General features: G+C 48.8%; 16 protein-coding genes and 3 long non-coding RNA genes across 31 annotated transcripts in view; 12 read left to right on the top strand and 7 right to left on the bottom strand.

The window, feature by feature from the left end:
• The window catches only part of AADAC (arylacetamide deacetylase), a 7,504-nt gene extending 138 nt beyond the window's left edge, over positions 1-7,366 (bottom strand). The window contains 6 exon segments of the mRNA XM_032698273.1: positions 1-278; positions 280-582; positions 1,668-1,839; positions 2,174-2,243; positions 2,489-2,711; positions 7,017-7,366. The exon segment at positions 1-278 is cut by the window's left edge and continues 138 nt beyond it. Coding sequence (XP_032554164.1) covers positions 1-278; positions 280-582; positions 1,668-1,839; positions 2,174-2,243; positions 2,489-2,711; positions 7,017-7,154 — 1,184 coding nt within the window. The 5' untranslated portion in view covers positions 7,155-7,366.
• A 21,568-nt stretch (positions 7,367-28,934) lies between these two features.
• Positions 28,935-39,841, top strand: IGSF10 (immunoglobulin superfamily member 10). The gene is made up of 7 exons (XM_032697985.1): positions 28,935-29,128; positions 30,076-30,205; positions 30,484-30,874; positions 31,392-33,217; positions 33,263-35,378; positions 35,972-36,872; positions 37,537-39,841. Exons 1-7 carry the CDS (start codon positions 28,935-28,937, stop codon positions 39,443-39,445), a joined length of 7,467 nt encoding a protein of 2,488 aa, XP_032553876.1. The 3' UTR covers positions 39,446-39,841.
• Positions 39,842-41,830: 1,989 nt separating this feature from the next.
• MED12L (mediator complex subunit 12L) lies at positions 41,831-143,497 on the bottom strand. The gene is made up of 45 exons (XM_032697822.1): positions 143,397-143,497; positions 138,610-138,714; positions 136,606-136,797; positions 135,845-136,004; positions 133,531-133,700; positions 132,776-132,886; positions 132,093-132,362; positions 130,988-131,137; positions 130,368-130,467; positions 130,057-130,193; positions 122,755-122,886; positions 121,565-121,691; positions 119,690-119,904; positions 119,263-119,367; positions 118,095-118,271; positions 71,209-71,356; positions 70,584-70,702; positions 69,637-69,780; positions 68,942-69,105; positions 68,380-68,511; positions 65,396-65,623; positions 63,942-64,083; positions 63,012-63,132; positions 61,887-61,988; positions 60,356-60,469; positions 58,521-58,720; positions 57,785-57,973; positions 56,810-56,884; positions 56,497-56,687; positions 56,012-56,173; positions 54,972-55,083; positions 53,748-53,837; positions 53,421-53,530; positions 52,807-52,942; positions 52,148-52,309; positions 50,830-51,192; positions 49,789-49,939; positions 48,405-48,622; positions 48,116-48,208; positions 47,118-47,207; positions 46,227-46,432; positions 44,690-44,828; positions 44,127-44,180; positions 42,573-42,654; positions 41,831-42,205 (listed from the first exon to the last, which is right to left on the bottom strand). Exons 1-45 carry the CDS (start codon positions 143,493-143,495, stop codon positions 42,135-42,137), a joined length of 6,558 nt encoding a protein of 2,185 aa, XP_032553713.1. The 5' UTR covers positions 143,496-143,497; the 3' UTR covers positions 41,831-42,134.
• On the top strand, positions 60,377-74,569 carry P2RY12 (purinergic receptor P2Y12). 4 transcript variants are annotated; one of them, XM_032697832.1, is made up of 3 exons: positions 60,377-60,623; positions 72,164-72,441; positions 72,811-74,569. In XM_032697832.1, the coding sequence occupies exon 3, from the start codon at positions 72,838-72,840 to the stop codon at positions 73,855-73,857; it is 1,020 nt and encodes a 339-aa protein (XP_032553723.1). In that variant the 5' UTR covers positions 60,377-60,623; positions 72,164-72,441; positions 72,811-72,837; the 3' UTR covers positions 73,858-74,569. The 4 variants fall into 4 exon arrangements, with proteins under 4 accessions (XP_032553723.1, XP_032553722.1, XP_032553721.1 ...); XM_032697831.1 differs by lacking the exon at positions 60,377-60,623 and adding an exon at positions 66,945-67,075 and having other exon boundaries at positions 72,164-72,426; positions 72,815-74,569; XM_032697830.1 differs by lacking the exon at positions 60,377-60,623 and adding an exon at positions 66,945-67,075.
• P2RY13 (purinergic receptor P2Y13) lies at positions 76,376-78,321 on the top strand. Its single transcript, XM_032697823.1, has 2 exons — positions 76,376-76,626; positions 77,136-78,321. The coding sequence occupies exons 1-2, from the start codon at positions 76,457-76,459 to the stop codon at positions 78,178-78,180; spliced, it is 1,215 nt and encodes a 404-aa protein (XP_032553714.1). The 5' UTR covers positions 76,376-76,456; the 3' UTR covers positions 78,181-78,321.
• Positions 92,918-94,507, top strand: GPR87 (G protein-coupled receptor 87). The gene is made up of 2 exons (XM_032697829.1): positions 92,918-92,951; positions 93,477-94,507. Exons 1-2 carry the CDS (start codon positions 92,918-92,920, stop codon positions 94,505-94,507), a joined length of 1,065 nt encoding a protein of 354 aa, XP_032553720.1.
• Positions 103,377-110,409, top strand: P2RY14 (purinergic receptor P2Y14). The gene is made up of 3 exons (XM_032697834.1): positions 103,377-103,491; positions 107,372-107,460; positions 108,212-110,409. Exon 3 carries the CDS (start codon positions 108,230-108,232, stop codon positions 109,241-109,243), a length of 1,014 nt encoding a protein of 337 aa, XP_032553725.1. The 5' UTR covers positions 103,377-103,491; positions 107,372-107,460; positions 108,212-108,229; the 3' UTR covers positions 109,244-110,409.
• Positions 113,141-116,673, top strand: GPR171 (G protein-coupled receptor 171). 4 transcript variants are annotated; one of them, XM_032697828.1, is made up of 3 exons: positions 113,141-113,247; positions 114,621-115,631; positions 115,758-116,673. In XM_032697828.1, exons 2-3 carry the CDS (start codon positions 114,669-114,671, stop codon positions 115,878-115,880), a joined length of 1,086 nt encoding a protein of 361 aa, XP_032553719.1. In that variant the 5' UTR covers positions 113,141-113,247; positions 114,621-114,668; the 3' UTR covers positions 115,881-116,673. The 4 variants fall into 4 exon arrangements, with proteins under 4 accessions (XP_032553719.1, XP_032553716.1, XP_032553718.1 ...); XM_032697825.1 differs by having other exon boundaries at positions 115,695-116,673; XM_032697827.1 differs by having other exon boundaries at positions 114,621-115,694.
• A 1,639-nt stretch (positions 143,498-145,136) lies between the features above and the next one.
• CLRN1 (clarin 1) lies at positions 145,137-150,426 on the top strand. 2 transcript variants are annotated; one of them, XM_032697921.1, is made up of 3 exons: positions 145,137-145,389; positions 148,004-148,183; positions 149,286-150,426. In XM_032697921.1, the coding sequence occupies exons 1-3, from the start codon at positions 145,137-145,139 to the stop codon at positions 149,549-149,551; spliced, it is 699 nt and encodes a 232-aa protein (XP_032553812.1). In that variant the 3' UTR covers positions 149,552-150,426. The 2 variants fall into 2 exon arrangements, with proteins under 2 accessions (XP_032553812.1, XP_032553811.1); XM_032697920.1 differs by having other exon boundaries at positions 149,247-150,426.
• A 1,639-nt stretch (positions 150,427-152,065) lies between these two features.
• Positions 152,066-159,209, top strand: MINDY4B (MINDY family member 4B). The gene is made up of 12 exons (XM_032697984.1): positions 152,066-152,202; positions 152,455-152,482; positions 153,088-153,225; positions 153,907-154,026; positions 155,126-155,217; positions 155,587-155,752; positions 156,173-156,238; positions 156,751-156,821; positions 156,978-157,047; positions 157,354-157,479; positions 157,592-157,831; positions 158,898-159,209. Exons 1-12 carry the CDS (start codon positions 152,066-152,068, stop codon positions 159,207-159,209), a joined length of 1,566 nt encoding a protein of 521 aa, XP_032553875.1.
• A 3,432-nt stretch (positions 159,210-162,641) lies between these two features.
• SIAH2 (siah E3 ubiquitin protein ligase 2) lies at positions 162,642-165,994 on the top strand. Of its 2 annotated transcripts, XR_004358735.1 has the most exons (3): positions 162,642-163,127; positions 163,316-164,022; positions 165,859-165,994. XR_004358735.1 is itself a non-coding variant. In XM_032697320.1 (2 exons), the coding sequence occupies exons 1-2, from the start codon at positions 162,726-162,728 to the stop codon at positions 163,871-163,873; spliced, it is 960 nt and encodes a 319-aa protein (XP_032553211.1). In that variant the 5' UTR covers positions 162,642-162,725; the 3' UTR covers positions 163,874-164,348. The 2 variants fall into 2 exon arrangements, 1 of the variants encoding a protein (XP_032553211.1); XM_032697320.1 differs by lacking the exon at positions 165,859-165,994 and having other exon boundaries at positions 163,316-164,348.
• Positions 165,995-167,817: 1,823 nt separating this feature from the next.
• On the bottom strand, positions 167,818-173,153 carry LOC116791409. Its single transcript, XR_004358736.1, has 3 exons — positions 171,803-173,153; positions 168,499-169,681; positions 167,818-168,295 (listed from the first exon to the last, which is right to left on the bottom strand). It is a non-coding gene; the product is annotated as an uncharacterized LOC116791409 (long non-coding RNA).
• ERICH6 (glutamate rich 6) lies at positions 167,993-174,268 on the top strand. 2 transcript variants are annotated; one of them, XM_032697317.1, is made up of 10 exons: positions 167,993-168,178; positions 168,254-168,411; positions 168,510-168,581; positions 169,335-169,399; positions 170,225-170,351; positions 170,634-170,883; positions 171,019-171,104; positions 171,813-171,965; positions 172,228-172,453; positions 172,854-174,268. In XM_032697317.1, the coding sequence occupies exons 1-10, from the start codon at positions 168,032-168,034 to the stop codon at positions 173,115-173,117; spliced, it is 1,548 nt and encodes a 515-aa protein (XP_032553208.1). In that variant the 5' UTR covers positions 167,993-168,031; the 3' UTR covers positions 173,118-174,268. The 2 variants fall into 2 exon arrangements, with proteins under 2 accessions (XP_032553208.1, XP_032553207.1); XM_032697316.1 differs by having other exon boundaries at positions 170,225-170,883.
• Positions 173,847-180,135, bottom strand: SELENOT (selenoprotein T). The gene is made up of 6 exons (XM_032697322.1): positions 179,952-180,135; positions 178,661-178,771; positions 177,460-177,586; positions 176,080-176,167; positions 175,249-175,400; positions 173,847-174,568 (listed from the first exon to the last, which is right to left on the bottom strand). The coding sequence occupies exons 1-5, from the start codon at positions 180,104-180,106 to the stop codon at positions 175,276-175,278; spliced, it is 606 nt and encodes a 201-aa protein (XP_032553213.1). The 5' UTR covers positions 180,107-180,135; the 3' UTR covers positions 173,847-174,568; positions 175,249-175,275.
• A 134-nt stretch (positions 180,136-180,269) lies between these two features.
• On the bottom strand, positions 180,270-192,320 carry EIF2A (eukaryotic translation initiation factor 2A). 2 transcript variants are annotated; one of them, XM_032697318.1, is made up of 14 exons: positions 192,257-192,320; positions 191,331-191,400; positions 190,943-191,017; positions 190,165-190,283; positions 188,957-189,056; positions 188,502-188,584; positions 187,245-187,318; positions 186,967-187,111; positions 185,965-186,081; positions 184,100-184,671; positions 182,723-182,839; positions 181,747-181,875; positions 180,816-180,881; positions 180,270-180,729 (listed from the first exon to the last, which is right to left on the bottom strand). In XM_032697318.1, exons 1-14 carry the CDS (start codon positions 192,282-192,284, stop codon positions 180,664-180,666), a joined length of 1,761 nt encoding a protein of 586 aa, XP_032553209.1. In that variant the 5' UTR covers positions 192,285-192,320; the 3' UTR covers positions 180,270-180,663. The 2 variants fall into 2 exon arrangements, with proteins under 2 accessions (XP_032553209.1, XP_032553210.1); XM_032697319.1 differs by lacking the exon at positions 192,257-192,320 and adding an exon at positions 192,191-192,212.
• An 87-nt stretch (positions 192,321-192,407) lies between these two features.
• On the top strand, positions 192,408-194,415 carry SERP1 (stress associated endoplasmic reticulum protein 1). The gene is made up of 3 exons (XM_032698366.1): positions 192,408-192,811; positions 192,897-192,972; positions 193,066-194,415. The coding sequence occupies exons 1-3, from the start codon at positions 192,728-192,730 to the stop codon at positions 193,104-193,106; spliced, it is 201 nt and encodes a 66-aa protein (XP_032554257.1). The 5' UTR covers positions 192,408-192,727; the 3' UTR covers positions 193,107-194,415.
• Positions 194,416-197,374: 2,959 nt separating this feature from the next.
• On the bottom strand, positions 197,375-222,957 carry TSC22D2 (TSC22 domain family member 2). Of its 2 annotated transcripts, XM_032697783.1 has the most exons (4): positions 220,735-222,957; positions 207,378-207,449; positions 199,722-199,773; positions 197,375-198,953 (listed from the first exon to the last, which is right to left on the bottom strand). In XM_032697783.1, the coding sequence occupies exons 1-4, from the start codon at positions 222,708-222,710 to the stop codon at positions 198,711-198,713; spliced, it is 2,343 nt and encodes a 780-aa protein (XP_032553674.1). In that variant the 5' UTR covers positions 222,711-222,957; the 3' UTR covers positions 197,375-198,710. The 2 variants fall into 2 exon arrangements, with proteins under 2 accessions (XP_032553674.1, XP_032553675.1); XM_032697784.1 differs by lacking the exon at positions 207,378-207,449 and having other exon boundaries at positions 220,735-222,956.
• Positions 222,958-224,625: 1,668 nt separating this feature from the next.
• LOC116791494 lies at positions 224,626-242,518 on the top strand. Its single transcript, XR_004358763.1, has 3 exons — positions 224,626-225,019; positions 237,028-237,260; positions 238,810-242,518. It is a non-coding gene; the product is annotated as an uncharacterized LOC116791494 (long non-coding RNA).
• A 5,636-nt stretch (positions 242,519-248,154) lies between these two features.
• Positions 248,155-276,083, bottom strand: LOC116791493. 2 transcript variants are annotated; one of them, XR_004358761.1, is made up of 13 exons: positions 275,879-276,083; positions 270,850-271,084; positions 269,266-269,299; positions 268,024-268,123; positions 265,039-265,148; positions 262,987-263,162; positions 258,348-258,597; positions 257,456-257,511; positions 255,406-255,680; positions 254,517-254,637; positions 250,423-250,618; positions 248,614-250,173; positions 248,155-248,234 (listed from the first exon to the last, which is right to left on the bottom strand). It is a non-coding gene; the product is annotated as an uncharacterized LOC116791493 (long non-coding RNA). The 2 variants fall into 2 exon arrangements; XR_004358762.1 differs by lacking the exons at positions 255,406-255,680; positions 257,456-257,511; positions 258,348-258,597; ... (1 more) ...; positions 269,266-269,299; positions 270,850-271,084 and having other exon boundaries at positions 248,159-248,234.
• Between the last annotated feature and the right edge of the window lie 6,087 nt (positions 276,084-282,170).

Here is a 282,170-nt window from a genome sequence, read left to right as displayed (position 1 = left end):
TATCTGTTGAAGAGCCGGTGGCCCAGGGCCAGCTCGAAGGGCCACGAGGTGAACAGGAGGGCCCCGTGGAAGGCGTCCCGCACGTGGTCGTGGGTGACGCTGACGCCGGCGTCGCGCAGCCGCTGCGCGTACATGGCACCGTCGTCCCGCAGCACGTCGTGCTCGCAGGTCAGGATGTAGGTGGGGGGCAGCTGGCGCAGCCGGGCATCGCTGCCCAGCAGCGGGGCCGCCCGCGGGTCCAGGAACCCGGGGTACCGCCGTGCCAGCGCCGCGCTGCCCGGCGGGGGGGGCCGCGTACACGTGCCCCTGGCGCATCCCCGCGGGCAGCAGCCGGCTCCAGTTCACAAAGTGCAGCAGGTGCCCCGCCTCAGCGGGGACGTGCCTGTTGGAGGCCATCGCCTCCCTCAGAGAGGGGTCCGACGTGAAATACTCGCTCCAGAACCTGACCATGAGCGACCTGGACAGCAGGGGCTTGTTGGCGTTGTCTCGGTAGGACGGCAGGTCCAGGTCCAGGGCCTGCAGAGCAGGGTAGAGCAAAACTTGGGCTTTGAGCTTCGTTTTGACTTCAGGGTCCTCCAACAGCTGTAGAAGAAACCAGATAATTTCAAAGAGTCAGTGAGAGTGCTGGCTCTCTCACACTGACAAAAGATCCGAAGTAAGGAAATAAGACGCTCATTTCACAACACGAGCAAAATAAAATCAATAAAACCAGAACAGAGTAAAGAAATTCTGAATCCATAGACAGGTCACCTAAAACAATGTCCTGTGCTAAAAATTCACAAACATCAAATACAATTTCGTTTTATTTCTTATGTTGAAGGATAACAATATTTGGGAAATACTCTTTTGGAGGCCTTAATGCTTTCTGAAGTAGTAATCGATGTTTTTTCTATAACTGCAGAAATTTTCTGTTCTTATATCATGAAAATTTCACGTTTCTGAATCTCCTTTAATAATTTCCCACAATTTGGAGCTTATCCACCTGGTTGGTTTTTAGCCCTGAGGTGTTACAACTCAAGCAACTGCAATTCTGTGCATTTTAGAGATGTGACAAATAAAATGTGATGAATTGAACGCTAACATTTCTTACATGTCATTCTTTTCCCCTCTTCACTAATAAATCTTCCATTTTCTCCCTCAGCTTCTGCCTTCAGCATCCACAGCAAATTCACCAGTGTTCCCAGTGAGATCCATTACAATCCAAACAAGTTCTCAAGAGAGCAACAACACCATGTTGGCTTTTTTTAATAATCTTGAGTGAGAAGTGCAAAAGGCACTGAACTGTGTGATCAGACACTGGAACACTTAGTGAGGGTTTTTTGTTTGGTTGGTTTTTTTTACCCTGCTATTTACATCTTTATGAGCCAAATTGTTAAAATTCCCTTTTCAAACACCATACCTAGACCAGTCAATATGTGCTTAAGGTTAGCGTGATGTATGCCCCAATTAGAGGGAGAGAGCCTTATTTAGGGTATAAAGGTCTGGATGACACCAAAGCTCCTCTGCTGCCCTTGAGTGGCTCAGGCACATTGGCTCCCGTGGGCTGTGGGACGTCCCGTGTGCACAGACCACGAGAGCTGCACGTGCTTTGAGCTGAAATGTTTATTAGCAGCCGTGAAATGACAAAAATAACTATTCTGGGCTTGCAGCCCAGGCTTTAGTCGTACCTGTTGTGCCACAGCCGCAGCCAGGTTGCCCCCCGCGCTGTCCCCTGCGACACAGACCCGTGCAGGGTCCACCCCGTACCGGGCCAGGACACTGCTCTGCAGGAAGAACTTGGTCGCTGAGTACACGTCTTCAAACGGCACCGGGAAGCGGTGCTCAGGGGCCAGCCTGTAGCTGTGGAGGCAAGAGAGGTGTGTCAGTCCCTGCTATTAACAAAGAGAAGGGCTCGCTGATGTCTGCCTGAGCTGGGGCATGTTTGTTAGTTCTGCGCCCAGAGAAGTGGGAACAGTCTATTCAGGACAGTCCAGTATTCCAGTACCCCCCATCTTCATAAAGCCAAAGTAGCCACCAACCACAATTCACCACTGCCACCCTGATAGCCTCAGTTCACAAGTGCTTATAGCCAGCAGGAAGACACATGACCAAAGACAGAGGTATTGCAAAATTATATTAATAGAAACAATTTATTCCAAACCCTCATCCCATCTGGAAGGAGACTCTTTCTTACTTGACTGACACCACGACAGCATCCAGCTCGTTTGAAGTTCGCCGTGAGGTGTGATCATAGGATTTCATGCCTGAAATGAAACAAGTCACTGGAATACACCCCAGTACTTGTGAGAACGGACACACACACAGCCTGATGCTCCTCTTGGCAGAAGCTTTCAGGTGACTTTCCCAAACCTCCACCTGCTTTTAACTCTTGACACACCAGTTCCCTGACCCTCCCCTGTGTTAAGTCCCATAAAACAAAAGGCAGCGCTTGACACGGGCTGTTGAGATCTTCCACACAGACCCCTGGCACCAAGGGAAAAGCACTTACCTGCGTCTCCCAGGCACCACCCCCCACCGTGGAAGTAGACCATGGCCCTCCTCAGCCTGTCAGGTGCCCTCTTGGGCAGGTACAGGAGGACGGGGACGTTGTTGAACTCGGTGTCTGTCACAGTGACGTTTTCATCGGATGTGACCACGATGGTCTCGACAGCTGTGATCAGCCTCAGGCCCTCCATGTAGTGCATCAGCCCCAGCAGATCCAGCACCGCGGACTAAAGACAAGGGCAAACGGTGCTTTCAGTGCAGCCTCAGTTACTCTCAGATTAAATCTCCACAGAGCACTCGATGCTCTGTGCCAGCCCGTGAAGTTGCTGTGTAGGTCACGACAACAGGCTCGGGTGTGTCCATCTGATGGGAACTTGGCACTGAAAGGAGCACTCGGTGCCGGTCGCTCACTCTGTGGCATTGCTGCCCAGCTGGGGCAGAGCCCAGCGCTGGCACCGGGGCTGCTGCTTTGTACCTGCACTCAGACTTGTGCTCAGTGTTTATGTGGGTCACCTCCACAGCAGAGTGACCAGCTCAGTGACCCACCAGCACAGGGATCGTGCCACAGAGAGCCACCAACAGCCACCCACAGAGAGCCACCAACAGCCACCCACAGAGAGCCACCAACAGCCACCCACAACTCCTGTGCCCACCACAGGCACCATAATGATGTAGGGATGGCACAGGGATCACACTGCACAGAGCCACCAATGCCACCCACAGCTCCTGTGCCTGCCACAGGCACCAGCATGGCGTGGGAATGGCACCACTGGCACCAGCATGGCGTGGGGGTGTCACAGGGATCACACTGCACAGAGCCACCCACGGCCACTGTGCCACTGCCAGAACCAGTAGCCCGGCTCCTCCACCACTGCCCCAGGTGACATGACACAACCCACCTTCCACCCCAGCCTCCTCCCTGCCTCATCACATCACAACAGAAACAGTTAAGTAACAAAGCCAAGTTCTTACACATTATCTGAAGGTGCAAACAGATGAAACTCAGAGCAGGTTTGAGTTTAAAAAGAAATAAAACAGCTGAGCCTGGTGCAGACTCTGTTGGAATTTTGGCTTCCACGAGAAGGCTTTATGCTCCTCAGGAAGAATGTGAAGCCCCCCCACTGTACCGGATCACCTGCTGACAGGTGTAAGCTCTAGCATTCAGACTTTGATGGTGTAAGTCAGACAGTCTGCCCCTGCTTGGTTTGCTTGCTGTATTTTTTTTCCAAGAGCACAGAGCTCAGCCCTTACTTACAGTACCTGACAGCCAGTGTCACCACATTTCACCAGTCACCTCTCTCTGAAGGCTTGGAGCAGGTGGTGCCAGGAGGAGCCCTGCCAATCCCACTGAGTTGGAATTGGGATGGAGATGAGTGGGCAGTCCCTGGCACACCACAAAGGGAAACACAGGTCCTTGCCTTCAGCTCCACAAAAACAAACACGTGTGTGCCAGAACTGCAGTTTTAGCCACAACATTTACATAGTTTATGTAAATATTTCTCAACTGTTGCCTTTTCCCCCAGGATTAGTGTCTTGAAAAAACAAATATATCTGTCAAAGTGAGCCCTGCTGTGATTCCACTGAGCTTGTGAAACCCCCATGGTGAAAGGAATTCCCTGAGCCCCAGCACTGAGGATTTTCAGCACTTGCACAGTTGTGTTTTCCACAACTGGACAATTTGCATTGTGGAAAACCACTGAGCTGCTGCCTGCGGTTTCCAGGCCATTATCCTATGGAAATGAAAGGAAATCATGCTCTCATATGAAAATCCTCATTGTCCCAGTGTGAGATTACAGGGTGTCACAGGTTAACAGAAAAACCAACCACTTTGGGGTTTGGGATCCTCATGCATTTTCCACAGTCACTTCCTCCCTCTTCCATAAAGGAGCAGAGCAGAAAGAACAAAACTCCCAAATATATGGAGGAGGAGGAGGGGAGCCTGGCTGTGCCTGGGCAGGCAGAGCACCCTCATGACTTTCAGCAGCTGAGTTATCCCAAGGGGTGATGCTCTAGATGGGACACCATCCAGAGAAGCTCCCCATCAGCCAGTTTGTGAGTGGGGCTGGAAAAGACTTGAGTCTGGGTTTCAGTGCTTCTGAGGAGTGAGAGGGAGCTTTGGGAGGACATCACAGAACCACAGCAAAGACACTGACTTGCACTTTATACTTTCTTCACGTTTCAACCGAGGGCATGGAGCACTTCCCAAAATACCTGAAGCATCTTCTGCTCAAGCACCAAAGCAAGTGGTTGGTGCATTGTTGGAGGCTGTTCCCCAGCTCGGCAGCGCAGGGCCATGGGACATGGACAGGCAAAGGGAGACATTCCCAGGCAAAGGGAGACATTCCCAGGCTCCCTGCTGCAGTGGGACCGGCACAGAGGGGCGGGCTGGGCACACCCCGGCGGGGCTGCTGGGCTGGGGGCTCCCCAGAACCCACCACAGCACAGGGGAGGGAGATTTGCCACTTCATGGTGCTCCTGGCACATCCTTTTGTGAGCTCAGAGAGGACTCTGCTGCTCAGGAGTGCTCGAGGGCAGCAGTTTGCTCCCTGTGTTCAAACTCAAAGACTAAAGCAGGGTCCCCTCTGCAGACCTACCACGAGTGACCACGAGTCACTGCCCTGTAAGCAGTTGACCGCCCAGGATATATTTAGAATAATTTAGAGCTGCCCCAAATCTAATTTACAACAGTGCAGCTCCAGGGAGGCTGTGGCTGTCTCCATCCAAGCCCCTTGGGGTTAAGGTTCCACAGGAGATCAGAGCAGAGTTACAAAATGCCTGCCCACAGCAGCACTGTGGGGAACGGGCTCAGGCTTCCCAGGCAGCTGGGACAGCAGCTCCAGAGACGCCAGCTCCGTGTGCCAGTGACAACACATGATCCACCAGCACACAGACAGCACTCCTGCTCTGGCACTGCTGTGCCAAGGGCGACAGTCTGACCCAGCCAGCGGGCCTGGGGTGCCCAGGCAATGAGCTCCCCAGGCACGGACCCTCCTTGCAGGTCCCCTCCAGCAGGAGATTTGGGAGAGGAAGCAGCAACACAGCACATCAACAGTGCAGACTACAGATTCTTTCCCACCCCTTTACATCTCCACCATCTCACCCCCCCCCTCAAAAAAAAAAAAAAAAAAAAAGAGAGGGCAGCAAAGAGTCCATAATACACACCAAAAAAACCCTCATCCCTCACCCCTGCTGGCTGGACAACCCTAATAAAGTCTCCCCTGCTGACAAGGGCTGCCTCACAGAGATGGCTCTGGACATCAACAGTGGCTTTTAGATACACTCCAGAGTGATGTTTAGAAGACATCCCAAAAAGCTGTGTACCCTTGTCTCCACTAGAAAATCATAAATGCAGTGTCTCTCAAGGACTTCTGAGAATCACACCCACTACATTGCAACTGGAGTGACAGAAAAGGCAAAGCCAACCTAGTGCCCTTTGGAGCCAGCAGCCCGGGTGCTGGTGGCTGCAGCAGCCCAGCCTTCCAGCAGCATCCCCCCAGCAAACCCAGCAGCTTCTCTCCTGGCTCCTTAGACCCCTCTCTTAACAGATCTTATTGTGCAAAAAGAAAAGCAGCCTCACAACACTTGTAGCCACCCAGGAAGATGTTTGCAACATTCAGCCCTCTTCCTCCCCCCAAACCTTCATCTTTGACCTTGTTTTTAGGTTTCAGTCACACTGCTGCAGACACATTGTACAGCAAGGACAGCCTGGGTTCAAACCAGCTCCCAGTTACTGCACCTCAGAGGTGGGAGCTCCAGCACCATTATTTACACACGATGTGCAGCTTCACAGACCACTTCCACGTGCTGGAAGGGTCTGTAACGTGCCTGAAGTGAAGCAGAAACCAGGCATGTCGTACATGTTAAAATAGCCCAGAGGGACACACAGACCATGCTGGCAATAAATACTGGCCAGGGTGTAACACCAGCACCTGTCCAGGCTGTGACACACAGCTCTGCACTCAGGAGCTAGAGACCATTTTTACATAGGCAAGATCACAGTGGTATCAAAAGAAGTTTTATTTTTATGTACATATGGCTTAATCTCTACATGCTCTAGCACTATCACCCCTGTAATTACTTTGGTGTAGTTTTCAGGCTCATTCTGTCAGTAGATTTCCATGAAACCACAAAAATCAATAGTATTTAGGAGCAGCTCTAGTTTTCCCTCCCCTGACACCCAGCACTGCCGAGGGATCTCAGTACACAGGGGCTGAGAAGCAGAATGATTCGAGCAGTAGTGCTTCAGCTGCACAGGACTGTGAAGCAAAAGAAACTCATCTGTGCTCGTCAGGCTGTGGTCACACCCAACATCATATTCCAGTTACTCCAAATGGCCTTTTCTCAAGATTGCAAAATTAAATCTTTTCTATTCTTAGATCTATCATAGTTGCAGTAAGTTTAATGCTGAGTTTCATCTAATACAGTCCTTCCCTCAGTGTACTACCACAAACATATGCACCTATGTATTGCCGTGCCTCCACGAGAACCCCCCCTGCTCCCCAGCCCTCCCCAGGCAGCCCTGCACCACTCACCAGGTGCCCCACGGCCCTGAAGGGGGTACAGAGGACCATCACTCTCCAGGGCTGTGCCAGCTCCGCGGGCAGGGGGGTGTAGATGTAGTAGGCGAGCAGGGCTGGCAGGAGAAGGAGGCAGAGCAGCTTGGCCCCCATGGCTGCAGCTCTCACCGACTGCGAGCGGCCACAAGTCAGCACAGGGCAAAGTTAATCCCGTGTTTTGTTTGAGTCCCGGCCAGGGAGTGATTTCTCGTCGGATCACACGGGGCAGAGGTTACTCCCCTTTGTGGCTCCCAAGAAAACATGTTTCCCCAGCAAGGCGTGCAGCCGCTGGGAGTGACCGAGCTGGCGTGCCCAGCCCGAATTAAGCAGTGAGGCTGCACACCCAGCGCCCCGTCCCTGCCCGTGGCGGCAGCGGCCAGCCCCAGGACTCTGCAGGGCAGAGCTGTTGAGAAACGAGGAGCAGGATGTGGCTGTGAGCTGCACACGGTGACACCCAGATACATGGGTTGGACATTCAGGAGCCGCTCTGGAGGGCAGCAGCTCAACCAGAGCCCTGGGCACAGTTATGCCCCCTGGGGCAGTGGCTCGACAAGAGCCCAGCTCCCAGGGATGCCTGGTGGGATCAGCCCCTGGCAGCACCTGACCCACTGCCACTCCTCAGGCAGGAACCGGCACCTCCTGCCCTGGCAAAGGCACCTTTGGCTCACACAACACACCAGCCCCTTGTGCAATAGTAGGGTTGGCAGATAAAACAGTCTTTTACAGGGCAGGGCTTCTGGCTAATATTTGACAGATCAGATTTAATTGCCACTGTTCTCAGCATTAAGAGATTTCTGTGCATCCCCCAGAGGCCGCCACTTCTGCAGAGGGTGGACGGGGAGGAGTCAATTTAAACAGGTAATAATTTCACCAAGGAAACACCACAACTGCAGGCACACACACGGGGGGGGGGAAGGGGGAGGGGGTGTGAGGGTGAACAGAACAGCTGCAGCCCCAGGAACCCTGCTTTAGAGATAATTGAGGGGGTTTACCTTTTCAGTTTAAAATTTGAGTTATTTCTTCTGCTGAAGTTCTCCCAACAGCAAAGCACCACATCCCTGTGCCCTCACACTGAGCAGCCCGTGGGGCTGGAGCATCCACTGGGGGAGCAGAGCACAAAACATCACAGAAGGCTTCAAGATGAACCATCTGCCACCAGCCCAAACACAGAGGAGAAGCAGACCTTAGTCAAACTTTCAGACATTTGCTTTAAGTTCTGGGTACCTCCAAACTATTCAAGTGTTTTTAAACTCCATCTGTGCTCTCCTCCTCAGTCAGGACAAGACACCCTGTGCTCCCTCCTCAGTCCTTGTGCAGCACAGCAGCTGGTTAAACACAATATTCTTGACCCACTCCAGCGAAACCAAGAGAACACTGCTCTGTGGTCGCTTCACCTGCCCTGGAGGCCACACCAGTGCTGAGAAAAGGGACAGGTGAGCCCAGCCTGGCACAGTGCCTGGGTTCCAGCAGCAGACTCCTGTGTACACGCAGGGCTGGACACAGACCAGCAAACCCATCTCCTCTTTTGCACAGCTCAGACCTTTTCTCGAGGGCTCTGAGGTAAAACGCAGGTAAAGGAACCAGATTTCAGGTCACACAGGAAGAGAAGGCACAGCTTGGTGATGGGGAAAGGAGGACAAAGCCCTCTCCTGCCCTGCCCCTCACCAGCAGTGGCAGGAGCTCCCAGGACAGCTGCTCTGTGTGACCACTGCTCTGGCACGGGAAAACAGGACAGGGGAAGACATGGCCAGACCTGGAACCACCACAAAACCGGTGCTTTATTTTGTTGCACTTAAGGAAGGTTCCCCCTCTCCTTCCATGCTGGTCTCAAGCTAGAAGCACAGCTGTGCAATGGCAGCCTGGGCTCTGCTCTGTCCCTGCCCTGAGGTCACCTTCAGCTTAGGCAGGAGCTCACAGTGCTTAGCCTTCAGAGACCAGCATCTCATCTGCTGGCAGATCCAGCCCTCTGCCCTCCCGTGAACCACCCCAGCAGCCTTCCCTAACCCACAACACTCCCAGATAAAGGGAATCATAAACTAAACTCACCATTTACCCAAGGGAACCCTAAAGCATCACATGTAATATGGGAATGCCCTGATGCCAATTTTATTAGATCCCTTTCGGTCAAAGGGGCCAGCTGGGACAGCACAAGACCCCTCTTGGACAAGGGATGGGGTGTCAAATGAAACACGTGATCATTAAACTCCAGCTCAGTGCCATGCAGTGACCACCCTCAGTGCCACACCCAGCACCAGCCTCCACACTGCCAGCACTCTCCAGAGCCAGCACCAGCACCCACCACTGCTGGTTTGCTGCATATCATCTACTTTCCCACTGCTCAGAATGTTCTAAAGCAAACAAACACTTGGTTTAGTCTTTTCCCTCTTTATTTAATTTTGTTAGATAAGGTTGAACAGGGCTTGGAGCAACCTGGTCTAGCAGAAGTTTTCCCTGCCCATAGCAGGGGGTTGGAATGAAATAATCTTTACTATCCCCTCCAGCCCAAACCATTCTATGATTATATGATGATGAAACCCCATTTTTCTGCTCTTCCTCCTCACAGCATACCAAGAGCCATGCAGCATGCCCTCCTTGCCAACTTCTGCATTTCCATGGATTCCAAGCTACTGGCATTTCAGAAAAAACTTAATGCAAAGTTAAGCAGACTAAAGCCAAGGTTAAAACTGCAGTGGGAAGAAGAGCAGCCAGCACATCACCCTGCCCAGAGCCAGCACCCCCTGAGCCCTGTGCTCCATGTCAGGACAGTCAGGGCTGGGATTGCCTGTCACCACATAGTGCTCAGCCATGGAGACACTGGCAGGGACTTGCTCAGGTGCTGACCTGCCACCTGAATAAGTCATCTGGGCTAAAAATATCAGATTGAGTTTTCAAGGTGTGGTTTGGAAAGGAGAAATATGTGAGCTTATAACCTTACATCTTGGTTGTAACACTAATCGGGGTTTATAACTTACATCTGTTTGTAACAGCAATCCCTCTGCAGCTCTCTTACACCTCTATTGCAGTTCCACTTGCTGTAATATCACAGCATTCCCAGCCCTTGCCTTGTCTGTCACAGAATCATTCAGGTAGGAAAAGCCCCCAGACCATCGAGTCCAACCCTTCCCCAGCACTGCCAAGGCCACCACTGACCCACGTCCCCAAGTGCCACAGCTACACATCTGTTAAATCCCCCAGGGATGGGGGTTCCAGCACTGCTCTGGGCAGCTGTGCCAGGGCTGGGCAACCCTTCCAGGCAACAATTATTTCCCAATACCCAGCCTAAACCTGCCCTGAGTTTAGGTGTCCTGCATTGCCCTGTGAGCTGGGCACGTCCCTGGTGTGGCAGTCGCTGGACAGAGGAGTGCTCCTGGCAGTGACAGCACCCCCGGGGTGCCCCTGGCAGTGACAGTACCCCCGGGGTGCCAGGGTGGCCTCACTGTGCAACAGGCACAGTTTCATCCCAATACAGTATTTTGGGAATGAAGGGAGAAGCCACAGGGAGGCAGTGCAGCCCTGCAGACGGTTTCCATTCCACCAAACCAGGGTACCCGAGGGCCCTCGAAACCCGGTGAGGAACAGGAACACCAGTTCTGTCCATCCTTCCCTCCAGGGAGGACAGGGACAGGCTGTGACTGTCACCTCAAGAACAGAGGAAAGGCCACAGCACAGCACTGCTGCCACTGAATGTTGTCCACATTTGCCTTTGATCAATCAAGTTACAACCTTGTAGTAAAAAGCAAAAACTACTTATTCTGCCCTTTAAAGCCTCTGATGAACACCCACCAACTGGTCAGTACAGTCAGACCAGCTGAGAACACCCCTTGAACCCTGAAACAGCTTTTGGGTTGATATTCAGAAGCCAGTACTACATTTCATATCACTTCACTAAGTTTCAGGTATTTCTGTTGTCTTTCTTCATTATTGCTATGTGTACTTTTTAATGGCATTTGCAGGACTTGGAACTGGCCTGCTTTTACAAAACGAAATCCATAAGACATTTTAAACAAGAGAATTTGGATACTGCTTTTCCATCTGTTGCTTATTACCAAATTGCAAGTTGTATAAATGGAAACAAATGTCTTATTTGACAATACATTCATACCCTGAACTGAGAAAAGCAATTCTCTGAAGCTTAAATAAACTGAAGTTTAGCACATGCAGTATTTCTGAAGACGTGACAAAGCAGCAGCTCCAGAAACAAGATGGTTTCATGAAGACATTAAAGTAGCCAATAAAACATCTCCCAGCTCAGTCTGAATAGCACATTATCATCAGGATAAGAGGAGATTTGAAATAAGTCAGTGTTCTGCTTCGATGCTTTCAAAACGAAATCTTGTTCACAAACATACAACTTTCTACTGTTTGGCAGGAAGGCAGCAACAGTTTTGCTCTTTGCTGTTCCTCTCCCAAGTGAAGCAACAGGCTCAGAGGAGCAGAGCTGCTTGCTGGGTGCACAACTGCACCAGAGCCTCTCACTCTGAACCAACACAGCGACTGCTCTGGAGGCAGATCAGGACAGAAACCCCCTCACTGAGCACACAGAGAACCAGGATCTACCCACACTCCCAACCACCTCCACTGACTCCTGTCCTACCTTAAGTTTCAGAGGTCAAAATAATTTAAGAAACCCAGACTTATAGCGAGAATTCCATCCAGCTCACACCTCTCATTCCCAGCTTCTCAATGTTCACGCAGTTCTAGTCTCACACAGTTTCCCATTTTTACAACAATAAGCACAATTCCTGAATTCAGGATCCAGCAGCAGATTGCTGGAGTTAGATTTGCCGTCCCAGGGGAACAGAGACTGGCAGAGAAGGGACCTTGTAGACAATCAGCAGGAATCTTATACAAAATTGAAGCAATTCTGATAAAATGTAAGGCCAAGGCAGCCACCTGGGAAGGGGATTGACCACCTGAGAGACCGTGAAGAGGAAGAGACATTTGGGAAATGTTTGCAGCATGAGAGGGTTTGGATTTGTTTACTCAAACATGCCTCTGACTTTGTGAATGTACACATGTATGCAGCAGAAACACATGTTTAAAGCTTAATTCTGAAATCAGCAATGCTTTGGGATTGCAGAGTCACTGGGCTTGTAAAGGGTGAGGAACAGGAGAGATGTTATCCAAACCAGGGGCTCACAGCTTCTCCAGCTGAGCTGGAGTACTGCACATGGACCAAGAGAAAGCACATGGTCTGTTCTTCAAATTACAATTTGATTCATAAACAAAGACATTAAATAAAATGGAACATGAAACAACACACACTGAAAGCATCAGTCCTTGAGCCTTGGCTCTGGACATCCCTTTTCCCATATTACTGCCAATTTTTTATTTCCCATTTTACCCTCACAAGAATGTTTGTAGGCAGCACATTTTGCAATACCACAAATCTGACCCCAGTATTTGTCAGCTCTGTCACATGCTGCCTACCCTGATCACAGCTAACTGCACTTCAGATCAGGCTGAGAACTGTTAAATTGAAGAGAGCAGCAAAGAAAATGTTTTAAAAATATCTTTTGCAGATATTACCGTTTTAGATAGTATTTCTCAGCCTAAAATTCATTACATGACTTGTGCTGAACAAGTCCAGTGTCTTAGGTAAGGTGTGGATTTTTGGGAAACAATTTGCCTCTCATGAAGGTGTAATTCATGTTTCTCCCCCCCTATGTATTTTTAATTCTATTTCTCCCCAAAGCTGTTTCTCCCAGTGCTGCAGGAGGTGCCCTGTGCCCACCTCTCCACAGGGCCCTGCCAAAGGCTGTCCCTTGCATAAGCAAGTCCTGCTGCACAAAACAAAGCCCAAACTGCTGCCCAGACCTCATGTCTATAAAGTTGTTTCTTTCATTTTGTAAGCAGAAAATCTCGACTTTCTTAATTTGTTCCTTTTGTGAATAGGAGAGGGAAAGGAAAACAACCAGGGGTAAATTCTCACCAGCTGCTGGAGACACCGACACAAAAGACCCCGGAGACATTTCTTTATGCAAGAGAAGGTTTGGCCAAAGTGCCACAAATACTCGGCATTTGTATTTGTAATAGAAAGGTTAAAGCAAGCTAAAAACATTGTGCTACCAATTATCCATCCCCTGGAGCCATCCCTCCAGCAGTGCTGGATGGAGGGATTTAAACACTCTCTATTTCCACCAGAAAAGTGGGGACTCAGCCAGGGTAAGTTATGACACTCAGATGGGGGTAAAATCATCTTAATGATCTCTGGAAGATCTTCATATTCTGAAGAACCGTGGGTCACATCCCATTTGTGCCAACGGAAGGTCCATTCTGTGCTAGCACCCAGCACTACCATCACCATTATAGGATGGTGGAGCGGCCCCCTGGGATCCCGGGATGTTTCCCTGCCCGTGGGGGCTGGTGTAGCACAGCTCAGTGCCATGGAGCTGTCACTGCCGGCTGCTGCCAACCTCCAGTCACAATGACACTCAAAAGCACCAGAGTTTGAGCAGTAGTTGCATGTCCCACAGGTCTCACATGTGTGACATAGTCACAGAACTGGCAAACTTGAAGGTTTCATCTTGTTTCCAAAGATTGTCGTAGTGAAAGGTTATTTCCCAATAAAAGCGATTTTAAAGCAAACCTCACGTTAGTACATTCTTGTTATGACAAATAAAAACGGTCATTCAGCTAAAACGAAGCACAAAACTGAAAACTTGAACTCCCAGTGTCCTAATTTGGGGACATATTCTGCCCCCCTCCTTTTGTTTCTCACATCCATTCTCAGCCAGACCCAGACATCCTGAACCAGCATGTGCAGCCAGGCTGGAGCTGAGGAGCACTGGAAATCTCAGGGAAGTCCAGGCCACAGAGGTTTGAATAAGCTGCAATCACCACAGAATATTGGCTGCTCAAATCAACCATCTGATGTTCACTCATCACCCTGAGATGAGCAGGGAACGTTAACGTGTGAGGGGACACAGAATGGTTCTGAACAGCTCCTCAGCAGAGCTCAGTGTCCATGGTCATACCAGATACCACCCATGTGTTTTCTCAAAACACCCTGTGAGGCATTTGGGATTGTAGATCACTTCTGACTGCTCAGAGCTGAGCCAACAGAAACCCCTCCCAGAACGATCCCACCACATGAGGTCTAGGAGTGAGGATTCAAGGCAGGGCCATTTACAGTAGCTCCATCTATCAATCCACCAAAGCTGTATGAAAACTAGAAGAAAACATTGCAGAAAGTATTTAGTTGATGTTAAAATTCAAACCATTTAAAACCAAAGCAGAAAATGTGTGACCTCAGTAGACAGTACTGGGGGAAAACCCCTTGTGAAAGCAGAGTGATGTCAATACACACTCTGCCCACCAGAAACAGGTAATACACCTGTGTTCAGTGGGCAGTTTGTTTCTTGCTCTCAGTGAGTGCTTAGAATGGAGACATGGGGTTTGGCCTCACAATAATTCTGAGAGGTGTTGCATGTCAAATACTTTTAATAAGCATTAAGGACATGGATTTGCAGTAACTGATTGTTAGTGTTTATTAACTGAAGGTTCGTTACAGAGACTTTTATTAAGCTTTAAAGCACCTGCAGTGCCCAGCAGGTTGCAGTGCTGCTACAGGATCCTGCTCAGCCTCCAGCAAGACTCAATTTTTTCAAGTTGAAGCTGAAATTTCTACCTGACAGGAGGGTGTCACAAGGTGAGTGTGTCACAAGGTGAGGGTCATCCTCTTCTCCCAGGCTACCGGCAACAGGACCAGAGGAAACGGCCTCAAGCTGTGCCAGGGAGGCTCAGGTTGGACCTCAGGAAGAATTTCCTCACGGGATGGGTTGTTAGACACTGGAAGGGCTGCCCAGGGAGGTTTGGAGTCCCCACCCCTGGAGGTGTCCCAGGAAGGCCTGGCCGTGGCACTCAGTGCTCTGGGCTGGGGGACAAGGAGGGGATGGGGCACAGGGGGGACTTGATGGTCTGGGGAGGCTTTTCCAATCTCAGGGATTCTGTGATTCTGAAGCCACTGCAGGGGATTTGCAATTGCAAAGCACCCAAGTCCCCGAGGCTCCTCCCTGCTGTGGCTGAGGTTTCCCCATTGCACAGAGCCAGTCCCTGTGCCCCCCCAGGTGTTTAGAAGTGAAAACCATCTGTAATTATAACTCACTAAAACCTTTAAAAACCTCTGACTTTAATAACAGTAGTGCAAGCTAAGCAAATAACTCTCAAACTACTTCTCTAAATATTAAATCATTTCCAAGACTGTGTTTTGCCTGCGGGAAAGCGTTGGAAGGGCTGGGAACTGACTCATTGCTTTGCACAGACTGAGTGACAAAGGCAAACCTGAGTGTCAGTGCCTGCAGATTCCCTGGCAGGTCTCACCTTGTGGCCCTATCACTTATGAAAGTACTTTGGGAAGTGCATCCCACCGTTTTCTCATGTGTAAAAACATTAAAAAGCTGCAAGAGAATCCACAACATTTGCCAATAACCAACAGAGCTGAGGAGGACAATCGGAATATTAACAAGACAGATTTCTGCTGGGATTTCACCAAGGACTGGACAAAAGGGTTTACCAAAACCTTCATAGAAACAGTCTCAGAACACAAATGGTGTCAGGTTAAAAAACCACAGCCCTTACTTCTTAAGTAATGGCAGTGACCAACAACCAGGGTTTCTTGCCCCAGCCCATCACAGGCTGGTGGCCTCAGGAAGCTCCTTGGGACATGTAATGAAGCCACAACCACAACTGCACCCCTGTGCTCCCGGGATGCTGAGGGAGCAGGAGCTGTGTGACCACCCAGGCAGCAGGGCACAGGGAACACAGGCAGCTGCTAGATCCTGGGAAAAAAGGGATTCTGGGAGGCCTGCACTAAGTATGTTAGTTTGGGACCTCATCCAGCTTCCACAGCAGCCAGCAAACACGTCCCCAGGGTGAACCATGTACCTGTGCCACAGTTCATGGAGAGGAGGAGGTTCACCCCTTGGCAGTGACACACAGCTGCCAGGTTTGAATCAGAGTAATTCTGAGTGATACAGACAATACACCAAATTCTGAAGTAAAAATACCTTGGTCTGCTGTTCTGTGAGCTGTAATAAAATGCAATTTTACAAGGAAAAGTGTGTCTTTAAAATGATAAAAATATAAATTACGGAAGATTTAGCTTCTACAAAACAGAAAAATCAACTTCAGGAGGAGTCTGACTTCAAGCCACAAAGAGGCAAATATATAATTATCAGCGTGTATTTGAGTGGAAAATCTGAGTTCCTGAGAAACTTCATTTCTGCTGTAATCCTGCTCCAAACAGGAACTTTCACTGTCAGCCCTGCTGTAATCCTGCCACAACCAGAAACTTTTACGGTTTTTCCATGGACTGAATTCTTTCTGGCTAGAAACAAATTCCAGCTTTAGCTGTTGGAGCCAGTTTATCCCAGTGGTCCTCACAAACCAGCGCTGACGAGGAGCCCACGGAGCTCTGGCAGCACGTCCAGGAGCTGAGTGGCCCCTCAGCACAGCGGCCTCAGGCACAGCCTGGCCCCACTGCCCACCCACAGCAGCCTCCTGGTGTCCAGGAGGGGACCTGACCCAGGGCAGGGGGTTTTTCTGGGAGAGGAGCTTCACCTCCCCCCAGGCAGGGACCCGGCACGGTCTGGGCAGCCTGGGTCCCACAGGGAGAGGAAAATGGTCTCAGCTTCTTCCACAGACCAAGAGAGCCAGGTCCTGGGTGTCTGACCCTTTCCTTATCCCCTGCAGGACTGAACGCTTCTGCAAGGTCAGCACTGCCCTTTGCCAGATTTTCAGCAGAAATCAGAACTGAGAGTGAGCTCCCAGTCAGCCATCCAAGCCAGGGAAACTACATCTCTGGGAATGAGCCCATCAGTTGACCTGTCACTCAGGCTCCCTGGCTTGTCTTGGTCTTGCAGTAAGAGTTATTTCAAAAACCACAGCCAGAAATGTAACACGGCCTCCTAATGGCACCCACAATTTAAACACAACCTGTCTGTGCAGGTGGAAAAGGTTCCCTCCTTCTGTTCCTTTCCACCAGCTCAGGAGGGAAATCATCATGGGATGTTGGGGGCTGTCCTTCTCTGCAGTGCAAGGAGAGGGCAGTGGGACGTGGACAGACCCCTCAGAGATCCCCATGCAGAGGACACCTGATGCTCATCCCCACCATCCCCTCGCTCTGGTGCCAGCGCTGGGCCAGTAACACGCCCGTGGTCACAGGCAAGGGGCTTCCACCACATGCACATGGAATCCTTCAGGTTGGAAAAGACCCTGAGAAACAGGATAGCTTTAGATGTTTGGGAAAGCAGAGAGGAGGAAGCCTCATTGAGGCCACACTGTTCAGTGCAGTGGCTTGACAAGTGTGAGAGCACGTCACGTCCAGTGTTCCTGAACTCCCTGCTGGCTTCTGCTTCCATACAGTGTTTTGGTGTTAACACAACTACAGCTCATAATACTGGTGAACAGGAAAATAGCAAAGAACAGTCTGTCCATCCAGAACAACAGGAGAAACTTCCACATCCCCTTGTTGAGCCACGTCAGAAAGGAAATGCAGGTTAAACGTTCCCATAATGAAGGTAAAACTCCCTCTGCAGGGCACCAGCGTTGCTGACCACACATGATCTGCAGAAAGAGACTTGTGGAGCTTTCAATGCAAACCCCCTCGTATTCGTGTGTCCCATTTCAGAGGCTGTTCTGGCAGTCACACACAACACCAGACATTTGCACGTTCAGGCAGTTCCTTGAGCTCCCTGGTCTATGGAAGGTGTTTATGTTTGGTTTTGTGTTTTCCACCATGTGTCATTCCTATACTCCTGCTGCTGAAAGCACGTTTCCCTGAGGTGAGTGCTCCTCTCAGAGCTGTACAGAAATATTTTACTGGTTTTTTAGTACATGGAATAAAATTGTAAAAACTGTTGCACACACACTGCTGTGCTGGTTTTGGCTGGGGCTTAAACCACAACAGCTGCTTTTCTCAGTATAAGGATAAACAAATCACAGTCTCAGTACTGCACTGCAGGACCTTCAGGGGTGGTTCTGTCCCCAAATTTGGTTTGCACTGCTTATTACAGACATGTGCCACTAATATTTGTACTCCTCTTGCTTCAAAAAATCATTCATCCATATGACATGGGGGTTTAGTCTCAGAGCATTTCTGCCCACCATAAATTTAAGTGCCCTGAAAAAAACCCACTGCCATTTCAGGCTCACCTGGGATGTGAGGTCAGCAGGGTTAAGCCCTTGGGGGCTGTGAGGTGGCAGCTGTGGGAACTCATACAAGAAACCTGCATCCTCCCAGCCAGGGGAAACCAGAGGAGCAGGACTCTGAGACAAGGGTATAAGATCTTTGTAAGACTCCTCCAGCTGAGTAGAGCTGATGGTATTTTCTAGATATGTTTAATGTCATTTATACCCTCAAATATACCCAGACACATTCAGCCTCTCAAGCCAACAAGCACTTACATAAACATCTGAATTGGGGAAAAAAATAATGGAGTGCTGGCAGAATGTGAGCCAAATGTGTTTGTCAGAGGCACTTGGATTTGCAAGATTCCACCCTCTACAGCCAATTCAGTCCTTGGAAATCAGTGGGAGTTTACCCATGTCATCATTGGATCAAAATTTGGTCCCTCATCCCTGCTCACCATGACCTAGAAATTAAATCCAGCTCATACACAACCAACCAGGTATTTCCTACATGTAGTCACAAGGGAAAACTCTCCAGCAGGAGCAGAGAAAGCCCTGTGGCACTACTTTGGTTTAGAGCTGAACCACTATTAGAAGGGGGAAGGGAAAAGCCAACATGAGACCACCCATAGAAGAATGCCAGGTGGAGCAGAGGCTCAGCACAAGTGTCAGATGTTTCAACAAGAAAACTCCAGATCTCTGTTTGTACACCACTCGCTCCAAAGGACCTGCATTTAAAAGATTTGAGCTACATGGCCTCTCTGTCAGATGTTTCTTATTCTTTTAATATCAGAGAGGGATCAGAGAGAAGAGGGTGCCCCTCCTGGGCCAGAGCAGCCCCTGCAGAACCTGCCTGCCCTGGAGGCACCCGGGGCTCAGAGCCTGGCACAGGCACTGTCAGTCATGGGTTGCTGTGGGTCTCCACCAGAGTCAGTGCTTCATTCACTGCCCCAGGAGGTGTTTGCATTGCTTGGAAAGCAGCACCAGCAGCCCAGAGATGTTCCTGGTAAGACACTGGTGGGATGTTCAAACATGCAGCCACCACGAGCACACACAGACACGGGAAAGGGACCCACCATCCCCTCAGGGCTGGCACTCCATGGGCAAAGCTCAGCCGAGGCAGCAGCAGCTTTCTCAGGGCTGTTTGAGTCAGCAGGGTGAACCCTCCCAAGGGCTGGGGTCTGCCGGAGCTCCCCACCTTGTCCCTGATCCCTTGCTGCTCCGGGACCCACAGGGCAACCCCAGCTCTGCAACTCCCAGTGGGAACCTCACAGACACTTGCTACCTCTCCGGGACTGACACAGGACCCACGCTGGAATAAAATGTTATTTTCAGTTATGCATTGTGCCAGCACAGGGTCAGTGGTGCACAGAAGCTGCCAGTTTTGCCCAACACACATTTTAATCCCACGACTATAACATCCTTCTGGTGAAGTCATTTTGGACCTCACATTGTCAGCAAAACCAGAACAAAGCCAAAGGCTTTCTGTTACACACACAGGAGATAAAACAAACCAGGAGCCAAGAGCATGTGAATTTACAGCTAAGTACTCACAGACAGTGACTCTCTGATCTTGGCTAATCTCAGCATCAGAAAATGTTTTTCCAGGAAGGATTCAGAATAACTGAGTCTTTTAAAAAAGGAAGGAAGCCACGTTGTTCTTTTTCATTCTTTCCTTTCAGCGAAAAAGGAATTCTGAAGGTATTTTCAAGAAAAGGAAGGGCTACTTTAGTTCAAATGCTGGAAAACCAATCACTTTGCCTGGATACAGCTTTGGGTTATTCATCTATAAACACTGACTAGGAAAATTCCCTTCCTTGGCTGCTCTGAAGGACACAGCCTCCTCTCCTTGAAGGAGAAGAAAGGTCAGCACTGCTTTGAGGCTGCTACAAGGATGCACCACTGTGTACAACCTGCATGTAAGTGCAAGTTAGAGCACAGAGAAAAGAGGAGTGACATGGAGCTGCTTTAAAACCCCCCACTCATTCCTTCCAATGGGTAACCAGTGCCTGATTCTCTGCTATGAAACAAAGGAAAAAATGTGCAAAATGTTCACAAATTCAGATGAAAATCTTCTGTGATTAAGTACAACATTTACTGCAAATAAATCCAGTGTTTACAGAGTTATTTTTCCAAGTGCTTTGCACATAAACAAGGCTTTATTAATATGTTGGCAGAGCTTTAAAAGCTATTTAATTTCACAAGTCCCCTCTGGCTCAGGGTTGCAGGGACAGCTCGGCAGGACAAACCAGCAGCTGGACTTTGATCAAGACCAGCTTTTGGCCACAGGTTTCCAGCTCATAACTACAGCACAAGCCCAGGTTACGTCGTGTTACAGAGCTGAGCTTCCTCAGGAAATCGTTTGTGCACATATTTTAGACAAGTACCATCAGCCTGAGACAGCAATGAGAAAAGAGGCATTTTCTCTTTATCCCAAAAAATGCTGGAAAGCAGGAAAATAAGGCAAAGGTTGTTGCAGAAATAAGAACAACATCACTGGGGTTTGTGAACAGAGCTGCTGAGCATGGAGCTCAAGAACTGCTGAAAGAATTAAGGACACATTCCTTTCAGCTTGATTCAACAATTTTCTTCATATAAAAATTGCAGCATTAAGCTAACTTTTGTGGAAAGGGAAAAGAATTACCAGCTTTTAGCAGAGACTTACCAGGTTTAAGTAGAAAGCTCTCAGCCTGCATTTACAACTGACTATAGTTTTACCCAAGACCAGCATTAAAATCTTTATTGATCTGATTATTTGCAGGTACTTGTTTCAGCCATTCAAAACCAGAGCCATTGCCAATGTCCTAACCAAAGTAAAGGTTATTTGCACAGCAGTGATGTAGTTACCTACAGCCTCTCTAAAGTCAGTGGTTTTGCCCAATGCAACAACAAAAGTCAGTCATGGTTTTGGGTTTGACCTGTATTCAATTAAGGACTCGGTAAGACAGTCAAAGTTTGAGATTCCTAACGCAGCACATTTAATTTCCAGATGCAAGCCAAGGAATAAACAGAAAAGAACATTTATTTTAGTGGCTGTCGAGTTGCTTCCAAGTTCTCTCTCTATCCCACATCCCTCACAGAAAATGAATAAATAAAACCAGATTATGCTGGGCTGAATGCAAGGAATCCCAAATCCCAGTGTCTGACTGCAAGCAGAGGATCCCTGCTTGCCCAGGTGTCCCAGGGGACCCTGCAGCACCTCCTGCCCCTGGAAATGCCAGGCAGGGGCTGCAGGTGAGGAGCACGGGGCTCCCCCAGCGTGGCATCAGGGTCTGTCCCAGCACAGTGCCCTCCCCCGTGCTCCCAAAAGGATGGAATTTGCATTAAGGGTTCTGCCAATAGCAGCAGGGAAACAAGAAACTGGAGTAAGATGTGGAGAAAATAAAGGGAGGTTTATTGTATTTTGATCAGATTTCTTGCCTTTCAGCACAGCAGTTGGATATTGTATAGGAGGTTTTATGGATGAAAATGGTGTTTTGGAGTAGTTTGCAGCATTCATCCTTGGAGAGTCTGTTACATTCAGTAATGGAAAGGACATTCAAACCGACTGATGTCCCGACACAGACCAGCAGTGAGGTCTGAAACACACAGCACATTCCAAACCAAACAGAACACGAGAGCAGCCCCTTAGGGAACCAGAAAGGAAACACTCTGCTCTCCACCAGCCCCTTCTTGCCTTACATGTACCCCACACAGAAATCTTTTGTCCACCCAGCACTGCTGACGAGCTCCTGGCCTCATCCATCCAGCTCAGGAGCAGCAGGTTATGCCAGAATAGCTGGTGCAGTGATGGCATTTCCTTCCCCTCTCCCTCGTATCCCAGTAATCCCCCCAGCCATGGTGCCATCCCCCACAGCCACAGCAGGGGCAGAGCTGACAGACATCCCCCTGTGTCGGGGCCAGGCCCTGCTCCACCCCTGCCTTAGAGCAGAACCACCACCAAAGGGCTTCCCAGGTAAATAAATGCTACTACAAATATAAGTCTGTAAACTTGATTGGATGTGTCAGACTGGACTTTGGATTCACAGAATTGGAGGGGAATTCACCGGTAAAAACAAGTTTGTAGGAGCTTCTGGGCCAAGGGAGCTGGACCTGTGCTGTTGCCCATACATCCATAGCTCAGAGCCACCCCACCAAGGATAAAGCTCAAAGTGTTCTAGAAATACTTTTAGTCACATAATGAAATCAAAATTTCCACTTTCCTTGTAATCAGCAAGTCAATAGCATAGACCTTTACCCAACACCTTTGCTGGGTTTACTGGGAATTCCAGAGATGGTCATTCCAGTTCAGTAGCAGATGCTCCCCTTCATGTTACCCAGGTCACTGCTCCCCAAGACATGAGGTATTCAAATTGTGTCACAGTGTTACACTGAACTTCTTTATACACTTCATCAGACTTCAGACATTTTTACCATTACAGTTAAAAACAAAAACATCCTTTTTTTTTTTTTAATTGCAGAGCCACGTTGCTTTGTATAAGAGTTCAAATACTTTCCTGCACAAGTATGAGGTTAAACATAACCTGGACAACTAGTCTGTAGGACACAGAGAAAGAAACTGCACACTATTACTCAGTGCTGGAACATAATTAACCAACACAGACTTCAGAAACCTCATCTGGGGCTGTTTGGACGAGACCTTGATTTTCCCTGTGGTGATCCACTTTAAATCAGAACGCACAATAAACACGTTCAATCTAATAAATGATACCACAACGTGTTTTAAATGTCAAACCACACCACATCCACATCAGAGGTCAAAGCAGGGCAGTCAGTGAGCATTTAATTTTTTCAAAGCACATAGCCATGACCAGAGCTTCTGAAAGCCAACAGCCACACAGCAGTCCCTGTGAGCCATCAAAGAAGCCACAAGACAGTGTTATTAAGACAAAAGTAGCAGATCAGACACTGGGAGATCATTACCCAGCTATAACATAATGATCTCAAGTAGGAGAATTAGAACTTTTAAAAGTAGTTTTAATTAGGTATTCTACACTTGAAGGAGGTTGAGAATTACTCTGCTGAACATACAAATGGAGAAAAAGGAGAAAATGACAAGTTTAGGCTCTCCACTTTTCACTTTTTAATCCATACCACACTTTCACATGCCTTCTCCTCCCAAACAACTCTTCACATGCTATTTCAGAGGGAAATTATTCCATCATTTAGAGCCAAAGGTTTTAAAAGGTCCCAGCAAGTGACCACCCCCTCTGCCTTCATCACCTTACTGATGCCAGTTCTCCACAAACCCAACATCTTTTCATTTCACACACATAGCCCCAGAATCCACATTTTTACACGTTTTCTGGCACAGCTATAGCAGAAAAGCCTTCTAATGCAAGTTAAATTTACACAGGAAAACGAAGTTCTGATTTTATGTGACCCACCTAGCAAGGTCAGCAAGTAAAACAATGTGTAACAGCTAAAAAGGTTCTTACTCCCTCTGCTGTGAACAAGAACATCCCAGAGCAGCATTCAGGCTTCCTTACCTGCAGAACAGGCTCCTCCCAACATTTCAACCCAGAAAGCCTCTCATTTTTCAGTCTTGACCTTTGACTTATAGGAATTCCTATTCCTGAACTCATATAGGAATTCCTGCCTTCATGAGGCTTCTCACAGCCTGTAACTGCCAGTCTTCAGTCATGAGCCTCAAAACAGGGAGTGGGACAGAGCAGAGAACACCTGGCCTTGCCAAACAAGATCTGCCCCTCTCTCTGCCTTAAATAGTCCCTGGGGTTTGTGTCCTGGCATCAGCCTTGCCCTTCTCACACCTGACAACAGTGCAGGTCTGGCTGATCAGAGGAGCTGAAGAGCAGCACCAGTCAGGTGGGCAGGGGAAAGGCTGTAGCTGAGATCTGCAAAGCTAAACCACTCTGATTAAAAATGGTTTATTTAATTGCAATTAGGAAATAAAATGTAGTTCAGAAACACACTCTCACCTATAGCCTGGGAATAAACAGCCATGCCTTTTTTTCCTTACCCAGAGCTATCTGTTGGCTTCTTGGGGTGAGGGTAGGGGTTGGTTGTTTCGGTGGGGGGTTCTGTTTGTTTGTTTTTTGCAACTACTTAAAAGCTCAATTAAAGGCCAGCGTGCAGGGCCACCTTCAGGAAATGACAAATTCTTATTCCATCACAAACAAAAATTATCCACAGCAAGGATCAGGCTTTGGTTTGTTTTCAGCTGGCTGGGGGGTGTTCAGGTTCTTGTTAACGAACTGCAGAACATTTCCCTCTAACACTGCACCAAACCTGTAGGTTATGGGGACAATAGGTTTGTGAACTTGCTGCCTGTACCCCATGGATGTAAATCCATGATGTGTAGTGGCCATCAAGAAACACAGATGTGCCCGATTAAGCATCCTCACAAAACACCTACAGAGAGCGAGACAAAGACTTACAAAATCTGGTTCAGTGCTGCTTTTGCAATTCCAGTCATGAGAAAACACTCCAGCTGATGTTTAAGATGAAACCCCCCAGCCTGCACCTGCACAAGTGCTTTAGCAGCAGCGTCTGTGTTCCGGTTCAGCTGCTGCTGGAGTGGATTTGCAGGTGACTGTCTCTGCCTGGGAGGGGGTCTGACAGCAGAGCACAGGAACCACTGACGGTGCATGGCACTGCAGATCAAACACACAATTACTCTGGTTGAGGATCTGCTCCAGTAATGAGGAGAGCAGATCTTCCCCAGGCACACCGAGTGTTAAACTGGAGTGCCAGACAACCTCTCCCTTCACGTCCACCTCTAACAGCTGCCCAGGTGAAAGAAAAATCAGCAGCATCACAGCTTTCCAAGAAAGAAAATGCAGACCTTTCTCATGTAAACAGTCTGTGGTCTGCATGGCTGTGTGAAACGCACCAAGCAGGAGCTCTTGCTGTGGCTGCCCATGCTGTGGATGATTTACAGTGTCCCAGGTCATCTGGGCTGGATGGAGTTCAAAAGCAGCAGCCAGTGGGGGTCCCTGGCCCTCCCAACCCAGTGTGGATGTGAACAGCAGCCCATCCCACCCAGGAAAGGTGGATTGCCTCCAGCCCAGCTGAGGTTCCCATCAGTCAGTGGGAGTCCCGGGAGGACAGAAGGAATCCGAAGCACAGAGCTCTGTGGCCGCAGGCACTGCTGAGGACAGGAGGGCACAGGAGGGGACAGGAGGGGACAGGAGGGGCCAGGAGGCAGCCATGGCCCAGTCCTCTTCACATATATTCCTCTGAGGTACTGCTTGGTTTCCCAGAGTGTGGCATTCACTGCACTGTGCACACAGGCAGGGCTGACCGTCCCCAAATTAGTATTTGCCCAAATTCATTGGCAGCTCCAAATACTGACCATGATTCCAGAGTCGATCGCTGCTTTGCTGGGAGCTTGTCCAGCTCATTACAATGGAACTAAAGTGTCTGACTGTGACCTTGAGCCACAGGAGAGTTGTACCTAAGTGTGTTATTTTGAAAATTCCCAATAAGGCACTTGGAGGGTCATGTCATCCTTTTCAAGGCGTCCAGCAACCCATCGAGGCATTGAAAGAATTTGGCCAGCAAGAAGCTGTGAAGGAAAAGAAAAACATGAAAACGTTTTGCAAAGGGCCTTTAAGGAGAACTGGCACAACACAGAGAAGAGAGAGCATGAGGAGGGATAAACTGAGGCAGAGTGGGAATGCTGTGTGGCAGGAACAGAGGCACCTGAAGTGCTGGTCTGGGAAAGAGTTGGATCAGTCTGACAAGGGAACAGTGTGATTTGGGAGGGAAAAGGCAATGTCTGCAATGGAAGAACAAACTAAAAAGCAAAAGTCATCCAACAAAACCCAGGTACATTATTCAGGTACCTCATTCAGATTAGCATTGTGTAAAAAACCCTTTTGCTGACACTGATGCATGAAACACATCAGGGTGGTGTTCTCCAAAGCTGTGTTCTGGTCCATTAATGACATTTCTATTGACTACTCTAAATAAAGGAATCATCCTCTATTTCCTTCAAGATTCCAGCTCTGTGGATCAGCCCCACCACAATTTGCTTGAAGGAAACCGGTAACACGCCTGAAGATCCAGAGCCTCCCACAACAGCCCCTGATGGGCACAACCCACATCCAGATTCCCTGTACTGGGCTCTGCTGCTGCCCCAGGAGTACCAGCATCATTATTAATACCAGAATAATGAACAGGGCTGCCCATTAGAGATGCAGAATTCCTGCCTGAAAAGTGAGGCTACTCCTATTTTCCAAGAAAAAATAAGGAACCATTCCTCCCATACATCATTTGCTTTCTGTGACTTTATTCCCTGAAGTTCAAGTCATTTTCCACTGAGTTGTTCATGCTGAGGAAGGAGAAAAAGAAAACACTCATTAAAAGCAAATAAAGAAACTGCAAATTAAACCAAGAGCCCCAGTGAGGGCTCTGACAGGCGGGTTGGTGTGTGTGCTTGGGAAGTCTGGGGGACCTGAGCCGTGGTGTTCCTGAGGGAACAGCCCCAAGCTGTGGGGGATGTTGGAGGATGTGACACACGGACAGTGCTCAGTGCCGGGGCCTGGGGAGGTTTGCCTGGATAAAGGATCTGGATAATGGATCTCGGTACTGAATTTGGAACAAGTGTCACAGTGACACCCTGATCCGAGGCTGGGCAGAGCAGGGTTGTTCCCTGGTGCTGCCTCAGGTGTTGATGTTCTCCTGCACAGGCTCCTACTGACCTGCCCCCTGCAACCTGCACGTGCTTCCAGGAGCTCACAGACCACAGGGATGAGCTGTGGAGCACTGGCTGCCCTCCCTCCTGGCCCGGACAAAGCCAGGTTATACCACAGAGAGGTACGTTAGAAACTTGAAAAATGACCTGAACTTGTGTCCCAGTTTTGGTCTGTACACTTTGCTGTGCAGATCCACTTCACGAGCACTTCCTTCACTCAGCTTTCCTCTTCACAGCACTTCTGAGCTCACACTCAGTCACACTTTCTTGCCAAAGTATAGTTCTCCTTAACAAAAAGCTCCCTTCATTCTCTGTTCTTAAAACATTGGCAAGGTCCATTGTACATTTAAAATATTTTTTTAACTTTAATGCAGATTTTCAAATATGTGTTTTTGTAAAACATTCTCAGAAGAAACTTCAGTCTTGTCTCTACCACAAATTATTGAGGCTGGTACAAATCATTAAAAAATGTCTTTTACCTGATGTTCACATCCACGAAAGCACAGCATTAGAACCTGTCACTCCAGAAGCCTTTCCAGTAGAAAAAAAGTACAAAAGCACTTGATGCTTTGCCTTTCATTCTGTAATTAGGATGGAGAAAATGCACCTAAGGATTGACCTGCCCGCCCTTTCTATCACTCAGGGGAACAAAATTCAGAGTGAGCTCCCTGATCTCAGGGTAGCACTTAAAAATGCCACCTTAGGATTTAGTGCAGGACTCAGTTGAGGTGAGTCCTCTCACTGAGACCCAAAGTGCCAGTTGCACAAGCAGGTCAGTGTTTCTTGGCACAAGCTCCCATGCTGAATCAAAGTGAGATGATCCATGTTGCACAGAGACAACTCCTGAGATGATAACAAACATCAGCCAGCAAACACTACAAGTAAAGTTCTAGCTGGCTTACACAGAACATCCCATTCCTGCCAACTTTCTGAACTCCCACAGCTTGCCTTTGATTTTGGGTTTGTCTGAACAGTTTTAGAACTTTTAAAAGATATATTTGAGGCTTTATCTTATCTTCGAAGTTTTATCTTACCGTTACATCTCAAGTCGAACGGATTTGGTTTGCCTACAATGACACATTTCAGCAGAAACACGCCGTCAGTGGAGGCTGTTACAGACACCGTTCAGCCGAACAGGAGCTGAGGTACTGACGGACTCGGTCTGCAAGGGGAGAGAAATTGTCGCTCTAAAAGCGAACTGAGGGTGTCATCGGCCGCTTTTTGGAGGGGTCACGCACGAAGTTCCCCCGACGGCAAACGCTCGTTGTCTGGGAGGGCTGGCGGGGCCGCGGGTCGCTCTCGCCGAGGCAGCCGAGAGCCCCCGGCGGAGCGGCCGTACCGGTGCGGGGGGAGCGGGTCACGGCGGGCGGGGCGGGTTCCGCAGCATCCCCGCCAGAAGCGGCACCGGGCGCTCCTTCCCTCCCGGCCTCGGCCCGAGCGGTGCCGGGCGGGCTGCGGGGGGCCCGGACGGGCCGGCGGAGCCCCCGGGAGGAGGAGCGGGTGGCGGGGGTGTCCCCTGCCCGCAGGAGCCGCGGGCCGGGCGGGCGCTCCCGGGCGGGGGGCACGGCCGGTCCCGGTCCCGGGGAAGCGCCGCGGGTTGGGCGGGGGCTGCGAAGGGAGTTAATTTTGCTTGGAACGGTTCCTGGCAGGGAAGGAGCTGACGTGTGGAGACGCCTCCCGGGGATGAGCCGCCGGCGGAGCCGGGAACGCTCCGCACAGCCCGGACGGGGCGCGCAGCTGGGACGCACCGCGGGCACCGGCGGCAGCTCCTGCAAATCCCTGCGGAATTCCAGCTTTCCCCGCGGAATTCCAGCTTTCCCTGTGAGCGGCAACTACCGGCACATGGCGCCGGACGGGGGCACCGTGGGGCAGCTGTCAAATGAGAACGCTTTGGGTCCTGACATCGCTGAGGGGAAACCCGAGAGTCTGGGGGCTGCTTCGTGGGTCGTTTTTTCTTTCAAGTTAAAAATTCCTCTTGTGCTTATGGCGTAAACCCGAGCAGCTCCGCTCGGCTGTGGCTATAAATGCCTTTGTGTTCTGTTCCTCCTTCAGGAACCGCGCGCCCGCCGCTGCTGTTGGGGATGACAGCGTAGGATCCCCTCGGGATGGAGGCCCCGCGCAGGGAACGGGCCCGCTGGCTGGGGACCCTCCTGGCCGCCTGCCTGGCCACCCTGCCGGTCATCAGCGCCTGTCCCCGGCCCTGCGCCTGCCACGGCCCCGCCGAGCTCCACTGCACCTTCCGCTACTTCAGCGCCGTCCCCCCGCGCATCCCCGCGGACGTGCAGCGCATCAACCTGGGGTAAGTGGAACAGCGGGGCTTTTAACGTTCTGACCGGTTAGCTTTCAACACTCTGCGGAGCAATAATTAAGAGTTTCCAGATTTAGAGCTAAAAATTAACCAAAGCAATAAATAAGTCTGTAGAGCTTAATATTCTGTCTGCAGCGCTCAGCAGTGGCTGCAGTCACAGCCAGCAAAGCCTGAGACCACCCACACTAAGGGGAAATTCGGGGGATCTAGTACAGGGGAGGTGAGAACTTCAGAAAGTTTTCAACTTAAATGAATTCCTTTGTATTACCTGAAAAAATTGCATCTGTAAAGTGGAACCGAGGAGTCTGAAAGAGAGGGAATTCGGTGAAAAAGAGTACGTGTATTAAAATCTTCAGCAGAGACTTTGCTGTGAGTTGAGAATGTCCCACAACGTCAGTGTCTGTGCTTTCATCCCCTGGGCTCATGGGAAGTCGCACTTGTCTGGCCATGTCAGCCTCCACAGGGGTTCTGTTCCATGCAGCAGCAGGGGATGGAATTTGCCCAGGCTCATCCAGTCCCTTCCTGCAGTTTCCAGCAAGTGTCCTCTGTCATAAATCAAATGACAAGACCCATCAGCAATATTTGACTGGTCCGGGTATCCCTCTTAATACACATAACGTTTGAATCATCCAGATGTGTCTGCAGAAAATCTAAAAGGAATTTTTTCACGGAGGTGGTAGGGAAGTCAACAGTGTCAGACAAACAGATGTGTTTCGTGCTTGCTGTTACTCTCCCCGTCCATGGGAATTCAGGCATCAGAACACTGCCCTGGAAAAGTGACCATGTTTTGTGCTAACATGAAGACATGACTTAGAATTTCACCTCAGCAAGCAGAAGTGCTGCCTACCTTCAGCCATTCCCAAAGAGTGGTTCTTTTCTTTCGGGTTGGTTGCTTTTAAAAGGTGTGAAGTGTGGCTGACTAAAGCCATCTGTTACAGCTACAACAGCCTGAGAAAACTGAGCCCCACAGACTTCGCTGGCCTGGAGAAACTGGAGTTACTGATGCTGCATAGCAACGAGATCAGTGTGATCCCTGAGAGGGTGTTCAGTGATTTACGGTCACTACAGGTGAGAACTAAATGAACCAACGTTAAATTTTGTTACCACTTAAAACAACTTTCAGAGATAGAGGTAAACAGCCCCACAGTAACTGGCTGCAGCATTTCCTTTTCCTGTTTCTTATCCTGTCCATATGAAAGTTGAGGGCCTTCAAGATCCAGTAGCCTAATGGGAAAGGTCTTTCCTTCCCAGGTGGGCACTCAGGTACAGTGTAAAGATCAGCAGCATTTGTTAGAGTTCTTATAACATGGTTTAATATTATGCATTTTCTACTTTTGCATCAACAGGTCTTAAAAATGAGTTACAACAAGGTCAGGGTGCTTCAGCAGGGTGTGTTTTATGGCCTGAAGAGCTTGGCACGGCTGCATATGGACCACAACCAAATCGAATTTGTAAATCCCAATGTTTTCTATGGACTCACTTCCCTGAGGTTGGTCCACCTGGATGGAAATTTACTTCAGCAGTTGCATCCAGACACTTTTGTCACCTTCCACTATAGCCAAATATTCAAAATATCCTTCCTGAAGCACATCTCTTTGTCTGACAATATGCTGACTTCACTTCCACAAGAAATGTTTTCCTACATGTCCGAGCTCGAGAGCATTTACCTGCATGGAAACCCCTGGTCCTGTGATTGCAGCCTGCAGGGGTTCACAGAGTGGGCACAGGAGAGACCAGGTGAGCTCAAGGCCTTGTTTATGCTCCTTAATCCTGCTGCAGCCTCTTTTTCTTGCTGATACAAGTAATGGTCTTTTATTAATTTATTTATGCTACCAGAAAAGACTGGAAGACAGGATTTTTATAGGTGTGTGTGATCAGGATAAAGAGATAAATACCACTCAGCTTCCCAGATTAAATGTATCTAGTGGCCTTAACAAATTCCCAAGTGCAGCTTTCCTTAATGGAATGCTTTCCTTGGACAGTCCAAAGATTCTGTGCACCAGGAGAATCCACAGGGAATAATGAAGCTAACTTTTATGGGACTGGCAAGAGCAAGTGCCACTTTGCACTTAATTCTTCAAAAAGGAGATAAGGAATTCAAGGGACTCGAGGACTGTCTCTGCTGCTGCCATTCATATGTTACTTTAAGATTTGCTTTTATTTTATTCAAAAGAACCACTTGTTAGTACCTATATGTAATTTTTAATACTAAAACTTGTAGCACAGAAGCTGACTCCACTTTTCTTCTCTTCAGATGTTATAAAGTGTAGAAAAGACAGAAGTTCTGGTGCCCAGCAATGCCCAGTCTGTGCTAGTCCCAGAAATCATAATGGGAAGAGCTTAATGGATCTTCCTTCTGCATCTGTCACCTGCAATAAGCCAGTCATACACGACTCCCTGAAATCCAGAAACCTCACAGTGCCAGATGATGGGGACTTCGGTTCCGTGTCTCCCAAGGACTTCATAGCTCCGATAGGATCCGTGGTTTTGAACATGACTGACCAAGCAGGAAATCGAGGCAACGTGGTTTGCAATGTCCAAAAACCTAAAGAAATGTCTCCCATCTCATTTGACCAAGATGGCAGCAGCACAGTGCTCCGAACCTCCTTCTTGGCATTCCTGGTGTGTGGCATCGATCACGGACACATCCAGCAGCTGTGGAGCATCCTGGCACTGTACAGCAATTCTCCCTTGAAACTGGAGCGGACTGTCCGGGCAACTGATGTGCCTTTTGTTAGTTACAAATATAAACAGGTCTACACTGAAAAAGATGAACTTTTCACCAATATTGAGGCTGACCTGAGAGCTGAGCCAGCCTGGCTGATGCAGAGCGTGGTGGCACTGCAGCTGGACAGGACAGCGACCACGCTCAGCACGCTGCGCATCCACTACTCCACCCGTGCCCGGGTCAGTGTGCCCAGTGCTGACAGCAACCAGGGCAGCAATAACTGGGCCATCATCTACAGGGACAACAGCACCCAAAGAGAGCACACTGTGCTCGTCGGGGGGACCGTGGAACTGGGGTGCCAGGCAGCCGGGGAGCCAGCTCCTGCCGTGGAGTGGATATTGGCTGATGGGAGCAGAGTGCGAGCTCCTCACATCAGCGAGGACGGGAGAATCATCGTCCTCAGGGCTGGAACACTGACCTTGCGCACGGCTGATGTGTTTGACACGGGGCTCTACCACTGCATCGGCTCCAACGGCGACGATGCCGACGCTCTGACGTTCAGAATCACGGTGGTGGATCCTCACGTGGAACACGACAGCGTAAACGGAGCCCAGCTGTTGGCAGCTGTGGGCAGCACACTCCACCTGCCCTGCACAGCCACGGCTGCTCCGGACGCTGCCATTACCTGGGTGTTGCCTGAGCTCACAGTTCTTCGTCAGTCTGTAGGAAACAAACATATTTTTGGCAATGGCACCTTGAGGGTACAAGGGGTGACAGAGCGAGACGGAGGGTACTTCCGATGCATTGCAGCCAACCAGTACGGTGTCGACCTTCTGGTTTTCCAAGTGCTAGTGAAACAGGATGAAACCGCTCCAAAGAAAAGGCTTGGAGCTGTGGGAGAGTGGGAAGAGGGTGATGGCTCTGGCAATGCACTGCTGGGCTCTGCTGCAGCACAGACACATCCCTCAGGCACTCCAACCACCCTGACAGCTCATCCGAAATCAGCTGCATCACCATCCGGCAGCCGGGGCACACAGAGCACACGTCAAAGGAACAGCCACGGGAAAATGCCTCACAGGCCCTACAGGGACAGAACAGGCAGGCTCAGGCGGCTCAGGGGGCACAGGAGACAGTTTGTTTCCTCAGGCAGGAGAGTCCATCCACAGCGCTGGGCAGCCTTGTTGGAGAAAACGAAGAGAAACTCAACACTGACAGACAAACGAGGAGAAGTTGCAACAGAACCACCCATTCAAGTCCAAAAGTTCTCAGAGGTACCTGGGGATGAGGAGGAGACCTCTGGTGATCTCGGATCTCCAGAAGAAGAATTCATGATGCCAGTAACAGAGAGAGCCCCAGTACCTGCTCTGGGGAGACCAATGGAACGTGTGATCACTGCAGGACCCGGGGGCACTGTGAGTCACATTCCTGCCAGGAAAACCTCCCTCCTGGTCACAGAGGCAGTAACTCCTCTACCCTCTCCTCTTCCACAGTCTGTGTCACCTGGCAGCAGAAGGCCACAAACATATCCAAAACCTACAGAGTCATGGGAAAGATCTGATTTGAGTCAAATATCAGCAAATGGTGTGAAACAATCAACCGTATCAAGTGGAGCAAGTGGAACATCCACAGTCTTCCCTGCCGGGCAAAGGCTGGTGTATTCTGGGCAGGGTAATAACCAGCACCTAAAATCTGCATCCACGACACCCACGACAGAAGCTACAGACACCAGTAAGGCTGTAGCTCCCCCAAATACAATTGACAAGATACATGTTTTTACTGAGTCTATTGAACAGGCTTCCACCGAAACAGATCACCGGGTCCCTGTGGTGACAGTCAGTGCACCAAGCCCTGAGCTTGGTCCCATTAATTCTCATGCTGCTCAGAAAGGAGGAACCCCTAGGCCACCATTGGCCTCAACTATCACTACTCATCAGCCAGTTTGGGTTATCCAGGACGTTCCAACTCACACGCCCCAGCTCCAGCAGCAGTATGGAAGACGAAGGAAAATTTCTGGTCGGAGACGGATTGTGAGACCAGGACGTATCCCAAGTATGAAAGAGCACCGATACAATTTTGGGAGGGCAGGGTCTGCCAGAGGAAATACAGCTGTGGCTGCAGGTGTTCAACTGAATATGAAAAATGTATCAAATGTACCAACCTTAAATAATTTAAGCAGCTCCATCAATTCATTTAGCCCAGAAGCCCCCCTGTCCTCCCCTTCCACCATGAATTTGCCATTGGAACAAATGGGTACCCATCAAAACACATTGCTCCTCAAGGAAGAGGAAAACGAACTTAGTGCAAGGCAGAAAGCTGCTACCACAGTCATGTCTGTCACTATAAAGGGCACTGCTACTACTTACAACCCTACCAAACTGCTGGGTTTGAAGCCAACAGTCACATCTGTTATTACTCCTCGATCTGACACTAGAGTCACCAAAAGTAAAATATTCAGAGCGGGAAGAAGGAGAGATCAGAGGAGGAAGAAGCCTCCTAAAACATCTGCCCTGCAGCCTGTGGCTGTAGCCCACAGCACTGCAGCCACCCCCCCCATGAGCACAGCCACCCCCGTGGTGACAGCAGGTACATCACTAGCTGTGCCTCCAAGTCTTACACCTGCAAAACCTCTCCCTGGGAGCATCAGCGCAGTCGCTGTAACCAAAACACCACCACTGTGGGTCTCTGACACCCCAGAGCCACCTCAGCACGTGCCCACAGCAGCCACACAGACCCTGGTGACCCTGGTCACACAGAGGAACGCCCAGCTGGCCACGTCACTGCCCACCAGTCCGACTGCTCACAGCCCCACCATGGCACTCCAAACCACACCACTCACAACAAGGAGCACCCAGCTGGCCACAGCACCACCCGTCGGTCCTGCCCACACCTCCACCACAGCTCTCCAAACCCCACCATGGCTGGATGAGCCTCCTGGTGCTGCAAGTGCCCACCCTGCTGCAGTCAGTGCCACATCAGGGGCAGCACCTGCTCAGCACATCAGAGCCATTGCCATGGCAGGAGGAGAATTCCACCTGAAAGTGGGGGAGACGGTTAGCCAGGAAAACCAGGCAGCACAGCCCACATTCCCAGCAAGAACTGTGTCAAGTGCTCCTGCTGCACTCACAGACATCATCATTCCCAGCACTCAGCATCCCACCCCTCTGCCAGCCCCGATGGCAGCTGTGCCACTTGCACCTACTGCGAGAGCCCACCTGCCTCCATGGGAGCATGTCCAGTTCTGGCCCAAGCCACGTACCAAAGGCACAGAGAGGGGCAACACGCTGACTGCTGGGACACTGACCACACCAAAGTCATCACAGACAGCAGCTCCGTGGGGAAGGGACAAGGACAGCTCTGCCAGAGGCTGGTCTGAATGGAGACAAGATCAAGAAACCACCACCACCACCAGTCCCACCGTCTTGGGCTCTGCAAGCACAAACCATTTTGCAAAGCCCAGAATAGTTGGAGGGAAATTGGCTGCTTTCACTGTGCTGGCAAATTCTGACGCTTTTATTCCTTGTGAAGCTACTGGGAACCCCCGCCCAACAATACACTGGACCAAGATATCATCAGGTGAGCTTGATAAACCTCTATAGAATTTACATTCCACTAGAGTCCTAAAATTTGACAGCTGTTCTGTGTGCCAAACTCAAACACTGTTTTCTTTTAAAGCACTATAGAATACCAGTGAACAGTGAACTTGGAAACAGTGACAAAGACAGAGATCCAACACTTGCTGGAGTGTCTGAGTACTGATTCTGCAATAGCTCTCTAGGGGAAGGATAAAAAAATAATCTATATTTAACTAGAATTCTGTGCTTATTGTGGTAAGATTTCAATATTCATTGTGTGTTATCTGCTATTCCAGAACAGTGAGACAAGTGAAAAGAAAAATCTGTGGTAACAAACCCTCAAATCCAGTTACAGCTGCGCTGGGTTTGGATCACAAAGCCCCATCTCTTTTATCCAAACTTTGTCTCTGCTGGGGACTCAGCTTTGTCACTCCATATGCAAAATACTCTGATTTTCTGTGTCTTATCACTATTGTCTTGGTTATTGGGGCAATGCAGACCAGGGCAGGGAACAGGTATTAATGGACTGAATTAAACTAGAAGATTAAACTAGAGGAAGGTTCTGACATGTCACCGCTGTCCCCTTTTCTGCAGGGCCCGACGCTCTGGGGCGCGGTGGTGCCAGCAGGTGGGTGGTGTTTGCCAACGGGACACTGTCCATCCCCCAGGTGGGCCTGGGGGACCGCGGGCAGTACCTGTGCACCGCGGCCAACGCGCTGGGCGCGGCGCGGCTCCTGCTCACCCTGTCGGTGGTGGCCTACCCGCCCCGCATCGCCGGCACCCGCCACCGGCTCCTCACCGCGCACGCCGGCAACACCGTGACAGTGGCGTGCAAGGCCGAGGGCAGGCCCCCTCCCACCATCTCCTGGGTGCTGGCAAATAACACCCACCTGTCCAGCTCCTCCGCAGGACGTGACAGAGCTCACGTGGAAGCAGACGGCACTTTAGTCATCCGGGAAGTCACCGTGTACGACAGGGGCCTCTACACCTGCCTGGCCAAAAACCCTGCGGGCACCGACACGCTGGCTCTGAAGCTGCAGGTCGTTGTGGCCCCTCCCACCATTCTGGAGGAGAAGAGACAAAGCATGGAAGGAAAGGTGGGGGAAAGCCTGAAATTCCCTTGCACAGTGCAAGGGAACCCTCAGCCCACTGTCCACTGGGTCCTCCCTGATGGCACGGCGGTGAAGCCTCTGCAGTTGGTACACATGAGGCTGTTCCTGTTCTCCAATGGCACCCTCCACCTCGGCAGCATCGGCCCTTCCGACGGCGGGAACTACGAGTGCATAGCCACGAGCTCCAGTGGCTCGGACAGGAGGGTGGTCAGCCTCGTGGTGGAGCACAGGGACACGCTTCCAAAGATAGCCATCGCCTCTCAAGAACTGACTCACCTGAATTACGGAGATAAGTTGCTTCTGAACTGCGCAGCAACCGGGGAGCCCAAGCCCAGGATCATGTGGAGGTTGCCCTCCAAGGCTGTGGTGGACCAGTGGCACAGGTAAGAGTCTTTTTTTTTTCCACCTCTTTGGAACTTCAAATACTGTCTCCTCTGGTGGTCATGTAAGAGTGTGTTGCAGCACTAAAGCACTGTGAACTAAATTAATTTTTAAACATCCAGCAGCGGTGAAAATATCTGTGCTGATGGCTTGTTGTTATATGTCTAATAACAGATCACATCAATTGCCATGAGTGGGTGAGGTCTCCCCAAATCAAATATAAATCATATTTGAATTAAGGGAACTGCTGTTATCATGCCCTGGCTGACTGTTGCCAGTTTAGAGGAGAAGTTTTATGTACCAGATTTGCAAAGTAGGGCTCAGGAGGAAGAGGCTTCTGTAGCCTCTGATAAGTCTACCTTTGGGGGTCTCCCCCCACCCCCTCCCACAGTAACACTTCACCTTTGCTTTGGGAGACAGTCCCAGCTCAGGGTGTTCCCAGCAGAGTTAACATGCACAAATCCATGTAACACCAGAAGTGACAATGACATCACTTATTGATGTCATTAGGACCCAGTGGGCAGGCAGGTGGCGTGGGCACAGTGCCTTTGGAGAGAATCTCTGTGTCCCGTCGTGCTGTTGACACCTTCAGTCCCTTCCAGTTCTCAATATTCACCCTCAGCACTTGGTTCCATAATTCTTTTCCTCTCTATCCCCCCACAACAGAATGGGAAGTCGGATCCATGTCTACCCCAACGGATCCCTGGCTATTGAGGCAGTCACTGAAAAGGATGCAGGTGATTATCTGTGTGTTGCAAGAAACAGACTTGGGGATGATCTGATCCTGATGAAAGTCAGCATCACAATGAAACCTGCCAAGATTGACCACAAGCAGCACTTCAAGAAACTGGTGCCATATGGCAAGGATTTCAGAGTGGACTGTAAGGCCTCAGGGTCGCCCACACCAGAAATATCTTGGGGTCTGCCAGATGGAACGTTGGTCAACAACGCGATGCTGGCGGATGACAGCGGGCACAGGTCCCGCAGGTACGTCCTCTTTGACAATGGGACTCTGTACCTCAACAAAGCTGGGGTGACAGAAGGAGGAGATTACACCTGCTATGCCCAAAACACTCTGGGGAGGGATGAGATGAAGATCCGTGTCACAGTCATCGTGGCAGCCCCTCAGATAAAGCACAATTACAAGACATATGTTACAGTGTCAGCTGGACACACGGCACTGCTGGACTGTGAAGCTGCTGGAGATCCCAGGCCACAGATATTCTGGTTGCTGCCTTCCAGTGAGATGATCTCCTCGTCCACAAACAGACACTCCCTGCACACCAACGGCTCTCTCTCCATCAGCCACGTCAAACTGCTGGATGCTGGGGAGTACATGTGTGTGGCTCGGAACCCTGGTGGGGATGACACCAAACTGTATAAGCTGGATGTGGCTGGTAAACCCCCCATCATAAACGGCTTATACAAGAACAAAACAATCATGAAGGTAACGGCAGTGAGGCACTCAAAGAAACACATTGACTGCCGGGCAGAGGGGACACCTCCCCCTCAGATTATGTGGATCATGCCTGATAACATTTTCCTAACAGCCCCGTACTATGGGAGCAGGATTGTGGTGCACAAAAATGGGACACTTGAGATTCGGAATATCAGGCCTTCGGACACGGGGGATTTTATCTGTGTGGCACATAACGATGCCGGAGAGAGTGTGCTGGTGGTGCAGCTGGAGGTCACAGAAATGCTACGGCGACCAATGTTCAAAAACCCATTCAATGAAAAAATAATAGCAAAACCTGGGAAAACTATCACACTGAACTGTTCTGTGGATGGAAATCCTCCCCCAGACATAAGCTGGATGCTGCCCAATGGCACATGGTTTTCCAGCAGCATCAGCACGTCCCAGTTTCTCACAGGAAGCAACGGGACCCTGACCATCTACAGTCCCAGGAGAGACCAAGCCGGGCGGTACCGCTGTGCCGCCCGGAACCAGGTTGGCTATATTGAAAAGCTGATCGTCCTGGAGGTTGCCCAGAAGCCCAATATCCTCACCCACCCCGTGGGGCTGGTGAAGGGTGTCAGCGGGGAGCCGCTGTCCCTTCACTGCCTGGCCGAGGGGAGCCCCAAGCCCAGCACGGCGTGGACGCTGCCGGGGGGCCGCGTGCTGGACCGGCCGCAGGTCAGCGGGCGGTTCCTGCTGCTGGAGAACGGCACCCTGGTCATCCGGGCGGCCGCCGCCCACGACGGGGGCACCTACGTGTGCAGGGCCCGCAACGACGCCGGCGACTCCTCCGTGAGCGTGGCCGTGGCCGTGGCCGCCCACGCCCCGCGCATCACGGGCCGGCCCCCGCCCGCCCTGCACACCGTGCCGGGGGCGGCCCTGCAGCTCCACTGCACCGCCCTGGGGATACCCAAACCGGACATCACCTGGGAGTTACCTGACCGCTCCACGCTCTCCACAGCTCACCAGGGCCGAGGGTCTGGGGGTGAGCTGCTGCACCCCACGGGGACTTTGCTCCTCCAGAATCCCCGACCCTCCAATTCCGGCATGTACAAGTGCACGGCGAGGAACCCCCTTGGCAGTGACTTCGCAGTAACATATGTCCACGTCATCTGAAGTCAGACGTGCAGCAGGAATGATGGGGAACACGGGCTGCAGCTGGACTGAGGTCATCCTTGGAATGAGTTTAATCAAAGGCATCCAGAGGCACCGAGTGCCTGGAAAACATTTACAGTGTTCAGTCTGCAGTGACTGGGCAAAAGGAGAGAGGAAGCGGAAAATTAGCTCTAGCATTGTTAGCTAGCATTGCTTCTCTCCATCTTCAAGGGATTTAAATTAAAGCAAACTCTGCCAGCAAACACAGACTATCAAACACAATTTACTTTCTGGAAATGTACACAGAGAGCTCCTGTATGGACAGACTTTTTCAGTACTGCCCAACTGGTATGATTGTCATAAGCACAGATCATAGAGAGCAAGAACATCTGGGAACTAAAGAGCAGGTTTATTGGGATGCAGATCACCTTCTTAATGTGTTTTAATATTTAGTATATTTTTTAAATAAATATTTCATGGTGAAACAAGTAGTGAAGTATTTTTAATAGGATAGCTCTGTTTGCCACAGTCTTTTCTGCAGAGCCGTGGTATGACACAGGCCAGCTTTGGACTCAGCATGGAACAAGAGAGGGAGCTCTGCTCAGCACTGTTAAGCCAATGCACACAGACTGGGTGTAGAACCACTGCAGCTTGGCATCATTTTCTTATTGCCACAAAAGCATTTTCTTAAAGTTTCTCACTAGAAAACAATTGCTTGAATTTGCTACTCAGTTTAGAATTGTGATTCCTCAGTTCAGCAGCCACATAGGCCTAAAAAGGAACTTCTATACCTGATGGGAAAATCCCTTTGTGATGGTAGGAAATGGTTACCTGCCCATTTCACACTGACCAATCTCAGAGTGGACTGCTCAAATCAATTTTTAAAATATTTAAGCCTGTAACTAAGGTTCAGAGTTTCTTATTTTCTTCCTAAGAAATACATTAATGCAGGACAGAGGGCTCAAAATACACACACAGATTCCCCTCTTAAATTTGGGAACCTATGCGTGGTCAGGGCACAAAGGGTTCAGTGAATCCATCCCTGACATCAGCCACACACAGTCAGTATTCCCTTGTTCCCTCCTTCCACAGCACTGATGGATTGGTGGCCACAGAGGGGTTGGATGACGTGAATCTCAACAGTTAATCTCTGTAATAGCTTAAGCTACTAAAAAGAGCAGTAAAAATCCTTTAAAAAAATGAACAGAAGTAACTTTTACCTGAATGAGACTCGACTGTTGTAAAAGCCAACCAAAATCTACAGATTTCCATGTAGTGAGTTATTCTTATATTACATATATATGACGTATACAAGATATAGATATAGATATAACATGCATCATTAGCTGGCTGTGCTGCCCCAGGCCCTCTGAAGCGTGTGAGGTGCAGCCTTCCCCCTCCCCACACAACACCTGACTATGACACCATCCATAGCCTCCTTGTATGGTCAGTTAAGCAAACTGAGTTAGTGAAAAATAGGGAAAAAATATTCCCAGAGTATTTTAAATGCCCTTCAAGTTCCACTTTCAAAACGAACGCATTAAAAAACCCCAATCATATAGAATAGCTCCTAAATGACAAAGTAGTAATAAATTTATTCTGGTTTTTCACCTCCAGTATGGGCAAAATTATGATCTGTTTGCACAGGTTTGAATAACAATGATTTGTTTGTGGTGATTTTGGTTGATAATTTGCCTGTGGATTTGTACTCACTGATGATGCAATGCCTCGTGCCAGCCATCGATTCCCACCTGGGGTTGGGAATTCCTGCCATGCCCCGCTGGTACCAGACACAGGTGACAGAACAGTTCCTCCAGGGAAAGGAGGATCATCCAAAGGCTGTCAGCTCCAGGGCAGCTGAAACTGTGGGAAGGACTCGGGGGCTCTGCCACACTCACACTGGGAGGGCTGGGATGGGACCGGTCCCTGCTGGCACTGGGGAGACATGGGGGGTCACCTCCCACCAGGCCCCACCAGGACTCAGAGATTCCCTACAGGAATGGAGCAAAGCCCTCCTGGAGCACTCAGTCCCCGTCACCCCTGGAACCATCCCCTGAGAGCTTCGGATGACAGACCCCGGATGAGAACACTGCTACTTCCAGAAGGTTTATTAACGTGACATTGTGGCTTTTAATATAAACTTTAAGAAGTTCTAATACAAGCAATAAACCCACTTCAGCACCTTCTTACCACAATAAGAGCAAGAGGAATTGGTACTTTAAACAAAGAACTTTATAAAGTGCATGTGAAAATCACAGTCAAATAAACAGAATTTGAATTGATGCTTGTTCTACCAACAAAGAAAGAGGTGAACATTTTAATGAACAAATTAACTTCTATGCCAAAATCTGAAGTGCCTTTCAGTTTGGTAGTTTGGTCCAGTGCAGTTCTTTTTTTTTTTTCCCTAAAAAAAAAACCCAAATGGTTTCCCCCACAAATAAATAAATAAATCCAGCATTCTTTGTTCTCCTTAAAAGTAACAGGACCTAAAAAGCACCAAATTCATAAAATCCGTGATAACATTCTTCATATAGGCCCACAAGTCCATACATTGAATTCTAGTTAAATGCAAAAATAACCCCAAACCCAAACCCACCTTGATACATATTCACATCAACTGCAGCACAAAAAATAATGATGGAAGTAAGAAGAGATCTCAAGCCTGCTGTCTAATCATGAGCAGTACATTGAATTTCCAGAGTCCTGTTCCTCAGTGCAAAGGTCTCCTGGGCCCCCCCCAGCCACGGTCAGAAGTGGGGTAACCTTGCTGTGGCTGGTTACCTGGTGGAGGAAGCAAAGGGGGTGACTGTACCAAAACACGGAAAAACACCTGTATTTGCTGCAGCGGTGGCAAAAAACAGGCCGCACACCCCTCCTCCCCTGAGGCCAGAGGCACTCACTGCCCCGGGGACCTTTCGGGCAGAGGGTGAGGGGGCCCAGCCCCAGTCCTGTGCTGGGGGGACAGGACCACCCCATGGGCTGCCCCAAACCCAGGGCTTGGGTGTCACGTCAGGACGGGGACAGGTACCCACTGCCAGTAGGTGAACGACCTCCATGTACATCTGGCAGCAGGTAAATAGGCAGGAGATCTCCAGAAAGATACCTTCGTGTTCAAACACACATTTCCACAGTCTGTGCACACACTTACTGGAGAGCTGCTTCTGGAGCTGCCGGACCAGCGCCGCCGTCTGCTGCTGCTGCGGGGTCTGCTGCAGGCCTGGCCTCGGGAACTGCAATGGGAACAGCCAAGGTGAAGGGACCCACACGGTGCCCCTGCCACGGCAGGAACCACGGGGTGCTGGGCTGGTGCCACCCCGGCACAGGGGCCAGGGCGTGGGGAGGGCAGCGAGGGCAGGTGGGTGTCCTGGCTGGGGTTTAACAGCACAGCAAGGACATGGGGAGTGCCCTCAGAGCTCACAGAACGTTCTCTGCCTGCCCTGAAATCTCACACTGTTCAGCATGGAGAAGAGAAGGCTTTGGGGAGCCCTCACTGGCCATGGCATTAGGCACAATGTGACGAGCACCCCAAACCCAGCCTCTACCACCCATCTCCGACTCACCCTCAGGTCTCTGAGCTCAACAGGTCTGCCTCCTAAATCCCAATTTTTGTTTTTCTCATTAGGTCTAGTGCAAATGCACACACTTCGAATTTTAATTAAGTGATTCTTCTGCACAGGGATACATGATGCAGTTTGGAAACCTGAGGTGCTGAATAAAATTTGAGTAATCCCATACCTTAATAACTCTGTGGGCGCTGCAGAAACCGCCCAAGCTTTGCTCAGCAAAACCTTGTGCTTACTGAAGGCAGTTTCAGCATTTTACAAGACTTCAGCATTTTTTCCCTTTCTGAAACCAAATCCTTCACTTAAAATATGTTGTGTAATCTCCTGGCTACCAGGCCATAGTAAATGCTAGGTTAGTCAAAGGTATTAGCCACCACACCGGGGTTTTTGGGAACACAAACCCAACCCACAGCACCTTCTGCTGTGCAGGTGTTGGCAGAGGAGCCTGTGCTGGGCAGATGTCCATTGCTGTGACACTCTCCCGCAGTTTGTTCCAGATATAAAACCTATTAAGAAAAACTTAAAAATTGATGAAAATTATCTAAGATTAATGCTTTTAAACTTGGAGGCTGCAATTTCAGCATTACTGTATTTTTTCTACTTTTCTAGTTATCCTCACCTACCTTAAATATGGTTGGAAAAACTGTGGAAATAAAGGGAACAAGCATAATGAGATTGTAAATTCAGTGGATGTGTCCAGAAAAATTACTTGGTAGCGATGGCAATTGGGTCAAATCATTCCCTAAACTTGCAAGGGCTCCAATCAAGCAGAAAGTTGTGTCTCAAAAGTAATTCAGTTTGTTCAGCTGTCTTCATGCAGCTCTGGGTCATGACTAACAATGTAATTTAAAAGTATCTTCAAAAAATAAACCCCATTTTCCCCCTAGCCTGTTAGCAGTACATCCCGAAAATCCAAGGTGGGAACAGGCACCTGTGATGGGGCAGGGCAGGGGCCGGAGCTCAGCCGTGGTGGAGCTGCCAGGGCACGGGGGCGCTCCACAAACATGGCACAAGCACGAGGGGCAGTGCCAACCATCAGCACCTCACATGGCCAAGGGAAATATTCCTTGTGCACAGGTGACAGAGCCCACCCTGTCCCTCCCCACACACCCCCCAAACACCCCGAACACTCTGCTCACCAGCAGCTGCTGCGGCTGCAGGGGCTGGAGTCCAAGTGCTGGCTGCTGCTGCACCTGAGAGAAGGTGGGCACTGAACAACAGGGACATGGCCCACACTGCCTCGGGGACTCACCTCCAAATTAAAAAATATCACCAAACCAGAACAGAGGAGATGGGCCAGACAGGCGAGAGGCCCTTTGGTTTAACGCCAGTGACATTGTAAGGCCAGACAGGGAGCACACAACCACCACCTCTGCCCAGCACAGCCAGCCAGGCCGTTCTCAAAGCTACCTTCTCCAGAGGTATTCCCTAATCCAGAAAATCCAAGTACAGAGTTTTACACGTATGTCCAGAGCTCTCCTCTGGAAGTCCCCAAAGTAAACAAGGAATGACTGCACTCAGGGAAAGGCAGGTGGGGTTTGTAGCACCGGGCTCTGGAGTTTTAGACTCGAAGACTTGTGCGACTGAGTGTGTAACTCTCATTGACACAGCGATGCTCACTCCCCCTCCTCTGTCACAGCCCCTGCTCTGTCACAGCCCCTGCTCTGTCACAGCCCCAGCCTCAGCACGGTCCAGCCCTCACCTGGAATAGCCTCTGCTGCCTCTCCCTGCCCGGCTCCAGCGGCTGCCCCACGCCCAGCACAGGGTGTGGCCCCACGGCAGAGGCGCCGTCCAGTCCCCCTCCAACCAGGGAACCCGTTTGCAAAGGCTGATGGCTCAGTCTGGTGGGGAAAAAATGACAGATTAAACTTCATTTACAGACAGAGCACAATAGTCTGGGAGAACTTAACTATAGCTGCGACTTCAGACTTCCACAGATTTAAAAGCTGCTACATTATACATTGCACAATAAACTGTGCCATACTATTGCCCAGTAACTGACAGAGGCAATAACACCTTCCCCTGAACAGCATCAGACCCAAGCACCATAACTGAAAATGAGCTATCACAAGTGGACTTTTTACTTTCTAAAATACTGGAAAACCCTGAAATTAATAGTCCTTTTCTAGAATACTGAAAGATGTTAACTGTGTTATCAATTTAGCTTAGCTGGTTAGCTCAGCACAGACAAGGCAATCCAGGCCAGCAGCTTCATTCCCAACAAAAGGCACCCTGGAGGTTTGCACACAAGGCTGTCAATTGAGCCAAGGCCAAACTTTTTGAAGACGTGCAAGCATACTCAAAGCTGGGAATACCCTTAAAAATATCCAGGCTTGCAAGAATTTAAAAGAGGTTAAGGAATCAGTGATTATTGCAGAACATACAGAAAGGTTCACAGCTCCTGAAACACTGATTTCACTAAACTAAACCAGGGGTTGAGGGAGAATTGCACAGCTCCATACAGGACACATCCATATTCTGCTTATGACAACATAGCTGGACTGCTAGTTGGACTGCACCAGGCTGTTAGAAAAGAAATCTGAATCAAGGCTGTCATTGGAAACTCCAGTTCTCCACTCTGCCAGCTCCATGACACTCCCTTTGACAGATTTCTTTCCTGCTTCACTTGCCTTCTGTTTGGTCACATTTCTTTACCAATGAATTTTTCCTGTTTCTCACAGGCACTGCAACTCAGCTGTGCTTCTCAGCTGAAGGCAATCCCATCCACTCAGGCTTAGCAAAATTCATTTGCCTCTTTCTAGTTGAATTATCAGGTTGGTCTTGTGCTTTTTTGACTACAGATTCTTTGGCAAACCTGGAATATTGATTTTTTAATACCACACACGTGTTTGCATAATATGGATTCCAGATCTCTGTGTGTAGGGAAATAGGATCCATCTTTAAATGAATTTTTATATTCTGCAACCACAGAGGACAGCTGGACTAAAAGGTGTGCCAAGACCAACTTGAAATCAAAGTTAAATGAGGGAAAATCACAGGGAAATTGGAGAGAAAGGCATATTTATTGCTAATTAGATGTGGTGTTAACCTCATTTTGGTCAATGAGCAACCTGAGCAACCTGGTCTAGCAGAAGGCATCCCTACCACTGCAGGGATTGGAACTGGATGGTCTTCAAGGTCCCTTCCAACCCAAACCATTCTGATTCTATGACTCTATTATTAACAGGCTTTATTCTAACCCCGGCTCTCCCCACCCTGTTCCCGGGGTTCCCACTCACCGCGGGGTGCTGGCGGGGCCGTAGGTGTGGGGCTGCTGTGGGAGGTACGAGGGGTGCCGGTCCTGCCGCAGCTCCATCAGCGCGGGGCAGCCGGGGGACAGCCCCACAACGGGGGACAGCCCCACAACGGGGGACAGCCCCACAACGGGCTGGGGCTGCTGCTGCTGCACCGCGCTGCCAAACAGGGCGTATCCGTGGGGAAGGCTCTGCAGGGAACGACACGAGTGACTGCATCGGCCCGGGGGAACGGCCCAGCTGCAGGAGGGGCGGCCTCGCCAAGGAGCCGGAGATCCAGAGGCAACTCAGCGAGAGCTGCAGTGCTGTCCCCACACACCGACCCACCTGTCCCCCATGCTGGTGGGACCCCCTCTGTCTGCAGGTTCAGGCAGCTGACACGCGGCCACACGTGTCACACACGGCCACATGTGGTCACTCGCTGTCACACATGGTCACACGTGGTCACTCGCTGTCACACACGGCCATATGTGCAGGTTGGAACCCCCACTGTGCTGCCTTCCCAAGAGGTGCTGAGCAGGAACAGGGCTCTGCTCCAAAACTCCATCTCTATTTTCCTCATATCCCCCCAAAATCCCGAGCACCAGAATAACCATGACATAATAGAGTTACTGGCCAAAAACTGGCCAGATGTCCATCTTAACACTGAAATATGCTTATTATTCCCACCAACAACATCAGAAGAAACTGGGAAGTGGTCACACCAAAAACGTTCATCAGCTACCAGACATGGAGGCCATGAGCAATCCCAGGAGGAGGCCTGGCCGGCACCCCCAGCCACAGGCAGAGGCACACCCCTGGCACAGGGAGCAGGCTGGGGAAGGGTGCCCTGTTTATCAGCATTCCCATGCAGGGGCTCCCGGGATGAGGCATTACCTGTGTCTGCTGCAGCCCTGGGTACTGCGGGAGCTGGGACGGGGGTCGAGCCTGCGGAGCAAAAGCTGCAGCTTGGTCCATTGGCTGCCCCTGCAAGACACAGCCATCAGATACAACCCCTTGAACAGCTCTGGCTCCGGACACAAACCCCACCAAGTTGTGCCCTAAAGAATCATGGAGTGATGACCATTTCCTTCAGGACAGCACCGCTGCTCAGTGCAAGAACTCTAAATGTGGAGAGGACCCCTCACCCTGCACAGGAGACCACTCATTCTATACAGAATACTCAACGATTTCTAACAAGTCATATTGTCGAAGACCTTGCACCACAACTATTCATTTCCAAGAGTACAGATCTAAGGAGCAGAGTCCTTCTAGATGGATTCTACAGAACTGTCCCCACCACTGCCAGGGATTTCAAGCTGGCAATAATTTTTCCAATAAAACTATTGTCACTCAGCTGCAATTTAAGTACTTCAGAGGCCTTTGCACGGATCACAGCAGGAAATCAGAGAGAGATGAGAAGGATAATGAGCAGCTGTAACAAAATAGAGACAGCTGGCAAAATGACAAGGATATTGCTGAAATTATGAACTATTTTGAGCAAAGAGGGCACGGCACAGAGTTTGGAGGCAAGACAGCAAAAGGGTAAGGTACTATATACTGCAGTGGGGTAAGAAAGGATATAGAAAGGCTTGGGAGTAAAGACAAAGTTATTGGGTTTACCACCAGCTACTGCACACACAGTGCTGGTTCTTTGGGATCCAAACCCCAACTGCCTGGGCTTACACCATCAGTCTCAAAGCAGCCTGTCTGCAAGCACAGTCTGAGAACCAGCTCAGGCTCCCAGGGGCACTGCACAAGAGCTGTGTGTGGTCTGGCACCCAGCCCCTGTACCCTGCAGCAATACAGATATTCCTGGGCAACACAGGCACCTGTGTGCACAGAGGGATGGGCACAGCTCTGCTGGGCTCCCTGGGCACTCACTGTGCACTCACTGGCAGCTTGGTGGCACCTGGTGCCTGTGATCCTCTGAGAGCCTCAGTGACACAACAGGGAACAAGGGCGGCATCAAGGGGCAGGAGCAAACCCTGAGTTTATGGAACACAGGAAAAATAAAGGGACTAAGACATCAAATTATGTTTAAAGGCAGTTGGCCCTGCTAGAATAATACTGGGGGACCTGTTGTAACCATGAGCTGGCTCCCCCCTGTAAGCCAGGCAGGGCACACAGCCCAACAGGGGCAAACCCAGGGTGCTGCTCCTCAGACCGAGGGCCTGGACAAACCTGCTGGAGAGCCCGTGCCTGCACCTGCTGCCGCAGGAGCTGCTGCTGCTGCTGCTCTTGCTGCAGGAGCTTCCTCTGGAGCAGCTGCTGCTGGGGTGGGATCCCAGGGACCGCGGGCGGCTGCATCCCGGAGCCCGAGCGCCGCTGCAGCATGTTGGACAGAGCTTGCTTCGTGTTCACTGGCACAAAGGAGCCCGTTGAGTCCACCCTGGAACCACCTGAAAACCACCCAAAACACAAATGTATCCTCTGCCTTCCCTAAGAGCATCGCTGGTACAGAGCACTGCTAATCCAGCAGCTCTACACAACCATGATAAACACATCTCTGCAAAGGCAAAGTCTGGACTAAACCACATTTCTGGCCTGAAAATTTAATGGGAAAAGTAACTGAAGATTGCCACTTGCAAATGAGAATGAAAAGTACAAAGCCTGTGGGCTGCTGTATGTTCTATGCCACATAAAACATCTCACTATTACTGCTGAACAAAAGTTGCATGTCAGATCCAAAGCATGATATGAACAGCTAAAGACATCAAGCTAATTTTATAATGAGATGGTAGCAATTTATGCACTCTCTGCTATTTGATAAAAATCATGTATCTTTCCATCAGACTTACAAAGGTGATCTTACACATTTGTTCTCAAAAGCAGCATTTCCCTAAACTTTTTAGCCACTCTCTGGTATATTCTGAAGACTTTTACACAGTTTAAATACAGAGTAGTTGTATTTGGAGCTTCAGAAAAAAAATATTTAACATTTATAACTGGAAAACAAATTGTTAACTTCTCCTGCATAATTTTGGAGAAGCCTCGATAGTGTTTCTCAAATCATAACAAACTGCTGCCCTCTGGAGCCAGTAAATCCTTATAAAACTGTAACTCATTAACTGGAAGAAACAAGACAATCCTATGCAAAATTAAGCACATATCAGAAATGCTGAAAAAAATGTGAGCCCGTGTCCAGCAGATGGTAAATTAGCCACCACGGCTCTTGGTATTAATCAAAAAAGAAAATAACCCACAGGACTTTTGTTCTTTCAATCGTCCCTCTCTCATGTCACCCCACCAGCTCTCTTACATTGCCACCACAGGAACTCCTTGTGGCTCATGTGCCCAGAAAGTTCAACACCTTCACAGAGGCAGAGCTACAACTGAGGGCAGCAAAGCCCTTCGAGAGCCCTCGGCTGCTGAAGGAATCACCCAAAGGGCACCAGTGGCACAGCCTGTGCCAGACAGAGGGGGAACCAGAGAGAGGGAGAACCAGAGAGAGGGAGAACCAGAGAGAGGGAGAACCAGAGAGAGGGAGAACCAGAACGTGTCCCAAGCGGGGTTTGTCCCGGGCCACCCGGAGCGCACAGGGCTGTGCCCTCGGAGCTGCCCGTACCTGGAGGCAGGGGCTGGCCCTGCAGGAAGAAGCCGGGCTGCAGGGGGGGCCCCCCCAGGCTGTACCCCCACAGGGCCGGGGGGGCTGCGTGAGCCATCGGCGGCGGGGAGCAGGAGGGAGGCACTCTGTACAGGCTGGGCTGGGGATAGTCCTTAAAACACACACAAAAGGCAATGTTACTGACACTCACCCCTTACTAACTCATAAATAATGCTCATTTTCCTACTGAATTATTGAAGGACAGAGATAGTTCCTTTGTCATTGGCAGTGATGTAAAAACAAGATGAAGGCTGGTAATTCCCAGGGACAGCTCCAGGCACACCCCAGCCATGGGTGCGGATTAGCAGGTACCTTCTGCAGGCTATGGTCAGGTGGAGCACAAGGACAGCTCACTGCACCAGGATATAAGTAACAGCAAGAACTTCACTGAAACATCAAAAAGGCCAGAAAATTATCTTGAAATTACAGCTACTCAAACCACAACACTTGGACAAACCAGCTGGATGCTGAGGGAATACCAGCACATCCACGGACAAACCAGCTGGATGCTGAGGGAATACCAGCACATCCACACCAGGAATGGCCATGCTGGCAGCAGTGTGGAGAGGCTGCAACCACACAGAACTCTGCTGCTGGAAACATACATCATCATCATCATCATTATTATTATTATTATTACTATTAATTATTATCATTCAGGTGGTGCCAGACATGTTTTCAAACCCTTGCTCTAAGTGACTCTTCAGCTTAGGAACCTGTTACTCAAACCCCAATACAATAAAAAGGAAAGTATCTCAGAAACCAGACCAAACTGCACAGTAGAACAGTTTGTCTGTGTGAAAGAGCCTTTTCCAAATTGGTTTCCATTTGAACAGGACCTGGGTTTAAACCAACAAGTTTGATCTCCTCCTGGCCATCTCCATTCCCTCCCTTCACTGGGACTGACTCCTCCAGGTGCAGAACCATTTCCAAAGGCAGAACTACACCACACCAGGAGCTCTGGGGGGGTGTTTCAGGTTCTGTGTGGCACCAACCACTCACCTCAGCCCCGGAGCTCGACTTTGACTTCCGCTTCCTGCCCTTTGCCTTCTTCTCATCATCCGTGGCGTGTTTTCCCTGATCCAAGAGCTCTCCCAGCTTTCTTTCTGGTTCCTGAGACACAGGTGTGGTGGGCTCTTCCTCCTCCTCCTCTGGAGGAAGGGGCAAGGGCTCGAGGTAGTAGCTGCGTGGTTTGGGTTTGGGGTGTGTGTGGTACAGCAGCAGGTGCTGCTGCTCCTCGTATTTGATCACCTTCCTGTCCACATGAACGGTCCCAAACCATGCCCAGGAGAGAGGGGCAGGGTTTTTGTGACCTTCAAATAAATCCCAAGGGGACACCTTTTGTTTGGATGACACCTGAAGACCCTGTTTCAGAAGCAAAGGGAAATCAAGATTTGAGAAAATTGAACAATAGACTTGCTTTTGTACATGATTGATTGAGTCAGAAAAATCCAGTAAGGATGTTTTCCCTCCACAAAATGCACCAAATGCACACGAGTGGGATTTTAACCTCTGTCCAAGGCTGCCATTAGAGGAAAGCAATTATATTTTTATAGGAGCATTTGCTTATAGCCATGCTAAAAATCTCAAGTTCCACCTATGATATTTTGGAGGAAAAGTCAAATATCTATCAAAAATCTGCTGATTAGAGAATACTCTTGCTAAAAGTTTACATATTCAAATAAGGGGAGGAAGCCTAAGCACTATGTCACCAAAACCTGCCTGCCAAGTCTGTAGAATGAAGAGCTCTATCCTAAGCTCTATCCTTCTCTTTTACATAAATTCACTTTAAAAAAATTATCCATGGACATGTCACCCACAGCTTGTCTGGTCAACCTGTGCCGATACCTCATCACTCACACAGGGAAGAATTCCTTCCCAATATCCTATCTATTTCCCCGTCAGTGGGAAACCATTCCCCCTTGTCCTGGTAACTCCAGGCCCCTGTTCAAAGTTCCTCTCTGACCCTCTTGGAGCCCCTTTAGGTACTGGAAGGGGCTGTAAGGTCTTCCTGGAGCCTTCTCTTCTCCAGGCTGAAATATCTGGAACAGAATTGCATCTGATACTGAACACCCTGTCACCTGCAACTCTTTTTAAAGGTGTTATTTGACAAGCCCAGTGTTCCTCAGCGCTGGCAGCACTGCCCACAGAAAGCCCATCTGTGTAAGGGCCCACACTGCTGGGGGACTGGGAGGGTGTCTCACAGCCTTCACCACCCTGCCCAGGAACACCTGCACTGCTCAGGCTGTGCCTGCTCGCACGGAATTCCTGCGCTTCCGAACCCAGGGAAAGGGAGGCCGAGACGAACGTTTGCTCTTGCCTGTTTCTTGTCAATGGAGTCAAAGCCCGTGACCTTGTTGCCCTTGGTGTCGATGAGGGCCCCCGTGGGCTCACAGGCCACGATGTCACACGTCAGCCGGGGCAGCGGCAGCAGCTGCCGGACCCTGTCGATGCTCTCAGACCTCTTGTCCCCCAGCTCCTTCTGGGGAACAAACACACCCGTCAGCCAGACACAGGGGGCAGGAGAGAACATGGCACTGCTTTCACTATTAGAAATGTCCAGTTTCTGCATGAATCATTTCCTTGTACTTTTATTAAATTTAAGCAAGTGGCTTTGCAAGGGGGTTTTTTGGGGTTTTCTCTTTGTTTAAAGAATGTAAATTTTCTTTTCATCTCTTGTTTAAACACAGTGTAGAAAATACATAATACAAAATTAGTATCTCAAACATAAATAAAAGCAACTGAGTGTCTTGCAGAGTCCCCAATTTTAATTGAATATGAAGAAAATCCTAGAAGTATCTTCCCACCTCCACAGTCCTGTATTTGTATTTTCTTTTTTTTCTCCTTTTTATGACTAGGTATGTTTTAGTCTCTCCTGTATTTCCAAGAGGCCTTTCCAGACACTAGGAATGACATGATTAAAAGATGGGAGCAGAAAGCAATTCAAAGGAAATGTTGAAAATGAGACATGACCCTTACTTTTAATTTCTTCACTAAATTCATGTAAGCCCTTTTGTTCTCCTCAGGCCCTCCTTGGGAGGCACTGGACAGGTCCGAGGCGAGTGTCCCGTTGATGAGGACCCCCAGCATGTCCAGCACAGTCGTGAACAATTCCCTGGGAGCAAAAGCAAGTGTTACCCTGAGGAACCACAACTGCCAGGAGATCCAGGCACAGATATTCATGGCAGAGGCCCCAGAGGAAGCTCTTGGCCAGGGTTTCTCAGGGCTTTCTGTACACACACACACCTGAGCTCACATTCCTGAGCCCCACTGTACACTTGAGGTGGACTGTCAGGATGTGCACACAAATCTCATCCTAAACCCCAGCTCAGAGCCACAGACAGCACAGACTGCCAACAGAGGCATCAGGAATTACAGACTCAGGGGAGCACTCAGGCACGGGATAGGCAAGGAAGGGTGTGAAAGGCACCTCCAGGGCTTTCCCAAATGGAGGTACCCCTACCCCAGGCCAGCACAGAGCCCTAAATCCCACTCAAGCAGTAACAGGATAAAAAACTGTAACAATAACCCACATGCAACCTAAACTTAAAGCCTAAGGACACAAATTAGCTGTTTAAACAGTGCAGACATACTTGTTGGTCTGCAGATCCACAGTCCCTGAGGTGACAATCTGGAGGAGCAGAAGGGCCCAGTCTGTGGTCCACTGGGTGCTCCTCTGCACTGTGTCAAACATGCCACCCACCTGCAAAACAACAGAGCAGGCAGCAAGGCTCTGCATGGCTCAGAGCAGCTCCCCCTGGCTCCCTTGGCTTCCTCAGGTGCACGGATCCCTTAGGAATAAACAGCTGCCCTGTCCCCCTGGGAGCTGGATGCTCCGGAGCTCCTTGCTCCTTACCACCTCCTCCAGAGTACCTGCTGCATCTTTTCCTAACATCAGGATAACCACGAGTTTTCGTTACCAGGTTGAGGCGCAGCTGCAGGGCTTCGTGCATCATCTGCCTGGCTCTGACATCGTCCTGGTACCGCTCCTCCCTCCAGTTACTGAGGATCTAAGAAAAAGCATTGGATTAAGGTTGCTTTCCTCCTGTAATGTTCTCCCTTTAAGTATTTGTGACCATTATCTATCAGGAATCATAAAAGACCTTTTTATCCTCTTGCCTGCTTAAGGCTTTGAGCAGATTAAACAAAGTGGTGGGAAGAAAAAGTTAATTTGTAAGGAGCTGATGATCTGCTGTCAGTGGTGTGACTGCATCTTCCTGTTGCAGCAAAAAAAGAAAAATCAGCTTTGATACGCATTTCTTAACAATATTGTTTGAAACAGCCTATTTCACCACAGGTAAGTCAAGAGATCTCTTGCACTGGATGCAGTTTCTCAGTGGGATCTCTGGAGGAGAAACAACCAGAAGCTCAAGGAACCTGGACCAGCTGCATTTCAGAGGAGAACCCTCACAGTGAAAGGAAAGCCCAAACAGCAGAAACTGGGGGAAAAAACCATCAAAGGAATGAATTTCCCCGGAATGTGGACCTGTGTTGTAGCCTGACCTGAGCCAAGGGGCAATATGGGAAAAAAAGTCATACAGGTACCAATTCTCACTGTCACAGCAGGTCACAGAAACTGAAGTCAGAGACAGGAGACGTGACCCACTGCTCTGGGCACGGGACATGTTCAGTTCAAAGGCAGCCTGAGCTGGGTGGGAGCAGGAACTCTGGAGCAGGATGAGCAGAGGCTGTGAGCAAGCACAAGAAACCCAAAGGAGAGCTGCAGGCAGTGGCCAGGCGGGGACCAGGAACAGTGCTTTTTAAAATATGAAAGCTCAATCTGTGTCAGCTGAAGAAGGCGACGGGTTTTCCCAAGAAGGACACCTTCAAACTTATAAAAACTCTTTAGGATCAAGATAGGGACTGGGAAGATTGTTCCTCTCAGGACTAACTCCTTTATTGTTTTTCCAGGAAAGAACTGAAATCGGACTCCAGTTCATTGTATTTCTCTGTAATAAATTTAGAAAAAAAGATGTATTCACATTCAAAAAAGGAACAAACACCTCCCCACTCTCCCCTCCTTGGACTGCTTTTTGGCACACCACTGCACTGTAATTTTCTTAGTTTTACACCATCATATACACATAAAACTGCTGACACACACACCCCTAACAAAGGTGCTCGTGGTTCTGTGCTTGTTTTACCTGAGTAACTTGATTCTGCAGGGATGTGAGAAGCCCTTCCCGTTGCTCATCCTGTCCCTTAAGGCAAGTGAGTACCAGTGACAGGAAAGGCTGCTGGCTCAGCAGGGACATGCTTTAGGAGAAGCAAACACAGCACTCCATTAGTGAAGTTATTTTGATACTTCCCATCTCGCTCCCTTCCTGTTTTGTCTACGCTTTCTCCCCTGAAGTGGCACTGCTGCATCTATGTCTGCTTCTATTTTAGTCAATTAAAGTCTTGCCAGAGGAACTAAAGACCATGCCCCAGGAAGGCAGAGCCCCAGCCAGCCCAGATACACATGTTGTTACTGAGACCCCCCGGCTCAGGGGGCCCTGAGTGACCAAGAACTGCCCACACACCTGAAGGCCTGACTCAGGAACAGGGCAGGTTATTTAAGACTACTTTGATTAACCAGGGGCAACATTTTAACAGAGATAAGACAGCGAAAGTTTCTAATCCATGCTACTGGTCTGAAGTGAACCCCGAGGAAGTTTCCCCTAGGAGCTCTGATTAGAACAAGAGCTGCCTGAATTGGTCTAAAATTCCAACGTGGGATTAATTCAGTGGAACTTCTAGCATAACCCCAAGGAAGTGCAAAAACATTACAGGCACCATGGAAGAATGTTTTACTGAAGGAAAATCAATAACCATTTAGTCAAAATTCTCACATGTTTTGGCAAGTTAGAGATGAGCTTAAACTCAATTCCCAACAGGAAGCAAGTGAAGTGACAATGGTGTGATCTTAATGCAAGCAAAGGGGCCTAATGGCACATAAGGGAAGAGACAACAAGTGCTCTACTTGTTCCTTTACATCCCTAACATTTCCCATCACTGAGCTGCAGCACAGCCCCTGGCAGATGGGTTACAAAGCTTCTACATTTCCTCTTTTGGAACCAATGGTATTCCTTCAGCCCAACTCACACCTGAACCCTTGGAGTTGATAAAATTTTGAGTCCCCAGTAAACTCCTCCCTCACAAACACGGTTTAGCCCCTGTCTGCAGGGGTTCCCCAAGATCATACCTTTTTTGTTTCTGTCTATCTCTTTCCTTCTTAGAAGATGACCCCAAATGCTGCCCTTTCTCCAGCTCCTCTCCCGCAGCTTTCAAGACCCTGCCCTGAACCGAGGTGGGCAGTTTGGCAATCAGGGGGGCCACCAGCCACACTCCTCGCCACTCAGAGGAACTAGGAGTACAACAAACTTGTTTCAGTCAAAATATGCAGGCAGTTTTGCAGCCACTATTAACTGTTACAAGACTGAACTGTTCAATAAAGCGGTGGCACGGTACATCTGGGGTAACTAGTGAGGACTGAGCAGTCACAATTTCTGGTGTCCAGAAATTTCAAGAATAGCAACTACATTTATTGTCAAACAAAAGTAAATAGAAGGAACCTTCAGGTAACTGTTTCTACACATGCCTAGTTCAAGTACAACACAGTCTAGGCAATCCATACACAGTTAAGCATCATGTTGGCTAGAAGGATTAAAAAGGTGCTACAAAAAATACCTTAGGAATGTCTTTTTACCATTCTGTCTTGTATTACTCGTGTCAGCATTTCCAACAGAGTTTGGACTGAAGAGGCCTATACCAGAGTTAGAAGAGTTATTGTTTAGCTCAGCGGATTGCTGAAACACCTCTATTGTGGCCTTTGCGATATTATCCAACAAGCTGTTCATTTCAGCCACAGCCCCAGAACCCTACAGTGAAACACAAGTACACTAGCACATTCATGGCATGTTTGCTCATGGACTACCTTAAAATTTAACATACTTTTGTACATTAAATATTTAGATAAGGAAGTTTGAAAACTAATACTCACGGGCTCCTTCGTGCACTGTTTGATCATCAGCTGCAGCTCCAGCCACGACTGCCGCAGAGTCCACTGGTCTAAGTTCTAGGGGAGAATTAACATTACACATGTTAATTGTTAATAATATTAACATTAAAGTCAACATTTTACAGGTCTGAAGGAATGAATCTCATACTCGAACCCATCACGTGCAGAAGTCTCATCTATAAGCAGATCATCACAATCACTGATCTTTCTAACAGTCTAATGACATACCAAAACATCACAGCATTAAAGAACATGCACTTCCACACCTTGCAGCTAACACCATTCCTTGGTACTTTTAACCTCACAGCTTTTCTGAATAAGAATCTCATTCTCTGCAAAATCTGAATTTAGTTAAATGTAAATACAGAAAACGTAGTTCTCTCTCTCATTGGTAATTCCACCAATTCATGGCATTGCCATCCAAGTGGATAGGTCTGAATTTAGCATGAGGCCATCTAGACATGATTTTTTTTGGAGGACATTGACCCTTATTTGGCCTGGTCCAGATATTGCAGACTTGATTTTCCACAGGGCTATTCACAGAAAATCCATTTTGCAGTTTAGGAAATGAACTGTCCCTAATGCAGCTGAATGTGAAGACATGGTCAGCTTGGGACTGTCTGTGAAGGCGTTTGAGCCTTTCCAATGGAGCAGGAGTGACTGCCAGCCCAGTACTGTCCCAGAGCCACACAGGGACAGCAGGAACCTCCTCCTGAGCAGCCCTGAGAGCGGCTCCCAAGTCCTGGTGACGAGGAGTGGCAGTGATGGGTGTGCTGCTCCTCCCTGGCTCGGGATCACAGGAACGAGACACCCTGAGTCACACCACAAACCTTCCCTACAGAGACTGCAGGTCCTGAGCACCCAGAACCTTTAGAGAATAATCTAATCCTTGGCTGCACCAGCAGCTGCAAATGAGTGTCCCTGGATGGTGCTGCTGGCACTGCCCCAGCCCCTCACCTGAAGGATGCACTTGATGTGCTGCCGCTGAGGGTTGTCACCCTCGGGGCACTCCTTAATGCCATGAGGATAACAGATAAGCTGAAGGAGTTTCTGTGCTTGTTTGTTTGAGAGAACAGGATCCAAAATAAGATCTTTGTCAGTGCACAGCCTCTCAGGTTCTTTCAAACAGTGCTCTCCAACCCACTCCTGTAAGGAGTCAAAGGACAGATTCAGCAGAGAGTTTCAAGGCAATACCAACTTTTGGTAAGCTGAACAGAAAAGTGATGGTTTCATATGCAAAACTTGCACTGAACTATGGCTCATGCCACATGTGAGATTAGCAATGTCTTCTGTCACTCGGAACCACCCGTCTAAGACTGTTAACAGGTTTTCCAAAATCAATTTCTTCTGTACTTTGAGAGCAACTTTGCAATAACACAAATGCTACTGTAAAAGCCCTTTAAGCAGAAGGCTGATAGAGTGGTCCTTCTGTCTTCCCAAAGTACTTGAGATTCAGGTAGGAAAAACGTCTCAGTTCTGAGAGTGCAGGGGGATGTTAGCAACTAACTAAAGCATTTTTTAACCCAAATAACTCACTACTCCATGCATAAATTGTCCACATCAGGAAACTCAAACAGAACACAAATGCTGACACACTCCAACATTAATTTTGCACCAAAATAGATGTTACACTTTTCAAATAAACAAAGCTCTTTCCCCAAATGAGGATGGAGGAGCAGTTTTGGGGCTTTACCTGCTGGCAGATGGTTCTGAGCACGTATCTCGCGTACTCGCTCAGACTGGCGGTTTCCATGGAAACTGTTTTTCTGCAGGATTTCAAAGCATGAGAGGAACCCCAGATTTCCTCCCCATTGAGCTCATCTAAGAAGCCTCTCACGTGAAACTCTTCACTCTTCAAGGAGCTGACATTGTTGCTGCCAATTTCTGCATCACCTGTCCAGCAGAAGCACAGGGTGAACTCCCACCCCAGCCCCACACCCTCACCCCAGGGACAGAGGTCTTTGGGGCACCAGGAGCTGAGCAGCAGTGAGGCCATCACATCCAAAAGGGCAGCGCTGGCTGACTCTGAACATCACCAAAGTACTGTCCTCTGGCTTCATGTTGCAAAGCATCTTTTTAATGGGTATTTTGGAAGTAGGAAAGGATTTATACAAATCAAACACAACTGTAGCCACCATGTGCTCGAAAGGAAAAGGTGAGTGGAAGGAATTGCTTTGGCAGGTAAGGAAGAGTCGAGTTATTAGCTCTTCTCAGATGCCCCTTTTCCAAGTCCTATCTCTTATTTTGATTTATTAATATTCTGTAGATCAAGAGACAAGTCTGACCAAGGGCCCCTCAGCCACTGAGTGACCCCTCAACCTTTTTATGAGCCACATCTCTATTGAGGAAGGATGAGAGAGAAGAACCTGGCAGGCAAATAACACAGTGAAGAGAGTGGAACCAAGGTCACATGAAGCTAAAGCCATCCCAGAAAGCTCTGATAAAACTGGAACAGCTTCCTCAGCACAGAACTGCAACAGCTACCATTTATCTGATGTTTTTCCTCAACAAAGCAAGTACAATTTTTAAATTATTAATGCAGGGTGCCAACAAGAGACCTCTCCAAATAGAATAGTTTGGGTCTATAGGAGGAGAAGTGCTGCAGTAAAGGCACAAACAAACTATGTACCTAAACCTTCCCTTGTACTCCCTTGCACCAAACCAAACCATGTCTCTGCACAGACAAAACCACAGGTGTTCACACCACACACAGTTAATGAAGAAAAACCCTAAATCTCAGCACTCTGAATAAATAGCAAGAGTACATAGATAATGGCCATAAACATTTTTCAATCTCACTCTCCAATCCACCAGTCTATCCCAGCTAGCTCTGCCTGTAACATCCTTCCCCAGGACAGTCACATTATTAGGGGTCACAGGGGTTTTGAAGGTTCTGAGACACTGGCCAACAGCCTGTCACAGTGGCACTCTGGCTGGAGGGACACCCTGTGGGCATGGCCATGGCTGGAACATCTTGCTTGTTTAACCAGACATTTACTGAGCTCCAAAAATACACTTCCCCAGAGGTCACAGGAACTTCAGCAGAACTTGAGCCAAACCAAAGCTCTGAGGCAGATACTTGTCTGAAAAACAACACTCACCGTTCATGGAGAGCTGCTCAGGGTGATGCTTTTACAACTTCCACAGTGGCAGACACATGGGATTTGTGGTAAAACACAGAAAAAGGTGGGAAAACTTATCTGAGATCCTTTCTCCTCTCTATATGTGAGAGGGACTCGCCTGAGTTTGGATGTCCTGGGACTCAGTGGCAGAGGTCGGGGTCAACATCTGAAATAGTCACATCTGCTCAAAGCCTCTCTGCTGGGGCTGACTCACCAGGGAAAAATCTGTCTTTAACCTGGAGTCTGCACTCCCCACATGCTGCAGGAGCAGGGACAGCAGCCACATTCTTCCCTTGTCCTCAGGGTTTTCCCTCCCCAGGAGCATTCCCAGGGAAGTGAACTAGCACAAGCTGTTTTCCACCCAAACACTGGCACAAACACATCACACAGGACTGCACACTCTTACCAAGCATCAGAATTGCTTTCAAAACTGCAAACACAGCTCCCACTTCGATGTTATTGTGAGCAGCGGCCAAGAGGTGACGGTCACAGGAAGAACGAATTCCAGGAAATAATTTCCCTACAGAGAGAAGAGCAGATTTTGTAGAAAATGGGTGTTATTTACCAACTAACATTTCCTTTGTGTGAAATCCTCCTCAGCTAGAACAGCTACAGAAGTACAAGAATTGAATGAAGAACTGAAATCTTCTGAAATTGAAAGTGCAGCCCAACAGGTAAGTCATTAATTCAGCTGGGATATGTGGTTATGATGGATTAATATCAAAATAAGCTATGGGCATTGAAATAGAAAAAGAAGCCTGTTGGTTCACTGTGTCCATGGGAACAGTGAATTTAACCACAATGAGACACTGAAGCCTATTTTGGTTTTGACTTCACAGATTTAGGAAATTACTTCCCTCACCTCATCTGTGTGACAAATGAGGCAGAATTCAGTGCTGTCCATGCCTGTTGCAGAGTTACACTTAATTCTGCAGCTCTGCAGCCTGAAGAAGTCAGTGAGTGCTTTGTGCAACCTGAAGGAGGAGAGGCACAGACTGCAAGGCAGGGAGGGATGAGGGGAAGGATGAATCCATCACCCCTCTGAGGCAGTTAACTGAGCCAGATGTAAGGACAGTCTGTAACGTGGTCTCATTGTGTTTGATGTGTATTACTTCCTATGGTTCAGTCATGATTTTTCCTATCCATTCAAATCGACTTGTATTTCTAGGGAAGCCACATCTGTCTGTTCTCAGTCAGTATTCCTCACAGCTCTTGCCCGTTTTTCTCAAATATGCAAAAAAGCTCATTAATTTATGTCAGAAAAGAAATTACTATTACTTTTAGATGGAAGAATTTGACACCACTTAAGAGCTGATTTTTCTTTCAATTTCGTTTTCCCATGGATAGAATTGTTATCAAATCTTGTTATCAAATTTGCCCAAATATTAGAAGTCATGCATATATAACACATGTATATATATCACCAGGCTCATATGCATTTAATTGTTAGGTGCTTTTTCCTTGCCTTTTTCCTTCCTCTTTTGCTCTGTGGCAAACACACACATATCAGACCTGAAAATAGTCACATTTAAAAGAAAAGAGAACCACCTTAACATATCCTGAGAACTAATTTTCTCGTGTACCTTCTGTTGGACAAGATGCTTTATTATACCCCATTTGAAATCACATTTACTCTCTGTTTCCACACTAAGCTCCCAAACAGCACAATGTGTATCCCTGTTAGTGCCTCTGTCACTGCCATTCTTCATCACTGCCACGTGATGATAATGAATAAGTTTCAGCAAAATCCTAAAGTTTTACCTGCATCCAAACCATTTCCCAAACCAGTAAGAACTGTTGGTATCGACTTCTCACCAGTGAAATGCGCAATTTTGAACTTGCACTATGGATATTTTCACCCATAAAATCTGCAGCCATCAAAAACCAATTCTGGGTTCACTCTCTGCAATGCAAGGACCAAGCAGCAGACAACTCACCTGTTTCCTGGGCAAAGAGGCACACCTGGGGTGTCCTGAAGAGGTGCAGGAGCAGCCGGCAGGTCATCCTGGCCCCAGGCTCAGCATCCTGATCCCCACAGGCTGCGGAAGGCGGGACAGGGACATGAGGATCTGCCCAGGACCTCACATGGACATGAGGATCTGCCCAGGACCTCACATGGACATGAGGATCTGCCCAGGACCTCACATGGACATGAGGATCTGCCCAGGACCTCACATGGACATGAGGATCTGCCCAGGACCTCACATGGACATGAGGATCTGCCCAGGACCTCACAAGTCCCAGCAGCAGGCCTCGGAATGTTCTTCCTCACAGCCCCATTTTAGATGGAAATACAATGATTTCATCAACAGGAATAAGCATTTATGGCCTTGAGTCATTAAAAATCAGGAAAGAATGGCAGGAACTTTTGTAAGCAAGAGACATAATTAATGGCAGAAAAGAATATATGGTTGTAATGGCTTTTGACAGTTAAAGCAGCAAGAAGAAACACAAATCCAAGGAGAAAGTGAAATGTCTGAAGTGGCCAACAAAGAAGAGCCCAGGTACAGCACAGGTGTGGCAGGACCTGCAGCACGGTGTGGAGCAGCAAGGAGGAGGTGAGGCTGCACACACTGGGGACAGGGGGGCAGTGCCCTGCCAGCAGCTCTGACCTCACCCTCCCAGCCTCTGCCCGACCCTGGCACCGCTCCCTGGGAGCCACAGGACACAGCACTGGCACTGCAGGACACAGCACTGGCACTGCAGGCACAGCACTGGCACTGCAGGACGCGGCACTGGCACTGCAGGACGTGGCACTGGCACTGCAGGACGTGGCACTGGCACTGCAGGCACAGCACTGGCACTGCAGGCACAGCACTGGCACTGCAGGACATGGCACTGGCACTGCAGGACATGGCACTGGCACTGCAGGCACAGCACTGGCACTGCAGGACGTGGCACTGGCACTGCAGGCACAGCACTGGCACTGCAGGACACGGCACTGGCACTGCAGGACGTGGCACTGGCACTGCAGGCACAACACGCTGCTCGTCTCACCCCTGCAGACTGCTTAGGAAGTCTCAAGGTTTTCACTTTAAATTCTTCTCTTGGTGTTCTCTTACCAGCTGCCAGGAGGGAAGGCAGTGCAACGTGCTGGACAACATCCTCCAGGGAAAGGCACTGCCGGGCGATCAGGATGGACACCAACGTGGCCAGGGAGCCGTGGAACGACAGGTCACTCACCTGCCAGGGAAACACTGCCAGGCCTCACACAGCAGGGCACACACCCCTGCCACGAGTGCTGAGGGATTCATTCACACAATAAACATAAAGTGGTTACACATGAGCATTTTTAATGCACTTCCCAATCATCTTAGGGCAAATATGGCTTTTAACTGAATTTTAACTAACACCAATTTCAAATACTAAAATATCAACATTCTGAAATAAAAAACACTAGTCTCATAAAAATTGGAGAAAATTTTAGCACTCAATAAAACTAGGTAACATCAAGACTCCTTCCTTGGCCTCAGGAAAAGAATGTCCCTATGGACACAGCTTTAACATGCTCCCAAAGGCAAATGCCCCCAAACTAAGGGTAAATATATGGAATCAAGTATTGGATCACATCAATCACTGTAATCCTGCTGACCATAGCAGTATCACCCATTCTACAATCAAGGAGCCAACACCAAAACAGGGTCCTTAAAACAGAGACAGTTATTTCCACATCCATGAGCATCTTAGGAAAAGCACATGGCCACACCTGCTCCTATTGAGGAGTCACTCTGGCACTCTGCATCATCCCCTCATAGAGAACAGAACACATTTACAAAGGCAAAACTCTAAGCACTGCTCAAATTTGCATTAACTCTGAAGATGTAGGAAGGAATAAAAATAAGTCAGAAACCTCATGAAAAGCCTTGAAAAGTCAAATGGATAGAAGACTGAATTTGTTCTCTGCATTTTGTGTAGAACTGAAGCCTCACCACCCCTCTAAGGAAACGGGAGGTAAATGGGTGTCACAGGCATTCAGAAGATACTGAACTTACATCCACGCTGCAGAGCACATCGTTGAAGCCCCAGACGTGGTTTGAGGAGCAGCACAGAGCCTTCAGCACCCCCAGCCACTCCGAGCTGAGCAGGGTGCAGCACGACGTCAGCTCTGCACACAGGTTCCCTATGTCATTGATCCTGGAAGGAGGGAAACACTCACACAGAGCCCACGGATTTTGTACACAACAAATACTTTGGTTAAAGCAGAGCAGCGCTTGGCAGAACTGCTGTTTCCTTACTTTAGGTGGGGATTTGTGTCCTGATGTGATTAGGCTACTGTACATACACCCCAGGGTTACCCTGTGCTGGACAGCCTGGCAGAAACCTGTCCTGCAGCAGTGTCAGGGACAGGGGTGTGTGGGGCACCTCTCCCCAGCCCCAGGTCACCGAGACAGGTCACTGCAGGAGCCCTCCCCCCTGCCAGGCAGCACCACCATCAGCAGGGAAACAGGTCACAGAATCAACTGGCACCAATGAATTTTACTTCACAGATCCCATACTGTGTAACATGGGATTTGGGGCATGATTCAGGGTTATGTAACAGCTTAAGAAACAGAGAAGAGTTGACTCATCCCAGTGCAAGTTATTTTCTCCCTGTTCCACAGTGAAACTTGTTTGGCCGCATTTAGATGTTCCCTTTCGTGTTCTTACAAAACTGCTTCCTCTCAGCTGCTCTGCCCTGCCAAGGATGGCCCACACTCCAGAGAATCACAGACTGCTTTGGGTTGGAAGGCACCTTAAAAATCACCGAGTTCCACTCCCCTGCCATGGGCAGGGACACCTTCCACTAGTCCAAGTTGCTCTAAGCCCCGTCCAACCTGCCCTTGGACACTTCCAGGGATGGGGCAGCCACAGCTTCCCTGGGCAACCTGTGCCAGGGCCTCCCCACCCTCACAGGGAACAATTCCTTCCTCACATCCAATATAAACCTACTCTCTGACAGTTTGAAGCCATTCTCCCGATAAAACTCTTAATACTTAAAAAACAGATCTTTCAAAAACCTATGTCTTGCCTATGAAGACAAAATCCATAATTTGTGAATTACACACTTAATAAATGAAAGACCAATTGTACCAGAAGGAGGCATTGACCAAATGCAGAACCTTCCCTCGTCTGCAGACTTCTAGTGAGCAGAGATTGTGCTGAGCTGTTCATTCTGCAACAGCTCAACTGCTGGTACAAAACCCTCCCTGACTGTCTGACAGTGAGTGCCTGCTGCTCCTTCCTCCCTTCTGCTAAACTATGCAGATTGATTGAACCAAGGAACTTGGAGGAAATTACACAACACATTTTCAACAACAGGAATGAAAATGAAAACAACTGGGGAAAAAAAACCAAAAAACCACCAAGCAAAAAGGTGAAAGGAAACCTCATCCCCACTCTGTGAGCTGGCTGTGTCCTGCCCCAGCACGGCCTCACCTGCCCGGGTCCTGGTGGCCCACAGCCTCACCTGCCCGGGTCCTGGTGGCCCATGCAGACGCTCAGCAGCGCGTTGCACACGAAGCTGTAGCGGTTCCCCGCGTTGTCGCTCAGGATCTTGCCCAGCATCGAGTAGTTAATGCTGTGAGCGGAGGGATTCTCAAGGAAATCCAGCATGAACTCTGGGTCCCACAGCAAGTTGGAGTTTGAGGGCTGGATGTTGCTGTAGATTGTCTGCTTCACCTTGGAACAGGCGCTACTGAGGACCAAAAACAGAGAGGTGCCAAAGGCACCTTGCAGGAGTGTGCTGGACACACCACGTGGGATGAGAAAGTCCTGGCTGGGTCACCACTCCAGGCACATTTGCAAACTCATTTTGGATAAGGAGCATCTACCAGATAACAAGGTTGATATATAAATTTCATTCAAGTTTTCCTACAAATAAAGTCTTGAGTTTCCAAATCGCTTCTTGGACATTGTGAGCAGCCGGGTAAGGCCCAGTGTCCTCCTCCCCAGCATCATCTTCCTGGGGCATCAGATGGCCCTACAGAGAGTATAACCACACTTCCCAACATCGCTCTCCCATTCCCATGGGAGGTGCAGTGGGGCAGGGGAAATTCATTAAGGCAGAATGAGAACATTTATCTCAGTTTAAAACTACATTTTAAAATATTGTGACATAACAGACAACATTTGGAAACCAGTAAATAGACAAAAGATACTTAGAGGTCATATTTTGACATTAACAATTAGACAAAAGGGCAAGAACTGTTCCAGGCCATGAACACCTCTATGTGAAGCAGTTTTCTTCAGGGGAAAAAAATGTGTCAGTGAGGAATGCAAATTTCACACCCAAAATGTTCTAAGGAGTGTTTGTCTCCAGGATGGGGTTTTATACCACATGGACAAACTTCACTAATTAGCCCAACTGGGAAGATTTCCCCATTACTGAAAAGAATCTCTTGATTTAAATTAACTTAAAATACATGAAAATTTTGGAGTTTTTTAGGACTCCACCAGCCCCAGGACAAAAAGAGAGAGGAAACACTGGGCGGCCTGGAAGGCAGCTGGGAGCTGAGGGAGCAGCACCAGCGTGTCTGGCCAGGTCTGGGAGGGCAGCACCCTGTGACTGTGCAGCCCCTGCAGCCCTGGGACCCCCTGTCACTGCCAACCCTGGGGACACCTTGCCCCTGCTGCCCTGTGACCTTGTCCCTGCTGCCCTGTGACCCCGTCACTGCCTGCCCGAGGCCATTAGTGGGGTAATTAATTAGAAGAAGGGCAGTGCCTGACATTAACCCTCTGCTCTGACAGCCAGCACAGCAGCAGAGACAGAAATCCAGTGTATGGAACACAAACAGCTGTCACCAAAACCAGCAGGCACTGATGGGCACAGGGCTGGCCCTGACACCCCAACACTGCCCTACAGCCACCCCATGGCCACAGAAAGGGAGGCCCAAACCCAACCAGCACCAAGCACCCGAGCAAAGCAGCCTCTGAGACAGCACTTGCACCACAGGCAGTGCTGGGGGAGTGGTCAGGAGATAAGATTTAAAAAAAAAAAAAAAAAAAGTGAAAAGAATGCTTTAAAAAAAGGAAGTTTAGGGAAGATTAGTAACTGTTCCAGGCACACAAAACCAAACACGCTGTGTCCTCACTGACACCCACTCAGGAGACACTGAAGAGGAGACCAGAGCACAGCAATGCACAGGGGGTGAGTCTCTAAATGTGAACATTTGTGAATTGCGATTTATCATTGCCTCAAATTGCCTGAGTCAGCTGGGCTTACAGCAGGCGAAAAAGGAGCTTGAAATGTTACTGTGAACATCCAGCTGAGTTGGGTTTTTCAACTGAAGCAAGGAAACCAATAATCAAATTAATGTAATGCTATTACCTTATACACAGCTGTTTAAAAATGTATACATAAATTCCATTAGCAGTTTTCAGGAATTTCTAAGTCCATTTGTCCAAAAAAGGTGCTTCAAAACAAGCGCTGTGTATCACATATTTAATATATGATTTAATACCTTGTATATCTATATATTGCTAGATGCTATTTTTATTTGCTGTTACAGGTTAGTATTAATAGAAATGCTAATTTTATTGTGTTACTAAAACTTCAGGTTTTAAGCGGGAAAATGAACATAGAGCTAAGATATTTCTGTAGTTCTTCTATATTTCTTATTTCTTTTTCGTTACGTTTCTCATATTAAATGCTACTGTTCCCATGTATCTGTAAACCTATGAAAATATTAAGATTATTACTGAGAACACCTTTCCTGCTCCCTATGAAATGAAACCACAAATCTGAACCATGCAAACCCAAACCAGGTACACAAACCAGGAGAGGAAACAGCAGCTGAGGTGGTTTGTGAGTCTCACAAGAAGTGGATTTACATCTGAAAGGTTTCCACTCCCCCTTTAAAAAGTAAAAGCCAAAAATACAGTTTATGGAAACCTAATGTTTTTTAAATTTAAAAATCAAGGAACTGAACATTCAAGCATGAAACTTCACAAACTCAAACACGTTTGTGCCTCTCCCCACGTCAAAGGAAGCGTTTACAGAACGTCACGGATGCGGCAGCTGAGATTTTGTGGGTTTTCCAAGCAGCACCCGAGGTGCTCCAGGAACCCCATAAGACCCCCCCAGCTCACAAGGGCAGTGGGGTGAGGGGGGGCCGATGCCGCGGGGTGAGGCTGCACTGAGGGGGTCCCGGGGCTCAACCCCTGCCCCCCGCAGCAGGGACCTGCACAGCCCCGGGAACACACTGCCCTGGGACCAAACATCCCCTGGGAACGGGACCAAACATCCCCCAGGAATGGGACCAAACATCCCCCGGTAACGGGACCGCACATCCCTGGTCCCACAGGCTGCGCCTGCACGGACACGGGACCTGCATCAGTGAAGCTAAAGCTGCAAAGGCAGCGGCGATTTCCAGGAGATGGAAAGCAGAGGGAAACCCCAGCAGCCCACATCAGTCTGTGGGCAGGGGTGAGAACAGTCCCATCACCACTCACCTGAACAGGTCTCCAAACTTGCTTCTCAGGTGGCTGCAGGACACGTACAGGTCATACAGGTAAGCTAAAATGCACCGCTCTGGGGAGGAACACTCAGAGGGGTTCACGACGTGCTTTACTACCCCACACAACCTGCAAACACAAAAGCAGCCCAAGTTTGTTCCAACACACCTGACAGCTGTGTCACATACTGTCACAGATCAAATAAACCCACCGTCAGCTGGGGACACAACAGACCTTCATCTACAGCCCGATGGGGCTCGTGTGACATTTGGTGTCACCTGTGGCAGAGGCACTTGTGGAGCCCAGGGCAGAGCGGGGCAAATGGGCAGGAGATCAGGAGGCACAACCCCCCTTGTCCAAGGCTACGAGGGCTGAGGATCCCACCAGCCCCTGGCAGTGGGTGCAGGCTGCAGAGCTGAGCCCTCCACCCCGCTCACCTGAGCTCACCCACGGCCCTTCAGCAGCACTGCAACGCCTGCTCCAACCACCCGAACCAAAACACTTTCCTTGCTTAAGAGAGAACAAAATCCCTCTTTGAAAAGGCACGTGTGCCACCGACCCTTCGAAGACCTGGGCGGTCTGCTCGCAGCTGAGGAGGAGGCAGGCGTGGTGCCGCCGCAGCACGGCCACGATGCACACACACAGCCCTGTCGTGTAGCTCCCGGCCAGGCTGGACGACTTCAGCAGCAGCTCGGCCTCCACCACGCTCAGCTCGTTCAGCAGCTGGGAACACACACAAGAGCAGCAAACTGAAAGTAATTTCCCAGTTAAACACGTAAAACAGGAGCAAAAAAAAAAAAATACATTAAGGAAAAACTGTGAGGTGAACAAAAATGCAGTTCTTTACTCACTACAGAACAAGGGGAAGAGGGAGCAAAATAAATGCTTGAAATATAAAAAACATCCCTCAGAAGAGCTCTTTGGAAATCCACGGCATTTCAGGCACCCTGATGTGTTACTGGGTAACATGATGGTTTAGTCCGAAACAGCAAAGCCCATCCTAAAATCCTTTGTTCTAAAACAATCCAGAATTTTGTTAATTTTGAAAGATTTAAAAATAAAATGCATCTATTGATTCTCCACAACCATCACAGCACGGCGGAAGGAGAAGCATCCGGCACTCTGAGAGGGCAGGAAACTGGAACAGCCACGAGCACACGGAGGGAATTTGCAGCCCAGCTCTTGGGGGTTTTCTGGCTTCCCAGAACATGGACCCCAGCTGTGTCCTCCCAGGACCTCACCAAATGAACTCACCTGCACTGCGAAGTCTATGAGTCCGTTGATGTTCAGCGCTGGCTCCATGAGGTCGAAGATGAGCTGGATGTGGTGAGCCAAGGGCAGGTGGTACGATGTTCCCGAGGCAAAGCTGGTGATCTGCTCGAGGACATTGCTGGAGATCTGGGAAAGGAAATTCTGGAAGTCAGATGTGACTGAGGGCTCCTCAGGTACACCAGCACTCTGAAAATCCCGCTGTGCAAGTGGCAGCAGTGAGTGCCAGCACCGTGCAGGCAAAAGCGCTCACACACCAGGCACAAGCACCCCTGTCACTCCCTGTCCCCGAGCCAGGCACAGTGCCCTTCCCTTCCAGACCTCACAGCACACAAAAGGTTGTTCTGCTGCTTCACAGCTGGGCCTCAAACTGTTCCCAACAGCTACAGCACTGATTTCTGTTCTGGAGGCAGTTTGCTTCAAAGAAGCATCTTATTGCACTGTGATTTATTTCAATTGATTGAAATATTCAATTGGTTTTCAGCTCATTAATAACACATAAACCAAACTTGTAATAAATTTATTCAAAAGACCAGACCAAAAGATATCTTATAAATTAAGTGCCAAACATTTACCTCTTTTATTTGTTTTGCATGTTAGCCTCTGGTATTAGAACATACTTAAAACCAGTAACACATACAAAATGATGAAACTCTGTGCTGACACACTTGCACACTTATGAGTCCTAACACAAAGCAGGAAAATCAGGGTTTTCCTTCAGAACAAATTATCATATCATCATAGAATGATTTGGGTTGAAAGGGACCACAAAGCTCAACTCATTCCACCTCTCTGCCACGGGCAGGGACACCTTCCACTAGACCAGGTTATTTTGTATACATACAAAATGCTCATAAAAAAGCAGGATTTCCTTCCTATTTGACATCCCTGCAGCAGAGCTAAAAGGCCACAATTTGACACAAGGGAAGTACCTGGGATGTCACCTGATGTTGATCGAAATAGGACAGCTGTTGCAGTTTTGTGAACACAGTCTCCAGGGTTGGAAATGCCTCTGGTTTGGTCTTCCGGGCCTTCTGCCCTTCGTCCCCCACTGAACAGACATAAAAGGTTATTTCAGTCATTTTATATTTAATGGAGCCCTAGCAGTTTTCCATTGCTACCGATTTAAAAGACAAAAAAAAACCTTAATAAGTTTTACTCATGACCATACGAACCCTATTAGCTGCAGTTTTCCATTATAATGATACACAACAGCACAAAACAGCGTCAGAGCTGCCACGGGGTTATCCCAGTGCACAGAGGTGACACCCCAGAGAAGCTGAAAACAGCCACACGCTGTTACCAGGAGGGTGAGCCCATGGAACACTCACATTCCAGGCTTTAGCCCAACACAAGTGTTTGCAGCCAATCGCTACAATGGAATTTCTAGGGGTGGCAGCCCCTGGTCATCCCAAAGCACTGTGGGGCCATGGGGCTCTGCTCAACACCTCCCCCAGGGACTGCCAAGGGGAGGAAAAAGCCAAATTACGGGATAACATGCATGTCTCCAGACAATGGTCACTACAGGCGACTGAACAGCAGCCTTAGAGCATTTACCACCCATTTCTGTAGTGCTCTTCTTGTTCAGGATTTTGAGGATGTCTTTGGTGATCTTCTTCAGCTGGTGCCTCGCTTCATCCCGCTCCTTACCCACACCATAGAGGAGAACCATGCGCTGGTTACACTCGTGGCTGGAGGATTCATCCTGAAAAGAGCAAGTGAAGTCTCTCTGCCTGTCCCTGCCATCACCTGCATCCCCGTCATCGGCCTGGGCAGCCCAGGCTGCAGGAAACAACAACTGACTCCAACACAAACACATCTCCTGTGGCTGCCAGTAGGGACAAACGGTGCCAAAAGGGATCACTGAAGAGTAGGGTAAAAACACAGAGGGGAAATTCAATCAGATATTATGAATTCTGTGTGTATCTACAAGGACAGAACTGGGGGATGACCCTCCACACTGTCCCCTGGATCAATATTCCACAGCAGATCAGTAAATGGAAGACAGATGTTTAGAAATTGTGTGACACTTACTATGTACAAATCCACTGAGAAAAAAAATGCAGTCCAAGTCCTAAAATTCTGTCTTGCGCATCCCAAAGAAATTGAAATATGTGTAGTTTATTTCGTTGTTAGTGGCCTTTCAACAAAATGTATATATCATATAATGTTGATGTTACTGTATGTAACTTGGAAACTTGAAGCACTGCTCTGCAAGTTACATAAGATATAAATATTTGCTTCAGTGATAACCTCCTCCAAAGAAATCAATCACTACTTCTTTCAAATACTTTAAAGGTTTTAAAAAACAAGGCTGTGTACAAAAGTAACACTAAAGAATCACAAGGCTGAAAGGGGCAGACAGGAGCGCAGCTCTATGCTCAGAAAAGTTGCACAATCTGACAAATACCCACTCTCTTTATAAATAGTGTCTCTGGAAGCCAGACAAAGGCAGGAAGTAAGCCACTAATTATTTTTTAAATTTCTATTTATTTCTCTTTCTCTTCTATAGAAAGCAGAAGCAGAAGCTCTGAGTGCATCTGTTGGAATCTGCTGTTGTCACTGGCTTAGAAACCAGTTCACAGCCAGAGGAAAGCCTAAGCCTGAGGACTGGGATGCTCAGCTGCTCCTCCTGCCTCTCCCAGCTCCGAGGGATCCCACAGGAACACTGCTGCCCCCTCCCACGGTGAAGAGCTGAAGGACTGCCAAGGACCCTCCCTCGCAGTTTCCACGGCAGGAACACCTGAATTCCACCACTTCTCTCGGTGCCCCAGGGTAACTTCCCTTGGCTCTGGGGGGAGAACGGATCCATGCTCAGGGAGTACTTGTTCTGTTGGGATTGCACTTGGCAGCTGAACCTGTTACATGATTCAGAGCAAAAGCCAATTTTTTCTATCTTAGAGGGAGAAATAAAACTTTGTGGCTCTGTAAGACAGATGTTAGGGATTTGAGCATGAGCTGACAGCACATCAACTCCTCCAGTGCCTGTTTTACACAGGCAGAGCTCAGACAACAATAATCATGTAAATAACTGCATCACTACACCTGAGAGTCACCCCAGCCCAGCTCGGGCCCCACCGGCTGCATGCACTTGTTCCCAACACAAAATTAGAAGCAGACTGACAAGGCTCACAATTTCACTCTTTTGTGTTTGTTTCTCCAGGGAGGGGGGACATCAGAGAGCAAATGAAAGCCACAACCCACTTCAGCTCCCCCAGGAACTACAGCAACTGTACCAGCGACAGCAGGATCAGCCAGGTCATCTTCCCTTTGCTGTACACATTTCTATTCCTGGTGGGCATCACCATGAACGGCCTGGCAATGTGGATCTTCTTCAAAATATCCAGTAAATCCAATTTCATCATCTTCCTCAAGAACACTGTCATTTCTGACTTTCTCATGATCTTGACTTTTCCATTCAAAATCCTCAGTGATGCAAAGCTGGTGTCGTGGGTCCTGCGAGGGTTCGTGTGCCAGGTCACCCAGGTTGTGTTTTACTTCACCATGTACATCAGCATTTTATTTCTTGGTCTGATAACCATTGATCGCTATCAGAAAGCCACTTCACCGTTCAGAACATCAACTCCACGGAGCCTTTTGGCTGCCAAGATCCTTTCCACAGCAATCTGGGTATCAATGTTTGCTCTTTCGTTACCCAACATGATTTTAACTAACAAGAAGAGAACACCCAAGAACGTGAGGAAGTGTGCTCTCCTCAAATCTGAGTTTGGCTTAATCTGGCACGAAAGTGTAAACTACATTTGCCAGTTTATCTTCTGGGTTAATTTAGCAGTCATAGTGGTCTGTTACATCCTCATCAGCAAGGAACTCTACAAATCCTATAAAAGGACAAGATGTACAGGGAAGGCATCCAAAAAGACTGTCAATCTGAAGGTTTTCATCATCATCGCTGTGTTCTTTATTTGTTTTGTGCCATTCCACTTCACCAGAATCCCCTACACCTTGAGCCAGACGAGAGACGTGTTTAACTGCTCTGCTCAGAACACCCTGTTCTACCTGAAGGAGACCACGCTGTGGCTGACATCCCTCAATGCCTGCCTGGACCCATTCATATACTTTTTCCTTTGCAAGTCCTTCAGGAAGTCCTTGGTGGGCACGCTGCGCAGGCACACGGCGCTGCCGGGGCTCGGGACACGGACCCAGGAGCAGAACGAAGGGGATGACACGGACGAGACGCCCGTCTAGAGCTCGGGGTCCCCACGCCCCTTCCTGGCCTTCCACCTTATCGTGGGGGGAAGGAGCACAAATCCTGTGGAGAGTATCCAGAGCTTCACTGACCTCTTTAGAAATTGTCCTGCAGATGAAGCATGAGCACGCTGGAACCACCACCACTGGCTGCAGAAACAGAAAGCTTGAATAACAGAGGAGTCTCCTCAACCTCCATCCTTGCCAAAAAGGACCTCCTCTGACCCCAGTCACCATGCCTGTCAGAACTGCAGGGAAGTAGCTTGAACTTAAAGGTAGAACTGTGAGGAAAACTTCACAGAGAATCATGAAATGCTACAGATGAGATCACAATCTGCCAAGATTTTGCAGAAATAGATAAATTTGGGTCAGAGCAAAGTCCATGACAACACAAGATCTGGGAAATGCAGCTAACATCCACACTAAATGTAATTTTTCAATACAGGGAGCTGTCACCTGGTACACAACTGGCAGATAAACAAACCTAGGCCAGATGTAGAGGAGCCATTTGTCTGTGTAGATTTTTGGTAACAGAATAACACTGTGCTTTTCTCATTCTGTGCTTGCAATTCCTAATCCACTGACCAATAATTAATAGTTGTAATAGTTGTATGTCAGAGGAAATTATTTCATAATCAGGCTTATCTCAATATGACTTATATCCTCAAATTCTTCCCCTTACTACATAAATAAACAAAACTGTACACTTTTACAGAGAACTATATATTATATTAGAAAATATACAAAGACTTTTTGCACTATACAAAATATTCAACCATTTCCCCTTTTGCAATTGGAAAACTTGGAAAAAAAAAAGGGAAGTATTTTCAGGTACATGACACCTGCAGGTATCCCAACAACCACACATGAAATAGCCCGTGGGCTATTGGAATAAATTGTGGTTCATTTATCAGCACTGCAAACAGCTGCAATTAATCAGTGTGTGTCACCAGCACACCAGAGCTCAGGCCTGCCCAAGCCATCGCCTGTCCACCCTTCCCAGGACGTGTCCCTGCCTGCCAGGGCACTTCTGCCACTGAACCCCAATTTCCAAAGCTAAAAGGCAGCTCACTCACTGCTCACTCACTGCCACACTGAGCTGTGGGGTCTGTGCATCTCTAATAACCTCAGGATGAGTTAAACCTTCCCCAAACCCTTTTGTGCCCTGCTGATGCTGGTCCCTGCCCCAGCTGACACAATATCAGTAACTGGGTTCCACGGCAGAGCACAGAGCACCAGGATTTCCCTGGAAACAGTGCTCAGTCACCCTGGAGTGTGCTCCCACACCAGCCCACAGGTCCCCAGGCCAACCAGTTCCCACTAGTGCCCAGGAGGGATGTGCCAGAAGCCCCACTCCCACCCAGCACTCATTGCACATATTTATTGCACCTACACCCAGGGGCAGAGTGGCAATTACCTGGCAGCTGCTTCCCCTGGTCTGATGAGCTGTTCAGATAGCAGACACCACAGACACTGTGACCCACACAGAGGTACCCGGTACCTGCTGCCTTTGACAGCTGGGAACAGCTTCAAGAGCTCAGTTTGGAAGAAAACACAGAAGGCACTGCACTGGACAACAATCCTGGAGCATTGCAATGGACTGTGTCACCTTCATAGTGTCACTGATGGACAAACAGGAGGCGGGCTGGGCAGCCAGGGACACATCAACACATCACACTGATGGCAGTGGCAAGGGTGAGCTTCATCCCAGCCATCCTCAAGGCTCTTCAACCTCCCCAGCCATTTAACACTGACACCAGTCCCCACATTAGCCAAAGTGTATCAGGTACTGATGCACAGACTCCCTGTCACAGCTGCAGCTCAAGCATCTGGTGAATCCATCCATGCCTGCCCCAAAGGGACAGCTTGACCATGAGGCACTTCCCACACTGCAGCGAGCACAGAGCCAGAGCTGTCACATCAGTGGGCAGGAACAGACTTGCACAAACAGCTCTGTTCACAGAGAAATGCACCAAATTCCAGCATTGCACCAAACTCCAGCATTACACCTAACAAACACATCATCAATCCACAGCCTTGCATGTAGCAGTACCTCCTGCCAGGACCAGAAAGTGGCTGTAACCAGCACAGTGCATCATCTGGCTACACAGACCAAAATAAACCAGTTCTTTGGATCTCCATTCTGGAGATCCAAAGTTTAGCTCAGGTTCATGTGTCAGCATTCCCAAGCCACAGGGAGAGGGGGGAGTCCCTGAGTACGTTGGTGCACATGGTTTTGGAGCCGAGTATCCACTATAAGGTGGCTCTGAGCAGACTCTGGTCACACATTAACAACAACCAGTGCCATCCAGAACAGCAAATTCACACACACAAACAGCCACTAGGAGCTACATTTGAGGATTGTCCTGGAAAACTGTCAGGACAGTTTTGTGTTTGTTCATCCCACATCTCTAAAGGAGCCAAATCATAATGCCCAGAGCAGGAGCAGCAGGTCTGTCCCACACACACACAAACCCAGAAATGTGTCTGACTTGAGGGACGGGGTCAGGCTTCCTTTACCAGTTTAGGAGAAGGCAGTGTGCTTTCTCATGCAGAGCAAAGGGAAGAGAGAAAGCATGATTAACTAACTTGGCGACACATGAAAATGAGGAAGGAAACCACACACCACACCACCAGAAAAAGATCTCTTCTTTCTACTCATTTCCCCTTTCTTAATACTTTGCTCAAGGCTTCTGTTGGCGGAGGAACAGTGGATGATCCGGGGACAGCCACGGAGGCCTCTGCAACAGCTGCTGCAGGTTTGCTCAGGTACTGGCACGGCCGGAGCATTTGGGGCGTGATGGGGTGCTCGGGGTTGGTAACCACCAGTGTGCATCTGACCTTGGAAATGCTATCTAAAGGTGTGCTGAGAAAGCAAAACAGTGTGTGCTCGGAAAAAAATACCAGAAGGCACCTCCCCAGGAGTGCTTGGCTTTTGGCCCCCAGCAGGGACATTTCTATTCAATCCTAAAATACATCTCCGAGGAAAGACAAACGGTGCTCCAGGAAATCTGCACTTATACCCTGCTACAACATTACCTTGGGCCTCCAGAATGAGTGTGCACCATTTTAACTTTTCAGTGGATGTTAGTTTGTAAACAACCTAAACTTGGGCAAATATTTAGATTTTCTATGAACCACAAGAGACATTGGCCAGTCTGTTTAACGCACGCTCAGGGTTTTTGTTTGTTCGTGCAAACCTGCCATCCCCGTAAGGAGCACGTAACGTTAAATGCAGAAAGTTATGTTCTGTGCTTTCTCTCTCCTTTTCATCCAAGTCTATTTCCAGTGATGGGAGACTCTGCCAACACGAGCACTGTGGGTTACACCGGCGGAGCTCCCTCCTCCCCCCCGTGCCAGCGCGACACCAGCGTCACCCGCCTGCTCTTCCCAGCGCTGTACACGCTCATCTTCCTCCTGGGACTCACACTGAACAGCCTGGCTTGCTGGGCTTTCTGCCACATTCCAAGCACATCAACTTTCATCGTCTACTTGAAAAATATCTTAGTTTCAGATCTTATAATGACCCTGATGCTTCCTCTGAAGATCCTGACAGACTCTGGCCTGGGACCGTGGCAGCTCAAAGCCTTTGTCTGTCGCTTCTCAGCAGTCGTGTTCTACGACACCATGTACATTAGCATAGTGCTACTTGGGCTCATTGCTTTTGACAGATTCCTCAAGATTGTGAGACCTTTTGGGAAGTTCTGGGTGCAAAACCCGACCTCAGCAAAGATCCTCACAGGTCTGGTCTGGCTCTTCTTCCTTGTTCTCTCTCTGCCCAACACAATCTTATCCAACAAGACAGCGACGCCCCAGTCCGTGAGGAAGTGCGCCTCCCTGAAGAGTTACCTCGGACTCAAGTGGCATGAAGCTGTCAGCTATATCTGTCAGTTCATCTTCTGGACTGTCCTCATCCTCATGTTGCTATTTTATATAATTATCACCAAAAAGGTATATGAGTCATACATAAAAACGCAGAAGAAAGACAACAAAAGGGAAAAACGGATCAAGGGGAAAGTATTCATCGTTTTTACCGTGTTCTTCTTATGCTTTGCCCCCTTCCACTTCAGCAGGGTCCCCTACACTCTGAGCCAAACGACTGCCCACGTGGACTGTGCCCTGCAGAAGCAGCTCTTCGTGGCCAAAGAGAGCACACTGTGGCTGGCAGCCACCAATGTCTGCATGGACCCCCTGATCTACATGGTCCTGTGCAAGCCCTTCGTGGAGAAGGTGTTATGCAGGAGAGTAAAGACCCGTCGGAGAGCATTTTATAGAAACCCAAAAACTGAACTGGACACAGGAGTGTCTCCTACCGAGTCTTGATTCTGAAGCTGCACACTCTACTCTGCGTGTTCATAGAGAACTTGGAAATTGTTTTGGTTTACCTCTGTTGGAGAAAACAAAAGGGTGGCTGCACTGTAATATTAATACTTAATAAAAACAGCAAAATGGGTTTTCTATGTAGACTCACTGGTCAGCGAGAGCAAAAAGCTCTCGCTCAAACTACCTAAGACAATCCACAGGTTAATTCTATATGCTTTAAACTAAAACAACTCACTAACACTTGAGCAGCTTACTGACTCCGGCTGCTTCTAAGGACAATTCAGCTTTATTTGGGATTAAACCCCAGAGAGTTGACTGGGATGTCAGTAGTTCCTACCCTGGGTGTCATCTTGGCTGCACGTCACAGGTCAGGGAAGAGGAGGAACAGAGGGAAGGACACGGTCCCTTCCTGTCCCTCTTTGCCTCTCTCACACACGTGAATACTTTCCTGCCACCCACACTGTTTCACCATCATTCCCCTCTGCTCCCAGCAGCACTTTGGTGGAGGACAGTGTTGGCAATACCCAGGTCCCCCCAGGCCACACTCCTCATCCAGGCCAGTAGAGCACCCAGGACTGCATCCCCCACAAAGGGCACCCCAGAGCTGCTGGTGCTCACCCCCACCCTACCACTCACCAGAGGGGAACACTCAGAGATGTCCCCCTTGGTGGCACATTTACCCTTCCCAGTCCCAACAACAGAGCAAGAGAAGGGAGCAAGGAACACTGCCTGACTCTCCCCACCCAGAGAACCCCTCCCCACCTGACTCCCTACACCACTCACAGAGCTCTTCCTTGGCTATCCCACACAGGCTGTGACTGGAGAGAAACTACTTTCTTATCCAAAATCCTGGAATTTATGTCACTATTTTAAGATATGAAATATATACCAGCCTTACTGGTTCCAACTGTCCAAAGCAGAGCAGCCATGTCACTTATCCCCAACCACCTCTTCTCCTCCAGCTCTCCTGACAGCTTTGTGCTCTCTCACACGTGCCAGACACTTTGATCACCACTTCACTGCTATTTTTAGAAATTCATTATTTACAGCAGCCTAATCCAATCCAGCAGGTTGCTCCATACAGCCTGTTTTTTTCAAAGCTGCTTTAGATTACTGTGCATTAATTACATCTGCCTTTGGGGTTCCCCAGCCTCTGCCACACAGGGAGATGTATGTCTCATTTAGCAACTTCTACTCACTACATCTTCTCTACCAGGCATGTTACATACCATCCACAGCTGTAACACTCTTTTATAGCTGGAAACTGAACTAATCCCCAGTCAGCTTCCAGTTGGTTATGAATTTCCCCATAAATCAGTGTTATCTCAGCCATTGTCTTGCTCTTGGGATTAAATGCTATTCAGGAATTAATTCCTCTCTTCCCACACACATACAGTGTTAATAGAATTAACTTTGCTCCTTTAGGAAAAGTAAATACATTGAATTCTTAGTTGCTGAAATAGTCATCACTTTAGCAACTGCTTAAAGGAATATACAGGAGGCTGGAGATGTTCCTCTCAGCCTACTGACACAGTGTGGAAATGAACAGAAGGGCCCGAGCTAAACACTGGGAGAAGGGGTCTGTAAAACAGCTGGGACCTTCCATCAGGCAGGTGCCCACTGAAATCTGTGCTCCTGAACCTTGGATGTGTGAGGGGAGAATCCAGGACAAACCTCTGCAGCTCAGTCCTCTTCTTCCCTCTGAATCCCAGCAGCACAGCCAACACACAGGTCCCCAGCACTCCCACTGACGACATCCAGCTCTGCATTGACAGCGGAAAACTGAGCAGTGTGGCAGGGAGAAAATAAGAAAATGGTGAAGTAAGAAAACTTATTCCAGTGTGGAAATTTCTTTTATTTTCTGATTTCTACTGCTTGTGATTGACGCCCATGTGATGCCATGCACACACACACCGGCAGCTCCCCCAGCTCTGTGCCGAGAGCCGGCGAGTGGGGTGGGTGTGACCTCAAAATGGGCTGAGTTGCTCCGTAAATAAGGGGTGTGCCAAAGGTTTCTGAGGAGTCTTAATCATCTGTTTTTCAGCTGCTGTTTCTTAGGTAGGTAAAAGGGAGCCAAAGTTACCAAACTGTAGCAGAGAACAGAAGGTGACTGCAAGGACAGGACACCTGTTGATCCACTTAGGGGAAAAAAAGGCCCTGAATTCTAAGACTTGGGATTTTGCATGTTTTTCTGCAAATTTTTAAATCTCTGCCTCCAGATGGAGTAAAAGTCATAACAGTTAAAATGCCTCATAGTTTAGGTCTCTGCTTTTTAAGGCTCAAAGAAATACTCAGTTTTATGTTTTTATGTTTTACACCTGACCAAAAGGGAAACACGTTTAGAGAACAGACCTCCCTCGGAACCAGAAGCCCCAGAGCACAGGGAGGGAGTACAGCAGCATGCCACAGAACTGCTTCATTGGGCTGCCCAGATTCCTTCAGTGCAGCCAAGAGATTTACAGAATTCAGCAAAGTTTACCAGTGTATTCAATACAACAGTCACCAATTTTCCAAATCTGATTTTCCTCCCAACCCAACTAGAAGAGGCTGGAGCTGACCCGAGAGAAACCCTTGTGATACAGTGAAAGCCTTGTGTTCAGTGATACAGCAGCTGTACCGGACAGCAAACACACCATTCCCACCGTACCTGTGCTCACTCCAGCCCATCGCACCAGGAGGCAGCAGCAGGGCTTGCCCTTCCCACAGCCAAATGTTCCCTTGCATGGCTTGCCCTCACTCCAGACAACCTGGAAACTGGAAACTGGCACCAGGCCTTCAACCTGTTTGGAGAGATGACCCTTGTCCCAGGCTCCTATGGGCCAGGATTCACACAGAAACTACTGGCACTTGTCCTTAACACCTCCACAGGTCATTCAGTTCCTGAAAGGATTGCTACAGGGCACTCAGAAGTCAAGTTTGGTAGGAAATCACTTATTTGGGTACAAAGGTTTACATAAATTTCTTTGTATTTTGCACTTTGTGTTTCAGATAAGGGAAGTATTTTATACCCTTGCCTAACACACACACACCATCGAGGCCTCAGACCACCTCTCCTCAATGGGACAGCACAGTAATTCCTGAGTGCCCAAAGACAAAATCAGTTCTTCATCCATGTCCTGACCCTCAGCACAGCAATACATATCCCCCCAGCCAGGCTCCTGAAACCTGAGTACTGAGAAAGCTCTCATAGCACACAGCAGTGCTTTAATTAGAAATGCAAACAAACAATTTGCATCCTGAATCAGAGCTGGGAAGCCAAGCCGAGCAGTCAAGGCATGACCCACGTGACAGCACATGCAGAGCCAGCACGGGAGAACTGAAGGCACCAGGACAGGCCTGAGTCTACAGCTGGAATCAGCCTGGAACTTCAGGCTGTGAGGAACTTGAGGATGGAGAGAAAAAGGACTGAGCTTTTAAAGTCAGTTCTTAATTAGCTCCTTTCCTCCTTCCTTCCCTGTTAGTGACAGTCATCACACAGTGACTGGAGTAATCCACCACAGGAAAGGAGAAGTATCAGCTCTTCCAGGACACTTCCCCTGACAAAAGCACCTTCACATCTGCACGTGTAATGCTGGAGAATCCTCCCCGTGACACAAGCTCTGGCCCTGTTGCCACTTTTCTGCTTAAAAACCAGAAACAGCCTGTCCTGTGCATTACCCAGGTGGTGAATCTGCTTTAACATAACCCTGCAGTTTGTATTGCTAAATATGGCAGTGAAGGAGTTTTAGAATGAAGCAACACAGTAATTGTTATAATAACGTTGTTCAGGTTCTTATGAAATCTGAGAGTTGCTCTCTAATCACCAGAACACAAAAAGGGACATCCAGCCTTTAAATAATGTGAACAATAGTGAAGTTACAGGTTACCTTCAGCTTTTCTTTACATCAGAGCTTCGCGTTTCTCCCGCGCCGTTTTTACGACAAACTGCCCACGTTTCGTGTGTCAGCTCGTCCCGACCTGCTCCAGCCTGGGAGCAGCCAACAACACGTCTGCACTGGAGCCTGCTGGGGGATGCCAGGGCACTGGGTTCTAACCCATCAAGTTTTGCTGAGGCACCAAAATACAGGGATTTTAAAGACAAATTAATGTGTCATTGCACCACATTCAAAAACCAAACAAGCCAAACCCCCAGTCTGGTGTAGATTTTATTTGTTATTTGACCACTACTCACACACCAGCTTTGGTGTGTGCACTTCATTCCCAGAGTGCTGGCTCATAAACGCTTGGTCTCTGTAAGAGATTAAGTTTTATTTTTTAAACCTTTCAGTTCTCACTTCCAACTTCTTCCCTCCTCCATAGCACATCCTGCTGTGCTGGTTCTTAGAGCCCAGCCTGAGGGACCACCAGCACCAGCAAGTGCCTGAAGAATGACAACATGACTGTAGCCATCATGTGCTGTTGTGCTGTGTCTAGATCACAGCCCACAAGCCTGAGGACACAGGAGCAGCCACACCACACCAAGGCCAAACTGTGCCCCCCACCAGGATGCAGGAATGGAGCCAGGATGCAGCCCAGCACCCAGCTCCAGAGCACACGGTCTCACGCACAGCACAGGGCAAGTGTGTAGCAGGTTGTTCCAGGAGGGTACAAACCCCCCACATACCCTCAGACTTTTGCTCTCCTATCTCCAACAAGCAGCTGGAAGGGGAACAAAACAGAAGCACCTGCCAAACCCTGAAGCACAAGGGACAGCCAAAAGGAGGTGAAATGGAAGCTGGTACACACGGTCCTACACAGTCACATGCAAGGTCTGAGAGAGGAAAAGTCTCCTCTTCCTGACCACAGAGGAAGCCTTCTCCATCCTCAGGGGATGCCTGCAACAGCGACCATCCCCTAATGTCAGAATATCCAGCTTCTGGGATGAGTTTGGCAGCTTGTGGTAATAAAGCTGAAAACATAACAGAGTGGACCCATGTTCCTATAATTTCATCTGCATGATCTGCTTTGCCTTGCAAAAGCCAGTCTGCAAAGGCAAGCTGTGCCAGAAGCCTCCTGTGATCAGTGACTGTGCCTGATTCAAGGGAGAGGTGCTGAGGCAAGAGGGAATGTTACAGTCTGCCCACTGTAGAAACCTGGGATTTAGCACAGGGTTCCCTGGACACAGGCCAGAGGAAGCTGCTCACCACTGCAGGGTAGGTCCTGCTCACTCGGCCCCTCGCAGGCTCTGTGCAGTGATGGGCACCGAGGGGTGTCCAGTGCCAGCAGAGAGGGGCTGGGGGCTCAGACCCTCAGATCTTTGGGGAGCAAATAAGAGAAATGTGTCTGGAGAAGTGCAGACAGGACACACAGAAGAGGGCCTCGGCAGCCACTGCTCTCAGAGTACTGATATTATTTTTTGTTTTCTCCTAATTTTTAACAAGGGAGATAGGTATTTGCTTTCTTTTAAAGAAGGTGACAGAAATAGAAAATTACCCACTTGATCCTCCACTGACACAAAGCAGAATTGTGTCCCAACAGAACCGCCCCAATTTTGTCCCATGATTGTTTCAATGCTCTTAAGGCACTAAATAGCCTGATTGTAAATGTGTGTAGAGCCAGGACCACTGAAGGCAGTGCTGTGAGAGGCAGTGGGCTCGGTCAGTCCCGAGGATCATCACAGCAGGAAACACACACTCCAGTCATTTCAGCTGCAATACTGAGTGACAGGCGTAGCATTCTGCTTTGATCCCACACGCTGTTTAGAAGAGAGGATCTGTTCAGAGCACAAAGATGTCTAAATATAGTCAAATTAATAACTGATATGATAATCGCGATTAGCAAACATTTGCATCTATCCAGTCCCAGATTTTTCAGGATCACGTTCAATCCACTTCCCCCCGCAGCCCCTGCCTGCCCCGGAGGGCAGAGGCAGGGCAGCCCGGGCAGCACAGAACACCACTGCAGGCTCCCTGCGCCTCCCGCGCCCAGGCTCTGCCTTCCCCAGCACGAACCCACCTCCAGGTGAATCACCGTCTGCGTCCCGGGCGCCCCAGCTGCTCTGGAGCCAGGAAGTGAGCGGGAGCGCGCTCTCCTACCCTGGCATGTGAGTCATTCCCGGGAATGAGAAAGCCAGTCGCTCCAGTTGCTCCTGGCCAGGGGAATTTTGACTCTCTGATCAGGTATCCATCGGAAGCCAAAAATCTTACTGCCAGACATGGTTTGTTCAGCTACCTTCTCCCAGGAAATACTCTCCTGCCTGCTGTAGTTTTGAGATGCATTTTGGAGGAATCTGAGGCGTTTTTGGGATGCAGCTCCCAGACAAGCCGAAGGCAACGATGGTGACAGGTAAGTGAGCTCTGGCCGTCGGAAAGCGTTCGATAAATTGTTCAGTGACTCTACTTGCTCTTAACCACCCTTGAGTGAAAAGACAACAGGAATTAAGATGCAGTTGCTGAAAACCAGACTTGGAACCATATACTGAATATTGGATCAATTAAAAGTATGAAAAGTTCTCAAAATAGCACGACTTTACCAACCTTTTATTCCTTCTGTACATGGTACTTGTTACCTTATTCCCAATGGCAAAAAAATAGGGTTCTACTAAATCTTTCCTTCTAAGATACGACTCAAAGTGAGGCGGGTCCATGGTTTCAGTAACTCGCTTCCTGGCAGAGCTTAACTCACATAAAGTAAGATTCAGTAACTACGAGATCTGAATTTGATATAAAAGGGTTTGTACCATATTCCTTTTCACCTCTTGCAGTACAGGAAAGCAGACTTGAGTTCTTTTCACTATATTAACAGAATAAGGGTTCTCTTCCTTCACAGTTTGCTCAGGTCATGTTAAAACTTGTCAGGTTCACTGGAAAAACCACATAGCTCCGAATGAGCAACTTACAGACTATAGATCTGGTGAGTCTCACAGCTTGGGAAATATCTAAGGTGCTTGCAAAAACCTTTGTCTTTTAAGGAGAGTTCAGATTGAAAAGGTTGTTCTTGGTTACAGAGCAGCACAACTTGAGGGTTTGCGTTAAAAAATGACTTGTGTGTGCACTACAGGGCCTGCAGCCACCTGCCCTCTCCTTACATGTGCTCCATCTGTAAACTGGGAGCATTTCACACTTTTTTCCATCTTTTTAAAGTAGATTCTGCAATCTTTAAAAAGGGAAACCAGGAAACTCAGGCAACCTCTGGCTAGTGTTACTAATTCACTCCCAGGCACCGGCCCCAGGCACATGGAAGCCGCCAGTGCTTCTCCAGTTATGAGAACCTTCTCCTCACCTCCCTCTGCGGGTGGGCCACAGCCCTGGGGCACCTCACAGACCCTCTCGTGCCTCCCCACTCCACGGGGAGGGGGCTGGAAGAACCTGGGACAACCCCCAGCTCTTGCAGGAGGGAGGAGAGGGGAGAGAGGCCAAAGGGTGTGCGGGGACCTCAGATACAGAAACCATCTGTTTGCATTAGGGAGGTGGGAGAAAAACGCAGCAAATTTTCAGCAGCATCAGCCATCAGTCCCTCCTCCCTCCCCACCGAGGGCTGCTCGTCCCAGCTCAGCCCAGTGTCTCACCCTCTGCTCCCTCCCAGGCTGCCGGGGCCCCTCCAGGGCAGGGAGGGAGCAGGGAGACCAGCTCGCCCAGCACCTGCACCCCACAGCCCATCATGCACCAGCACACACCCGTGCCAGCAGCTCCAGAGCTCCAGGGCATTGGGAGTCCCCTGGATCCATGGCTGAGCCAGGGAGACACACGGGCAGGGAGACCAGACAGGGAATGAGCACCAGGACAGGGGCGGCACCGTCCAGAGCACATCTGACACCAAACAGCCCTTCAGAGGCCTCCTGCTCCTTCCCCCTCAGCACAGAGCCTTGCATGGCACAGACCGGGAACCACTGATGGAGGATGCTCCTTCTCATTTCATGACAAGTCCCTTGCTCACCTTCAGACAGCAAAGTTCACAAAGAACCTCCTCTTTGACCCGGTGAGCACCAGGAGATGCCAGCTGAGGTCCCTGAGATACGACTGTAGCCTTAAACTTGAACTGTGCAGTATTTACTAACAGTTTGGAACTAAGTGAATGTGCACCTGACACACATCAAGAGCTGTCAGCTCTGCAGGAACCCAGGCTGCAGCAGACACCAAACCCAGGGCTGCCAGGAAAGCATTAGAGGAAAGAGGCAAGATTAATCCCTGCTTTTCATTGGTCTCAGACCTTTCCAAAATAAAAAAATACCATAACATTTTAAAAAAAAAGTAAAATTAAAACATCATGCTGTTGATTATCAGGAGTTGAGTTCCACACCTGACCAACAATGAATCTCTCACAAGGTTCTGCAGCAACCACTGCATCTGGATTTTCCTCAGAAAAATGTCAGTGACATACCAAAGGGACAACTGATGCTGAGCAATACAAATTGGACTTTTGTCACCTTCTATCACTTCAGTGCAGCAGCCAGTGCTGCTGTACAAGGAGCAAGAGCAGCCAAAGCTGGGTGGGAGGAGGAGCAGCAGCTCTCACAGCCAGGACCCGCCGCCCAGCCTGGGACTGGCAGCCTGTTCATTCCGAGAGCAGCAGAGTGGGGGAACTCTCCGGGCTATGCATGAAAAACCAGGGTTGCACCAGGCAGAACTTCTCCCAGATGTACCCCAAAATCCCCATGTCCTTTTCCTTCCTCTTTCAAGCAGTGGTGCTGCTGCAAGTAGCTCACACAGTTGATTGTGCCACAGCAGGATATACCAGAGCACAAGTAAAAGGCTGACAACAGCAGATCGGGATTTTTTGGTCCTTCTGTGATGTGAATTAGGATTGCATATAAAAAATAATTGCTTCACAGCCAAGTAAAATGCCTGAAAATGAGACTGAAATTACTGAAAGGTTTAAATGGCACTGGCTACATGCACATACCAACAGTTATTATGATTTCCCAAGATATTTTCTCACAGGGTTCCCGAGGGACCTGATCAATGCACAACAGCCAGAGCTCCAAAGGATGAAGGTGCAATGCTACCAATCACACACCTGAATTTCTGTCTTTGTGCCTCAGACAACATCTTGACTCTTTTAAAAGTGTCATTGTGAGATTTTTCACTTAATTTTTTTCATTGCATAATACCAATAATCAAACCTAAAAGCTGATATTTTCAGCAAAAAGCTCCAACAAATCGAGCCTGGCAACCCAGTGAGCCATGGCCCTGCTGGTGGGTTGCAGAGTGAAGCAGGAGTGGCACATGGCACTGGCAGTTGGCACCACCAAGGACCCACCTGCTCACCTGCACAGGAGCTTTGGGACCCCCACCTATACCTGACCCCACTGAGGGTGCACACAGGAACTGCATCTCATGTGGTACATTCTTGATGGGGGTTCAAGGAAAGCCTCCCTGCAGCACAGCTGTACAGGGCTACAGCACAGCTCCCACTGCCAGCAGGTTTTGTGCAACCAGAAAAAAATGGCAGCAGCATCTTCTAGAAAGAAGTAAAGGAAACATTCCAGAGATAATCTTTTCCTCCTAGCTAATTAGAGACTGCCTTACTGAGAAAACATTCATTATCCAAGCTCTGCCAACCACTGCTTTGTGTTCTCTTTTTTTTTTTTTTTCAAAGAAAAAGAGCAAAAAGAGCAGCCAGCAATTGCAACCCAGCTCCTCTTGCACTGAGAGCAGCCACTCACCTGCTGCCCCGGTGACACCACTTCTGTTGGCAGATCTCTCCTAACTCCTCATGCAAAAGCCACTGCAGCCCATGGGAGCCGTGGAGCTGTACTTTGGCACTACAGCACTCCTCCCACACCTCTTCAGCGGTGCCAGTGAGGGGCTGGGCCCCCTCAGAGCCCCTCCTGCCACAGGACCTTGGCCAGCAAAGGGCCAGCACAGCTGAGCGGACCCAGGGCACTGGTGACATCACCTGCTGCTTTGGGGCCATGAACAGTGCACGGGCTGGTCATTAATGCAGCAAGGGACTGGGGAGCATTCCTGCAGCATCATCTGGGAACCACGGTGCCTGTGCCAGAGGAAAGGGAATTCATGCATCTTTAGGGTCTGCAAGAAGCTTAAAGAACAGTCTTATGGTAACAATTAACAACAGTTACTAGATTTTGTAACCTCTGCATAGAAAATCTGATTCAATGTAATACAATCCTTGAACTTTTGATGCGTTCAAAAGACAGGAGAAAGTAAAAATTTGATAGTTCAGGCAGTATCCTCACCCAGGGGATAATATAGGCTGTAATGATGCACTTGAAATGAGAAAAAAATTGATGGTTACATTTGGATAAGGTATTCCAAAACTGGCTTTGAGAAAATTAGATTTGTCTAAATCATTTTTTTTGAAGTGAGGAAATCATGTTATCCTAAGGGCACATTCCCCCAAAATGAGAATTTTGCACATTAGATGGTATTATGGAGTGCAGCTCAAGTTGTGCTCCCCCAGTGCAGCCGCTCCTGCACCTGCACAACGAGTCACAGGCACAAACAGGCTGTGAGATTCCAGTACAGCACGGGAGGACACTGAGGCACAGCAGGAGTGAGCACAGTCAGCTCTTTGCTCTGACAGCAGGTACAGCCAGCCCAGGTACCGGAGCCTCCCGGGGCACTGCAGCTGTCACAGCCAGAGGAGCGAGGAACACCAACCCACCCTGTCAGTCAGAGCCCATATCTGGGGGTTCTGCAGGTTCCAGTGACCCTTCTCGTGGGCACAGTGAGCGTGGGGATGGTGTCCCATCAGCAGCACATCCCAGTGTGGGGGAGCAAGGAGACAGTGCTCCCACGTGCATTCCAACACGGATGTCAGCTCAGGGTTCAGGGAGCAGCCTGACCACCACCTGAAGCCTCACCTATCTTCTTCTGAAGACAAATGGATGGGACAGGGCAGGCACAGGATGGGATCCTGGAGACACAGGAAACTGCTCCAGCAGAGAGAAGTCAGTAGCACTGCAGCCAGGCCAGGGCAGGATGCTGTCCTGCTCTGAGACATGTGAGAGGAGGCTAGAAATTAGGGGAAGTTTAAGGAGGAACCTGAAAGCCCATAAGGGGGTTTTATGCCAGATGCTGGAGCAGATGGGCAGCTTTCTAAGCAGAGGCAGGTTCCTGTTTCTGGCTATGACTGAGCAGATGGGCACCGTAAGGCACAGCAGGAGACAGCTACACACCAGTCCTTTCCTCTCAGCCCCTCTGCAATGCAGCCATTGAGCACAGCAGCATTCCTGGCCCAGGGATCCAGCCCATGCCAGCTGCACACCCCCCTGCCTCACCCCAGGGACTGGGACAGGGGGACCGAGGGCACAAAGCCCCCAGGGCTGTGGCACCCTGTCCACAGCAGAAGGGAGCAGGGACAGGTGCCAGCCAGCTGGGTCTGGCACACAGGGTTGGGCACCCCAGGGCTCAGCCAGCAGCAGTGGGCATACAGCAGTGGGCACCCCAGGAGCTCCCACCCCAGGCAGGGCCAAGGACCGGGATGTGCTGCAAGAACGCCAAAACCAGTGAAGTGTGTAAAGCATGAGAGAGCAAGAGGTGTAACTCACTGATGTAAGTAGCAATTCCAACAGGAATTTCAGGTTATTCCACTGTGTATTACCAGCACATTAACATACACCTTTACCAAAAGGGAGATGGACCATTTTTGACAGAGGCCTCCAAGGAAGGGGAAGGTGGCAGTGCCCTAGTTACTGGGACTGGGCTTGCAGTGAACAAGGGAAAGCACTGAGGAGGGTGAACAGACACAGGCAAAGAAAAACACAGCATCAAGGCTTGATCAGGGGATGCAGGACAGGAGTGGGTTCAGGGGACTCGGGGCTTAGGGAATTTAGGACAGGAGCAGGCTGACCCAGAGAGCAGTGACACAGGCTCCATGTCTCTCCCTGCAGCAGCTGCATGCACACGGGCTCTTACCCTGCAGCCTGCACTGATGCTTTTTTCCCCTAAATCTTTACAAGCAACTCCATGATTTGTTTCTGACAGGCAACAGAAAAGAATGTGACTGCAGCCAGCCAACAGCAGATTTAATATCTGCCTCACATGTCTGTTGCTGCATTAACCCTGTCATTTACCCAACCTTATGGTGATGAATGCAGAGGGACTGGCAAGAAGCCACATATCAACAAGTTATGTGTTCAAATAAAAACCATCACTTAAGACTCTGCAGCTCCATGACCTAGAATAGCTGGTCTAGGTTGTAAAGAGAGTTTTCTCATTTTAAATAGTTGTAAATAAGATGAAGAACGAGCAATTAGATTTGAGGATATACAATTTCTTTAAACAGGGAGGCAACTTCAAGCCTTAGTCACTAGAAAAACTTTATAGTCATTCCCTGCCCACCTGACACTGAAGTCTGCTATGCAGCCTGTTATTTCATTTCTCCTGTGAGGTTACAGTCATGCACATAAACCAGTCTGTTCACATCAGCAGCAAGAGATTACCTCATCAACCACCAACCAAGCGCAGAAGCTACAAGAAGTAAAATATATGCTGGATTACAAAGCTACTTGAGAAAAGGAGCAGCTTCTAGTGCACCTTCAAAGCCATCCAAGCAGAATATATTTGTATAGCAGACTGAGACAGCTGCTTCAGGTGAAATTGGTGAGAAAAGTGTCCAGAGAACTGGACAAGGAGAGGAAAGCCAGCCCTGCCGAGCACGGAAATACCACATCCCAAAAAGTAAAAAAATCCACTATCAGAATACACAGTCAGTGAGCAATTACAAAATACCTACAATACTCTTTAAAGACAAGACAGTCTTCAACTCCTGTTGCAAGAGAATATATGAAAAGCAGGGAATTCTCTATATAGGATAACTTTGTTCCTCTCCTGGAGTCTGCAATGTAGTGGTATTTACCAGAAAGAACCAGAGCACAGGGATACACCAGCTCTGACTCAGACAAGCCTTGCTGACCTACCCCAGCACGTCTGTAACAAAGCCACACTGCTCCCAGTGCTCTGCCCACCACAGCAACCCCCAGCCTGACAGACTGAGGCAGGAAACTATGGAAACACCTTTGGACAGGTGAGTCTGAGCAGGATCATCACTGTGCATCCCACCCTCTGTCACACGACCAGTCTGTGCAGCAGGAGCACGGTGCCAGTGCTGCCCTGCAGCTCTGCACAGACCTGTTTGGGGAAGCCTCTAAAGCTCCAAACTGCAGCAGCATCATGGGGACCTTCAGTGTGCCACGAGGGCAGGGGGCTGCAGGTGCTGCCTCTCTGCAGAGATCTCTGCAGCAGGGAGCTTTCCACCAGCACCAGAAAACAGTCACCTGTTTTCTGATGTAAAACAAGAGACAGAACTTCTGGAGAGTGTCAGGGCTGCCTGTGCAGGAAGAGGCATCCACTGATACCACCTGATGTTGGATTTTTAGAGTCTCAGTGACAACATCCACCTACAAGAACAGGTGCAAAGGTGGGGAAAAAAAGGAGCCCTTTTAAATAGGATTTACAGCAAAACCCTTTGGGACCAGATAACACCAGAACATGAGCAGTCCATTCCACACAGAACCATACACAGCTCCATCGAATCCTGGAGCATTTCCCAGGGTTACAGAAGGGGGGAAACAGGAGCCACCACTTGCTCTCCCTCAATCCCAGGCAACACATCCAAGGCTTCACTGACCTCTCTGGACTGAGGATTTAGGATAGCACTTGCCTGAAGAGCCTGAGAACAAGGAGTTTTCCAGGGACCAGGAATTATGCAGACTTAAAAGGAACTCTGAAAAGCAGGGAAATAAGTACCTTATTTGCATAAGGAGTTAGATATGCATCTTCTCACAAAATCATGTATTCTTTTGATCTCGGTGCCTCCTGGGCAGAAAGGAGAGCTGCAAATCCTCAACAACAGCAAAACATGATGGCTAACTGCTGCTCAGACCCAGAGAAAACAAAATACCTACAACACCCCTGACAGTATCGTTACTGTCAGAGCCAACAGTGCCAGGCAAGAAGCCAGACTGATAAAAAGGTTAAAATATCGGAATTAAAGTTTTTACTGATGCTTTCATTCTCAGTGACTTGCTTTGGTGCCATCTAGTGCCACACAGTGAGGTTCTACGTGGGGATGGTACCCAAAAACAGGTTCAGATCTGCAAGAGGGCTGCAGGAATTCCATCATCTCCCCGTTCCCAAGGGAGCAGTCAGGTCTGGTGGAATTGCTGAGATCTGAACCGTTTTGCCAGTTTTCCTATCAAAACTTGTAAGCAGAAAGTGAAGCACAGAAAAATGACTGCATTTGCATACTGGTAAAAGAAAGCCCAGTCTGGAGCACAGCCTTACAAACAGGTATTGGCAAAATCCCTTTGAACAATGTCAAACACTGTGATGCCATCATGGCATAGGTGAGGTTCTGCAGGTTTGAGTGTCTCCCATGTGCTGGGTTCTGATGTGCTTTGTTCAAATCTTGAGAAAGGAACAGCAACTTGCCATTTCCACCCCAACCTGGGGGATACATTAGGCAGTTATACAGATTTATCTCATAATTATGAATGCAGCTTTTACCTTCAAGAATTGAGAGATGATAAATTTAAAAAAAATTCCACTCTTTGGCATTCATCACTGAAATGAGTGGGGATGGGGCAATCAAGACCCTGACAGCAGAATCACTGTGCAGTACCCAGAGGTCAGCCCTCAACATGCCTCAGCTCCTCACTGGGAATTCCAGAGGAAGCTCCTTTCACAAAGTTCCTCTCCCTGCCAGGGAGGGGAAGGTGGGCTCTTCTGTTTTAATTTGAATTTTTTTTCCCCAGAATATCATCCTGGCACAGGCCCTGCCGCATCCTGGATCCACAGCTGCCAGTGGGACTCCTGAAGAGCATTTCAGCTGAAAATCTACAGCAGCACAAAGGATGGGGTACAATTTGTCCTATGGAAAACTGCCAGGTAAAATAACAATGGAAATATAAGTGATTGAGAAGTGTTTACCCTGTTACTGTCAGTTCCTACCAACATTTGAAAGAAATAAGTCATTTCAGCATGGGCCAGCCTGGTTTGCCTCACCAGCCAAGGTCAGAGCATAAACAACATGAAACAAAATGTACTGTCATTTGGTGACAGAGTTTGTAAGTCTGAACTTTTTTCGCAAACATTTACACAAGAAATATTAGAATCCCCCAGAGACTGTGATTTTTAAATACATTTAAGTAAACTAAGTTTTAAATGAGCATTTTGATTTTGACCTGAGGAGTCTTTCCAGAGCCCTGTCTCCTGACAAACATCATCTCAGCTCACAGGTCGCATTCTGTCAGGAAAGCCCAGAGCTGACAACCTGCAGTTTTGATTCATGGTTCACCCGGGCAGCCTCCGGACTGCCCAGAGAGAGCCCGTTTTAAAGAGGACAGTTTGAAAACGGCCCCATTTGTAAAACACCAGAAAAAGCTTTAAACTTGTTTTCCCTCCTTCCCCCAGACGATCGCCTCAGCCCAGACAACAGCACCTCGCCCAACGCCAGCTCCCCCGGGAACTCCACGCACGACGAGTTCACCACCATCGTCCTGCCCGTGCTCTACCTTGTCATCTTCCTGGCCAGCCTCCTGCTGAACGGCCTAGCAGTGTGGATCTTCTTCCACATCAGGAATAAAACCAGTTTCATATTTTACCTCAAAAACATCGTGGTTGCAGACCTGCTCATGACACTGACATTCCCCTTCAAGATCATCCAGGACTCGCAGCTGGGTCCGTGGCACTTCAACTCCTTCCTGTGCCGCTACACCACGGTGCTGTTCTACGCCAACATGTACACCACCATCGTCTTCCTCGGCCTCATCAGCATCGACCGCTACCTGAAGGTGGTGAAGCCCTTTGGAGACTCCAGGATGTACAGCATCACCTTCACCAAGATCCTGTCGGCCTGCGTGTGGGTGGTGATGGCCTTCCTGGCGCTGCCCAACCTCATCCTCACCAACGGCTACCCCACCAGGAGGAACATCGACGACTGCCTGAAGCTGAAGTCTCCCCTGGGGGTCAAGTGGCACTCAGCTGTCATCTACATCAACACCTGCATGTTCGTGGTGGTGCTGATAGTGCTGATAGGGTGTTACATTGCCATATCCAGGTACATTTACAAATCCAGCAAGCAGTTCATCAGCTCGTCCAGCCGAAAGCGGAAGCACAACCAGAGCATAAGGGTTGTCGTGGCTGTGTTTTTTACCTGCTTTCTGCCCTATCATTTGTGTCGAATACCCTTTACTTTTAGTCACCTGGACAAAATTTTAGATGACTCTGCACATAAAATTTTGTATTATTGTAAGGAAATGACACTATTCCTGTCTGCATGCAATGTCTGTCTGGACCCAATCATTTACTTTTTCATGTGCCGATCGTTCTCACGAAGGCTGTTCAGGAAATCCAACATGAGAACCAGGAGCGAGAGCATCAGGTCCCTGCAGAGTGTCAGGAGATCAGAGGTGCGCATCTACCACGAATACACTGATGTCTGAGGGCACCCACAGAGACTCTGCTCACTTGTGAGATTGTTTGTATATCGTGTAAATAAAATGCCTCTTTGAGTATCTGACCATGGAAGCTCATTAAGGAATGTGCAGACATGTTCAGCTCTTCTGTGTCAGCTCACCAACATCCATCTCAAATCCCATCCCCACAGGGGTCAGGCTCACTCCAGGAAGGTCTGGGGCTGTTTTGGTAGGTTGGTTGGTTGGCTGGTTGGTTTAAAGGCCATCCTCAGGCTGCCTCAGCTCAGAAAATAACCCAGAGCTGCAGGAGGCTCCAGCCAGGATGGACACACTCTGGCCCCAGAGCAGGATCCAACAGGAGGGGTCAGCACCCCCAGGGTCTGGTGGATGGTGGCAGGTGAACGGGAGGGGAGGAGGTGGCACAGGCCCTGGGGGTCCCTCGCTGTGCCTGGCACAGGGTGAGGCTCAGGCTGCCCAAACAGCAGCGTGGCAGCCCCTCACCCAGGGTGTGAACCCTCTGAACCCACATGGATCGTTTTGTCCTGGACTCATCAAAAGCTGATCAGACAAAAAATAACCAACTTAAAAAAGGCAGGTTGGCAGGAACAGGCAGGTGCCCTGAGCAACCCCTGCTCACAGCCAGCCCTGGGGTGTAGTGCAGCTGCACAGGCAGGAGATGGCAACAGTCCATCAGCCAGTGCCTTACACAGATAAGGACTTTCCTTCAATACACAAAAAAAGTGTTTGACAAGAAAACCCTGAAAATGAAGCACTCAAATAATAGGATTAAATTCTGCACAAGAACATCTTTGATGAAGTTTTCTTTTTTTTTTTTTTTTTTTACAATGCTAGTTTAGGTTTAGATTTTGTTTTATGAATAATTAAGAAGCTGAAATGTAAGTATGATAATATTTGGATTGATGAAAGTATTATAAAACTACTTACATTTTCCAGGGGAGAACACTTCTGGAAAGGAAGACAGGATATTTTGGATATTTATCCTACTTTAAATAAAAATACTTCAAATGGCTAAAATACCACAGATAAACCCTGTTTCCTAATCAGTTCTGCAGAAAACTGTTCACACACACCCTCAAAGACTAGTTCTGGGACCAAATCTGCCATTTAGTACCCTAAGGGGTCCACGCACATACAAACCCATATTAAGAGAACCATTCTGGGGACTGGGTTTCATAGTTTAAATTCTCACAAGCACCAAATTGAATGGAATGATAATATTTAGTTCTGTACACAGACATTCCTAACCAAAGACTTTCCTCTTAGGTCTTATATGGTTAAAATAAATCAAGACCAAGTTCTTCTGGTCTCCCTTTTACAGCTGTAAAGCACCAAGGGTTTATGGTTTGTTAAATTGTGCCTGATAATTCCTGTCTTAAATTCACAGTGACCTTTTCCCAGGTCAGTGGTGGAATTCCCACACAATACCAGCAAAGCCCAAAGAGCCACTTCAGTGGAAGAATCCCTGTGTGTCCCCAGCCAGGGACACTAAGGGCAGGTGAGGAGGTGGAGAACAGGCATGCAGGGTCCAGGATCCACCCTGGCACAGCGTGGAGCTGATGGTGCAGCGCAGGGATGGCTGCAAAAACACCACCAGATGGGCACCCACATCCCTTCAGGGTCTGTGTACCCTCCTGACAGGATGCACACACACCACCTTTCCCACTACACACTTACTTTTTAGCTAAAGGATGGATTTACGCAGGATTTCCTCCTAGGAGAGACAGTACTGCTGATTCCTCATAAGAACTTTACACCAAAAAATCTATTACACAAAGCAACCACACTCGGGTGTTGGGGTCATGCCCTTCAAAGAACAGCCTGAAGAATGGTCCCCCCTTTCCAGGGGACTAAAGGGATAAAGCAATCAGTAGTTTCTGGGAAGTGTGGTCCCAGGAGGGGGGCATCCATATGAAATCTGGGAAGGGAAGACTCGGCCACACGCTCCCAGCACACAGGCCAGCCAGGACCAGCCTGGGCTCTGCAGCCTGACAACTTGTGTGCAGACAACCCTTCACTGTGAAATCACCCCAAAAGCAGTTTACTTTATCTGGACATGGTGTATCTGTGATAATCCCCCATCACTGGTTTGTGCACACACTCACACACACAACAGCTCTTTGAAGATGCAGTTTGGGAAATATTTTCCCAGGGCTAAAAATGAATTGTGCAACAACATCCCAATCCCCAAATACCAGATAACTATATTTAATTTGTCCAGATTTGACATGGAATTTTGGTCCTTAAAAGTCCATCTTGAAAGAAGGTGGTACAAGGAAGTTTGTAGGGAAAGTCTCAGGCCCCAGCCTACACTGTCATTTCAAAGCCACATCAGGGCAGACACAGATGTGAACTGTGGCTGTGCAGTCCCAGAGTACCATTTTTAACAGGAAACACAGTTTTCTGGCTGGAAGCACAACAGCAGATCTGACATAAGAATGTAAAGAGCAATTCTTGAACAACTAAACAATTCATGGACACTTGGGATTTTTTCATTCAGTAAACTTGGCATTACCGTGTTTGTAATTCAAATTTAATTATATTTCACATACACTGATGGAACAGCCCAGGCAGAACTCTCCATGTCAGGGGGTTATTGTGGTAGAAGTGTGAGGTTTCGCTAGCAATGACATTTCCTGTGGCTTTCCACCAGTGCAGCTTCACAGGAATCCTAAAAAAGGAAATTAAACCCACCCAAAGTTCTAGGAAAAAAAAAAAAAAAAAAAAAAATCTCTGTAGTGGCACTGACCAGGCTCTCCTGATGGATTAAGCAGAGGGAACCATAACCAGCATGGGCACAACAGGCTCACTCACTCAGCCAGGCATTGGTGTTGGAAGCACCAAACAGGGAAGCCAATGCAGAACTCAATATGTGACAGAGCCCATGGTGCAAACATGACAGCCGGATGGAGGTCTTGTGGCTTGTGTTACCCAGAAATGCTCCGTACAAACTAAGTCCCCCACTCACCTAAATATATTCTGTACAATGCACCCACAAGGAACAGAAGATTGGACCACAATCCCACCCACAGCACTTTGCACAGTAGTAGTTAATAAGGTACAAAAAGTACCCCAGTTTTGCACCTGACTGGGGGATGAGAACTGGACAGGAAATTGCTGGGACAGATCTCCAAGTTTGTCCTCCTCACCCTCCCCAAGAGACACTGCTTGGTAAGTGCTGCCAAATATTAAACCTGTGATATTAAATTTGTGATTGCAATTGTGTTGATAGTGTTCTATAGAGCTACTCTGCAGTTAATGTATTTATCACCAGCAATCTAAAAGAACTGTATATGTTGCACTCAATGACCTGTGCTGTTGGTGACTCCGAGTGGTTCTTTTGAATGTGACCAGACCTGCAGTTCACAGACCATTCGTCCACCTGGTGTCACACCTAGTTATGTTCTTGCAGCATTACACTGACAGTTGCAGGATTGCCATGGATAAATTATTGCAGAGATACAAGTGTGCACCGACCCAGGAAGGGATAGAACAGGCCCAGAAATGCTGGAAGGATGAGAACAAATACAGTAGAGCGAATAGAACAGTGTATAAATCAGCTGAAAACAGAAAGAAGAAAACATAAAGGAGTTATCTGTGCAGTTTTGGGAGCTTGTTTATCTTGTGAGCAAAAGGAAATCAGAAGTTCTCCATTTCCTGAAAAGGTTACAGATGTAGAATATCAGACTCTGAATTCGTAAATGAGGTAATTAAAACATCATTGCCTTCCAAGAAAGAGACACGGGAGAAATTGAGAAATTATATAGATATTCTTCTAAATCAAAATGAGCAACTAGAAATACTACTGTCTGTGGCTGAAAGACAAGAGGAACAGCTGCAGGAAAGGCTAGGTAAATTACTTGATCAAATCCCACATGAAGCACTCTCTAATCCAAACCAGCACAGCCTCATCCCTCAGCACCCTGCTGCCCCTCATGCCCCCCATAAAGCAGAATGTCTGTGCCAGGAGTGGCAGTGGTGCCATCTGAACACAGATACAGGCCTGGTGAGTGAGTTCCAGACAGATCCTTGTAAGGCACCAGAAGGCTGTTCCACAAGGATGCACAGACATCCACTCATCAGCCAAACAAAACTGAGCAGAAAAGCTTTGCTGGCAGGTTTGGCAGGGTAAAAACCCCAAACAGAAGTCCTGCAATACTTTTGTAATTAGCCAGCCTTCTAGGGGGATTAGCCTAGTAAAATATTTGTCTTGTTTATCCTGCTTTTCCCAAAGCTTGGCCACCAACCCAATAGGACCTGTGTGATTTTCCCGTTCAGCAGGGCTGGAAGCACTGCCAGCTCTGTTAGCAGGTCTAACATCCCAGGTAACACCCCCAGGCACAGGTATCACTCACACCTGGCTGTGTCAGAACCTGTCAGCCCCACTCCTGCCAGCAAAGGCTGCAGAGCTGCCACCCCACACGTGAAGAGCCAAATCACCCCCAACCCTTTTGTCACCAGACATGCTCTGACACACTGGCAGTGTTCTCCCTCTCAGGCTCTGGGACAGCAGTCCATCAGCAGGACCATACAAAAGGATTTGTTTCATAGGCCCTGAGCTCAGACAAAGCATTAAAAAGCTTCTCTTACTAAAATAACCAGCAGAAGGGAATTTTGGATTTTGGAGGAAGAAGCAGACTTGTATGACTGAAGGTAAAATGTGTTATCAGTTTGCTCTCAAGCCACCAAAAGTACATGGTACAGAGCAGGGTCTTCTGGCAACCCCCCTCATTGCTTGCTTTCTAAACCTTTGGAAACAGCAGCAGTATCTTTAGATCCTTAAACACTCAGTTTGCCTGGCATTTTGGAAAAAACCCATGTTTGTATAACAGAGTGAGCCCACGGTTTGCCCTGGTGGTCAGAGCCATTCCAGCAGGGTGAAGCTGTACACAGAGCTGAGGAGCCCCACCCGCCCCTTAAGCTCTTAATCCTCTGCCCTGGACAACTGCTTATTTCTCACTGCAAAAAATTATCTGTGCTGCAATGTTTAATCCATCACAGGATGGCAGCTTACACTGGCAAACACTGCACTGCCCCTTCCTCTGGGGCTCCCCACGCTGCTCAGAGTGCACACTTCCCTTCCTCACTGCAGGCAGCACTCTGACTGACACACTTGGGTTTAGTTCAACAATTCTAAAAAAGTTTCAATCAAGAATGCCATTTTAAAACAAAAAGCACAGCCATACCATAGGAAATCCTACAACAACAGAATTTCAAAATATAAAGGATGAACATCTAAAGTATAAACTACTCACATACACACACACAACTTTTGATCAACTCCACTGCCAACAGTCTGTCTGGACCATGCACTGTTGAAATCAGGTGTCCAACTTGAGAGTACACGAAGAGTTTTGTTTCATTTGTATTTGGGTTGTGTTTCAAGTAAAAGGATTGTCATCAGAAAAACCAAACTATAACAAAAATTGAAAAATAATATGTCAGATGAAAGCACAGTGTGAGGGAGACAGGCAACATCCCCATCAGGCCAGGTGAGAGATGGCTGTTTACAGCCCCGGACATTTAACATGGAAAGGTGCATTTCAAGCTTTTCCTCCTCTACCTCAATGCATTAACACACACAAAGTTGTGTTCTTCACACACCATTCAAAGCAAACACCATTATCTCTATTTCTTCCTGGGCAATGAAGTTGGTGAGTTACAGAGTTGCTGCAAGCCTGATCAGCAGGGTCCCACAGCCCATCCAGAGAACCCACTCCATTTATTTCAAAATAGTCTGGGTTCCTCACTCCAAAAATGTTTTGCAAAGCACAGAAAACAATGCTGGACTGTGCCAGAACTAAATACCAACTTCTGACTTTAACCTAAAGAAATTTCCCCTCTAGGAAGAAGGAACGTACCCTTCTGCTCAGTGGCAGGCTGTGCCCAGCAGCTGTCCCGACCCTTCATCCTGGGCAGGCAATACCATTACATAAGCAGAGCCAAACAAAAATTGTTCTAAAAACATCTCACAAAATGTCAGTGGGAATTGCTCTGGAAGTCACGGGACCAGGTACAGCAACCAGGACTGACAGGAAGGTGTGCGGAGAAGGAGCGCGCGATTCCCCTGGAGCGTCGGCTCCGGTGTTTGCTGTGCCCCTGGAAAGCCAGCCAGCCTTCCCAGCACAAACCTGAGCCCTTGGAAAGCCAGCCAGCCTTCCCAGCACAAACCTGAGCCCTTGGAAAGCCAGCCAGCCTTCCCAGCACAAACCTGAGCCCCCATAATGCAACTGCTGGAAATCCACTGCAGCACATGCTGACATCGATCCAAGTTACCCAGTGTAGATGAGTGACATCACATTCTAAAGAAGCCATAAATACGGCACTGGTGTTGTTTTCCTCAGAGGAACAAAGTCAGCACAATGCGACAGTTTGTTAAACATTCCCACACCCCCCAGCCCCAGCAGGGCTCGCATCCAGCAGCCCCAGGAGCGCTCACCCCCGGCAGTGCTCAGGGCCAGAGCTCCAGCACAAAGCCAAGCAGAGGCAGCAGGGATGTGCCCGAGCTGTCCCAGCACCTGCACGCTGGGCTCAGAGGAGCAGCCAGCCCAGTCACACAGGTTACCAGGGCCACACTTTCTCTGGTTTTTCCTGGGTGGAGAGTGCAGCAGGGGAGGCATAGAAAAGAATATCCAAACCGCTACGATCCAAACTGATTCATCTACTTTACAACTTCCCAGCCCCATTTCTACCTGGCACAAGAGCAACTCAGGATCTGATCTGAGACCCTGGGAAAGGAACTGGGTATCAGAGATCACTTTTAAGCCAGGTGGAAATTTCTGAGTCAGACTCCCCATTCAAAGCCAGTTTTTCAAACAGGGAATAATAAACAGGCAATCAAACCCCAAAGATGCACCACACATGGATGTCACCCCAGCAGAGGCCAGCCCTGCAGTGACACATTTACCATATTAGACCATAGCAAAGGCCACTTCCATCACACAGAGGTTGGCAGTCTGACCCAAAGTGTTGGCTGCAGGCTCAAGTCATGATTTTTCTGATGAATCAGCAAAAAAGCATATTCAGCTCTTTGCTAAATTCTCAAACACTTGAAATAATAGGAAGAACTCCTGAATGTTTTAGTTATTTTCTCCAAATTTCACTAAGTCTCTGAACAATGACCTCCTTCAACAGAAGTGCCCATGGGAGGGAGAGATTCCATCAAGGTTTGGGGACAATTCTGCTTTGCCAGAAGTTCCTCTTACTCTTTATTTTATATTCCTCTTTCAAACTCAGTTGTCCTGGCCAAACTGCACTTCTCTTCCTCTTCTGCAAGGATTCCATCTGGACACAAATGGAACATCGCTTATTTTAATTTTAGGCTTAGATGAGGAAGCTGTTGGAAAAAGTTTGTTGTAGGTCACACTCTGAAAGCTGACCCTGGTCCCAAAAGGGATATTGAGGCTTCTGCTGCTGCTTCTGGGGAGAGGAAGCATAGAAATGAAAAAAAAAAAAAAAAATTGAAGTTTGGGGGGTTTTTAGAATTAATTACAAACTCTGTCTCAGAGGGCCAAAGGTTTTTAAAGCCAAAGCCTTATCTGACCTATTCCTCTTGTCCTCACTTCAAGAAATGACCATAGGGTGGACAGAAAGATGGAAAATTTGGCTGATTGGTGCCTTCTGGGGAAGACCTGAGAAGCCTCGTGCACTGTCCTGCCTGATCCATAAACCAACAACCAAATCCATCACCCCAAAGCCATGAACTGACCACTACAGCTCGAGCTGGGAGTCTCAGAAATGAGAGAGGGGCAAGAGTGCTCACAAAAATGTACAGACAATTTTACCTCTCAAGATATCCCCATTGCACTGAGAGAGAGTCAATGAAACTGGGGGGGAAGGAAGGAACTGGAGGTTCAGGCTGACAGGCCCCGACCCCGAGGGAAGGACATTCACATGACATCAACACATCACAGAAGGTACAGTCATTTCTCTGTGCCTTTGAGCCCTCCTTGTATATGGATAAACCCTCACAAAAGGAATGCCCATGAGGAATTGTATATTTACTGGAGGGTTTGGGTAACACACTGTCAAGCAGAGCTCAAGCCATGCTCTAGATGTTTATCAGCTCTAAGATACACAACTTACATATTTCATTTATTTTAAAATAAACATTTAAATTTCAATTTCTCTCCCTCAACCTCAGCTCCCTCTCAGAACATACTCCTTTCCCACATTCACAAAGATATTAGCTTTTCTATTACCACACATTTTCACTAATTCTGTGCTTGATTTCAAAGCCTTCCAGTAAACCTATGGGAGGAATAGAAAAGGAGGAAGCCAGGCAGGTGAGTAGGATTAAAAGAAAAGAACAGGACAAAAAAAAAAAAAAAAGAGAGAGAAAAAAAAGCAGCCAAACACCAAAGACCCATCAGGTATCCCCCGAATCCATCTCCCAGTCTGAGCACGCCCTGGGCAGGCACGACGCAAGCCCGTGGCTCCAGTTCAGAGCCCTCCCATGCACGGAGCAGCAGTCCCGGGGCAGGATGCGTCACAGCAAAGGTCGCAGCCAGCCCTGGGAACAGTTTAGGAAAAGCAAACTCCAGCCGTGCAGTTGGGACGCTCACTGCTGTCTGTGCCAGCTGCACTTGTGTCCCTCCCGGCCGCTGCTCAGTGCCCCTGTCCCGGACCGGCCCCGGGCAGCGGCAGCTCCCGGAGCCCGGTACCAGCCGGGCAGGGCAGGGCAGGGCAGGGCAGGGCACGGCCCCCCAGCCCTTCCCCTTCCTGCTCTGAAATCCCCCGCCCGGGCGGGGAGCGCCGATCTGCCCCCAGTCCCCCCGGGGCGGGAGCGCAGATCCCCGGCACAGCCTCCGCCGGGAGCGCGCACGGGGCGCGGGGCCGGACCGGGACCAGGACCGGGACCACCTGACATTCCCAGGCTGCAGCTTCCCGGCCCTTTGCCGTGCCAGGGCAGCTGCGAAGGGCTCGTCCTGTCCGTCTGTCCGTGTGTCGCAGCTGAGGAGGAACCACAGGCGCCATCCCGCACTTCTGTCCAGGTGAGACGTTGCCTTCCATCACCTGCTCCTGCCCCCGCCAACGTTCTCGATTAACTGCCACCGCGACTTTATTTTTTAAACTGGCAAATAAGCTGAACATCCATACTTCCTGCAAACCACTAACAACTCAGAGCCCAAAGCAGCAGTTGTAACTAACTACAGAAACCTGTACAGAAACTGCTCCACACCTGTGAGGCTGAGCCAGCACAGATGGAGGACACACAGGCAAGGATTCCTCTTCTCTGTCTTAAGAAAAATATCTTTTCTTAGCAACTACTTTTGTTTTAATTTACGACTGAGGAAATGTAACTGTATAAAACTCATAGTTTAAAACATCAGAAATAGAATTTAAAGTAAAATACTTAAATGACAAATTTTACCATTAAAATAGAATATTAAAGGGAACAATTTCTTTATTTGAAACACATTTTACTACTTTTAAAAAATCTAGTTTTAGGACAACAAAATTACTGATTATTAATGTTTTATTGACCTAGTGCCCTGATTTTAGCTAGGGAAGAGTGAATTTTCTCCTGGTAGCTGGTACACAGCCGTGTTTGGGTTTGGGATGAGAACAATCCTGATGGTTTAGCTGTTGCTGAGCAGGGCTTGCACCAAGTCAAGGACCTTCCTGCTTCTCATGCCCTGCCACCACAGAGGGGCATAAGGAGCTGGGGTGGGCACTGCCAGGACAGCTGACCCACCACTTGTTTTTCCTGGGGTTTATTTATCTCTCTTGGTTATTATTCTTCTTTTCATTGCAATCTTTTTGTCATTATATTTCAGTTCTTAAACTGTTCTTATCTGATCCTAACATTTCCCCTCGTATCCACCACTCTGACACGGTAGTTTGGAGATAGGATGGATCTCCATGGGGAAATTCTGAGGCTTAATTAAAAAAAAAAATAATATTTAAGCTAGATCTGAAAATGATACTACCTGCAAAGAGCTCAAAGCATTGTCCGAGTTTCCATGTGAGTATCAGGGTTTGCACAGAGACTTCACAGTGTAACCTTTTAATGCTAAAAGCTTATGGGGTCAGAATAATGCAGACCCTCATCTAAAAATCAGAAACAAAAAGGGATTGAAAAATTTAGCTTATCAGAAAAATGAAGCTGTTGAATTTCAGATTTCAAGAGAGCACAGGGACTGCTAGAGAGTAAGGAGAAATGAAACAATTACTGGTGGGTTTTGCAAGACAGAAATACAATTCTGCCCTTGAGGTGTCCAGACGCTGTGGCCAAAGGAGCCCGTGCTGCCCTTGAGAGCTTTAACAGGAAATACACCCCCTTATCTGCACTGCTCCCTGTACCTGTACACACTGCTCTGTGCACTTATAGATCTGCACTGCTCCTTGCACCTGTACACACTGCTCCCTGTGCACCTATACACACTGCTCCCTGTGCACCTGTACACACTGCTCCCTGCACCTGTACACACTGCTCCCTGTGCACCTGTACACACTGCTCCCTGTGCACCTGTACACACTGCTCCCTGTGCACCTGTACACACAGCTCTGCTCTGTGCACCTGCTGGCTCTCCTGCCATGTCCTTCAGAGCATGTGCCAAGAGAACATCCCCTCTGATCCAGCCAATGCAATACCTGTGGTCACCGACTGCTGCCTCCTCACTACAGCATCCTGGATTTTGCCTTTTTGGATTCAAAGTGATCTGTTAATGTGTATAGAGTTGTTCACACTTCTGCTCTTCCCCTTACTAACCGCAGCTGCAGACAGGACACACCCACAGTGTCACCAGGCTCACAGGGCCACAGCCACAGTGCCATTCCCAGGACACACATCCATTCTCAGCTGCTGTCAGAGGGGACACGGTCCTCACCAGCACCCCAAGGAGCAGCTGAGGAGAGACACGGCTCGCTCGGCCCTCTGTCCTTACACACCAGCCCTGAGGGGTCTGGAAGGCACAGCAGTGAGGAACTGAGACACTGCAGAGGTTACACTGCACTGACTGACCCCCCTCCCCAGAGCCAGAAAGGGAGCACCAGCACCACGTCTGGCGCCAGTGCAGTTACTCCCTTACTGCTTCCTGCAGTGGGAACTCGACTTTATTTCTTCATCCTAATTCATCCTTCATCATCCTAATTCCACTCTTCATCTCATTTCTCTCCACTACATTCTGTGACAAACAAGAACAACTACCACCCAACACACCATTTTCAGGCACTAAAATAGCCAACAGTGTATTTTGCATACCTTTATTCTCTTAAATATTAAAACCCAGACATTGTCCCATGACAAATGACATAATAAGAGCAGTAAATAACAAAATGTTAGTCTCTTGGCAAACTTGCAACATGTTAAATCTACCAACATATCTCCACAGTCACCACAAGCACTGCCTTCCAGAGATGAGCAATTCCAGCCGGGGACCCTGAGCGGCTCCACCTGGCACCCACCCCACAGGCTGCCAGGCAGGGCTCCTCTGTGGGGATGCAGAGAAGGGTCAGAGCAGCCCTGAGTAAGCACAGACTGAGAAGTGTCCCAGTACCTGGGGGAGAGGGTTCCCCTCAGCCAGCCCCAGACACCCAGCCAGGCACGTGGGAGCAGGGACAGCGCCCACAGCTCAGCACAGCTCCCTGGCCCTGCCTGTGCTCCTGAGCCTTGCCCCTTCTGAGACCCCCAGGGAGACCCACAGCAGCCTTCTCACTGCATTGCACCAGCATGGCCAGCACTGCAAGTCTGCCCAGTACCGGCATTCCCACCACACTAGAGAGAAAATCTTAAACCAAGGTTCTTCTTTTAGCACACTCAGCACAATTTGCAATAGCTGCGGTGTGTGTTGTGCTTCCTCCATCTCTAGCTTCCTCCTAACATCAGAGGTACCATCAGGCACGATCATCTGCCCTGATTAACTCCATTTCGCAGTTCAAAAAAGATTTCTGGTGACATTCACCACTGTCACCAGTTCCTGACCCAGTAATCACATTGCTTATTTATTTATCAAGCAACTGCATTCATTTCCAAAAATAGCTCAGATGTGCACTTGGTACTACAGAATCTTTGGTAAATTCAGGGAAAATAAAAGAAACATGACTTGTAAAGATTATTCTTACATTCAGTAAATCAGCCATGAACTTTGAAAATTGACAGCCAAGTTCAAGAATTGCCTTAATGCTACTGGGGACAGTCAGGGGACAGCGCAAGAGTCTGACCTCAGAGGGGACCGAGCACTTCTAATGGTTTATGCAACTTCCCTTTTTGTGTGTTTTGCCAAGACATCACCATTTGCAAGCTGAGGAAGTTCAAAGCTTTTCTATATTTTACCAAATCAATCTTGTTCATCCAGTGAATCAAGTTTGCTGGTTCGCACAACGAGTTGACATCATTTACACAAATCAGTACACTTCATGCTGGCCCAGGCGTTCTGGGCCAAGAACTGCTGCTCGAGTACAGAAGGCTGTTTGTGACACCCATCCCAAAAGCTGGCACTAACGTGTGCCCTCTGCCTCACACCAGCAGCAGCCACAGGAGCCACCCTGTGGGCTAACAGGGACAGGCCAGTGATGGGAGAGTGCTCCCTGCCCCCCTGAACCACCCACAGCAACAGGACAAGGCCTTCCAGAAAGAGCCAAGTGCGTGACAAGAGGTGACAAAGAGAGCAGGTAACACTGATCATGAACGTAACTGTTGCAATGCACAGCAGGGGCCACAGGAGCCTCCAGCCTTGGGTATGACCTCAACCTCATGAGCTCCATGGCTCTGCCCTCAACAGCTCCCACGTCCTGACAGGTCTGAAGCCTTGGCTGAGTGCTGATTCTGAGGTGGTCTAGGCAAGTGTTGCACTGCAGGAGCCCCTCAGCACCGCGGGGTCACACTGTCCCGTGTCACAATAAAAGACTATCTTCCTATCTCTCCCACAGGACTCACAGCAAGAGCAGAGGCCTCATGCCCAAGAATGGACAGTGCTCTAGACCCTTAGCAAAGCTCCACAGCAGGCAAGGCAGAAAAGGTAAGGACTTGCAATGATACGGAAAGATGTGCAGAGTCTGGCTGGGACTGTGGCTCCCTCTCAACAACACAGTTGCTAAATGTGCTGGTATCAAATGTAAAATTTGCCTGGGGTGTCCTCCATGCTGCACAGACACAACACACTTTACAAAGACTTAATATCCACATCTCTAATGACACAGTTCTGAAATAATCTCAGCACAAAACATACTTAATGAACTTCCTAAGCCATTTAATATCTGCTTCCAAATCCAAGCACAGAAAGACCCACCTGCGGGTTCTTCACTTGAGAAAACCCTACAGAGCAGGAACAAGTTCTAAACACATCACATGCAGAGAGAGGATCCTGCTGAGACAGTCTGGCAAGAGGAAATGAACAGGGACACAGCAGAAAGAATAGTTTCTAAACACAGTGTATTACTATTTAAATAAAAAATGCCATTTGCTATTGGTGCCTTTTCAGGAGGTCCTTCTAATTTCAGCAGTATCACCCCAAATTGGACTCATGCCCAGAAGCAAATGGATTCTCTGTTCAAAGCAGCAGCATGCCCTTGAACATCACCAGACACTGAGTGAAATGGCACCACTTGGAAAAATACTCTGCCCCACTGCTGGGAGCCGTGGTGTGGGATCGTGGTCATTTCTGAGAGGCAGGCCACGTTTATTTGGAAGCAAGAGTAGAAAACTTACAGTAATTAACAGAAAGCTCAGCATCACTCTGTCCTACTGAGATACTGTTTCTCTGCTTCTAGGAACGAAGGCACTGTAGGATGTTCAACACCAGCACAAACTCCTCGGGACACAACTGCAGCCCCCGCACAGCAGTGACCACGACAGTCATTCCACTGCTCTACTCCTTCATCTTCCTCACGGGGCTCTCGCTGAACGCCCTGGCAGCCTGGCTCTTCCTGCACGTTTCCAGCACAAAGAGTTTTATTGTCTATCTCAAAAACATCGCCGTGGCCGATCTCCTCATGAGCCTGACGTTTCCTTTCAAAATCCTGGCTGATTCAGAGATTGCCCCCCCGGAGCTCAACCTGTTTGTGTGCAGATACTCTGCAGTCGTGTTCTACATGAACATGTACATCGGGATCACCTTTTTCGGCCTCATAGGGTTTGACAGATACTACAAAATTGTAAAACCTTTGTTCACCTCCTTTGTTCACACAGTGAACTACAGCAAGGTGGTCTCTATAATCATATGGCTGTTGTTAATGCTTATATCATTTCCAAATATGATTTTAACTAATGAAATCACTAAAGACAATTATTCCAGAAAATGTATAGGTCTTAAAAGTGAGCTTGGCAGACAGTGGCACACAGCAACAACTTATATTTGCACAGGGATTTTCTGGGTTGTTTTTATTCTGCTAATCATATTTTACACTGCTATATCCAAAAAAATATACAGCTCTTACAAAAAATTCCGAAGGAGCTCAGACACGGCCAAGAGAAAAACCAGCCGGAATATATTCAGCATCATGTTTGTGTTTGTCATTTGCTTTGTGCCCTACCACCTCTGCAGGACCCCATACACCCTGAGCCAGACCAGCTCCCAGTTCACCTGCCAGTCCCAAAAATCACTGTACTATGCCAAGGAGTTCACTCTGGTGCTGTCTGCTGCAAACATCTGCCTTGACCCCATTATTTATTTCTTCCTCTGCCTCCCCTTTAAAGAAAAGCTGTATCAAAAACTGCATCTCAAGCTGAAAGCTTCAAATGAGGTTGAAATTTCTAAATCCAGAAGATCAAATACACTTCGGGAAAGTATAAACATCTTGTAGTTTCAGGTCTGTACAATTGTGCACGTTTCAGGAAGTCATTCACAATGCAAATGTCCCAAAGAAACACAACAGATGAGAACCAACAACAAACAAAAGAGGTTTCAACACAAAACACCAAGTGCTCTTTCTCTGTATATAACCATTATTGCATGTGCCAACGTATTCACTATGTGCTGTTTCACTGACGCTGTGATTGCCTTAAGATGTGACACAACCCATCTGGATCTTCAAAACAGAGAGAGGAGTACCTGGAATGGCATGTTCTAGAGCTCCAGGCCATAGGTCTCTGAAAGGATCATCCAAAAGACCCAAAACCAAACCAATTTTCTGCTGTTTCTCACAAAGCCAGGCATGACACACGACAGCCACCAAAGCAGCCTGACAGCCCTGGGAACACCCAACAGCTCCCCCTCGAGCAGGCAGAGCCCCCAGAGGCAGCACGAGGATGGTCAGCACGAGTCTCTCAGACTTGGCCTCCACCAGCCCAACCAAGGGGACCCAGACTGTGCTGGGAATCTCACTCGTGTATCTCCTGGGTCACAGAGCAAAGGGTTGGTGGCAATGTACAGCTTAAGGAAGGATTCTGTGCCAACAACTGGGGGGAGGAGGGGAAAGAAAACAAATAAAAAAATAAATTTAAAAAGAAAATCAAAAAACCACACAGCAAATCCTCACAGATACATACAAAGCCTGAAATATCTTTGGTTATATATATATATATACATATAAACATACAGAAGTTTTCTTAAGGGACATATTCTATAAAATTAAGAACTAAACATAACTATTTGTCACCCTTGGGCAAAAAGGGTCAGAATATTTCTATAAGATGTGATGTTCAATCTAAGCAAGGGTTTCAAGAGGATCCTTCTATAAAGAGCACAGTTACACTGCACGGTCTTCCTCAGGACTTCTCTGAACTAACCTGAACACAAACACCTCCACACCAACCTGCAGAAACTCTGCTGGTGCAGGAAGAAGCAAGAACATCACAGAGCCATCTGTGAACACACAGGTACAGCTGTCTAGGAACTCCAGGTGCATTTAAATCCAGAAAGAATGGTTTGTTGGTTTTCCCATGCTTTTGACACAGTGATAAAGTATTTCTGTCTGTACCAAGGTAACAGCTGAAAGCCACCAATCTGCTCTGTACAAATATAATATCTTTTATAACTGTATTTTTCAGTGCAGCTTTTTTTTTTAATTGATTTTATCATTGTACAGGGAAAACCCACCAGGGCATAAAGTCTCTACTAAAGCTTTCGGGCAGCAGCTCTGGAGGCTGAATGCTTTCATTTTTCTTAACAAAGAAACTACAGGAAGAGAAATAACACATGCTTCACCCTTCTGTCACTGTGTTTCATTTTAGTCCCAACAGATAAGAGTGAAAAAATTTCAGACATCTGGTCCTTGCACCTTCTCCAAGACCGGGGGTAACTTCTCTTGGTCCGAGACCACTGGTCTGCAGCAGCAGAATTCCACCATCCCACAGGATTGTATTCCAGCTAAAGGTCTGGACACCTCTGCTGGATTCACACACACCTTTGTGAAGCACATCCACCTCCACGTGTTTCTCACTTGCCTGGAGAGCAGTCCCAGCTGGACCCCAGGGAGGACCAGCACCCAGGGATCCCTGGATCCCAGCACCCCAGCCTGGGTGTTCACTGGACTGCAGGGGCTGGGGGTCCCCAGCCCAAACCTGCCCACAGGGACTACAGGACAAGGCTGTGTTCTGGTTGTGTTTGTTAAGAAAATACATAAAAGATTATTTACATGGTTCTCTCACAGCTCCCCAACTCCATTAAACAGATTCTGGAGGCTCTGCCCTCTAAGCAAGGGTGCCAACCTGCTGGGGAAGGGAATCTGGTGCTTTGTGGAAGATCTTTCGTCATTTATGGCAAAAACATTCAGTTCCCTGCATGGCAGGGCTTGGTATTTGCCTACGTAAATCTACATAATTGTGGCTGTGAAAGATCACTGGCATAGGCAGATAAAAACTCTTCCCCAATATATATTTGAATGATTTTTTAATTGCTTTGCAAGCTTTGAAAACATTATTTATGTTGCTTCCTCACCCCAGCAGATCACTGATATTAGAACAACAAGAATCTACATGCAGGCACTGGGGAAAGGGTGGTGACCAACACCCTTGTTCAAAGGAATGCTACATGTAATTCACTTGGAAAAACTCCTCCTCCAAGAGCTTCACTAGTCAAGAAACGCTCCTGTGCCCCTGCTCCTGCTACAAACCCACCCTGTGAGTGACAAGTCCCAAATAACACCAGTGTCAAACCAAGCCCCTGCTCCATCTCCCCAACCTTGCTCCTCACTTTGCTGGATGAACTGAAGCCAATTTTTTTCAGCACTGGGTAAATTAATCCTTTCACATCTTTCCCAGCACATCATGCCTCAGACACCCCAAGCCAGCTCCTCACACACCCAAGTAACTCATATTCACATGCCTGTTCTCCTCCTAAAACACCTCTGCAGAAAGGGCAGACCGTTTCACACTAAAGGTTTACCCAACTATCACATACTTTGTCTGCTTCGACCTGGAAGTTTCCTGAGTTGTAAACTGACTACTGAAAAGGGCAGAACAACAAAGATACAGAGACAGAAACAACTGACAGTGCTGCAGTTTGGGTTTAAAAAAAACCCCTACAAGTATGGCAAGATCAGCTTTACATAAACAGAACACCATAAAATGAGCCCATGTTTGCTCACAACTGGACAGGGGATCATGCCGGATCACGACGTTTTGCAAACATTTTGACAAATATGGTCTGAACTTTCAGTTTATGACTAAACATAAAACCAGATTTTCTTCATCTGTTCCTTCCCAAAGCTCTGGTACAGGGGTTGTAAATTCCTGTGGATTCTCAACTACAACCCAGTGCCACCAGTTAGAGTTTCAGTATCGCAGTCAGTCCCTCACCCCCGGCATGGTGTCAGACCTTTTCCCATGGCATACCAAAAAAAATAAAAATATTTCCCCTACTTCCCTAATGTGTCATTTTTATTTTTAATGGTGCTTGGTAAATGTCCAAAGGTTTAGAATATTAATTGAGATCAGCAGAATCCCTACATGCCTTAAAATCCACAAATTAGAGTGGAACTCTAAAGCAAACACTCACAAGATTCCCAAAACCTGGAATTTCATGCAGGTATATCACAATGAGCAAGGACCAACTACATTGCAAAATCCTGACTCCAGACAGATTTTAAATGTAAAATATAGGGGGGGGAGGGCAGGGTGCAACAGGGTTTCAGATTTATAAAAACAAAAGCAAAGAAACAGCCACTGATGTCACACACTCACAGCCCCAGGTCAGGGATCTGGGACTGAGCTGATGAACTTTTGGGAACCACACAAGAAAGTCCACACACTGAGGTTGACCTAACCACACATCTCATGACCCTTACATATGTGAACACATGATAAACATTTAAACTTTCAGGCCTGAAAGCAGCAGGACACACTGCACAGGGCAATGCCAGGGGGTCAGCCAGGCCACAGCTCCGGCCTCCACCCCGGACAGCTCCTGTCCCTGGCACCGACAGGTCAAACACCTCTGACCATCTGCCCTCCACTAAAGCTTAATGGGAATCATACAAATCTGCGAGACTGGCCCGGCACCACGCCTGACCCGGCTGTTCCCCAGCCCATTCCCCACCCATCAGTCCCCGTGGGCAGCAGGGTGGGCATCGGGGCACAGCCCTCGCCTGCCCCTGCCCAGGAACAGGAAAGAGAGGGCCCTGGGCTGTTCCGTGAGCACTTACGTCTTTCTGTCCCACTCTTTCGGTAACTTCCACGTGATTGAGCCATCTGAACTCTGGGGTTAACTGCGTCAGTCGCCTCATTTAAAAACCACAGCCACGTTTTCCGATCCCCGCAGAGGCAGCCGGAGGAGAAGGTCACACACCATCGGGCTGGGGGAGCAGCCGCTGCGACACGTCAGACCTTTGCAGACCGATGCCCAGGAGAGCGCAGGCCACAGGGACAGGTACGTGGGTTCAGTCTCTGTTTCAGCCTGTTTCGATGCCCATGGATGTACAGTCAGAGACCCGGCTGTGCCAAACGCACGGGGGTCGGGTCGGGCTCAGCGAACCAGCCTGGCTGCCGGTGCCAGTGTCCCCCGGGCAGAGCCACGATGTGCCCGCAGGGGCTCCAGCACAGCAGCCCCTCCGGGCTCGGTTTGCCGGGGGCTCCTCGCCCCGCACAGGACGGGACGAGCCGGGCAGCACCGAGGGCAGGGCAGGAACTCCAGCGCCCGGGGAGCAGCGAGCCCAGCAGCGCCTGCCCTCACCTCACCACACACACCACGCTCCATTCCACCCAGAGACCCGTGCTCAGCACAGCAGAGCCCTGCAGAAAGCCAACTGCAAGGAGTGAACTGCTTCCTCCCCCTTTTAAACCACTGGAGTATCTGCAATCATTTTGCTTTACAAATTATGCACAGCTGGATACATATTTTACAGCAGAAATTATACGTGCAGTTGCAGTAGTTCTCTTATATCGTGTATTAAAATTAGAAACAATATAAAGAAATAGAAGTGTTGCATTCTGATGCTACTCAAGACATAAATGTATTGGTTTTCATTCTAAGAAATTCAAAGGAACAGTTTTTCCCACAGCCATTCTATGCAGCAGCCTGCAGTGTAGCAAACAAACAAGACCCTCAGTCATGGACTCATATATTTAGTTGAAATAGGACCAATATTTTTTACTTTTCTTCCCTTTAATTTCTAGTGAAGCCTACAAAGGTAGTGAGCAACATTACTTATTATCTGCTTATTTCAAAATGTGCTTTTCCTAAAAGTTTCATAAAAACATACGATTAATTTGTTCAAGTGGGAAGAGAGAGCAGTGTGCAAACCTCAGGACTGATCAGAACCATTTGCTCACCCATTAGACATATGCACATATTGGTCTGCCAGTGCATTCACTCAGAACTCCCAGCACATTTTTATAGAACAAGGCTGGTACAAAGATTACTTTTTTATAGGCATAGTTTCAATCCTTAAAAAAAAGAAAGTTATGAAGTTTTAGCATTATTAACTAGATGCTTAAATAGATTCAAACCTTTTTCCCTGGCACCTTGGCTGAGGGAGGGTGTCGAACCAAGCCCTCCCAGAAAGGCTGCTCTAGTGGAAAAGCTGCTCAGAAGGCTCAGGAACAAATCCTAATATATTCCTAAGTCTTCCAACATGAGAACAAAGCCCTCCTGAGTATCTGGGAAGCAGCACGAAGAGCGAGAAAAATATTTCTTCCTAATTGGATTTTTTCTTGAAATTAATCAAACAAAACTCTAAGAGAATAACTGCTGTCTCTTAGGAAAGGCAGATGTCACTGATGTCCTCTCGGTTCTTTTCGTAGGTCCTTGATACCTCAAGTCAGAAAAGCCAACTCACACAGGAGTTTACAATGTCAAGCAACATTTCAGAATGCCATATCTATGAAGAAATGGAACCTTTTACCTATTTTTACTACTTGATTTTTCTTACGGGAATTATTGGAAGCTTTTTCGCACTGTGGGCATTCACACAGAAGCATCAGAAACACAAGCCTATGAGCATCTACTTAATCAACCTCCTCACTGCAGATTTCTTGTTAACTTTGACTTTGCCAATGAAGATTATTGTTGACTTAGGAATTGCGTCCTGGAATCTGAGAATATTCCACTGCCAAGTTACAGCCTGTTTCATCTATCTGAACATGTATTTATCGATCATATTTTTGGGATTTGTGAGCATGGATCGCTGCCTGCAGTTGATGCACAGCTCTAAGATCTACCGCATCCAGGAGCCGGGGTTTGCCAGGACGCTGTCGGTGGTCGTGTGGCTCATGGTTCTCCTCATAACCGTGCCTAACATGGCTATTCCCATACAACACATCGAGGAAAGACCCGGCGCGGGATGCATCGACTTCAAAACCAAGTTTGGGAGAGACTGGCACGTGTTCACTAATTTCATATGCACAGCGATATTCCTGAATTTCTCAGCCGTGATCCTGATTTCCAATTTCCTCGTCGTCAGACAGCTCCACCGCCACAAGTACAGCGAGAGCTACGGCAGCGTGAGGAAGGCACTGACCCACATCCTGCTGGTGACGGCCGCGTACCTGCTCTGCTTCGTGCCCTACCACGCCGTGCGCATCCCCTACACGCTGAGCCAGAGGGACACCACGGCCAGCTGCCCCCTCAGACGGGCCCTCTTCAAAGCCAAGGAGTCCACCCTGCTGTTTGCAGTCTCAAACCTCTGCTTTGACCCCATTCTCTATTACCACCTTTCCAAATCCTTCCGGCTGAAGTTCACAGAGGCGTTTGCAGCCCCCAGGCAGACAAAGGCGCTCACAGACGTGGAGCTGCAGCACAGCAGTGAACAGCAGGTACATGGCCCTGACTCTCAAACACGAGGACAGAGTGAGCCCACCTGCAGCAGTGAACAGCAGGTACATGGCCCTGACTCTCAAACACGAGGACAGAGTGAGCCCACCTGCAGCAGTGAACAGCAGATACACAGCCCCAGCTCTCAAACATGGGGACAGAGTGAGCCTGAGCCTGCCAGCAGCAGTGACAGCTGTTGGGTGACTGTGTGTGCAGACACCACGGGTGACAACGCTCCTGACGATTCGTGAGCCCAAGCAGAAGGAAAATACTTGATCAATAAATGCCCATGGTTGTGTTCCACACTCACACAGGAGGTCTGAGCTCACAGAGCCTTCAGCAATGCCTTCCAAGAGCAGCTCAGTGAGCAGTGGTGACCCACCAGGGATCAGCAACGTGTAACAATACGTGTTCAGACTCAAACATACTTTAGAATTATTTATGGCAAACACCTGAACTCACCTTTTCTAAGTTAAATATTGTGTATTTACTATATTAAATGACTTGGTGCAATCAAGTGAAGAAATTAGTGAATGGAAGTTCTTCAGTTGCAAAGTTTTTTCACACACATGATTAACCCAAAAGCATCTCAGAGGGCATTATTTACTCCAGACAGGGATTTTAAACTGCACTGATTAAAAATTATTGTATCTGCCTATATCATACCTGCAGTTTTTATACATAAATTTCTTTTTCTTACCAAGTTCCATTGCCTCTCCTTGCTGCTGCTTCAATGAATATGAAAAAACCTAACATGTTATTGTAGAAAATCAAGCAACTTTTAAAACAAAGATAGAGTATAAGTATCCAGCTTGTTCTCTTTGCTTGTTTTCTGTTCATAAAAATTTATAAAACAGCAACTAAGTTTATTAATATTCTGATATACATTTACTTCCAAAACTTATGCATATGCACAATAATCAATAATGAAAATTTAAAAATCAATTTGCACTGGCAAAATCCAGCTACTTAGATTAGCTCCATCTGCAAATCAAAACTATTTCAGAAACAAAACCAAGTTATCTTTTTTCTAATCCTTGGGCAAAAAAAGCATGATTCATATTTTGCTCAAAGCAAGCATTCAAAATGGTTCACTCAGTATTTTCATAACAATTCTCCTGCAATAAGTCACAATCCAAACTTTGTGGGCTAAGAAATTTAAAGGAAAGAAAATTGGAATTATCACATGATACTCTCACATGACACTTCATGGACTGAAAGGATTTGATATTGTTAAAAAGTTGTCGTTGTTTAAATATAATAATAACTCTTAAGTACGTACAGTCCAGTTTGAGGCCTGTTCAGTGTCTGGGGCCTTTTTCCAGCACAGCAGAAAACATGAGAACCCATCTGCATGAGGGCTGGGATCTAGAGTGTTACTCATGGGGCTTCCTCCAGTTCTCATGAGCCTACAGACAAGCACAGCAGCCAAAAATCCACGCTGGAAGCAGCACCAAGTGGGCAGGAAGAAGAGATACCTCCTGTCACACAGTTCAGAGCTACTTCTTTCAGATATTTCAGTGTTCATTCATCTGCCCAACTCCAGCATAAAATGTTCTATTTAGCAAGCTTTTGTTAGAGCCTGGGTCATGGTGGGCTACTGTGGTGCCTGTCCCTGAACCCCAGTGACCACCACACTTCCCTCCCTGAAAATGCTCTGCTGTCCCATCAGGCAGCACCACGACACACGAGCACAGGTCACTCACCAGGGGCACGGGGAAGTGTGTGGCACTGGTCACTCACCAGGGGCACGGGGAAGTGTGTGGCACTGGTCACTCACCAGGGGCACGGGGAAGTGTGTGGCACTGGTCACTCACCAGGGGCACGGGGAAGTGTGTGGCACTGGTCACTCACCAGGGGCACGGGGAAGTGTGTGGCACTGGTCACTCACCAGGGGCACGGGGAAGTGTGTGGCACTGGTCACTCACCAGGGGCACGGGGAAGTGTGTGGCACTGGTCACTCACCAGGGGCACGGGGAAGTGTGTGGCACTGGTCACTCACCAGGGGCACGGGGAAGTGTGTGGCACTGGTCACTCACCAGGGGGATGGGGAAGTGTGTGGCACTGGTCACTCACCAGGGGCACGGGGAAGGTCACTGGTCACTCACCAGGGGGATGGGGAAGGTCACTGGTCACTCACCAGGGGGATGGGGAAGGTCACTGGTCACTCACCAGGGGGATGGGGAAGTGTGTGGCACTGGTCACTCACCAGGGGGATGGGGAAGGTCACTGGTCACTCACCAGGGGGATGGGGAAGGTCACTGGTCACTCACCAGGGGGATGGGGAAGGTCACTGGTCACTCACCAGGGGGATGGGGAAGGTCACTGGTCACTCACCAGGGGGATGGGGAAGGTCACTGGTCACTCACCAGGGGCACGGGGAAGGTCACTGGTCACTCACCAGGGGGACGGGGAAGGTCACTGGTCACTCACCAGGGGCACGGGGAAGGTCACTGGTCACTCACCAGGGGGATGGGGAAGTGTGTGGCATACTGCAGGTGCCGAAGGAGGTCATAGTTGGATGGCACAATCAGCTCTCTCAGCCTCTCCCTCTTGGCTGATTTCTCGCTCGGGACTGAGATCCTTCGCTCCAAGGAAGGGGTCACACTCTCACGAGACTCCCCAGGTATTGGAGAAGAGATCTGAGACATGTAAAGCAAAGGTGTAAGGTAAGTGTAACCTCCAGCTTCTGAAATCCAGCAGCTGCAGACAAAGATAGGATTTGCTCTTGCTTGCAGCTACTTGTCAAATATCTGAGGTTTTTCAAAGGCAGACAAAGCAAGGCAATTGCATTCAAGCCTGAGATTTAAGATAAACGTACATATTATATCCCTGTGCACATCTCCGTGGTTATTAGACAAGTTTTAACCTAGAGATATTCAGTCAGGGAAAAAGCATTCTGATCTGGAGCAATCTGCACACTCCTCTTGTTGCTGTGACACAGAAACCACAATGAGCTGTTCCAGCAACTGAGGGAAAATAATGGGACGGGGGAAGTGGGAGGTGACAAGAGACACTGTAGGAAGGCGTGGACGTGCTTGAAACCACCAACATGACAATTATCAGGCAGAAACAGGGTCCCAATATCCTGCAAGTGATAAGTCTAGGTAGTCCATGCAAAACAAGGGGAAATCCAAAGGAAGAAACAGGAGATTTGAGAGTCATGCAGAACAGAAAGGAAAATGAGGGGGAAACAGATTTGAAAACAGAGCCAAAACATAGAACCACCCCTTGAGAAGCAGATGGCATCAGTGAGGATCCTTGATGTCAAACAAGTGGGGAGCTCTGCACATTTCTTCATCCTCCCTGTAACACACAGTGCTCAGCACACTGGGGATGGGGTAGGGGGGAGAGCAGGGGTGTCTGTGCCTGCAGGAGGATGAGAGCAGGGCAGCACAGGGCAGCAGCAGCAGCAGCACAGGGCAGCAGCAGCAGCAGCACACTGTCACACAGCAGAATGCAGAGAACAGAGGCGAGGCACTGACAGACACAGAGATGATGCCAAAGGCCATCAGCTGCTGAGGGAAGGAGCAGGGTGGTGCTGGGGCAGGGAGGGATGTTCAGTGGCAACACAACAGCAGCCACAGGCAGCAAAGGCATGGCAGGCATGCAGAAAATCAAAGGCAAACCTACTGGAAATTCTGAACCAAAATCTGCCTTAAAGTCACTCTTTTCTACATCATCAAAAATACCAGTGTTTCCTGAGTCAATGTCCATATGTTCCACAATACCATGATCCTAATAATTGCCAGGGAGAAAAACAAGTATAAGTCACAGCAAACTGAAGCACTGTGCCTCTTTAAGAATTGTGTCTTTCAGTTTGTCCCAAGTTATTCAGATCACCAGACAGCTGCTAGTTTGATACATCTGCACCAAATCAGCAATATTTACAGTTACACACAGCAACAAAGTTAAGGGATCCTTTTCAGCTTTCTCAAAGAGGAAGAGACAAGGAGACACAAAGACCCCCAGTATCTCACACCTGAAATACTAATGCTTCGCTGAGAACTCACATTTAATGAAACAGAATAACAAACACGGGAACAGCACAAAGCATTACCTCCAGTTTCACATCATGATGCTTTGAATAATGTTCATCTACAGCTTCCCCATTAGGGGAGCGTGGTCTGGGAGCTGCAGTGATGGACAAATCCCCACGAGATATTAAAGTGCACATGTAGGCATCATGGGAGAAAACATCATGCCGAGTGAATTCCGAGAAAAGCAGCACCAAATTCACAAACTCTGTCTTCTCCTGGTCGCTGCTTGGGTCAGCTACACAAACAAGAAAAAAACCCAGAAGTTAAACTGTAGCTTCAGCTTATAAGTATTTGGGTTTGAACTGTTCAAACAGCTGGCCTTTCCTCCCAAGTGCTGTCTTACCTACAGCACTTTTGCATTTATAGCAGAAAATCCTATAAAATATTTGCAGAGAACTCGGGATCTGCATGCCAGGCCTCCAAGATAAAAAGGCAATATTTTCATTAAAGCTTGACAGTGTAGTGTAGTTTATCTATTAGAGATGCTCATGCACATCAGGAAAACAATAATTAAAATAAATGCATGTTATTTTGTCAGGGCCAAGCAAAGCCTAGAGAAGTACAACATATAAAATGTTGTTACTAAGTTTTCATTTGTCACAGCTCTATTTAATTTGACTTGTTCTTTATCACAGAAAGGTTTGCAACAGCGTGGTTAACAGAAAATAGCTTTATATCATGCCAAATCTATTGGGCAGCAAAAGAACTACCAAACCTGAATTATCACCATTTATTTAAAAGCAAATTATGCTCTAGAGTTCAAATTAGCCCAGCATGTAACACTGTGTTCAGCCATCCTCACTGGGCTGCAGCACAGCAGCCATCAGTCTGCCCAGGAGCAGTGGGGTCTGACCCACCCCTGCAGCCCCAGGTCCTGCTCCCCCCAACACCCCTCAGGAACGAGGTGTGGGGCTGGTGGAGCACCCCAAAACACACACCTGAGCCCAGGTGAGCTGCTCTCCTCAAAATATACCAGTACGTGCTTTTCATTGTTGGAGACTCAGGAGCTCAACCACTGCAGAACCGACACAACAACACAAAACTTGTCCAGTGCTCCAAAACACCAAAGGACATTTCAAACACAGGAAACATCCCCAGCTCCTTCCCCTGCCTTTCAGAGCTCCCTGGGCCAAGGAGAACAATACCACATCTGAAGGAAGCACAGCAGAAACACAAGGCTTAGTAACACAAATAGTTGGATGGTTTATTAAAACCAGGGTCATCACTGGCACGAAAGCAGAGCACTGCCAATATCTCTGAGTCTGAAACACATTTTAAGAAATTTCTCCTTTTTCGGACATTGAGAGTTTTCAGTACTGTGTTTCAAACCTCTTAAAATCTGTTTTACTTTAAGGGCAGCAGGAAAAAAAGATGCCCTAACCAGCAGTACTGGAGGTGCCAGAAACACAAGCTATGCTACCAGTTTTATCAGACCAAGACATGTCATAGAGCAGCCCTCAATGAAAAAAGATCCTTTTTTCAATCCACTATCTGTCAGCCAACAGCTTTCAGCTGTAACACTTAAGTGTCATTTCTAAGTCAGTCACCTATAGCATGGATGTGTCAGAAAGAGACAAGTGTTTGGTGTTAAATATGCACAGAGTGCAAGTAATTTCCCCAAATCTCAAACAGCTTAAACAGAAATAAACACAGTTTCTGTCAATTTTCCTTTGGGGGGGGGGGGGTTGGGGGGAAATCAACAATCAGAAGGATCCTATAACAAGGATCAAGGAGTTTTAAAAGAAACAAAATAGGAGATTTAGAAAGAAATGTGCACATGAGCTGATAATCACAGAAACTGAAACACCCCCTAGAGCAAACCAGTAACTTCAGCAGCCAGGCAGAAGACCAGTTGCTTCTGACCTACTTTGGAATATAAATTAGTTCGTACTCACATAACGAGGGAGCTTGTGTATCCAAAAACCTTAGCAGGACATTCTGGAAAACAGGAAGACTGGAACCCGTCAAGGAGGCTGAAGACAGAGATTCCTTTTCATCTAGGACTTCAGATTCACCACATCTCTGCACAGTTGAATAAATAGAAAAGCATGTCTCTACACCCAAATGCACACAATATTCCCACTATTTGCATCTGAGGCCACCACACGTGTGCCTGTTTCCTACCTCAGCACAAACTCCACACTCACTCTAGAATGACAGGCTTTTCTCATTACCTAGTTTGGTTATTTCTAAGGTGTTTTATTTAATCACTTTGTATTTACTGAGTGGAAAGAAACAGCTGAGACATATTCCATCAGCTGCAATGACACAGTTTCACAGAAAACCAAAAATTCAAGATACAGAACTTCCAGGACCACTGTGAACACAAAAGGAAAATTCTCCCCTGTGTAAATTCCAAATTGAACAATGAGCAGGGCAAACCTCTCTGCTTGAGGTGGATTTGGGTGCAGTGAGGCAGGAACAATGCAGGTCCCTTCCCCCAGTCTCTGGTTTGTGGTGAGAGCAGACAAAGCAAAGAGGTTCTGCAAAGCGAAAGTCTCTCTGCACATCCTGTCCGTGTGTCCTCAGCAGCTGCGAGTGCTCCCCACACCCGGCTGACAGTCACACACACCACAATCACACACCACTGCTGGGGACCCTTTTTGCCAGGAAAATCCCCCCCAGCAGAGCCCATGTGGCACAGACCCAGCTGGCCCTGCCCTGAGGCCAAGGCAGCAGCTCCCAGCAGTGCCAGGGATGCAGAGCTGTGTGACCCCCCCAGGGACACACTGCCCTGCTCCAGCTGATGGCCTTGTCCCACCTGCCAGACCCACAGCCCTCTAGAAGGGACTCCAGTTCCTGTGGCACCCCTTTAGTCAGACAAGTAGTTCACAGAAGTGAGAGACTTCAAAGAGACATAAGTCGGCTACCACAGACTGAATCAGGCTGAAATTACTTACTTTAAATAGAAGGCTTTTTCATTCTAAAGTTGTCTAGAATTTTAAAAATATTAATTGATGAAGAGATTGCCAGTGCTCCAAACCCACTCCTTTTGTAATGAGATGAGATTAAAGTGAGGCTTCCTTAGAAACACCTTACTCTTTAAGCAAACTGTCACACTATGCTACAAGTAGAAACAACTTACTTCTGCCTCAATCTCTGCTTGCCTCTTCTCCAGAAGCCTGGCCACAGCCATGGCCCTGTGCTTCCCGGACCTCTTACAGCTCACAGCCCACTCACAGAGCAGCATCACCACGGCCTCGTCGTTTGGGGCAACCTGTGCAGGGCAGAACAGACAGAGAGCAGCTCACCCACACAGCCCACGGGCTGAGCTCGGAGCAAACAGCCTGCACAGCCAGAGCTCTGCAGCAGGAAAACCCAAACGAGCTGCAGCTTGGTCTTCCCTACTGACAGAGGCACACACTTGCTGTCATTTGCACACATTTGCTTCATTCACAGTGTTTTCACATGACACATAAGGAAATCCCAGTTTTCACACTGCTGATACTCAAATCAAAATTTCACTTCATCATCAAGTTGCTTCACAAAACCAGAGAAGGGTGATGTGCTGTGTGAGCAAGAGGAACAGGAGCAGTGCACCCACAGAGCCTCCCAGCCCACTAACCACAAGGGATTTACGTGCTCCTTATTTTAATTCCTCCAGACCTCCTCCATCTGTTTCCAGACTGTGACTTGCATCCCACTGACACATTGCAACAAACAAAACAAAACATCTTCCCACGTCTAAAGGCATTATCTGTCAGATAACCAAGGTCAAAAAATTCCCAAAAAGCTCTGTTTCTTTCTGACATTTTTAAGAAACAGCATGTGTCTTTTGAATCCCATCTGTACAGGACAACGGGATGCAGTGTGAGCGCTCATCCCATCTCCGTTCTCACTAACCACCCACACTTTGGAAGTGTTTTTGCCTTGTGTGCTCCTGAGCTGGCTCTGCTGAACTTGCCCGTCCCTCCCAAGCTGGCCACCATCTCTGAACACTTCAACATACCAACCTGCAAATTAAAGAGTTGTGATTTTTCTTCTTCTCTCAAGGTCAGTGGAAGCTACACTGAGCAGTGACCATCACGAGGGCCAGAGCCAAGCATGGCACCCTCAGAAAATGAACACTTTTCTCAAAGTGATTGGGAATTACAGACCCACAAGTAAAGTTCCTTCTTCAAAGCTGTCCCAGCTGCCCTTCTCAGGAAACCAGAACACAAGGGTGTGTGGAACAAGGCTGCTCTGCTGCGTACACACGTCAGAGAGGTTTCCTGTAAATACGTTTCAATGGCGAGCAAGAAATTCTACCCGACTGGGGGGGGAAGCAGAGGGAGGAGGGAAAGGCTTTTCTCTCACCCAAATGAAGAAACACAGCGATGTCACCTCTGCTGTGGTGAGATGCACTCAGCTACCCACAGAAGTGGAGGTGCTACAGATTTCTGAAGGCAATGCAGAACACCCAAAAGAGTCTGATCTCCACCGATTCAGACTTTTGTTGGGCAAGGTGGCATCACCAGAGCCCTTCCCACACGCTGGGCTCTTGGAGTACAGGGTCCTGCAGCAGCTGAGACAGGTAAAGCTGAGGGGTCTGACCATCAAGTATGTTATCTTGCTTTTGAACTAACAAAATGTGGACCCACACAGCTTCCTGTGCCCCAACAGCTGCACCTCAGGGCCTCCTGCCTCCTGACACCGTGCTCAGTCACACACCCAGAGGGCATCGAGCAACCAGGCTCTGAGTCTGACACATATTAAGGTCATATTTCTACCCCAAAATTTTCAGGGGCAAGAAAACAAAGATCAGCTCACATGTTACTTAATGAGTACATTTTTAGGAAAGCCAGTACACAAGGTGCTGGAGCAGGTGTGGGCAGGCAGGAACTGCAGTTCCCTGGGATGGCAGGAAACTCTCCCACAGACAAGACAGTTCCTCAAGATTCTCAAACCTTCCACAAGTAGTAATGTGACAAAAACACTTAGAGGTGGCATCACATGGGAGAAATTATCTACAGCATGCAGCACACACACCTTTGAAGTAAGACTTCAAGTTTAGATAACGCACTCCCAACGTTTGTCATTTAGCCATGATCCAAAATAGCCATAAGCTTTTGAAAGCCCCAGTCAGACCCTTCCAGAGAAAACCAAAGGCCTCATTTCTACCAGCTTATAACTGGAGGAGAAGATGGGTGACGTAGAAAAGTCTTGGTTTGGATGTTTTTAAAAAAGCTACACAATAACAAAAGAAAGTATTAAAAGGATAGTATTAAACATGTCTGCTCCTGATGGGTTTGGAGATCAGCCAGCTCATTCCCTTTGGAAACACATCTGCATATCCCCACCACACCGGAGCTCTCAGTGTGTACTGCTCTATGGATAAACTGTTCTCAAGTGTTTGGGGGTTTAAAATCAACTAAATGCAGTGCCCCAGGCAGTGCAGAGTGAAAGAGGGGATAGGAACCACCCCTGGCTGCAGCCCAGGAGGGCCCAGGGCATCACAGGCAGGTGGGCAAGTGCTGCACATACAGAACAGCCCTGACACCAGCCCAAAGAGAAACCCTGGTACTGGAGCACAACTTCCACATTTCTTTAAAGGATGAGACCATGTTCAACAAAACATTAATCCCTGCTTTGAAATGGTCCCATATAAATAAAAAGGCAAGCCATGTTCCTCTTAAGGACCCCGTCAGTTATTTCAGTCATAGAATAAGTTTTTCCCTTCCAGAGAGATTTTGTACTTTAACTCCCTTAGACACTAAGATGAGCAAGAATCTGTTGTTGGCTCCACTGAAATAATAAAGGATGAAAATACCCACACAGGTAACTAAGCAATTTGAGCAACTGAACCAATGCTAATTTCGTTATTAAAACTATTACAAGACCACTCAGAGCATGCTCTATTTTCTCAGTGCTTGGGGAAACAAACTCTGATTCTGCAGATATTATTTTGCTCATCTTGTCTCTCTTTCCTGTCGTGCAGCTCAACACATTCAGATTTGGGTCCCTCACATAGTCACAAATGTTATATCCAAGCTCTGGGACTCCAGGGCCTGCCAGAGCTTCTTTCCCACAGCAGGGTGGGGGATTTTGTTTGTTTCATTTCCAGTAAAGTGATCTCAGAAAGACAAATATCAACTCTCTGCATTTGTCACAAGCTCCATTCGTGAGAACCGCGTTCAAAACGGGAGTTTTTCATTCTAAAATGAAAAGCATTCCTTGGCATCATAAGAATTCAGCTGAACTTCAAAGACAACATGAGAAGCAAGACCTAAATACAACTATAGAGCCCTAAACTTTAAAAGCAACCCAAGTGCAAAAATATCCATAGAGTTTCAGGATTGTACGTAGTGATTTCAAGAAATGCAACATTAGGTCTTAAAAATCAAGCACTCACTCCTTCCCTCCATTCACTACTGCACACTGGCTAGAAAATCCTGGTACCAAGTTGCATTTACCAAGTATGCCCCCAACTGCTGAGGTGTACTGCAAGTTATACTTAAACAAATTGTATTTTGCTACACAGGAGACTGACAAATTAAAAAGTCTCACCAACCATTCCAAACTAAAACAAATAAGGAGGTGAAAAAAACCAATCCTTTCTCAGTTCCCTTCCTTAGTGGTATCTGTGACAGACAGTGACAGATAATAAAATTCAGGTAGTTCAGGTAGGTGAAAGTTGAGTGGGTTTAAACCCCGGGAAGGTGAGTGACTCACAAATGAGTTGTCACAGACATCACAAGGTCACTATTGCATTCTCCAGCTCACCCTTCCAAAGACTTTGTTTCTGCCCAAATCAACTCCTGCCCTCAGGGGACTCATCCCTCAGAGGGGCTGCAGAGGAGTCCCAGGTGCTCCAAGTCTGGGTAAGTGTATTACAGTTTTACTCCAATTTAAAGCTGTATAGTAGCAATACAGACTGTTTACTGCATCTACACCTCCACAATAACCACTACAGTGATAATCATTCTGCAGCTGTGCACAAGAGATGATCTGAGTCAAGGAAATGTCAGATGGAAAATACCTGTGGTCAGAAAAAAGGTCAGTAGTTTTCTCTGCAATCTCATCTCAAATGAAAGTGAATTCACTGTTTTATGCCACGTCATAGATTCTAAACAAGTCAGCAAAGAGAAGCAGAGATGAGAGGTCCTTTCATTGCTCACTGCACATGGCCATACTCATCAGGCAGCACCACTCTTCCCATAATCATTGTGATGTGACATCTTTATGGGCCATCAGACTTTCCCACCAGAACAATACAAAAACTGCCATTATGATTTGGAACTTCATAGATAGAGAGCTGAGCATCTGTCAGCTGCATTAAGTGCTGGGTTTTGGGTTGCACACAATGTGATGGGAGCCCTGTGCCTGTACAGAAACCTGCCACACAAGAGCCAGGCTAGGAGAGAAACACAAAGTCATTCAGGTTGGGAAAGACCTTTAAGATCCTCAAGTTAAACCACTAACCCAGCACTGCCAGGTCCACCACTAAACCACATGTGATCCATGATTAGGGCTCAGATGAAGATATTCCTATGGGACTACACAGGAACCATCACTCCTGAGACACAGGGACAGTGAAAAACAGCAGCACAATTCCTATCTCCTGTTTACAGACTGCTGAGTAATGCAGCATTCAATAATGCAGTCAGTGCTCCTCCATGCTGAGTCCCTTCAAGTTACTGGAAAAGCATTGGATTCTCCTCCCACTTCCATGGTCTCTCTCTAAGTCAAGGATGGAGGGTTTGTTTCAGGTCTGCTCAAAGCGTGGGCTTAGCACCCCACTTTCTCACACAGCTTTCACTTTGTCACCTCTGTCACATGCCACATGACGCCCAAAACCTGAGCTCTGTTCCATGCCTGCCATCCACCTGCCCTACAGTCCTACCAAAACTCAACATACACCCACAGCTCAGCCCCGCACTCCACATTTTTTTCTGTCCTGCTCCCTCATGTTCTCTCACTAATGTTACCAGATTCCAGCCCTCAGCACCATTCCTCTGCATCTTGCCATGGGATGAAAAGCGGCTCCTGCCCCTGCAGGGCCCAGGACAACTGGCCTTGCAGCTACCCTGTCTACTCACTTACCCTCCCTCATTTCAGCCCCTTCCCCCAAGTCCTACTTTTGCTCTGCGGCTTGGAAGCCACAAGTTCTATATTAAAACAATTTCAAAGGAATCAGTACTGTGTATGCAAACAGCATCCAGAGAACACGTGTCTTTTTTCAGTCTCTGTCAGAACCCAAGTATTTTGTAGCAGAAGCCACCTTCTCTCCCTTCCAGCACGTGCCAGTGCCTTGGAGTGCCAGCCTCATACACTGATGCCAGTTGCCTCTGGCATCATTTGCAGCCTTCAGGACAAGGTTTTGCGATCCAACAGGAAAAATGGACAGGAAACAGGTTCCAAACAAGTTCCAGCTGGGTTCACAGCAAAACGAGCAGCAGACAGCTGTCCTTCAAAGAACATTGTGCTTTAAACAATTATGTCAGTAGGCAGACATCCTAGTGATGGACATGCTATTTACAAAATCAAAATTCTTCCAGGCTTACATGATGTGCCAGCTAAACACAGCGTACGCAGCCTTGTGACTTACGGCCTCTTCTGCCAAGGAAAAGCAGAAGTTTATTGACTGGGAAGGAAAAAGAGGCAAAAAAAGACAAACAGCGTTGGCACGTGGTGACATCCCCGCAGTGCCGAGGCCGGAGCGCGGCGGGTGCGGGCGGGCGTCGACATCCAGCGGCCACGGAGCGGCTCGGCAGCCTCGGCACGGCCCCGACCGGGACGGGCACGGGCCCCGAGCAGGGACGGGCACGGCTAATTTCTTATCAGCTCCAAACGCAGTAAGGTAAGGCTGAAACTTTCAAAGCTAAGTTTTCTCTCAGAAAGAAGTCAGCAGCTTCTTTGCTTCTGCTCTCCCTCGTATCTCTTGTGCCTGCTGTGCAAACACTGACCTCACCTCCGACACTGCTTTATCCCCACCCGGCATTCTTCCCTCAGGGTAAAGTGTGATAAAGATGCAGTCAGAGGGTGCCCTGCAAATGAACCAGACAGACCTTCACAAAAATGTCTGGTACTGGGGAGCACGGCTTGAAGAGCTCTCTAGCAACCAAAGCAGCATGTTTTCAAGGCAACCCAACTTCAAATCATAAAGTACCATAAAACAAAGGCAATAATGGCAGACAACCTGCAGTGAGAACAGAATAATAACTTTTAGAAGTCTCCCTATCAACACTGCCTTTTGAAACACAAAGAAAGAGTCTATTACTACAATTGTAGCTGGAAGTCAGGAAAACTTCTGGAATACAGACAGGAAGAATGAAAAAAAAGATACAAATACACCTGCAACAGCACAGAACCACATCATTCAACTCCAAAAGCAAACGAATGCAAAAAGCCAGCACCCAAAGGATAGAGAATATCACACCCTGCCTGTTCAAAAACAGCACACCTGTGTGCTGAACTCCTGATGGCACCTGGGCATTCAAGGGTTAAGAACTTTTAGGGGCTTGTCCTGCCTGCTGTTACAGTTCTCCTTCCTCCATTTCTCTCTCAATATCAGAAAAGTGTATTGGAAACACAAAGAAAACTGTTTTACTCCTTCCTACCTGCTCTGAGCTCCAGTTTGTTGCCAGGTCTGTCTCTCTGGAGATGCTTCCAGCGCTGTCATTCCCCCAACACTACATTCTGCTTGTTTAATGCAAAGCCATTAAAGTGCTGATTGGCAGTTATGATGCAGAATGTCTGTGCAAAGAGGGTCCTGAACCCTGACCATCAATGGCTGAGCTCACAGCCACCAACAAAACACAGCTGGAGCCACAAAACAAGCCACTCTGCACTCAAATTTTCAAGGTATTAACATAAGCAGCTTTGACAGATCCACTTGTATTTTCCACTTCCAAATTTTACTCCAACAGTGTATTATTGAAGTTGGATATTTCTTCTTTTTCCAAAACATTTCCCGAGGAAATTCAGGAGTTTGACATTATACACAGATCCAGTAATATTATCATCTGCACTGTGCACACACAAAAAGGATTTAAAAATGCTAAAGATTTCTGATTAAATGTCATGATCGCTGGAAATGGTTCTAGGAGCACAGGCAAAAATATCAAAAATCCCAAGAGTATGTAGTTTTAGAATATTTTTCTGTATTAATAACCTAGTAAATTAGCACTTGCTACAATATATGCAAAAGTTGTCATCCAACAATCTGGAATTTTACTTGGCATCACCCAAAAAAACAAACCTGTCTAGATCATTTCTCCTGAATAAGGTTTGCAGTACACTGAAGAATACAATTACAACAGCAAAGAGCCGTTGTCTCCTAATAAACCAACTGTCATCTGTAAAGAAAAAAATATACCAACAAAATATCTATCAAATACACACACACAATTCACATAAGTAAAAATGGTTTATACATTACAAATTGAGAGGAGATTGCAGCCATTACCTCTTGGTTGTCCTTACTCTGATTTGCCCAGAAGATCTTATGATAAAGTGTCTCCATGGAATTGCTGGAATCTGACCTGTCAAAACAATGCCGATCCAACACTTCCAAGGTGTGCAGGACCCGGCTGATGGTCACCCCTGGAGACAGGAGTCAGAGAGGAGGGGGAAACAAAAAGGTTCACATTAGAAGACACTGCATTACATTCACCTGCCAATCTATTGCTGGGATTAATCACAGTGCAACAGGATTAGACCCAAGGAAGAACATCTGTAAACCCCAAAGCTCCCAGAGTTTGTTTGGAGTTCTCTCACCTGCAGTTGACTCTTGGCACTTGTCAAACGACCACCTCACCTCCACAGCACGGCCTCTCTGCTTTATCTGCTGCTCCACTTCATAAACCTTTGCCCGAACCTGCAATGAGGAGAGCTGCTCATTAGCTGCTGGGGGAAGGGTCAATGTTCATGTCATGCCTGTGACAGCCTTCTCAGCAGGGGCAAGGGACCCTACGGTGTTCCACAACACCCCCTACATTTGGGAACAACAAACTGAAGAAGGTTCCGTTCAAATCGTCTTGTCTGCTAAGAATCATCTTGTACAATAAAACATCTCTTCCTTCCGTTCCACCCAGCAAAACTTAACTTTCAACATGTCTGAAAAGTCACATCTCCCAAAACATACATCAAGCTTCCTCTTATTTTTCATATTACATCTTAAAATAATTTCAGTTTAATAACAGAAAACATTGGAACATAAATAAAAGTCCTGATACTTTCCCAAAATCAGTCCCAGAATGAAGATCAAACAGCAGCACAGCACTAGCCTTGACAATAGGCCTATGGAAATATCCAAACTTGGCTGCAGTCCTAATGACTACAAATCATTACTGGGATATAAACCAATCCTTAATAATCTGGCAAGAAAAAGAGCTTACCTGCTGATTAAATGCCGAATTTCCACCTGGCATAGGTAAACTGGATGGAGCAACTTGAAGTAAATCCAGAGGTGAGCCTGGATTAACGTTCTTATTTTCATTTGTGGAATAATTCCACACCAAGGCACTTGGGCAACAAAGAGTTACAGTCTGCAAGCAATAGTACAAAACAGAAGTAATTCCTTTTTCTAAACACATGTAATAGACAAAAACAACAATAAGAGCCCAGAATCCTTTTTGGTCCAACTGCTACAGTGAAAAAAACAAGAAGACAGGCTTATGCACAACTACATTTGAGGAAATTCAACTACTGTTTTATTTTCCTCCTTTGTTATTAAAAAAATCACTTAATTATACACATGTTCAATTCCCATTTGTATTGCTTTCATAACACCATCAAAGAACATCACCAAAGGTTAGTTTCAGCCAGATCCTCTCTGTGGAATATGAAGGGACTTTACAAAAAAATAAGTCATTTGGTGTTCACCTTACAGAAAGAAGCTAGATGTGAAAAATTAAAATTTAAGAGATTAATTAAAATCAACTCTTAGTCAAGACTTTAAAGCTCGAAGGAGTCATTGACACGTCCGGATTCCAGTGCGTGGAAATGCTGACGCAGAAACCCTGGACCTACCAGACAGGCTGCTGTGGCACTGCAGCCACGGTGGGCTGCAGGGGCACCGAGGGACGGGCTGAAAGCAGCTCTGACCTCCTCGAAGGTCAGAGCTCACAGGAGTCAGTGCTGCCTCTGCCCAGCCACGCTCAGCAGGCACAGGGGGGTGGCAGGACCACGTGGGTTCACAGGTGACAAGAATAGGATGAGATGCACAGAGCAGGAACCCTCCATCCCAGAGGGAAGGTCTGGCCATCCCCGGCAGGGGAGCAGCTCCTTCCCTCAGCAGAGGTGCAGACACACATTTGGCTCCACGAGCTTCTCCAGGTGGTTCCTCCATCGCACCTCAGCTGGTGCAGAGACACCCCCCCCTCAGTGGGCACAGGCACATTTCAAACCATGGCAAGCACACCTTGTCCCACCCAAACCCCAGTGTTTTCCGACAAGTGGAATGGTCATACCCTGAAAGCAAAGAGCACAACGCTGTCCTACCTGCAGCACACAGCTGAGCCCGTACACCAGGGCACGGTGCTGGGGGCAGGCCAGGAGGTCGGAGCAGGGCAGCTGTGCCAGGCCCACCCCGGGGCCAGGGGCACTCGGGCTGGGCACGGCCAGGGCAGGGTTACTTGGTCCAAGGATCAGATGAGGGGAGTGGGCAGCTGCAAGGCTGGGCCCATCACTGAGCAACAAGGACAGGCGTCTGGCACAGAAATAAGCCAGGCGACGGGACAGGTAAGCTGACTGAACAAACTCTTCTGAATACTGAAATTTAAAAAAAATGCACCGTTTATTACACTCCATATACCCATTTTCCTTAACAATCTGACAGTGGACATGCACAAACTGGAAAGAAACACCTCCAATATTTAGGATGCCAAAAGTTATAAAAGAAAAGAGCAGCTCATATGCAAATTTGTACTTCTATCTCTTAAAAATTCTATCTGCCCTCCAGGACCAGTCACAGTAAGAGAATCCTTCTGCCAAATCGAGTCAAGGATTATAAAGCACAAACATCTTAAAGGTGTTTATAAACTCCAAACATGCACCATTCAATATATTTTGTCAAATGTCCTAAGTAAAAATGTTTAAGTAGATTTTCCCACCACAAATATTAAAACCATTTAACAGGTATGAATCATGCTGACATTGATTTTGGCTTTAAAACATGCATGTACCTGCAACATCAGCGGCAACAACAGCTTCAGAAGATCATCATCAGTGGGCCTGATTTTTTCTAAAACATCCAGTATCCACGTCAAATACTCGTGTCTCTCGAGCATTCCTTCCTTTAAGGATTTCCAATAACACATCACACGTTACCTGGGAGCACTCAACACGCAGGGGTGTAATCCCACAGTTTATTTCACTGTGGTTTAGCCCTTGTTACCCCTGTCAGCACAGAGATACCAATTCCTCAACCTGTTACAGCCCCAGAGCCAACCACCCCCACAGCAGTGCCACAGGCAGGGCAGCACCTGGGTACAGCCCCCTGCTCTGCACAGCTCCAGCTCAGCAGGCAGCTCACAGGTAACCCCAACAGGTAACCCCCTCCCAGCAACCCTCCTGCTACTTCTGTGCTGGGGCAGAAACAACCAGAGAGTTCTGCTGGGCTGGAACTGCGTGGAACCCACAGACAGACACTAACACCCGAGGCCTCGTGCCACAGCAGCCTCAGCCTGATCCACAGCCACTAAAAACACCCTTAAAAAGATGGGATAATACAGAAGAGAGAATAACTGAGTGCACTACTGCAATTGCAATCAGGCACACTGAGAAAATCAGAGCTTTTTCAGCCAGCAAATCTCTAAAAGGAATTAGCATTTACAATTTATGCAAGACTTATGACAAGAGCTACCACTGAGTCCTAAAATTGAACTTTCCAAGAATAGTAACCTTAAAAAAAAAATTCATGCACTCCTAAAAGTATTACCTGAAACATATAAAATGACAATTTTTCATTGTATTCCCAGTGCTTCAGGGCTTGTTCCATCTCTGGAGGCATCACAACAGAGCCGTTGCCTTGGCTCAAAGTCCCATGATAGAACTCAGCAACCTTTGCCAGCTGCTCTCGGAGGTATTTGGTTACAATTTGAGTCCATTCTACAAAATAAGTTTACAATTAGAACACTCCAAGTGATAAAAGGTTCCTTTCACAGTGAGACTCAAAGCAAAGTTGCACTGTCTTTGTCATCACAAATGTTCCCCCCGAGGTGCACAGTGCTGCACCTGTGGTGAATTCAAGGCTGTCTCCCTGTGCCCCTGCCCTCAGAGCACAGGTGCTCTCAGGTGTGCAAGCAGCCTGCATGACACAGGGGGGCCTTTGGGGAACCACCTGTCAGTCTCATCAGATTTCAGCATTCAGCCACAAAACAGCCTGGAAATAGATAAAACAAATATACTGCACTACTTCCTTCCACCTGGAGCTTTACTGCCCTCCCTCTTCCCCCTCCAAATAGAGCCAACATAAAACTCAATGGGATTTTGCACAAGCAGTGGAATGTAAAGCTATTCCTTCTATAACCACTCAAACTGCCAACTCTTCCAGGTTTTCACTCTGATGGGGCTGCAGCAACTCAGAAGCAGTTTCTGCAGCAGGACAGAGCAGGTCTGCACAGCACAGTGAGAAAGGAAAAGAGGACTCGTAACAAAGGAATTCTCTCAGCAGCAACTGGAACAACCCCAGGTATCTGTGAACATCTCAGAGACAAACCCCTGGCAGAGCTCTGTGTATCAGGAGCAGAACCTTACACAAGAGCAGCCTCTTTTATGCCTCCATAACACAGTTGCTTTGACAACTGGGGCTGGTGACTGTCAGTTACAGGAACCACCAGTCTCAAACACAACTGTTTTCACTGTTCACTGCTCACCTCAGACTCTGGCTAGTGCATTCCTTCTTTTTTCCTTTTACATTTGTAATTGGCAGCTCTGTCAACATACACAGACAATACATTGGAAGCTTTTCTACCCAAACCCACTGGAATTTCTGGATGAAGCTAGTGGGGTTCAGTGTTTTCACAAAGCAGTTTAATTACATTTCCATTAAACATTCACTTGCTTCTGGGAAAAAAATTTCAAATCCACTACTTCAAATGTATTTCATTTGAAATACAAAAAGCAATTACCAGTGTCTCTGTGCCACTGAGCTGGAAACAATGCAACCACCTTTCTGGTACCAGAGGTACAGATATAAAATACTCTGGGAACTGCCAAAGGCTGCTCAGTAACACACAGCAAACTACTTCCCACAAAGTTCTCAACAACCTTTGCAGAACAGGGAATTTGGACAGAGGACGGACACAGGCTGGGGAAGCCCCTGAGCCCACAGACACCTCCTGGCCTCCCTGGCTGTGAGGAGGTGCCAGGGCAGGAGCACCTGCCAGCCCCAGACACACACACACAGCCACCTGGAACCTTCCCGGGAAACAAATTCCCTTTAAAGAGCTGCTGTTCCCAGCCAGAGCTAAACAGGTGTAGATTAATTTATCACAGAGTGGACAGCCTTTGCTTTCCCCACCTGGTCCTTACCCCCCTCCCATCAGGAGTCAGCAGGAAGAAGCAGACATTCCTCCCAGCAGTACAGAGATGCAGCTAAACAGCACTGACAGGGTCAGTTCTGAACACAGTCATTTCAAGGACAAAGAAGGAAAATGTTCATTCGTGTCAGCAGAGGAGTTGTAGGTATTGTGTGCAAATTGTGAGAGTAAAACTCCAGCTCTGATAATACTTGAAGTACCTCTGAACACCTTAAAGGTGGTCACTGCCTGGCCCACTGGTTTGGTGCCAGACAGTGTCCCTTAAGGGTGGTACTTAAAATAAATACATTGCCAGCTGTGTTCTAATAAATAAGCTTTGAAATTCACATTTCATTACAGGCTTTCTAAATTAGCAGTTCTGTTCCTTCCCAGGCAACGTTTATCTTGCACAGCCTGTGCCACTCCTGCCAAGCCCCACAGTGACCACTGTGGGTGCTGAAATACAGCACAGCCAATGCTCCTCAGGTGCTGCACCTGCAGATTTTGGGAGCAAACAGCTGGAAGCAGAAGCAGCCAATGCAGCTGTAGTTATGCTCCATGGCTCTTTGTACTCTGACACACTCTAAGTGAAACTGATTTAAAAGCATTTTTATTCCAGTTCCCACCACAAAGATCCCTCTCTGGACACCCAGTAACACCAAAGCTACAAAAAAGAGGAGCAGGCCCCTTCAGCTGTCATCATGCATGGAGACATTAAAGAAGTTTATTTACCAATATTTGGGTCAGTGGCCTGGCGTTTCTTGATTTTAGCTTCAGAAATAGCAGCGTAGTAGGCACATGTCATTTTGATCAGCCATGCTGCTCGCAGCAGTGGCACAGAGTATTTTGCTAAGTAAGCAAAAACATCTTCTTTTTTACTGAGAATAGGAACCTGGAGGGAAAACAGGCAGCAAGTTACAGCACACGGTCCAACAGCAGCTGGCACTGGCAGATCAGCCCAGGCCTCCTCTGCTCAACCCTGCACAGCCAGAACAGCAAACCTGCTCAGCCCAGGAACCCACTGCACCACCAACACCCACTGTCCAGGCACATGGTAACTAAGGGATTCACAAAAAAGAGACACTGCCCCCAGTACCCCCCAGGCTTCATCAGAAGCATCCTCCCCCTGATCAGAGGTGCCTACAGGGCCACAAGAAACCTCGAGAGCCACTGACATCCAAAGTGCAGGAACCATCCTGCAAGCTGATCCTCAGAACCTCTGAGGAACAGAGCTATAGCAAGGCTTTGTGTAAGGGTTCAATAAGATAAACATGCCTGAGATGAAATACAGTTGCTCAAAGGAAGTTTATGTCAGCTAGATCAGAAGTTCCCCTTGCCCAGGTCCCCTCCCTGCAGAGAGGGAAAATGCTGCACAGCAGCAGCTCCTCCAGCACCACTCCTCATCCAGCACATTCCAAAATACTGCCCTGTTCTTACAGCCCAATTCAGCACAATCTAATATCCAAGAAACAGAGGAAGGAGTATTCTGATACCTTTTTTCCTAAGAGAGTCAGGGGCTTGCTTCCTGCCAAATCTGTGAACCAGCTGTGAATGGCACTCTGGGATCGAGCAGTCACCAGCCAGTAGTTGTCTTTGGCATTTACTTGGGGTTTCTTCTTCCCCGTGTCCTGCAAAGTGTTCAGCTTGAGCTTTTCTGCGAGGATGCTGCTGAAGTAAGCACCGATCTGGGGGTGTGGGAAAGCAAAACACGTGACAAGCCAGTAATTAACTATCTGCTGTACATTAATGCAGGAGGATTCCCAGCTGAAGGGATGCAGTGCTCACTCCAGGGCAGGCCAGCAGTCTAATGGGATCACGCTTTGCCTCCCTGCAGTGAGCAAAGGCGGGTTCAGGAGATCAAACCACACAACTGCATTGGTACTGGAGAGGCTGCAGGTCAGCAAACCAGCCAAGGGGACCAGGGCTCAGTGACACCAGGGCTGAGCTGCCCCTTGGGACAGTCCCTGCGTGCCCAGAGCCACGTGCCTCCAGCCAACACGTGCCTGGGATCCAGGCCCCGGGTCAGTGGGTTCTCAGAGCACGTTCTCCCCTCCTGCCCTTTACCACAGCACAGAGGGGGTAAATGCACACTTTTCACTTCTATTTAGATCAAACCACACTGTCACAGGAACCACATCCACCGTCTGTCCATCACCAGCTACAGCAGGCAAAGCTTCAAAGACTCAGGGAAGCTCAGAAGTGTCCAACTTTTATCCAAAGACCTCCACTGCCACTTGGCACCTCCACAAGGAAAAGCTTTGCAAGGTTTGCTTTCCCAGTACTCTCAGTCACAAAACAGCATGAAAAAAAACCCAGAGGTTTTACTCCCATTGTAAGCTTATTCACTTTCAGAATGACTACAATAGGAATGAATGTTTAGGCCTGTCAGTCAGAATAAAATGCTTGATTTTCTAATATATTCATAGCTGGGTAATTTTAAAATATACAGGAAGCTTTTGGGAGATACTGAACTTGTTTTGGTAATTGCACACTTAAATATCCAAGGACCTATAAGCACTTTCTTGTGAATTTCTGTTCTACTTTTCAAACAGTTCTGTTCGATAGAAAAAACAAAAATAATTAATATAGAAGATAGAAAATGCCAGCAGGTAAATATTTGAGGGGAAAAAAAAAAAAGGACTCTGAAGAATATAACAGGAAAACCTTAAAAATTTCAAAGCCAGCAACCTTGTCATTTACTTGCATCTCTTCTTCTACTAAAAGAGCATCACTGAATACACAATTTCATGTTTTCCAATAAGCTGTAAAAAGTTAGAGATTTTTCAGAATCAAATACCAGAAACTTGTTTTCAGACAAAGTACGTTTCTTGATTACATTCTCCCTGCAAACTCTTCCTGCTTTCCCAACGGGGGGGGGGAAGGAGGAAAAAAAAAGGAAACACGAATCTGGACAGATCTCTAGAGGAAATACGGGATGGTTTCTTTCTAAACAGCTATTATTTTCAGTTTGGAGTATAGTAACTAATATTTTAGTGATTTTTATTGCTCTTGTGTATCTCACACTTCTTTGACTCTCAAAAAGAACCATGGGAGAGCTAAGCTAAGTTTCACTAAACAACCCAAGTCTATATTGCCAAGAGACCTGGAACAGAGTGACCAGTTTCTCCTGGCAGAAAACAGTCTCATGAAACAGATACAAGACGGAGCTAAAGATGTGTAACTGTCAGAGACTTCCAGGGAAGGAGTCACTACTGTCTCTGTAAGCCAAGGAAATAAAGGAATAAGAGCAAAAATCAGTGTCTCTTGTGCACTGAAATGTGCTTATTACATTTTGTCCTTGGCATCCATGTTTTCCTGTGAAGATTGATGGCAGCAGGCAGCAGAAGCACAGCTCAGCATTCTGATATTCATTATGTAATTAACTTTCATATCAAGATTCCTGACTAGAAAGCCAAGCATTCAAGACCCAGGTACCACCACTGCCAGCTTGGTTCCAGTTTCAGCGAGTGCACCCAGACTGCAAAGCCCTGTCTTACCTTTGAGGCGTTGATGACAATATTCCTGGCAGATCCGTGCTCATCTCCAGGGAAGGTGGGCTGGTTGCTGAAGCCTTGCTTTACGTTCACTGCCGTGAGCTCATCCTGCAAAGGGTGTTGGAAGTGCAAAAGATGAAACGACAATTTAAGAAGTCTCATTATTCTGAAAAGCATGTTTTTATAAGGAAATGTTTTGCATTTGCTGGTACATCATGCTCTGCATTCACTGAACCCTCAGAGCCCTCTGCACACTCCCAGAATTTTGGTGAAGAGAACACGATGCCACTGCTGCCCCACAGTCCCCCTCGGCTGTTCTCCTCACTGCAGCAGGCTTGAGGCCGTCACTTCATGGGTGCTGCTGGTTTTGCTGACACATTTCTGCCCAGGAGAAGGGCCCAGGAAACAAGACCTTTGCAGCCTCTGTAAAACCTGGAGCAGTCCCCAGCACCCAGCCTGAAATCTTCCTCATGGAAGTGGTGCCAGTCCACAGCCCCCTGAGCAGCAGTGGGAGAGCAGCACACCTTTCTCTCCTGAGATACCCTGGGAAGCAGCTGTGTCACTCCACAGCACAACGCTGCTGTGTGCCCCTTCTTTCACCCAGAACCCCACAAGTCCATTCCCCAGCACAAAGTCAGGTTTGTATCATTGTTTTGTTGATATTTAAAACATTACTATTCTGGTTTGCAGACCCATAACCCCCATTTGAGAACATCTACTGAAATAGGAACGAGATCACCTCTAGCAAAAGCAATGTCAGCTGAACATCCATCCCTGCTGCAACTAAACCCTTTTCTTCTGGAGTTACTTCTGCAGTGGAAGCATTACTAGTCTCCTACCACACTATCAACTCCCCTTCGTTTTGCTGTTTATTGATGCTTCAGCAGGCTTGGCTGGGTCTGTTCACAGCAGGGACACAGAACAGGCAGGTGTAGGGTCAGCAGCATTAGGCAAAAACACACACCCAAGTCTTCACAAACTCCCTCAGGGAGCCCCATCCTTCCCTGTCTTCACTCTATACTTCCACCAAAGTTAATATTTTTCCAGGGAGGCTGTGCCATTTATTCAGTCATTCAGGATCACCTGCCTGTCAGACAGAGGTTTTCCTACACCAGATGAATGGGAACTTGTTGGATTTTCTTGATCTCCCCCTGAGGAGAAGGCACAGATCTCCCCAAAGAAGCAGTTACCTGCCACCACAAGCAGTAACCACAGGTACCCTACACAAGCTCAGGTGGTCCACCAATAGTGAGCTATTGGAACAACCCCTGAGATGGCTGTGAAATAACCTACAAAAGCTAAGAGTGACTGTGCTGAGACCAAGCAAAGAACAGAAAATAAAGTTAAGAATGTCACCATTTTACTAGAAGATTTTATTCCTAGTTTTGGGCAACATGTCTCCCCAAAAACAGTGACCCAGAACCTTCCATTTGGTTTCTTCTCTTACACTTTGCCATGCATTATGCTTTTCAGTATTTTTCCAAAGTTTGAGAGCAACACAGCAGATTGAAACATATTTAGAAGAACTCTAAGCTCTCCAGGATTTTTGAACTTAGCAAACCTCATCTTAATTTTAAATGAAATCAACCAGAATTGCTGGAACACTCCTCCACCCACACTATCCCCCAGCCAGCCCTGAAAACACAGACACAGGGAGAGCTGAAAGTGATCAAAGGGATTATGAGTAAATAAATAAAAGGTAAATGGCAAACAGATGGAGACATATGTTACTATTAGTGCCATTTCCAGGGCTGACCCTCGTTCTGTTATCTTTAAACTTCCTCTTTCAAACAAGCTGTCTAGATAGCATTATGCTGAAAATAACCAAGAACAGTCTGTTGTGCTGCTGCATCTACCACCACTGTGGGAACAAGTTGTGAGGGGCTGACAACACAAACACATCAGTGTTTGGTTTGTCTGGCTCAGTCACCAGCTCAGATTTCCCCTACTGCTTCAGCAGAACTTGGAGCATGGCACAGCTGCGTAACCGAGCATCACCTGAAAATGAAGACGAGTCCCCTTCGAACACAAGGCACAGAGACACCTTTACAAAGGAATTAATGATAAAATGGATGTTCACAGGAGCTCTCGTTACATCTCACTCGCACCAGCTCCAGTATCAGCTCAGGATCATTCTCCAGACCACGGCTGTTCCACGGCAGGGGGAAGCTCCTGGCACAGCAGCAGGAAGACTGGCACAGCTCAGCTGTACACGCTGATCCTACGAGGGTCAAGCCCACTTGACTTGGCCCTGTGCTAAGCAGAGGCACAGCAGCACCACACGCTGGTTCCTTGGGCTCCTGCAGGGACCAGGAGCTGCCTTTCCAGATGTCAAGCAGGGCCCCAGGTGCCCCCGGTCAAGGCTTAAAACCCTTCTGCAATTTTCAACAGCCAAGTGAACATTCAGGCCCAACTTGCATTAATTTTTTTCAGAAAGAATTTTACTTGTTTTGTGGGGGACATTCAAGCCCCACGCACAGCCTGGTGTGAACACAACATGTACAGAGGGGATCTGTAGAGAAGGGCAGCCCGACAAGCTCAGGACGAAGTTCGTTCCCAGGAGCTGAGCAGCAGACCCTGATGGCAGCCTGCTCGTGGTCCTTAGCTCTGAGCTGGACACCCGTGGCACTTACAAAGAGTTCACCCGTGGCACTTACAAGGAGTTCACCCGTGGCACTTACAAGGAGTTCACCCGTGGCACTTACAAGGAGTTCACCCGTGGCACTTACAAGGAGTTCACCCGTGGCACTTACAAGGAGTTCACCCGTGGCACTTACCCAGCCAGCTGCATCCCTGCACTCAGATCCACATGAGAAGAAATGGGCCCAGTGTTAGAACAGAGCACCATGGTGTTATTGTTGGGTGTTCTGGATTGTATAATTCCATATTCATTTGCTTTTAATTAATACAAACAAGCTCTTTCAACTGAAGCATTCCCCTGCTTCCCTGTGTCTGCAGTAACACTTACTGCAGCACCAGGCCACTGAGATAAAGGCAGGGAGCTGAGGATGTGTCAAGGTTCTGAAAAACTGGGAACTGGCCAGTTCATTCTGACACCTGAGCTGGGCAAACAGACAATGTGCAGAGTTATACCACCACCACCACCTGAATCTCTGACAGATGTGCCTTTTCTTCCCAACCTCAAAAATATTATTTCAGAATGGAACTGTAAAAGAAGTCCACATTAAACTCACCAACACAGGTGCAATGAAGACTTTTCCCCAAGCTACATCTCGATAAATCCCACCATGGCCAACAACAGTAAGCCTACTGCAGTTATTTTCTGCTTATTAATGCACCCATAAAACCTATTTTAAGTATTAACCATCTGGACACTTGCCACTTCCATTCTTATTGTAATGGGCTGCATATTTATAAATGTGTCTGCAAGAATCAATCCACCACCTGACTAAAAATATTCAACAGTTCAGAGCTAAAAATTCACCTCCAGACATTACCATAGCGGAGTCCAGATGCAGTTCTGCAAGCCTGGCCAGGATCATGCGTAGAAATTACACTTAGAGGAATATTTCCAGTTACTGTTACCATCAAGGTTGTAAGTATGATGCATGGTGGCACAAGAGTGATGAGACAGAAAGATGCCAGAGGTCACAAACACTGAGCAGGTTTGTCTCCAGGGCTTAGCAACAGACTTGAATCCACATCTTCTACTGACTGTTGTTCAAGCCCCTCTCTCAGCCAGCACTGACCAACAGTGTGGCTTTGATGAGCGCTCTCCAGCCAATGTAAACCAGATGATGATGCTCATAAACCACTAACAAATTACTCTAATTAGCCTCCATGCTGGAAGCTTCATCAACACGACAACAGACCAGGAGCAAAGCACAAAGAGGGCTGCATGGCTGCCCTGCTGTACTTGCTCCGTTTAACCAGAGCTCATCCTCACTGCCAGCCTGATGACTTCCACGAGTACCAAATTCACTGGGAGAGAAGGCAGCCAGGAACCAGCACAGGAGACTCCAGAGGTCAGGGGTACCTGCACACACAGCTTTGCGTACAAGCCACAACACAACATGCAAGGCTGATCTCAGAGAGACCCATTGACTTTACTGGGAGACATCCCACTCACAAAACCTTCCCAGAGGCTCCTTCCACTCCCCTATGGAGGGTTAGCGGCTGGGAAGCAAGGCTGGGAAGCCAAGCTGAGGAAAGCAGTGCCCTGTGGGGCTTTGCTGGATCAGCAAGCCACATCACAGCACCCACCTGAGCTACACAATTGCCCCAGCTCCAGTGGCAGCAGGTCTCTGTGGGTTTGGTTGTGGTACCCGTGAGCAGGAAAGCCACAGCCTCATGGAAGAGGACAACCTACAGCCCCACTCACCTCCACCCTGTTTTCAGATGCATTTCCCGACCTCCAACACCCTCCAGCCCTTTTATTCCTCTGACGGTGGGTCACTGCTGTTAGGTCAGACACATGGTGGGCAGCTCAGCAGGACCACGCTCGCTCTGGCCACCAGCACCCCTCTTCCTCCGGGCCAGGGATGCCCTTCACGGGCAGAGGGTGCCTCCCATGCAGATGCCTGTACCCCTCACGGGCCAGAGGTGCCCCTCACTGCCACGGCTCCTACACCCTCCCCACCGCCCCAGGGGCGAGCCCGGTGCCGCGGCAGCGATGCGGTGACCGCGGGCGGTGAGCGGGGTGACCGGGGGCCCCCGCCTCGCCGCAGAAAATGCAAGTCAGCGGCGGCTCGGCGGCCGCAGGCGCCGCTCAAAAGTTTGGGGGGAGGCGCCGGGCCGGGAGCCGCGGGCGGGGGTCCCGCCGGTCTCACCTCCTTCTGGTGCGGGTCCTGCGGGTAAACGTCGGGCGGCCCGAGGCGCGGGCGCTTGAGCGGGCGATGCTCATAGCTGAGGAGCCCGAAGGCGGCCATCATCGCTCATGTTCGCGGGCCCCAGCGCCGGGAGCAGCGTGGGCGGCCCCCCGGCTCACCCCGCGCCGGGGGCGGGCTGCGGGGCCGGGCGGGGGCGGCGCGGCTCGGCCCACCCGCTCCGCATCGCCCGCGCCAGGTGCCGGCCGGGCCGCCCCCGCACCGCGCCGGGCTGGGCTGGGCACGGCGGCTGCGGGGGGACCCCCGGCTGCCCCCGGGCCGGCGGGGCCGAGGCGCTGGGGCAGCGCCTGGGGAGCGGAGCGGGGCGGCCGAGCAGCCGCAGGGACGCGGCATCCGCACCCTGTCGCCTCCCCCATCTTTAGCATCTTCGTTGTAGCGGAGAAACCAATTCCTCGAGGCGGCGGCCGCCCGCCCGTCACACCGCCCCGCACAGTCCCCGCGCTCCGGGGGCACGTTCCGCCGCTGGGCTCCCGGCAGCAGCGCCCGGTCCCGGTCCCGGTCCGAGCCGCCCTCCGCAGCTCCCGGCTGGGGAGGGGGAGCAGCAGAGACCCCACTTCCCGCGTGAAGCCTCAGCGCCCTGAGGCCGAGCGGAGGAGCGAGGGCATTCTCCCTCTGTTCCCTGCTCGGGGGCCGAGGGATCCCGACCCGCTCCCGGAGCTACCGAAGGGCTGTGAGGGCGCACGATGCTGCTCCGGCAGCAGTGACCGCATCCCCGGGGGCTGCAGCCTCGGCTGGCCCTGGCTGAGTCCCTCCGGCCACGGCCTTCCAGCTGCCACTGGGCACGCTGCTCATCCCGAAGGATGCTCCCAGGGGCCCATCTGTACCACCCGAGTGGATCCACTGATCCCAGCGGATGGGGCAAGCAGGGCAGGATACGTGATGTCAACGAAAGTGCAGTTTCTGATTAATGAATCTTCAAAACACAAGCAATAAAACATGAAAGCGTCAGGGCGCCCTTTTCCAGCGTCAGTGGATGTCCCACACCTGCCCACCTTCCTGACGGGGCTGCAGCCGCGACTACAGTCTGCGACCGACCCGCGCCCTGCTCCACAGAACACCTTCCCGTCGCTCAGCAGAGCTGTCCTCTCCGCAGGTGCTGGAGCGGTGGGTGCATTCCTCTATCAGCTTTACAGTAAGAAAGCACGAGAACTTTTCCCCTTTCTGCCTAGTACTTGTGCCAGATCAGGAACAGCAAAAGAGAAATACACTCGGGGGGGGGGGGGGGGGAAGGAAGAACAGCACAGTTGGCTTTAGAAAAAAAACTGGAAAAATAAACCTTTTGAGAACTTCCATTATGGAGAGCAGATAATCAGATGCACCAGGGAAGCTGTCTCTGAACCCCCCACTCCCGCGGGGGCTGGGACAAGCAGAGCACTCATCAAATTACAGAGATCAGTCATCCTAAACCCGCGCTATCAAGTGACAGGAGATGCACTGAAACCCTCCGCAAAGCTGTACGGAGGGGGACGGGGAAGAAGAGTCTTTACAGCGTTCTCCAGGCAGTGCCTGCCTGTGGCTGGGCTCTGGGGCTCCGGAGAGGCTGCAGCTCTCCGGGCAGGGCTGGCCGGGCGCGGGGCTCTCTCGGGGCAGGGCTGGCCGGGTGCCCGGGGCTCTGCAGCACCGCTGCTGAGGAGCTCGGCAGCGCCTCGGCCACAGCGCGTCCCCGGCGGTGCGGGTGCCACCATGCCAGCCCCGCAGAAGAAGCTGATCTTCTGCACGGCCGGGGTGCTGAGCCTCGCCTGCGCGCTGGGCACGGCGGCGGCCGTGGGCACCCAGCTCTGGGTGAGGGGCACGACCCTCTGCACCACGGGAGCGCTGCTCGTCAACGCCACCGGCCCGGAGCTGCACAAGTTCATCGGCGAGATCCAGTACGGGCTCTTCTCCGGGCACCGTGTGCGGCAGTGCGGGCTCGGGGGGAGACCCTTTCAGTTCTCATGTGAGTAGCGATGGCGTTTGGGTTATTTACAGCGAGCTGCTGACAGCGGGGTGGCGGGACGGGGCTGCCCGCACGGGACGGGGCTGCCCGCACGGCCCCTCGCTCGGACACCGAGCCCAGCAACACGGGACGTGCCAGAGCAACGCTGCCCTTACAGTGCTCTGGTCCTCAGTCAAGTAACTTATTTTCTGATACTGGTAAAGCCTGGCTAATGTCTTCAAGAATCTACATTGCAGTTACACAGATATTCACATTTCAAAATATTTTGTACTGTTACTTTAGAAAAAAAGAATATTTTGGGGTTTTAATTAACCTCTGCCATCTTTTTCTGCATCAACATTACACCCTCTGTGCTGTCAAGAAGAATGAACTAAACCAGCAGGGATCTAATGAACGAGCTGGGGCACCGGCTGCTCTCGAGAAACAAAGCAGCCCGAAAGTTCTCAATCTGCAGCACTAATTGGAAGGGCTGGGGGAGGCTGGCTGACTGGGTACCTGACACACAGAATGTCAAAGAATTAGCAATGGCTTTGCTTTACATTCAAAATCTATTTGTCTTCAAGGATAAGATCAATAAAATGATCAAGTGAGACATTTGTATCCAGCAGCACGTGGAACAAGCGGTAAGGAACAGCCCATTGCTGTGTGCACAATGTGTCAGCCGAAGTTACTACAGCAGACAGCTTATGAGCTTCTGCCACAACAGCACTGGCAAATTGCTCTTCAGTGATTGAATGCAAGAGAAGGCTACCAGATTAGGTACCAGAAATTATTTACTACGTAACAGTTTCCCAAAGTAGTGACCAAGTTAATTTTATATTATATTAAGATTTGCTGTCTCTAAATTCCATCACTAGTCCGCTTGCACAGCTGAAGTCCCTCCTCAATCGCTTTGTGTGCCATCACCGTGTGCAGACATTTCACCCTGAGTGAATTTTCAGAGAGGTTTATCCAATCCCGAGGGATTGGGAGACTGTTGTGACCCAGGGCTGGCCCAGCCACCAGCAGCACAGGAGCTGACACTCATCAGGGCTCAGTCAGTGACAGCTGGAAGGGGAAACCTGCAGCCGAGGCAGGAGCCTTCACCTCAGAGAGCACTTAGTGCAACAGGCTGATCCCGCTCCCTGGGGCTGGAGCAGCCCCATCCCATCGCCCCAGGAGCTTGGCAGGAGCACTCCAGAAAGCAGGACAGACATATACAATACACAGCCATAGCTTAATGCACTCACTGCGCTTAAGCATGTCTGAGGAGATCAGAAAATAGGCTAAATGATTTAGTTCCATGCTTGTTCCCATTAAATGCTCCCCTCTGACCACTATATCTCTTTTAATTATAGCATGAATTTGCTCTGCCAGCAAACCCAGTTCAGCTGGGGAAAGCTTCTGCTCCATTTGTTCCTGCTCATTCCCATCAGTTTCTGGGTCAGCAGTTCATTTTCTAAAGGTTGCTGCCACACACAGGTTCATACAGTGTTTTCCTTTCAAGACTACATTGCTGCTAGAATTAATTTTTCCTGGTATGTCACATATACAGTTTCAATGGCAAACAGCTGTAGATGCAGGTGCCATGGGAAGGATTCCATACCATGCCATAAATTGTTTTCTTAAAATAAACAATACGAAATTGTATTATTAAATCCACAGTTCTGCGTGTTTTCCCCAAACATAAGTAGTATCACAGAACTAATGCTATTCCTTGTAGGAAACCTGCACAGGGAGGCCCTGGAAGGGGCTGTCAGGTCTCCCTGGAGCCTTCTTTCTCCAGGTGAACCCCCCCAACTCTCCCAGCCTGGCTCCAGAGCAGAAGGGCTCCAGCTGTGGAGCAGTTTGATGGTAAAGGCTTTACAAGGAGAAGTAATTGATGTGAGGCATTATTACCCCCATGGATCAGGAGCAGTAAAGTGTATTTCACTGTTCCTTCCACAATACTTGTTGTTGCCAAACAAACAGGAATGATTAAAAATCATTCTCTCATGTTCTCTGACTAACTATCCCCCATATCATGCTCTCTGACTAACTATCCCGCACCCTAGCCAAGCAGGATCACAGTTTGAAATAGTAGCTAAAAAGCTGCATAAAAATATTTAAAATAAATTATTCCTGAATTTGTGCATTCATAATCACAGTAAAAATTCATTTCCAATGTCACATCCTTCCGTGGGACATCGTAAGCACAAATGAAAACTGGAAGTTTGTTTCTGGATTTATTTTCCCCCATCCCCAAAGAGGAGGTGGTGGCCAACCCATAATACTGGGGGGGTGAGAGCCCTCCAGGCCACCTCACAAGGCAGACCTGCCTCCACAGATATGGATTCCCGCTCTTTTTCCCAAAAATACGCTGTTCATATTAAGGACAAAATACCACCTCCAGGAAGGGGAGGAGAGGCTTCCCCTGGAGCTTTCTTTCCTGACCAGTCTCTGCTTCTGAGTTTCACAGATTATTTCTGCCTCAACACATCCATGAAAACCCGTTTCTAGTTAATAACTTCTTTGGTTGCATTTAGAAGAGCAGGATTAAAACAACTACCACAAACCAGCAGAAACCCCCCCAGCCTGATTTGAGAGACAACTCTGCCTAATATACATAATAATATTGTGTTTGTTTTGTTTCCAGTTTTTCCAGATTTGCTCAAAATTATCCCTGCAAGTATCCATGTTAGTGTCATTCTCTTCTGTACAGTACTGATCATCTTTGCTCTGGTGGGAGCAGGGTTCTTCATGTTCAATGCTTTTGGCAGCCCCTACGAAACACTGCATGGTCCTGTTGGGCTGTACCTCTGGAGCTTCATTGCCTGTGAGTATCAGCAGCCCTGTCCTGCCAGGCTGACTCTGCTCTGAGTTTGCTACTCACAGTGACCCCTCTATTGACACAGGAGGGTGTGTTAAGGACTGGGGCTGCATTGACTCTAAGCCAGCAAAGTCGAGCCAGGCAGGAAGGCAAGGGACTCTGCTGTGTAAAATCACATGTTTTCTAAATTGGAGTTAAGAGATAGAATGGGAAATCCCCCCCAAGGGCAGGTGGCAGGATGGGGACAGTCAAGCTGCTGCAGAAAGGTGCACAAGCCCCAGGGACAGAGGTGGTGCTGCATCACTGACACTCAACACACAGTCATAACCAGGAACCAGGTGAAAAACAACCAAAAGATGTCAGTGGTGCAACTGCTCCCACAACAGGAGGGTTCCAGTGTAAGTGAGGTCACCCCTTAGAGCAGCACGGCCTTGCCAAGGACTGAAGGGCTGAGCAGCAGAGAGGGATGGGCTGGCAGCAGCTTGCTGTGAGGGTGGTCTCTGAGAGCCACTGCCACCAGGGAAAAGAGAGTACCCCTGTCCCTCTGCCACACAGGGATAACAGAGCATCCTTGTCCCTCTACCACCAGGGATAAGAGAGCATCCCTGTCCCTCTTCCATCAGGGATAACAGAGCATCCCTGTCCCTCTGCCACACAGGGAGGGTAACACCCACTCTCCAGGCTGCTGGCTTGGCTGACAAGTAGGTTTACCCTGACTTTACAAGGTATTATATGTTGCAATCATAACTTAATAAAGGACTTGAGTATGTCTTTATCTTCAGACACGCAGACAGCTCCGTTATGCTCAATGGGACAATGAGTGGCTTAAAGCTGAACACGAGCACAGATATTTTGCTGGCTCGGGGCACTAAAGCAGCCATGCTCAATATTGCTGGTCCTGAGCCAAATTCAATTAGAAAAGCTTACCAATTTCAGTAGCCATTGGTTTGGATTCCAAAAATAAACCCTGTTAAAGCTAAATTACAGTGGCCATAAGAACACTCTGCATGTGGTCTTTGGCTGTGGCACACACACATACACACACACACACACACAGGGCATGACTGAGGGGTTGCCAAGGTGACGAGCATCTCCCCCTCCCTTTCAGGTTCCTGCGGTTGCCTCATCATGATTCTCTTCTGCTCAGAGGTGAAGATCCATCACCTTTCAGAGAAGATCGCTAATTTCAAGGAGGGAACCTTTACATTCAAGACTCACAGTGAACAGTTTGCAAATTCCTTCTGGACCATCCTGGTTTGCTCCCTGGTGCACTTCCTCAATGCCCTGCTAATCCGATTTGCTGGGTTTGAATTTCCCTTTTCAAAATCAAAAGATTCAGGGAGGATCACAGGAGCAGTTGACCTGATGTATTAGAATTACAGGATTTAACAACATTTCAAGCAAAGAGATTTGTCACTACTACATCAACAATCACCAGATGTACTAACTTGCAAACAATTAGCTCTGAAGAAGGTAAAACAAAAGAGAAGATTTCAAATAAGCATCACTACGGTGCATGCAGTGAACAAAAGAAGAGATGCTGAATGGTAATGTCTGGATGGAAATGCCCTCTTTCATGGGGTAAGGCCTTATTAAGACATTTGCCTTTTTTCCAGTAAACTATTTGAAAAGTAGCTGGTATGAAGAAAACTAGAAATCTCAGTAGCGTTGCACGGGATCTGGAAAGTCCAGTTTGCAGTAGAGACCCACACTCACCAGCAGCAGCTTTGCCCTTCAGCCCTGGTGGAAGCAAGGACACAGCTGTGACCACGCCAGGGAATGAGGACACGCAGCAAACTCAGACACCCAGCGAGGGACAGGACAAGGACTGGGCTCTGCCCTGACACCCCTCGGGCTCCAGCTCACACACACAGTGCTCAGCAGGAACAGGAGCTACAGCGAGTGCTTGGGGGGTAAAACCCAAACACCTGCACCCACCACCAGCACTCTGACCTGGCACCAAATGCACGGCAACAACACTGTTTCTCTCCATAAAGCTCTCTCTTGGGGTTTTAGTTTTAACAAACCAAACTGTGCTCTGAGCCCCAAGTCCCAGGAGCTCCTGTTACCCCTGCAGTGGCTGCAGCTCGATGACAGAGCTGTCACAGCAGAGCAGCACTCGGGGAATGTGCTGCATGATCCTGCTTGCCTCAGGGAGGCAGCCGGGCTCGGCACTGCCAAACAACCCCTCTGCAGCTCATCAGGCAAAAGGCATTTAGGGAGTGAGCCCAGGGACCTTCATCTCCCATTGCCCCCTCCCAGAGCTCCCAAGAACCCTGCCTGGAGAGCAGCCCTGCAAACTCTTATCAAATAACAATAAACCAAGTCAGAACCTTTGGAAAGGGCAGCAACAACACAACAGACAGGCTCCCTGGCACACTGCAGCTCAGCAGGGACTAAGGAAGGAACACGGCAAGGTCTGGTGCAGGAAGCCAGAACAGACGGCCACAGCAGCCCTCACACCCTGAGACATCCTCAGGTCACTTAAAGCAACAGACCCTCCCGCAGGGGCAGCAGAGCCAGCCCAGCTACCGACAGGCTGAGACGGGAGCAAAGACTCCCCGCACGGGATCACCTGGGTGCCTTGGAGACGAGCTGCTCCTCACACGACACGGAAACGGCACTCAGAGCAAACACAAGGACACAGCCCCTGCCCCAGCCACCTATTTATCTGCGGGGGCTGTGCCCAGCTGTGGGTGAGGAGCAATCCCGCCTGGCTGCAGGTGAGGAGGGATCCCACCCCGAGTCCACTCCGTCCCCCGGGTGCAAAACGGGCCCAGTTACCAGATATCCGAGCCCTCTGCCCTTCGGGCACTACCAGACAACGAGGCCTCACTCACTTCGATGCCTTTTTTCGTACTTCTGCAGTGAATGGCAAAACACTGCTGGGTTCTTGTAGAGGTTTGTCAGCTGCATCCCCGTTACCCAAACACTTTCCCAAGGCAGCTCTGCCCCTGCTTCTCCACGGATTTTGGCAATGTGTAAGGGCTGCTGCAAGTCACCACGACACCAACATTTTTTCATAGTTTTCTTCTTAATCCATATGCATATTCTTCCTAATGGTATGTTCTTAATATATAATTTGTATTGCATCTCATGGTATTGTTTACTACACAGCAAACCCAAACCCCTCCCTTTGCTGTGCAGGCAAGAGCAGCCCCGACCCGGGGCCCTGGTGTCCTCACCGGGGTCACTCAGCCCGGCTCCACCGTCCCCGCCCCACTCCCGAGCATCAGCACGGCTGTTATTCGCCTTCATATCCAGTTCCTGAGGAAAACCACTTCTTACGAGCAAAATAAAATTGTGACAGCATTTGCGTGTTTGACCGGCAGAAGTGACAGAGGCACGGCCGCCCAGCGCGAACCCTGGGGGAACCCCAGCAGGGACCCCGGGCCCCCTGTCATCCATGAAAGTGCCCCTGCTCCCGCCCCACACTGGAAAATAGCCCCGCTCCCGCCCCGCTTTGGAAAACACCCCGTCTCCTGCTCCATGCTGGCAAATCCCCACCCTCCTGCCCCCCGCTCCTGCCGCCGCCCGCGGGCAGCCCCCCCGAGCAGCCCCGGCATCCCCCGGCTCTCCCGGCATCAAACACCGATGCTGCCGGCACAGCGCGGGGCGGCGCGGACCCCACGGGCTCTGCCCGCGCTTCAGTCACGGGGGGACGGGCGGGGGGGTCGGTGCCGCTCAGTGGGGGGGTCAGGGAGCCGCCCCCCAGCAGCCTCAGTGCTCCCATCCCACAGCATCGCCCGGAGCATCGACCGGAGCATCGCCCCGAGCGCGGCGGCTGCGATGGGTGACAGGGGGACTGAGCAGGAGGCTGCGATGGGTGACAGGGGGGCTGAGCAGGAGGCTGCGATGGGTGACAGGGGGACTGAGCAGGAGGCTGCGATGGGTGACAGGGGGACTGAGCAGGAGGCTGTGATGGGTGACAGGGGGGCTGAACACGCCACACGGACGGAGCTGGAGGAGATCGTCAGCAGAATCTCTGATCTGAACAAATGGAGAGAAATCTTTAGTTTCCGTGGGTAAGATTTTTATTCTACTTTTTTATCACGTTTTTAATTCCAGGTGGTTATTTAATGTAATTTTTAAAGTTATGTTTTATTACAAAACTTATGTGCCAATGACAAAAGGTCCTTGTGTACTCCGTAATACAAGTGCTACAGCTCTTACTCTTCCTTTGTTCTGGGGTTGTCTTCTGGCTGGACTCCCGTTTCTCCATATGCCAGCAATGCCTCTGCTGGGTTTTTTAAATTGTGCTTTATTTACCTTTTCAGCTTGGAAATCAACAACACAATTCATCAGGTAACTCTTTTCCAAAGGTAACATTTGGTGTTTTTCTGGTGGGTTTTGGGTTGTCCCACCGGGTTGGCACATTGAGGAGGTCACACATCCATACCTGCAGCCCAGGTCTCTAGGAAGATTCATTTCTCCTGCTGCTCCTTTGAGAAACAGGCGTATTCTTCAGGTATTCTGAAAGAAAGTCTCCCTGATCTAAATCAAAGGGGCAGAGCAGTCCAACACAAATCAACCTTTCTGTCTAAAATTGGTGGTTTCCACAGGCAGTTTTAGAACACAGGAAAAAGGATAACAAGCTAACATCTCCAAAATGCAAGTATTTGGAAAACTTGCTGCGCCCTTAGGTTGGGAGGCACTGAAGGGTATTCTCTGTAACTCAAACACAGTGTTACTCCCTGCTCCAGTCACTAGCTGGTAGGGATGTGTTGGGAATGCCCGAAAACAGCTGGAAGTCAAGGGCACCCATGTTCCAGGGCAGCATGTGTGTCTCCCCTCCCCGCCGCCAACCTACGGCCGGGCACTGCCCACCCCCTGGGAATATTAGGGGGGAACTTGGGGTGCATGAGAGCAGCAGCCCTGGAGTGATGCACCGTCTGCTCCTCTCCTTGCAGCGATGCCGGGGCAGAGCTGGAGATGGATCACCCGGAGCTGGGGAGCCCCCGGGGCCGCAGCCCCCCTTTACCGTCCCCCAGCCCCTCCCGCTCCCTCTGTGCACGGGCGGCCGCCCCCTCTCCCCGGACACGGCGATGGTGAGCTGCCTGTCTGCTGAATTAAGCATGAGCTGTAATTGAATCCCCTGAAGAGAAAGTCTCGGGAGCCTTTCCCGGCGTTCGGGTGGCTGCAGGCTTCAGCCTGCTGTCCCCTGAACAGGGCATGGGATGGGGATGCATTATTTATGAGAATCTTAACGAACATGGCTGCAACACAACCTTAAAGCTGATCCGCAATAATTCCCATGAGAGAACCAGTCAAATGACAAGGGAAAATGTTTACCTGCACTTTGGGGCCTCCCTGACAAACAGCCTCAGGTGAGAGTCAGGATCATGGAATCATAGAATCGTTTGGGTTGAAAAAGGCTTTTTACACCGTCAGTGAGCGATTCCAGCTCCTGTCGAGTGCCTGAGGGCGCTGCTGCCGGTGTCGCTGTCCAGCAGCTCAGAGGTTCTGTGGGTGATGGCAGGGCAGGCCTTCCCCAAAAAGTGCACTGTACCCAGACAGAGGTTATTACACACTGTGACCGAGCTTCACTGGAGTGGCTGAGTACTGAATGAAGTCCCTGACTGAGCCCAAACATCCCCTTTGCTCTGAAGTTGTGAGGTCTGACAGTGTGACAATGCTGTGAGCTCACCCCACCCGCACCCCGAGACCTCCTGACGTTACAGGTCATCCCCGTGCTGGGATCTGACCCCCCTCTGGCTCCTCCTCGGCAGGGGCTGCAGAAGCTGCTGTTTGGGAACACAACCCCCCTGTTCAGCTGTGAGTGGGCAGCAGCACACTTCAGGTTCCGCCAGCCACACTCTGACCTGGCCTACGCGCTGCAGGCAGGGAAGGTAAAGTGTCACACAGCAACTGGCACCAGCTCCAGGTAGGGAAGGTAAAGTGTCACACAGCAACTGGTACCAGCTCCTCCCTGTCTCAGACACGCACAGGAGACAGCAGGCAGTGCTGGGAGCCTCAGCAGCACACACCCCTGCCCCCACACCCCTGCCCCCCACACATCTCCACCCCAACATCCCTGCCTCGACACTCCTGTCCCGACACCCCTACCCCCACACCCCTACCCCCACACCCCTGTGCCCACGCCCTGCCCACCTGCCAGGCCCAGTGTTCCCCACCGGGCTGGGTGCAGGGGCTCCAGCCACAGCCCCCTCACAGCCACAGCTGCCCTCACAGGGGAGCCTTTGGCCCGAGGCTGGAGTGGGATGGATGGCCTGGAGCCAGCAGCTGGCTGCAGGACAGACTGTGATACCCTTCTGTGAGAGGTTCACACGGGAGGGCTCAGGAGAGGCAGCAGGATGCACAAAGCATCAGGACTTTCCTGTTTCTTTTCCAAGAATTAGACTTACCTAATTCTTCCTGCTCCACCTAGACATCCAACAGGTGAAGTCACCTATACTGTCATTTACCGAAGGACTGAGGTTTTTTTCTTCCTCCTTATTTGTCATCACAACACTGCACCCAAAAAAGCAAAAGCCCAAGATAAACACTCAAACTGTAAATCCCCTAAATCACCTGGAGGCTGAAACCCTGGGTACAACCACAGGCACCACTCCCTGCATTCCAAGGCTCTGTGCTCCCAGGAGGTACCACAGCCCTGACCCTGAGCATGGCAGGGAGCAGGCACAGGCACCCCCATGCACAGCCTCACACTTGACCCTTTGCTGTGAGACTAGAGGGGAGAAAAAACAAACTGTGGGGCTTCCAAGCACACATGGTGTCTGGAGCTGATTGACATTCCCTGGGGCCGAGCACTTTGAGGGAGGGACAGAAGGAGGGAGGGCACCCATGAGACCCTTGCTGTCCCCAGCACACAGCCAGGGCCACCCCACAGCTTCCTCTCCATGAGGGCTTCCTGTTTTCCTACTGGCCAGGGACTGCTGGGAATGGCATCTGCTCCTCACACAGGGGGATTTGTCTTTCTGTCCCTAGGGAGGAACAAGAGCTGTTCTGATGGCCATACAAGCACACATCATCACATACCTGCTCTTCACAAGAGACACAGAATATACTCACCTGGACAGGTAAGATGCTGAGCCTTCCCATGGGACACACAGGAATGATTTCCTTGCCTTCTTTGGATTCAGGCAGACCAGCTTCTGGGTTCAGCCAAACCAGACCCAGGTTCAGGTGTGCAGCTACAGGTGGGGATTTGTACCAGGGGAGAAGCCTTGGCTGACCCCTGGGCAAGGCTTCTTCCCACCAAATCCTGTGGTTTGGGATGGTGGCACATGCCCCCCCTGGTGTGTCACAGCCCCTAGTGTGTCACAGCCCCCAGTGTGTCACAGCCCCTAGTGTGTCACAGCCCCCAGTGTGTCACAGCCCCTGGTGTGTCACAGCCCCCGGTGTGCCACAGCCCCCAGTGTGTCACAGCCCCCGGTGTTCCTGCACAGGCTGTGCCGGATCGGGAGGCAGGAACAGGGGCAGGCTCTGGCCGTGGCCCTGGCAGAGACCCTGTGGGCAGCAGGAGGAGGTGGCAGAGCCGTCGTCTGCCTCACCAGCACAGCTGGCACCTCGATGCCACGCGCAGGCTGCAGAGCAGAAACCTTCACAGGCAGAGTGAGTACGGAAACGCCTGCTGCCAACGGAGCCTTCCTTAAAGACACCTTTGGCCTGGAATGTGGATCTCCTAAACCTGCTCCCTCACTTATGGGGCACCAAAGTGGCGAGCTCCCCAGACCCAAGTCCCACCACAGCCCAAGACACACCCACGTCACGCAGGAGCTGCTGCTCCCCTTCATCAAAGGCCGATCTTCCTCCCCCTGCAAAAACAAGAATCCAGTTAGTGTGAGACTGCTCCCAACTCCCTGACAGAGCCAGACCCCAGGGCTGGGCAAGGGGCAGAGCAGACCCCTGCACTGTTCTTTCACTTGGCTAAAGGAACCACAGGGTTAGGGTTAGGGTTAGGATTCAGAAGCTCGGCTGTTTTATATAATCCACATCTCCTTTACACCACCTTCCCCGTGCTTGTGCCCACAGATCCGGCTCTTTGAGTTCTCGGAGAAAGCTGCAGCTCAGGAGTTCATCTCCCACCACATAAACTGTGTAAGTGGGGATATTTGCTCTATCCAAGTTATTTTCTTGCTGAATTACATCTTATTTCCCATTCAAATCAGACCTTTTGAAGGCAAGTGCCACCATCGCAGGATGTGGTGTTAACATACAGTAAAGTTCATGGATCTTCCTTTGGGAAGAGATCCTACTCCCACTAAAATCCCTGGGACTTTAGCCACTATTCCAGCTCTCTCATCCCACAAACACTGGGTAAATGGGACAGCATTTTGTATTTCACTGAAATACAAGATGTGATTCCTTGCAGTCTCAGCAAAAATCTGGGGGAAAAAATGTACAAAACCCATTTGGCCAATAACTGGAAGTTTCTTTCTTTACCTGATCCTATTCAACAAAATTAGTTATAAAATCTTCCTGGAATAACACCTTACTCATCTGGCTCAACACACTCACCTAAGGCTGTATTGAAGCAGATTAATTGTTTTAATAAAATGTGATTTACTGGCCATAATTTCTTCCCTGTGATCCCTGATTTCTTTTTCCAGTTCAGGTGTGAAGGAAGCCACGGAGTGATCCTATTTTTATACAGTTTACTTTTCTCTAGGACACTTGAAAGGTATATTTCACTTTTTAAATATTTTCCTCTAGTTTGGTTACATCTCCTGAAATGGCTTTTCCTTTCCTCCCTTTCCCATCAGCCAGGCAGGGACACGCAGCATCACTTCCAGCACCAGCCTGGCACTGCCCTGATGTTCTGTGTTTGGCCATACAGGGTCCAAGAGGATTTGGGTGACACAGCTCCTCTGCTGAACGTCAGTTCTGGAAATGTCACCTGCACAGAGGTAGGATCAGCTACAATCCACAATCAAATGTTTCCCACATTTGATTTAGGAAAAAAATTCTTTTTAATCCAGAGAAAAAAAGCATAAGGTCATACAAAAATATTTTGCTAATTTTAATCATGACTGTGCATGCAAAAAACAGAGGATGATGGTGATGGTGATGATGACAATAAGAACAATAATAACAAAAAAGCCCCCTGCAGCCTGGCGTTCCCCTGCTCATGACAGGCACGACAGAGCTGGGAGTGGGACCCCACCTGCAAAGGGTGTTTGCCCCACGGTGTGACCACGGGCTCTGTCCCCCAGGCCGTGCTCAGCCTCCTCCTGACGGGACGGGCGAGCCCCCGGGAGCTCGACAGTGGGGCCGGGGAGGCCCGGGGGCAGCGGGGCCCGGTGGGCTTCCTGCGCTGGGAGCGGGTGGCGGAGCGGCAGGTGAGAGCGGCAGGTGAGAGCGGGGCCGGGCAGAGGGACCGCGGCTCCCCTCGGGCTCACAAGGCTGCCCTGCCCTGCCCTGCCCTGCCCTGCCCTGCCCTGCCCTGCCCAGGTGAGCCCCGCGCTGCGCACCCCCCTCCTGCCCGTGTGGCTGTGCGGTGTCCCCGGCAGGCACGGCGTCCTCTTCGGCACCGACCCCCGGCTGCTCTGCCACTGGAGAGCCGAGAGGCTCTTCCACCTCTACTTCTACAGCGGGCAGCAGGAGCAGACCCGGACGGCCCACCTGACCATAGGTACAGACCCGGGCTTGCCAGGGGGTGAGGGGTGGGCGTCACAGACCTCTGTCCCTCCTGTGCTTAGTACTCAGTAGAAAGTTTAAACACACCATGAAGCTGGATTGTTTCATGATTAATTCAAAATTTAAATAACCCTCTCTCCAGCTGTTGTGTTTTCTCCATGGCCAGTAACCAAGTCCCTCACAACCACTCCTCATTCCCTCACCAGTGGGACTGGGGAGAGAAGCAGGAGAGTAAAAGAGAGATAAAGACAGATGAATAGGGAGAGCAAAGGCCGTGCACACAAGCAAAGCAAAACAAGGAGCTCATTCACCCCTTCCCATGGGCAGGCAGGTGTTCAGCTCTAGGAGAGCAGGGCCCTATCCTGCAGAACAGTTACTTAGGAAGACCAACCCAAACATCCTCCCCTTCCACCTTCTTCCCCCACTTGTACTGAGCATGATGTCATATTCTCTGGAATATCCCTTTGGTCAGTTTGTGCCTCCTCCCAACCTCCCATGCACCCCCAGTCTCCTTGCCAACATGGCCTTGACACTGTGTAAGCTCTGCTCAGCAAAGCCAAAAACATCTCTACATTATCAATCCTGTGTTCAGCACAAATCCAAAACATAGTGCCATACCAGCCACTGGGCAGACAGTTGAATCTACCCCAGACAAAACCAGTATGCCAACACAGAGAGGCTGGCACATGAGGGTCACCTTCCTGCTTCCAGCAGCTGACTGAGGCTGAAGTCCCTGTTTTCCTGCACAGCACCAGGTGCCACCACAGCCCTTGTGTTTCCCCCCAAGTTCCACATCCCACCCAGAAAGGGTGAACTGCTCCTGTAACATCACTTGGATTGTGAACCAGGCTTTGTGCTTGGGGTGCAAAATTCTTGTTTCTCTGCCACCATGCACCACTCACCTTTGTCAATGAATGCCTCCCTCTTCCTCGCTCTCCTTTCACTGCAGCAGTTAAAGTGGCCAGAACCTTGGAACTAAGGGGTAAATCTGCAAGGAAAGGTGAATCGAGATCCACCATCATGAAACCCAGCATGGCCACAGATATTATCTGTGCATTTGCTCAGAAAACAAACATGCAAACTGCACCCTCAGAATTTCCGGGGGGGCCAACGGCTCCAGGGCAGCCCCAGCCTGGGAGGCCCTGCTGGGCTCCCCCAGCTCCCTGGGGCAGGGCAGCAGCACATCTGCACCCATGTGGCTGCAGAACCTTCTGCTTTTAACCTTCACCAAAACCTTTTTGAGAGGGGTTGGGTTTTTTTAGACTCTTTTAACAGCATTTCCTCCTCAGACACTCACTCGCGTCACTGGGAAGAGGCCCCAAGTGCAGACGCCTGCAGCCCAGGGAAGAGGTGCCCGGCCCTGGAGATGGCAATCAGGACCAAGTGGGCAGGTGCCACCGTCAGCTGGAATGGGACAGACCCCTTCTTCTGAGGAGTGAGCAGGATGGACCCCTGCTCCCGAAGAGTGCTGGCAACTGCACTGGTCACTGCAGCACGGAGGACAAAAACACCTCCCCAAATCAACCAGCCCCTGGTGCACTGAGGGGCCGCCCTGTTCACAAGGCATCACACCCACTGAGAGAGTGTGGGCAGGTGAGGAACAGTCACCAACAACGCTGCCCCACCACACATCTTTTCCAGGTGGTAGGATGCTGCTTCCCATGACAGCCAGCAGGAAAAGAAAAGAGTCAACCCCTGGCACAGCTGCCCAGGGCAGTGGTGGATCATTCTGGCATTTGTGATTCAGTGATTTTACTGTCATGCCAAATCCTGGCACCCTGCATCAGCCTGGCAAGCACGGGCAAGGCACATAACTTCTCACTCACAGTGACCACTGTCCACTTCCTTCTTCGTTGCCATCACTCAAAGAAGATCTATTAGTCATACCCTTAGTGCTAATGTACAGTTGCTAATGACAACTGCACTGAGAACAATAAACCTTCTGCAAGCAATCCAGAAGCTTGGTTCAGATTAATTCAATTTTCCAATTAAAAAAACCAAGTGGTGACATCGAGCCTGAGATTCTGCTGGGCCAGAATGAGGAGCTGCCAGTTACAGCTGATGTGGGATCTGCACCTGCTCTTGTCCCCTTCTTGAGTTTCTGCTCAGTTCAGGACACTCCTGAGCACGTGGCCTCCCCGCTGCAGAGCTGTGGCTCAGCCCCAGTGCTGTGGTCCCCTGGCACCTGCAGCCCCACTGACACCAGGAGAGGGGCCCCAGGGCTGCCAGGGCTGCACCAGCCCATCACCCTTCTGTGCCCACACCGGCAACTCCGGACACCGGCGCAGGCTGGGGAACAGGGAGTCAGGAGCAGGGTCCCCCACCCCTTCAGCCACATCACAGCCCCCAGACACCTGTCTCCCACCCCAGCCCTGCTCCCCATCCCCCTCACAGACCCAGTGTGATTGTGAAAGGCAGAAAAAGGAAGAGAAACCCAGCTAACCCCAGCTGCACCCGCTGTGGGAGTACACACCCTCGCCACCTCCCTTGGGCTCCCGTCCCACTGCCCCCACGTCTTCACATCCTTTTAGAACCTTCCTGCCATGCAGAGCTACATTTCAGCTGATCATTTCCCTCCATCAGAGCTGAGCCTTTGCTCATTCCAGCCAGGTCACATCACGCTTAGCAATGCTTTAGCAATAAGCAGCAATAAAGACAGTCTGGGTGTCAGTCACATTTCTCTGAAAACTCCTCCAGCCCCGGCACCTCAGGAAGTGCAGTACTTGTGACAACAGCTACAATCTTTCACTTCTATTCTGGAAATTCTCTGCAGAAGACAAATAAACCTTGCAAACCTTGACACATCCCACAGATGCTCAGGGGTGCTGTCATGCCCTGAAAGACCTGAGAGGATCAGAGGCTACACAGCCAGGAATGCAAGCGACAAATCCAGACACACACAAATGAAACTAAGCTGTGTTTTGGCACCTTGAATGAGTTAATTTCATGGAGGAAACAAGCACCAGAGGCCCTGGCAGCAAGGCCCCTCTCCTGCAGACCTGCTCACAGGTAATACCACTTTGGTTAGAAATGCTCTGTGTGGGTATCTCAGAACAAAGTGTTGCTTGTTGATGGACAAAACCCCTCAGAACCAAACTGCAGGAAGAACTCCGGAGAAAACAATATTGAAAGTGTTCAAGGCCAGGTTGGACAGGGCTTGGAGCAATGTGGTCTAGTGGAAGGAGTCTTCCTTCTGGATCCAGGGTAGAACTGGATGGGCTTTAAGGTCCCTCTCAACCCAAACCATTTTGTGACTCTCTGATTTCTGGAGGGATTTGACAGACACATAGATGTGATGCCAAGGGACACTAGTTAGTGGTGGCCTTGGTAGCTCTAAGTTAATGGTTTGACTCAATGATCTTAAAGGTTTTTCCAACCTAAGCAATTCTGTGTTTCTATTGTTCCGTGATTCACTTATCTGGTGTTACTGAAAGAGATGTTGTTTAAACTGCCGGGTTTTTCCCAAAAAACTTTTTCTTTTTTTTTTTTTTTTGTCTGGGGAATGAAACCAGCCCAACTTCTCCCCTTGTCTGGTCCCCCTATGTAAAACCAGAGCTAAGAAAACACCTCATTCTGCAGAACATTTTACATCAGCCCAAAAACATCTTTTATCATTTTTTTGACAGCCCCAGTGAGGGGGCATGGCCCCAGTGAGCACACAGGGAGCACACACGGAGCACACAGGGAGCACACAGGGAGCACACACACACACAGCACACATGGAGCACACAGGGAGCACGCACACAGAGCACATACGCAGCACACACAGAGCACATACACAGCACACACAGAGCACATACACAGCACACACAGCACACATGGAGCACACAGGGAGCACACACAGCACACACACACGGAACACACACAGACATCACACAGCACACACGGAGCACACACACAGTACACACATCACACACATCACACACACGGAGCACACACACATCACATACACAGCACACACGGAGCACAAATGGAGCACAGACAGCACACACATCACACACATCACATATATCATACACACACCTCACACACACACAGAGCACACACACACATCACACACATCACATATATCATACACACACCTCACACACACACACACACACACACCACACACACACACACACACAGAGCACACACACATCACACACACACACACACATCACACACACACACACACACACACACACACACCACACACACTCACACACACACACAGAGCACACACACACACACACACACACAGAGCACACACACACACACACACACACAGAGCACACACACACACACACACACACATCACACACACACACACACACACACACACACACACATCACACACACACACACACACACACACATCACACACACACACACACACACACACACACATCACACACACACACACACACACACACACACACACAGAGCACACACACAGAGCACACACACACACACACACACACACACACACACACACACACACACCACACACACACACACACACACAGAGCACACACACACACACACACACACACACATCACACACACACACACACACACACATCACACACACACACACACACACAGAGCACACACACATCACACACACACACACACACACACACACACACACACACACACACACACACACACATCACACACACACACACACACACACACACACACACACACACACACACACACACACACACACACACACACACACACACACACACACACACACACACGGATCACACTCCGTCCCCGCCGGTGCCGGTTCCGCCCGCGCGGGGCCCGCCGGGAGCGGGGCAGGGGCCGCGCAGCCGCCGCTCTCCCAGCGCCGCCCCGTCCGTCCTTCCCCCCGTCCTCCTCCTCCTCCTCCTCCTCTCCCTCCTTCCCCTCCCTCTCCCTCTCCCTCCCCAGCGCGGTCCGATGGTGCCGAGGCGCGATGAGCCGCCCGTCCTCCGCCGGCCCCGGCCCTAGCAAGCCCTGCGGGAAGCAGCAGCAGCAGCAGCAGCAGCAGCAGCATCACGCCCCGTCCCCCGCCGCCGTCCTGCCGGGGCCCGGCGGGGCTTCTCCGCCGCCTCCCCCTCCTCCTCCTCCTCCTCTTCCTCCCCCCCAGCAGCAGCAGCAGCAGCAGCAGCAGCAGGAGCTGACCTCGCTCTTCGAGTGCCCCATCTGCTTCGACTATGTCCTGCCGCCCATCCTGCAGTGCCAGGCCGGGCACCTCGTGTGCAAGCAATGCCGGCAGCAGCTGAGCCTCTGCCCCACCTGTCGGGGCTCCCTCACCCCCAACATCAGGAACCTGGCCATGGAGAAGGTGGCCTCGGCTGTCCTCTTCCCGTGCAAGGTAAGGATGAAGGGCTGGGCAGGGGGACGGGGATGGGGGGGGGGGTCCGGGCGGCCCGTTAGGGCCGCCCGGGCCTCCCCCCCATCCCCGTCCCCCTGCAGAAGACCCCCACCCATCACCCCCACATCCCCATCACCCAGCGCCGGTGCCTTTCCTGACGGCTCGTATTTGGCCTTTTTTTTCCCCAGTATGCCACGACAGGCTGCTCCCTGACGCTCCACCACACGGAAAAGCCAAAGCACGAAGCCGTCTGCGAGTACCGTCCCTACTCCTGCCCGTGCCCCGGTACCTCCTGCGACTGGGAGGGGTCGCTGGAAGCCGTGATGTCCCACCTCATGCACGCCCACAAAAGCATCACCACCCTTCAGGGAGAAGACATCATTTTCCTCGCCACAGACATTAACCTGCCGGGGGCAGTGGACTGGGTGATGATGCAGTCGTGCTTCAGCCACCACTTCATGCTGGTGCTGAAGAAGCAGGAGAAGTGCGAAGGCCACCAGCAGTTTTTCGCCACTGTGCTGCTCATCGGCACCCGAAAGCAGGCGGAGAACTTTCAGTACAGGCTGGAACTGCACGGCAACTGCCACCGGCTGACCTGGGAGGCCTCCCCCTGCTCCATCCACGACGGAGTGTCCGTGGCCATCCGCAACAGCAACTGCCTCGTTTTTGACACGGCCACCGCGCACCTCTTCGCTGACAACGGGAACCTCGGCATTAACGTGACCATTTCCATGTGCTGTCCGTGACCCGAAGCTGTCTGGACGTAGTTGCTTCACCGGGGGTTTGCTTTTGGTTCCCGTTTTTAATGCCGTTCAACTATGTCATCGTGTACGCTTAAGGTTCCTGACTAGCCAGCAAGTTGTGACTTTGGGGAGAAGAGGAACAAGAGTGTCCTGTAAGTAACATGAGTGGGACAAGGTCTTTTAAAATTCTTGGGTGCCTTAGGAAGATTACACACACACACACACAGTTACCTTTTATAATTTAATTGTATTTTATGTAAAGAGTGCTTCCGTTGGACATGTGGCTTAAGAAGCTCCTGTTTGGAGCGCACCTAAAAGCCCTTTAAGCAGCAGTACAGATTCGCTCTCTCACTGGTGAGCTCTAATAACAGGCTGCAGTATCACAGAAGGGTTTGGGTTGGAAGAGACTTAAAGATCATCTATTCCAATCCCCTTGCCATGAGCAGGGACACCTTCCACCAGCCCAGGTTGCTCCAAGCCCTGTCCAGCCTGGCCTTGGACACTTGCAGGGATGGGGCAGCCACAGCTTCTCTGGGCAACCTGTGTCAGGGCCTCCCCACCCTCACAGGGAAGAATTTCTTCCCAGTATCCCATATAACCCTTCCCTCTGGCAGTGGGAAGCCATTCTGCCTTGTCCTGTCATTCCAGGCCCTTGTCCAAAGTCCCTCTCCAGCTCTCTTGTAGCACCTATAGGCACTGGAAGGGGCTCCAGGTTCTCATGATTTGCCCTTAGTAAGGCCATGTTGGCTGTCACCAATCACCTCCTTATTTTCCATGTGCCTTAGCATAGTTACCAGGAGAATCTGCTCCATGCTCTTGCTGGGCACCGAGGTGAGACTTACCAGCCTGTAGTTCCCTGGGTCTTCCTTACTCCCCTTTTTAAAAAAGGGGAGTTATGTTTCCCTTTTTGCACTCCATGAGAACTTCACTGGACTGCCATGACTTCTCAAACATGATGGATAGTGGCTGAGCCACTTCCTCTGCCAGTTCCCTCTGGACCCATGGGTGCATCTCGTTAGGTCCCATGGACTTGTGCCCCTTCAGGTCCCTTAGACCTCGACCCTGATCCTCTCCCACGGTGGGCAGTTCTTCCTTCTCCCACTCCCTGCCTTTGCCTCCTGTGGCTCAGGTGCTGTGGCTGGAGCACTTGCCATGAAGGTTGAACAAACATCACTGAGTATCCCAGGCTTCTCCATGTCCTGGGGAACCAGGTCTCTCGTTTCCTTCTGGAGAGGGCCCACATTTTCTCTACTCTTCCTTTTATCACCGATGTACCTGTAGAGGCTTTGCTTGTTGCCCTTGACGTCCCTGGCCAGGTTTAATTCTGTCAGGCTTTAGCTTTCCTAACTTGATCCCTGGCTGCTCCAACAGTCTCTCCTCCAAGGCTGCCTGTCTTTTCCTAGTAGGTGGGAAGGGAAAGAAATCCAAGCAACCTCTCACAGAAGAATCTGTGACTCAAAGCAGGAGCAGTAGGTACTTCAGCAATGTCTCTCCATTCCCTGCTACCTTATGGAAGGGGATGGGCAGTGGGTCAGCTGCAGCGGCTTTAAAAGGAAAAAGAGGAGGAGGGGCTGGGGTACAGCCCAGCAGGTTTCAGGGAGCATGGAAGGTACTCCTGTGTGACTCCTGTCTGGTGTAGGGGGATCTGGCCAGGTACAGGTGCGAGCAGGAGGCACAATTCTCACAGATCCCAGACAGCTGGAGCCGGTGACACAGCGACAGACTCGGGCTGTCCCCCTGCAGCTGCCCTGGGAGACACACTTGACAATATTGATTATTGTAAAAGACTCATAATATAGCAAGAGCTTTATGGCCAGTGTCACGTCATTTGCTATTTAAGTTTTGTTGCCATATTTACTTTTATTTTGCAATAAATATTTTGCAAAACCAACGCTGTGGAGCTGTGCTAACACACATGTGCGTGGCAGCTTCTCCGCGGTGACTCTGTGTCCTCAGCCGTGCTGGACCAGCAGGGATTCCCCCAGGAGGGCTGGCTCACCCCGCCGGGGTCCTTGTCCCCACCACCTCCCGCTGCCAGACACGGCCACTCTGCGACAGGAGCAGAGCAACAGAGGGGAGACAGGAGTCCCAGAGACAGCGGTGACAGCCTGACCTCTGCAACTGAATCACAGGTTGTCACCACAGCTGACTCTGCCTGCAGCTCCCCCTCTGCCACCGGAATGTTCTGCCTGAATCACTGGCGACAAATCCCAGCTCCACGTGCGGCTGTGCCAAATCTCGGGCGTGTGCTGTTTGCAGGAGGCACAGTCCACTGAGGGACTGGCAGTGGGAGGCCTCATGATAGTGGAAAACTGCAGGTAAAGTGACAGGTGAGGTTTGGTGTGAATAAGCACAATCCAGAGGGGTAACAGCGTTCCCCCAGGGAAGGGCTCTCTGGAGTTAAGCCCGAGCTCTGCAGAGCCACCACCAGCACCCGGAAAGTGCAGGAGAACAAGTTCGGCCTCAACAAAGGGAAGCTCAAGTCTGGCCTTAAGAATTTAGGAGTGACCATGGGCAAAAAAAAAAACCCCGAGGAATTACTCTCTAGGCATTTGCATACCAATGATTAAAGATCCCACACCTGGTCTCACTTGCACACTGTGCTGGCAGAACTCCAGGCGAAACTAATTGCCTCCTGCTTAAGTGGGATCAGAGTAAAGCCGGGGCTCCAACAGGTGTGCGTTAACACCTGTGCTTTCAGCACAACCGAGGCAAGGTGGGGGTCTTCTGCAGGGGGATGGGGAGGTGATGGGTGGGGGTCTTCTGCAGGGGGATGGGGATGTGGGGGTGATGGGTGGGGGTCTTCTGCAGGGGGACGGGGATGGGAGGGGTGGTCCGGGCAGCCCTAACGGGCCGCCCGGACCCCCCCCCCATCCCCGTCCCCCTGCCCAGCCCTTCATCCTTACCTTGTGCGGGATGGGGATGGGGAGGTGATGGGTGATGGGTGGGGGTCTTCTTCAGGGGGACGGGGATGGGGGGGTGGCCCGGGCGGCCCTAACGGGCCGCCCGGACCCCCCCCCATCCCCGTCCCCCTGTCCAGACCCTCATTCTTACCTTGTGAGGGTGGAGCGGCCCGGACGGGGCCGGGCCGGGCCTGAGGCGGAGCCGCCGCCGCGCTCGGTCCCGGCGGCCCCCGCGCCCGACGCGTCACCCCGGAGACGGCAGCGGAGCGGGCGGGGATGGCCGGGCCGGGCGATGGGAAGGGCCGTGGGCCGGGGCAGCCCCCTCGGGAGGGTGCAGGTGGCCCGGCAGAGCCGCGCTGTGGGGCCCCCCCGGCCCTGCCCGCCCTCCTGGCCTACAGACGGGAGGCCTCGCGGGCACCCGCGCGCCTCGAGGTGGGTGCGGGCCGGGCGCTCCCCTTCTCTGCCTCACTCCCGCCGTCCCGCGGAGCGTGGAACCAAAGTCCTTTGCCGCAGCAGCCCCGTGGGGACGGGGTTTTTGTGGTGCGCGGCTGTTGGGAAGGGCTGGGTGTGCACACCTACCTGCGCGGCCTCTCCCCGCCGCTGAGAATTTCCCAGCGGGAGGTTTTGGCCTCTGGCTAAAGCAGGGACAAAATGCAGATAAATAGGTACAGTCACAGAATACGAGCAGGGTACACAGTTCTCCATAACCCTTAGCAGAGTGAAGTCACCAGAGAGTTGATCCGAGGCACGAGATTGGGAGCAAGGAAACTTTGTTTCAGGATATCCAGTACCCATCCTCAAAGTACACCCTGCAGCCACCCTGGGTTCAGTCTGGTCAGATGTGACCAGCCCTGTGTCACTGGTTCCTCAGAAACTCCCCATGACTGCAGCCATCAGCAGCTTTTTCTCTCCAAAGCCCACACAATGTGTTTGAATGGGTTAACACATCTGAATCCTCAGCTACAGCAATTCTGTGCTCTCAGCTTTCGCCGGAAGGAGTAAGGCTAATAAATACCACAGTCATTCCCTTTCTTTGGGGGCATTTATTTATTTATTTACCACAGATCTGCTTTTCTTTTTGGTCGTTTCCTGAACTCAATATTTTGAGTTAAATCATTCCAAGATATCCCAGACATAGATGAGTTGTAACCACCCTTGGGCGCTTTGTCATGTTGCATTTTGAGCAGAGCCCTCTTTCCTCACACTAACAGGGGGATCTGGGGGCTGGTCCCCCCTGTCCCTCCTCCCCACTCTCCCCATGTCACTGCAGGCAGAGGAGGACACTGAGCCGAGATGTGAGTACTGCGGCAGCCTGCTGAGGCCATTCCCTTTCCCCGAGGATGTCCCTTTCCTTGAGGATGTCCCTGTCCTTGAGGATGTCCCTTTCTCCAAGGACATGGAATACGTAAGCTGAGGGAAGGACGAGCAGGGATTTGCTGTGGAACAGCTGCACTCAAGGCTCCGCTCTTCCACCTTGCAGAGATTCTGCTGCAAGAGCCACCGAGACCTCTATGAGTTCATCCTGAAGGAGAGGAAGAGGCTCAAGGATGCCTGCAGCATTCCCAGAGCCGTCAGCACCCATGAATACCACGGCTCCGAAGCCCATCAGCTGCAGTCAAAGGAGCAAGAGAACCAGAGGTACTGGGAGAACTGGGAACAACAGGCAACTCCTAGGGAAAAGGAGCATTAAGAAACTGCAGGGAGAGGGAATGAAAGAAGAAAAACCTTTGTTTCAGGCACCACGAGTTCGGATTCTCTCCAGTCCCCCCTGACTCCTCTGTAACTGGACTGCACAAGGAGGAGACAAGGTACGTGCTGAGTGAAGTGCTAATTCCTGTGCTAACAGATGAAATATCTAGAGACAGACAGAGACAAGAGCACAGACACAGCTCTGGGAAGGGACAGTATTTGGGTGTAGCTTTTACCTCAGGCACTGAAACAAAGCTGGAGTTTTTATTTCTGTTTTGCTCCATAAACTCTGGCATATGTTTGGATTCCAATTTCCCGTCACAAGAACTCTTCAAGTTCTCGGCCCAAACCTTGTGCAAGAGTCTAAGCCTCCAGTACAGGCTCAAGGAAAAGTAAACCAGTACACCTGGAAGTAAACTTGGTTTCCCTGAAGATCCTTCTCAGCCTGAGAGTGCAAGTGCCTCCTACTACGTACAGAGCACGCACCAAACCACTGTCACAGTCAGATTTATAGGAAGCTACACAAGAATAGGGAAAATATTGCTGGAGATGAGCTGTTTTCTTGTGGGCAGCTCTCCTCTTTCACATAAAATCTTGATCCAAACCTGTTTACAATGTTCAGCTCTCCTGCCAGCAGAACTGATGCCACTGCAATGACAGAGTCTGTTCACTGGAATCTGTGTGGGAGCAATTCTTTTCTCCTGAGATATGAGTATTTTAGTGATACTCTGCTGCCTCTATTACTTGCAATTGTGTGAGTGGAGAGAAAAACAGGTTCAGAAAGTTGTGTTCCTAAGGCAGGGATATCCAGTACTTCCAGCCTTCCAAACAGGATACATGAAATGTCTATCAGGAACACTTCTGTTTTCCAGGCAGCAGGAGAGCCATCTGTCTAGAGGGTCACCCGTCCTGTCTTTGGAGCCGACTGCCACTGAAGGTGAGTTGGCATTTCTTATGGATTTATTTGTCCATTTATCACAACAATGTATTCAGTGGAATTGCTGGTGTCTAACTGAACAGGAGGATCTTATAGAGCAACGCGTTTGTTCATTGTCAGGTGTGCAATCCCATTAAATTAGATACAGATCCAGCTGTACTAAACCATCCCTCCCGGGAGAACACAAAAGCAGGCACATCCCCCTTGCACAGACAGGGCCTCCTTGCCATGACTTTCAGTATTTATATGTGAGGTTTCCAGCTGAGATGCACAGAACCTAACCTGAGAGAAGGACAAGTTGGCAAAGCCAAGCCCTTGGGAGGTAGGAACTGCCAGAATGAGGGTGATCCCCATTTTGCCTGATCAGGTGGATACTCCACCACTTCCTAGCCCAGGCTGTGGGTGACTGAGCAGCCTTTGGGTCTAGCTCTAAAACCAGAGTTTGACTAAGAACAGGTGAACCAGATTTACAAATGAGCACGTTTTCAGAGAGGATGGCAGGGCACTGAGACTTCTGCACTACCAGGGATCTCCGTTTGTCAGTTCCAGCGCATGGAACCAAATCCTATCCCAAAAAGTCGCTATTTACACAGATGTGTGTATACAAATAAGTGAAAAACTGACATCTTTTATCATAATCCTGTTCTCTCCTGTTCTGAAATAGCTGAGCACTTTGGGCTGCCCTTGTTAAAAAATACCTTGAGACAGACTCCCAGGATGAAGCATTTCAGCCAGGAATTCCCACACCAGCAGAGGTGTTGGGCAGCCCGTGGTGGGCACTGCCAGCCCTCCCTGCTACACACAAGCCCTCCCTGTGCTCTCCAGGTTCACACGAAGCTGGAACCACATCGCCCAAGGGCGAGATGCCGATGCCTGCTGGAAGTGTAGCCAAGACCGAGGAGGAGCCCGAGCCCAAGCCTAAGGCTGAGCCCGAGCTCGAGCCCAAGCCTGAGGAGGAGCTCCAGCCCGAGCACAAGGAGGAGACCGAGGCTGAGCACAAGCCCGAGGCTGAGCCCAAGCCCGAGGCTGAGCCCAAGCCCGAGGCTGAGCCCAAGCCCGAGCCCAAGTCCAAAGAGGAGTACGAGCCCAAGGAGGAGCCTGAGGAAGAGCCCAAGCCTGAACCCAAGGAGGAGCCTAGACCCAGGCCTGGGCCCAAGCTTGGGCCCGAGCCTGAGTCTGAGCCCAAGAAGGAGACCACACCCAAGCCCAAGGAGGAGCCTAGGCCCGAGCTTGGGCCCGAGCCTGAGAAGGAGCCCAAGCCTGAGCTTGAGGAACAGCCTAAACCTGACCTCGAGGAGCAGCCCAAGCTCGAGCTCATGGAGGAGCAGCCCAAGCTCGAGCTCATGGAGGAGCAGCCCAAGCTCGAGCTCATGGAGGAGCAGCCCAAGCTTGAGCTCATGGAGGAGCAGCCCAAGCTCGAGCTCATGGAGGAGCCCATGTCCTGCCGTGTCACCAGCTCTGGTTTCAGGCCCCTGGGGAGGAAGGCAGGTACCTGCGGCCGACGGCGACGGGTGCACCTTGAATGTGTCCATGCTCCGAGCAGCCAGAGCCTGGTACTGCCCATCTTCACAGGCAGCTGTGCCAGCCTGCTCTCATCCATTTTATCCTTCTAATCTTAGGTGAGGAAGAGTAAATTGGTGCAAAAGTACTATAAACATGGAAGGAAATTCCTTACCCTGCTCCCAGATGGAACCTCACAGTTATTGTATCCTTACAGGGTTCACTTGCCCACATTAGTCCAGGGGTATAACTAATTTTAAATGTTTGCCAGTTCACTTTATCATGAACAACCCAGCTCACCACTCCCACTTGCTCTGTCTGAGGAGCAGCAGCAGCAACACCTGACACAGCTCCTGGGCTGAGGTTTCCCAGAGCAGGCAGCAGCTCTGATGAGGGATGGGCACTTGCATCCAGCACCCAACCCAGCAGTCAGACCCACTCCCGAGTTCTGGCCACCCAGGAAGGGCCCTGCTGACCCTGGGGGCTCCCAAAGCGCTCAGTCCCATTCTGACCCCAGGGGACAAACCAGCAGAGTCCCACCAGCACACGGCAGATATGTCTGTGCTGCAGGCAGTGCCTCAGAGGAGCACAGACAGCCTGGGATTACCAGTGTGAGTCACTACTGTCTGATGCAAGAAAACAGGGCACTTTCACCCAGGGACCCCACTGTTAAAGCCACAACATTTTAAGTCACCCATGTTATTTTTCATTGCTGTGGCTGACTTCTTTCTGACCCGGGGAGGTATGGAAGTGTACCTGAGCTTTGCCACCAAAGCAAAACACTGGCAGTGTCCCAGGTGACACCTTTAACATATGAGATTTTATACTCCCAAGTAGTGCCCTGAAGTATTTAGTGTGTAATAACAGACCAACCAGCAAGGCAGGGGGTTACGAACACCTTACCTGGCAGAAGCTATCCATCTGGAAACCTGGCCATCATGGTTACACGAGAGGGAGACCAGATGATTTGCACAGTACAGGAAGACGAGCCGAGGACTGCCAAAATCCGCGCGCTGTTCCAGTCCGACGGCAGGAGCACGTGCTATTACCCCAACGGAGATGAGTGGTGCGTTCAGCAGCTGTGCTCTCCACTGGCTTTGCAAAGGCCACAAAGGGTATTTTTAATAGCATCCAAAAATTGACAAATCCAGCAGCTCATAGGCCCTGCTTCGGGTGCCCCCCAGAGCAGCAAGGCGACCCCAGCTATGCCTTGGGAGGCGGGGAACAGACCCTGACCCTGCTGTGCCTCTGTCCTGACCCTTGAGGGGAATGAGGGACATTCTGCCATGGGAGCTGCAGGGTTCAGTTTCCACTTCCCTCTCTTTTAGGATAAACATGAGTATCCAAGGAGGGCAGTATTTGGACCAAGCAGGCAGCAGGGTGAAAAGGTGGACGTGGCCAAACATGTCACCAGGACCCCATGTCCCACTGAGCCCCATCTTCATCTCCTTGAACCGGCACGTGGGGGTCAGGATTCTGGCCCAGGACAAGATCATCATCTCCTTCCTCGCCATGGGGCGACAGGCAAAGTTCAACATGGGGACCAAAGTGCAGGTATTTCTCCATGCAGAGCTGCTCCCCACATCGGGAGTGGGGCAGCCAGGGAATCTCCTCTCCATAGGGAAGCATGCTAATTCCCATGTTGCCCCATGCTCCTGCCCCTCAAAAAGCAAGCAGTGTTGTACCCCTGCCAGTCCCACGCAGACAGGGCACCTGCCAGCCACGGCTCTCTGCAAGGAGTCAGTGTGGGAAGCACTTCTGGGTCCTTGGTGTCCCTGGCTGTGTCCCCAGGTGTCACCCTGGCTCTGCCATGGAGAAGAGCTGTGGTCCATGTGGGCAGGGTCCATGGCAACTCTCTTCCTCCACAGGCTCCTGTCCCAGGGGCTGGGAGGGGAAGGAAGCCCCGTGTCCCAGGCTGCGGTGGCTCTACTGACACGTTCCCTCCTCTCCGCAGGTCGGTGCTGCCGGGGGGCCGCCTGCCCCAGCCCGGCTGGGCAGGGACGAGCTCCTGCTGCATGCCTTCCGGGTCAGGATCCTGCAGCTCTTCAACAGCATGCGGGGATGCATCAGCTTTCCTTCCAGTGAGCAGTGGAACAAAATGCAGCCTCCCGCGTACGTCCTGAGCCAGGCTGCGAAGATCATGGAGCTCTGCGCTGCCGCCGACATCAGCGAGGAGCTGCGCAGCTCCATCCGGGCCATAGTAAACGCACAGCTCTGAGCAGCAGCACGTGTGTGGTGTGAGCAGAGACACTCCCCAGCCACGGCACCTGCACACGCTCACGAGGGCTCCCCTCGGCCCTGCCCTGCTGTGAGCAAAGGGCAGCCCGGGGCTCATCCCCACGGCCCCTCGGGGGTCTCGCCCAGGGCAGGCAGCACCGGCCCACACTGAGCTCACCTTGGCAATGGAGGCACGAGGGGGCTTTGCTCAGATCACCACACAGGCACCACTTTGCTGCTCCTGATGAGGTGGCACCAGCAGGATGCCCAAGTGTCCCTGGCACCAGTGCTGCTGGCAGCTGAGCTGCCAGTACAAGACAAGGTGGTTCCCTGTGCAGAGAGAGACAAATGACCACGGAGTACCCAAGGCGATCACCTACAATCGGCCCCAGGGAGCACCAGCTGCAGCCCGGGACGAGCTCTGGTTAAAGCACTGCAAACACCAAGCCCTCAGCACGCATTTAGAGGCCCCTGGGCCACAGGGGCTGCAGCTGGCAGCCCCCCAGAGCTGCCTGGGGTTCACCTGGCCATCTTTCCCCAGGGTGGCCACACCTGAGCTGTGGAGCTGCCCAAAGAACAAGGCCAAGCCCCACGTGCCCCTCCCGGCACGCAGAGGTTCTCGGGGGGCTTACACACGACAGACACAAGCTCAGTGACCTTGGAAAGTTGGCATTTTATGTGGTTTTTCAATTGCAATTCCAAGAATGTCCATCAGTGACAAACAAGGTACTTCACACAGGAAATGGGAACTCTTTTATTTCAATTAATGTTTTTGGGTTCTATTCAGGACAGCAGGAAGGCCCAGCTCATCTTTCCAACTGCCAAGGAAGAACCGCTGGAGCTGGCCCACATGATTAAAGAGCAGCTGATCTTAATTTTCACTGAAGTCACCAAATGATGTAACTAATCCGCATGTAATTTTGCTTATATAATTCAATATATAACACACTGTTCTACTCTGTCATAGATTTTGAAAAATATACAAACCTGTTTTAACCACATTAGAGAGAATTTGTAGACAGCTGTCAATTACTCAACAGTTTAGGACAGTATCAGACACTCCTATAACTTCATTTTAAACTACAAAAAGAACATAAATTCATATAAAATACAACAGATTAAACAAACTTTTCTTTTTCCAAGGAAAAATTAGGTATCAACTCAATCTGCCATTGTGTGAAACATGAATATAAAATAAGTTACCATTAGTAATGCCTGCATTGCTGAGCTATGAACTGGTCGAATGAAGTCTTAAAAAAACTATACAGTATTATTGCACTCGTGGCTGTGCAGTGTGGGACCGGCCAGCACCGAAACGGGGCTCATTGAGTGTTTGTCCAGGAGGCTCAACGTGGCTGCGAGAGAGGCGTCCAGCCTGCACCAACAGCGTCTGTCTTCAGCACAGGCCTTCATGGGTCTGCGCCACGCGGCCCGGGAACCACCACCCAATGCCTGTGGGGAGACACCGCGTTACTGCCGGCAACGCCCCTGCGCCGGGACACCTGGGCACAGCTGGGGCACACCTTCACTGAGACAGCACACCTGGGCACAGCTGGGGCACACCTGCACTGAGACAGCACACCTGGGCACAGCTGGGGCACACCTGCACTGAGCCAGCAAACCTGGGGCACATGGGAATCATAAGCTACGTGTTTTGAAAGCCACACACGACGTGGGAACATGGAATTGTTTTTGTCATAAAATACCACTGCTGCCAAAAGCTGTGGAGCATTTGCAGAGGGACAGGGCAGGACAGTGTCCTGCTCTTCAAGGTTGTGCAATTCAACTGGGTTACAAGCCAAGGAAATGTAAATCCCCTGCACAAACGCTGTTCTAAGGCACATCATGCAGCGTGTTTCTGGTCTCTGCACCACACACCTCACTGTCATCAGGCCTCCTGCACACAGTAACACAGCTTCTCCTGCCTCATGAAACGCCAGCTTCCCGTTCTGAGACAGGCAGAACGAGCCTCAACCCAAAACCTCCCACCCAAACAGCCCCTGTGATACCACACCCAGAAATTGACTGTCACAGAGGCTGCTTCTCCAGGAAAACACTGAACTGAACAAACGCTCAGTCTCCAGCGTGCTGTCACACCCGGGCACACGCACTGGCGACAGGAAGAGACTTACGAGGAGTTTCAGTGCTGTTCCATGGGGCTATGATCGATGATGGGGCATTGACTCCATGTGCACATTGAGCTTCATCTCGTTATCAAGGATCTGTACAAGCTGCTGCATGGAAGGGAGGTGACCAGACTCCAGCTTAGACCACACCGGGACATCTAGTGCAGAACACACGAAGGGAGAAAAGCACTGTTAACACTGGGAGCATCAGGAAACAGGGCTGGTGTCCACATGGAACTGAGGAGCTCTAGGAAGCCCTGTGAGTTGGTACTGATCTATACTGAGGGAAGCATCCGGATCAACGATGCTTCCAACCTCTGGCTATGCTAAGCTCCAGCCCAACCAGGAGAGCAGTGTCTAATGCTTCTGTTTAGAAGTGTATCTTATGGGTGGAGAGGTGTAAAATATCCACTGACATTCCTTTCAACCAGTACTGCTGTCCACTGGTACTGAAAATCTGTGAATAGCAATGGATTCCTTAGGATTCCAAGGCTCTCCCGTTTGTGTCCCTTGGAGTAACTGTTTTGTTCATTCTTTGTGTGTGATGTGCATTAAGTCAGAAATGATCAGCTAGGGACACGAACTCTCCAATTATATGCTTTCCCTGTCCTCTAGTGTGCTTCACCAAGTGTCCCTTTAAGTTTTTACAGAGCTACTCTGACATCTGTATTAACTGCAATATAAGACTTCTACGATTTTCATCATTTACTGAGACAGATGATATCTGCAGATCCAAACGGCCAGCAATTTCCACACACCACATTTGCTCCTCGCTCCACAGCTTTCATGTGTGTACATGTGCAACACGAGATTCCGTGAAACAAAGTCTCAGCTCACCATTCAAAGTGATTTCAAAAGCCCCGGTGGACATGCACTGGTTCTCAATCATGTTGCTCAGGAAGAAGACCATCATGCAGGCGTACACCTGGAAGGGAACAGAGACCCACACACACCTCAGCCACAGCAGCCACACATGCTGCTGTTCATTCTCAGTGAGCACTGGACATTCACGGGTGTCTCTGAACTCCCTGTGTGGAGGAACTGCTCAAGGAATGTTCCCCTCCACAGACACCTCCCTTCCCTCCTTTTACACAGACCGTGCACCTTGCCTGCCCCAGACAAGCACCAAACCAGCTCTGAACCTCCCCAGCTCTAAGCCCTGGTTCAAACCAAGGTGAGGTACATGTTCCTGCTCCAGCTCTGCACACCTCCAGCCCCGTCACAGCTGGCTGCAGGGGAGCTGGCAGGGTGACACAGGAACACAGCTGTTCCCACACCCTGCCTGTCACTGTCACAGCAACACTGCAGATCACAGAGCATCAGGCACAGGCACAAACAGCACAGCGAGGCAAATCACAGAGTGCACAGGAACCACAGGCCCTTCAGCACATCTCTGAGCACTTCATCTGGAATTTTCTGTGTATGGGATGGCATCTCCAGCAGTGCAGCTCCTCCCTCATCACCAGCACCTTTTTAACTCCCTTTCCCTGCTCATGGGCACACTCTCACGGGTCACTGCAACACCACAGAACCTGGCACAGGGACAGGGGCAGTGCACAGCAGCCAGCCTGGCTGGGCACAGCATTGGATGGAACTATTACAGCTTCTGGGCATTCACACTGGCCAGTGAGAGACCCAGGGCACGGGGCAGCTCAGTCTGAGGGTCTGTAAATCGCTTTAGTTTAGTGGAGTAAATCTGGAATAAGGTTACTCTAAATCAGAGTACAACACCCCGAATCTCCTGGCATCATCAGTACTGACTCACAGGGATATTCTCCCACAATGTCATGCCAGAGTCTGCTCTGCAAAACACCCACATTTCAACTCCATTTTTCTAAACACCATTGAATTGCTGCCCAATCTATCAGAAGTCTGATGGAAACATCAACTGCAAAACAGTTATGAGACAGCAAAGAAGGGAAGCTGCAATTTTAACACCAACAGTACTGGCCTGAAATACTACTCTTGAGCCCTAAAAAATAATAAACTCTTCTATCATCTTTGTCAGCAATGCTAACCTCAGCTGTCCCTCTGCAGCAGTAGCAGCTTGGAAAGAGATGACAGAATCACACCTGGGTCTGTCAAAAGCCCAAAGCACTGCATAAGAATTATGCTACTGCAAGGCTGCTGCTTATGAAAGATAAATCAGTCAGAACTGTGAGGGACTCCCAGAGCACCCGTGAAGTCACTCTGAAGTAAAAGAATTATGTCCCTTACCTTGTTTTCTTGGCCCCACTGCCAGATGCTTGGAGCTTGCATGCCAAGGAAAGCAAATGGGTCCTTGCCAACGATGATTAAGCCAATTAATACTAGTTTGAAGACAGACAGGAAGGATGCTATGTGCCTGTTGGAGACAACACACCAGTGACTGAAAGGTTCAGCTTCTACTTCACCATATGCGCTGTAATTCATCACCTCACTACAAGAACCTTGACAGCATACAATCAAACGTTTCAGAGGAAGCATAAAACTTTCCAAGTAAGTTTATCTTGCTGTAAAAAAAAAAAACCAAAAACAAACCAACAAAACAAAAAAGCAACACACATTAACAATACCCCCAGCAAGGCACTGCTCTTGTACAGCACCCCAGAAAGACACCTCCTTGTACACCACACATGGATTCTCTTGTTCCTCAGCAGACCTTAATTGAGAATTTATTTTCAACTTAAACATGTCTGAACAGGGAAATAGATTCAGTTTCTGAAAATGTTCCATGTTACAGAGATACATTTAATTGATACATTTCCTACAGAACATTTCCCAGCGAGGCAGAACTGCGCACAGGCAGAGTCAGCTCACACAGGCACTGTGCCCTGCAGCCTCCATCACTGCAACCCCGACAGAAATTGGGCCAGAAAGCGCTCCAGGAGCCATCCCAGTAACTATGGCATCACTCTCCAGCGTGGGCACAGTGCTTTAAATAGCAAGAATAGCACTATTTTCCTTTTGTCTTTTTCCAAATTTCTTTGGGCTTCCCCCCAACTGCAACTAAGGACACCCTGGCAGCCTGTCCCCTGAGGTGAGCTCTCCATGACTCATATGTCAAAAATGAACTTTTCCCTCCTGTGCCCTTAACCCATTACAGGGATTTGTCACTGAGTAAGCCTGAGCAACAAATTGAATTTATGCTGCAATACAGCATGAAGAAAAGCTGGGAAAATTCACTGTGGAAAAAAAAAAAACAGTTACGTAATTTCAGATTGGATACCACAAGCTTCATCATACACATATCCAGATGGTGATATTTTTATGGAAGACTAAGGCAGCTACCTGAAAGGGAAAAAAGCACTGAGTGTGCATTCTGCATGCAATCGCGATGCAAAAACCCCTTCAGTTTCCATTTCCAGTATTATTTCAGTGTAAATGCACGTGTTCAACACTGGAAAGCAGACAGCCAGTACTGCTGGCCATTTCTTACCTATAGATAGGTTGAGGAAGGTAGTTCTCCCCTTCGATTCGGATGTCTGGGTACCGCTGGCTGATGACCCGCATGTACTCCTCAAACACCCGCCTGTAGCCTCAGGAGACACTGGACACAGACAGGATTGTCACCACAGCTCGAGGGCTGCACAGTCAGTCACTGCTGAGCAGCACTCACCCCAATCATAACCCCTTCAGGTTACAACCACAGTTCTTATGCCACAGAGAAAAACCGATCTGCAGTGAAAGTACACATCACAACCGCCAGCAGGAGAACCCTAATGTGACACGGGTTTGCTCCACATCCCAACACTGACTCTGCTAACACCCAACAGGCACCGAATCACTTGCTTTCCCTGGAAAAAACTGTTAATTAGGACTATGTTAGGAAGTCAACGTAAGCAGACCCTTGCTCTGTGCCAAAAAAACCTCTTCACAGAGAGCCTCCTGAATCTCTCGCTGTTACACCGCAGTCCCTCTGCGGGGTGGGACTGCCCAGACAGGCAACGTCGCTCCCAGCCACTCCTGTGTCAGCACGGCACGGGACCTGCAGGAGTTAAATATCCCCGAGCTGTGCTCCGCCTCGCCTTTCTGCAGCCGCCTCTGCAAAAACTGCGGTGACAATCGCCACCAAAGACCCCAAACCCAGCATTTTCCACCGAGCGCTCCCGCGGTGCCTCACAGACACGCACGGCCCGGCCCGGGCTCTGCTCCGCTCGCACCGGGCCCTGCCCGCCCCAGGCCCGGGGCCTGTTGGGTTTTTGTCCCCGCAAACAGACTCCGTGTGCGCCGGGGCCGCCTCAGCTCCGCTCGGAGCCGCTCACAGCACCGGCAACACCCCCGCAATGGTGCAGAAATGCCCGAGCGGCCCGACTGCAACCCAGGCACTGCACCAAAACACATACAGAACTGCAGCCTTTACTAAAACATCGATCCCTCCCAAGCGTAAGCCCGCGCCAGCAGAACGCCACACGTGCCGTCAAAGGGCCCGAAAAGCGCGTTTTTACGGTGGGCGGCCGCATTTTAAGGGGGTCCTACTGGCAGGGCCGCCGTCCGCCAGCCGCTGCCGCCTCCCACGCCCCAGCCGGGCCTGGCGCCCCGGCAGCTCGCCCGGCGCGGGGCGGCTCCCCCGCGGCCCCCGGCACCGCGGGCGGCCCCTCCAGGACGGTAAGAGCGAGCGAGCGAGGCCGCGGCAGCGCTGAGGGAGTGGAAGGAGGGAGGGAGGGGAAGGCGAAGGCCTGGCGGGCGCCGCCATCTTGGCCGCCGCCATCTTGGCGGGCGCCCCTCACCAGATCTGGAACTTGAGCAGCGGCCCGGTGGCGTAGGCCATGCGCAGCTTCTTCGCCGGCAGCCCGCCCTGCTCCGCCGCCGCGCCGCCGCCCGGTCCCGCCGCCAGCGCCGCCAGCAGCAGCAGCAGCAGCAGCCGCAGCCCCGCCGGTCGCATCTCGCCGCCGCAGCCGAGGCTCCGCGCGCCGCCTCGCCGAGGTCACGCGGGCGCGGGGGGCGGGCCCGGGGTGTCCGTGAGGGGAGGCCGGGAGGGCCCTGAGGGAGCGGCGGCCGCCCGAGCCCGCGGCGGTTAAAGGGGCCCTGCAACGGAACAAACACGCTTCTTTACTATTAAATGCTCTTTATTTTTATCTACATTCCGTTACTGCATAAAGATCCCATCTCTCTTTAAATATAATAAAGCTATCAAATGTTTTCATCGGCTTCCCTCCCCCCACCTGAACAAGGAAAACCAGACTATTTTAGGCAATATGCTCCAGAAAAGGAGCATGTTTCTGGTTGGAACAGCAGCAGAACTGGCTGATGGATATTCATTACTTTAGGGTTTCACAAGTGCACAAATCTTTAGGAAAACTTTTTTAAAGGCAAATGTGCATTGCTGTGGACTTTCGCACCCTTAGTCATTTGCTGAAACATTTTACTGTGTTCAAGTTAAAAATAAACTACATTTTGCATGAACTTCATGTTAGCGCCATACTGGAGCTCCAGCAAGTTTTAAACACCCAGTTCTAGATCTTCCAGTTCTTTAAGGAGAGCAGCTTCTTTCTGAATCTTCTCTACCTAGAACAAAAAAAAAGCATAAGACGTCACAGATGTAGCTTATTATAAAATTAACCTTGAATAAACTGCACAGATCTTAACCATACCTGATTCTTCTCAAGCTGTTTGCCGGCAGCTGCCTGTTCTTTCAGCTGCTCAATTGCCTTCAGCTTCTGTAAAAAAAAATACAAAAAGCCACTCTAACACAAAATATTGGTGAATCAAGAATAAAAAAAAAGTCTTAGAAGTTGTTCCACTTGCAATTGCCTGAGGCATCTGGAGGCAGGTCTCTGTGGAAGGCACATTCCCTTTAAGAATCTCCAGATACTCAATCCAGAATTTCCCACCTACAACAAACATTTCTTTCAAGAACAAAACCTAGAGAACAGCAGCACTTCCTCCTCTCTGAAACGAGCACCGTTCACTGTCTTGCTGAAGGGCTGGATCCAAACTCAAATTACTCCATCACTATCTCTCTTCTTCACACATTTTCCTCAGAAAGCCTGGAATGTTAATCCAGAGACAATAAAAAGCAGAAGGTCGCCAAGAGAAATGTGAGTTCTCTAGCCTGAGCTAAACAATTTCTGTTCTGAAATTATTTAATCCAAGAATTCTCAAGACTGGCAGTAAACTTCACACTTGCACCACAAGGCCAACCACAAAGGCATGGTTCCCTTGTTGGACCCAGGACCCAACAACCATGGAGCCCACACAGCTCCTGTCTGAGCACCAACACCTTTCAGTGCAACCTGCCCCTCAGCTGGGGACTGGCTGCATCTCCACAGCATTCCTAACTGGAGCCTGGAACACTCCTCCCTGCAGCTGGCAGTGGTTCCGCACTGCCACCTCTGATGGGCCCTTCAGGAGCTCTGCCATGCGATGGCCTCCACTGCTGCACACGCTGGGAAAGCAGAGGAAGTTGGCTACAAATTCAAGACATTACCATGGATGTAAATGCATCCTCCTGAGCCTAGCTCACCTCACCCTCACGCTGGTCTTGGAGACATTGTTGTCTGTTAGGAAAAAAAAAAGCCTCACCTTTTTCAAATTCTTTATCTTCTTGTCCACTTCAGGATCTCCCGTGGTGGTGGCAGGCACAGCGTTCCGTGGGGTGTTCTGTGGCGCTGGGGCCTGGGCAGGGCCCTGGTTTGCATCAGCTTTGGCCTCCTGTAGACAGAAATGCATGATCCAGAAAATACATTGGATTGCAAAGAGATTGAAAAATGTCTTTAATCACTTTAAGGCATCCATTTAGTATTTCTTCTTTCACTAGTTTGCTGGTGTATTCCAAAATGCGTGCACGACTTGCTCTGATATATTGCATTACCTCTGGATCTCTTTCCAGGGACAAAGGCTTATCTAGAACAACTCACATGCTGTTTCTTGTTGAATTTCTACTTCCTCAAGACACCAACCATATATACAGCACATGTCAGTAAGGGTGACATGATAGACACACACACAAATGTTTTATAAAGCAAACTGGGTCATTGTCTCTGAAGCAAAAGAAAGGGCTCAAAACCAGTGCAAGAAATCTAAAAAATCTTATTTAAAGAAATTATCGCTTCAGAGGTTTGTAGGAATTGGAAGGCTAATACCAAAAGCTGACGTTCTTCTACCTAGTCAAAGAATAGCAAGTCAAGGGGTGACAAACAGCCTGTCTCTGGTCTGCCTTGAAAACACACCTCAGCCCTGTCCTGCTGGGGACACATCCCAGTACCCGGCCCATTCTGACCTCCCACCCAACACCAAAACACGCTCTGCAGAAGGTGAAAGGCCAGAATTACTTCATCTCCACACATTCACAGCAACTCCCCAAAGCTGTTACTCTAAGTCATGCTTTTATGCCTGCTTTAGTCTGGCTGAACTCTGCTGCCCTCCCCACACCGCAGCACAGGCGAGATGTGTGGAGGGCTCTCCGTGCACAGGTCACTGCTCTGAGACTGACCGGTGTCCTTTGGGAAAACTAATTAACTAACTAACATTATCCTTGAAAGAACGACTTCCGCAGTACCTGTTTAGCAGCCTTCTTTGCTTCATGTTTCCTCTGATTTTTGAGAGCTGTTTTAGACAGTGGCTTATCACCACCTCCCAAAGGGGGTTTCATGTTCTGGGGTGGCTCGTCCTCGTGCTGCAGGATACACAAAATGAAGTTAAAAGCCTGTATTCCCAGTTGGCACAGAAAACCCAAAACCTACCTAAGACAACATCATATGCAAAGATGAACCAGAAAGGAAGAAGGAAAAACAAAGAAAGGAAGGGAGGAATAAAAGTATGCATTCCTTGGAGTAGCCAAAGACTGTGACAAGGGTTTCAAACTCATCCACTCAAGTTTAGATGGGACTACCCTGTGCATCCCAAAAATTTCATAGATTTCTGATAAAATAACAAAATCATGATGTTTTCTATTTTGAGGGGAAATAAAATCCAAGAGGAATAACCCAGCACAAAGTGAGCAGAGCTTGGCATTTTGCTGTTGTTGACGGCTGTTTGACTCAAAACTCCTGGTGACCAGAGAGGAAGGCTGGGTGCTGGGAAGGGAGATGGAGGGTTTTTGGGGGACCATGGGGGATGAGAAGGGAGGGTTGTTCAGTGTTTTTCAGATAACAGTTAACTGTGATGCTGTATTGTTTTAATGCATACAACAAGATTTTTTTGCCCATAAGTAAATAGAACTATTTTTTTAATGTGTCTTCTCCCTACTCCCTCTGCTCATGGATGGTTTGTGAGCACAGTTCACAGGCTGAGTCTCCTTCAAAAGCACCAGGCTCAGAATCAAAGCTCTCTGGGACTCAAACACCAAGGGTGCAGTTGTTAAATGGAACCAGCTGCTACGCAGCCTACTTTGAAAACCTGCAGAAAAGAAACTAATTAGACAAGTAGGTCACTGTACTGAAAGGTGTTTAAGCTGCAGCTGACTTTCTACTGATCCAATCTCTTTCTAGCAAATAAACTTACCTTAGGAAAAAAAACCAAAGAAGAGTGGCTTTTGGGAGGCCAGTCAACCCCCAGGCTGGCTGAGCTCAGACTGGTGAGTCAGGTCACCCAAATCAGAGGCTTCTGTCCTAACAAGAGCGCCCAGTTTCACTGCAAACCACATGTGCAGTTTAGTATTCTAGTGCACACTGCAGAGAGCATTATTAAAGTCTGCAAATGCTTTGTGACAGGACAGTATTTCGGCCAAAGAAACAGGAGTTTCCTAGCACACCTTGCAAAGCGTGAGGAAAGTGCCAAAGAGGGTTATCCAAATCCCTCCAAACCCCCTCAGTGCTGCTGTCAGCCCCGTTCCTCTCCTCATGTTCCTCCTCCAAAACACGCACATACATGAGGCCCAGCTCCAAACAAAGCCATGAGACACGACAATTCATTGCCCCAGGACACTGCTACTCACGAGCTTGGAGCTGGTCACGGGCTTGTTCCTCAGGGCAGGAGGTCTGTACGCCTGCGCAGGCTTCGGCTCCGCACCGGGCACCTCGCTGGGGACCGCCTGGTACCTCACCGCTCTCTCCGGGAACACCCCGTCCGGGAAGGGCTGCCAGGACACTTGCCACATCTCCTCGTTGGATGGCACCTCGTAGGTGTGCAGCACAGAGCCCGTGTAGTGCCAGACCTTGTACCCGTTGCCGACCCGGAGCCGGGGAGCGCAGGTAGCTGTCACAATGTGCTCCCCGTCGGGACACCACGCAAAGTACGTGGAATCCGAGGCCACGGGCTTGGAAATGAGTTTGTAGTTTTTAACATCCCACACTTCCATCTGCCCCCTGAGGTTCCCAAACCCTGCCAGCACCAGGATGTGTCCGTGGGGGCTGTAGTAGGCAGCGTTGCGAGGCCCAGTGCCAAAATCAAACACGGGGTCACATTTCAGGTTAAAAATTGTGGCTTTGGCAGGCATGAAACCATACACAGCACAGAACTCAAGAGAATTGGGGCTCCAGGCAACATCATAAATAGGGCCATTTTTTGCTAAAGGAAAAGGAAACACAGACAACTGTTGGGAGGTTGCATTTTTTCAGTGCGAGCCAAAATAAAATCCATAGCAATTCTTCATGCTTTGCAAAAACGGTGTGATGCAATTATTGACAGTGAAAATTAATTCTGCTAACAACAGAGGGAGAAACAGCCTTTTATGTTCTCATAACTTTAGTTACGGTTTGCAACAATAACTGCAGCCATTCCAAATTACCTCTGTAGAGTCAGCACCAGCACTTTTACAGTAAGCATAGCTTGTCATGTAAAAAAAATCCTTTATTTTTTTTCCTCGTTACTCAAGTATGACCTCAGGACCTTCTTAAACTGTCCCACTGGAAACCTGCGAAAACAGGAGTTTTATACCAGCTGGATAATAGTTCCTCTTTTTTTAATCTAAGAAATATTGTGTAGCTCAGCTTTGTAGTGGTAAGTAATAGTAACCTAAGTTACCTTTGGACAACGCCCATGCACAGTATTTTATAAACCCGATTTTAATGCGAGTGAGCACACAGAAATGGTTTTACACATCATGATCAAAACTTGGTACTGTTAGAAGATATTCTATGGGTTGGAACATTAGGAGATACTGAAGAATGATGAATTAGTGATGAAAATTTGCATAAAATATCCAGGCATAAATACAAACCACAGGCCATTATAACTTTTCATAATCTGGATATCTTTACCCATAGTTCAGGCAAATGCCAAGTACATTACTGAATCCTTAATCCAGAGCTGACCCAAAATCTGCAACTGAGTTAAATGGTTCATTCCTGTTGTCACTCTGAAGTCTCATTATCTTTGGAAAGGAGGGTGTATAATCACACTGTCTGTGTGTCCCCCTTCAAAACCTTTTCAGTGACATTAACCCAGTGCAGCTCAGAGACAGAAGTGTGACAGAAAATCACATCTGGTGACAGCAGCGGCTGTAGATGAGGGCAGCTCCATGCGGGCTCCACAGCTCAGGCAGAGCCTGCAGCAGCACCACATCTTAGTCAGGAACCAACTCCCTCTGCAAATGCCAGTGTGGAAAAAAGCTTCAAAATTGGACCTTCAAAAGCAACCAGAAGTCCAGCTCCACAGGGAATGAGGCACCACTCACTCCAAGTATATCAAAGGTAAGATAATATAGCAATTAAAAAAACCCCAAACCACAAACCCCAACATCTTACTCCAGAGGTAAAAAAAAAAAAGTGGTGAAGGATTTTTTGCTGAAAGCACTTGATTTTGTTTTGCAGCTCCCCGCAGTGCAGTAAGCAGCCCCGTCCCGCCCAGGCCGGCACTCACGCAGCTGCACGACGGCGCTCTCCCCGTTGGCCGCGATGTAGTGCAGGGTCTGCTCCCCGTAGTACGACGCCCCCGTTTTGTCCACCTCGGTGCTGGCCACCACCAGCACGGCCGTGGCTGGGAACACACACAGTCAGTGCAGCACAGCTGCTGCAAACCACCCCAGCCACTGCACAAACCACCCCTGCAAACACTGCACTGCACATAGGGGAATCGCTCTGCTAGGAGTTCTAGCTGGTTCCTTGTGTGACAGCGCTGGCATCATTCTCTTCTGCACTGAGTTTGTTCTAATGTTAACCCAAATGGACCAGATGGAAAGTGTAAGCTCGATCTGTTCATTCACTGCTGGATCACAAGCCAGTGAACGTACTTTGCAGCCATAAAAACAATATTTCTAAGACAGAAACCAAAGCTCCTGATCAGCCCTTGAGTAACACGTTGCACCAACAGCTGCTGTTTACACATCTGTTATCCAAAGCCATGTGCTCATGCATGGTTTCCACATGTGTGTAACACCTGCCCTGTATTACAAACTATGCGAGTTGAAGTAAAGTGGTTTTTACAAAATTACTCTGAAACAGCTTGTTGCTAACAAACAACAAAGCACAGAGCCCTGTCAGCTCATTCCAGTTGTGACACGTCTGCATATGTACAATTCTACAGATTAAGATTATACCAGAGCACAAACCGGTCTTATATTTACAATCTAAATACACTATCAACACAGAATGCAAACTTATATAGGAATTTGCTATTCAACTCCAAGATTTACCAGCACATATAGAACACTCTCAGTTACAACATACAAAATCGTGACAGTCACAGGAAAGTGCTGAGCACTCCAGGGTGGGCAGAACTGCATCTTAGCACTGTGTTGGCATTAATGGCTGTCCTCAGGGTTTATCTGCCTATGCAAATTAAATGCACCACCCCCCCCAGTAAACAAAGAAATACAATCCAAAATGGGCCGAATATAAAAGTTCCAATAGACAGCTGTTGTACCTTTCTTGTTCCACAGCATTGTCACCCTGTCAGCCTTGAAGAAGCTCTTGTTGGCGAGCGCCGACTGCGGGCCCGCGAAGTTGGGGTACTGGTAGAGCCGCACGAAGGACGGGGCCCCTTTGCTGCCCGGGACATACACAGCAACCTGCAACAGCCACCAGAGTCACTGCAGCTCAAAGCACAGGCCACAGGTACTACCACTGTGTTGTATTAACATCACAGTCTTTTTTTTTTTTTAAGAAAACTGAGAAAAAGATTGGAAATGGGATCAGAAGTACCTTGGTTGGCTGTGCTCCTGGGGACAACACAAAATCACTGACCTTCTGTAAATGCAGCTTATTTGCAATGGTGTCTGCCAAGAAAAAGGCCATAGATGTGTGATGTTAATGACAAACCACATTACCTGGATGACCTAACCACACCCTTCTATGGAGCTGTATCCTGCATAACACAGATCAGTAAGGGTAACCATAAAGGAGTTCTTTTACTAGGCAAACAGCCATTACTTTCCCATTTCATCACAGTTCTATTTACAAAACCAACTTGAACCAAGCCTAGGTCTGAAGCCCAGTATTTAGTATTTGGAAGTCCAAACAGCACAGGAAGCCTGCAAATCCCAAGTGAACACTTGTGCTTAAAGCAGGTGTTCTTCACCTTATCTGTGCTGGCTTCAGCCACATCCAGGGAACAGGTACCATTACAGAGACAGGGGCTCTCCCCTCACACCTTCCCCACAGGAAGCACTCAGAGGCCTGTTCTTGGCTGAATCCTTTCCACAAACAGCTGCTGGGAACAGCAGCACCCCAGAGCCTCACTGCAGCCAGGAATGTGCACTGCCAGCAGACCTCCTGCTGAGACTGACATTCTCTGCTTCCCACAGCTTCATTAACATCAGCAGGGCTAATTCTCAGGAAACCCTATCTCTTATAGCTGTAATTCTTGTACCAGCTTTACATTTAAAACAAAGAACACAAAACCACACACTGTTCTCCCCTCAGTTTTCTTTAATTCCTTTACGGCTTTGTTCTAATTAATTTTTAACCCCCTACTTTTTTCCTCCCTGTTCCCTTTCTGACTTCTATTGACTCCAAATATTCTACCACCAGTATTAAATCTCCTTGGTAAAAATTTTCAGGCTTTGCTACTTCATATTTGCCATTGATACAAATTTTTTAACAAGCTATTTTTTAACAGTTTATTGGCAGAACACACATAACCCAAAGAAGTAATCACAGATCACATTCTTACTGACAATTTCCTGGATCTCATTACATGAGAAAGAATATAGAATCAAGCCTCTTTAACTGAAAATCAGATGCATTTCATACCACATATGGCAGTGAAAAGATAAATAAGTGAAAACACAGCTCAGTAAAGCATAATGATTCTGAATTCCAAATTCAAATAGAATATAGGCAATATTTAAAATATAAAGCAAGCAAAGAAGAAACAAGGAAAAACTTGAAAAAGAAAACCACCCCCCAAAAGAAGCAGCATTTACAGAATGAATGAAATGTAGAGAAATACTTGCGTACTGAAGTTGTTGTTTTCAAAGAAATGCACTTCATTGTTCACATTCCTGGCACAAATGCTTTCATCATCTGCCCAGCAAGGACACCTGTAATTCAAAGCAAAAGTCAGAAACACTAAATCATGCTCATCTTTAGCACTCCAGGATTGTTTTCCCCTCCCTTTCTAAAGCTCAGCCAGGTCTAATATGATATGTTTCATATTATGGACAAATAACATCTACATAGCAAAAAATATGCAAGGGGACTCAGTTATTGCCTGCCCAGCTTCGTCTGTGGTGCAAAAGGAGGGTGAATTAACAATGAGCTGCACACCAGCACTCACGAGCCCAGACTGGCCTTTAGCCAGCAGCAGGCACTGGCTTGAAAGCCAACACCCCAAAAACAGCTCCATTTACCTGGATCAGACTTTGGAAACTGAATTTCTTTGCAAACAATTAGCATCTGGAAGGGTTATTTACCAGTTCTGCATCTTTTTCTGGATGAAGGACTTTAAGCATTTTCCGGTTCTCAGATCATGGAGCTGCAGGTTGGGCACCCCCGCTGTGCCATCCTTCCCAGCTGCAAGAAAACACGGTGGTCTCTGGGGATTAGACCTGCTTCACCAGGACACCCCACCTGGGGATTAGACCTGCTTCACCAGGACACCCCACCTCACAGCTCTGCAAACACCCACCCACACAGGAACTTCTAACAAGCAGCATCCTGCCCCTGAGGGGCCAAACCCATGGCTGCTGACTGCTGCACCTATTAACCTCAGTCTTTCCCTCTGCAGAAAGAACTCACATTTGAAGGTGTAGGGTTTCTACTCCCCACTGCAGGGCTGGGGCCAACACCACCTGCACAGCTCTTTAATGCTTGTTCTTAACCAAAATCAAAAACCATCCTTGTGGCAAACAATGGAGGCATGTTCTCCACTCTTACATTTTGCTCTCATGGGAGTGCCGTGATTTTGTCCATCCCATGGAAGTCACAGCTTTCTCTGCAAGACATGCAAAATAGTTCTGCTGCTTTTAAACTCTCTGTACCCTCCTCCTTACCCCAGATACCACAGCCTGCCTATGGCTGTCAGTGATTCAGGACAGACCCTGAACAGCTCACAGTTTCTGCTGCTTTCTCTCATCCTACAGCCTGTCCCAGGCCACTTCCCAAGGCCCAGCTCTTGCCCAGCTCTTCCTGAGGCAGCATTTGCGCTGTCTGCGTAAGACACACTGCTCTTAAAGGACTGGGGCTCTCCGAGTCAGGAAGAACCCCTGCAGAGGCAGGGAAGGGAATAAAGCCCTGGACAGGGACAACACTTCAGGCACTGCACCCAGGGGAGGACACAACTCCTGCAGGAAGGCGTCTGACGTGCCCTGTCTGCACAGGAACACAATCTGCCTGCACAGACATTGCCCACACACGGCACCACGACCAGCTCCCGCTGCGGGGAAACACGGGATTCGCTCACAGTAACTGCAGCACGTGCCCTCTGATCCAGTGTTTGTAGGATGGCATCCCTCACTCCACCACCGTGCCCCTGATCACCCACAGACCCTTCATGCACTTTCTGTACTGCTCATTGAGCCAATAAATGTCCTGCAGAGAGCAGTCAGGTCCTGGAGAGGCTGCCAGCCCACTTCAGACATGCACACACGCCGGGTGCCTGCCCAGCTGCCACAATACTCACTTGCATAGACCTGCCACGTGGCCAGAACATTATTCTTTGGCGAGAATTCAAGGCAAACTGCCTTTGGGAGATCAAAGGAACGCAGTAACTCAGCTCTGGTGACATTAACAACGTTTACTCTGGAACCAAAAGATGCTATTTCAACAAAACATGCTTACAATAGTTAATTAATTGCTAAGAGAACTGTTCATGTATTTGACTCTCCTAAGTCTGTCCCAAATTTAGCCAATGTAACACAGTTAGAAGAGCTTTCTTCCCTTCCTGCTTTTACTAAATTTTTGCAAGAGCACATTTTAAAACCAGATACCCAGGCATGACAGAAAAAGTGAGAGCACAGATCAAAACAGAACATGTATTTTTATCTGTAAGCCCTGAAGAAGAGAGTGAACTCTAAAATGCGCCTGGTCTACAAAAAAGGAATCTTGTGATGTTGGTACATAAGGTGCACAGAGTCTTTATTTCCTGCGGGCTTTACTAATTAATTCATCCCAGAAACCAGGTACTGGGAGCTGTGAACAAAAAAACAACCAAACAAATAAAGCACGTGCAGATTACACAGGAATGGGTGCATTATACACAGGAGAACAGCAAATATTTCATCTGAGAGTCAGGAAACAAAGCCACTACTGTGAAGAATGCAAAAATAAACTGCATTTAAAATGTGCAGGCAAATACTTGCACTAACAGCAACAGGCTTTACACAGAAAAGAGTCACAGGGCATAACTGATCCAATTTATTTCACACAAATTTAAGATTAAGAACATAAAATGCACCCACTTTTCTCCATTGCACCAGGCAAAGAGAGAGCCATCCTTGCTAAAAGCAACAGCTTTGCAATTTTTTCCAGAGTCCCTAAAGAAATAAGAAATGCGCATGAGTCGTCAATAGTGCCCAAGTGAAGATGTTTTAACAAAACCAAAAAGCAACACATTTCCTGCTGTGCCCTCAATGAGCCCTGCGGTCCCTGCTGCCCCTGTTCAGGGACTGTCACCTGGCAGTCACACCTCAGGCAACCACAAAGCCTCCCAAACCATCCATTTCCTGAACCAGTAACAGGAAGAAATAATTCACTTATATTTACACATTTTCCAATTCCAGAATCTACCTTTACTTTTTACAAAACCGGTTTTTTTGCACGAAAGATCAGAGCCAGTGACAGCAGTACCTCTGGAACGCCGAGCTCTCTGTGAAACTGGGGGGCCCGTTCACCATGTACAGCCCTTCGGACCCTCTCACTGAAATGGAAACAAGGAACTCATTTCAAATTGTCCAAAGCAGTTGTGCTAAGCTGTGAACCCTAAAACAGGCACAGACGTTCCCCTGCTTGCTGTAAGGGCATCCAGGACGTGAGGTGTGCCTGAGCCCCCAGCCCAGCTGCTGGGATGGGGACCCAGAGCCCTGGGCAGCTCATGCCCCCATCTGGCAGCAAAGCAGTTTTTCTCATGTCTGAATGCAATTTCCTGGGGTTCAGGCCCTGACAGACCCCAAAGGGACCTTTTAACACACCCTAAATACAAGCCACAAGCTGCATACCCCTCCCTGCCTGCAGCCTGTTCTCCAGCTCTGCCATCAGGGCACCCATTGAGATCCAGATTTACAACAGGTTACAGACAGCACCGAGCGGCCCAAAATCCACCCGCAGAAGCTGCAGCCCCCCGACCCACGCGAAGACAAATACGGTTTTTAAGGCTTAGAAACACAGAGAAGGAAAATACATCTCCCTGCTGTCAGGGACAGCTGAACAGGGAGATGCTCAGAAGAAAGAGCGCTCTTAAGAGCCCTCGCACCGACCGAGCCCCGCGAACGCCCCCCGGGAACCGCGCGAGAACCCCCCCGCGCCCGAAGGGTGAACCCCGGACACGCGGCCCCGGGAGCTCTCGCGGGGTGCCGGGCTGAGCGGTGGCACCCCCGGAGACGGCCCGGCGAGCCCTGCCCGGCCCCGGGAGCGGCACCGCCAAGGGCGCCAGGGCCGAGCTCGGCCACGCCGCGGCAGCGCTCCCTGCGGAGGGGACGGGTGGTGGGTACTGGCGGACCCGGACCGCCCCAGCCCGACGCCGCGCCCGCCTCCCGGCGCGGCCCGGCCCGACGCACCTGCGAGCAGCGGCGTGGGCGGCGCCATCTTGGCGCAAGGGGGGCAGCGGTTCCGGTTCCGGGTCAGTGGCGCGCGGCGGCCGCAGGGCGCGCCACGTTGCGCAGGCGGGGCGGGGCCGCGGCGCGTGCGCGGGTTGGCGCGCGCGGCCCCTCCCCCGGCGCGCTCCCGGCGTGCGGCGCGCGCGGTGCTGACGCGGCAGCGGTGGCCGGGCCGGACCGGGCCGGGCTGAGCCGAGCGGAGCGGAGCTGGACCGGACTGAGCTGAGCTGAGCTGAGCTGGGCCGGACCGGGCCGCACTGAGCTGAGCTGAGCTGGGCCGAACCGGGCCGGGCTGAGAGCAGCCGGGCCGGGCTGAGCTGAATTGGGCCGAACCGGGCCGGGCTGAGCCGAGCCGAGCTGAGCTGATCTGAGCTGGGCCGAACCGGGCCGGGTTGAGCCGAATCGAGCTGAGCCGAGCTGAGCGGGGCCGCCATGGTGGCCAAGCAGCGCATCCGCATGGCCAACGAGAAGCACAGCAAGAACATCACCCAGCGCGGCAACGTCGCCAAGACCTCGGTGCGCGGGGCCGGGCCGGGCCGGGCCGGGCGGGCGGGGGGCGGCGGGGCCGGGGGGGCCGCGCTGACCGATGCTGTGCCCGCAGAGAACGGCCCCGGAGGAGAAGGCGTCGGTCGGGCCCTGGCTGCTGGCGCTGTTCATCTTCGTGGTCTGCGGATCAGGTGAGCCGCCGCGGGCCCCGCTCACTGTTCGGGGCGCTCCTCGGGCCCGGCAGCGTTCGGGCCCCCCGAGCTCCCTTCTCCGCTCTCTTGCAGCCATCTTCCAGATCATCCAGAGCATCCGGATGGGCATGTGAGGGGCCAGGGCCGGGCCATGGCCCGCCGGCCCCGGCCGCCGCAGCACTGCCGAGGAGCGGCGCGCGGCACCGGCCGTGTCGCATTCCAGGTCCCTTCACGAGTCATTCCGAGTTTTCTAGCCCGTGCCACAGTGCCTTGAACAGCACCACATGTATAAAGCAATAAAAGTCTGTTGTTGATCTACAATCGTGGACCTACTTATTCGCTGAAGATCCAGCCTGGTCTCTCGTACACGGAGCTGTAACGCGACATAGGTCCATAGGAACTGGCATCTTGTAAACACCGGTCCCAGACCGGTGTCACCCTCTGTATAGCTGGAAATGGTTTCATTTGACGCTGGAAGCCGGGATTTTTGCAGTGGCTGGAGCCCGACTGTGCAGCATGTTCCCGAGGAGCCCCACCGTGCGTCACCCGTGTGCACAGGGAGGCCCCACTGCAGCATGTGGCAGTGCCGTCCTCGCAGCTGCACCTCCTGTAGCTTTGCCCTAACCCACGCCAAGCGCTTGTCTGTGTAGGGGCACCGGGGTTCCGAGGGACTGGCGAGGCCGGGCAGCACCTGCTCCCGACGGGACTCGGCGCCGGAGCGTCACGGACTGTGGAGCTCCCAGGGCCTCTCCCGGCTGTGCCTGTGCTGTAAATACTCCTTGGACAACTTTCAGCCAGTGGTGATAGTTTTAAATTTGACAATGTTGTGTGGGAATGTTTGGTGCAGGTGGGGGGACCCTGCCCCCTGCCCACAGTTCTGCTTCTATGTGCAGCCCCTGCGGAGTGTGGTGTGTCTTGCAATATATATTTAATCCTATTTAAGGTAAAACCTGCTTTCAACTCGATTTCTTCTAACAGTGGATCCAGTACTTAACTGCTTCCCTACGGATGATCACAGTTCCTTGAGGTCACATGGAAAATGCTGCTATTGATCATATTTCCCTGCTGATGGCCCCAACTCCTGCTGTCTCTGTGGTGACAAAGGGGGTGTGAATCGCTCTGCTGGTGCACGCAGTTGCTAAAGGAAGTTTCCTTTTTCCAGGTTTCTTAGCAGAAGACAAATTCAAAGTCTGATTATGCTAGAAGTAATAGAAAACAAATCTGTCAAGGTTAATGAAATGCCTGTTAGCTGTGAAGGGGCAGATCTTTTGTACTCGTGTATTCCCGTATGGAATCATGGGGACTGGTGTAAGCCAGCACGGCCATGGGTGTGCCCAGCCTGGCCCCCGGGGGACGGGGACCTTGGGCCGGGGCACTCGTGTGCTGTGAGCGGGGGAAGTCTGTATAATCGCTGATTTTAAATAAAGTTCTTTCCAAATGCAAGTTGTGTTCTCTTGAGGTTGGCAAAGTGGGGCTGTGCTGGGTGTTGAAATTCGGCTGCTTCACGCCAAGCACAGGTTAATTGGCTGTTCCCCGAGAGGAGCCCCCGTGCCGTGGGGCATTCCCTGCTCTGCTGTCCGGTCTGGGGCCGTGGGGGCTCTGGACTCACCCGGGTGCTGCTCCCCATCTCCCCACAGGGGTTCAGCAGGTGGCTGCTCCACACTCGTCTCTCTGGCCCCTGGGAATGCTGCAGAGGCCTCGGGTCTGACAGGTTCCTGCTGCCACTGCAGGAGCTGTTCGAGGGCCTTGGGGACTGGAATGTTTGGGGTGGCTTGTACGGATTCGTTCTTCAAGGCTCAGTAGAAGTCTTGCTTCGGTGCCAGCACCAGACGCAGGGGTGTGTGCGGTGCTGTGCCCTGCAGTGGCTCTTGGCCCTGGGCAGCCACAGGCTGGAGCAGGGGCTGCGCTGGGGATCTCCAGAGAGGCCTCCTGGCCCCAGCTGTGCTCTGGCTCCATGTGCCCAAGTACAAATGCTGCAAAGCACCACGCTTGTTTTTTCTCAGAAACGTGAGAGAGCAACACTCAGGTTTATTTGCCCTGGTGAGACCCCAGTTCTCGTTTGCAGGCGCTGGCAGCTGAGGTGTTGCCAGCGCTAGGGGACGTGTGACGCGGGGCTGCGTTTGCAGACACGGGCAGGTTCTTCGGCAGAGCTGAGCTGGCTGAGGTGATGTCATTAACCACCGCAACTCACTGTTACCTCGAATCTTGCCTTTTGTTTTCCTGTGAAGCCTTCTTGGGGCTGGCTGCACGGCTCCGCTCCAGTATCGCATCAGGGCTGGCACATGGTTTGCCTCCCCTGCGCCCCTGCCAGGCCCCGCGTCCGCTCTGTGCCCGGTGTCACGGCTGGGACAGGGCTCCTTCCCCGCTCCAAGGAAACACCGGGCCCCTTGGAACAATGTCCCCTGACAGATCCGCCCCTGTGAGCGACATCGGCCCCGACACCCGGCCGGCTGCGAACACGGGGCACGGGGGGACCCGCGGCCACAGGCGTTGTCCGAGCACAGCCCCGGGCGGGGGAGCGGCCCCTCAGCCCCCGGGCTGCGACACGGGACAGGGGGGACACGGGACAGGGGGGACACGGGACAGGGGGAACACGGGACAGGGGGAACACGGGACAGGGGGGACAGGGGGAACACGGGACAGGGGGGCCGCGGGCGGGGCGCGTAGCGACGGGGAACCGGCCCGGGGGGCGGCGGGACCGGCGGCTCGCACAGAGACCCCCGGGAACGAGCGCGACAGCGCGGCCTCACAGCCCCGGCCCCACAGCCCCGGCACACCATGGCCGCCCGGCCCCGCCCCACACTCCCACAGCACCGCCCCATACACAGCCCCGCCCCACACATGGCACCGCCCCACACACAGCCCCGCCCCACAGTCCCACAGTGCCGCCCCACACACAGCCCCGCCCCACAGCCCCACAGCCCCGCCCCACACACAGCCCCGCCCCACACACAGCTCCGCCCCACAGCACCGCCCCAGACACAGCACCGCCCCACAGTCCCACAGTGCCGCCCCACACACAGCTCCGCCCCACACACAGCTCCGCCCCACAGCACCGCCCCAGACACCGCCCCACAGTCCCACAGTGCCGCCCCACACACAGCTCCGCCCCACACACAGCTCCGCCCCACAGCACCGCCCCAGACACAGCTCCGCCCCACAGCCCCACAGCCCCGCCCCAGCCCCACAGTCCCAGCCCCACAGTCCCACAGCTCCACCCCAGTCCCACAGCCCCGCCCCAGCCCCACAGTCCCAGTCCCACAGTCCCAGCCCCACAGCGCCGTCCCGCGGCCCCGCGCGGGAGCTGCGGAAGGGCCGGTCTGTGCTCACCGAACCTACAGGAACGAAGCAAAGCAAACAAAGGTTTTCTAACAGCGTGAGTTCAACCTTTGCTTCAACTCTATTTCCTGCAGATTTACTAAAGGGTTTCTCCCTTTGGAGCAAGCGCCTCCGCAGCCCCTCTGAGGGGTGTGCGTGCCCCTCGCTCTCGGCACAGCCCCACACCCTCACCCGGGGGCAGAGCAGGGCCCTGCCCGGCTCCGGGAGGGTTGCGGTGCTGGGACCATCCTCACAGGCTCGGTGCCCCTCTGCTCCCGGCAGCGGATCTCTGACCACCTCAGTCACGGTTCGAACATCTCTGTTCTGTTTCACTCAGAAAATGGACAGGTACAGTGTTCCCTCCATGAAAGTTTTAATCAACTACTTACCTGTGGGACTCCTGTTCTGAGAAGTCCCCAACATTGTCCCTTTTTACTTACTTTAGCAGTATCCTCCTCAGTGCAGCTGGAGTGAGCCACTGATTGCAGTGGAGGGGGAACACACGGAGCTCCTGCAATACTTCGGTTTCTGCTCCGTGAGCGAGGCCCTCGTTGCACCAAGGACTCCCCGAGGTGCTCGCAGCAGGCAGAGAGCACCCACCCACACCTGCCGGGAAGATCATTTTGGAGTTACTTCAGCGAGAACGTTTCAATACACACACACTGAGCTGATCCTTACCGGGAAGGGCAGGCAGAGCTGTTTCCAGGACAAAGACGTTTCTCTAAGATCTGAAGGCACGAAAACTTGCAGTTTCCAGGGCTGCTCCTGTTTTACCTCAGACATGAACCTGAGCAGAGTTAGACACACACAAGGCTCAGGTACTGAAGCAGAGGTTCACAGCAGTGAACCAGCAGGTCCAGGTGTTAATTTACAGCTATCACTGCAAACCCAAACCCAAGAGGGCCACTGACAGCATCAGATGATGCTTCTCCTTGAAGAGAAGGCACCAGTCTGTTGCAAACGCAGCAGTGGTAACCCTGGCACTCGTCTGTTAGGCAACATCAGAGAGACAGTTTCTCCATTGTCTTCAGAAAAAAGTGCTACTGAATTTACTTACATTGCAACAACATCTACAGCCAAAAACTTCAACAAAACTGCAGTTTAATTTCAGAAAATGTGTTAAAATATATATATATTTGTACATCAATTTGACACACTGCGTTAGTTTACACAAATGATGGTCTTTCTTGAAATCGTATTTATGAAATGTACATTTTTAATTTAAATACTCAGTATACACTGCACTTAATCTGCATGTTGCATTTATTAAATACATTAAAATCTGCAATGTAACAAAACGTTTTCTGCATACGAAATTCAAAACACCATTTTAAATGAACAAAAGATGGCTCACTTCATTTATTTGTTTTAACAACTAGTGCCTAGCACACTAGCTCAGCTCCACCAACACCAGCTGTTCTTTCTCTTTATTGACATTGTTCACAGACTAGTACATATTACACTAAGAGTGCTGGATAAAAACATGAGGTACGAAAGTGGTTCAAAGATTACAGGTCATGCAGATCATGCGAGACAGCAAAGAAAGTCGTGAATGAGAAAACACTAAATAAAAATACATAGAGAATGTGCATTATAAAATAAAAATAAAAAAAAAAAAAACACCAAACCTCAATTACACAGCTTTGCTTCTTTGGTTACAAAGTAGGTTGAACAATTTCACAGCTTTTTATTCCCACCCAAAAAACAAACCAAAAACGAAATGTCAAAAAGCAGAGGAATCGTGGCCCTTTCTCTCTATTAGAAAGTAGAAACAGAAATGAGCAAAGTTTTCTTCATCAAAATAGCCCATCACTTATTTATTATATCACAAGGACTGGTGACTACCTGTACAGATGCACTATGGTCTTCATACTTACACTCTATACAAAATTTACATTCAAGCTGGATCTTTACTACCGTAAATAAATACCAAAGGTCAATTGCCATTAGTGTTAGAAATATGCCAGGGTTCTTTGTTCAATTATTGCCTAGACATTGTATCTATTAACGCAATCCCATCTACCATTTTACCCATACAGACATTTATTAAAAAAAAATTTAAAAAGTTCTGTGACATTGTTCATGTACATTATGAAAATAGCAGCCCTGTAATAAATAAAACAAATAAATGAAACTAACGTAGGCAAATGTTACTTATATGAAAAGAACAGTGGCTCTGAAGAGGAATTGTTGCTCCTTACCAGACAGCAAGGCTCAAAGCAACCCAGGGGCAACGGGGACCTGGGAGAGCCACCCAAGCTCTGACAGCCCTCCCTCCCTCCCTCCCGCAGCCCAGGGAGGAGCCGGGCTCAGGGGCTGCCCCTGCACCCTCTGCACAGGCAGGGCCTGGGGGCCAGCGCCGGGGGTGATTGTCTAATACTGCAAAGGCCAAACACAGACAGAAGCGGCTGCTCTCGGGCTCACGCCGAGGACACGTTGGGCTGCGGCGGCTGCGCGGGCGGCGGGGGCTGCGCCGAGGAGCTGCTGCTGGGGGGGCCCTGCTGGCTGGAGAGCTGGGACAGCTGATCGTTGTTGGACAGCGATTTCAACAGTGCGTTTTCCCGTTCAAGTAAAGAGTTTCTTTCGACTAATTCCTTTATTTGTTCCTTCAGGACTTCCACTTCTTCTCTCACTGCATACATCAAATGGCTTTTCACTAGATCCTGCAGAGAACAAGTGGACAGTTACACCAAGGGAAAGAACACTTTCCTTCACACCAGCCCCAGAATTTACTGTTACTGCTTTCACTGCAGTAAGCCTGGAAAACCAAAGCACTGTCACTAAAAAACATATGAATAAATCAGCCTTCAAGCACAAACCACCCAGCCCTTTTGTTCCCTTGAAGTGGCCCTGACATCAAAAGCTGCGTCTCCAGCACGCCAGGTCACCTCAGTTACATGGAACACAAGGACTAGAATTACATCCCAGCTCCTCAGAAGGAAAGCACCAGCTCTGAAGCTGTGACCTGGGGGTCGGGGTTTGCAGCATACAGGCCCTGCACTGAGGTGTGGGAGAACCAAGATATAAGAAAGCTTTTACATCAGCAGTAGCAAAAATCCAACAGCTGTAAGGGAAGCTGAGAAGTATGTTAAGGATGGCACACTTTACCCTTCTAGTAATGAACTGAAAACTAGTGATGAACTTGGCTAAAGCAACAGACTGAAATGCACTATTTATTTTCATTACCCCTTTAAGTTCAATCAGCTTGTTCACAGCAATTTGTAAGAAAACTCACTGACTAACATTTCTGGGCCAACAGTAAAGGCAATCATGGTTTGTGGTCATTCACAGATATACAGAAAATCCATTTTTCAAATGATGGTCTCAGTCTGACCCATGTGGAGGGTCACAGAAACACAACACAGCTGGAAACAGGCTCAGTGATGAACCACATTAATCCTATTAGAAACAACAACTTATATTTTACTTACCATTGCCTGTTCTATTTTGTTGTCAATGGCAACAACACTTGCACCAGATGCACTGTAAATACAAGGAGAAAACTGTGAGATTTACTGTATCACTCAGGTGAATCCACGCACCTGCAGGACTCCTGGAAGATGCTGTCACTGGAAGGCCGAAGCTCAGAGTCAAGAATTCAGTGCACATTCACAGGGGTGTCCCATGTCCCCCCCCAGCTGCCCAGTACAGCTGGAGCTCTTTAAGAGATGCTGCTCCTTCAGTTTATACCTCCTCAGACTGTGCTTATGACACCCATAACCACAAAAATGCATTAGAATAAACACTTTCTGGCCTCCTTCTCCAGCTTTCTTTACTGGGGATCCACAGATATTCCTGGGATACTTACCTCTATGTTATTCCTGACAAACTCTTTTTATAAAGCAATGAAGAAAAAACCCTGTTATAATGGTTGTTCTCTGGTTTCACTCAAAGTCCACCTACCAGGTAAGAAGTTCCTGGCTCAGCCCTGCCTGTGCAGCCCATGGCAGCGGGAAGGTGAGACATGACTGGAGCCCTGACCCCAGGAGCACTTCCTCACTCCCAGAAATTCCCCATGGATCTCATCTGACAGCTGACAAACACACGGGTCACAGTCAGGGCCAGGCCTGTTCCAGAGGCACACCAGTGCAGCACATCCAAGAGCACATCACACTGTGAGGATGTGCATTTACTGTCCTGACAGGATCCTGAAGTGCAGCTCTGAAGCCCGGGGGCAGCAATCCAGGCCCAAATGTCTGGGGTCTGTTTCCTGGTCACACCACAGGCACCCGAGCCAGGCCCTCACGTGCAGCTCTGGAGTCGGGGTTCTGGTGGCCAGGGGTGTCCCTGCTCTCCCACGGACTGGGATCCCTCTGTTTGGAGAGGAGCTGTAGATCTCCCAGGGTAGGCAGGGTACACCCCTCTCCATGTCCCAGGGGTCCCATTTCCTCACCAGCTCTGGTCTGACCCAGGACGGCGGTTCCTGTGACAGCCCCACCAGTGAGAGCTGCTGATAAGGGTCCCAGCCAGGGCCGTGGCTATCAGCAACACACAGCCACGTTTAAAAGAGTTAACATGGGGAAAATGCAAGGCTTGCAGTCCCGCTGGGAAACCTGCCTCTCTGGAATTACACAACACTCACCGAAACCCAGGGTTAAGAGAAAAATCACTCAAGGCTTTTTACAAGTATGGCCAATACTGCTGAGCACATTGTCACAGATGTGAAACAAGGCTCAGTTCTGAAGAACGACACTGGTCAGAAAAGCTCATTTTAACAGGTCCCACAGAACTGTCAGTACCAGCACTGAGCACACAGGAGCAGAGGGAATCAGCTTTGCAAACAGGGGGAGTAACAGCCTCTATTTCTACACTGAATCAAGCTTGTAACCCAAACCAAAAGTGCTGAACTCCCATTTCACAAGAAAATTTTTCCAGTCTCTTATTGTCTTCTAAGCCTCTTTCAAGTCCTATCTGTGGTAAACCTCCTCAGAATAAGAAATATTTATAACCTGTGCTGAGGGAAGTATCCCCTTCCATCTTAAATTAACATGCTTCAAACTCATCTGGCAGTATCAGAAGTGTCTGTGTTCAAGAACCATGAAATCCCAACAGCCTTTCATGGACACCACTCTATGGTCAGGTGAAGCAGCTCTGAAGAGGTGACAAGAGGAAAATTAAAGTAAACACCACACATGGCAGTGGGATCTGTTGCTCCATCTTTACAGCACCATCGCACACCTTCTGTCAATACCTGTCTAGTTAAACTTGAGACTGGGACTTTATTTTTTAAATAATTACACTGCAAAATAGTTGAAAGGGATGGAAGAACAAAGTCTATTGCACCGCTCCAAGTTAAGGCATTTGAGCAGCTCCATGAGAAAGACCGGCAGCCTTCCCTCAGTCTCCTGGAACACCCGTGGCACACTGCAGAGGCACCTCTCCTATGCTGTACCTCGTGCCCCAGCTCCCCTCTGCCTGTTAGATGGGTGCAGTGCTCACCATGTGGGTGTAAAAACTGTCCCTCCCCACACTGTGACTGGAATGAGCCTGAGAAACCATTGCTCTTCCACCCATATCCCACACTTAAGAGTGACACCAACAGTGCTGAAAGCCCTAAGCAGCTCATACACTACTGTTACCTGTGTCAGAGTTCTTGCTGCCCTTATCCCTGGAGAATCTGCACTAAGACTGAAGTGCTGAGTTCGGATTCCAGCCCTGCTCCCTGCACCCATCCCGACTCCAGCAGGCAGAGACCCCCACTCCCTCACCCAGGAGAAGCCCCATGCTGACGGAGCAGTGCCGAGTCCACCATCAGGATAAAACCACCTGACATGTTCCAGGTCACTTTCTACAAGCAAATGAGAATTAGAGTTTAGGGTAGCACATTTGCTACACGATTCTGTCCTTTATTCATTTTACAGTGCTCCCCACTCACTCAGCTCCTGTGAGATGTTGAGCAGCAGGGCCCTTCAGAGCCAGCTGCTCTCACAGGACACTCCAAATATAATGCTAAACCTTAAGATTTTGTACTTTTCACAAATCCTGAGCTCTTAATATTAAATCACTGTTTGCATAAAGTATTTTATCCCATAGCTTCAGAATGAAATTTATAGATAGTCTAGTCCTTATGAAAAGGCCAGGAAAAACCCAAAGTATCTGTTAAATAAGTCTTTCTGGATGAGTGACTGGAGTGACATGTTCTGTGAGTGCACCATCCACTGCAGAGCCAATGCTCTGACTTGCAAACCCTGGAGTTAGAAGTGGAAAGACCCCATTTAGCTGTTACAAAGAGACCAATTACTGATTGCTCCAGGAGCTACAGAAGTCTGACAATTATTGTCAAAGCTGAAAAAAATCCACATTAAGTAACACAGAACAGATTAAGTGGTGCATTAGGCATGTAATATTTTTTTTGTAACTGCAAACCCCCCACCCCACATTGAGCTTCTGAAGCCAACCAGGAACTGAACAGACACACTGTAATTCCAGGGAACAGTTCGGTTTGACTTGGACCTCTGAGTTAAGGACATGCCAATGAAGGCTCTGCCCAAAAAGACATTATATTGGTAAACCAAGTTCGTGCTGAAGCCCACTTAAGTGGCAAGATTTACAGTCAGCAAAACCATCCAAGACCCCCAAGTACAGTTTGTCATTAGTAGAGATGGATAGTAAACCCAACACTTTTCTACATTACACACCAGGTAGCCAAAAGCCTATTTAGTCTGAGAAAGTCTCATTTTGATGGTTTAAAAAAAAAAATATATGTGGTGCTTGCTTTACCTATTAAATTTTCTTTATCTCACCCCATGAGTTCTCTCACTTTTCCTGTTCTGGTGGAAGGCTGAGTGAGCAGCTTTGTGGGGCTCAGATGCCGGGGTTAAACCACAACAGCCCTTTTTGGCACCAAGTGTGGGGCTGGAAGGTTTCAAGATAAGGACAGATTTGCCTGGGATGTGCTAGATTGAATGCACAGCAGTTCCTGCCCTGCAGCAGCTGTTCCAGCCATGTTCTCCATGGGCTCTCTCCCCCGTGCAGAGGCCATTGCCCGTTAGTGGCCACGTTTTGCTCTGGCTGCTGCCACACTGCTCTTATCAGCTCCCTGCCGCGCTGGGAGCGCCCGATAACGGCCACGGCCACGTGCCTGTCCTGGCAGGAGCCCAGGGCAGCGCTGCCACGCTGGGCAGGCTGGAGCTGCAGTCCAAGGGACTGCGACCCGATGAGTGCACAGGGGAGCAGAGACCCACCTGCAGCCTGTGGAGGAGCCCACTGCCAGAGCAGGTGGGTGCCCAAAGGAGACCATGACCCCACGGCAAGTCCATGTTGGAACAGGCTCCTGACAGGACCTGTGGTCCCTGGAGAAAGGAGCTCAGGCTGGAGCAGGTTTGCTGGTAGGACCTGTGACCTCACAGAACCCACACTGGAGTTCCTGAAGGACTGACCCTGCAGAAGGGACCCACGCTGGAGCAGCTCATGAAGAACTGTAGCCCATGGGAAGGATCCCATGCTGGAGGCAGGGGAGAATGTGAGATTCCCCAGCAGTCTGTGGTGAAGACCACGATGAGGAAAGCTGCAGGACCCACCACACCACCTCTCCTGTCCTGAGTGACCACCATGGGAGCCCAAAGTCCCTAAATGATCACAACAGACATTTGTAGACAATTTATGGACATTTTGCAAGGGTGGTCAACAGACTAGGTCGACAGACTAGACTAGGTAACAGCATTTCACATTTCAATGAGATTGAAATCCTACAGTCTGGATGATGTAAACTAATTCTGAAGTTTTTCAGTCAATAACAAAAGCCATATTCCATATTCAGCTGTATTAATGATTATCTGCAGACTACTGTCCCAAGGAATTTCTTAGCACTAAGTCACTCCCCAAAAGACTCACAGAATACAGGAGTTTTCTTGCCTTCTAGATACATAAAACCTATTACATTTTCCAGCTGATCCTGCAGAGCAGAGCACAGAGGGACACTGATGCTCCATCCAACAGCCCCTGTAAGACAATTCCTCTAAAGCACCAGATGTGCTTTGGTTTAGGTTACAGTGAGAAAGGTGTTACACACCTTGGGGATGTCTGATGGATATCCCCAAGCCAAGGAACTGCTCCCAGCTCTTCTCATTCGCTGCTACTGCTTTCAATCAAATTATCAAACAACCTTTCCACAAGCAATGACAAGGTACCTCAAAAAGTTCCAACCCTTTTTGCTTGCAAGTGAGCTACAAACTAAAGCCGAGTGTTCATTTTTTCTTTCCCCTCATTGTTTACTCATTTATGAGCCACTGCAGCCACTGAACTAGCCACTCTTCACGTCTTACCACTGGGTTGGGTTCCTCAGTCCACCCAAAGAAATCTTTTCTGTTCTTGAAACAGTTAAGGCATGTTTAATTAGCCTCCATCCCATTAATAGACTCTACAATGCCAGCATCCCAATGCAATCACGTATCCAGCCTGGAAAGAATATCTGTGTGAGTATTGTAGATTTTCATTATTTTTCTTTGTCAAAGTCGTGTGAGAACGTGTGACAGTCTAAGGCAGTGAATTCACCACCTCAGGAGTTTCCACACACATTTTATGAGTTAATTTATATTGTGAAGGTTTAATGCTTCACACATAAATGCAACAGAAACATAAATCCTACTGCTTTAAATTCAAGTTTACTGATAAGGGCTGTATTTTAGGCAGACCCACTGAAGCTGCTATGGCACTGTTACTGTGCAAAGACAACCCAGGCCCAGAAGAGTGACCCAGACTCATGTGAAGATGTCAAGCAGCCACTATTCCCCCTCCCAAACCACATCAGTTGAGAAGACCAACCCATGAGACTTGAGCCCTTAGCAACACCTACGTGAGCACTGTGCAGGAAAACATTCCTGCCAATGTGTCAGTAAGAACCAGTATCTCCCTAACACTTACTGATTTCAGTGCCACCAGCACTCTTGTTGTGTGTTGGTGTGTTGGTGAAAAACAAACCCATCTCTATTCACTGCAGCAATTCAGCACTCTCTTGCTCTCTACTGCAGTAGCATGTAGTAGCTCTGCTGGCTTCAGCTGGTCCCGAGAGATGGCTGCTTATAGGAGAATAATCCATATTTGTTAGGAAAAAACCACTGGAATTACACAGGAAGATTTTCTGTTTACACCGAAGCCTCCTAACTCAAGCCCCTGAGGTTCACAAACTACTTCTGAAGGAGCTGCAAAGTGTAATGAGAGTCCAGTGCCAGCAGGCTCACGGTCCTGGTGCTCCACAGTGTGTCAACCTCCACATCTTGTGGTGGGTAAACAAAGGGATTACGAGGAAATCACACAAGCTTATTGTTTTCAGAGCAGAGATTTTTCCTTCTCAAACCAGAGATCCCAAAAAGAAAGCCCCACACCACGTTACTGTTACCCAGCTCCCAGAGTGAGCACAGGCTCCCCCGTGCCCGGGGCCCATCCCGAGCTCACCCACTCACCACCACCTGCACTGCTCCTCGATGCCCTCAGCACGCCCTCCACCAGCTTTTACCACGAGTTTATAGCTGAAAACTTCTCAGTTTCAGTCATCTGGCAGAGCAAAGCTGCCTAACATGACCTTAAAATCCATTAACTGGGGTATAAATGCAAAACCTGCTAAACCCTGTCAAAGACTTCGGAATTTGAACAGATTATAAGTTCAAAACTTGCATCGATCCTGATGAATTTGATTCTATGTTCTCACAAATACTTATTTTTACCGCAAAATGTTCACCAGCAAAGATGCAATACTATTTTAAAGGCAGCCATTTACATTCTTCTACCTGAATTTGATGTTTTTCTATATCCCACACTTCCAGCACTTGCTTCAGGCACCACACACAAACCTCAATTTGTGAAGCCTCAATCTTATTCACTATTTGATTTTAGGATTTTTTGAATCAGCTTCCTCATCCTAAGACTTATTTTGAGATATGAAAATAGAGAAACAGCTAAAAGCTAGACCACAAAGCAAGCTTTTGGTGTACAAACCAAACGTGTATTCTAAGCCCTGAAGTTTATTTCAGTGAAATAACAAAGTCCTTGAAACCTAAATACCAACTCTGTCCCATAAATACAGAAAAGTGGCATCATCCAGAGCTTATAGCAAAAACATAGATTTGTCCAAGTTTCTGCTGGAAAAGGAAGACATGCTTTGAAACTGAGCTTAATGCCAGCACCCCAGCACTATAAAATGATTTTAAAAACAGCAGGATACATCAGCATTACTTATAACCTTCAGCATTGTGCAGTATACAAACTGTTGCCAAGCAAACTATGAAAGGATTCAGTTAAGCTGTGCACGTTGAGAAGCCTCTCAAGTCAAATACAGCCAGTACAGTGATGAAATGGTTATCAATACTTCAACAGCCAAACAAAATTTTACATTCTACACAGCTTGTTAAGCAGAAGTTTGTGACAAGCCAGAGCATCACAAGGCATGAAGTCACTAGGACTTCAACTTAATGCTAACAAAAAAACTCCTTCAAAATCAATAAACCGCAGGAAAGAAACAGTTTGCAGCTACTGATAAATTAGTAATGCACCTCTGTAAGTCCCATCCACGCCAGATAAGACTCTGTTGCACTTCACTGCAGTTTCTCACCATCAGTTCAATGCTAACTTTGGAGATTTACTTCATCCTTGTCACAGTTCACCTGTGTTCCCCATCCAGCTTTACTTCAGCAAAATGAAAGTAAGCCAGAAAGCTTCCTTTCCTGGTTTTAAGACAGAAGTATCTTAGTTTTGACAAAATTGTGTTTAAACGTAATATTTTCACAACTTGATTTATGATACAGGACTTAATGCCAAAAAGTTTCCTTTTTTGGAAAAGGAAGCTGTAAACATTTTGGTGAAGGTCAGCTAGGAGCTGACTAGCATTAAACTCTGAGCTTACACATCACGCATGATACATGCATAATGGAAGGAGGAAGTCACGTCGTATTTTGGAGCTATTTAGCTGCGTGTTTCAGAACAAACACTCCACTTCCACGACTGCTTTCGCCTCTTCAAGCCGCAGAAGCCCAAGGTGAAGTTTTGAACACAAGCAGCAGTTCTGTGCAAACACAAACCACGAGGAACTTGCATAGAGCGAAGCAGTTCATGCATACTCAGCACGTATGCATTCCATACTCAAGCATCCATACCTATCCCAGGAGGCCTTTGGCTCGTGTAACTTGTTGAAATGGAACGCTTGGTAGAATGCAGTTGACGGATTCCTATGAGATCCAAGAATCAGACAGACATATTGAAAATGGGTACGTAATAAAAATACCAAGTCTCCTAATTCAACCTGCATTGCAAAGTGAATTACCTTGTTAGGTTAAACTAATGCCTGAAAGGCCCTACTGTTTCTATGGGTTTGCATTAAGGACATACAGATCCAAAACAAAATAGTAATTCTCTCAGGCTATTTCAAGCTGCTCCTGTACAAAGATGACTGTAAGGCCATTAATGAAATGTCTCCTGTCCTGCTGGCAATCCTGCATAGGTATAAGCTGTGTACCACCCTAATGCCAAACATATCTAAATCCAAAAGACACCCTTCACATTTTTGGTATGTCCCAAACTGTCTCTGCACACAGTACCCAGTGTTTCCATCCAGCTTAACCCCCTGCTTTATACTCAAAACAGATGAGTCCTGTAAGGGCACCTGGAAGTGGGAGCTCAATATGCAACATTCAAGCTATGACAGATCAAGTTACAACTGACAACCAGAGCGGTTAGAAATGAAAAGCAGAAGGTAAACTATCACTCACCCTGTACACAGCTGTCAGTCACCTTCCCACCTCCCCTCCCCGAGGTGCAGCAGGGCTGATGGAGGCCCTTGGCCAAGCACTCCCTCGGAGCTCTCCCCCAGCTCCATCACCCTGCTGAGCACCGCACACGAAGCCACCTCGGCCGCCAAGGCCCCGGGGCAGCCCGGCCCTCCAGGCAGCCACATCCACCCCACACGTGGCAACCACACCAGGAGTGTCACTGCAAGAGCTTAGTGCTCCAAAATCTCATCTGAACGCTTGCTGTAAACAAGACACTGGATGAAGCACAGTCAAAGCTCTGCTGCCAAGGGCTGCAGCAGAGCATTGTACTCAAGCTTAGAAACTCCTTCCCTCAAACAGCTCATCCTCGTGTGGGTACAGCCATGTCAGCCCTAGAGAAGAATGCAACAGCATTGCTGAAAAATCTCCGGAAAACTAAGTATGAGCTCAAATTCCTTTCAGAGCCAGTTTTTAAACCAAAAGTTTATATCAACATTAGAAGCACAGGTACCCATCTCTTCCCTAAGTTTATGGCAAGAATACTTAAAACTTGTCTTCAAGTTACTTAATTATTTCAATTTAATTACAATCACCGTATAGTTAAAATACCAGAACAAAAGAAATTTAGAAAAAAAAAAAAAATCACAGAAGCAGCACCATAACAAAACACTATCAGAAGTAATTGGATTCCCATGGCAGGTGTACACTAAAAACCTTGCAAGGATAATGGTATTTGTGCATCAATGGTCAGGAAGTGTCTGAGTTTTAAGTGTCTGTCACTCCTTTTCCTGCCTTCACCACTGTACCCTTCAAAAAAAAAAAATCCACGTGAGCCTGGAATTTAACTTAAAACCTGTTACAGAAGTTGCTTTATCCAAGCTGATAAATACCATGCTCTTATGTTGGTACTACTCACATTTTCCTAGGAAGCATTGCACACTTGAGTGACAACTAAATATAACTAATTATAGAAAGAGCAACACAATAGCTAAAGGACATTTGTGTGATAGAAGGACTTAACAGAGGGAAAGCAATTGCCATCTGTGGATCAAGAGAGCATTCCTTTGCTGAGGGGAAGGCCCAGGCCCAGGCTCTTCTCTCTAATGCAGCTGCCTGTCAGGAGTACGTAGAGTCTCTTCCTCAGAAAGTGACTGTAAATAGAAAGTCATTTAACTTCCAAGACAAATTTACTTGCAGCATATAAAGCCCTGTTGTTATTGTTAGGTATAAGAAGTGGTTTATAAAGACACGGCATGTATTCCATATGGCCTATTTGTATACTGATACCCTTCATGCTCTATATTTTTGTACTATTCTTAAGCAAGCATCTGAAAAGATACAGAAAAGTTTTTCTTGTTAGATTCTTATTTGTATCCCATGCTATTGAAATTGCTTTTGCATTACTTCAGACAATTAAGAGAATCTTTTCTACTCCACAGCTATATTTTAACAATATATTAATGGGAGTGAACAGGAAAAGCAAACCCACAGAGGCAGCATAAATGATACCTCATTTGCAGGTCTGAACTAATACAACTGAGTTTCAGATTGTTGAGGCATCTACTTTTAACACAACAAACAGTAAAAGGCTAGAGAATGCCTAAAAACACCTTTCAGTTTGCAGAAACAATTGAGGACATGGCTGAGAGGAGCAGCACAACCCAGCCTGCTGCTGCTGGGCCACAGCACTCAAGTCCTGCTGACACTGAATGCAGGACAGCCTGGAGCACAAGAGCAGATTGTCCAGGTCTCCTCCCTGGCAGATGGCCAGGCCTGAGGTCAAGGCTCAGCCTCAGTCCTTGGCAGACTGGCAGTGGAGCCAAGAGCCAGCCAGGAAAGGGATGTCCCTGATGCTGGTCCAGAGATGAGCACCCACCTCCCCTTCCACAGGAGGTACCCCAGCACTTCTCTGTCTCTGCTGAGACAGAACAAGGTGGAGGGGCTTGATTCCAGTCCCAAACTACAACAGACAACTAGCCTAGCACACCTGAACATTCAAACTGCATCTCCAGGGGCCAAAGAGGCCTCCAAGTCTCTATAAACAAATCCTACAACACATGCTGAATTTATTTTCTTTAAAAGCTCACGAACACCAATATTCACAACTTACTTCCATGTTATGGTTTCTAACAACAGTTTTCATGCAATAGATATTTGATCTAATTTTAAAGGATGAGAACTTATTCAATTCTCTGAATGCCTGAAACATAAGTTGTCCCTTTAAAAGGGAAGTCTAAACCACATCCCAAGTATCCCCTCATATTTGGAAGTGTATCCTCCCACTGCCATTCATCAGGATGACATGCCAAATACAAACGTTATCCTCAGGAGTTCTGTTTGCTAGAAACCATGCCCATCAGAGCTGGTAAATCGTCACATATACAGATAAATGCCTTTTAGTTTAAATAACGATACCGGCTTTGGAAGAGCGGGGTATCAGCCTGACACACAGAGGTTGCTGCACGGATGCCTTTTTCCCAGCTCCTGCCTCTAAAAGGAATAGTAACGTTGTTCACAAACAAGTTTCAATCTGCAGGCTGCTGACCAACCTCAGCAACTGAGTGCAAGAACAACACATGAAAAATATCACTTCTTTCCTCCAAGGCAGCGAAATAAAACAATCATACTGGACCACCTCAGATAGTTCTCTATCAATATCACTGACTTATTTTCATTAGGTTTGAGAACAGGAATGACCCAGATGATTCAAAAGGCTGTCTTTGAAGAAGACAAAAAACAACAGGTCAGACAATCTCTGCTCAATACCTCTGAGGAAAACCAAAGCAAAGCAGAAGCACCTATTTATTATTACCTAGACAGCAGCAAGCAGATGCAGATGGCCTTTCAAAAGCTCACATCAGCCAGAAATTCCTTCTGAGAACAATTAACGGGCCTCATATAGAAAAACACAGAGGATGTGATCATGTTATAAAGTGAGTAGAGCTTTTAATGCCATCTTGCATGACATTTTTGTAGGTAGAAGCGTGGCTCATGCAAAGAGGATCCACCATCAGTAACTACTCTGTGCATGTGGCTCACCAAATTCAAGACTAGAAAGTATCAGTAAGACATCCATTATTCTCATGTTCCTGCTCCTAGAAGTAAGGTCATTGATCATACAGTGATGCATCAATAGGACTGGGAAGTCAACAGCAAGCTCCAGCTCAGCCTCTGCACAGAGCTACAGGAGCCAGGCATCAGGCCTGAAAAAAACCTGTTCTTCAGCCACCTTAATCAAAGGAAACACGTTAATGTGTAACTCTGTGCACCTACCTTGCTGCTACAGAGCCAGAAGTGAACCAAACACTTGGAGAAAGAAGTGATTCAAAGATACCCTGAAGAGGAAGTCAGCAAACAGACACATTTAGCTTTTTTGTAATATGAGTATTACTGTTGAACAGTCAAGAGACCTGATGGTAAGATAAGCACACAGTCTGAGTTCAAGAGAACTGTCAGCATACATGGACGTGTCTGTGCACTAAAGGACAGCAAATGAATCCCTCCTTAATGTCTCAAATTTATAAAAGATTGGATGCACTTTTACCCAGAAGCACTTCAGACCCAAGGTAGTTTTCAGTTCTGTGTTTCAGTGCTCCCCAATAAAAGGCTATTTACTAGGATACTGGCTATGACCTACAGTTGGTCTCCAAATTACAAACCTTGACAGGGTTTATCTGGGATCTGGGCAAGGGATTTGATGATCACTTGATCACAGCTTATCAGGGAACACCCAGCACAGTTCATGGCATTTTGAGATGATGTTTACACTAGTAACAGAATTCCTTCTCCAGCCCTCTCCTTTTAAATGACTTTATTTTTATCACCTTCTATTTAAAGCAGCTGCAACTTTGAATCAGCTTTCTTTCATAAGACTCAATCTACAAAACAGTAACTGGAGCACAAAGCTTTGCAGGAGAAAACTGACAGGGACTAAATGTGAGGGAGTTGATGTGGAATTAAGGAAATAACATCTCAAGCTCTGAAGTTATATGTTTAACTGCATATTCTGTTCATACCATTCCTTAAAGCTGTTAAAATTGCAATACATATCCAGAAAAAACAGCAAGAATTCAAAGCTTTAACATTCAGTTTTAGGTACCTTCTAGCTACAGATGGCAGGAAAGGCTGACTCAATTAGCAGCCTGCATGACAGTTTTTGGGACAGCAGCTCTCAAACACCACAATGGACTTTAAAAGAGTTCACAGGTTACTACAAAATTAAAATATTGTAACAGTGCAGAGAGAGCACAGTGCATGGATCTGATCTTCACTGGAAAAATCAAGAGCAGCAGCCTATACTTTCTTCACCTTGCTCTCAAAAAGAGGATTTCAGCAAATAATCTCTTGCAGTGACTAGAAGGCTCTAAGGAGAAGGAAATGGAGCTGACTGTCTCAAATGCACAGGGTACAAAGTTTGGCAGAGGCATTTCACTGATCACTTGCCTGTTGAGATCCTGGCATCAGCCTTCCCCTGCTCTGGGGGCTTGGATCTTTAAAAATGACACCAGTAACGTTTTTCAACCCCTATGAATGCTATTACCTGATTTATATAACTATCTGTTTTTAATAAAAATAAATAATATAAAAATAATAAAAAATGCTTCATTATTACCTGTGTTAGGTAACAAATCACTATTTCTAAAGGAGCTTTGCTGAAGAGTTTAAATAGTGAATTCCAGTATGACTATTTGACACAAATCACAGAAGGAACAATACAAGTGCTTATCTTCTAAATCTCTTCATGCTTCTGATTTCAACAGCTGCAGCTCAAAACTCTGGGGTCCAGTTCTCTTGGGTCCCTGAGATTGGTCCCCAAGCCTCAGGAGTACTGCAGACAACCTTGTAATCACAAGGGCTCTAAGGTTTGTCAAGACTCACGGGTGACCCCTTCCATCCTCTACATGCTGTCTTCCCACCTTCCAAAGCCAGACAGTGCACTCCTGTCCCAGCCAGGTACCCATCACTCTCATGCTCCAGAGTGCTGATTAACACCCTCCTGCTAATGAAGCACAGCTGTTCAGGGAGGCCGAATGTCACCTTACAGACTGTGTGAGGACTAATCTGAGCGCTTCTGTTCTCAAATCAAAACACATAACAAGTGTAAAATTTCTCGTGCTAATGACTTGTCTTTGCACTGGGTGAAGTCAACCTTCAGTTCTTGGAGGGAGGATACAGGACAAAGTAGTTCACATGATGCACAGCCTGGCTTCAAGGCAAATAAGTACAGCAGATCATATTTTCAGAGAGCAACATCTATAGATTACAAGTTGATAACGGCAATGCAGAAAGTGTTTGCCTGACCCAGTAAGGGATTTTTGCCTCTATTCTGTGGCTTTTCTTGAAAGCTGCTTAAAGGCTCATCAATATTATACATGTTTGGACAAAGCAAAACAAGTCAAAAAAAACCCAAAACCAAAAGCAAACAGAAAGAGTTTTATTTTCAATAACTTCCACGTTCTCAACACTTTAAACTTCACCTCACATGGGATGGAGCCCTTCAGCATCTCCTGTGATTTGCCAGTGAACATCATTGTGCCACGTTACTCTCCTCAAAGTGATCCCATTCAAGAGAGCAAGCCCTCAGTGCTCTTACCCAGCAGATCCTGATACACTGGGTCAAAGGAGGGAACAAAACAGTAAACTCAGTATTTCTAAATTAAAAAGATCCACACTTGCTAGTACTGCATCATAGATCAAAAAATCTGTGAAAACTCTTAAAACTTTTACACAACTTGGCTGGTAAAGAAAAGGCATTTATTCGTATGTACGAACATATCATTGTAGAGAATCAGGTTCCTGCTGCCTGCACAGCCCACAAAGCCACATTTCCTCAAACCCAGTGATGAAGGAAAAGCTGCTTGTAATTACTGGTGAATGTGGCCCTGCATAGTGGAACAGCTGGCTTGAGTATTCATCCTCAAATAAAACAGCCCCAAAATGAGATTTCTTCCCCCCACTGCCCCAAATTGCAGGTACAGCACTTTCAGCTTCTAGGGTATCTATAAATACAAGTGGTTCCTGTTTTTTGACAACAAAACATTTCAGTATCTGTGGGGAAAAAGTGAGTGGATAAAATAGATTCAAGCAGACTCAAGACAAACCCCACCTGTCCTACTCCTGTGACAATGGTCAAGAATGCATCTATGAGCAAACATCTTAAATTACACACTTGGCTTTACAAAAAGACATCAGACCCTAGGCCATGTGTGGCATGGTTTATTACAGAGTATATTATAAATCTGTCTGCCTTCCCACACAATTTACAAGTTCTTTACCACTCAAGTTTCAGGCCAGCCTGCACTGTCAGCAAGCAGACTTACAGTAACAGTATTTTTAAAAAGACATTTGTAGGATTGGTCAAGGAATTTATGGGCTTTGCACCCACTGAAGTGTTCTACATAGGAGACACTCCCAGGAGTTCTCATCTACACCCCTACAGAAATAGCTGAAGTAACTCAACAGAGAAGCAAGCAGGGGTTTTTAACACTCATTTTTGACCACCACATCTTCCAATAAACCAGACAAGTTAAACTTGCTTGAGGTGGCTACAAAAGCTTCAGAAACTTCACTGAAACCAGTATCTCGTTTCTTATCCAACCTACACTTCTCCACTGCAACTTCACCCCCCCTCCCACACACACACTCATCCCCTCCCAGAGGAAGGGCTCAGGACTGGCTCAGGACTCTGCCCTCGCTCAGAGGGGCTGACTGGTGTCCTGGGCTGCACAAGGCAAAGTCCGGCAGGTCCAGGGAGGGGGTCCCTCCCTTCTGCTGAGGTCACACCTGCAGGGCTGTGCCCAGATCCCACTCCAGTTTGTAACCTTTAATGAGTACCAGGCAAACCCACCAGCTGTCAGTGTGACAGACAGCTGACACCTCTCCACAGCACTAATTAGTACTTCCACCTTCTCTCTGCACTGACAAAAACACTCCAGCAAGCTGTCACAACACAAATGCATCCCTCCCAGCTTCAAAAGGAGAACAGACATACAAAGAAAACCTCTTGGAAGAATTGTGTTTTGCACGACAAAAAAAACTGAGACAAGCATCCAGCTGTCCTTCATGTGGCCAAGTAACTCACCTGCCCTGCCTGAGTAAAAACACATTATCCCATAAGGCAAAGATTTACTGGTACTCACTACGCATTTGTATTTATGAAGTGTGAAGTTTAAAGGTGAAAGATTTTTCAAGATGGAGAATGAAGATACAACCTCACACTGCATTTCAAGTGACTTCTTATGTGTAGAGAACCTTCCCAGAAGACAGGGGCTTTAGCAGTTACTATAAATACTTCTATCTTTGCACTTTGTCAAATATAGGAATAAAAGCAGACACCTGTGCCTGACAATCTAGATTTATTGACTAGAACCAAACCAGCTGTACTTTGGCAGGAATCTCACAGAAGTTTCTTATGGAGTCTTTGCTGACACACAAAGCACAAGCAAGGTCTCGATTTTTCCTGAGCAACAGAAACTGCTAATCACCAGCTTTAAAACTGAAAAATTAATATATAGCCTCAACATGCAAGAGGCTGGAACTCAAATATCGAGCACAGCAACAGGGAAGAACTCCTCTTTACTATGTCACCTGAAGTCATAAAAGATTATCAGCACTTTACATAAAAACATAGCCTCAGAGAACTTTCAGCCCTTCCGAGTTCAAGAGCAGTTGAGTCCTGCCTGCTCAAAACACCCAAATACTTGAGAATTCAGCTTTTAAGAAGAAGTTTAAAATAGCTTCCATAAAACATATGCTGTTGTTTCTGCCATGCAACAAATATGTATTCAACATTCAGAAATCAGCTATGGAACATTTGCACTCTTCTATAGGGGAGCAGGAAAAAATTAACCCCCAGCAGCTGAGCAGAACACCTGGGAGTCCAAGGTCCAGGGAAATGCTTGTGTCAGGGCTGGCCACTACAGTCTTTGAAACAAACTGAACAGTGTCCCCATTTCCTCCTTTCAATAACTCTCTCATCTGAAACACTTTGTCTCATTAATTCTAAGATTGTACTGACTCCTCCTTAACAAAGGCATTTGAATGTTTAAGCTGGGAAACAGCACTGTCAAATGAGCAACAGCAGTTTTGTTTAGATATCTTGCACCACTCCAAAACTGACTGCACAGCAGGACAGGCTTTCCATTACCCAGAAACTGGTGTGGTGCTGCAGTTACCTTTGGTAATTTTTGTTAGAGAAAATACAGCAAGAACTGAACACAACTAACTGGAGTTTGTTTGCATTAACCATCGTTTGCTGCCATCAACTGCAGTCCCAGCTCAACTGGTTTTCAAACTGAGCTGTAGCTCTGGCTGTCAAACCGAAGGCACTCCTGGCTCTGGAGCGTCTGTCCCAGGTTCATTCTCATCTGCTCCCACACACACTCACAAACACAGGCCTCCAGGAGAGCTGGGAACAAGTCTGCAGATGCAGGAGAGCTCAAACCCCTACTAGGCTTATGAGCAAGGTGAAGAAAGGGACAATACCAATGCAATTCAAGGATCATGTACTGGTATGTATTTGCAGAATACTTGTTTTCCTTTAGGAGCACAACAGAACATGCATCTAGGGCAACACCTAAGTGATCCTGTGCCCGGTTTTGTCCTTATATGACAAAGATGGTCTTAAGACTGCAGTTCTACCAACAGTTAGTGCTCCATGCAAATATGTGATTTAGCTGAGCTGGGAGACAGCCCTGCACAATCAGGTTCTCAACAACTCAGTTGCTGTAGTTGACAGTTCACAATTGCAGCCATTCATTAGCGTTCCTGGAATACGGCCGGAACAGCTCAAGCCAGTCAGTTATCTCTGGAAAATGATCTATACTCTGCTCTTTTTCCAACAGCCCTAGTAATATTTTGCCCCAAAAGTCTGCCAAACATGTAGGAGGTTTGAACAAGGTTTTTCAGTAACATTCTTTTAACAGAGGCAACATATTTCTTTTCCCCCAAGAGCCAAAATAAAGTTATTAAGCCAGCTGAAATATTCTGCTTGTCAGCTACAAATCTGTGTATCCACGGGCAGAAAGGTGAGTAGAGAACCTGACACACACTGATCCCAAAATCCTCACAGGTGATCTAACTGCCCTCCCTCCAAAATAATTAGTCCAGCTGCTCAAGTCCAGCAAATGAAGAGTCGGGACAATTTTGAGATCCAGTTCTACTTGTGTTTTTTCAGTATTTGTCAGGCTCCCGTTCAAAGTGGACTGCAATACCCACATCTGCCTCAGTAACAGTACTACTTCACCCATCCTTGAATAGTGCTGCAGTTTATACCACTTGCATCCACATTTAGAGAGGAAAAGAAAACTATGTTACGCTGTAGATATTCCATAACGCCCCACACAACAAATTTCTCTTTTTAAGAGCTTAGCAATTTGGACACATCAACTGAAAAACCAGCTTTGCTTTTCAAGGAAGGTATGACATGCCAAAAGCTTTTTTCTCTTTTTTCTTTTTTTTTTTTTTCATTCTTTTGGATCACCTATCTACCTACCCCCTCTTCCCTTCCAGGTAAGATATCTTGATTAATTGATTCTTCATTATTCATCAGGTCAATGCAAAAAACCACAGTTTTGCCTAGACTGCTGTCAAAGCATACTGGACTATGGGAACAGGAAATTAAAAAGTCTTCAGGCAATGGCTTGGAAGAAAGTCACTCTACATCTATAAACACACAGTTCTATCTATCTATCTATCTGTCTGGCTACGTATCCTTACACCTCCACTCCTAACTACCCTAGGTGTAGTTTGATTTAAAACAGCAAACCATAAGACAGGAATAAAACAAAAGACCTTTTTCAGAAATATGTGAACTGACCAGCTTTTTACATCAGCCCTGTCTCACGCTCACTGTATTCCTGACATGCTGCTTTCAAAGAACTTCCATCTTAACTATGCTACCTTTAGAACAGTTCATATTCAGAATGGTGAAGGACTTTCTAGATAAATTCAGGATATTGAGAGCTATACACTATTCCTTGATGAGTCACTGTGTTAGAAGATCAATACAGGAGCATGAGCTATACAAGTTTGTCAAGCTTCAAGAACATGCAAATATTTAAATATAATTGAAGGTGTCAGAAGAAATGCAGATACCTGCCTACACACTGACCCCCCCTTCCTTGGGACACGGCACATTAATAGTAAGAGAAAAATGCTTTCTATGGATTTCTAGCTCCCATGACCACCAAGTAACCTCTCCAAACTAAGCTGAGCGTTAACTTCCCGGACCTGCCGGCACAAACCATGACTCATGATGTATCAGCTCCCTTTGCACCCTATTAGCCTTATCAGTGTCAACCCCCAGCCTATTAATGACATTTGAAGGTCTTCATTAACTATTTCACCACTGATTGCAGTAGAAAAAGTAGCTGGGCAAAGCCCATGGGAGCAGTGGTAAACCTTAAATAGCTGGAAAGAGGAAAAAAGCAGGAGCAAGAAGAGAACAGCAGACAAGCAGGAGACACTTTTACAGTAAAACCTTCTCACAGAGTAAAGCACACAAAAGCCAAGCGATAAAACAGCCTTAACAAGCTGCTAGGCTTTTATTCTTACCTTTCTTTGTCTGAAACTAGTGGAAGTCAGGCTACTGGTTGAGGGGAGCAAAGAATAAACTTGGATCTACTGGCTCTGCAGAGATCTCATATGAGGTCTAGGCCTATTTAAGGTGAGCCTTCACAGCTTACCGGGGTCACTACTGAAGAAAGCCATTCCCATCTGGGAGAGACTCTCACAGCACAGGTGTGCTCCTGGCTTCCTGAGCACCCAGCACGCTGCACAGTTTTATCACCCAGTGCAGAAGGTGACAAACGAGACGTGTGTGCTCCTCCTCTGATAACCACAAGCTCATTTCCCTACTGAACACCACGGCCTGTCAAAAAGAGCAAGCTGCCTTCAGAGCCCATTTCCATTTCTTACTCGTGGTTCTCACGGTAAAGTGTCTGCAAGAGTCTCTTTAGAAATGAACAGCAAGAGAAGCACTGCTGCAAGCTGGCAAGTTCAAAGACTAAACTAGGAAAACAGCTTTAAAAATCACTGTTCTGGACAAGAGCACCAAGAACTGCCTCACTAGAGTGCAACACAAAGTTAGCAGCCCCCAGTTTGAGTAAGTAGGGCAAGTTTTTCCTTACTGTTACATAAAAGCGATTCACTTGTCACAGATAATCATGTTCGTTACTACAATTTATATTAAGTGTTAGAAGCTATGCAAAACAAACGCAAAATGCATTTCTTTCTGTCTGACTCCTTAATCAACAGAATGATTAAGCACCAGACGAATCATCTTCTGATAAAACACTGAGCTATGAAAAGAACCCACCAGCTCGAAATCTAACCTTATTTGCACAAGGCAGTTTGTCATCCGGGTCAGCAATCCTCTTAAGGTAGGCAAACTGTGAGGAAATTTTAACTGTTTCACTTTTTCTTGTCAGTCCTTTACCGCTTTAATCAGAACCAGCACAGCTCTCCAAACCATGGTTTTTCCCTGCAGAAAGGCATCACCAGTTACTCTTAGACACAGTAGCAGCCAAAGCTCCAGTGAGCACAGGCCTGCACTAAATCTGCAGCCTGAACTCACTGAACGCTCACTTTGAGGTGCCCTCTCCATCCTCTGCACCCCAACCCCACAGACACAGCTGCTTTACTAAAACATGCTCCGAGCCACACTGACTGTGTTATCTGGAAAGTCTGGTGCTGTCCCCAGATGAGGAAAGGCTTACAGGGAAATTCACCACAAGACCTGCTCACAATGGCCTAACTCCCATCTTTAAAAATACAAACACAAACAACTCACATGTATTTCCTTCCTCCAAACTGCAGCAATCCCAACAGTAAATGTCAATGACATTCATTCAGTGCTCAAACACTGCTTTCCCTCAAAGTCTTCTCTCAAAGAAGTCAATTAAGCAACTTTGGCCATGACCCTTCAGAGCACTCTGACACATCTATGGGAATAGCAGCCACACACTGGATCCCTCTCTCAGGCCTTCTGATGAGTCTGCCCACACCACACACCTCCGTTACAACTCACAGTTCCAAATTACTTTCCAATAAAGAAAACTCACTGTAAGGTTGTACTTCCCACCATGTCCACATCTTCGCCCAAGTGGTGTCTGTTTTCTCAATACAAAGGACCATTCTCTGTAGAGCTTTCACTGTGTAAGGATCTCCACACAAATCCATACCCAGGAGCAAGTATTTTCCTTACTGATACTATAAAAAGCCAACTCCACAGGAGGATAAAAATAAAGGATGTGTGTTAAAAGCCCCAAGCTTCCCAAGATGCCTCCCCTGATGGCCCTTAGGCAGCACCACACAGATTTAACAGCACTGCAATACAGTGGTGTTGATAAACCCACTTTAACCCAGCTGTCATTGGAGTGTTTTATGATGTGTTCAGGGGAAAGGAGAGAACAGCCCTCCTCGCATCTCGAGTCACTGGCTGCAGAAAGACAGCTTTCAGTCTTTGATTCTGAACAGTTCATATTATTTGTGCATTAAGCAGCTTTCAGGCTACTTTCTGCCCCGTTTTGTGTAAAAAGTAATTGCGCTCACACCCTAAGAAGAATAAGTACAAGAATAAGTACACTACTTGCCTAAATACTTCACCGTGGTTTGTGCTCTTAAAACTTCAGTGTGACTTTCTGAAAATGTGAATTTACATAAAGCATTTGCTAATAACTCAAAAGTTGTTTCCTCCCCGCCAAAAGCACAGTTATTTTTTAAGGTATTATAAAATAATGCATACCTGTCTTCATCACCATCAACAGGAATGGATATGCCAAACACAGAGCTAGCAAGACTGTTGATAGGAGTACTTGCAGGTAACTGAAGAGGATTTGCTAGAGTGTCTGGAATGGGAGGCTTCACAAGAGGTTTATTTTCAGCTATAAGAGAAAGGGGTGGCTGAGGTAGGGGTTCTGATTTTCTTCTAGTATCATCAATCTGGCCTACTAAAGACTGGGCCTGGGTCTGAAACTGTCCAAGGTTTGCCTGAGGCAGACTGGCGGGTGCGCTGGGCGCGCCTTGCATCATCGAGTGTCCCACGTGCTGGGGCTGGACCGCGCCGGTGCTTCTGCTGGCAGAAGGGTGGCTCGTCAGCTGGGACTGCACCAGTGTAACAGGGACGTTTGGCATAGTGACAGAAGCAGTGGTGGACACACTAGGCACACTTGTACCGGGCACAACCGCAGGCACGCTCTGAACTCCAGGGACCACAGCATGGGGAGCACCAGGCATTCCTGACACTTGACTGCTTCCCCCCATTGGATGCTGAGTCACAGATTTCTGTTGCACAACCCCTGGTTGTCCAAGGCCCGGCTGTACCACACCTCCTGGCTGTGGGACGGCAGGTTGACTAGCCTGTGCCTGGCCACTCTGCAGCAACCCCGACCCCTGGCCGACTGCTTCACCGGGCTGTGCTGACACCCCCATCACTGGTGCTCCCACAGGTGAGGGGTTTTGGCCCATCACCTGCCCCACAGGCAGGCTGGAGGCCACAGTACTTGGAGCAGAACCTGTAGTAGCCTGCTGAACAGCTCCTTGAGACTGCATAATTGTCACATGCTGCATGTATTCGGCCTGCCCAGGAGGCTGTGTCGGCAGTAGGTGCACTGGTGGAATCTGAGACTGAGAATAAGCAAATTGTTGAGGCTGAGTCACTGGTATGCTTGCCTGCTGCACCTGCTGCTGGGCCACAGGAACGCTCGGCTGCCCTACTGTCACATTTGGAGGTGCCATGCCTTTCCCGTTGGGTCCAGCCTGTGCAACACCCTGTGGATTTACCTGTGGCTGCGGTTGCTGTGGCACCATCATTTGCTGACTTGCTCCCGAAGCCCCAGAAAACACAGGCTGAGCAGTACTCTGAGGCATGGCCCCACCTACGGGCTGTTGCGGCTGCTGTTGTTGCCCAATGACAAAACTAGGTTGCTGTAGAGAGGACTGGTTCATTTTCTCTGTCTGGAGCAGCTGTGACACAGCAGCCAGGGAACTGTCAGCTATAGAATCGGGGCCATGGGCTGATGCTGGCACAGCCGAGACCACAACAGAACCTCCTGTGGCACCGAGGCCACTGTCCCTCTCTTGAGCAGCCTGCTCAAAGGTGCTGCTGTGCCTAATGCAATCTCCAGTCCTGCCCAGAACACCACCATCCGAGTCCCGGTCATAGTACTCCATGCACGTCCATCGGCCTCGCCTGTAGGGCTCCCCAGTACCGTGGTCCAGCTTGATCACCCTGAAGCGGGAGCTGCACGCAGCAGCCGCCGTCTGAGACACGGTGCCAGGGGCGGCGGGCGCAGAGGGCCCCGTGGAGGGCAGGACGGCCTGAGCACTGCTGCCTCCCCCCACGGCAGTGCCAGAGGCAGCAGCTGGCAGGGGCACGGCAGAGCTCTTGGGCACAGCCCCCCCGTTGGGGGCTACAGCCAGCCCAGCAGCAGCCACAGCCAGCTGCCCGTCCAAAAGGAGGTTGGGAGAGACGCTGCTGGGAGTTTCGGCCTCACCCACGTTGTTGAGAGTCTCTTCGGAGGAGCTCCGCTCACAAACGTCCTCAGGGCCGTAGTCGGTGGCTCGGGAAACATCAAAGATTTCAGAGGACACGTCCTCGGTGCGGGACTCGTCCGGGTCGTCCAGGCTCTCGGTGTCCTCGGTGATGCTGCTGGCCACCTGCGCCGTGGTAACGCTGGTGATCTGGAAGCAGCTCTTCTTCTTGGCCGGCATCTTGGACATGTTTCCTCCGCGGGGAGGGGCTCGGCGGCCGCGGCGAAGCGAGCCCAGAGCCGGGCGGGCTGTCACGGCGTGCGGGCCGGGCCCCCAGCGCTACCGCACATCCTCCGGCGGCTTCCTGCGGCGGGCGGGGGGCGGCGGGGCTCCTCCTCTTCCTCCCCGTCCGCAGCCCTCTTCCCGCGGCCGGGCCTCCTCCTCCTCCTCCTCTTCGCCGCCGCTCCGAGCGCCCCGCGTCTTCCTGCGGGCCCGCGGCCCGCCCCGCGCCAGGGGCCCCGCGCCGGCCGGGCGCGGCCCAGGCGGCCCCGTCCCCCCCCCGCTGACTCCGCGCTCTACCTGGAGACCAGCGCCAGGCGCATCCTGCTCGCAACCGGCCCGCGGGCTCGCCCCACGGGCAAAGCCCCGCCGCCGGGCGGGGTGCCGGCGCCGCGGCGGCCCAGGCAGCGGCGCTGGGCGGGCGCGGGCGGCCCCGCTGCGCTGTGCCGGCCGCGGAGCTCCCGCAGCGCGCTCGGGCCGCGGCTCCGCTCGCCCAAGATGGGGCTCAACTTGTGCGCTGCACTCTGGGAGCGCCGCGGCCACGCCCCCGCCGCGCTGACGTCATGGCCCGGCGCAGCGCAGGGCAGCCCGGCGGGGGGGGGCGGGGCAGCGCGGCGTGCGGGGGGACGGTTGGGATGTGGCGCCCCGCGCCGAGCCCCCCCGCCTCGGGGGATGGTCGCGCCCGGCCGAGCGCGGGCCCGGCCGGAGGAGAGTGCGTGGCCCCGTCGGCGCGCGGGCGAGCGCCCCCTGGCGGCGGGGCCGCGCTGGGCCCGCGGCAGCCGCTGGAGCGGAGCTAAAGCCGGGAACGGCTCGGGAGCGCGGCAGCGCTGAGGGGCGCAGGACCTCCGCCACCATCCACTCCAGCCTCTCACCGATCGCCAGCTTCTCACTAGGCCGGAGCACTGAGTGCCACGTCCAGTCTTACCTTAAGTACCTCCAGGGATGGGCACTCCCCCACCACCCTGGGCAGCCCCTTCATGTCTAATCACCCTTTCTGTGAAGAAATTGTTCCTAATGTCCACCCTAAGCCTCCCCTGGTGCAGCGTAAGACTATGTCCTGTCCCTTGTTCCCTGGGAGCAGAGCCCGACCCCCCCCGGCTCCCCCCTCCTGTCAGGGGGTTGCAGAGCCAGAAGGTCCCCCCTGAGCCTCCTTTGCTCCGGGATGAGCCCCCCCAGCTCCCTCAGTTCTCCTGCTGCTCCAGCCCCTTCCCAGCTCCCTTCCCTTCCCTGGACACGCTCCAGCCGCTCAGTGTCCTTCCTGAATTGAGGGGCCCAGAACCCGGCACAGCGCTCGAGGAGGGCCCCGGCAGTGCCGGCGCAGGGGACAGTCCCTGCCCAGGGGACAGTCCCTGCCCCGGGCCTGCCCGACACGCTGCTCCTGCTACAGCCCGGGGGCCCTGGCCTTGGCCACCTGGGCACGCACTGGCTCACTGCAGTGAGGAATGGGCTATTCTGACATTCAGTGCGGTCTAGCAAAGGAAAAAGGGAAATTAATCAAAGGTAAAATAGGAAAAGGATGAGGAACAAGAATGAACAAGGTGAACTGATTCACCAGCAAGCCAGAAAGGTTTCCAAAAAGCCGAGTATAAAAATTGCTGCAGCCCGTGGCCAGGTTAGCCAAGAGCCACACACTAATCCACACAATAGCCTTGGCAGCATTACACTGATAATATTTTTGCAAGGTTAAATTAGTGCTGAACAATATTCCAGTACACTGGGCACAAACATACTGATATTTTTATTAAGTGTCAAGCATGTATATATTCCTTTTTTCCTTCAAGAAAAACATTTGCCACAGTTAGTTAAAAGAAATTTTCCACGCATCTCCTATTTGTGTGTGTGTGAGCGCCAGCAGTGTGGGACCCTCCCTAGTGTCTGTGTGCCTGTGCCTGCTTTGTGAGACCTGGCCAGGGCAGACGGAGCAGGTACTGGAATGGCTGTAGGCTCCTTTTCAGTGCTGCTGTGCTACCTGACAGAGCAGGCTGTGCTGCCCACTCTCTCCATCACCTTCACCACTGCACACTTCACTAGGAGGATCCCCATACATACTTCAGTGGCAGTGAGAACCCACACTTGTGGTTCTCCTGTCTGAGGACTGCAGGTGAATTTACATATTTTGGCATTTAAAGATCATGCACTAGTCATGTGACACACACACCTCTCACACACAATCCCTCAGCCTCAGCGACTGAGGGCAGAAATGCTCCCACAGATGATAGAAGACCAAAAATGAAGCTCCTCTGGAGTGTAAGCTACAAAGCTTCAAGCTCTGACCACATGTATGTATCCTGTGAAAATGGCTTTATAATGTTCTGTTTGTTTGTTTCTGTGTTTAAATGGTCCAAAGATGGTGCTTCCCACTGATGGTAGCTGAAATCTGTGTGTCATTTAGACAGGGGTAAAAGCTGTGCACTAAACCTCTAAACACTTATGGAGTGTACACAGCTGCACATGTGCTCACACCCAGCAGTGAATGCATGGGTGTATAGAGACATATATTAATAGGTGTATATGTACATTTAAATTTTGAAAATCCCTAATGTTAACATTAAAAATACAATATTTTTTTAAAGAAAGCTGTAGGAATATTAAAGGAAGTCATTTTATTGGCATCTAGCATGCATGGGTTCAGATATCTTGGCCTTTAGTAACATTAGGTGATTAGTGTTGAAGACTAAAGCTAGCCTGAGGACACCATGTGATCCAACAGGTAGGTATCTACCCAAGTGTCAGGAGTCCAGATTGAAACTGTTTGTGGGGAAGTCAGTAGGAAAAGTTCGGGGGACTTGTCTTCTAACTTCAGTCTTACCCCTCAGTTGGTATTTATCTGCATTGTGGCCTTCTACAAGTTGTTTTTCCTTCTTTTAATTTCATCTTGTTTTCCCTCCCATCTATCACCTGCCTTATCTGCAGATACAGAGAACTACTGAGGGCTCTGCCTGCCTTTCTTTGTGTGTTGAGTACTGAGACCTGAATTTTGATCAGGCCATGTGATACTGTCTTAGCAATAGTAGCATACTGGCACAGTAATGGACAAGTGATAAGCAGTTATCAGCAAGGTCTTTTCAAATTTGAACAGAAATTTAGAGGTTACTAAACACTGGGTATTTTAAGAGTGCATCCCCTTTCAGATGTCTCTTGTACAAAATCCTGCATTAACATCTTAAATTTTAAAATAAACAGTAATATCAGAAATTCCTTTCCTTCACTGTAAACTGTACATCTTCCATTTTGTGAAACTACTGGTGCTAGACAATAAGACATTTACCCAAATTCTTCTTGTTTTTAAAACTCCTCTAAATTACCCCAAATGGTCTCAAACTGCACTGAAATGCAATGCTAATTTGAATTTCAAGTCCTTTTGAATTTCAAGCTGTAAGACAGTGACTGCAAGACCTGGAAGACAAATTCGAGGTTACAGACTGCTGGAGAGAAGAAGGGCACAGGAAAGGGCAAATGAGTTATTTGAATGTCTAAGTAGGATTTTTGCATTTAGAAAGGTCACTAACGATCCAGAGAACCACAAATAGTAACTGCAGTATTTAGCTTCAGGCTCTTCTTAAAGTCTCATGTGACAAAGAGCACAGAAATTTCCTCTCTCCTGACCATAACAGAATTATTCTTTTTTGTCTTTGCCATGTTCATTGTCTTCTGTGTGGAAAATAATGGGCACTAAATCCAAAAACTAATGAAAAAAAATTATATGACCAAAAACTGAGAATGAATGGAAACTGTTACACACAGCAAAACACATTGAAAGTGCAAGTAGAAACGAACAAATGTTATGAAATCTCATCAGTTGTTGTCAGCCTGATCCTGCCCCTTTCAAGGCAATGGCAAAACCCATCAAGTGTCAGTGGGAGCTGTGTTTTATTTCACTGAGAGATATTAAAATTTGGGATGCACATTTGTACTATCTTTAGCATTTGTCCTCTTCTTCATGATGGGCGCCTGTCTTTACCCATAGATCTTGTGCTGCACCTGGCTGTGGTGTTTGAATGGGAGCAGTTCCTCTAGTTAGGATAACGGGTCGTGCACCCCTGAAGGGTTCTGTAAATAACTGAGGGCAATGACAGCATTCTGGAGAAATGGAAAGTACTGCTTCACCAGGGTGCTCTGAGATGGTCTGTTGAGAGCCAATCCCTTCTGGGCTCTGTAAGCCCCTGTGTAGTTTTCATCTATATGATTTTACTGTCCTTATTTACCCAGTTGTTCTCAGCTTTGCTCTCTGCTGTATTTTGAACCATTTGTGATTTAGAGGCAGATGTATGAGCAAGATCTGAGCAGCAAATCCAGTTTGGGATTGTAGTATGTTCTTGATGCTGAAGAAGTATGGATTTGAAAGTCATCATAAAGCAACTACCATGTTTTGGCAGTAGAGATGAATTACTGCTGCAGGAACAACACTTTTAGGGAAGGCACAAAGAAGACCTGGGTTTGGACCATAGTTTAAAAGCCAGGGATCAATCCTGGCTTTAGGATAAATAAGTCAGGTTGGTCTGTCTTTTCTTTCTCAGTTTGAACATGAAACAGTTTGTAAACTGTTGCTATTTAGCTAAGACACCGGAATGCAGTGAAATTTAAAGACATGCAACATTTCTTCAATTTGATGTATAAATAGATTACAGCATTTTCAGCATTCCAGTCTTATGATCAAGTGGAATCCAGATCAGGTTTCATTTAACCTAGCTAAGAGAGCAATGTGAATGATTTCAGATAGCTCATGTAGAGTTCAGAAGCATATTCTCTCATATATTTCAAACCCACATTGAGTAAATACTGATATCAATAGTGGAGAAAATCCACATCTCTCATGGACTTTGTGTGTCTGAAATATTTCTGTTTGGCATGGGTGTATTTTAATGGACATTTCAGTAGTTCATTGCTGGATTTTCTGGAACCTAAGTTGCTTGTTTACTTGAATAACTCTTCTTTGAACAGTAAGTAATCACTTTACTTCATATATAAACCATTATTCAGACTTTTTACTGGCTGTATCAATTGTCTCTCAGTGTTAAAAGAATGACTAATGGCAGGGCATTTGTTTTTAATATGTTGTCTAAGCAAAAAGGGAATGTACACAAATTTCAGAGGGCTTGTTAGATACTTTAAATAACCCATGGCACAACTTGATCTATAGTTATAGATTGGTTTGCAAGACTGAGTTCTAAAGTGTAGGGCCTTATGTAATACTTGTGGCATAAGAGTAAGAGGAAGCATGGAGTGGAAAGATGGTCTGTTTTTAAGATGAGAGAGCAGTTACAGAGCAGACATTAAAGCCATTGCAACTCCATAATAATAATATTTAGGTGTCTGTTTAAATAGACTTTCCAGGGAGTCCTGATTGTTTGGAATGGTGGTGTGTGTGCTCTCTAAGTAGCTGAGACAACATCCATTTGGTTCAAGTATGTGAGATCCTCAGGTTCAAAGGTGAACCTGTACCTGTGCCCCTCACGTTTCATTTTCCACAAGTGTAGTGCCCCTTCTTCCCCTTTTACTGGCAAAGCAGAGAGCAGGGCTGGGTAATTAAAGGTGTGGGGAACTGGTACATATCCAGGTTCTGAGTAATTTTTGACAGATCTATTGCTACCACATCATGTGGGATGTGGAACAGCAATCAGCCAAAACTGGTTCCCTGGCCTTTTTTGCATGAATGTGCTACATAAAACTTACAGTCTGCGATAGCTGCAACTTTTTTACAAAAGCACAAATACAGGGTTTTTAGTAGATAGTGGATTGATGGGTTCTCTGTCTCCACATGGAACCTGTATGCAAAATATATACAAAAAATTAATACTTCTGTGGTTAATTTCTGCTTTTCTCATCTGATTGTATAGCTGCTATCAAAGCCTGTGACTGCACCTACTGAAACACTCATGCTGTCAGACACTAAAATGATGTGGTGGATATAAACCTAAATTCATAAGTCTCAGGTTTTCTGCTGCTAATTTTGTCTTAAAACTTACATAGGCAATTCTGCTGGAATCCACTGAAATAGAATTGTCAGTGAAATGGAGAGATTGCTCAGCAAAACTGAAAGTGTTGGGGGTAGACAAGCAATAGTCTTGATGGCAATTATGATGATCTGCATTTTGCATTGTTATTATTTTCTAATGGAACACTTCCATTATTAACATGATTTAAAAACCAGGCACAATTTGTTGTCCTTCATTAATGCTGAAGAAGTGATCTCAGTGTATATCCAGGTGTGCAAATTCAAACCACTTTCAGAGGTCCGTTTTGGGATCCTGAGAAAAATAGGAAAACAGAACATTCGGGGAAAGTAATATTCTGGTGCTCATCAGAGTAAACTGATGGAAGTGATACAAACTTACTTCTGGGTTAAATGAAAAACACCACAATACTTAAAAAACACTGCTAGGATTCCCATTATAATTACCGGTTTCATAGCAAGCCCCAACAGATTCTGCATGAGGAGCTTGATCAGTAGAATTGTCCTGTGGGTGTTAAATAATGTGGGAACTCTCTAGTAATGCATTGCAAAGCAGTGATATACTCAGTATTGTCATTTGGAGGAGGATTTTTTTCCTAAGTTGCGCTAGAAATAAGTCACTCTGTATGGATAAAAATGAGCTTGTAAATTCTGCAAGTTAAGGTCATAGGGGTTTTCTCTTCAGGGTCTTGTATTCCATTAAGGATCTGAAAGTCATTAAAGGCTCTTGCCATGGAGTGGTCTCCAAGAAGTGGAGATGTGATCTGTGTGGGGATGTAATGGCTCCCTCTGAAAGGAGCAGAGGGGGCTATTGGGTGTTTTTCCAGCCACAGCCCCATTCTTGCTGGTGTTCGAATGAATCTGCCAGCGCCTAAAGGGAGCTCGTTGGTGGGCTGTGCAGTGTGGGCACTGCTCTGCAGCACACGTGGCACTGGCCCCAGCAGCACACATGGCATTGGCCCCAGCAGCACACGTGGCATTGGCCCCAGCAGCACACGTGGCACTGGCCCCAGCCAGCTCGGGGTGCGAAGGACGTGCCCGACACGCTGTGTGTACAAACCATACACAGCAACAGCGCAACTGGGCTTTGGCTTTATCCCAGGAGAAACCTGGTGGCAGTGTCACTGTTAGTGGCACTGGCCTGTGGAGTGCACACCTGGTCAGCTGTGCCCCGTGTCCCAGTGCTGCAGCCCAGCAGACATCCCTGTGCCATCAGCAGAGAGGCCTGGGAGGACAGCCGGGCAGTGTCAGAGGAGGGAGCTCGGTGTGACTGCGCTGTCTCAGCACGAGGCACTGCTCAGGCAACACCGGGGCTTCCTGAGCTCCCGGGGCCAGGTTGGACTTGGGGACAATGGGGAGTCGGCCCCTTCTTGACACACCTGCCCTGCTGTTACTGCCACTCCTGCTCTTCCTTTTGTCTGTGATGCAGAAAAACCCCAGCTTCTGTCAGGTATTACCATTCCTGCAGAAGTAGTAGTGGATCTCAGAAGCTCGGTTGGAAGGTACAGGGGAGAGCTCATAACAGGCTTTCATCAGGAGTTCGATCAAAGAGCAAGCACAAAAGCATTCTCTGGTGCAGTGTTGTTGAAAAGTATCCCATAAAACCCTAGGATTTCACCTTTACACTACCAGGACTGAACCCTAAATTAGTTCTCTCTGTTTCCCCACTCATTAGCATTTACAGTTGTTCTGAAACAGATTTATATTTAAAGTGCTGGTCAGAGAAGTGGTAACTGGCTTTCTTTTGTAGCTGGTGTCACAAGACAGGAGCATGTGAGTCCATTTGACACTGGCTTTCATGATCATCAGCAAGTACATTACACAAAAGAATGGAGAAAATATTTTGTCAGAAGGAACTATCTGTTCCTCGCTCATGAGAGTCACCCCAGCAAGAAAAGCACGGAGCTCGTTAGTGTCAGACCAAGATGTTGCAGTGCACAAAGGCAGACATCTTCTTTCACTTGATTCTAACAAGCAGCTCTTTTTTCCCCTTCTGCTTGGCAAGGTTTTATTTAATCATGCAGTGAGTCTCAGGTACAGCTGTTAATTCTATATCCTATTTATATCAACGGAATTTACCTTACATTAATGGTTGGAAAAAGTAAATAGCAATGTGCTGAGAACATGGAAAACAAACAGTCTTTCTGGCTTGCCAAACCTCCATCACTGAGCATATTTTTCCTTAGTGGTTGCCATGCTGTAGTAAACAAAGTTAAGGGCTAGGCCATTTTTATTAGTAACAATTCTATACTGATGCATAACACAATAAGTTGTTGTCCTTCCTTTTCCAGAGAGGAAGTTGCTGTTTTGCTGTAGTATGACATGTAAAGCCATAAAAAGGAAACAGATTTTGGTTAGGAAAAAAATGTATTGATGCTACAAAAATGCAGTTCTGCAACATCAAAAAGTGCAGTTCTTACGTGGTTGTTTAGTTAGTGATACAATTAGAAGCACACTGTGACTTCTTTATTTGTGGATAAATTTACTGAACAGTGCAAATATCATGTGGAATTAAGACATGATGCTGTATTGCTCTCTCCTAAAAACGTATAGAGTTCAGAAATTGAAATTGTACTGGAAGGCATACATGAGATGCAGGAATCAAGCTTGAAACCCTTGTTTAAGCAGAATTCCCATCAAAATCCAGTTTTGAAATAAGTGTCAGCAAACCCTTATCAAGTTTGAGCAATGTCTGTTGCCATGAAGAAGCTGTTTCCACTCTGGGATGCATAGGTTCGTGGGTTTTCTTTCACTAAAATGCCAGTCAAGTGCAGACATTGCCAATGGTTTAACTTAAACCTGAATTGGGAACAAAGCCTGTGGAATCCTCAAGCAGTTTCTATTTGGATCTGAAGTTAGGATGGACAAACAACCAGAGCATTCAAACATTACCTGTGCAGTAACCTGTTCCAGGTCAGCACAAATTTGACCTCTATTTTTCATTTGTTTTCTTTTTCAGTTTTTATATAATATTTGAAAATAGAAAAAAATTCATCTGCTCTACTAAAGTGTTAGTCAGACAAGGTCTGATTATCGAACATCACGAGCAGTGAGGACTTCCCTCCATGGACAATCGTGTTTGTCCTGGCAGATCCTCACACTGCAGATAACTCACTCCAGCAGCACGTAGCAATGGATATTATGACTAATTCAGTCAGAACTGTAAGCAGTTTTATTGTGGTCTCTCCAGTACAGGAGGTTTTGGCATTTATTCAGTATTAAGTCATACACAATTTTTAGATGGTGCAGTCATACAAAGAGAAGATCAGTTGAAGAAAAAAAGAAAAGGTTTTTTTTCTGGTTTTCCTGGTCTTTCAGCTTTAGCCCTGTTGGTTGCATTATGGTGCCTGTACAAAAACCACTTACTTTCTCACCTTTTCCCCTCAGCAAGGCACTCAGAAGATTACAGATCTTACTGTGAATCGAGCACTGTCTAGGTTGAAGATCCCACGGGTTTTTAAAGTTTCAGGACATTTCTCCACCTAATTATCTCAGAGTTGATTTTTTCCTTCCCGCATGGTGCCAGTAACAAAAGGCAGAGCTGATAGGTGAGATCAGGATTGTCCTGTTCCCAGCTGGCACAGTGTTGTACAGGGGATCCAACACAATTCTGGAAGGTCTGCAGAGGTCCCCCAGGTCTCAGACTCTGGGATGTTTGTCTGTCAGTTGTTAGCGATGCTGATTGAATGCTGGCATGTGTGAACCAGTGCAGAACCAGATGGGCACTAGATGTGAGCTGGGAGTGGACGTTTGCTGAAGGAAAGGATGCAGACTCTGAGAAAATGTCACTGTCCGAGGGGGTGGCCCTTGTGCTGTGCCAGCAGTGCCAGGGGATGGTGGCTCCTGCTCTCCTCTACCTGGCTGAGGGGGACTATGGCAACAGCTCCCTGCAAGGAGACACACAGGACCTAGTTCATGGTCTGATGGTGACACTGTGTCTGTGCTCTGATGGTGACACTGTGTCTGTGCTCTGATGGTGACACTGTGTCTCAGTGAGTTGGAGGTGGCACTTGTGGTGAGTCTGCCCAGTCACAGCCTGCTCCAGTTGGCAGGGGATCACATCAGTGAGGTCTTTGGGAGGACACTTAGGTCAGAACAAGCTGGAGGAGGAGAGATGATGTGGAGGTATGGTGCTGAAACACAGAACAATGCAGTGGAATTGTAGTTTTATTCTATGTAGACCAATATCATGGTTAACCCATGTAAATATATCCATGTTTACTCATGTGGTAGAAGACTTTTATAGTGGTAAGTAAATACTTAGTAGGAAATATTGATCAGAATCTCATTCATAGCAGTGTCACTGCAGGCCTTAACACTTGGGTGGACTCAGGGTTCTTCAGGAGGACAATGAGGGAATGGAGAGGTTGACCTGTGAGGGGAACTACATGGTGAAAGAGTGCACTGCGAGAGCTCTTTCCTGCAGCTGCTGAAGCCCTCTTTTCTCTCATAACAAAATTTCTTTAAAAAAAAGACCTGTGAAAGGTGAAGAAGATTTAATGCCTAGTCCTTCAGTGCCTGGGTCTGTTGAAGCATGGGGAATGGCCATAAGGAGTGGGTTTAGTGTTCTTGTGCAGTGGGTTACAAATGGCATCAGGAATGAGGAAATCTGTCTAATCCTTGTATGTACACTAATGAATTCAATGGCATCAAGCGAGTTTCTTCATCTCATTACATCACCATTACTCCATTTTTGAAATCAGGTTGATGACTGTCCAGCATTGTTCATTGTTTGAGATCTGCAGTTACAGAACAGCAGCAGCATAGGCAGGGTCAGGATGACAGACACAGTTTCGGGATCCTGGGCTATGGCAGGAGCTGTGTGCTGTGCAGGGGTTTCCAATACCCCACAGCAGGTGCCAAGTGAGCTCTGTAGATTATGAAATAACTAATACTCCAAATTAAAAACTGTGAAAAGATTTATCAAGTTCACCACAAAACCTCTCTCAAGACTTCCTTAATTTCTTGTTTGGGGAACATTTTAAAATCATCACCATCATCATTATTTATATGTTGTTAATTCCCAGAGCCCTATTCAAATTTTATGCATCGAAAAGAATAATTGTGTTATCCAAGTAGGCCTTCAGAAATGGACTTCTTTGTTACTCAATAGCTGAAATAATTTGTGGGTGTTTGGGTCGATACAAAAAACTGGTTATCATGTATTCAGCACTGTCTTGTCTAGGTACTGCGTAACAATGAGCAAAGATGTGCAAGATGGATATTGCCAAGTAAATAGCATTTAAAAGTATGCTTTACCTATACCAATTCTGAGCAATTCCATCCTTAACAGAAACCTCTGTATGATACACCATTTGTTTCCTTGACCTGGGACATGCCTTTATAACCATAACTGTGTTTTGCACACAAATGTATGCCTCTAAAATTGTCTGATTCTGTCTGACAAACATATGAAACCTTTCAGAATGATATATTATTTATTTATACCTTGGACCAGACTAAATTCATAAGCCTTAGGGGTATAAGCTGTAGCTTTCATCCAAAGCTTAGCTTTATTTTCAATTCTGTTGACGAATTTACTGTAGTGATTTCAAAGTCATAGGGCATATTAGCTGGGTGGCTAAAATTTCTACAGAAAGGAGATTGTGTATTTACAAGGATAACAGTAATATTCAGAATGACATCAGTAAGGGTTATAAGAATAATTAAAAGAGTTGAGTTTAAGGATTAATACATGACCACGTAGAATAACAAGTGAGGAGAGGGAAAATGCGTTTCCTCTGTTATGCTGTCCTCTCCCTCACTGACCGTCAGGGCTGGATGCCAGGTCAGATCCATCACTTTAAACCAAAAGACCTCTTCTGCTCCCCAGCTGGGCAGACACCAAGTGAGGCTGGGCACTAAGATCTTGCAGTCCCTCACAAGTATGCTCTGGTTTCACTAGGGAGCATTTACGTGTTTTTGGCGGTACATGCTGTGAGCTTGGCTGCTTCGTGCTGTGGGAAGAACAGTGTGCTTGTTCTCCTCTGCATTCTCACCTGGAGATTGCTCGCTGCTATTTGTTCCTTCCAGTTTGTTCTCCCAGGCAGTGCAGACAAGCCCTCAGCCCCATCCTCCCAGAGCAGGAACGACGTGTCGTCACACCTTGTGGTGACTTTGTAATGTGGAGAAACTGGCATGGGGATAAGATCACGCTTGTTCTGTTCTCTGACCTTAAGGAATGTAAACCCACTGACCTCATATATCTGCAGACGTTGCCAGATGCTCTTACTCACCCCACTGTGTAATTCAGCATTACACTTATCCCTCACACTGCATCATGCTGTACAGACACTAACAGCAAGTGCTCTTACGAGATGCCACCATTCCATGAAGAATAAAAGCAAACTCCTCAGGTAGGCTGACCCTGATATGAGAGAGTCCCTCATTCCCTGGGCAGGCCCATGAGAAGAGACCTGGCCACTGCATTAGTTTCTGCTCAGACAATAAAGTGTGATGGGCAACAGAGTCTCTAGAGCCCACCACCCGAATCCAGGTGAGCTGTGGGAAAAACCTCTTGACCGTCAGAGACACCAGTTACCTGCCTCCATAGCTGCCTCCCTGCAGGCCTGAGAGCCCACGTGGAAAGTGCCACATTATTTTCCTTTGGAATGTATTCATTACTGTTGTGACTTCCACATGGAAATCTGCAGTCAACAGCCTCACAAGTGTGCAAACTGCATGTGCTCTCACTTGAAACTGGCCTTCTCCATGCTCTGGTGCAGTTTAGGTTGGCCCCAGAAGCAAAACTGTGACAGCCCAGTCGAACAGGGACCTGAAGAAGGTGGCACAGCCCTCTATTCTGTTTGGGCAGGGAAGGGTTTTCTGAAGAGGATTCACCTCTGAGCAATGCATGGAAGGAACAGATTGTCCGTACAAAATAACTGCAGTTACCTCCTAGGACAGTGAAAAGTTGGCACTAAACTCTAATCATATATCTTCCTTATCTCCTATAAAAAGGGGCTGGGGCAGCACACCTCTGTGTCCTTAGGGGATATGTCTGTGCTGGGCTATACACTACCTGGCTTTACTTTGATTTCAGAAGCTGTAGCAATATGGCTCCTGATTCACATCTGTGTTAGGCTGTAGTAGTGAGAAGAAACAAACAACTGTTCTCGTGTTTGATATTTTAAGTGCTTTTTAGCAATGTTGGATATCCAGACAAACTAACATTACTTTGAAAGCTACTGTGGAAAATCACCAATGATAATATTGCCAGAGACAATTATAAACATGTAAAACAAACAAAACTGGTGCTTTCTAAATATGCCTGTAAGGGTTGATCACTGCCTCTGCATCACATACATTCCAAAGGGTTCGTGGATGTGCTACAAAGAGTGAATTTGTAAATACATCAAAACTAAGAAACAGATCATAGTTACATGCAAAACTAACAGTTCTCCTTTAAGAATGAGGGCTGTATGTCCCCAAGAGCAGTTACCAGCTTCAGTGAGGATACTTGTGAGAGCAGAGGGACATGAAGTCAAGTCCAATTTTTGTTTGCTTGTTCTAGCATAGAACCTGCTTATAAAAGTGAGAAAAAAGGCTCTTTATTCCTGCAAAACTTGTGGCATTATCCCCTGTCCTGAGGGTGGGGAGTCAATGCCAGAACCTGTGCACAGCTGCTGTCGAGGAGTCAGCATAAACCCTGGCACTGCTCATTGCAAAACCAAGTTACCCCCCCCAACACCCTTCCTCCAAAATGCAAAGGATTATTGCTGCAGGAATAAGTGCCCTTTCTTAGAAAGAAAGGAATAGAACTTAGGGGGGAAATTGGAAGCTTTGGTCATGTTCCTGCTGCAGCTGCTTGAAATGCATAAGACTGAATTATCTTGGGAGCATGACAAAGGTCTGACAAAACCTGGCAGTTTTAATTAATGGCCTCTATTCAGCTGTCAGAATCCAGTGGTTCTGCTGACAAGATAGAGCAATGACAGATCAGTCTCCATTGACATTCTGTGTAGATGCCTTTAAGGTAGTAAAATATACGTTTAAAAACATATACTTAGTCATGTGCATAAATTTTGAAGTCTTTCACAGGTGCCCAAATTTGTATCTCAATTACAGATTTCCTTGAGCTAGACATACAATTTAAATCCCTAAAACAAGTCAAACCTGACACACAAATGATTAATTATTGAACAAAAAGACATCATCATGACCATCTGTGGATAAAAAGAAGGGAGGAGTTTTACCATTGCAAATACAAAATTCACATTTGTAACATCTAATGCATGTTTCGGTTTTTTTTTTTAATTAGCCAGAAGAATAATGGATTTTGGAATCACTAAAATGGCTTAACATGGCTTTGTGTGCTGTTGTTCTGTTTTGCAGTGACAGAGACTTCCACAGGAGAAAAATGTGGAATCCCAGACTAAAATCTCCCACAATCTCCCATTGGAGAGGTAATGTCTTCAGCCTCACATGGAGCCAGGCCTGGCCTGGCTGGGAATGCCCCTGGAATGCAGCTGGCAGTGAGAGCCAGCTGGCCCCTTTCGTGCAGGTGCCAACAGGGATTGCTGACGGGGCTTTCTGGGAGGGAGCTCAGCTGCTCACAGCTCCCTTTGGTAAGAAACCACAGTGTTTCCTGTGAGCCACATGCCTGGTATGTACAGGGGAGTGATTGTGTCTGACCAGACTAAACCCCACAGTGTTATCATTGTCTCAGGGTTCGCAGGTGAGTTACCTTGGGCATGATCCTGTCTGTGGTGCACCTGAGAGCAGGAGTGACGAGCTCTCAGTGGCCCCACGGTGCCCTTAGTGCAGCTGCCTTCTTGCTTTGGAGGAGGTTCTTGTTCAGAGAAGGTCCCCTGAAAGATCTCTTCTTTATAGGAGAAAAGGAAAGGTCACCTCAGGCCACCCTGAGAATCCCTCATTTCAGGAGAGGCCTTAGAGCCTTTGGGAAACAGCCTTCACCTGTCTTCTGCAGGCTGCGGAGGAAAGTCCAGGAGTGTCCCTGAGGGTGTGTGCAGAGATGTGTACTAACCCTGCTTGTGGGTAAACACAGCAGAGAGCACTTCCAGCTTGCAGGAGGTCAGGGCAGCACGGCAGGCTGAGGGCACGGAGCTGCAGCAAGGTCTGGGCTCCATGGCTGGCACAGGGACCAGCACCACGCGTGACCTGCACCACAGCTGAGCGTGGAGCCAGTGGCAGGCACGCTCCTGGCAGCAAAGGGAAAGCAAAAAAGTGAACAGTGACAGAAAGAGGCCTTCAGGTTGGTGCTTCAGTCTCCATATCACCCTTGAGAGTGAATTCATAATTCATACGCCCTCAGCCGACCCATTTTTGAGATCCGCAGAGCAAATCAGGTTTCCCTGCACAGGCACCTGCCCTGTATGAACACCTCTGGTGCGGCTGTTGGAAGATTTGAGAGGCTCTGAGCCTGTGGCAAAAAATAGGTGGGTCTGGTTTCCATCGTCATCATGTTCAGTAGTACACATGCCATGATGATGAAGCATTGTAAATCATGAGTCTGCTCACATTCACTGATAAACCAGTCATGCAAAAGGCTCTTTGGAGTAGGAATTCAGCAAAAGGCATTTCACATCTGTCAGAAATAATTCAAGGGTGTGGAGTGACTCATTGGGAACTGCTTGAATAATCAAGACTTCATTTTCAGCAAGACAAAGCCATGAACTCGTCTGGCACATCAGTGGGAAACATGTTCCCTTTGTTAAAGCCTATGTTCCAGGGACAGATGCTAGCAAAAATACCAGAAGGAGGGATTTCTGTGATGGCTACAGAATGACCACTTTTAAAGTGCAGGTTTGTGTATGACAGGATACATGGGTGTAAGACTGCAGAGCTCAGAGTAGGAAATAAAACTGAGACGGTAGGAAAGCCTTGTGCTGGTGTGTGGTCAGAGTTTCTGCTGCTGTCAGGAGCAATATCTCAAGATGTGTCAGTCTCCTAAATCAAAGCAGTATTGCAGGGAGCCAGCAAAAAGAATCCACAGCCTCAAATCAGATGTGGGTTGGGATCAGTTCCAGGGAAAAGTCCTTTCCCACCACCAGGCCATCCTTCCCTTGGGAAGGCACATCTTCATTCTGACAACAGTGGGATCTCTGCCTAAACAGCCTCTGACTCCTGTGTGTTTCCATCTCTCTTCCTGGGCAGGTCTCCTAAATGAAGCTCTTTTGCACAGCACCTGAAGTGAAGCTCTTGGCAAAGGCTTATTTACCACAATCAAGTTCCCTATCTGTGCACCAACCTGCATGTGCAGAAAGGGGATTGGAGGAAACTGAAGGTAATTGTGAGACATTTTTCCACCCAGAGCCTGGGAAGACCTCCTCTACTATACAAATCCACAAACTCTTCTCAAGATATCACTTCCTAGATTTTTTTTCCAGGCCACAAAACCATTTGAATTATTATCAGGTAACATGTTAGGTAAACAGCTCGTAAGTTTAGTTAATGGACAGTGTTATTTGAGAAGCAGATGATGCCAGCTTCAGAGTCCAGGCACCCCCCAGGTTCAGATGCCGGGACCCTCAGCTTGTTCTGTCAGAGCTCCCAGGTACTGCAGCCCTGCAGACAGAGCTGTCTCTGTCCCAGCAGGTCTGACAGTCAGAAATACTAGCAGCACTCAGAGATTGGAGAGCTGGCAAATGTGAGACATGGCAGGAAAAGCTTTATATACTGAGCAGAGGCTGGGAAAAACCTTTTGAGCTCTGGTCACAGGTCAGAGAACAGATGAAAGTGCAACAAGTGATGGACACCACTGGAGTTCTGTGTGTACTGAGGTCCAGAGGTTGTCACTACAGATCTGGTATTTCCAGCAGTTTTTTTCTTTATGCAAGTTGTAAAATATTTCCCAAAAGTACTGGTTAGGTGACAGAATAATCTGCTCTGAATCTGTTCTTGCAAGGACAGGGCTAGATCCATCATGACCACAACTTGCCAGCACTTCATACAACAATTGTGATCCCGTGTGAATCAGACAGTGACCGTGAGCTCCAAGAGCAGAGTCCATGAAGAAGGCATGTCTTGGAGCAGGGTGAGGAATGCAGAGGCGTGTGCTGCAAGGTGTGGCAGGTATGTGTGAGCTGTTAATGACTGTGCTGAAGAAATCTTGGTGATGCAGAGGTGAAGGAGTCCAAGAGCTGGAGGAGTCCACAACCCATGCTGTGGGATCAGCTGAAGGACTGATCTGCAGCCACAGCAGCTGGTGCAGGTTCCTGGCATGAAAATGCTGCTCAGCAGCAGCAATTCTGAATCTAACATGCTAGCAGCAGATATGGGCCTCCTTCGGTATTATCTTAATTTTCAAATACCTTATAATGCTTTGCACAGCCATTTTGTCTTTCATTTGAGATGTCACTGGACAGGGCACTCACAGCTACTACCACCATTCTCTGAACCAGCCTCTCTGAAGGGGACCCCCTCAGCTTACAAGTGAGGAAAGGCAGCAAAATTAGGGCTTTAATGGATGAAACTCTGGATGGGATATGGATGAAACTGAGAAATTTAATAGATGAAAAGTAGCAAAACCACTGACTAGCATTTGTAAAACTGAAATACAAAAAGCGTAAGTTCTGCGACTTGAAAAGTACAGAGTCTGTCCAGTTGTAAGTCAAAGCTGTGGCAAGATCTGACCCTGCCTGCTCAGCCCTGAGACTGAGCTGCCAGGCTCTCTTTCCCTATGTTATGGGCTTCAGCTGTGGCACACCAAAAGGGACCTGCACCTTCCAGGCATGAACCCTGCTCTGCCCACCCACATGGCCTCACTGCAAAGAGTGGCTCTGAATTATGGGTGGGCAACACTGCACCAAAATTGCTCCCCCCCAGAAAGTTTGGTGCCATTCACCCTATTTATTCCATGGGCTTCTGCAGCCCCCTCGAGGTGCCAGGCACTGGGGAGGCCTGTACCATGCTCCTGAGAGCAGTCAGTGCTTCACCCCTGGAACAAGGCGCTCCTTGCCAGGGAAGTGACCTGTGGGCACAAGTGACCTTTCCTAACAGCTGGCTGTTGTCCCACCCAGGCTTCACCTACATGTCCAGCAGCCAAAGGAGGGACAGGGATCAGGCAGTTAGCAGGTGACAGTGTGATCCTGGCCCCGTGTCTGACCAGCACTATGTGACCAGGCATGCCACCAAGAAAGGAATTCCATCTCATCTAGATCTTTGAGATTTTTCCATCCTAAACACTTGGCTAGGTCATTGTGTGGATTTTTTTCTTTTTCTGTGTGATAACTGAAGATGTTTACTACCAGGCAGGAGTTTTGATTTCTTAGGAGTGGCAGCCAGCCTCAGCTCCTGGGAGCAGACAGCTTTAATGGCTGCCCTGGGCATCTGCTGACCCTGGATCTTATTCTTTCAGGTGTCCTGTTGCTAACTCACGTCTGCTGGTGCAGAGGGATTGAATATATGGTGCCAACAGCCTCTGGGGGGGGGGGTTATCTCCTCCCCACGTCCCCCCAGCAGTATCAAGGTTCACTGTAAGTGTCTGCCCTTCCCTGCCCAGAGTGGTGGGAAATGGACACATCAGGGAAGCCTGGGTTTCAGGCTGTGCTCTGTTCTGGGGCCATGCAACAAGGGGTCTTTACTGGAAATGGAAGGTATGTGCCCAATGTCATAATTGCCATTACAAAACAAAGAGCTGCTCTGGGACAGTCATTTGTGCTGATGAAAGCTAGGAAATGCCATCCTGTCCATCTCTGAATCACATCCTTCAGCAGATGTGCATGGGGCAATGCAAGGGAGGTTCTTAGTACTATGTATGTCAGTAATGACATTTCCTGGGAATAAGTGAGGGGTCTGGGAGCTCAAGGTATTTGTCTCCTAAGTTCTTTTGTTCGCATGGGTTGGTCCTTGGCAAGCTGCTGTACCACACCAGGAAGAGAGCACTCAGTCATTCCTGAGCAGGAGTTTTGCATATCCCGACCCACAGGGAGCAAGGATATCATCACAGCATTGTCTGCTGTGTCCCAGCTTTTCTGAGCTGAATGTGTGACACACAGATGTGTGTCAGCTGAGGAGAGGGATGCTGACCTTGCATTGGCCAGTGCTGTAACACCAGAATTGAACTCTAAATGTGTGCACTTGGTGGTATTCTTTTGGTGAGAGCTTGTACATCTTCTGCTACTTACTTCTTCAGGCTGGCTCACGTTTAAATCTGATTGTTGCAAAAGAACAAGTCTACTCAGCCAAAACAGTTATGGGAGGGAGAGAGGAATCAGTTTCAGAACTATGAATCGCTTGAACCTCAAAAATTCCTGAATGAGGAAGATGGGGCTCAAAGATAATATAAAAAATGTGTTCAGTACTGGAAACAACCCAAGTTCTGTGTCTCCTAAGTGGGTGTCTGACCACAAGACTTCCCATCTTCATCTAACTCAAGATGCTTGCTCATCATTCTTGTAAAATATGCTGCTCTCATCTCTTTTGTTCACACAACAGAGAAACTTAACTTTGTGATGTGGGAAGGAAGCAAAACAACAATTCCATATATTCCAGTGAAGTCCTAAGTGAACTTAGCGTTGCAGCTAATGTTCTAGAATAACAATTTCTTGGTGGAATCTAGCATAGACAGTGATTACAAAATCACCTGCTTTGGTGAAGAAAGGAATTATACTGCCTGGTTTAAAATTGGCTTCTTGGCCTGACTAAACAGCTTTATCCACCAAAGAGATCACAAAGATTTTTATCACAGGGGATTAAGGCATTGATTTACATCTGACAGCAAATTAAACTGAGATGAGTGATGCTGTAACCATTTTGTTTCCTGTCTTGGCTCTCTGGGACTTGGCTAACCCCGGAGGGGAAATGCTGAACTCAGCAGAGCTGCCAGCCCGGCGCAGTGACCATCACTGGCACTGCCCATCACTGGCACCGACCATCACTGGCACCGACCATCACTGGCACTGCCCATCACTGGCACCGACCATCACTGGCACTGCCCATCACTGGCACTGCCCATCACTGGCACTGCCCATCACTGGCACCGACCATCACTGGCACTGCCCATCACTGGCACTGCCCATCACTGGCACTGCCCATCACTGGCACCGACCATCACTGGCACTGCCCATCACTGGCACCGACCATCACTGGCACTGCCCATCACTGGCACTGCCCAGTGTGCTGCAGGAGTCAGAGCTGACTGTGAGGCAACGTGCCAGCCCCGAGCAAAGTAGAGGGCAGGGCAGTGCAACAGCAAATTGTCTTTAATGTCTGGAACTGAACAGCTATATATGATGCCGTGTGGGCTGTTACATCACATGCCCAGGGGCAGCTGTTCAGACATTGCTCTGTGTCCCACCCGTCTGCTCTTGCTTTGGGCCAGCAGCTGCAAGGCAGGGATATGGAAGGCAGGCTGTGGTCACCAGAGCTGTGGGCGTGCAGTTCAGTCCACCCCTGCACACAACTCATCACACAAGTGCACTGTGACAAATTTCTTGAGGCACTGAACACCATCCCTCATGAGTGGCTGGGAACAGCCCGGCCTCTGCCTGCACCTCTTCAGCACAGGGACTGCCAGCAGCAGTCCTGTATCCCAGTTACTGGCTGCACACTTCTTACAGAGAAGCCTAGGAAGAAAGAAAAGACTGATCTCCAGTAGGGACCCAGTGAAGATCAGACAGCAAAAAATGTCTCTGGGTTGGATTCAGACTGTGCACGAAGAGGGAAGAAGCATGCTAGAGAGATCCAGCTCTTTCCCACCTCTACAGTTGCTCCCCCAGGACCCACTCTGTAAGTACACAGCCATTGAAACATATCCAGTCTCCAGGCCTTCTGTCTGCAGGAATGTAGCTGGAACTGTATTGCTATTAAGAGCATGACAAATCTCTGACCCACAGCTGGAGATTCTGGGGCCCTTCCACCCTGGCTGTTTTTTTTTTAATTTCGCTTGCTGCACCTCTCTGATAATTGTTGCTCCTTTCTGAAAGTCTGGATGAGTGTTCCAAAACACGTCTGTGAGAGAGGGACGTGCTGTTTGTTGTGGATATTTAGAGCCACTGCTCTGAGGGATCCTGGATGCTCATGGTTTGATAGCCTGTGTAAATAGGCACGAGACAGATCCGTGCCATGTGCTACCTTTGACTAGCTCTGGTCTCGGGAACAGCATCAGGACAGTCCTGCTGATCAGTGTCCTTGTTTGGGCACTGACTGCCTGAGCACGAAGGGCTCCTGCCTGCACCTTCACAGGTGTCACTGTTCAGGTGTGCTGTGTCCCTCAGCTCTGTCCAACACATCGGTCTCAGCTGTGACAGTCCCCTGGGACTGTCCTCCCCGTACACAGGGCTCTGTCCAGTGCCTCTGGGGAGTGCAAGGGAAATAGCAGACATTTTGATTTATATTTGTTTACATATCGTACTGGAAATTTGCTGATTGGCATTCAGGCATGAAATGCAGTGATTGTTTGGAAAGTGTCAGGAGAACCCTCACATTTTGGAGCGAGTCATCTCTCTTGGGTTCGTCTAGCAAAGAGGAAATGTGGTTCAATGGAATTTTTCTCCCTATAGCCTGAGGTGATGCTGGTTTTCCTTCAATCTGTAAGCAGCAACTAAAAAGCCTCTGAAAGCCTCTGAGCCACGAGTGGCACCTGTGTGACACAGACCAGCACAGCTCCTCAAGCCCCTGGAACCAGCCTGGTCTGCTGCCATAGCCCATGGCAGGGGCTGCCACGACTGAACACTCCAACAAACCCTGACTGTCCAGAGGACTTGTGACAATTTCTCTGGTACATGTTACTCATCTCTCTAAAACTGGCCTCTATTCTCATTCCCACCTTATTATTATTTGAATGGATATAATGTTTTTCCCTTCCATCTGTATTTTTTTTTAAGTTATCCTAATTGTAATTCCATAATCCCCCTACAACAATTCTGTGAAATCTCCTTTAAAATCTCTCTAAAAATTTGCTACCAAAAGGTTTGCCTATGGTGCCTGGAGGTGTTGCTTATGGCAGTACAAGCATTGACAGCAATCCTCCTCCAGAGAGCCTTTTCCTTGGAAAATGCCCTTAACCTCACTGTGCTGTGACAGCTCCTAGAGTTGCCACCCAGATATGCTCCCCATCACTCTACTGCTCCCAGAGTGAGCCAAAATCCAGACACCACCACCATGATACTGAGGGAACAATGCAGTGAAACACTGAGGTGGGTTAGGAGGACCTTTGGCATGGAGACATCCTGCAGGAGCTGGCACCTACTGGGGCAGGGGGTTCTAGAGACCCGGGGTGATGGCAGCTGGTGCCACCCAGAACGGGTGGGAGCTGTGCACAGGTGAGCCTGTCCTGAACAGGGCAGTGCCAGGAGTCCCTCACCTGCCCAGAGGAGCTGCCGTGGAGGTGGCACCTCCCCGTCAGCATCTCCTTCACTACCAGCAGGACTAGGTGCCCTCAGTGCTCACCTCCTCCTGTGGCCAGGAACGAGGAGTGCTGAAAGCAATCAGTGATCAAAAGAGAACGAAGAGAAAGAAACATGACTGACCACCATGTATATTAAGGAATTTTTTTCTTGCTGTTCAGAGAACCACCAGGTTAATACAGAAAGGCACAGACATTATTTCTGACCCATTTCCATGTCATAAGATATAATAATTCTGTGCAGTTAAGTCCCGCTGAAGCCAGACTGGTCACTGAGGCAGCTGGGTGCTCGCTGCAGCAGGAGGAGGAGGCCAGTGGAGGAGGGAGGGCTTGGGGCCCATCACCAGGCCTGGCCTTATCTCAGCTGTCACTGTGAACTCTTCAACCCTCACGCTGAAGGGCTGAATATGTTCAACAGTTTCACGTTTGTCCTCTCTGTCATGGACTGTCTCCTTCAAAAACTGACTGCACAGGGCCACAGCCAAGCTGGAACCCCACTGTCCCCCAGGAGGGCAGCAGGTGCTCTTCATCCCTGGGGAGCTCTGGGTGGGCAGCGGGTGCCCTCCATCCCCTGGAGCTCTGGGCCAGCTGCAGGGCAGTGCTGACACAGGCTGGATTGGCCACAGGACTCAGCAGACACTGAGCATGTTTGCCAAAGGATTAAGCAAGGTAAGCCTCTGGGTTTCTCCAACCCCTGTTTAGGGGGCCCGGTCCCTTCACCCTTCTCTGTCCATGGGTTATTTAAAGGCTATATTTTTTAAGGCCCTGGTCCCCCAGGAGCACACCATGGGCTGGCTGACCATGCTGTGGTCACCACGGTGCCAGGGTGCCCGACCCACGCTCCCCCCAGAGCCCCCTGTGATGCTGCTTTGGGCAGCGTGCACGGGGCAGGCGAGGCCGTGCTGGCGTCTGGTGTCTGCTCAGCTTTACTGAGCTATTTAAACTTAGCAAAGTGGCTTTTTTTAGGTCCATATGCATAGATCAGGTGGTCACCTGTGGCAATATGTTCATTCACAGATCCTAGCTGCTTTCAGGGACTGGCCTGAAAGCCAGTCTCTAAACATAATTAGGGCTATTTAAATAGCTGCTCACAATTACCTCTCGGTAATGCCATGAACTCCCTCATTGAGCAATAACTCCAGGCAACACAAGGGTGAAAAGCCACAGGGACCTTGCAGCTGAATGCCTCAAAGATTTGTATGATCCTGCTGTAAATGGATGTTTACTTTCAAAGAGCTGCCACCACCTCTACTGTGCCATTATGTCAGTTTTCAGAGCAGCAGCTTTACCAGGCACTGTAAAGCTGCAACGGACAGTTGTTCCCACCCGTCAGCCTCCCTTGTCCTTGCCCACAGTAATTAGGCTGGAGGCAGATGTAGCAAAGCCTGACTCAGGGATGGATGTGAATAGAAGTTCTTCAGCTTTTGTCCTTCTGCCCACCCTAAATAATTTAATTTCTGGGATTCCATCACACTGAATGTGTCTGTGAGAGCGTCAGTGAGCAGAGCCCGGCCCCAGGCCCGGCCCCAGTGGGTGCTGAGCTATCGGGTCATCTGGAACACAGGTCTCATTTTCAGCACAGTGCAATTTTCTCCCCAGCAGTGATATTATCTTTGCCCTCGGCTCCTGGCACGCAGCGGCTCACACGCACCATTAGCAGGTGGCAGAAGACATACACAGAATTTGCTCTCAGAACATTTCTTCCATTCTTCCTCCCAGACTGATGAAGTGCAAGTTAAAGCTAAAGGCATGTACTGACTACAGCCCATTCCCAAACAGGGCCACGGAGAGTTAAACATGGGCTCTGGGAGAAAACTCTCAAATCTTCAGTCTCTCTGCCACAGTTTAGTTCCTCAGCACACGGCCCTGGAAGGTGGGGAGTGCAATTCTGCGCGGTCGCACTCCCGGTGCCTCGTGCCAGCTCCTCTGGGATCAGCTGGCAACAAGCAGCAGGGAGGCAGAGACGTCGGTGCAGCCTCTGCAGGGAGCTGAGGTGCCCATCCATGGCCCCAGCAAGCTGCTGGCAACTTGGCAGAGCTCTGGGTATTGGTGTAGACCAAGATGAACACAGGAATTTACTACTGAAGCCAGACAGCTGTGTGCACCTGGGCACACCTGCCACTGGAAAACTGCACAGTAGAGGCACTTTTGTGCCAACCATGGAATTAATTTCCTTAGAAAAATATTTTGCCTGAAGCCCACTAAAGAATGCAGCCCCAGATAACTCACTTGCTTTGGCCCAGGGTTGAGCTGAAGCTCCGCAGCAAGGGCACAGCCAGCCCCTGGCGTGAGCACTGCTGGCTGCACAGGCAAGGGATGTCCTGTGCCTGGCAACACAGGGCAGAGGGAAAGAAAAGGCACTGGGACAAATGGGGTTTGTTACAGTTTTGTTGTATGGGGGGAAAAAAGAATTTGTCATTTGTCTAAGAAAGCGAACTGTGTTGGATGCTACATTTCCTACCTAACTCCATGGAACAGCTTCTGTTGAGTGCTGTCAACCCCTCAGAGCTCTCCTATGTTTCTTTTGAAATTCAAAGTCAAAAGAAACTCAGCTACTTTGAGTTGGCTGTATCTGTTTGCCCTTTCCTTCCCTTGAAGCAAACACAATCAGTAAAATTCCCTGGCATAATTCTCTCCTTCCCGAAGTTCTTTCCTCCATTGCCCTCCTCCATATAATCAGACCCTTTTTCACACATGGGTGAACCTAGAAAACCATTTAGAGTGGGAACCATGTGAACCACTTCAGTGAACATCAGGTAATTGTGTCTTAGAGGCCTTTAGGAAGGTCAAATATTTCTGTGTAATTTTTCCAGCTACTTTCTCCATGAACTGAAGCCCACTGGCTCTGGGCAAAGAATAAGGTGGTTTTGTACAAGCCTCCAACTCCCTGGCCCCATGGATCACCCGCCCCAAATCTCTGCATGATTCCTTTGATGTTTTCTTTCCAAGACACCCATCTCCACGTCACCTGCTTGTGCAAGGTTTGTATTGCTCACCCTTGGCCTGGGAATGGCTGAGGTTTCCAAAATATGCACTTTTCCAAAAAAAACCCCTGACTTTTCACTTGCATCAGGATATGAAAAACAACTTGAAAATCATGAGACACACAGACAGACCACTGGAGTGCTGAACTTGCCTGTCTGTGGTTGCTCCCGCTGTGTTTCTCCAATGCCAAGTGTTCCAGATGAGCTGCAGCTTTCCCTTTCCAGCATCATAAACTTGGGTATTACTTCTAACAAACCAATAAACTTTGTGATAATAAACAAGAAACTAAAATATTAATTTAAATGAACTTGTGACAAGTGTTACAGCCACGAGATGGTCACATAATCCCAACTTTCATTCAAAACTAAACAAAGAACATCAAACAATATTAAATATACTTTATGTTCTTCTTTAATAATGCAATTTCAACTAGAGAAGTAAATAAATTTGGTTTATACTAGGAACAGAATCACAGAGGGACTTCACCAGATAAAATTTCTATTTAAGGAGATTTTTAAATTTCAGAAACTATTCTTGTTTTCTGAAAAACAACCCAGAATGGAGAACAGAACAATGCCACTTAGGCTGTCTGTTAATTAAAGCAAAGGCTTTTTTCAAATGCAAACCTGGCAAACAAGGTTTGTCCTCTTGGGAATGGAGACCAGTCAATAACAGTGTGGTGAGTTCCCAATCCCAGATTCCTTGCTGCTGCTCCAGACACTGCCCAGCTTCTTTCAAGTTTGCCTGTACAGGGCTCTGTTCTGAGGCTGCAGGAGCATCCCAGGGCTGCGACACAGCCACGGCACAGCCTCAAACTGACAGGGTTGTGGTCAGACACACGTGCGGAGAGGCGCGTAAGGAGACACGAGCAGCTGGAATTTTAATTAAGGAAAATATAAAAAGTGACAGATCTATTTGAGAAAGAGATTGTTGTGCAATGCTGCTGCACCTGTGCCAATCCCCAGAGCTGCACCCTCAGCAGAGCCCAGCGCTGTGCCTGGTGCCAGCACTGCCCACCAAGAGCTCAGCGGGGCGTCCCACGGAGCCCTGCCCTGATGGACACAAATCCCTGCGGGCTCCATCCCCGGGGGGGTCTGGGATGTGGCCCCCTCATCCTCCCACCACTCCTCCAGCACGGCAGCACAGGAGCCTCGCACCGACCCGCTGGGCTGCCTTGGAGCTCCCCAGCCCCACACAGCCCCACTCCCTGCTCCGGGCTCACTGTGCCCAGCAGCAACCACAGAGGAACAGAGATAATGACACTTTCTGATGTGCTGCTCCTCTCTGCACAGTTAAAGACCCACTGTCTGACATACTGTACTTGCTTCTCCTTGTGCCTGCTTTGATTCCTTGATGCAAGTCAAGATCCACTCGAACTGCAAGTATCTTGTGTTTGGAAGGAAACACTTCATAACCTGCACACGGAGATCTATTTTGAATAAATATGAAATTCTGTAATTAGAAAAAAAACACAGACCAAACCATTCCATTCACGCTACAAGCACACAGTTTGTCCCCATTTATTGCAGTCTAAAGCTATAAAATACAGGGTATAACAACATTTATAGAATACATACATAGCACTTGTTACAGACAGTGTCCTTTAAAGTCAGCTATGTGTCATAACCTCTGACTACTGTGTGTAGTTGCAAACTGTAGGAAATAACACAATTTGAAAAATGCTGGGAATAAGACAGTCTGGATCAGCACTGTCTAAAGAATGGTCTCGAGACACCAGATCTCAGCCCACACCCCTCCCTCCCTCCCCCAAGATACATCAATTCTGTACTTTCCTTGGCAGTCTGGGGTCACAACACAGCCTCAGCTGGGAGAGGTCCAGGAGCATCTCTGCCAGGCTGCAGGGAGAGGAGTGAGGACCCTTGGGGGACCCTGGGACTGGGGTGGCTCTGGCATTCAGCAGGGATGGACCTCTCCTGCTCCCTCTGGGAATCCTGAACTGGCACCATCTGGCAAACACGTGTTCCCTGTACAAGCAGGGATATCTTTAACGAATGACACGTTGATTTCTCCATTCGGGGCAGATGCCAGGAGTCCTCTTTAATATCAGCAACGTTTAACTCATGATTTTGGCTGCTCCTCATGGAAAGAGCACAAAGGAACAGGCTCCAGTGGGAGAGCAGCAGCAGATCCCCCAGAACAATGGCTGACCAGAGACTCAGCTCAGACTGGAGAGTATTAATTAGGATTAAAGGGAAGTAACGGGCTTAGTATAATATGACAGCTGTGCCAGAGAATGCTACATTTTCTATCTGCAATCCCTACTGTCAAATCTCTGTATTATACTTTAGGTATTGGCCAAATCACACTGGCTGCAGAATCCCTCCATTTCTGGAAGTCACTGCAGAGGGGTAGAATTGTCTATATTGAGCCCATCAAGTCCCCATTTAATCTTTGCTCCCTCTTTGTTTTAGTACCTGCTGACAACCTTCACCTGGTGTGTCCCACAGTGGGTTGGATGCTGAAGAATGCAGCCCAGGCCCTGCTTTCCCCAGAAGGATTAACAGCTGGGCCTGTGGTTTGTTTTCCATTTAATTCCTTCTTCCTTTCCCCACGTGTGGGTCTCCTTATAATACAGGCTATAAAAAGCACTCCAACCAGAAAACAGCAGACCTGAAAGGGAAAGGAAATAATAAATCAAATGGCAGAAGGTAGAAAAGAAGGGAAGGGGTAACATTTGTAGTGCACTTGGCCTAGAATTTCAGTCACATCTGTATTTGCTTGAGGTTATGAAGGTACATTTGAAAAAGAAAGCAATGGGTTTGTGGATGACAGAGCCAAACCACAGCAGCCCCGCTGCCAGACTCGGACAGAGCCATCCTCGTGGTACCACGGAGCCACCTCACCTCCCAAGGAGCAGGGGGGGCTCCCCACCTTCCCCAGAGCACCCCTGGGACACTCCTCCAACAGCACCTTGTGGGCAGCTCGGCCCCGAGGGCTTCGGGAGCTGCCGGCCATGAGAGGGTCCCTCCTGGAATGGTGTTGCCCCACTGGTGTCTGACACACACCAGGGGAAGGAAAGCCAGTGGAGGGAGATTGCTGGGAGATCTGGGGTTGACTCAGAGCCCTCTGCTTGCAGGACATGCTGGGAGCAAACCCTGTGGTGTCACTAACACAGATCAAAGTGATGTTCCCCACTATAGAGGTGTCCACTAACCATTAGGGATGCTTTTCTTAAAGCTGGAAAGGTATGAAGAGGAGCACAGGTGAGGAGAAGGGAAGAAATATCTTTGGAAAAACACTTCAGGGCTGGGGGGGATGTGAAATGCCCAAACTCAGCCCTGGTCAGTGCACAGGGGAACAGCACCCTGCAGAGGCAGAGAGAAAAGGTTCAGTAGCACCTCTGAGCAGTGGAAGAGTCACCCTACCAGGGACAGGCAGCAGCACAAGCAGTCAGCTCCTGTCCTCATCCATCTCAACAGAGAGGAAAAGGAAAAAAAGAGACCAGAAAAAAAAAAAAAAAATCAAGGAAAAGGCACTTTCCCGGGAGCAAGGAGCAGCTGTGGAGCAGGTTTAGGGCTACAGTACAGAGAGTTCCTCTTTCCTTGCCAAGGTGTTTGCAGGTCCTGAGTGTTTTAAACTCCCACCGGACTTAGAAGTCCCCAGTGCTTGAGTGTGACAGTGACAAGTGGCCAAAGCTCCTTGTTTCCTGGTGGCTGAACTCATCCCTTTCCAAAACTGCCCTGGGTAGGTCTGCAGGGCGCTGGGGGGGATGTGGGCTCTCCCTGCCCGGCTGTGTCCATAAGCAGACAGACCTCTGCCACCTGCCCACACAAGTCCCACATTCCCACAGGGGGTCATTTCAGACTCTCCCTCCCAGAAGAAGGGAGTCTCTGCAGGAGCACACACAGTGGGCAGGAGCACCGGGCACCAGGATGCTCATCCTCCTCGGCCACCTGGTCTTGGGCTCTCATGGGCACACAGAGGCCTTGGCATGATCCCTGCAGGGGATGGGCAGTGACCCCAGCACCCATCTGTACCAGACAACACAAGGTAGTGAGGGCAGGCAGAGACATGCAGGACAGAAGGGGACACAACAGTGAGGGTGATGAGAGAAATCATCTCAGAGCTGGCGCTAATTTTGTAGAATCTGGCTGTTAAACAAAGAACCACAGTGTTTTTAAAATTCTCAGTGACTTATTAAGTCACTCTCCTGCCAACTGGATTCCTTCAGCTGGCTAGACAATCTGACACCTCCTCTTAGAAAAGAATCCGCCAACACGAGCAGCTCAGTGTGACAGCATAAGGAACCACCTCTGAGCTGTGCTCCCCAGGCAAAGCAGGCACTGCAGCTGGGAACAGAGCCCCTTTATGGGATACTTCTGTACAAGTATGGGAAGTGCCTTGACATCCTCTTGCACTGCAAAACCTGGAGCCTCCAGCTGTGCCCATCATACAGGGGTGGTGGGGTATGTGCCTCTCCTCTAACACCCCCAGCTGAACATTCTTGCTTTTCACTTAGTACCAGCAGCTCATGTTTCAGCGTCCCCTCAGGACACTGAAGGGCCCGGGGACAAAGAGCACCTTTTGAAGGCTCTCTCTGTGCCATATTTCTCAACTCTGATAAACTTTGGATGACTTACTCTGATCCAAACCTTTTGTGATACCTTTCTGCAAGCAAAGAACTACTTAAGTGCTACCCCTGAGGAAATATCGGCATAATGTTTCACATCTGCCTCATTTTGACACTAATGAAGGCTATTTCTTGTATTATATCATTACAGCATTTTTTCTGTCAGTAGCAGTTATAATTCTATTTACTAGTTACTGCAGTTACCACTTGGAATGCATTTGTCTTTGGAAGCAGCAAAACCCTGTGGATATTTTACATGAAAGAAACACTAACGTGATTTTGTCAAACAATACAAAAGGCATTTTGTGGGGTTTTGGATTTGCCCAAGTCCTGAATATTGACATTGCTTGATACTACTGCAGAGTACAGGAGCTGTTAACAGCTGTGCCTCGGCACTGGCACTGGCCCCAGCAGGCTGGGCCAAGGTCATGGCTGGCAGCCCCAGACTGCCCGTCAGCACCGCGCTGACCCTGCACTGAACCGCGCTCCCACCGCCACACAACATTAATTCTGACGTATCCATGAGAATGAACAATTTTCCAGTGACAGAACAGGCTCAGATTGGTGATCTCGGACGGGCAGGCTCCACCCAGGTGACAGTCGACCCTGTTATAGTCGTGTGAGCACCAAGGAACTCGTCAGCCGTTCTTCTGACGTACGACAGGGCCGTAACGGGGCTCTGACTCCACGGCACTGCCACAAAATCCCTGTACTAATGTGTTACTCATTCCAGTGCAGACTCTAAGGCTAACCACAGTAGAGAGAGAAACAGCTGAGGACACAAAACACCAGAATAATTTTAAGCATTCACCACTAAAATACAGCACATATCAAAAATGCTGTCAGCATTTGTGCCAAGGTCCAGAGCATCCCTCCTAGATTTAGGCTTTGTTCTACATTTCATGCTGAGTTCAACAATAAATATTCAATCACAAGAATTTAATTTGAAAGTTCAGCACTTTTTAAGGCCCCTCAAAGAGAATTTAAAATTACTGTCCCAAGTAAAGGGCCTTTCCCAGCACTCAGAGTGCGGAGGGGTCACCACAGAGCCTGCCCATAACAAGTGGGTTATGGGAGAATGAATCCATGAAGAAGCCAAAAAGCCAGAAGATGGAGCTTTGCTGTGGAACTGCCCCAGCTGTTCTCACCCACTGTGGACCCAGTCCAGTCCAGATCAGCCACAGCTCCTCTGGCTCTGGCAGGACCTCTCTGTCAGCTGGGCACAGGGTGAGACTCACTCAGAGCCTTCACGTGGTGACATCTGGCAGGGCCAGAGACTACTCTGGCTGCAGGGACAGCTGCTCTGCTCCTGAGGAACTTCCCAGCCCCCCTGTACAGTGGCTGCAATCCCCACCCCATACACCCTGGGCAGGGGAGATGTCTGAGCTCAGCAGGTCATGAAGCGCTTCATCATCAGTTCTATTTGTTCATTAGGGCTCCCCAGCACTTCATCATCAGTTCTATTTGTTCATTAGGGCTCCCCAGCACTTCATCATCAGTTCTATTTGTTCATTAGGGCTCCCCAGCACTTCATCATCAATTTGTTCATTAGGGCTCCCCAGTCCCAGAAAGCAGCAGCACTTCATGTGGCCCACCAAGAGCAGGCACGGCTTCGAGTGGGACATGGGATGTGGGCAGTGCCACAGATGGGATATGGGCATGGGCACCACTGCAGACAGGACAGGGGCACTGCTGTGGGTGGGACACGGGCACGTGCTCATTTCTTCCTCAGTAATCGTACAGACCTTCAAGACCAGGACTTCTCATCCAAAACAGCAAACCACAAATCCCCACACTTTCCTGCAGTAGCTAAATCTGTTCATTATTTATCAGAGCAATATCCTTCAGAATCCAAAAGTCCAGCTCCTCCCTCTCCCACTGCAGAGTTCATGTGACACCAGCGACACCCCGGTGCGGTGACTCCCCCGCGTCACTCACCCCACACACGGCCCCGCTCCCAGGGCTGGCACAGCAGGGCTGGAGAGCATCCTCAGTCACACAGTGAGTGCATCTGTCTCACAGGTTTGCTGTCCCTGGAAATTGCAGGGCAGGTTGCCAGCTGAAAAGAGAGAAGAAATGAAACTCATTAAACTATCTGAAGTGAGGAATACTTGCATTTTAAAACACTGATATGTGTGTTATCAGCCAGAGAAGCTCCTGCCTCTTCCAGAACGTGCTGCTGCTGACAAGACCTTAACTTGTCAGCTGGTATATTGCCACTAACACCTGAGACAGCAAACAAGAGCTAATCCTTACACCGTTCTTGTGCTAATGACTGCAAGAGATAACTGGTGTCCCTGGCAAGTGTCCCATTTAATTCAATTAACTCCAGCCAGGCCCTGGTGATTGCACTGGCAGAGAAATCCAGAAGCCAGATCTGGAGTCAGATGATAAAGCCAAGGCAGTCTCCACCATCCCTTTGTGGCCTGGAGCCTGGTGGCTGACCCCATGGGTAGAGACCAATCCAGCATCCCCAGCAGCTTCTACAAAAGGGTGTAGAACAACATCATTTTTTTCCTGAAAAATGCTCATCTTTTTTGCTGATAAAATGGAGGCAACTTATTTCTTTGTATATTTTGCTTATTTATCCTCAAACACTGGGTTCTGTGTGTGTTTAAGCAGAGGTTTTCACAGTGTTCCCATCCCCACCCGTGGGTCCGAGCTGGCAGGAAGATCATGTTTCCCCTAACACAAGGCAGATGTCTGCTGGCCAGTCTGGGGACACACAGAGCCTCTGGCCCCTCCTGGGGGAACCCAACACTTGCAAAGATTGAGGTGCCTCAGGTATGAACTGAAACATTCTGATAAACATGAAAAATAAACTAACCACAAAAAAGGTAGCTGAAGAAACAACTGGTGTATCTCCTCAGTTGATACAATTTCCAGGTCTGTGTGATAGTAAAAAAAATACTTTCCAAATATTTTCCTTTTCCTTTTGAACATTCTTCTACTGTGAGCTTCAACAGGCAGGAATGTATCTGGCCACTCACATTATTCAGTTAAGAAGTTTTGAAACAGAAAGAGATTTGCAGAGAAGTTTCCTTGGTGGCACTTCTGAAGTGTTAGTCTGGGATAGCAGGCAAAATCCTGAGAAGTCTGTACCTGGTCAACATAAATAGAAAGTGTATTTAAAGATGGGAGATTATCCATTCCTTGACAGGGCTTTCATACCTACTCAGCTGTCAATTTTTAGCAGCAGTTTGAAGGTCACTCCAGCACAAACAATGCCAGAAAAGATTTTTCTGTTGGAAAACAAAGCCTTCAGACTTTCAAGAAGGAGCTGTAAGGACTTATAAGTGACCATCCTCTTGGACATCTCAGAAGCAGCATGAGCCAGTGGAGATCTCTGAAGCTTCACAAAGTTCTGCTGTCTTTGTGGAAAACCTGTTATGGCATTCCTGTCATCCTCCAGCCTCTGTGCATCCTCCAGGATGGCTGAGAGTGCAACAGGGAAGCCCAGACCATGTCAACAGCTAACATGTCACTGTGTTCCCACCTTCAAATGCACTGGAGAACAATTATCTGCAAATAAAGCTCAGCTGCTCTATGCCAGCAACCGGCTTCAAAGTCAGAAAACCTCTGCTGTGGGTCCACTCACTAATGCCAAATACATGTTTAAATAAACTTCTATGTTCTATGGACATTTTTTCCACCCCATGGGTCCGATGGATGGAGGTGCTGAGCTCCTGGCAGGAATGCTGGCATTCAACTCCCACACAGTCCCAACTACGTGTTTGGTATCTTCCAGAAAAGAACCAACCTCCCCACTGTGCTCCAAACGCAACTGTGCCCAGGTGTTTCCAGAGGGCCCAGGCTACCCCACTAGGCACCACGTTTACACCAGTTCAAGATCCATGAGGGATAACACGGGGACACCTGTGAGCAGAAGGATGCACAAAATAGTGGCAGTGGGAATTCCTGCCCTTGGCAGTGCCGGTGGCTCTGGGCAGGCTGGGCCTGGAGCACAGCACGGCACACCAGGAGAGCAGCCAGCTGCACTGGGACCATGCCAGCAGCAGTGGGACAGAGCTGACCCTCCTTCCTGGCATGTCCCAGGGACACACAGCAGAGAGCCACAGGAGACAACTGCCTGAGGGACACCTCAGTCCTTCCTCACTGCTCACAGGTGTGGGACTGGAGCAGCCCATGGCTATGGTATCCTGCCACGAGCAGCCTCCCACTTCAGTTCTGAGCCAGCTGCCCCAACAGGACTGTGCTGAGCTTTATCTTTTGCCAAGTGGGGCATCAGCTGAGGGAAAACTGTGCTGGTGCCCATGTGGGTCATGGTGTGACAGCAGTAAAACAAATCATATAAAAACCCCAGGGCCTTTCAAAGCATTTCCAAACACTGCCCCGATTCCCCTGCTGGGTGTCAGGTTCTAGGAACCAGGTTCTAGGAACCAACTCCCTGCACAAAGCAGTTGCAGAGCCACATCTAAAACCACATCACCTGCTGCACAGAGAGAACTGACAATGGCATTAGCATGAAACTAAAATTAGAGGCTAATTGTGCCCTGCAGTCACTGAAATTGATGACAGTTCAGCAATTAACATCCCTGAATTTTCTTGACTGAAATAATTCTACAATCCACTCCCATTCATGCTTCTTCCTGCTCCACAAGCAGGAGCTCTGGTAGCTTGGCATACCTCACAAACAGGGGGATTCTGGCACCTCTGCCAGGGCTTGTGCTGTTTGCAGCAGTTACTGGGGTAGGCACAGATCTGAAGAGATCTTGTGCCTGCAAATCAGCATCATTTCACAAAAATGGGAAGTGATATTTAATGCCAGGGCACAGGAACCATCACTAACCATCACCAGTGCATGAACACAAGACACAGCTCTTCAGAAACCATGAGGGGCAGTGGTGTGGCATTACCTGGTCCTTTGTGCAGGTACCTCAGTCGGTGATGTCAGGCTGGTGCTGCTGCTGTTCTGAGCAAAAGATGCCTACGTTAACAAGTCAGGGAGTGAAAGCATCAAATGCTCAACACCAGCTCAGGCTGCCAGAGTGGGACACAAGCCCAGCCTCTAATAAGCACATCTTGCAAGTGAATCAGAACATAAGGTGGGCAACAACACCTGCTGAAAGGCACGTGAACCTTTCCCTTGACCTCCCTGAGATGCACCACACACTTGGGGCACCAGAAAACACACCCTATTTAACTGTATGTGGTATTTACAAGTTGAGGGTGTTTTTCTCTAAGATCCAGAATGAGAGACCCAATGTGCTGCCATTACAGCTGCAAGTCGGGGCAATGAAGCAACAATTGCTCTGCCTCAGAGAAATATGCAGCAGACTTGCTGTGCAGGACATGGCTGCGGGCACCTCTTGCGGGCTCTCTGTGCACGTATTCAGTGTGTGCCTGTCTGCCTGTGATGAGCACACCTGCTCTGTGCTCACCTGCCCTACGCTCACCTGCAGCTTGTGCAAGAGCTCTATGGTTTCATTTTTAATTCATTGTTCAGTACAACATTTGGAGTTTCTGAGCCATAAATACATCACCTCGTGGTGGTACATTTTGAAAAGCCATGGCATGCTCCCACCTCCACACACAACTGAAGCCTCTGATTGCTGACAGTACTGAGCTTACAAAGCCAGCCCCTCTTCCATCCCTTCCTTCAGCACTTGCCTTGTTTTTTTTGCTCTGGCCAGCAATTTTATCCGCAGCCTCTGCTCCAGACGTTGCCCACGGCCCTCCACAGGAACCTCCCAATTCTGCTGTGACCCATGAGGCAGGAAGGGGCATGGTACAAGGCCTGTTTCTCACCTCAGCTGTGATGGAGACCTGGTCATGGCTGGGCCCTGCTGGTGCAGCCGTGTTGCTCAGTGCCATCCCCACACAGCTCCCTGCAGCCGCTCGCTCCGCTCTCCTCCTTCCTGCTTCCTACACTTGCTGCAGGCACAGAATGTTCCCAGGCTCCCGCAGCCATCCCTGGGGCATGCCAAGTCCATATGGTGCTGTCCCGTTCATACATTTCCAAAGGGCCAAAAAATTCACTCTTTGGAGACACACTTCTCTGTGCACAGTCCATTCAGCAGAAGGAACAAACATGGCCAAGATGAACACAAAAATACGTCATTGCTTAGCAAGATTTTCCTTCACACACAGAGATATCAAGTATATTATTTTGGGGTAAAGTAATATAACCAGTCCTATCTCCAATGTAACATGCCTAACTTTTTCTTAAGTAAAATCCTTTTTTACTCATTTGCTTTAAACTATCAGTTTGCCGGGAATAGAAATGTGTATTATATATATTATGCTACAGACATTTTGTTATATGTATTATACTACATACATTACATACCTCTATATTATACTACAGACATCTATTCCTTCCACCATTTACATCACTGTTTCGGGGTACAATCAGAGCACTGTGGTTTTATTCTGAACCTCCCCCCTGTAGACTATGAGCAATCAGGTTTCTGAATTCCAAGCCCACAGGTCACGGCTGTCGTTGCCTACCCCAGGCAGCTGACAATGTTGGGGACATCTGCTCCATCCTGGCATTCAGAGGGGACTGTGACATTCTGCTGTTGCTGCCAGTGGGCAGACAGGCTTGGGGGCCTGGAACCCCCCTCTGAGGGCTGCCTGGGTCCACTGGCCTTCAAGCCCAGCTCCATGGATGGATCAAGCTCCATCCTCAAGGAGAACATCATCATGGGGACTGAGGCTTTGCTTACAGCTGTCTGCAAAATATAGACCCTGACCAGCATGGATTTTAAATACTAGATTTTTTTGGCCAATGCTCCAAACTGATGGTAAGTTCATGTTTCAAAGTAACATCACAGTCAACAGTGTGACAAATGATTGTGACAAATGATGTGACAAATTTAAATGCCAAGAAAATCCTTCCTTTCATTAAGTCCTGTCTGCAGAGTCCTCACGTGCAGGAAGATGTCCGACAGCTCTGTGGGATGCCGAGATCCTGGGACAAGCAGCATCAGGAACCACACTCTGAGTGAAAGCTCAGACCTTGGACTAGAAACATCATCTGAGCAGCAGCAATTGCAGCTCACGTCACAACATTCCTGACAGCAACAGCTGAAGATCCCTGTTCCAAAGTGACTGAACGCTACGGTGCGAAGCTGAACACTTGTACTCATGACTGCAGCGGCCTCATGGGGCTCATCCCTCTCCCTGCCCCATAACATATGTGAATTATCCTCCCAAACAGCTACTTTTCTAGCAACAATATGCACACCTTTCCAAAGGCAAAGTGGAAATCCTTGCAAGTATTTCTGGTGCTGCTCCCAGTCAGAAATAACAGTAATCTGATCCACGAGCAAATTCCATTTCTATTGCTGAATTCCTTTGTACAAGTATCTTTGCTTTGAAAATGTTTGGCAACAGTGAGGCACAGGCTAATTTTACTTATAAGGTGTGAATCAAAGAAGATTTGCAAGTTTCTGAGTCACAGAAAGGAAGCATCTGTGGCCTCTCTCAGCACTTCTTTCATGAGAAAATATTACAGTTCAGCTATTTCAGATGCGACTTCATACGTGCTCACTGTGCCCCACGGATCCCCATCTCCTACCACCCTCGAGCTCTCCCCCAGGCACAGCAATGGGGACAATTCCAGAATCTTCTCCCAGGACCTGGGGAACTTTCAGCCTTATTCAAACCTGCTGTTGTTAGTGGGCTGCATCACCATGGGCAAGGTTTAGGCCACAGTGTGAGAGAGTTGAATAAATTATTAATTTGGGAGAATCCAGCAGATGCTTTGTGAAAGAAAGGGGTGACCAAGGAAAAGGTAAGCTACTCCTCACATTGCACAGTGCTGAAAGCCCTGGGAAGCTGAGGGACTAAGATACAAACACTGCTGCAACAACAGCAAACTTCCACAGACTGCCTACAGCACGACCCTGATGCCACATAAACAAAGGCCTACAATCAACTGACTCCTTCTGTGCTCCTTCACTGCCGAGAGAGCTCCCAGCTGAGGCCAGGTTGGCCTGAGGATGGGGACAGCTCTGCCACACTGGCTGCAGTAGTCCCGGGGAGCACACACAGATGTTCAGCTCTGCTTCCTCCAGTTCCAGAGATTTCATGGCCTCTGAGAAGCTGTTCATGGCCACATTCAGCCAGCAGCTCAGCCACCAGGGTCACTGGCTAACCCCCAACCAAGAGGACTCATTCCCCCAGCGATGGGGTGGGCCAGCCTGTGCCCGCAGTCCCCAGCGCCCCGCACGCTCCCGGTGCTGGGTGCAAGCACTCCCCTCGCTTTTTATCTCTTCAGTAACTGCTCACAGCAGATCTGATCTTCTCCAGCTCTGCAGGAACATGCCAAGGGCACTTTTCAACATGTCATTCATTCCACTGTCACCACTCACTGCTCTCCAGCCTTAACGGACCATTTCGCTGCCCTGTCCCAGACTGGGAGTGACAACAACATCTTCTGCCTTAAAACAGGTCCCTAAGGTTTACTGACAACAGGATGCCAGCCTATTGTCAGCATCACAACACAGCAGTGTCAGCAAGGGTGGAGGGTCCTCTACCTCCCAGCAGTCTGTGGGATCTGTCCACTGAATATATGGGTGAACTCTCCAAAAAAAAATCTGTATGGGGTCTGCTTATCTGACTTAATTATTTCTGTACATTGCTGCCCTCAGCCTGATCCAGCAGCAACATGGTAGATCACAGCCATTGTCAAACCAAATTCTTCCCTGACAGTCCGTGGAGACGTATATTTGCCATCTGCAATCTATTCCTTGGTTTCTGGCACATATTTTCAGTGCTTTCTTTGAAAGCTGTTTCAGATTTCTCTGGGCTTCTCTCTAACCTCTGCCAGTGAAGCCTCACACAGTGTAATTGTTGACAGCTGTGTCAGGAGAAGTATTTTACTTCTTTAGTTTCTTTTGCTGTTCCTCTTGCTGCAACACACCAGCTGCTACACGAAAGGCTGCCTGGCTGTGTAACACACATCAAGATGTGGAAAGCAGACCATGTCTTCTGAGAGGGGGACTTGGGGGGCTTGTGATGTTTATCAGAGATAACTGCAGCTCCACAGGTGAAAACACGGAGAAGTAAAGGGCAGCTGAGCAAACAGGTGTGAACTAGAAGTAGTGGGCTGAATAAAAGTGAATCTCTCCTCCTTCCCAGGAGTTTGCATTTCAGTTTCATGGTAAAGTAAAATCCAGTAAAAAAAAAAATCAAAAAAAAATCACTGCTGATTTTTTTTTCCCAGGGAAAAGATGGGAAATGCTGGGGACTAGACTGTTCTCCCTTTTCTGCCAGGCTGAACTCAAATCTGAAACATCTGTTCACATAACTTGAGACAAGCTCTCGCAGTCAAGTACCATAAGCACAAACTCTTTCTGCCATCAGTGCAGAACTATCAGTGAAGCTTTTCGTGGAAGCCTAAGGATCCAGACACTTCTGATGTGCCTTGCAAGCACCGAATAATATGTTCTCACTACCAGCAGAGGAACATTAGCACCTTTTCCATATATTCTAAATCCTGAAATCTGTTTTTCTAGACCTACACTGTACACATTGTCCTTCAGGAGCTATTCAACCCGGGCAATACCAGCTATATTTAACAGTATCTCACCCAGCACAGTGGGGCTTAATTCAGCTGAATCCAAGGATAAAGGGCAGGGGAAAATACTCAGTTTTCAATATGGAATCACAGACTGGTTTGGGCTGGAAGAGATCCTTAAAAATCCTCTTGTCCACCACCCCAAACCGTCAGTGGGGACACCTCCCACTAGCCCAGGTTACTCTAAGCCCCATCCAACCTGGCCTCGAACACTTCCAGGGATGAGGCAGCCACAGCTGCTTTGGACAACCTACTCCACTATTACAGCACAACCTACAGAGCAGAGGGGGGGATTTTAGTGGGAAATATCGAGGCCTGAATATGCTTTGCAGAACTCTCACATGGCCATGGGTTCAGAGCTCCCACCCCTCTCTGCATCCCCAAGCTTGGAGAAGAGAGACCTACGGCTTGTGCAGGGCTCAGTTCTCCCAGAAACGCCTGTGCACACACACGTACAGAGAAAACACAGCTCTGCCTGTACACGTACAGGAAGTTCAGAAACAGAGCAGTGGCAAACCAAGCAAAAAGTCACAGAACTATTTGTTATCCAGAACCCATCCCTGCTCCAGCAGCCCTCCAAGAACTCTCTGCATTCAACACGTTTTGGAGCATGAACCCCATCCTGTCAGAGAAACGGACTGGAAATCAGGACTCGTTTCCGGTTCTGCTCCCAATTCTCTCTGTGCATGTACAAGTTACTTTGTTTTCCTGCCGCTTTCTCCAACCCTCTGCCTGCTGTGCCATGATGGCCAAGTGTGGATTGTCTCCAGCTACAGAGCTGCACAATGTCCCAGGCAGGGAACTAGATTGGAAGTGGAGGGCTCTGAAAGCCACAGGGAGAAGAAAAAAAAAAAAAAGTACCTGGAGTTCATGGTACCCAGTAGCTTTTCCGTGCAGCAGAGGAATGCCATCCTGGTTATTTTTGCCTTCTCCCAGCACAGCAGTAGATGGAGCCCTCCTTCCCTGCTCTCAGCAGCCAGGGACACAGCAGTGCCACAGATCCCAGCTGGTTACTCTGTCAGCACCGGCCAGCGCTGCTGTGGGACAGACCTCGGGCTCATGGCTCCTGCCTGTCACCTGAAATTCCCTGAAACCTGTGAATGACAAAGTGTTCAGCCAACCACAGCATTGCCTTTGCTTCCATTTAGGCATTGGGTAATGTTTTTCCTTTCTTTTGTAAACTGTCACCAGGATTATATGAAATTCAGGAGGTTTTTTCTTTTGCAAAATAAGGAATGACAAGTTTTGCTTGCTATACTTAGAGAGAATATATATAAAAGTTGTATCATGCCTGTGAGCACTCTAGACTACATTATCCAGAGGATTTTACGGGAACTAAAGGTCAAGGGATCCGAGGCCAATTTCTCAACTGCTGCTCACAGCCTGTGTGTGACAGCAAGACAGAGGAGGGACGAGGGAACTCTGGCAGCCATATGCCTCTCTGCAAGCTGGGAAAGATTACAAACATGTATGCTGGTTTTCTCTTCCCGCACACCTCCATGTGCTCCTTCCAGTGACTCCAGTATGGCCCTGCACAGACGCAGGCAACCTTCTGGTCACGCACCACCGTCCAGAACCAGAGGCTGCAGTGCCCTTAAGACAGGTCAGCCAGGTCTTCCACAACAACAGCTGACAAATGGAATACTTCAGAGCAGTGAGAGCAAAATTAGGCTGCTCTCTCCTTTTCTGAGTTTTTTGGGGGGTTGGGTTTTGGTTTTCTTTGGTTGGTTGGTTTGAAAACGCGTTGTACATATCCTGCTTCATCCCACTGCACATCCAAGTGCAGACTTGACTTTATAGAAGAGCAATCCGTGCTGCCAGGGAAGACTGCCCTCAAAACCAGTGTACAACCTGTTGTTCTCTGGAAACATGTACCACTAGAGAAGCAATATATAAACCCACCTTTTGACTTATTTTAGATTCTTTGAAAAAGACCATGTTATGCAAGTAGGAAAACCAAGAATATTGTAGAGTTACACGAGATGCTGGAGATGATATTTGCCAGCAAGGTAACTCAATATACATCTATTCTGGCACTCAATAATTAAAGAGAGGCCCCCAGCAGTGAATCACAGGGTGATTTGCTCACAGCAGCAGCTCTTCACATCAGAGAGGGGCCAGGACCTGCAGCCAGGCACCAGCAACTGCGCACCTCATCCGCACAGTCCAGCTCCAAAAGAGGAGTGGCAGTGCTTTTAGCAGAACTGATGGTTCATTTCTCCAAACAGAAATTACCAGGAGAAGGGAGATTAGACACCTATCCCTGAAGACGAGGGTTTTCTACTGATTAGCCTAGTAATGACTGACTTTCTAGATTCAAGACCTTATCCTGCCTAGATATAATGGTCTGTTCAGACAGGATTCATGCCTCAGCCCTAACAGAGTAAAAATCTAGGTAAGGACTTTGGCATTTGGTCCTTAATGAATAGCAGCCAACAGCTGACAAATTAAATAATTCAGAGAAGTGAAAATTAAATAGTCCTGCAGTCACGAGTGTTGGCATATGGAAAGCTGCCACTAAGCTAATAATAGAAGTGTCTACTGCAGCAGAGAGGGAGGTCCCAGCATCCCAGAGCAGCCACACATCTGGGCACTGGGAACACAGCCATTAGCAACCTATGTTTAAGTAGCACATTCTTGCTACCTTCCTGCCAGCTACTCATCTTCTGTTACCACAGGCCGAGGGCAGGAGCCCACAAGCAATAATGTGGCACTGGGGGCAAACGTGAGTTTGGGCTCTGCCCACCAGGCTCCCAGTTTGGCAGACACGCTTCCTGCAGCCAAAGGCACCAAGGAAGTCCCTCACCAGTACCCTGCCTGTCTGGGTACACCTGCTTTATTCATTTCACCAAAAAATGGACAACTGGTTCATTTGTCACACACCTGTATTTGCCTATTCTGGACACCACCTACCTTCTCTGGCTCCTTCAGGTATCTTTGAAGAGCATGACGCCACTTGGGGATGAGACTTCCTGGCTCACTCCAGCCTGTGGTGTGATTTTCTTGTGTGCAGCAGAGCCACGCTGTTTAGGAATGGGAGGAGAATCAGGGCCATGAGGTAGAAGATGAACCAAACACACAGGTATCACTCACAACCAGAGATGGAGAATGATTTCCAGACAGGTGGGTATGCACCCATTAATGAATGAAAGAGGAAAGTTAATCAGGATGGTGGATGCAGCCAGACAGCAGCCAGGCTACTCACCTTCAGCTGCTTGCAAAAGAGAGCCCAGGCAGCGACAGGAAAACCAAAGGCTGGGGTGTACCACAGAAGCCTACAGCAGCGAGATTATGTGTGTATTATATGGCCACGGTAAGAGAAGCACAGTCACACGAAACACTCATCACTCACATGTGCAGCACTCCTGAAGATGCCAGAGGAGGCCGATTCTCAGCACTTCCCCAAAGAGTGTCCTCCACTCTGTAGCCAGAGAGCTGACAAGAGATAATGGGCACTAAAGAGCAGAAGTGAGATAAAGCACCAAAGAGAAGAGGGAGATAAAATGCTGGAGAGGAGATATGCAAGAGTGCACAAACACACAGAGGAACAAGCTCTAGTATAAAGAACGGGGAGGCTCTGCCAGCTCCAGCACTGAATCACTGCTTCTCTTCCTGAAGGACCTGCCCCATGTACTTGAGGAGACTTTCAAGGTATCAAGCAGTAGAAAACTGCATCGCTGCTGAGCAAGCTGGATAACACAGGGCAAACTGAACAGACACAGAGCCACCGTGCTGGTTAAGGATCCATCAGTCTACGAAAGAGCAGCTCGTGCTGGCTAAGGGTGGCTGGGAGAAGACCCTGCTCCCAAGGAAGCAAAAGGAAAGGAAACTCCAGGCAGTCTGGTTCTGTATCCACCAACATCTGCTGCAAGGGGTATCTGTTGGCTCAAGAGATGCACCATCGATTTGGGCAACAACTACAGCAGAGATAATTAGGCCATCTTCCCTCCTTGACAATAAAAGAGACCCAAGTGTCTCAGATCCAATAAAGGGGATTTCTGTCCAACTGTCCCTTTCGGAACACTTGTGAAAAGAACAGCCTTAAGAGCAATCAGCATCTTGTTCTCCAAGTTTGTGAGCAAAACAAATACCTGGTGCATCCGCACAAGCTGCTGTTCAGCCAACCCTGATACTGACTGCCCATAACAATGGCAAATGCATCCACGGCTCTCCACTGCAGGTGTACGGCCCAGAAAAATCCAGCCCTCTTTGCCTGCAATTGTAGCAAGAAAATATAACCTCAAAAAGAACCTGCAAGTTCTTCTATTTAGTATTTCAGTGCTTCCTGGTCAGAGACTGATGGTTCTGCATCTACTAGTTGTCCCAGCAAATATAGCTGCTCTTTTCCACATGTGTAAGGCCTTCAGAAGCACAATTTAGCTGACTATTTCATCCTTACAGAGACTCCACCCATCAGTAGAATGGTGGTTTTTACATCATGTCTGATTGGCAACATGAGCTTCCAAAAGCCCGGAGCTGCATCAGGTGAGCTTATCTCTGGCCTTTCGTTACCCTCCCTTGGAGCTTTCCTGAGCAGGAGTTTGACTCCTGCAGTGCCCCTTTGGGGGACACACGTGGGGGGGTTTCTTCAGGACGGGGAAAGTTCCTCCATCCATCAGGAGGAAGGGATGGCTTTTTCCTTGCTCGAGGTATGGACTACTGTGGCCAGGCACGACAGGGAACACTTCTGGAGGTCTGTTCTTTCCTCAGCAGAGGGTGCTGACCACGGCTATAAGCAAGACTTTTGGCACCAAGCATGGCATCCTGGCCTTCTCTACCTGTGGCACCTGCATTTCCTCTCCCTTAGGTCCTTTTATGCCATCCTCCTCTGCTGCCATCGTGGTCTCTGTGCTCTCCTCTCCCTGCTTTAGCTCGAGCAGGGCACAACACAGCAAACTCTGAAGGGCAAGAGACAGGAGGAGGGAGTGCCAGGAAGCTTGTGTCCTCTCACCCCCTTCATCCACTCCTGGGAAAGTGACACTGGACCACGCATAGCCCTGGTGTTAATACCACACAGAGCAGCAAGCTCATGAATTAAAATAGCAGGAACTGACAGTACTCACAGGTCTCAGAAAAGAAAGGTGATGTGGAACTGGCTTGTTCATCTTTTCCATGACAGGAAACATTTCAACCCCTGTCACAAACACTGTCTGCTCCCATCGCGCTTTGCAACTCTCCATACTGCACATCAGGACCACACGAATAAGGAAAGCCAGAGTGCTGCTTTTGCCTTCCCCAGAAAGAGCTCAAAATGCAACAAAACCCAACTCTGTTGTTTTTTGCAGGCTCCAAAGCCTCCAGCTGCTCAGTCTGTTGTGTCACAGCCCGTGGATGTATCAGCCTTTAAGTAAAGCAGGCTGGTCACCCAGAGCCAGCTGCTGCAGGGACAGCAGGACAGGTGGCCTGCCCGGGGCCAGGAGCCCTGGGCCAGTGGCAGCTGCAGTGCCAAGGGCAGCTGTCAGCCAGACAAAAATTCTCCATTTCGGATCCAAATCCACTAACAGCTGAGTAAAGAGGAGAGGAGGAGGAAGGACAACTAGCTCTTACAAATACATACACAGCACTGTCTTCAGCTCCCATTTCTCAATTACTTGTCTGCTTTATGGCCATTAGCACAAGAGGAAAAATGGAGGTGAGCTGCAGAAAGCAGTTTGTCTTTCAGCTTCTTATGCATACACACCAAACCAGAGCTTGGATCAAGGACACCCCCAGGAAGTGCTGGAAAACACATTCAAATCTTTGTGAAGAATTGCTTTTACAGGACATAGGTCATTTTGGAAATCATAAGCAAAGGGTACTGAAGTGTAACAAGTTTTTTTAAGGTCAGCAGAAAATTCCTATGGCATTTCAGACACCCACAATAAATGTTTATAACATTATAATGTTAATCACAAATACCTTAAAGAAGCCTTACTGGAAATCACAAGTGAATCCTAGGGACTTTGATTTAAATTGGAATCTGGCTGTTTCAAATGTTGCTGCAGAAATGTTCATAATCCTGAAAACAACAGAAAGGACATAGCAATTAAGTATGTGGAAGAACAAGATCCACGATGGGATAGGATGTTGGCCTTGGCTTCAGTGATTCTGAGCTGTCCCTCAGATAGGATCTGTAGTAGAGGAGCTGTACTCTAAAATTAGACAATGAATTAAGCTAGATTTTTAAAGGATCAAATTCTTTGTATTCTTCCCATTAAAAGCTGACTCAAACAGCCTTGTCTTTAGGGACTGCAGAGTTACTTTTGGGATGTTATGCATTCAGCCAAATCACTACAGTTTGCCTCTGTACTGCAAGTAAAGGTTTTCCAGAGAGAAACAGCATTTGCAGTTACGAGCCATCCCTGGGACCCCAACAGCACAAACTGTAGTTCACTGTAACATGCCAGCTATTCCAGATTTCCTTCTAACCTACATCATACACAGGTGGAGGTTTCATCAGCTGTAATTTCACTTCATGCAAAAGGTGATTGTCCCTCACACACACAGCACCAAGGCTGAGTGAGGGCTCCAACCCCAATTGCAGGGTGTCACAGGTATCAGATATCTGTGTGCATAAACGTGGTGCACAATTGCCCTGAAGCTGGTATATATATATATGCAGCTCAGAAATATAAAACCAAAAGCTGAGGTTTTATAAAAACTTGGCCATCAAAACAGGAAAGCAGGAAAATATACGGGCAGAAATGTAATTTCAAATGACAACTAATGTGTGTTTGTTTTAAGGATAACAGTTATCTACATGGGCCTTAGAAAGCACTCATACAGAATAAAGCAGGGATGTCCCATAGATTTCCTTTCCACTCAAAGACAGCTTAAAATAGCAGCTTTGGTGATTTGGCTTCCAGACTTTCTCAGGTTATGACATACGGAGACAAAAGACACCTATGACAAGCATCCTGGTCCCTGCCTCTCCTCCTCTCTGTACTGTCCCTCTCTCCGCCAAGAGGTTCCTTTTCTCCCAACTTCCTGTTAATGACATTCCTGGTTTTCCTCCCAGATGGCAAACTTCCATCTCCTGGCTGCAGTTACTTGCAGGAAGCAGCAAGCCTGCTGCTTCGCTCTGCACAGCACTGAAACAAGTGACACAAGACTAAGCTTCACTGTAACCACAAATGCACCACTGAAAAGTGTGGAACCGACCTTGCAGGACACATTGCTTGAAGAAGTCTCAGACCTGGGAGTAAAACACAGAGCACCAGTTTTATGTGTACATGACATGGTAGATGGAGGCCGTTCATTCAGTGTGCTCAAGGCACAGGAACACTGAACCAGTGTCAGACCCAGCATTAGCAGCTGATCGCTGCCACAATGGGAGAGATTTATCCTGTAGCACCAGATATTAAAGTCTTTACATAGTGTGCCACCTGCTCAATAAACCCAAGATCAGGAGACACAGGCACACCTGAAGAGATGACAAATAAAGAGACAGAGTTACAAAGACATCTTCAACTCCCATCAGGACACCTAGACTCAGGATGGAGGCTCAGAAGTGCTCTGTTCTATGTGCCCCCCAATCATCACTCTCCACTTCCTTTGAGGGGTTCTCACCTCAGTAACCAGCACTCACTGGAGTGAGTCAGGATCTCTCTTGTCAGGCCACGGCAAAGGCCAGCAGAGAGCACCAAGTCTAAAGCCACAAGCCTGAAGTTATTTGAAGACACAAACACACACGGAAAAAACCTCCGTTTTAAAACATGGGTTATAAAAGCCAAGCAGTTGTGCCCAGTACTGTGATCAAATGCCATCCTTATTCCATCAGAGCTTAAAATAGGCTGGGTAAGAAGGAAAACAACTGTAAAAATCCCGAGCTGCTGCCAATAGACACACAGCAGGCAGTGGCACCGTGCTGGCTCTCTTCACTTCCAGTGCCATGGTGTTTGTCCAAGGAAAGCCTCCATTATGCTTCAGGAACACACTGAGCTGACTGTTGATACAGCCAGCGAAGAACCTCGTTGGCAAACTCCCCACTGTTAAGGCTCCACAGGCCCCATGCTGAAGCCAGCCGGCTCCAGCGCTACAGGGTGAGCGTGGCCAGACCTCCAGAGCACCTTCAGCTAACAGCATGTGGGCAGGAGTGCTCTTATTCCATTTACCCAGTCCACAGGACAAAAATTAGGCACATGATCCATGGTACTCCCAGATCCTCCAAATCCCCTCTGCCAAGCACAGGTATTTCTCACATTTTAGCTGCTGCCTGCATAGGCTTTGTTAGTGCTGGAGGCCGAGGCTTTGTACCAAGCCCCAGGAGTTCAGTACATTCTGTTCAGAGCGCCAAAGGCACTGAATAACCACTTACATTTGCATTTGCCTAAACATAGCCTAAACATACTGCAAGCAAATAGCAGGAACAGGTTTAGCAGTCAAGAGGCACAATTAAAAGCAAAAAACACCCATCGATAATTTGGTACTTTTACAAAGAGACCAGTAAAAGCCAATAAGAATCAGAGTAACTGAAATGGTATTTTTGTACTGCAGCAAACCCCAAAGAATATAAAGTTCAAGATGTATGCCAAGAATCTAAAAACCTATTTTTAACCATTCGGTACATTTTATCTGTAGATAAGCTGCTAAATACCATTTGTGGGGTTTAGTTGTTTTGCTACAAGCATGTGCAGTCCCTGTCGCTGTCTGAGCCTGGCTGCTTTGCTCTGCAGCCGCAGCGGGATGGCAGAGGTAGCCAGCCTCCCAGCAGAGCTGCTGCATTATGAATCACATCATGCTCACCCGGGGAATTCGGGCTGGAGTGCCGAGAGTGGGCTCGAGAGAGCCGGGAGGCTCCGAGTGCTATTCCTGGCGGCGCCAGCGATTCGCGTGACCTTGTGCGAGTGACTCAATCCCCGCATGGATCGCCGGGATCACCGCATGGATCGCCTTCCCGGGCTGCCGCTGTCACACCGCAGCGCTGCGAACACCCCGGGGCTTGCCCGCCTTAGTAAGGGGAGGAACAGAATGAGACTGTCTGAAAAAGAAAGGAAATAATGCAGTGCACGAGGGTGCAATCACAGCGCTGATTTCAAAGGCAGCTTGGACTGTGTTTGGAACAAAGGCTCTTACCCAAGTGGTAAAAGACAAAGTGTTAAAAAAGAAGCAGCATCCCCTTACAGTTATTTTATCCCTCTGGGCATTGGATGAAGCAGATGTTACTGTAATGGAACGCCTGTGCCTGAACGCTGCTATACCTCATGAGACTGAGCCCCACAGCGTCCCTGCATGAGGGGAGGGTGAGGAGGGGAGCACTGTCTGGTGTGGAGCTGGTTACGGAGCGCTCCCACGGACAGCCCCTGTGGCGGGATCTGTGCTGTGCAGCAGCGCTGACGATGCAGCTCCGCCCGGTAACAGCACAGGGCACAGCCCCCGGAGCTGAGGAGCCCCGCTCGGCGCTGCCAAAGCTCGGCCCGGGCGGCGGCTCGAGGGGCCCGCCCTGCCCGGGGCTCCGGCCGGCCCAGAGCACGGCGGGGCCGCCTCGTCACCGGGATGCCGCTGAACTCGCCTCAGCCGCGCAGACAGCGCGTCACGATCCGGCACACCCTGCAGCCGTCCTCGGCCAGAGGCGAGCACCAGCCTCCCTAAGGAAGCACCCCACGGAAGCTGGAACCCTCTCCTGGGCCGTGCGGTGCTGGGCGGGCCCCTGCGGCCGAGGGCTCCTTCATGACTGACAGTTTGTTACGATGGCCAAGCCTGAGCCATCCCCATCGAACAACAGGCACCACTCACTCCCAGCTCCTGTCCAGTTGCACAGGATCGCTTCGGCTGCTGCCCGAAGCCAAGATCCAGCTCTGGGTGACCTCAGAGAGCCATTACTGCTGCCACAGGATTTCATTCCTCCCAGCTTAGCCCCACATCAACGCTTCAGGATCAAAACACACTGCAGACCACACCTGGAAACTGCCTATTTGATCTTAGAGGCCTTTTCCTATGTAAACGATTTTATGGGTCTGTGAGACTGCTCTGCCTGGAATGTAGGCCTCAGCCTCCACTGCAATAAATGAGAGTTTCCACAGAAGAGAAACCAGACTCATCATCTGCTGTGTTCTGGGGTGGGGGGTTGGATTTTATTTACATTCACGAATCCATTGTTATCAGTTATGCATGTTTGTGACAAAGCCCTTTTCCAAAATACTGCCAATCATGGCAGCAGAGAACAGTCACTGTCTTGATTATCACATACAAAGCTCAGGCAGATCCTAGATTGCATCCTGCAGCCTGGTTTCACAGCTCCACCTCAACATGCCACCACATGCTTTATTGGAACAAGCTGCCTCCTCTTTCTGTACACCACACAATCTCACACTTGCTGATTTCACTCCTTTACTTCTAGGTTAGCTGTGCCTTTGCTGAGCAGAAATACTGCTATTCCAAGGAAAGGAACAGTGACAAGTCACTCCAGACAGTGACAGCAGCCATGACTGCTAACACATGGCACAGCAAGGATGCTGAGCAGGGACTGTCATTCTCATTTTACAGATAGGAAAATAAACCCTGTCTGAAGGCAAGGACACAAACTGGCACTTTCCAAGTGACTAGATTAGCTGCTTTTGAATACCAATCATTACTAGTGTTTTCTCTCTGTTTGCCACGTTAATCCCATGGGAGCACATGTCAATGACTCTGTTTCCCTACTCTGCCCCCAAACAGCTGCAGATCTTCATTTCACCCCTTGATCAGTCACCAAACACCCTGTTACTGGACACCTTCTCCCACAAATCAATTGCATGATTAACACCATTTTGATAAACTCAGGGTAATTCTGTACCTCACCCAGACTGAAGTCCTCTCCTGCTTCTCCAGAGGGCTTTGTGTGCCTCACAGTCACATATTACAGCGGTTCCATCACCGCAATCTCTCTTCATTGCCAAAAAACCTGTTTATAAAGCCCCAAAGCTGCACAGATTACACAAAACCTAATGTACAGAAAAAAATTTGTGCCACTGGGCTGACATGCCTGACAGGATCCTGCTCCTGGCACAGAGCAGGGACATGCCAGGGACCTGGTATAGGTTTTGGGGCCAGCCTGCAGAAACTGGGAAGGAACAGGATTTGTCTACAGTGCTCTGCTGGGGAGCCAGACAGGGACTGGTATAATCTCAAGATTTGCCAGTATTAAACATCACTTAATACCAGAGAGACTTGGACATGCTGGAGAGTAATGAAGAGGCACGAGGATGATGAAAGGATAGAAGCACTTGGCATACAGGGAGAGGCTGGGGGAACTGGGAGCATGCTTTGACAAGAAGAGCTGGACTAAAGGATTTCTTGAAGTCCCAGCCTCAGTTGTCCTTCAGTTCTGTGAGAAACGGGGAGAATGGGATTTGTTTAGTCTAGAAGGAGAAAGCTGAGTGGGCATAACAGATCCCTTTGCAGGCAGCAATCCAGGTTTCTTCTTCCCGGAACAGATCAAGGAGTAACAGGCTACTTTTGGGGAATGAAGATGTAGGCTGAGTTTCTACAGGTAGTGCTGGAACAGATCATGGAATGACATCAGGAGCTGATTTAAAGAAAGCGGGTGAAGAGCCATCAGAACAGCTGAGGTATTACCAATCCTGCTTCAGAGGGGACCTGACTTTGCACCATATTTCACTGATTTAAAAGACACCTACTCCCTCCCTCCAATCTCCTGGTCCCCCATAACCCAAACCTTTGTGCTCAAACTTTTTTTGCACCTGTAGGACTCAAATGGCTTTGTAAAAGCTCAGAAGAACAATGCATCTTTTTAGAAACACTATTCTCACTGCTTGCAACTTCCTCCCTCTGTCAGCACAGCCCAGTGGCAGGGCAGGATGACTCCACTGCCAGGTGGAGTGGCAGCACTGGGACTTTCTCCATACTAAGAGGTGAAATAACTCTACATCAGCTGGTGTAATGCATTCTTATTCACTTCTGTTACAGACCACGCTGTCCAAAGACCCAGGTTGTCGCCAAGATGCAGATCCAAATTAACTCAAAGTAAAAATAATAAAAATCAGCCACTGTTTTACAGTTCAAATTCATATGAAGAAGCAAAACTGAATCAATCCAGATTCACAACCAGATCTTGTATAAAAACAGATCAAGCTTGTTCAGTCTTGGATTTATGCCACTTTCAGCAGTTTTCTAATTTTCTCATGCTCCTGCTGGACCCAGGGGTGCAATATTTCTCACCTGCTACAATCACAAACATACCGTGGTGTTCCCCTTGTATTTCTGCTCTCTCCCCATGGGTACAGGGGTAGATACAGTGTTTGGAACAGCCCTACCTGCTGCCAGGGCTTCGCCTCACAGCTGTTTCTGGGGTTTATAGCACTGCCAGGCCACAACTGTTCCACCTGCATTTGCCATGCCAAGAGTCTGTCTCAAATGGAAGTATTTAAATTTGTGAAAAACAAATCAGGTAGTTTCAAGAACAGGGAACAAGATAGTGCTTTATTTAGAAAAATATTAACCACTGCAGCCTCAGCAGAGGGTTTGGCAGACGAGGAACCACCAAGCCACAGAGAAACAAAACCCAGAGAGCAAGTACTGCAGAACAACTGTACTGCACACACAATGCAAGCTCTGCCCCAAGGAATTATGTCAGAACAAGGTTAATTATTTCCATTGGACTAATACTTTCCATTTAATTTATTTTTATAAATCAATCTGCATAATGTACACTGGCATCCTTTATGTTTCAATTTTGCTTACAGTAATAAAACTAACTCTGCAAATCATCCCTGGCTACGTTATTTTTATATCCAAGAGCACCAAATGATAAAAGCTTGGCAGCATAGATCTGACTAAGAGAGAGAAAAAGCATTCATTCTGCTTCCCAAACATAGCATAACAAGACCATGCTCCACAGCCTGATTTTAAAGCAGTAGGATGAAAATGACTCAGCCTACGTTAAAATTAGAGGTATGATGAGATTGAGACTGCAAGAGAAGGACTGAATTAAATGCATTTTTACTTGACTCAAATAGGCTTTTTTTTATTAGTGCCTGGTAAAGGAAATACTAGCAACTTTAAAAGTCTGAAACAGTCAAACCAACAAGGTGTTTCATGAAGCTGCGAGTGCCACTGCCATCGTCAGCGCTGCGGGAAAGCCGGTGATGACAGAGCACAGGAGCTGCACGAGGCAGACACCGCGGGGCTGGCTCCCTGTGACACTGTGGGGAGGCACCCCCAGACTCCAGTGCTGGCACAGGGGACGAGGCAAGGCCCGGATAAAAGGGGAAGTGGCAGCACAGTGCCACACACGTGCCCGCCAGCAGGACACCCAGAGCTCCTGCCGAGAGCCTCTGCAGCCGAGAGCCTCTGCGGCCGCCCTTGGCTCCTCCAGCCCCTTCACTGGGACGTTCAGGGGGGTTTCCCCAAGCCCCCTCTTCCTCTCCCCCTCTTCCTCCCAGCCACAGCCCCAGCCCTGCTCCCAGCACAGCAGGGAGAGCCCGAGGGCACCAGCATGACCAACCAAAGCCTTCCTCAAGTCAAACAGCCAGGAGGCACCTGGCTCAGAGCCACCCAACTCGGTTTTCTGTATCTTCTAGTGCTTCTCTGGGCTCAGAGACAGACACACTGTATTTCTGAAGCCTCTTATAATGAATACTTACTCAATCTCACCCCATATATATATATATGTATATACACACACACACAGATATTTTTAACAGACGTAAAGAAATTTAAAAAAACCCAACATTTTGAATGCTAGATTAAAAAAAGCATTAACTGGAAGAGTTCACTAGACCAAATGACCAAATCAAGACATTCCCATTCCCTTCCTCCCAGATACACTACTTACAGCCAGCAGGAATGTGTCACAGCTCAGCATTCCAGCCCACTGCCTCCCCAGGCTTTTCCCTTCTCCTGCAGGAAATCCTCCAGCTGGCCTTGCTTTGTTCTGGAGAATATTTTAAATTCAGCTTCTTTGCATCAATTGAATTCAGGTGCAGCAGGGGCTTGGTACCTGCACGTGGGTGTTGTTCCTGATGAGATTTCCTTACTAGCAAATTAGAAGCAAACAAAAGAAGAGAATAATTCTTTCAGTGACTTTCTGCCTTTCTGCAATACACATACACATTCTCAAAGAAATGTGGGAAACCAACTGCCACTGAAGGACTCTGCATCTCCCAACATGGATTAACCAAGTCCTGCCTAAGTTCATGTTGAATGGTTTGCTCAAATAAGTGTTGCAGATTTCTCCTTAACAAGAGAATTTTTGATTTCCCCAAACCTTTCTGTTTAAAAGCAAAATTATTTACAAGTTGGTTGTCATGAAACACCATGGGCCAAAGGTTGCCCTGGACATGGATTCTTGGAGACTTGCACAAATGCACACTGTGTGTCTCTCAAGTTTTCTTGGGGAAGGGCCATGCCCACAATGGGCACTAGGTTTTGAGGTGTAAGGGCTGCATTCTGAGGGCAGAACCCCTTGGAGTCTGTTCCTCCAGACAGCTCTGGCTGTGATGCAGCAGCACAGGGACAGAAGGAGGCATGGATTATGAGTGAGCAGGAAAACCAAACCCTCAGTTTGGCTGCAGGTAGAGCTGGAGGGCATGCATCACTCATTTCAGAAGTAGCACCCTTAGCCTGGGGCTAAAAGAAGCAAAATAGGGAGTAAGGTAGGTCACTTGCCAGGCAGACCATCCTCTGTTGGGTTTTGTTTGTTGTGGGTTTTTTGATGCTTAACAGCTATTACCACTAAATAGCAGAACCTGTGACAATAGAGAGAACATAATTGCTTTGCTCTGAGAACATGAGCAGCACTTTCACCAAACAAGAATGGACTTGTTGGGTTGTTTTAATTCTTGGCATAGCTGGGCATGTCTTATCTCCAGCTCAAAAAAAAGGAAATGCATAATGAAGACAGCCAGCTGTCTTGTAGGTAACTGCACACAATTCCCACCGCAGGACAGCATTGTTGGCAAGACATGGTATCAGTACAGGGAAACCTAATGCTGCCAGCTGAATAGATGTCACATTTCTTCCTGCAAAATGTTATGTCTGCTAGTACTAGAAATAGCACAGCTGAGTGATAAAATTTAAAAAAATGTGAAAAATATTTTCTCTATTTTCAAGTCTGTTTGCCTTGTGAATATGACAGCATTTTGTTTTGTCAGTTGTGCTTTATGCACACAAGGCCAGAACTTCTCCAACCCCTACACCCATGTTCTCATCAACAGCAGCAGAGCTTAAACAGATTCTGCAGCAGCTCATATAGGACCAAGAAAGCAGGCTTGTTGGGTGCTTTTATCTAAAAAGAAATAGGAATAAAATAACCTTATACAAGAATATTGCCCTTAAAACACTGAAACACACTCTTTAATGTCTGCTGGCTGAGGCCTGGTCCTACAGAGACTGAAATGATTTCACATTGCCAGAACCTGCCTTCCATGAATAGGCACTGATTTCATGTACTACTTCAGGATCAGGTCTTAGAGGACACTATTTTTAACTACATGAAGAACAAGCATGTCTAAAACACCTTAAACCCTCCAGCTGAGGCTATATATATTTTAAAGCCATTCTAATATGTGCATAATTAATGTGAATATTACTCAGCAAAGGGTAAACAGCAAGTGTTGCAGTAACTCTAATGTCACTAATTTCGTTATTCTATCGAAATATGCTACTGTAATTGAACTAGTACATTATGAAGTGTTATAAATAATTAAAACTAAAACTGCAAGTGACAAAATGAATGAAGCAAGAACATTCTGTAACCCAGTGTTCCTACCCAAATTCATAATTTTCTAAGTCGAGTAAAACACTATATCTGAGTCTGTCTGAGCACAGAAAGGATTTGTTCATATCATTCACTAATTTGGAAAGAACCTTGGTTGGAAAAAAGTTGAAACATGTTAAAACCACACTATGAAAGAACATCAGTACAAACGCCACACAACATAAACTGCTCCTTTGTCACCCTTCCCAGGTACCCAGGGGAAGCCAAAGAGAGCATGTCACAGCAGTGGGGACAACCCAGGCCAAGCTGCTGCTGACACTGGGACATCAAGTCCTAAGAAGGAACACATCCTACCTGGTCTCAGAGGACAGGGAAAGAGATGGGCTTCTCCAGTCATCCCAGCTGACACAGCTCGATGCTCAAGGAGGTGAGCAGGAAGGAACTCTGTCTCACCAGCCAGGCTCTCCCACAGCAACATCTGCTGTACTGCACCATGGGCAAGGCTGGATGCTCAGTGCAAGGCAGAGGCAGGAGAAGTAGGTTCTACTTTGGCATGTGAAGTTAGAGCAGTTCCACTTTTGAGATCTAGAGATGAGAAGAGACAGGTGAGCAGCATTTGAGTGATATAACTGTTTCTTTTAGAGATTTTTAAAGCATACCAAAGGTGCTTTTATGCAACTTGTTAAACTCTGCTGCTCCATTCCTTCAATCAATAGCAAGTGTCAAATTATTTTTGCAGAAATTTTCTCTTTGTTTAGCTTTTTAATTTTCATTCTTCGGTTTCACTGAAATAAAAGGCCTCTTTTTTTTTTAGACAGACATAAAAGGGGCTGACAACTTCTGCTGCTTCATTATCTCCAAGTGAATTCCATATTCTGCTCCTTCACTCCTCTTGGCTTCCTGCTCTGTCTTCTCTGAAGTACCACAGAGTTTTCCACCTTCCTTTTTTTTTTTTTTTTTAATTTTTAATTTGTTGGTGTTTGCTTGCAGGACAAAAAGCTTTATCAATTAATCTACTGTTTATGCTGCCTGAGCTAGCCCTGACATTCACTGTAATGGAGCACCATCCCTGCCAGTGAGCCAGGGCCACACCCTGTGCACCCTGCAGGCACAGCCCTGGCCCCCTCCAGGTGGGATGCTGACAGGGGGTAGCCCCAGGATGAGCTCTCAGGGAGAAATACCCATGGGGAGAGAGCTCTGACCTTGCTTCTGCAGCCTGCAGGAAGAGTAGCCCACCTGTAGCCCACCACAGCACAGAAGGGTCCTTAGTGGCACTGGCTTAGGTGGGTCCATGGGCACTCCTGGGCTGCTGGCTGGCTGCTGGGCTGCATCCACCTCCCACTAGTGGGAAAGAGGGCAGGCAGAAGGGAAAAGCCTCACCTATCTGCATAAGCCTGAGTTGTGCAATTACACCGCAAACCACTCGGGACAAAACTCCTGCTCCACAGTGTAAGGGAGTTCCCCCTGGCAGAGCTGGGGCAGGCACAGCAGGTGAGAACGGCCCAGGGGAGAAGCTCGTCCGGAACTGCCCTCTGACAGCGAGAGAAAGGATCCTCCATCCATCTGTCCTGCCCACGCGGGCTGTGGCAACCTCTGTGGGAAGCCAAGCAGGGGACTGGCAGCCTGTTCTAGCACAGACAGCCCACAGGCCACCCCAGGGGGGCTCGGGACCGTATGAGGAGCTTTGTCAGGCACTGAGCAATGCTGGAAAGAACAGGATGCCCCTGCAGGGATGCACTTCTCTGGGAGATCTCAACTTCTGGACAAAGTCATGTAGCTGAGAGCAGAAGCCTGTAATACCACCCTGCCATGGATGAGGACACCAGGGGGGTGTCTGGGTATAAGCAAGTACGTTTATAATTCTCACTTTTTTATAATAAAGATGGATTAATCCTGTCCTTGCTAATCTGCCATGACAGAACAGCTGACATAAGACTCCTCCAAGCTGCAATGGGTGTTTACAGCTGCAGGAGCCAGAGGTCGTTAAGCACAGAGTTAACTCCCACAGACCAACTACTTCCTTCTTTTTTTTAATAACCATTCCTTTAAGCAAGTGTCTCCTGGTATTTTAAAAATTCACTTTAATCAATTTAAAATTAATAAGGAAGGAGCAAAATCCTTAGGGCCTGAAAGCTCGAATCTCTGCCACGCTGGAAGTGATGAGTCAGCTCCAGCACGGCCGCCATGGAGCAGCTGAGGGCTGCCCGCCAGAGCTGAATTAGGTCACTCGGTTTGCTGTTCACAGAGCGGTGGCTGTCCCTGCCTTTGGATGGTTCCCTCTTTCTGAGGAGAGCTGTGGTGCTCCGAGGCACTGCTGGGGCACCTCACTGCTGCTGCTGCTGCTGCTGCTGCGGCTCCATCCTGTGTGTTTATGGGGCAGGAGCACAATGGAGCCTCTCTGAGAGGAGGGAAAGGACAGTGGCAGCAGGACACAGCACACACAGGGCCCTGTCCCTCTCCCACAGGGCATCTCCTCGGACTCCTGCCTTGGTCACTAACCCATGCTCTGCTTGGGCCAGGAACAGGAACCAGCAGTGTCCACAGCCAGTCCTCCAGCTCCTGCCTCCACCCAAACCACAGCTCATGCTCAGGCTCAGCTCTGCTCACTTCCCAAGGGAATATGTGCTCCCAGGGTGCCAGAGCAGAGCCACTGTGCTCCCTCACTAATTACCTGTTTCTAATTGCGGTGCCACAGTCCCAACAGGCAGCTCCTATGGCAGCTCCCCGGGGGGATTAACACTGAGCCTTCGCTTTGTACACCGATGCAGCGTGTGAAGAAAAGCAGTTCCCACCTCGTGTGCCCAGAGCACATGCCAGTGGGTTACCTGTGTGTCTGTGGGTCACCATGGCAGTGGGATGCCAGCACCCAGTAGGGCCAGCCTGGGCAGCAGTGGGAGGCTGCATTCACGGGCTGTAGGCAAGAAGAAACATGGGTTGGGAGTTATCAACAGCACAGGCTTCCCATGCTCCATGCCAGCCATTCTGGAACCAGCTCAAGCACAGGTCTGTGACCTGGGAGGACATACAGAGAAGAGCCATTGGAGGCCAGAAGACCAGGGCAGCTTTCGAGTCCAATTCCTGCTCTGGCAAATGTCCTCTTCCTCACAACAGCCTGCAGAAGGGTCCAGCCACCTCAGAACTCAGAGCTCCAGCATTCCTGCTCACCGGCTGCTGCACTCCCAAGTGTCTGCATTTCTGAAACTACAGTCTCCAGAGACCCAGAAAAGGATCTGAACACACTGGGAAGTACATCAGTCCCACCACTGCAGGGCAGCCCAGTGCCTATGTCCTGCCTAAGCCTCTCTTGTTCAAGGAGTGGTTTTGTCTCTCCCAGAGAGGAGCAATGTGAAAAAATTACTGCCTGCTTACCTATTAGTATTCACCTGTGATAGAGACCAAAGATTTTGGCTCACACTCTCATTTGCTCACTGAAGAGAAATCAAGATGAACCAAAATGGTTGAACATGTTTCTTTTTTAAATTAATAAATGGGGTTTTTTTAATGACAGAAATCGAAGCCCTACTTCCCTGGACGGCTGCGTGGTGACAGAGCCAGTGCAATGGTAAATGATAGAATCAGCCTGTAAAGTTTGGGTGTGAGATTTCAAAGACCTTCCTCTTGTGTCCCAGAGTTAGCATCACAGGCATTCCTGAGATAACTAACAGAATTATTTAAAGAAACAAGCAAAGCTTTCTTTATCTGTCAAAAAGCAGGTAAGAAGAGAACACAGTGACAATTTCTCTGCAGGTCATGTCTAACAGCACCCCACAAATGCTGCCTGTCATGCTGAGGCTTCCTGGGCACCCCACCTGTCCCTGTCCTCCCACTGGTCAGCACAAAGCCTCTGCAAAGACAGGCCTGGAAGAAGACTCAAATTCAAGGTCAGACTTCATAGAGAAGCAACAAACAGTATTCAGTGCTTTAATGACAAAATCTCTTACAAGTGTCACCATTTCGGTTCCCAACTTCTGTTTCTTTTCTTACTACTACTTCAGTGCCTGGACAAGGGGTTTAACTGAACCAGTCTCTTGCTGATAAGAACATGGGCACACAAGAATAAAACTAAATCTACTTCCAGTTACTTCTGTGGAAGGCAGAGACGGTCTTAAATTTCTGATACGTCCATGTGGCCTGTGAGATACGGTGCTTGCTAAATGAAAAGTATCAAACACTGCATTTTCAAAGCTTTTTTTTCTGATTTCTTTCCATTTGTTCAATATTTCTAAGGGTAACACACAGAGGGAAAATGAAGTGACTGACAACAGATGATTCTGAATTGTTGGCTTTGGTAGCACGAAGGGAAAATGCAAATGAATTCTTGCAAGAACACAGCGAACAGAAGTGGTGGTCACCCACATGCATCCTGAAATATAACCAGGTACTTTGTTCAGAAATGGCATTACCTCTA

The sequence above is a fragment of the Chiroxiphia lanceolata genome, chromosome 10, assembly GCF_009829145.1.
Source record: "Chiroxiphia lanceolata isolate bChiLan1 chromosome 10, bChiLan1.pri, whole genome shotgun sequence".
In the NCBI taxonomy this organism is placed as follows: Eukaryota; Metazoa; Chordata; class Aves; order Passeriformes; family Pipridae; genus Chiroxiphia; species Chiroxiphia lanceolata.
Note: the sequence above shows the minus strand (reverse complement) of the source record. Positions and strands in the feature narration are given on the sequence as shown.

Coding starts and splice junctions, on each gene's coding strand:
- IGSF10 (XM_032697985.1), top strand. CDS start 28,935: ATGGAGGCCCCGCGCAGGGAACGGGCCCGCTGGCTGGGGACCCTCCTG. Junction 33,218..33,262: donor CTGCAGGACCCGGGGGCACT/GTGAGTCACATT, acceptor CTGGTCACAGAG/GCAGTAACTCCTCTACCCTC. Junction 35,379..35,971: donor CTGGACCAAGATATCATCAG/GTGAGCTTGATA, acceptor CCTTTTCTGCAG/GGCCCGACGCTCTGGGGCGC.
- P2RY12 (XM_032697832.1), top strand. CDS start 72,838: ATGAAAGCCACAACCCACTTCAGCTCCCCCAGGAACTACAGCAACTGT.
- P2RY13 (XM_032697823.1), top strand. CDS start 76,457: ATGAAAATGAGGAAGGAAACCACACACCACACCACCAGAAAAAGATCT. Junction 76,627..77,135: donor GCTGCTGCAGGTTTGCTCAG/GTACTGGCACGG, acceptor TTTTCATCCAAG/TCTATTTCCAGTGATGGGAG.
- GPR87 (XM_032697829.1), top strand. CDS start 92,918: ATGGGGTACAATTTGTCCTATGGAAAACTGCCAG. Junction 92,952..93,476: donor GTCCTATGGAAAACTGCCAG/GTAAAATAACAA, acceptor TCCTTCCCCCAG/ACGATCGCCTCAGCCCAGAC.
- P2RY14 (XM_032697834.1), top strand. CDS start 108,230: ATGTTCAACACCAGCACAAACTCCTCGGGACACAACTGCAGCCCCCGC.
- GPR171 (XM_032697824.1), top strand. CDS start 114,669: ATGTCAAGCAACATTTCAGAATGCCATATCTATGAAGAAATGGAACCT.
- MED12L (XM_032697822.1), bottom strand. CDS start 143,495: ATGGCCGCCTTCGGGCTCCTCAGCTATGAGCATCGCCCGCTCAAGCGC. Junction 68,512..68,941: donor ACCGCCCAGGTCTTCGAAGG/GTCGGTGGCACA, acceptor TTGTGTTTGCAG/GTTGTGTGGGGTAGTAAAGC. Junction 47,208..48,115: donor CAGGTGCCACCAAGCTGCCA/GTGAGTGCACAG, acceptor TGTGTCTTGCAG/GGGCAGCCAATGGACCAAGC.
- CLRN1 (XM_032697920.1), top strand. CDS start 145,137: ATGCCAGCCCCGCAGAAGAAGCTGATCTTCTGCACGGCCGGGGTGCTG. Junction 145,390..148,003: donor GAGACCCTTTCAGTTCTCAT/GTGAGTAGCGAT, acceptor TTTTGTTTCCAG/TTTTTCCAGATTTGCTCAAA. Junction 148,184..149,246: donor CCTCTGGAGCTTCATTGCCT/GTGAGTATCAGC, acceptor GGCATGACTGAG/GGGTTGCCAAGGTGACGAGC.
- MINDY4B (XM_032697984.1), top strand. CDS start 152,066: ATGGGTGACAGGGGGACTGAGCAGGAGGCTGTGATGGGTGACAGGGGG. Junction 153,226..153,906: donor TCTCCCCGGACACGGCGATG/GTGAGCTGCCTG, acceptor CCTCCTCGGCAG/GGGCTGCAGAAGCTGCTGTT. Junction 157,832..158,897: donor CACAGACCTCTGTCCCTCCT/GTGCTTAGTACT, acceptor CAACGGCTCCAG/GGCAGCCCCAGCCTGGGAGG.
- SIAH2 (XM_032697320.1), top strand. CDS start 162,726: ATGAGCCGCCCGTCCTCCGCCGGCCCCGGCCCTAGCAAGCCCTGCGGG. Junction 163,128..163,315: donor CTGTCCTCTTCCCGTGCAAG/GTAAGGATGAAG, acceptor TTTTTTCCCCAG/TATGCCACGACAGGCTGCTC.
- ERICH6 (XM_032697316.1), top strand. CDS start 168,032: ATGTCACTGCAGGCAGAGGAGGACACTGAGCCGAGATGTGAGTACTGC. Junction 171,105..171,812: donor GATGGAACCTCACAGTTATT/GTATCCTTACAG, acceptor ACCTGGCAGAAG/CTATCCATCTGGAAACCTGG. Junction 172,454..172,853: donor ACATGGGGACCAAAGTGCAG/GTATTTCTCCAT, acceptor TCCTCTCCGCAG/GTCGGTGCTGCCGGGGGGCC.
- EIF2A (XM_032697318.1), bottom strand. CDS start 192,284: ATGGCGCCGCCCACGCCGCTGCTCGCAG. Junction 189,057..190,164: donor CACGTGGCAGGTCTATGCAA/GTGAGTATTGTG, acceptor GTTTTCTTGCAG/CTGGGAAGGATGGCACAGCG. Junction 186,082..186,966: donor AATGCTGTGGAACAAGAAAG/GTACAACAGCTG, acceptor GTGTGTTCCCAG/CCACGGCCGTGCTGGTGGTG.
- SERP1 (XM_032698366.1), top strand. CDS start 192,728: ATGGTGGCCAAGCAGCGCATCCGCATGGCCAACGAGAAGCACAGCAAG. Junction 192,812..192,896: donor GCAACGTCGCCAAGACCTCG/GTGCGCGGGGCC, acceptor CTGTGCCCGCAG/AGAACGGCCCCGGAGGAGAA. Junction 192,973..193,065: donor CTTCGTGGTCTGCGGATCAG/GTGAGCCGCCGC, acceptor GCTCTCTTGCAG/CCATCTTCCAGATCATCCAG.
- TSC22D2 (XM_032697783.1), bottom strand. CDS start 222,710: ATGTCCAAGATGCCGGCCAAGAAGAAGAGCTGCTTCCAGATCACCAGC. Junction 207,450..220,734: donor GTTGATGGTGATGAAGACAG/GTATGCATTATT, acceptor TGGATCTCATAG/GAATCCGTCAACTGCATTCT. Junction 198,954..199,721: donor ACAAAATAGAACAGGCAATG/GTAAGTAAAATA, acceptor TGTTCTCTGCAG/GATCTAGTGAAAAGCCATTT.